The 288358-nt window shown below is 42.1% G+C and overlaps 2 protein-coding genes, 1 long non-coding RNA gene and 2 pseudogenes across 10 annotated transcripts, besides 16 other annotated features; 4 read left to right on the top strand and 1 right to left on the bottom strand.

The window, feature by feature from the left end:
* On the top strand, nt 7934–10144 carry LOC100130049 (ribosomal L1 domain-containing protein 1-like; annotated as a pseudogene).
* Nucleotides 14423–15102: a silencer, noted in NCBI's record as "silent region_19991". NCBI's record gives its function as "represses an Ori minimal core promoter by ATAC-STARR-seq in GM12878 lymphoblastoid cells {active_cell/tissue: GM12878}" and the evidence as "EXISTENCE:reporter gene assay evidence [ECO:0000049][PMID:35858748]".
* NAA35 (N-alpha-acetyltransferase 35, NatC auxiliary subunit) lies at nt 14519–98835 on the top strand. 7 transcript variants are annotated; one of them, XM_005252127.5, is made up of 23 exons: nt 14519–14778; nt 15528–15656; nt 29733–29766; nt 31845–31959; nt 33166–33240; nt 35386–35553; nt 48340–48406; nt 48487–48530; nt 50058–50108; nt 50736–50819; nt 51640–51754; nt 69772–69950; nt 76958–77017; nt 80731–80837; nt 83238–83304; nt 86419–86517; nt 87092–87270; nt 89912–90048; nt 90871–90938; nt 91628–91768; nt 92072–92194; nt 94262–94342; nt 95274–98835. In XM_005252127.5, the coding sequence occupies exons 2-23, from the start codon at nt 15533–15535 to the stop codon at nt 95331–95333; spliced, it is 2178 nt and encodes a 725-aa protein (XP_005252184.1). In that variant the 5' UTR covers nt 14519–14778; nt 15528–15532; the 3' UTR covers nt 95334–98835. The 7 variants fall into 7 exon arrangements, with proteins under 7 accessions (XP_005252184.1, NP_078911.3, NP_001308810.1 ...); NM_024635.4 differs by having other exon boundaries at nt 14519–14646; NM_001321881.2 differs by having other exon boundaries at nt 14519–14642.
* Nucleotides 98836–99518: 683 nt separating this feature from the next.
* On the bottom strand, nt 99519–173522 carry GOLM1 (golgi membrane protein 1). Of its 2 annotated transcripts, none has more exons than NM_177937.3 (10): nt 173398–173522; nt 152565–152714; nt 150785–150964; nt 125910–125964; nt 119843–119945; nt 114112–114241; nt 109721–109880; nt 108741–108998; nt 106655–106768; nt 99519–101266 (listed from the first exon to the last, which is right to left on the bottom strand). In NM_177937.3, exons 2-10 carry the CDS (start codon nt 152691–152693, stop codon nt 101190–101192), a joined length of 1206 nt encoding a protein of 401 aa, NP_808800.1. In that variant the 5' UTR covers nt 152694–152714; nt 173398–173522; the 3' UTR covers nt 99519–101189. The 2 variants fall into 2 exon arrangements, with proteins under 2 accessions (NP_808800.1, NP_057632.2); NM_016548.4 differs by lacking the exon at nt 173398–173522 and adding an exon at nt 172784–172931.
* Nucleotides 109283–110218: an enhancer, noted in NCBI's record as "H3K27ac-H3K4me1 hESC enhancer chr9:88650825-88651760 (GRCh37/hg19 assembly coordinates)". NCBI's record gives its function as "activates a minimal SCP1, AML or CMV promoter by ChIP-STARR-seq in primed H9 embryonic stem cells {active_cell/tissue: H9 hESC(primed)}" and the evidence as "EXISTENCE:reporter gene assay evidence [ECO:0000049][PMID:30033119]".
* Nucleotides 136057–136973: an enhancer, noted in NCBI's record as "H3K27ac-H3K4me1 hESC enhancer chr9:88677599-88678515 (GRCh37/hg19 assembly coordinates)". NCBI's record gives its function as "activates a minimal SCP1, AML or CMV promoter by ChIP-STARR-seq in naive and primed H9 embryonic stem cells {active_cell/tissue: H9 hESC(naive and primed)}" and the evidence as "EXISTENCE:reporter gene assay evidence [ECO:0000049][PMID:30033119]".
* Nucleotides 138206–138706: an enhancer, noted in NCBI's record as "H3K27ac-H3K4me1 hESC enhancer chr9:88679748-88680248 (GRCh37/hg19 assembly coordinates)". NCBI's record gives its function as "activates a minimal SCP1, AML or CMV promoter by ChIP-STARR-seq in naive and primed H9 embryonic stem cells {active_cell/tissue: H9 hESC(naive and primed)}" and the evidence as "EXISTENCE:reporter gene assay evidence [ECO:0000049][PMID:30033119]".
* Nucleotides 138707–139707: an enhancer, noted in NCBI's record as "H3K27ac-H3K4me1 hESC enhancer chr9:88680249-88681249 (GRCh37/hg19 assembly coordinates)". NCBI's record gives its function as "activates a minimal SCP1, AML or CMV promoter by ChIP-STARR-seq in naive H9 embryonic stem cells {active_cell/tissue: H9 hESC(naive)}" and the evidence as "EXISTENCE:reporter gene assay evidence [ECO:0000049][PMID:30033119]".
* Nucleotides 152256–153455: an enhancer, noted in NCBI's record as "BRD4-independent group 4 enhancer chr9:88693798-88694997 (GRCh37/hg19 assembly coordinates)". NCBI's record gives its function as "activates an origin of replication core promoter dependent on BRD2, P300/CBP, MED14 and CDK7 cofactors, and independent of BRD4, by STARR-seq in HCT116 cells {active_cell/tissue: HCT116}" and the evidence as "EXISTENCE:reporter gene assay evidence [ECO:0000049][PMID:35650434]".
* Nucleotides 167127–167421: a silencer, noted in NCBI's record as "tiled region #3020; HepG2 Repressive DNase matched - State 8:EnhW". NCBI's record gives its function as "represses a minimal TATA promoter and a strong SV40 promoter by Sharpr-MPRA in HepG2 cells {active_cell/tissue: HepG2}" and the evidence as "EXISTENCE:reporter gene assay evidence [ECO:0000049][PMID:27701403]".
* Nucleotides 172372–172872: an enhancer, noted in NCBI's record as "H3K27ac hESC enhancer chr9:88713914-88714414 (GRCh37/hg19 assembly coordinates)". NCBI's record gives its function as "activates a minimal SCP1, AML or CMV promoter by ChIP-STARR-seq in naive H9 embryonic stem cells {active_cell/tissue: H9 hESC(naive)}" and the evidence as "EXISTENCE:reporter gene assay evidence [ECO:0000049][PMID:30033119]".
* Nucleotides 172503–172552: a silencer, noted in NCBI's record as "silent region_19992". NCBI's record gives its function as "represses an Ori minimal core promoter by ATAC-STARR-seq in GM12878 lymphoblastoid cells {active_cell/tissue: GM12878}" and the evidence as "EXISTENCE:reporter gene assay evidence [ECO:0000049][PMID:35858748]".
* Nucleotides 172713–172812: a silencer, noted in NCBI's record as "silent region_19993". NCBI's record gives its function as "represses an Ori minimal core promoter by ATAC-STARR-seq in GM12878 lymphoblastoid cells {active_cell/tissue: GM12878}" and the evidence as "EXISTENCE:reporter gene assay evidence [ECO:0000049][PMID:35858748]".
* Nucleotides 172823–173142: a silencer, noted in NCBI's record as "silent region_19994". NCBI's record gives its function as "represses an Ori minimal core promoter by ATAC-STARR-seq in GM12878 lymphoblastoid cells {active_cell/tissue: GM12878}" and the evidence as "EXISTENCE:reporter gene assay evidence [ECO:0000049][PMID:35858748]".
* A 27390-nt stretch (nt 173523–200912) lies between the features above and the next one.
* LOC101927623 (uncharacterized) lies at nt 200913–230459 on the top strand. The gene is made up of 5 exons (NR_110996.1): nt 200913–202454; nt 202603–202701; nt 216386–216439; nt 219877–220031; nt 229854–230459. It is a non-coding gene; the product is annotated as an uncharacterized LOC101927623 (long non-coding RNA).
* On the top strand, nt 205997–208381 carry LOC100287212 (allregulin pseudogene; annotated as a pseudogene).
* Nucleotides 219461–220660: an enhancer, noted in NCBI's record as "P300/CBP strongly-dependent group 1 enhancer chr9:88761003-88762202 (GRCh37/hg19 assembly coordinates)". NCBI's record gives its function as "activates an origin of replication core promoter dependent on BRD2, BRD4, P300/CBP, MED14 and CDK7 cofactors, with strong dependence on P300/CBP, by STARR-seq in HCT116 cells {active_cell/tissue: HCT116}" and the evidence as "EXISTENCE:reporter gene assay evidence [ECO:0000049][PMID:35650434]".
* Nucleotides 230083–230716: an enhancer, noted in NCBI's record as "H3K27ac-H3K4me1 hESC enhancer chr9:88771625-88772258 (GRCh37/hg19 assembly coordinates)". NCBI's record gives its function as "activates a minimal SCP1, AML or CMV promoter by ChIP-STARR-seq in primed H9 embryonic stem cells {active_cell/tissue: H9 hESC(primed)}" and the evidence as "EXISTENCE:reporter gene assay evidence [ECO:0000049][PMID:30033119]".
* Nucleotides 249387–249681: a silencer, noted in NCBI's record as "tiled region #1717; K562 Repressive non-DNase unmatched - State 24:Quies". NCBI's record gives its function as "represses a minimal TATA promoter and a strong SV40 promoter by Sharpr-MPRA in K562 cells {active_cell/tissue: K562}" and the evidence as "EXISTENCE:reporter gene assay evidence [ECO:0000049][PMID:27701403]".
* Nucleotides 260363–261017: an enhancer, noted in NCBI's record as "OCT4-NANOG-H3K4me1 hESC enhancer chr9:88801905-88802559 (GRCh37/hg19 assembly coordinates)". NCBI's record gives its function as "activates a minimal SCP1, AML or CMV promoter by ChIP-STARR-seq in naive H9 embryonic stem cells {active_cell/tissue: H9 hESC(naive)}" and the evidence as "EXISTENCE:reporter gene assay evidence [ECO:0000049][PMID:30033119]".
* Nucleotides 275839–275888: a silencer, noted in NCBI's record as "silent region_19995". NCBI's record gives its function as "represses an Ori minimal core promoter by ATAC-STARR-seq in GM12878 lymphoblastoid cells {active_cell/tissue: GM12878}" and the evidence as "EXISTENCE:reporter gene assay evidence [ECO:0000049][PMID:35858748]".

Here is a 288358-nt window from a genome sequence, read left to right on the forward strand (position 1 = left end):
GATAAGTAATCAATAAAGAAAGCATCACAGTGGAAAAATAAGTAGAGTCTGGAATGCAGTTATGGACTTCAGGGTAAAAGAGGTAATATTGTTCTATATTTTTCTCATATGGAGGAAAGTCGAGCACCATGTAAAGATTCGAGGAATCATTTTTCGAGGTCTATGTTGCGGAGAAAGTTTCTGAAACATAAATGTAGTTGGCCATCAGCAGAACAAAGACTATGTGCAGAAGTAAATGTTCCAGACCAAAATCCTAAGAAATAGGCATTTAATATCTTCTTCAGTCTTCTTTAATTTCCAGAAAGTTTGCACTGCAAGTGTTTTGCAGATGTCTTCTAAGTTGTCTCTGTTTTCATTGTAATATGTGCATGGAAGTGTATGTCTTGATTAACTTAGATTCTAGTAGAATCTAGAAGTTATGATGTTTCTTGGGATTCTTTAGTATAACTCCAGGTATTCCAACACTCATGTGCTGCTATTATAATTTCCGTTAATTCCAAATTTCATGTATTAGCATATCTGTTGCAATCCTACTTCTCGAACATCCCTAAGGAGGAAAAGGCTGAAAAACACTGGAAATGTTATTAATCATAGTTTGTAACAGAGGATCTATTTTCTCCCTTAACACTACCCAAAATATTTTATCTGGATTATTTTCAAATTATTTTGGCAATGATTTGATAGGAAAGATTGTTACAGTAGGTTTCATTTTGGATCCTTTTTTAGCTACTCCTTCCAGTTTTGAATGAGTCATATTCTTAGTCTTAACTTCACATAATATATTCCCACTTAATAATACCAATGAATATAAATCTCATTTGTTGCCAAATATATGTTAAGGATAACTGGCACAGAAGGATGGAAATATACCATTCTATAAATAACAAAATTATCTTCATAGATTTCTACTTTTTTTAACGTTGACAAAGTTCTCCAAAGATTTAAGATGTGTAGAGATTGCATAGATTAGGGTGGCATTTCATATTTCCGTTCTAAAAGGTAAACATGATTTTTATAGCTTCTAAAAAAGCATGTCTAAAGGATAAAGAGAGAAATTTAAAAGATTATGTCTCATGCAAGCATCTATACTTTTGTTTCTATTTATTTTAGAATAAAAGTGGTTTTACATTTTATCTCAGGGCTGACAATCATCAGACACAATATAAATCTTCAAGTATCTGAAAGGCTGCTTTTCAGGCAACCTGAAATGGTTTTTTCTTCGAGTACCTGTAAAGTACTGACTCTGAAGCAGGAGCGCCTTAATAGTTTTATAAACTCAATCAATAGAATGAATTTTTTCTTTTCTCCCTTTCTTTCTCTCTCCTTCCTTCCTGCCTTTCTTTCTCTCCCTTCTTTTCCCTTCCCTTCCCCTCCCCTCCCTCCCTCCCTCCTTCCCTCCCTTCCTTCCTTCCCTCCTTCTTGGTCTTGTTCTGTAACCCAGGCTGCAGTGCAATGGCAAAATCATAGCTCACTGTAACCTCAAACTCTTGGGCTCAAGGAATCCTCTGGAAAGCTTTTTCAAAGAGATGGTCGTAGGTCTTCTCCTCAAAGATGTTTAAAAATGGGATCAGGCTGGGCTCAGTTGCTCATGCTTGTAATCCCAGCACTTTGGGAGGCCGAGGCAGGCAGATCACATGAGGTTGGGAGTTCGAGACCAGCCTGACCAACATGGAGAAATCCCGTCTCTACTAAAAATACAAAACTAGCCAGGCGTGGTAGCACATGCCTGTAATCCCAGCTATTTGGGAGGCTGAGGCAGGAGAGTCGCTTGAACTGGGGAGGTGGAGGTTGCAGTGAGCCAAGATCGCACCATTGCACTCCAGCCTGGGCAATAAGAATGAAACACCATCTCAAAAAAAAAAAAAAAAAGGTGGGGGGGGATCAAGTTCGGCATACTGGCGTGTGCCTATAGTCCTAGCTACTGGGGAAGCTGAGGCAGGAGGACGGCTTGAGCTCAGGGTTCGAGACTGTGGTGAGCTATGACTACACCTGTGAATAGCCACTGTACTCCAGCTCAGGTGACAGAGGGAGACCCTCACTCTGTCTCTAAAAAAAAAAAAAAAAAAAAAAAAATTACAGTTAAAAATTAAAAAAAAATTAAAAATAGGATCAGCAGCCATGAATATGACAAAAGAAAACTACTTGAATTTAACTTTCAGTACCAAGATAAATAGCCTCTAGATAATATGGTCAAGTGGAATTGAATAACTGAGATATCAGAAAATTGAAAATTATTACTTTATGTAATTTTATATAGGTTCATCAAATTCTCTGATTCTCGAACTTTAAGCAATGCAAAGTCTGTTTCACAAATGAGGACACTGGGATTTATCATATTCAGGACACCTGCTCAAGATCCTAAGCCAGTTAAATATGGAGAACTGAACAAAGGTATTAATCTCTATAAAAGACACAAGGACAAAATGAATGGGTGAAGAAAAACCAAATCTTTGAAAGTACGAGACAGATGGAGGGGGACAATGACTTAGCCATTCAGGAAGGTTGACTCATGAACCATTGGTGGGAAATCTGGGAAGCCACCTGTTTTGTACCACAGAACTGCCCAGAAGACTCAGGAACTGATGGAGCCAGGTACCCCCAGAGGGAGAGTTTAGGGTGAAGTTGAAACAAGAGAGTGTATTTAAGAAGCACTAGGACCTGACATCTCCCTGATTCCATATTGCTTATGACTGCCCCTCCTCAATGTCTGTAAATGACTGGCAAGAGTGAAGAGAAAATCTCTGGCAAGGAGAGGCTAGTGAGGGTTGGAGAGGAGACAGCAGAACAGATGAGAGTTGGGGTACCTTATGAAAAAGGGAATTAAGTGAAAAAAATAATAATGGATGTTGAGATTCTCCACTCCCCGCCTCCCACCCCCCACCACTTCCCAACCTTCTTCCTCCTCTCCAAATGGCTGGCAGCTTGCATATTTTTAGGGCAGGGCTAAGTGGCACAGCTCCTGAGGAGTCTTTCATACACATGGTTATGGGAATGACGTCCCCTGGAGTCATGCAGGGTCTAGTTTGCACTGTCATACGTAAAGGTCCCGGAGCAGAGGCACCTCTTCTGAGAAACTGAACCAGCCCAAGACACAAAACCCAACAGTAATGATGTCAGAGATTCACTGACTAAGTGGTCCAGCTGGCTCTCCCAGCAGTGAAGCGAACATTTGACAAACCCCTATCATGAGCACAGAGCCTTAGATCCACTCTTTGGAACCCCATTAACTTCTAGCCAAGAATCACCAGACTGAAGAAATCTCTATATGAAAGACAGAGACTGAAATAATTAGGAAAAAAAAAAAAACTTAGAGGAAATAAAGTATGCAGGAAGAAGACAAAATTATCATTAATATATGAGAGATGAGAAGCTAATGCATATGTGGAAGACAAGCAGTGTTGTATTACAGTAAGAAACATTCAGAGAACAAAAAAGAGCTCTTGGAAACTGAAAATGTGATAGTAAAAATGAAAACTCAATAGAAAGGTTAGAGAATAAAGTTGAAAAAGTCTCCTGGTAAATAAAGCAAAAACATCTAAATTAGAGAAAATGTTTTAAAAATTAAAGGATCGGTTAGGGAAATCTGACATTTGAATAGTAAGATTTCTAGAAGTTGAGGACAGAGAAAAAAGATGAGATGACATCAAACACAACTTAAGGAAATTCCCTGGAACTGAAAGATGCATGTTTTCACACTCAAAGGGTCCACCGTGTGCCTAACAAAATAAATGAAAATAGACTCATACTTTAGTATATCATCATGAAATTTCAGTGCTTTAGGATGTTAACTGATTATTAGCCAATAAAATTCAAAATGCATAATATATTGATGACCCCTCAAAATTTCAAATACTTTGAAATAGTTGGCCAGGCACGGCGGCTCATGCCTGTAATCCCAGCACTTTGGGAGGCCGAGGTGGGCAGATCACAAGGTCAGGAGATCGAGACCATCCTGGCTAACACGGTGAAACCCCGTCTCTACTAAAAAATACAAAAAAAATTAGCCAGGCGTGGTGGTGGGCTCCTGTAGTCCCAGCTACTCTGGAGGCTGAGGCAGGAGAATGGCGTGAACTCGGGAGGCGGAGCTTGCAGTGAGCCGAGATCGCGCCACACTTCAGCCTGAGCGACAGAGCGAGACTCCGTCTCAAAAAAAAAAAAAAAAAAAAACTTTGAAATAATCATTGGATCAAGGGGGAGCTTAAGAGAGAGATGAAATCAATAAGTCAGTGGAAATAGGAATATTTTATAATCAAAGCCTTTAGGTGGAAACTATTGTCTCAAATGTCCACATGATTAAATACAAATGATTAAAAATTGAAGGAACAAACTACTCTTATGAAATTAGGAGAGGACTATGGAAACAGCCTGATAAGGTATTAGTAAAGATAAAATAAGACATTAATACATTAGAAAACATACAAGAAGGATTAAGAAATAAAAACCTAATTTTTAAGAAAAACACAAATGGGAAAAATCTTATGAGTTAAATAAGCTTCGTACAAGCCTAATGGTGGGGAGCACGGGGTTGGGGAATGAAACTGACAAGATCAGAAATCAAAAGGAGAAATAACCACAGATATGAGAGAGATTTTAAAAAATCTTGAGTGGGAGAAAAATATTTGTGTCTGAGTGGTCTAGAATAATTTTCACTAGTGTGAAAGATATAATCCATTTTGAAGTTAAAAATAGAATGGGAAACATATATAGTGAGAATTTTTTTAAATAAATAAAAGCAGATATATGTATGGAAAATAAACAGTATGAACAAAAGTCATTTCTAGGCATGAAATTATGGGTGATCCTGATAGTTTTGCTGATATGCATGGGTAACTTTTCTGTTGAAACATATATTGGTTTTATAGCAATATATATATTGCTATAAAATATATATTATATTAATATATTATATATAATAAAATTATAATAAGCACTAAAAGAGAATTTAAGTCACTGAACAGTAACTGTTCGATGTAACATTTAAGGAAAGATGACTTTAAATTCCCCAATTTACTTTGCAGTTTCCACACCAACATGTTTGATTTTGCAGCAACATACCTGTTGCAATGCTTCATGTTACTCGTATTTCTGGGACAATGGTAATACAGCAGAGTAATGATTATTTTCTCCTTCAATGAGATAAAGCCAATAGAAACTGAAATTTGATTATTATTTTCTCTTTTAGAAAACTTCTTTCTTTTTTTGAGACAGGGTCTTGCTTTGTGCCCCAGGCTAGGGTGTGATCATAGCTCACTGCTGCCTAGAATTCCTGGGCTCAAGGATCCTCTTGCCTCAGCCTCCTGAGTAGCTGGGACTATAGGCCACACCACCATGCCCAGCTAACTTTTAAAATTTGTAGAGACAGGATCTCACTAGGTTGCTCAGGCTGGTCTTGAATTCCTGGGCTCAGTCAATCCCCCCACCTCAGCCTCCCAAAGTGCTGGGATTATAGGTGTGAGCTACTGTGCCCAGTTTTGAAAACTCTTATTATGAAAACATTAAATAAGTACAAAAGTAGAAAGAGTAGTAAAATGAACTCTTATATTCATCACCATCTTCCACAATTGTCAGCAAATCTTATTCCCTCTATCCACTCATCCCCAGCCCCACTGAATGATTCTGAGGCAAATATCAAACATCATATATTTTCACTCATAAGTATTCCAGTATGGCTCTCCGAAAGACACACATTTTTTAAAAAGGTTACTACAATGTCATTATCCCACCTGAAAATTTTAATGTCTTTTTCTATTTTTTTTTTTTTTTTTTGAGACAGAGTCTCACTCTGTCACCCAGGCTGGAGTGCAGTGGTGCGATCTTGGCTCACTGCAACCTCTGCCCTCCGAGTTCAAGCGATGTCCTGCCTCAGCCTCCTGAGTAGCTGGGATTACAGGTGCCTGCTACCGCTCCCGGCTAATTTTTTGTATTTTTAGTAGAGATGGGGTTTCACCATCTTGGCCAGGCTGGTCTTGAACTCTTGACCTCATGATCCACCCACCTCGGCTTCCCAAAGTGTTGGGATTACAGGCGTGAGCCACTGCGCCTGGCCAATTTTAATTTCTTAATATCATCAAATATCCGGTCAGTGTTCACATTTATTCAATGGCTTCAAATTGTTTACAGTTTATTTCAAATAGGACCTAAAGTTTATCTAATTCATAAGTCTTTTCAATATTTATTCTTTCTACTTTTAAATTTATATTTATTTATTTATTTATGAGGCAGGGTTTCACTGTCGCCTAGGCTGGAGTGCAGTGGTGCAATCTCAGCTCACTGCAGCCTTGACCTCCTGTGCTCAGGTGATCCTCTGGCCTCAGCCTCCCAAGTAGCAGGGACTATAGGCACATGCCACCACGCCTGGATAATTATTTTTGTGGGTTTTTTTTTTTTTGTTTGTTTGTTTGTAGAGACAGGGTTTTCCCAGGTTGCCCAGGCTGGTCTCGAACTCCTGGGCTCAAGCAATCCTCCCCGCCTCAGCCTCCCAAAGTGCTGGGATTACAGGCGTGAGCCAACTGCACCCAGCCTAAGTTTATTAATTTTACATTGTATCTGCAATTGGTTGATATTTGTCTTATGTTCATTTCCCTTTTGAAAGAAACTTAAGAATTTCAATATCTATGCATTAGACAATTCATTGATGAAATGTAAAAAAATCTATAAATGTAGTAGTTATTTTTTTAGTAAAAAATTCACATATTGATAGACCCCAGGAAGCTGCTTGAAAATTACTAATGTAAAAGTTATTTGAATAGGAATTTTAAAAGGAAAACATATATTAAATATTATGTTATGTATGTATATTATTAGGATAATAATTGGGAGTTAACGTCTCTCTCAGATTCAGTGAACCACACTCTTCTGGTTTTTCTTCTGCTGTTTACTCTGAGCCCTTTATTAGGTCCTCTTACTCTACCTGACCTCTAAATGTTGGGGTTCCTCAGTAGGCCATTTGAAGCTCACTTCTTTTGCATCATTTTTTTTAATGAAATCACTGTAATACCCCTAGTTGTAAATGATGTCTTTATTGGCAAAATGGACCAAAAACAGTTTCACATAGCAAATACCAAAACAAAGTAAAAAGGGCAAATGACACACTGGCTTACAAAAACTGCAGCTTCAATCAAGAGTTAATATATACAGCTTCTTAAAAACAGAAAAGAAAATAATCAGCCAGGTGTGGTGGCTCACGCCTGTAATCCCAGCACTTTGGGAGGCTGAGGCAGGCAGATCACGAGGTCAGGAGATCGAGACCATCCTGGCTAACACGGTGAAACCCCGTATCTACTAAAAATACAAAAAAATTAGCTGGGCGTGGTGGCAGGCACCTGTAGTCCCAGCTATTCGGGAGGCTGAGGCAGGAGAATGGCGTGAACCCGGGAGGTGGAGCTGGCAGTGAGCCGAGATCGTGCCACTGCACACCAGCCTGGGCGACACAGCGAGACTCCATCTCAAAAAAAAAAACAAACAAAAAAACCCCAAAAAAGTAGCCAGGTGTGGTGGTGCGTGCCTGTAATCCCAGCTATTTGGGAGGCTGAGGCAGGAGAATCGCTTGAACCTGGGAGGCGGAGGTTGCAGTGAGCCAAGATCGCACCACTACACTCCAGCCTGGGCAACAAGAGCGAAACTCTGTCTCCAAAATAATAATAATAATAATAATAATAATAATAATAATAATAATAATCAATGATCCTATAGAAAAATGGGTTAGAGACAGGCACAGACTGATCATAGAAAAAGATGCAAATAGTCATTAAAAAGATAGATTCTCCACCCCACTCATGATAAAAGAATGCGAATTACAGCTATACTGAACATTTTTATCACTTAACAGCTTGGCAAAATTCCAAAAGTTTGACCATATACTTTATTGATAAAGGCTATGGGAAAGCAAGCACTCTCTCATACACAGCTTGTGGAAATAAAAATCAAATTCTAGGCGCATCTTTATGAGATGAAAACAAAATCAACTTCAGGCGTGACTGCAACCTCTAGCTCGATTCCAGAGTCCCCAAAAGCACTGAAGCAGCTGGACAAAGAGCAGGTTGAAAAGGCAGTGGACACTCTGTTGACACATTGCAAGTCCAGGAAAAATGATCATGGATTGCTTTTGAACAAGAATGAAAATGTATTTTTAATGGTGGTATTATGGAAAATTCCAAGTAAAGAACTGAGGGTCAGATTGGGCTTGCCTCATGGTATTCAATCACATTTAGAAGAAATCTGTTTATTTACCAAGGATGAACTCAATTCAACTCCTGAAAAGACATAACAGTTCTATAGAAAGCTTTTGAACAAGCATGGAATTAAAACCGTGTCTCAGATTATCCCCCTCCAAAACTTTAAAAAAGGAATATAAAGCCTATGAAGCCAAGCTCCACCTTCTGAGCAGTTTTGACTTCTTCCTTACTGATGCCAGAATTAGGTGGCTCTTACCTTCACACATTAAGAGACATTTCTATCAAACAAAGAAAGTTCCAGTATCAGGCTGAGGAGGGCAGATCACGAGGTCAGGAGATGGAGATCATCCTGGCTAACACAATGAAACCCCGTCTCTACTAAAAATACAAAAAAATTAGCCGGACATGGTGGTGGGCACCTGTATTCCCAGCTACTCAGGAGGCTGAGGCAGGAGAATCGCTTGAACCCGGGAGGCAGAGGTTGCAGTGAGTCAAGATCGCGCCGCTGCACTACAGTCTGGCGACAGAGCGAGATTCCGTCTCAAAAAAAAAAAAAAAGAAAGTTTCAGTATCTGTAAACCTTCTGTCCAGGAATTTATCAAGAGAGATCAATGAATGTATAGGTGGAACCGTCTAAGTATTCCTAAAAGTGGTTCTTGCAGTGCTACACACATCGGTCACACTGGGATGCAGATTGAGTACATCGTTGAAAACATTGTTGCTGTCACAAAAGGACTTCCAGAAAAATTGCCAGAGAAGTGGGAGAGCGTGAAACTTCTGTTTGTGAAAACTGAGAAATCGGTTGCCCTTCCTATTTTTTCCTTGTTTGTCAACAATTGAGATGAAGCCACCAGAAAATTTATGCTTAATAAGTAGAAAAAAGCAGCAAGGAGAAAACGAAGGGAAGAAAATCTTGAAAAACAAAAGGAGAGGAATAAAAACAAAAAGAAAAGGCAACAGGCTGGCAAGCCTGCATCAATCCTAAGTAAAGATGACGTGGCACCTAAAAGTGGTGGCACTGCAGTGAAGAAACCATAATTAAAGAAGAAACAGACTCCAGAGCATGAGAATAAAAAATGCGGCAGAGGAAAAGCCCAAGATAAAGTGACAAATGAATCAAAAGATGAAATTCCACAACTGGTAACCATAGGAAAAACTCCAGCTCTTGAAAATATACAGATTGAAAAACATGCTATAGGCCCAGGCGGGCGGATCACCTGAGGTCGGGAGTTTGAGATCAGCCTAACCAACATGGAGAAACCCGGTCTCTACTAAAAATACAATATTAGCTGGGCGTGGTGGCGCATGCCTGTAATCCCATCTACTCGGGATGCTGAGTCAGGAGAATCGCTTGAACCCAGGAGGCGGAGGTTGCGGTGAGCGGAGATCGCGCCATTGTACTCCAGCCTGGGCAACAAGAGCAAGACTCTGTCTCAAAAACAAAAAACAAAAAACAAAAACAAAAAAAAGAAAACAAGAAGAAAACGTGCTATAGAAAGAAGTCTCCAGAAAAGAGTCCTGATCCCAACACACCTTGTGGGAAGAAGAGAAAGGCCTTCCCAGCCTCTGAGACCCCAAAGGCTGCAGAGTCTGAGATCCCGTGGAAAGGCCCAGGGAAGAAGCCAAAAATTAATGAGTCAGTGAAGGAAAAAAAATACTTCACTGGGGAAAAAAGCCTGAGACAGGTACAAAAAAGCCAGAGGCCAAGTTTTTTACTACTCTTCGTAAATCTGTGAGAAAAGCTTCCCATAGCCCCTCAAAACGACCCCAAAAACCCAAAGTACCCCAGTCGACCTAAAGTCAGTGATTCAACTGGAAGGAAACATTAGAACTACCTGAGGAACTTTTTAGAAATACTAGGGTCCTGGCCCGGTGCGGGGCCTCACGCCTGTAATCCCAGCACTTTGGGAGGCGGAGGCAGGCGGATCACGAGGTCAGGAGATCGAGACCATCCTGGCTAGCACGGTGAAACACCGTCTCTACAAAAAAATACAAAGAAATTGGCCTGGCGTGGTGGCGGGCGCCTGTAGTCCCAGCTACTCGGGAGGCTGAGGCAGGAGAATGGTGTGAACCTGGGAGGCGGAGCTTGCTGTGAGCGGAGATCCTGCCACTGCACTCCAGCCTGGGCGACAGAGCGAGACTCCGTCTCAAAAAAAAAAAAAAAAAAAAAAGATTTCTTAAAGCCTCCATAGGTCCATAGGTAATTCTGACATATGATGTGTTATTTTAATAGAGGTTTATTTGAAATTACATATTCTGCATTATTTAATTTTCTGTTACATAAGTGTTGTTATTAAACAATAGGACTAGTAGTTAATAGTACTAATGCGGGAGAAGGAAAGGAAGACTTATTTGGGGAAAATTCAGACTGCAGAAGTGGCCTGCCTGAAAAGTCACAGCAACAGGCAAAAATAAAATAACCTAGGAAAAAAATCTCAGGCTGCACCTGCAGACAGAGAAGCAGACAGGGTCCAGCACAGAGGCCCTTTGTTCTTTGTATTAATAGCAAGCTCCCAGGAAAAAGTTTCCTCCTCTTTTCAGGCATATACACGTTGGGAGCCTGCACAGGAAGGAGGGGATCTTACCTAAAACAAACCCACAGTTATACAAACAAGAGAAGCAGCTCTTTGTGCTTGTCTAGAGACATACCCACAGCTGCGTAAGATAAGGGGAGTTGCACAGACACCTTTACCGATAAGTCACTCAAACTGTTAGAGAGATGAGAGGAGTTTCTTTTCTTTTCTTTTTTTTTGAGACGGAGTCTCACTCTTGTCACTCACGCTGGAGTGCAGTGGCGTGATCTTGGCTCACTGCAAGCTCCGCCCTCCAGGTCCACGCCATTCACCTGCTGAGGTGGGTGGATCGCCGGAGCTCAGGAGTTTGAGACTAGCCTGGGCAACATGGCAAAACCCCATGTCTACCAAAAATACAAAAAATTAGCCAGGTGTGGTGGCATGCACCTGTAGTCCTAAGTAGTTTGAAGGCTGAGGTGGGAGGATCACTTGAGCCCGGGGTCGAGGATGCAGTGAGCTGAGATTGTGCCACTGCACTCCAGCCTGGGTGAGAGAGGGAGACCCTGTCTCAAAAATACATAAATAAATATAGTAGGACGAACTAAACTGATATTTTGATATTATCCATATTTAATTTAAAAACTCACAAAAACAGTGCCATGTTTCTTTCTGCCACATGATACAGTAGGATATGTTAACTCTTTCTGCTTCCTTTTCTGAAAATATTTCTCTGAGCAGCCTGTAGGTCCTCCTTAATTTATTTTATGTAATGGTAAAACTGATGTAAAATCCACTTTGACTTGCAGCTCTGCTCTTATCAAACTCATGTGACACTGGGTTCCAGTGTCAGTACAATATGATGCCATTGAGCTAAAGTTCATCTCAACACAAGTGTTGAATCACGTAATAGTTAGGATTTTATCTACTAGCAACAACAAGATTTAGACTTGTAGGAATTAATTTCCATCTCTCCAAAAATGGCCATCTACTCTTATGTTGTTTGGGTAGATCATTATTTGTCAATCAGTTCCTTTGCATCCATTCATCACATAGTCTATGTCTAAAATGCCCGTTGCTTTTTCAACATTAGAACGAATATTGGATGTCATCAGAAGTTAAAGGTTTCTCAGGGAAAATGGTTTTTAAATCAGAGAGGTTAGGAGAAATCAAATATGGATTTCAAATAAATTATAGTTTTAGTAAATAAAATGGTTTCACTTGGCTGCCGTGTTCTGGTTATAAATGTGTATTTGAAATATATATGTGTGTATATTTGTGTATTTAAAATATATATGTGTATATTTGTGTTTGAGATATATATGTATATTTGAAATATATATAAGTTCTGAAGCAGTCTTATTTACAAAAAAAGAGTGTTTTTTCCTCTATCAGTTTTTGTCACAACCTATACATGATCCTGAACAACTCAGATGCAGTCAGCTCATCCTTTTCTAGATATCTCATGGTCCTGCAGAGATCATTAAACAGTTTTGGAAAACTAGCATATATGTTTCTACTTTATTGTAACTCTTTTCTACATTCTCATCCTCAAATGTATTTAGTGAGTACCTACTATAGGCCAACCACTTCCCTAAGTCCTGGCGACACAGCTTTGATCAAAACAGGCAAAACTTCTGCCTTTGGGAAATTATTCTGTAAGAGAGATATGCATTCTTAATTTTTAAAGTTTTTTGAGACAGTCTTGCTCTGTTGCCCAGGCTGGAGTGCAGTGGCATGATCTCGGCTCACTGCAACCTACACCTCCCAGGTTCAAGCGATTCTCTTGCCTCAGTCTCCTGAGTAGCTGGGAGTACAGGTGCACGCCATCACGCCCGGCTAATTTTTGTATTTTTAGTAGAGATGGGGTTTCGCCAAGTTGACCAGGCTGGTCTTGAACTCCTGACCTCATGTGATCCACCCGTCTCAGCCTCCCAGAGGACTGGGATTACAGGCGTGAGCCACCACGCCCGGCCATTTAAAAATTTTTTAAACCAATTTTTGTGAAGTTCGGTTTACAAACAATAAAATGTACACATTGTAAGTATATACTTCAGTGAAATTTTACAAATGTATTCACCCACACAGGCACTACCTTAATCGAAAACAGAATATTTACATCACTTCAAATCAAGCTCTATCCAACTTAGTCTCTTCTTGAGCCCTGAGCAGCCACTAATCTGTCTTCTGTCACTATAGATGTCTTTTAAGAGCCTGGGGTCTCACTTGGGGAATCATACTCTTGCATTTGATTTCTTACTCTGTCGCCCAGGTTGGAGTGCAATGGCACCATCTCGGGTCACAGCAACCTCTGCCTCCTGAGTTCAAGGGATTCCCCTGTCTCAGCCTCCCAAGTGGCTGGGATTACAGGCGCACGCCACCATGCCTGGCTAATTTTTTTGTATTTTTAGTAGAGACAGGATTTCACCATATTGGTCAGGCTAGTCTCCAACCCGACCTCTCCACTGCCAGCCTCCCAAAGTGTTGGGATTACACGCATGAGCTACCAGCTACCAAGCTCAGCCTGATTTCTTTTACTCAATATATTTTTGAAATTCATTCATGTTGTATGTCAAGTAGTTTATCCCTGTTTATTGATAATTACATTCATTACATTGTATGGATATGCCACAAATTGTTTTTATTCAACAGTTGATGGACATTTGGGTTGTCTGTAGTTTTTGATGATTAAAAACAAAGCTGGGCCAGGCACGGTGGCTCATACCTGTAATCCCAGCACTCTGGGAGGCTGAGGTGGGCAGATCACGAGGTCAGGAGTTTGAGATCAGCCTGACCAACATGGTGAAACCCCATCTCTACTAAAAATACAAAAAACAGCCTGGTGTGGGGGCAGGCGCCTGTAATCCCAGCTACTCGGGAGACTGAGGCACGAGAATTGCTTGAACCTGAAAGGCAGAGGTTGCAATGAGCCGAGATCAGGTCACTGCACTCTAGCAGGGGCGACAAGAGTGACACTCTGTCTCAAACAAAAACAAAAACAAAGCAAAACAAAGCTGGTATGAACATTAACGTACAAGCCTTTGTATGAATATGTTTTTGTTCCTAAGTAAATTCGTAGATTACTGGATCGAATGATAAGTATATGATTATAAGGAGAGATTGTTAAGTTTTCCAAAGTGGTTGTACCATTTTGCATTACCACCACCAACATAACAGAGGTCCAGTTGCTCTGCATCCTTGCCAACATTTGGTATTATCTTTTCCATCTTTTAATTTTGGGCCATCCTAAAGAACAGGTGGTGATAAAGATGTGCTTCTTACCTGCGCCCGTCTATTTATGTAACCCCATTTAAAAACTGATCATTTTATTAATAAATTAAAAAAATCTAAAACATATAAGAATCTGAAATTAAATGTCTGGCTTGACTTTGCAGATATTTTGAATCTATGTTTCCTCACGAAACTCCCAGGCGCTGTATAGGAAACATAAATCCGTTGTCAGGCAGCAGTAGCACGCTGTTGCTCTCGGAGCTTGGCTGCTCGTTCGTGCTCGCAACCACTAAGGTCTACGCAAACCTCCACGGTTTCCTTCCGCCTTCGCGTCACCTTTCTAAGAAATTCCCAGAGGGCAGCGCAGACGGGGCGGGCTCTGAGACTCCGGGCTCCGCCTCTTTCCGGGAACCGCCCACTACCCAGGACTCCGACAGAGGGTGAAAAAAGATAACTTCCGGTCTCGCGATCGTCTCTAATCTCGCGAGAAGAGAAGGCGGCCGCCATCGGCCGAACGGAGGCGGTGGCGAGGGAGGGGGTGTGGCCGGGGAGCGCGAAGTCCCCGGGAGTAAGGGAGAGGGGGCGGGGTCGCGCGTCCCGGGCATACGCATGCGTGCACGCTGCCGGTCGGGCTGGGCTGAGAGGGGAGGGGGCGGCGGCGGCCGAGGCGGCGTCGTTATTTCCGTGGTCCGGACAGTGCGTGGCGGCGCGGGTGACCACGGGAGAAGTAGGTAGGGACCGCCCCTGCGTAGCCATTGAAACCCTCTCGCTCGTGTGTCCGAGAGCCGCAGCCCCCCGCGCGTGTGGCAGATCCTGGGGACCCCAGGTCACCCTGCGGCCCCGGCCCTCCCGCTGCGCGTCAGGTAGGAGCGGCGGGCTCCCCAGTGCCCGCTGTCGGCCGAGGCCCCACTCTTGCCCGGTGTTGCCGAGGCGACGACCCGGCGCCGGACGTGCCCGCCCTCCCGCGCGGCGACAGCTCTGTCCTTGCTTATGCGCCCAGTGGGACCGGGGCTGGGCTGGGCTGACCCGGGCAGGGCGGAAGGGAAGCGTGTGCCCGCCTCAGGTGTGCCTCGGCCCTAGGCCCGGCCGGCGGGACCCTGCGGTGCCTGCCGGCTCCTCATTGCTCCCGGCGAGGTTCTGCCTGGGTCCGGGCCGGCTCTGGCCCGGGAGAGGTCCCAGCGAGCTCTGGCCAGATGAAGGGCTACCTTGATTGACTTCGGTAGCTGCCGCATGGGGTCCTGGGCTGCGAGAGGGGACCCTGAATAGTGCCTTGGTCTTTTGTGGCTATTATTGAAAGTTGGAAGCTCTGGAGTTGTTCTTTTCGGGCCAGAGGTGAGATGGTTTGTGATTTTTCTTCTTAAACAGTAGGAAGGCAAAATGTTTATGGGCCCTGGTAGGTGGTGGGCTAATAGTAAGCAGCAGGAGTGTTAATTGACGTGCGATTTGATTGCATTAAGGTTATTCTTTGCAGTACTGTCCTTAGACTCAGAAGAGTTCTGCTTTAAAGAGTTTAGTTAAGACTTCATCCTATGCTGAAACAAACACCCATTTCTGCAAATACTCTTGCCCTGAAAGCTACATCCTCTCTCTTACATCAGTATTAATTTTACAGGCATAATGGTTATGAAAGCTTCTGTAGATGATGACGATTCAGGATGGGAGCTCAGTATGCCAGAAAAAATGGAGAAAAGCAATACAAACTGGGTGGACATTACCCAAGATTTTGAAGAAGCTTGTCGAGGTGAGTCTGATTTTTGGATTAGAAGTTCAGCATCTGGAAGGGGTAGAATGACGATTGTGCTTTCTAAACTTACCTCATTAGATGAAATCAACAGGTAAATGTGGTTTGTTGAGTTTGTTAGCCACACTTATTCTGTATCCTCTAATTTTAACTTTAAAGCAAATGTATATTTGATACAGCATTAAATACAGATGTTGAGGCAGTATTTTAAAATTGAATTTTTCTTGCTTTAACAGGTTAGAGAGAGCAGTAATTTCTAACTGTGGAAAACACTTTGTTAATCTAAAAGATAATAGTATTTTTGTATGTTTGAGGTTTCAGTATGATCAGATCACATCATTCCTTGTTTAAGATTGTCCAGTGGCTTCCTGTTGCAGGTAGAATAAAATCCACCCTCCTTCCCTATGGGTCTATAAAATCTGGTCCCTGCCTGCCACTCAGGTTTCATTTATGTGCCACTGTCCCCGCCAGGCTTATTACATTCCAGTCACAGGTCTTTTTTATCTCTTCGTAATACACACCAAGGTGGTTCTCCCAGGTGTTTGCATTTTTTGTTTTCTTTCTTTTAAATTGCTTTGCCCCTCGCTTTCACACAATTCTTCTTAAGTGTTAACCTCCCTGGTGAGGACCTCAAAACAACCACTCATTCTCTCCTCTGCAATTCCACCTCAGTTGAATCACTTTTTATTTTCTTCATACAGCTTATCTTTTTCAGAAGCCATAATTGTCAATTATTTCTTGTTTATTTTCAGTCTCACTCACTGGAATATAAGCTCCGTGGGGGCAGAGATAATTTCTGTAACCCTAGTATACAGAACAGTTCCTGGCACATAGTAAATTCAATAAATAGGAGTAAATGATTGGAGAAATGAACATGCTTGTTGCTTGAGGGGAAAGAGTCTAGGGAGAGACTGAAGATAAGAGAAAGGAACAAATTAACTAGAGTGAGAGCTTGAACGTTAAAGAGAGGATGAGATCAAGGAGATAGTAGAGAAATTGGGGAAAAGCACAGGGACACACTGAGACAGGAAGGACTGAAGTTAGGATGAAGATAAAAGTATATTTCTAAGTGACAGAGGAGGACTGGTGAAGGAATTCACTCCTGATGGCTTGTATTGTCTCAAGCAGCTTAGGTCTTTTGATGATAGGTAGGGTGTGTTTGGATAGTGCTCTGAAGGGGAGGAGTAAAGACTTGGGGCACCTGCAGGTGGAAAGGGAGCCAGCTGTGTATAAGCAAAATGATAAATCATGTGCCATCCTTTGTTTTGAAATCACTTTTTATAGCCTCAGTGAGACAGTGGAAAGGACGTAAGACTGGGAGTTGGGTGACTGCCTATGTATGTCTATCTAAGGAAGAGAGAAAGAAATGTCAAGTTACAGTGTAGTTTTTGTGCTCAGAGATCTTAGACTATTAAGTGGATTATACCTGTCATCTTGCACTGATTTTAAGTAATCTCTATTAGGGGGCTGTCATTATTAACCTAAATAGGGAAGGTTTTTGAAGGTTATATGGCTTGGGTTGGGCCTTAAGGAGAGATCAAGTTTTTGCAAAGGGAGGTGATAGAGTTATTCTAGACTGAGATGAACTATGTGAGTCAGAGTTTGGTGAGGTTTTTATGTTAGGGGAACAGTAAATAATTTTACTTGGCCACAAAACAATTTTAAATGCTGGGAATTATAGAGCGTCTTTAGTGCCATTGATGTTTTTTGTTTGTTTTTGTTTTTTTGGTTTGAGCTTGTTTTATAGGCAGTAGGAGTAATGGATTTGAGCATAAGATTGAAAGTTTGTTCCCCTTGATGATCAGTACAGTGGCTTGGACCAAGTAGCTTCTCAGTAAGTAATGTAGTAAGCTTTATAGTCAGATATGAGCTGGAGTCCTAACTCTGTCACTTACTAGTTTAGTTTCCTTGGAGTTTAATTAATCTGAATCTTAGTTTTCTACTCTGGAAAACAGAGCTTCTACTTTAGAGAATTTTGGGGATTAAATGAGATAGTGGATGTAAAGTACTCTATAGTAGCATTCAATGATGGTAACTGTTGTTACTCAAGGTATTTAATTTAGAGTTGAAAGCATATAAAGAAGTTTCTCTACCAGCATAATTTATGATGGATTAGGATGAAAAGAGTCTACTTAGACAAGGTTTTGCACTCAGCCCAGATTTGGGCGTTAAGGCCTTGGACTAGGCCTTGACAGAATGGACTAGAAGGGTAACATATGAGAACAAATAAGTTCATGTTGCTGGAGAGGTGAAAGAAACAAGAGAGATGATGTGTGCCTTAAACTTTTCCCTTGGTGACAGCAGAAGAGAGTGAACACGTACACTGCTTCTCACCCTTTCCTTCCCAGATCTTATGGGTGGAGTTCAAAGTACCTTGATTCATAGGTACAAGATATCTTGATAATTTCCTGTTTTATCTTAGAAATTCATGGAAAAGTTTGCATTTTACAACATGTTTGTTGTTTGAGGGGAACACTTATGTTTCATTTATGTTAAAGATCTTTTGCTTCCCACATCATCACATTAATTTGATATTAGGCAGCTGTACAAATTTTTATCCTGTGTCTTTGAATCCCCTGGGACATGATGTTCACCCAGGGTGGTTGCATACCACAGTTTGAAAACCACAGGTCGGCAGAATTTAGTCTCAATGAAATACGACTATAAAGGTCCTCTTAATTTTAGTCTTGCAGCTTTCTTTCATATATACATTCTCTACTTGTTTTTGATTGTAAGAAAAATTGAACCCAAGAAAGCAGTTTAGAATACTGGTGGGAGAGATGTTTTGGCTTGCCTTCGAGTTATATCATAAATTAGCCTTATTTCTTTGTGAAGGAACCTTGAGTGGGAGATAAAGTTTAATCCATGTTTCACTGTGGATAGAGAGGGGGTGACATGCCATTTTGTGGCCAACATACCATCCTATTAACTCTTCCATAATTAGCTCTTGCACTGTGTTGAGTGGCGCAAATGTGAGGTATCCTTCTTGGAACTAAAAAAAAATTGATGTAGAATTAATCTTCATATGTAGATTTAGGACTAAAGACTGTTGGCATTTCTTGAGCCTGTGGTATTTATTTTCCCGTCTTGGAATAATCAGATTTGTAGTCTTGATTATGGTTTAGGCTTCTGTTCTAGTGACTTTCTAAAAACTAAATTTAAAACAGATATGATTACACTCTTTCTTTTAACTTGCAGTAATCTCTCCCCTTTGGTAAGAATGTAATGGCATTTGGCTAGACTCTGGTGATTTTTTTTTTTTGAGATGGAATCTCGCTGTCACCCAGGCTGGAGTGCAGTGGTGCTGTCTCGGCTCACTCGACCTCCCGGGTTCACGCCATTCTCCTGCCTCAGCCTCCCGAGTAGCTGGGACTACAGGCGCCCGTCACCACGCCTGGCTAATTTTTTTGTATTTTTAGTAGAGACGGGGTTTCACCGTGTTAGTCAGGATGGTCTCGATCTCCTGACCTCGTGATCCATCCACCTCGGCCTCTCAAAGTGCTGGGATTACAGGCATGAGCCACTGTGCCCAGCCTGACTCTGGTGATTTTTTTAGTACCACAAAATAGTTGGCATACTGATGGCGAAGTTGTTTTTCATGCACATTTGTACTAAAAGTAGTGGCTCTTTAAAGTCCTGAATCAAATACAAACTTTCAACTTTTATGATTTATTTTATTTCCTACTAGGCAGGTGGCACACATTCCTTATAACTACTCTTGAGGCTCTAATTTTTTTCTTTTCTAAATTATTTATAATTTAGCCATTACTGTTGTTTTGCCTGATAGGAAATATGTGATTATTTTAAGTAACACTTCTAGGCTTGCTTTCTTAAAAAAAAAATTAGTAAGTTAAATTTTTTTTTTCTTTTTAGAGTTAGGGTTTTGCTGTGTCACCCAGGCTGAAGTGCATACAATGCCATGATCATTCCTCACTACAGCCTTGACTATAGGATGGGTTCAAGCAATCCTCTCATCTCAGCCTCCTGAGTAGCTGAGACTACAGGCAAGTGCTATGCCTGGCTTATTTTGTTTTTTGTAGAGACATTATGTTACGTAGGCTGGTCTCAAACTCCTGGCCTTAAGGGATCCTCTTGCCTCAGCTTCTAGGCTTTATCCACACTATGGATAGCAACATTCTCTCCTGGGATGATGGCACCAGTGGTATCTGGAGCCCAGGAGTAATCCAAAATCTGCCATGCTGACTTCCATTCTTTTTATGTTTTAGTCTAGGAGGATATGGGCCCAATCTTTCATTCCATTTTCTTCTCTTTTTGATGGCTTAGTTTAAGCTTCTCCAACCCATTGCCCAAGGGCTGCATGTGGCCCAGGATGGCTTTGAATGTGGCCCAACACAAATTCGTAAACTTTCTTAAAACGTTATGAGATTTTTTTTTTTGCGATTTTTTTTTTTTAAAGCTCATCACCTATCAGTGTATTTTATGTGTGGCATAAGACAATTATTCTTTCAGTGTGGCTCAGGGAAGCCAAAATATTGGACATGCCTGGCTTTGTTCATTCCTCCGTAGTCAGTCTTTATTATTAGCACCATTGGTTAAGGCCTTCCATATCCATTCATCTTCTTCAGTTCTTGCTTAGTACTTTAGGAAAATTCCTTTTACACTTTCTCTTGCCTCTTGTAAAACTTGGGATTCTTAAGCTTCTTGTTGCTCTTCCTTTCTTTTCTATCTTCTCTCACCCAGAACATTTGTAGGTGCTCAATATATATATTTGTTTTAAGAATGAATGAATTTTCTAAGGCCATGTTTCTTCAAACTGGAGAATATTTGGATCTGGGACTACGGAAGTTTGAGAACCACTGCAGTACATTAAATGCTGTCATTTTGGGGGATTGCCTGTAACCAGCATAATTATGAACCACAAGCGTGGACACTGAAATTATGTTGATACTTGATTATAATGTTATTATCTAGGTGATCTGGAATATTCTGTGATTTTTTTTTAAAGACTATCATTGAAATGATTATATAGCTTTTAAAAATTATGGAAAAAATACAAATTCTTTGTGAAACTTTCAGTGAAATCTTTTTTGCCCCCCACAGCCCCATCTGTGTGGGGTGAGAGTCATTGTTCTAGGAATTTACTGTTTGTTAGCACTTGATTCTAAGAGGAAAAGGATGAATGGATGGAAATTGTCCTGGCAAAAGATCTAGGCAACATGTAAAATTGTTTTCCGTGTTCTGTGCCATCCAGAATGTTACCAAGAGGTGGAGCATGGGTGAGATGGCCAGCGCTGGCATTTATGGATCACTTTAGATTAGTGGTTCTCAACTGGGGGTGATTTTTCACCTCAAGGGGCATTAATGTCTTGAGACATTTTTGATTGTCACAGTGTCTATGAGGTGGTGCTACTGGCATCTAACAAGTACATGCCAGGTATACTGCTCATTCAATTCAACACACAGGGCAGCCCCCACAAACAAATAATTATCCTCCTCAAAATATCAATAATGCTGCTTAGTTCACTGCATTTAGATTACTTTCAAGAAGGTTCAGCTATCACTTAACCTCTCAAACCCTGAATTCTTCAGGAAAGGAACACATGGATACTGGACTTAACACCCTTAAGAACTAGCATTGACATAGAGCAAGCAGTGTGAATGGGACCTTTGATGTACTTTGAGGGCTCTTCTGCAGTGTTGAATACATCTTATCAGATTTTTCCCTTAATCACGTATAATATATCTTGCTTCATCTTAGGAGCTTTAGTTAATGAAAAAGGAGTTTCTAGAAGACACTGCGTTCCTCCTTTTAGCTGGTTATTTTGATATTTATTTTGCTGGTTTTGGGCAGCTTGCTTTTATACTACTTTTTGATTCCCTTCATCCCCAGTTTAGGCTGTATCTGTGGACTTAACCCCTTATAGTTATAGGTAGCTACACTGTGGATATGCAAATATTATTCATAGCTGAGCCAAGGAGTAAAACCATTACTACTTTTTCTTTCCTGCATACTTCTGTTTTACACAAAAAATTTTTACCCAAAAATTGGTGTACTTATCATTAATTCTACTTCTAGATTAATGAATCTAGAATTCATTAATTCTACCAGTTGTCTAAATCTCCTTAAGACATTCAGACTCATTGGAGATCCTGTTGGTTTCATCTCCTTATAGAACTTTCTTCTTGATCCTCTTAACTGCAGTCTAGGCTTATTGCCTTTTGTACCTAGTATGTAACTTCATTTTGAGATCTTCTTTCTTCATCAGCCTGGGGTGTCTTTTCTCTCTTGTTGTGATTGGATATCATTATTATCTTCTTGAGTAAAGTGCATGGGAGATAAAATGTTTTGAGGCTCTTAATATCTGAAAATGTCTTTATTCTGTCCTCCCACTTGACTGATATTATGTCTGGGTGCCTTTGAGAATTTTGCAGGCATTGTCCATTGATCTTTTGCTATTAAGAAATCTGATGACATTCTGATACATGTGAAAGTTATATGTCGATACCTTTATTTTATTTTATTTTTTTTTGATGTGGAGTTTCGCTCTTGCTGCCCAGGCTGGAGTGCAATGGCATGATCTCGGTTCACTGCAACCTCCATCTCCCGGGTTCAGGCGATTCTCCTGCCTCAGCCTCCCGGGTAGCAGGGATTACTGGCGCCCACCACATGCTCAGCTAATCTTTGTATTTTTAGTAGAGATGGGGTTTCGCCCTGTTGGCCAGCCAGGTCTCGAACTCATGACCTCGGGTGATCCACCCGCCTCAGCCTCCCAAAGTGCTGGGATTACAGGTGGTAGCCACCATGTCTGACCTTGATACCTTTCATATGTAACTTTTTAGGATCTTCTGTTTGTCCTCCTTGTCCAGAACTTTCACTGTGGTCTGGAGCCTTTTCACTTTGATGCTTCAGTTCTAGGAAGCATCCTTGAATTATCCTAACTTTTTCCTATACTCTCCTTATGGAATGTCTGTTATTTGGATATTGAATCTCCCTAAACTTGTCCTCTGGATTTTTTTCTTATCCTTTCTTCCCTATTTTTCTTTTTTTCTTTTTCTTTTTTTTTTTTGAGACAGAGTTTCACTCTTGTTGCCCATGCTGGAGTGTAATGGCGCAATCTCGGCTCACCGCAACCTCCACCTCCCAGGTTCAAGCGATTCTCCTGCCTTGGCCTCCCGAGTAGCTGGGACTACAGGTGCCTGCCACCATGCCCGGCTAATTTTTGTATTTTTAGTAGAGACGGGGTTTCACTGTGTTGGCTAGGCTGGTCTCGAACTCCTGACCTTGTGATCCACCCACCTCGGCCTCCCAAAGTGCTGGGATTACAGGCGTGAGCCACTGTGCCTGGCCCCTTTCTTTCCTATTTTTTATGTCTTTTTCCTCAACTTCATCTTCCAGATCTTTCATTGCACTTTTCTTTTCTCCTGTGATATTTTTAACTTTGAATCATTACAACTATGGCTTGAGTCCAATTTTCCTCATATCAGATTTTTCCCTTTGCTCTGAATGGTGTAAGCTGTATACTATTGAGCCTACTTAAGGCTTTAACTTAAAAGTAGAAGTAACTTTAAAAAAAAAAAAACAGTATCATGTTACTGTTAGTTCAGTTGTTTGGTGTCGTCTAGAATTGCTGGGATCCCCAAGACTGTTTTGCAGGATATGCAGAGTTGAAACAGTTTGGTGGTAATACTAAAAAGGTACTTGCCTTTTTGACTGTTACTCTCTTGTTAGTATACGGTGGAATTTTTCAGAGGCTACATGATGTGTGATGATGTCATTGCTCTGATGGCTAATGATAATTTGAAACATTATCTTTCTCATTAAATTTTTTGAGAAATGCTGCCTGGTTGGATAAGGCCCAATTTACTCAGTTCTATAGGGCTATACAAGATCATGATTCTGTGTTCAGTCATTGATCATGCAGGGTGGGGCTTGTACTCTGCTTCATGAGTAAATTCTTAAGTTTACTGTCTATAAAGTTTAATAGTGAGAGATATGATTTCTGAAGTTCTTTTTTTTAGATGTGGAGTTTCGCTCTTTTTGCTCAGGCTGGAGTGCCATGGCACAATCTCAGCTCACTGTAACCTCCGTCTCCTGGGTCCAAGCAACTCTCATGTCTCAGCCTCCCAAGTAGTTGGGATTATAAGCATGTGCCACCGCACCTGGCTAATTTTGTATTTTTAGCAGAGATGGGGTTTCACCATGTTGGCCAGGCTGTTCTCGAACTCCTGACCTCAGGTGAACCGCCTGCCTTGGCTCCCAAAGTGCTGGGATTACAGGTGTGAGCCACTGCGCCCCTGATTACTGAAGTTCTAAGGAATCTTACGAGTCATCTAGTCTAACCTTTCATTTTACAGATGAGGAAACCAAGGCCGAGAGTGTTTGACTTGCTTCTAGATCTGTGGGGTGTTTTTAAGTTTGATGAAGCTATTTGGTACCCACATTTACCCTAAATACATGATAGATTATTACAGCAGTTTCCAAACTTTTCGGTCTTAGGACCCCATTATACTTTTTAAAATTATAGTCTATGTATGTATTACATATATATATGTGTTTATTATAATTTAAAACTGAGACATTTAAAAAATATCCATTTAAAAATGATGATGGGCCGGGCACGGTGGCTCACGCCTGTAATCCTAGCACTTTGGGAGGCCAAGGCGGGTGGATTACTGGAGGTCAGGAGTTCAAGACCAGTCTGGCCAACATGGTGAAACCCTGCCTCTATTGAAATACAAAAGTATTAGCTGGGCGTGGCAGTGTGCACCTGTAGTCCCAGCTACTTGGGAGGCTGATGCAGGAGAATTGCTTAAACCCAGGAGGTGGAAGTTGCAGTGAACTGAGATCACACCACTGCACTCCAGCCGGGGCGACAGAGTGAGACTCCATCTCAAAAAAAAAAAAAAATGATAACCCGTTGCATGTTAACATAAATAACATTTTTAAAAATGAGAAATCATTGTATTTTCCAAAACAAAAAAATAATATACAAAAGTAGAGTTTGACATTTTTGCAAATCACTTCAATGTCTGGCATAACAGAGGGCAATTGAATTCTCATATTTGCTTCTGTAATTCAGTCTGTTGCCACATGTTGTTTTGGTTGAAGTATCTGATGTAAATTTGGCCTCACCAAATATGTAGTTGAAAAATGGGGGAATCTTCAGATAATTTTGGATATTCCTCTTTGATACTCCAAAAGCTTGACAGGTGGTAGTTTCTTAAAGGTTAGTTGCAGTCTGGAATCTGAAACCCTGGTAATGGACTCTTTATGCTCTGTTACATTAAAATTCATTGCTCTTTCTTGAACTTTGAATGGCTCTTTAATCCATGCCTGATTTTGTAACATGCACTGCCATTTGGAAAATATTGTTTTCCAAATATTGAATGTTCAATAAGTTATGCAGATCTTCCAAAAATTTTTTTTTTGAGGCATAGTCTTGCTCTGTCACCCAGTCTGGAGTCCAGTGGCATGATCTCTGCTCACTGCCACCCCTGCCTCTGGGTTCAAGGGATTCTCCTGCCTCAGCATCCTGAATAGAGTAGCTGGGATTACAGGTGTGCACCACCATGCCTGGCTAATTTTTGTATTTTTAGTAGAGACGGGGTTTCGCCATGTTGGCCAGGCTGGTCTGGAACTCCTGACCTCAAGTGATCTGCCTGCCTTGGCCGCCTCCCAAAATGCTGGGATTACGGGCGTGAGCCACTGCGCCTGGCTAGATCTTCCAAATGTTAACACGTTTCATTATACAATATTAATAAGCACATTTGTTATCACTACCAGTACAGAAAGCTCTTCTAAGTATTGGGAAATTGTTAGACTTACAGTGGCAGATACGTATTTACCAAAATTTTAGATTTTGCTTGAAAGCTCAAATTTTATTATTGGCAACAGACGTCAGTTTTTCTTGAAGTGACAGACTCATGTATTTTTTTTAAAAATGCCACATTCTCAAGTCTGAATAACCATAGTCTGTTGATTGTTTTTCTTTTTTTTTTTCAGGTAAAAGTAGTGTTCCATGATAATTGTGCAAGTGTTTTTTGTTTTTTTTTTTTTTGAGACGGTGTTTCGCTCTTTTTGCCCAGACTGGAGTGCAGTGGCGCCATCTCGGCTCACTACAACTTCTACCTCCTGGGTTCAAATGATTCTCCTGCCTCAGCCTCCCGAGTAGCTGGGATTACAGGCGCACACCACCATGCCAAGCTAATTTTGTATTTTTAGTTGAGACGGGGTTTCACCATGTTGGCCAGGCTGGTCTTGAACTCCTGACCTCCAGTAATCCACCTGCCTCGGCCTCCCAAAGTGCTGGGATTATAGGCGTGAGCCATTGTGCCTGGCTGTGCAAGTGTTTTTTTTCCCAAGACAACTATTTTCTTTGATATGCAGCAGAAGTGTTTGTCTGCTTCCCATTTTTTTCAAGTAGAATATTTAAAAACTTATACAAGGTTGAAACTGAATAAGATTAATCAGGGCTGGTACTAGGGTGAAGTGAGTGAGGTACCTTATGGTGCAAAATTTAAGAAGTCAAGAACTAAAAGTGAGTACATTTTGCCCTGTAGGTACCTCACTTACTGCACCTTGGCCCTGAGAGTAATAATTTTTACTGCTTTATCAAGGTTGTTTTTTTATTTTGCCCAGCTTTTTTATTGTGTTAAATTAAACAACATAATATTTACCATCTTAGGCCAGGCGTGATGGCTCATGCCCATGATCCCAGCACTTTAGGACGCCAAGGCGGCAGATCACTAGAGCCCAGAAGTTTGAGAACAACCCAAGCAACATGATGAAACCCCGTCTCTATAAGAAAATACAAAAAAATTAGCCGGGCATGGTGGTTTGCACCTGTAATCCCAGTTACCCAGGAGGCTGAGGTGGGAGGATCACCTGAGCCTGGGAGGTCAAGGCTGCAATGAGCTGTGATAGCACCACTGCTCTCCAGCCTGGGCAACAGAGTGAGACCTGCCTCAAGAGATTTTTTTTTTTTTTTTTTTTTTACCGGCTTAACCATTTTTAAGTGTACACTTCAGTGGTATTTAATACATTTGTAATGTCTTGCAAGCATCACCACCATTCATATCCAGGACTCTTATCTTGTGAAGCTAAAATTCTCTATCCATTAAACAAACGGTAACTCTTCATCATTCCTCTCCCCATTCTCTGGCAACCAGCAGTCTACACTATGACTTTTTTTCTCTTTTTGAGACAGAATTTCACCCTGTTGGCCAGGATGGAGTGCAATGGTGCAATCTCGGCTCACTGCAACCTCTGCCTCCTGGTTTGAGTGATTCTTCCACCTCAGCCTTCCAAGTAGCTGGGACTACAGGCACCCACCACCATGCCTGGCTACTTTTTGTATTTTTTTTGGTAGAGATGGGGTTTCACCACATTGGCCAGGCTGGTCTTGAACTCCTGACCTCAGGTGATCTGCCTGCATTGGCCTTCCAAAATGCTGGGATTACAGGCATGAGCCACCATGCCTGGCCCTACAGTATTATTATTGACTACTTTAAGTATTTCATTTAAATGGACTCACACAGTATTTGTCTTTTTGTGCCTGACTTTTTTCACTTAGCATAATGTCCTCAAGGTTAATCTATGTTGTAGCATGTCAGAATTTCCTTCCTTTTTAAGACTGAATAATATTCCATTGTATGTGTAGACCATGGTTTATCATTCATCTGTCAATGGGCGCTTGGGTTGTTTCCCATGTTTTTTGATTGTGAATAATGCTACTGTGAACATGAGCATACGAGTACCTCTTTGAGACTGTTTTCAACTTTTCTGGGTATATGCTCAGAATTTGAATTGGCTGGATCATATGGTAATTCTGTTTAAAATTTTTTTTTGTGTTTAGAGACAGGGTCTCACTCTGTCACCCAGGCCGGAGTTCAGTGGTTCTGTTGTGGCTTTCTGCTACCTCAAACTACAGGGTTCAAGCAATCCTCCCACCTCAGCCTCCCCAGTAGCTAGGACTACAGGTGTGCACCACCATGCCTGGCTAATTTTAGAAGATATTTTATAGATACAGGGTCTCACAGTGTTGCTCAGGCTGGTCTTGAACTCGCGGGCTTAGGCAGTCCTCCTGCCTTGGCCTCCCACAATGCTGGGATTACAGGTGTGAGCCACTGCATCTGTCCTGTTTTTAATTTTTCAAGGAACTGCTGTACTGTTTTCCACAGTGTCTCGACCATTTTACAAACCTACCAGCAGTGCACAAGGGTTTCAGTTTCTCCACATCCTCATAACACTTATTTTCTGCAGGGATTTTTTTTTGTAGTACCCATCTTAATGAGTGTAAGGTGGTGTCATTGTAATTTTAATTTGCACTTTCCTAATGAATAGTGATCATCAAGGGCATTCTTAGATTGAAGAAAATTTTTGTCTTTTTTTAGCCGTAAGTGCATGGAAGTGAAGAGTACATGATTAGTTTAGCTTGGGGCCACTGTCTTGATTTGTGCTGAAGCTGCAGCAGTTTTGCCCTCCATTGCCTTTTTACCTTCCTATCATTGCTTTTGCATCATTAGTACAGGTGTCAACACAATAAAAAAAGACAACGAATGTTTTGGTATGATTATCAAAGTAATTTTAACATGGCAAGTTCCTGGGTTCCCAGACCACTCTTCGAGAATTGCTGGATTACTAGTATGTGTTCTGCTATGTTTTGTTGTTTTGTTTTGTTTTGTTTTGTTTGAGAGGGAGTCTCCTTCTGTCACCCAGGTTGGAGTGCAGTGGCACAATCTCGGCTCACTGCAACCTCTGCCTCCCGGGTTTAAGTGATTCTCCTGCCTCAGCCTCCCAAGTAGCTGGGATTACAGGCACCCACCACCACACCTGGCTATTTTTGTATTTTTAGTAGAGATGGGGTTTCACTGTGTTGGCCGTGCTGGTCTCAAACTCCAGACCTCAGGTGATCCACTAACTTCAGCCTTATTGGTGTATTTTCACACATGATTCTTATCTGTTTCAGTACCTGGAACTGTTAGAAATTAATATTATTTAACTTACAGTTGGCTAGGGAAGATTGGCTAAAGTTCTATAAACTGCTTTTTTACACCTTCCACAGGATTTAGCCATCTATATACATATATATATATATATATATATATATATATATATTTTTTTTTTTTTTTTTCTTCAGACAGAGTCTCGCTCTGTTGCCCAGGCTGGAGTGCAGTGGCGTGATCTTGGCTCACTGCAAGCTCCACTTCCTTGGTTCACGCCATTCTCCTGCCTCAGCCTCCCGAGTAGCTGGGACTACAGGTGCCCACCACCACACCTGGCTAATTTTTTTGTATTTTTAGTAGAGATGGGGTTTCACTGTGTTAGCCAGGATGGTCTCGATCTCCTGACCTCGTGATCCACCCGCCTTGGCCTCCCAAAGTGCTGGGATTACAGGCGTGAGCCACCTGGCCCGGCTGCCATCAATATTTAATCTACTTAGCATGTTATAGCAGTGATTTCTGACTTACCTGCATATTAAAATCATCTGGAGTGCTCTAAAACCACTGTATAGGTCCCAACTCTAGATTTCATTGGTTTGGGATGCTGCTTGGACTTTGGGATTTAGAAAGTTTCTCAGTTGACCCTAATATGCAGCCAAGGTTGAGGACCACTGCTTTATAGGGATTGAACACTGTTTTGATTACCTGTTTACTCAAGTGTCTTCTACATGATTTAAACAAAATAGGATTTTAAAAAATGGTTTTGACACTGTTACTGGAACAAAAGGAAATTAGATTATGGTAACGTGGTTTAAAAACTTGAGAAGTAGCAGTCAGTTCTATGTAAAAGTTTACTTGGCGAAATATACTAGTGATTTTTAAAAATGGGGTTGGTAATTCTGATTGGAATATTATGGCCTGCGATGGGTCACTTATTCTCAAAAGTATTATTTTTTTCCTAAACCACTTGATTTATCGTATTCTTTTGTATTTACACAAGTACTCACTGTATAGAATGCATTATATTAGTAATTGAGTAGAAATAAGTATTTCTTAGAAAATGAATTTTAAAGTAATACAAGCACATCTTTTCAGGTGCTAATGTCTTTTTTTTCTTAGAATTAAAAGTTAAATATAAATATGTTCAAAGGGTTTTTCTCTTTTTTTTTTTAGAATTAAAGTTGGGAGAACTACTTCATGATAAGCTGTAAGTATTTATCCTTTGAAAATAGTGTAGTGTAATGTTTCAGTCTGTTTTTTTTTCCTCATGTGGAGTAATATTCCCTGAAGTTTGAGTAAATTTACGTTTCAAAATTGTGAAAATAAAACTAATTATAAATATATTTTTAACTGTGATGAGCTATTTTGGGGCAGCTGACCCTAGTTGTGATGTGAAATGGTTATACCTAGGGAAACTGTAACTTATGGTCCTTTCCTTGAGAGCAGATGTAATGAATGTGGAATTTCTTGAATAAAAGATATCAGTTGTATGTCATATGTGATAGGTTGCTTGATAACCAGAAATTGGGTGACTAAGTGCCTAGATAAAAGTAAATGAGAATCCCTGTGTCTTAGTCAGTTTAGTGTTGTTGTAGCTGAATACCTGAGACTGGGTAGTTTATAAAGAGATTTATTTGGCATACAATTCTGATGACTGGAAGGTTCAAGACTGGGCAACTGCGTCTAGTGAGAGCTTTAGGCTGCTTCAACTCATGGTGGAAAGCAGAAGGGGAGCAGTGGGGAGTGGCATGTGGTGCAAGGAGATCACATGGCAGAGGAGGACGCAAGAGAGAGAACCCGAGGAAGTCAGAGTCTTTAAAACAAACCACCCTCTTGGGTAGTATCGTTGACCCTTGAGCAACTTGGGGATTGGGGTGCCGACCCACCCCCTCACAGTCAAGAATCCACGTATAACCTTTGACTCCCCCAAAAGCTTAACTACTGGTAGCCTATCATTGACTGGAAGTCTTACCAATAACATAAACCATTGATTAACACATATTTTGTATGTCATATGTGCCATATACTGTATTCTTAGAATAAACTAGAGAAAAGAAAATGTAATGAAGAAAATCATAAGGAAGAGAAAATATACTTACTGTTCATTAAGTGGATCATCATAAAGGTTTTCATGTTTGTCATATTCATGTTGAGTAGGCTGAGGAAGGAAGAGGAAGTTAGTCTTGCAGTCTCTGGTGGCACAGGTGCAAGAAAACCTTTGTCTAGGTGGACTCCTGCAATCCAAACACATGTTGTGAAAGGGTCAACTGTAATTCGTTCCTGGGAGAGCAAGAACTCACCTCCCTGGGAGGGCATTAATCTATTCATGGGGATTCTTCCCCATGCCCCAGACACTTCCCACTAGGCCTCACCTCCCAACACTGCCGCATTGGGGATCAAGTTTTAACATGAATTTTGGTGGAGGCAAACCACATGCAAACAATAGCACCTTGGAAAAACAAAATAAATGGAAATACTTGTTCGTCTTTATATGCCCATATGTAGCCCCAGTTCCTATACTGCCATGGCCAGGCTCAATTTTCAAGGTTAGGAATATGAAACTTTTAATTAGTAAGTAGACAAGATTGGACATTGTGGTTGCAGGGAAGGGGAAGTAGAATCTGAAATTCAGTTCTTCTCAGATTTGAGCGTGTGCCAGAATTGTCTGGAGGGCTTATTAAAGCGTAGATTGCTGGGTCCTACCCCGAGAATTCTTTATTAGGTCTAGTGTGAGACCACAGACATCTTATATATTTTCTTTTTTTTTTTTTTGAGAGGGAGTTTCACTCTTGTTGCCCAGGCTGGAGTGCAACAGTGCAATCTCAGCTCACCGTAACCTCCGCCTCCCGGGTTCAAGCGATTCTCCTGCCTCAGCCTCCCAAGTAGCTGGGATTACAGACATGCACCACCACACCCAGCTAATTTTGTATTTTTAGTAAAGATGGGGTTTCTCCATGTTGGTCAGGCTGGTCTTGAACTCCCAACCTCAGGTGATCCACCCGCCTCAGCCTCCCAAAGTGCTGGGATTACAGGTGTGAGCCACCACACCCGGCAGAAATCTTTTTCTTCCTCACAGTGCATGTGAAATAATTTGAGTGGCAAGTACATGAAATAATTTCTGTGTCAGTCGACAGTTAATTGAAATAGAAGTGTTAGCAAGTTGAGAAGACTAAATGCATAGAATACTTTAGTTATTAAAAGTAGTATAATTTTATACCGTTGTGAAAATATGAATAAGCTTACTGGCTCAAAAACAATTTGTTGGCTCAATTTTTTTATTTGCAGATTTGGTCTTTTTGAAGCCATGTCTGCTATTGAAATGATGGATCCCAAGATGGATGCTGGCATGATTGGAAACCAAGTTAATCGAAAAGTTCTCAATTTTGAACAAGCTATCAAGGTAGTTACCATTGTACTTTTTGTGTTTCCATTTATCTTTTGTTACTTCCTGTTAAAACATGGTGCTTAATAATGAAATGAAACGTTGTATTAAAGTCTGTTTCCTTCAAAGCAGCTCAAGCATATAAACAAGAATTAGTTATAACCTTTGTATGTTAAAGTCTGAAAATTGAGGTCTTCATTAAAATCTTGCTCTAAATTTGTGCATTTGTGTACTTTTAAATTTAATTTTTGAAAGCATTTGACTATATATTCAAATAGGAAAATTGGCTTGGGGGTTAAATTTTGTGTATTAATATATTCATATATAAAAGTAAATTTACACAAGTAAAATACTTGTGGTAGTGAATTTAAAATTGCTTTAGAAATTCATTTATACTTGCCATAGAGTTTGATTTTACATATTTTATAAAGAAAGATTTACTAGGCAAATGGATATCGTAAACAAAATTTACAAATAGTATAGTTAACCAACTTAAGTGAAGCATTTTAAAAAATCTTTAGTTTTCGGCTGGGTGCGGTGGTTCATGCCTGTAATCCCAGCACTTTGGGAGGCCGAGGTGGGTGGATCACGAGGTCAGGAGATCAAGACCATCTTGGCTAATACAGTGAAACCCCGTCTCTACTAAAAATACAAAAAATTAGCTGGGCGTGGTGGCAGGCGCCTGTAGTCCCAGCTAATCCGGAGGCTGAGGCAGGAGAATGGCGTGGACCCGGGAGGCGGAGCTTGCATTGAGCCGAGATCACGCCACCTGCACTCCAGCCTGGGCGACAGAGTGAGACTCTGTCTCAAAAAAAAAAAAACAAAAAAAAAAACTTTAGTTTTCTTTCTAAGTAGTTTTGGGTCATTAAAATGATTTATATTAATACTTAAAGCTGGTTTGAACTGTGCTTTTAAAATACTTGTTGATTTGGCTTTTCATTTTATATAAAGGCCTTTATTTTGATATTTCTTGTTGAAGACCTAAGATATATTGTTTTTACAATTATTATTTGTCAATTAAAAATAAAATTTATAAGAAGATATATTGTTTTTAAGAGTACAGAGTTAATTTGGTGTGATAGTTTTATCAGATGATAAGATAGCATTTTCTTAGAATTGCTGTTTTTAAATATTGAATGTTAGAAATCCAAAATGCTACTATACATAGTAACCATAAGTTTAAAAAAATTTCTGCTTATATGTCACATTCTTCCTCCTTTTTAGGATGGCACTATTAAAATTAAAGATCTCACCTTGCCTGAACTGATAGGGATTATGGATACATGTTTTTGCTGTTTGGTAAGAATGGAAATAAGACTATTGGTTAATTTTAAAACTGTGACTTACCTGAATCTTGTGATTTAAAAGCCTATACACTAATGTTGAGTATGAAATAAATGTAATACTTGCCCTAGTAAAGATGTGCATAAGATTAACAGGCCTAGTAATAGCATTTCATCTTGTTATCTACTTGATTTTACATTCTAATTTTCTGGGTGAAGGGATATTTTCTTTTCAATGAAGATAATATTATAGCCGTGGTTCATAATACCCTTTTCGTTCTCAAGTTACTCAAGTGATAAGTCTGTAATTGGAAGGTTTCATAAATAAGCATGGAATTGAAACAAAAGAGAGCTATTATGCAATGGCTTTGGAGAGATTTTTTCTAATCTAGGATAAATTGTAGTAAACTGGCCATCTCCTGTGAAGAAAATTTTTTTAGTGATTTGTATATGCTGAATTATGTCTTCCCTAGAAAGTACTGTTTGTCGAGAAATTCTCATTTCTACTGCTTCCCCCCCGCCCCACTTTCTGACCATCCCTTTCTTTTTATATTGACATTAAATCATTTTCCTTAGAAATATGTAAAATTTATTCATTTGTTCATTCAGCATTTATTGATTGCTAGTGTGTGTACTTGTATTAGGTGTTTTATATGTATAGTTTTCACTTATGTTTTACATGAGCTTTATTAGATATCTGTATTATCTTACTGCCTGTGATTACATTGCTTGGGAGGGGCCTAGCCAGAATCTTAATCCTGATCCTTCATCTTCCAAAGCTGTCTCTTTACCCCCTCAAAGATTTCTTTATTACCTTTTAGCAGTTTACAGTCCTAGTGGGTGGAGTAAAGAAAGGAGTCAAAGGATTGCTGGGAACAGACATGTGAATAAACAATTCTGACAACATGTAAATGCTTTTATGACGGTGCCGTGGGAACAGAGAGGAGGAGTTAATTATGTCTGAGAGAGTAAGAAAGGCTGTAGAAAGGAATTAATACTGGTGTGAGGTACTAAAGAATGGTAGGCGTATGACAGGAAGATTCATGGTTTAGTAGGCAAAGAGGGTATATTGCATGGGCATGACAATGTGAAAATGTTCATTTTGGAAAATCATAAATAGCTGCTTAAGTCTGGCAGGGAGCCAAGTAGGAGGAGTGTGGGATTAGTGGAGAGTGGTGGAGAAGGAGGAAAGGATAAACAGAGGGAGGATTTTTGCCAAAGTTGAGGAACTATTCTGTGAGACTCTTGGGACTGTATTTAAAAATTTGGACTTTAAAAGGCAGATGGTTTTTAGTCTGGAAAGTCTGTCTTCTGCACACTAGTTAATACCAAATACACACCTTAATTACAGAGTTTTCCACAAACATTTGTCATTTTGCAATGCAGTAGCGTATGTCTTACTCTACTGCAGAATTCTTGGGCTTAAGGTAAAAATAACTATAAACTTGGGCAAATGATTTAAACTCTTACTCTGTTTCTTTACATATAAAAGGAGAAAAATACCACCTTTCTCAAAGTGCTAGGAAAAAAATGAGATAAGATATTTGAAAATAACCTAGTATAATATTTGAGACACAGTACTTACCCAATTTTGCCTATTGTTGGTATTCCCAACCTCTAGTACATGGTGCCAGACATATAGTGGTCACTTAGTAAAATAGTATAAAACAATTATCTTAGTGTTTTAGAAAGATCTCTAGTTGGGGGTATTAAATTAGAGATGGGAGGCAGGAAAACCTATCTAGTTTCTTGAAATAATCTAGGTGAGATACGGTGTTGGCTGGGTTGTGGTGGTAAGGATTATAAAGTTCAATGAGTGTCTAAGGATCTGGTTAGTTCTATAATTGTGAATTTTCCAGTTTATGGATTTTTTTATTGACTACATTGTGGAGTTGATTTCTTTTGGATGCTACATAAAGAGGCAGTCTTAATTTCATTAATCTCTAATATGTTGCAAACTGATTGATGTACGACAATGATTCCCATAGACACTTGAAAAATGTTAGTCAATGAAAGTGAATTCTAACGTGTCTTTTTTTTTTAAGTCTTGTGATTAATCTTATTTGGGTCTATGGTGCTCTGGCCTTTGACTCTAGGATCAATTTAGACTTTGCAGACTCAGTTTATCACCTTAAATATATACTCTTTTGTTTCTTTATAGATAACGTGGTTAGAAGGCCATTCACTGGCACAGACAGTATTTACGTGCCTTTACATTCATAATCCAGACTTTATAGAAGATCCTGCTATGAAGGCTTTTGCTCTGGGAATCTTGAAAATCTGTGACATTGCAAGGGAAAAAGTAAATAAAGCTGCTGTTTTTGAAGAGGTAAGATTTCGTAATGTAAGAAATCCTTGGCCAGGTGCGGTGGCTCATGCCTGTAATCTCAGCAGTTTGGGAGGCCAAGGTGGGCAGATCACCTGAGGTCAGGAGTTTGAGACCAGCCTGGCCAACATGGTGAAACACTGTCTCTACTAAAAATACACAAAATAGCCAGGTGTGGTGGCATGCATCTGTAATCCCAGCTACTTGGGAGGCTGAGGCATGAGAGTTGCTTGAACCCAGGAGGCAGAGGTTGCGGTGAGCTGAGATTGTGCCACTGCACTCCAGCCTGGGCAACAGAGCGAGACTCTGTCTCAAAAAAAAAAAAAAAAAAAGAAAGAAAAAAGAATTTCTGAAGTTCATTGACTACCTTATTCACTGTGATGTATTTAAATGATTTTGTGATATGTACTTTCGTCTACGTGTATATTTAAAAACAGTTTTTAAAAGTAATGCTGTTGCCATTTACAGATATATTGGGTAAAGTAATTCAGTTCTCTCCAAGAAAGGGCTTTCATCTTAGCATATGTTCTTTCTGTAGTACCATTCATTGAATATCCGTATGTGCAGAGTGCTGTTTTTGGATGTTGTGGGGATTCCCAGAGAAAAATGAAAGAGACAGCCCTTGTCCTCAAGTCTCTTAGAAGTTATAATACAAAAAGGGAGCTAAGGAGAACAAAGATATGAATATTTTAGGGTATAGACATTTTCCTTTAGTTTGTCCTAAGTACCTCACCTGAGGAAGTATTGTGAGTTTTAGAGATAGAAAGATTTTTTTCCCCTTTAGTATAAAAAATAAGCTTTCAGACGCTGATAATTTTCAGGGAATTGCATCTCAACCTAGGACTACAAAAAAAAGAATTGTAAGGGAAAATGTGATAGCATTTGAAATTATTGATAACTATTTTTGTTAAATTCTTCTGTTGAAACTGATATTTCTTTTTAGTGCTGTTACTGCTCCAGAATAAATTTCCTAGGATCCAACAGTGGTTCAGTGTATAATATGTAAAACTTTTCTCAATTTATACTATGTATGTGAGAATAATTAAATGTATACCCAATATGTTTGTCCATATTTGAAGGTATGGCTTTTTTTTTTTTTTTTTTTTTTTTGAGAGGGGGTTTTAGTCCTGTTGCCCAGGTTGGAGTACAATGGGGCAGTTTCGGCTCACTGCAACCTCCATCTCCCGGGTTCAAGCTATTCTTGTGCCTCAGCCTCCCGGGTAGCTGGGATTACAGGCGTGCACCACCATGCCTGGCTAATTTTGTATTTTAGTAGAGACCCGGTTTCACTGTGTTGGCCAGGCTGATCTCGAACTCCTGAGCTCAGGTGATCCACCTGCCTCAGCCTCCCAAAGTTCTGAAATTACAGGCATGAACCACTGTTCCTGGCTGTATGGCTTTGTGAGTTGTTTGAAATAGTGTCTACTTTTTATACAGTTGGTGGTTATTTACATATTTGTATTGATATGGGTATCATTATGGAAAATCTTACTCATTTGGATGGAATTTTAAAAAGATTAGTTTGAGTTAGAGATATACAGATTATTTTAAATACTAGTATTTTCAAAGTACAACTAAAAGGCCATCAAAATCAATGGGGCAGAGAGAGGATTCCTTGAACAACAGTGTGTGAACAAGGTGATTAGCACCCTTGAAAGTTACTTTATCATCATTTCATATCAAAATTTCAGATAGCTGAAATGTGTTAAGTATAAAAAATTACTTAAAAATCAGGAGAAGATAGTTCACAGAAAATAAAATGGCCTTTAAATGTAAGGTGCTTAACCTCATTTTAATGCAAATTAAAACTGAAATGTCATGTTTTTAGCCATTGTTGGCAAAGATTAGAAATTTTTTATAACAAGATTGTTGAGGATGGGAAAACAGGCACTCAAATACTCTATGTGTGTGTCAATGAATATGAGCAGTCATTATTTCCCACTTCTTAGTCTTTTTTTTTTTTTTTTTTAGAACTTCTTATTGGGGAATAATTTCAGATTAACAGCAATTATGGGAACCAGCACAAAGAACATATGATTCGTATGCAGATTCAGCTACTATTAACATACTGTCCCATTTGCTTTTTTCACTTATGCGCGTGCTCCTGCTCATGCTCTCTCTCATGTATATATGTATGTATGTCTTTTCCTGACCTGTTAGTAAGTTGTGCCCATTAAAGCCTTCTTCGCTGTGACACTTTAGTGTGTTTCTTCGAAGAAAAAGGGCACTGTCCTGCAGAACCACAACACAATTATCAACTTCAACAAATCTGTAATAACAATGCACTATTCAGATTCCATTTTTGTTAATTGACCCAATCCTTAGTGTTTTTTCCCTACAATACAGGATCCAGTTTAGAATTATGTCCTGCATTTAATTGCGTATCTCTATAGTATTCTTTAAGCCACATCAGATCCTCAGCTTTTCTTTGTCTCTGGTGACATTGATATTTTTGTGAACACAACCTTATCCTGCTTTTCATTTCTTAATAGGCTATGCTTCACTTGGGTTTATCTGTTCTTTCCTTACGATTAGATTAAGATTGTGCAATCTTGGCTGGAATATAACATAAGTGATGTGTGTTTTTCAGGGTGTCACAACTGGAGGTACACTGTCTGTCTTTCAATGGCGATATTATTTTGATCAATCCATGAAGATTTTGTCTTATTACCATATGGTTACTGTTTTTTTCCCTTTGTATTTAAGCAATCTTGGGATACACTTTAAGACCATAAAAATATCCTACTGACTGAAGTCTCTCCCCTTAGATCAAATATCCATTGACGGTGCTTGCCTGGACTAATGTTTACTGTGATGGTTGCAAAATTTGTATTTTTTTATTCTAGTTCATTTTCCACATTGATCAGTCAGCACTTGACATCCTACTCTAAGCAAGACTCATACTTTTTTGATGGGAGTGTAAATTCTTAACGACTTCAGAAAAGAGCAATGTGGTGATATCTATCATAATCTAAAATGCACGTCTTGACTCAGCAGTTTCACTTCTAGCACTCTATCCTACAAATGTATTTGTACACAAAGACCTGTGTACAAGGATATTACTTACAGAATTGTTTGTAGTAACTAGTTTGGAAACCACCTCAGTATCCATCAGTAGGAGACTAATTAAAAGATGTTACATTCATACAATCAAGTGCTTTGCTGCTGGCCAGGCATGGTGGCTCATGCCTATTAATCCCAGCACTTTGGAAGGATGAAGTGGGCGGATGGCTTGAGCTGAGGAGTTCGAGGCCAGCCTAGGCAACATATCCAGACCCTGTCTCTACAAAAAATACAAAAATTAGCTGGGTGTGGTGCTGTGTGCCTGTAGTCTCAGCTACTAGAGAGGCTGAGGTTGGAGGATCACCTGAGCCTGGGGAGGTCAAGGCTGCAGTGAGCTGTGATTGTGCTATTTTACTCCAGTTTGTGTGCAGAGTGAGACCCTGTCTCAAAAAAAGGGTATTTTACTGCCTTTAAGATGGAGGTCAATTAAAAAAAAATTGGAAAAAAAATGAGATTGATTTATGTGTAGAGATAAGATTAGATTTCTAAAGTGAGAAAAGTCGGGTGTAGTAAAGCATGTATATAGCTTGCTACCACTTTTTTCTTTTTTAAAAAGGGAGGTAGCTAAATCTTCATACATAAGAGGATAACAGGTTTTAAGGGCTGGGGTATACACTTGTTTGCACTGTTGGGATTTTTAGGGTGTGTCTGCATTATTTTGTTTTTAAATAAAGTAAGTTTTTTAGTAACAGAAGAAATTGTAATTGAATTTTATTTCTAGGGGGTTCCACTTTGTTACCCAGGCTGGAGTGCAGCGGCATGATCGTAGCTCACTGGTAGCCTTGAACTCCTATGCTCCAGCGATACTTTGTCTCAAGCCTCCCGAGTAGCTAAGACTGCAGATGTGTTCCACCACACGTGGCTAATTTTTAATTTTTTTTGTAAAGACTGGGTTTTGCTTTGTTTGCCAGGCTGGTCTCAAACTGCAATGCTCAAGTGATCTTCCCACCCCAGCCTCCCAAAGTGCTGGAATTATAGCTGTGAGCCACCACACCTGACCTGTAATTGAACATCCATTTATATTCTGGATGAAGGTCTTACTAGGAAATGGGAGAAATCTTAAAGGAAGAGACTAATAGGACAAGAGTGATAGAAAAACTTTTAGGAAAAATAAAGATACAAAGATAAGACAATTTTTATGAATTATGATCGTGTTCAAATAAAGTACAACACTCAGGCCCAAATGAATAAATGGGCAATAAAATAAGTTGCTTATTTTATGAAGGAAGGTTATCGAATGTTTATAACACCTTTAAAATTTAGCTTCACTATAATCCAGGAAATACAAATGAAAATGTAGTTTGATTTTTTCTTTCTTTCTTTTTTTTTTAACCTCACCCACCTCTTGATCTCAGATTTCGCGGCTCCTAGAACTGATTGATTTTCATGAATATAATTTTAAAAATGAAAATGTTCAATGTTGGAAGGAATGCAGTAAGTTGACACTTCTGTTTTTACTAGTATACATTAGCACAGCTGTCTTGGCAAACAGTTTAATAATGTGTATATCAAGAATCTTAAAAATACTGATATCATTTAAACTAGTTATTTCACCTCTATAACTCAGCCTTAAAGAAATAATTAGGCCGGGCGCTGTGGCTCACGCCTGTAATCCCAGCACTTTGGGAGGCCAAGATGGGCAGATCACCTGAGGTCAGGAGTTCGAGACCAGCCTGGCCAACATGGCGAAACCCCGTCTCTACTGAAAATACAAAAATTAGCTAGGCGTAGTGGCACATGCCTGTAGTCATACCTACTTGGGAGGCTGAGGTGGGAGAATCGCTTGAACCCGGGAGGCTGAGGTGGGAGAATCGCTTGAACTCAGGAGGCGGAGCTTGCAGTGAGTCAAGATTGTACCACTGCACTCCAGCCTGGGTGACAGAGTGAGAGTCCATCTCAACAACAATAACAAAAAAGGAAGTAATTAGAAATGTGGGTACTTTATGCCACATAGGGTTATGGTTGAAATAAATTATGGATAATTGATTACACATAATTTATTATGTATATTGAGTATGTAGTTATTAACATGATGAAAGAGTGCTTAATAACATGGAGAAATGCATATGTCAAAAGGTTAAAAAAAGCAGCATTGTAGCCAACTGTGTAAAAATAAAACTGGAAAGAGAAAACCAGAAGTTTGCTTCTGGGCCAAAAGATTCTGTTTTCTTCGTTTTGCTAAATTTTTCAGATTTTCCAGATAAGTTTGTCTTAGTCTTATAATTAGAAAAAAATACGAATCTAGTAAAGTCCTCAAGAGACCTAGTGATGAATAAGAATGATTTGGCCGGGCGCGGTGGCTCACGCATGTAATTCCAGCACTTTGAGAGGCCCGAGGTGGGCAGAGGTCAGGAGATCGAGACCATCCTGGCTAACACAGTGAAACCCCGTCTCTACTAAAAATACAAAAAATTAGCCAGGCATGGTGGTGGGTGCCTGTAGTCCCAGCTACTCAGGAGGCTGAGGCAGGAGAATGGCGTGAACCCGGGAGGCAGAGCTTGCAGTGAGCTGAGATCCTGCCACTGCACTCCAGCCTGGGTGACAGAGTGAGACTGTCTCAAAAAAAAAAAAGATTTATAATGAGCAAATTATTGATTTAAATTGGATATTTCTGGAGTTCCTAGCTGCTGGTGTATTTTGTTCTCAGGCGTGTCTCCTGATCTGGAGACGTTTTCTGATTTCTTTCTTAACATCTTGCTCACATGCCCAAAATAGGAACCCTATCAAACTACTTTTCTTTTGGCATTCTGTATCTTGCAATATCATACTGCCAGTGTTATCTTTGATTACCTCTTTCTTCTTACCCCTTACGTTCGGATTATTTTGCTTTGGCTTGCAGATGCCTTGAATCGGGGCACTGTTTTTTCTCTCACCCTTTCTGCTTTAGTTCGTCAACCTTAGGTTTGGCTTCCTTGGAGTTTCTGAACTCTTCTCTCTGGTCCAGTATTTTCTTTCTAGTTCATTCTCCATGTGACCAGCAGTTATCTTCCTAAAAATAGGTATCCTGTCACCCAGGCTGGAGTTCAGTGGCGCTATCTCGGCTCACTGCAAGCTCCGCTTCCCGGGTTCACGCCATTCTCCTGCCTCAGCCTCCTGAGTAGCTGGGACTACAGGCACCCACCACCACACCTGGCTAATTTTTTGTATTTTTAGTAGAGATGGGGTTTCACTGTGTTAGCCAGGATGGTCTCGATCTCCTGACCTCGTGATCTGCCCACCTCGGGCCTCTCAAAGTGCTGGAATTACAAGTGTGAGCCACCGTGCCCGGCCAAATTTGTTATGTGAAAATTTAAGTGGGGTGTGTGTGTATGTACATTTTAATAAAAGTACTAATACTTGTATGTAGTTTAAAAAGTTAAATAGCCCACTTATGAGGAAAAATAGTTCTCTGCTCTTTTTTTTTTACTGTTCCATATTATCTCCATATATCTGGATATAACCTAATATTCTAACTTCTGGATTTAAGGATTTACTAACTTTAGCTTTGATATGTTAGATTAGATCAGAATATATCATATATTACCTCTGCCCTTGCCCCAACTAGTAATCTAAAAGCTGGTTAAATCATTATGGAGCATCAATGTTGTTGTGATTGTATAAATATTAATGAGAGGTGAACCAAAGTAGTATATGCTTATATTTCCCTTCTCATACAAAATTTTGTTTTTCTTATATGTGATAATTGTCTCTCTTTTTGATTTGCTTAGTTTTCTATGTACTTCTCCCCAGTTCTTTTGCCCTCTATTGTGAAACCTATCAGATAATCTGTCAGTTGTATATATTTTTTTGAAAATGCTCCTCTTGAAGTCTTGTTCTCCAGCTTCAGTCTGCATCACTGTGTGCTATGCCCACTACACAGCTGTGTCATTCTAGTTTTTTGTTCTCTGTTCTCCAGGAATTTCATTGTTTTGTTAGGTCCCTTGTTATCTGGCCCACATGCCTTTATTATTCTTAGTTTATTGTTTTGCTTGGTGGAATATTTCCAGTTCTTCAGAGAGACAAGAAGGTAGATTTTGAGACCTGGTATGTCAAAAAAAAAAAAAAAAAAAGTCTTCCCTATCCTCACACTTATTTGGTAAGTTGCTATTTACCATATAAATAGAAGTAGTCTTCCTACCTGCCAAAATGTGCCCTATATTCTGTTGCTTTTCTGTTATATAGATGGACCTTCTGTATTCCTAAGGGTGATAACTTCTGTTTGTGCATTGATCCCATGCTCTATCTTCAAAGATACTACTCTAGCAATTCTTCCCTGTGTTCTTTGCATAATGAATTTACCCCTCTGCTAGATAATTTACATCAGCATGCAAACGTGCTTTATATTCCTCTTGTTAAATCTATCATTTCTTAGCATAATATTGTCCTTCATCTTCTGCACATACCTTAATTCTTTTCAGCCAGATCCTTTTTAAAAGGGGTACCCACAGCCTGGACAACACAGCAAGACCCCATCTACAAAAAATAAAAAATTTAGCCAGGCATGGTGATGTGGTACACCTCTGTAGTCCCAGCCACTTGAGGCTGAGGCAGGAAGATCACTTGAGCCCAGGAGTTTGAGGCTATGGTGAGCTACAGTTGCACTCCACTCCAGTCTGGATGGTCAAATGACTCTGTCTCTTAAAAAAAAAAAAAAAAAAGATGTGTTCATATTCAGTGTCTCTGGTTTTCTTCTTTTTCTCTCTGCTCTAGTCAGGCTTTACACCTTTCACTAAAACTACTGTGTCACAGTCATCAAAGACCTCAGTGTTAAATTCAGTGGTTAGATTTGGTCTTAAACTTGAATTACCAGCAGATTTTGACGTAGTCATCACTCCATCCTCAAAATACATTCTTTGCATGGCTTTTAAGATGCTTTTCTTCCCTGGTTTGCTACCTCACTGGTGGTTCTTGACTGTTATCTCTTTCTGTAAACCAGAACTATACCATAGAAATATAATGTAAGCCACATGTATAGTTCGATTTAGTGTTCTAGTGGCCATGGGTGAAAATAATTTTAATGCTATATTTTATTTAATTCAGTATATCTAAAATATTAATGTTTTGGCTGCATAGTATTGTGTGAAGAGTACAGTTTTTGAATACTTATTTCTGGCAATCAAAGGATGCTGCAACTACTGGACAGAAGTATAATGAGACACCACAGGATATATACCTAGTCTCAAAATATCTTTCCACCAGATACTTATTAATTACAAAGGGAAAAATGATAGCTTTGTGATAGAGAAACTTGGCGGATAGCACCTTAGTCAAGTGGCCAGAATTACCATTAGTAATTGGACAGATTGACACGTGCCGGCTTATACAGTGCTCTAGGAAGGACACATCATCATTTCTGTGGCATTCCTATCAAATATGATATAACTTAAATTTAATCTTGAAGAAATATCAGGCACACCCATTACTGAGGGATATACTACAAAATGTATACTACAAAGTACTATTCAAAATATACTATTTTGAAGTACTGTTTGAAAAGATACTTCCAAGTGTCAGATATGAATGTTAAGGACAGAGGAAATGCTCCAGATTAAAGGAGGTTAGAGACATGAATTTCTGTATTTGGTAATTGTACTGTGATTATGCAAGAGGAAGATTTTGTTTTTAGGAAATCACGCTGAAGTGTTTAGAAGTAAAGGGGCGTCATAGTCTGCAACTTAATCTTGAAGGTTTCATTTTGTCATTATCACAAGTGCTAACCTGTTTGTTAATACTCACAAACTGTCTTCTCACTTGTTAAGATGAAAGCATTCCTGTTATAATCTAAGCTCAGCTCCTCCACTTGTGTTGCATTACTAGGCTCTCCTTCACTACTCGCTTACTCTTATTGGCATGTAAACATGCTTTACATTCATTTGAAAACACCACAGTTTCCTTGATCCCATGGCTCCTTGTATCTACAGTCCCATTTCCCAGCTACTTGCCAGGAAAAATGTCTTTAATGATTTGCTTATGTTACTTTTTCTTTCATTTTATCTTTATTTACTCCAAATGGTCATTCTTTACCACCACTACAGAGAACTGGTCTTTACCCATCTTGCTAAATTCAGTGTTCTCACCCCTCCCTCTCCAACCTGTGAGCATCGTTAGACCCGGTTGACACACTGTGAAATACTTTTTTCTCTTTGTCTTCTTAATACCAGTCTTTTGGATTTCTTTCTGCCTCACTGGTAAGCCTAGTTCCTGTGCTTACGTCTCTAATTGCTAGAGTACTCCTGGACTCCCTCCCTCCTCCATAACTGTTCCCTAGGTTGATTTCCTCTAGTTCTGTGGCATTCAGTATCAACTAACTATACAATGATGAAGTCCAAATTTATACCTCTAGGCTTGAGTCTTTCCCTGACTTCAGTCTCAAGCAAGTGAAATCTGAAATCTCCACTTGGATGATCAAAGAAATTACAAACTTGATATAACCAAAATTATACTTCATTTCTGCCCTTACACCTGCTCCTCCCAAATACTGCCTTATCCCAGGAAATGGTACCATCACCTGCTTAGACCAAAACCCTAAAAATGAGGCTTGATTGTATAGTTTACCTCATATCCACATTCAGTTCATCAGCATATCATGTTAGCTCTACCTTTGAAATATATCCTGATTTTTTTTTTTTTTTTAACCAACTTCTTACTCTCCCCACTGTTGCAATCCCAATCCAAGTCATCATCAGCCCTTGCTTGGACTGTTGGATAGAGTCCAATGTCTGATCTCCCTAGTTTCACTCTGACTTCTGTCCTCAAGTCCACAAATCTTCAAGAGTGATCTTTAATGGTAGCAGTCTGTTTACATGACTCTCTTGTTCTCACTTATCCAATAACTTAGATTAAATTCTTATTACTGAGGTTTATATTCCCAGGACTTGTGATGTTCTTCCAGAAAGTTTTCCTAAGACTCTTCTTGGCAAACTTACAGATAAGTTTTATGGATATTTTTGTTTTGTTGTTTTTCCTCCACAGTGTTTGTCTGATTTTTTAAAAAAGGAAGAGGAAGCTGGATGTGGTGGCTCACACCTGTAATCCCAGCACTTTGGGAGGCTGAGATGGGTGGATCACTTGAGCTTAGGAGTTCGAGACCAGCCTGGACAACATGGCGAGATCTCATCTCTACTAAAAATACAAAAAAATTTAGCCCGGTGTGGTGGTGCATGCCTGTATTCCCAGCTACCTAGGAGGCTGAGGTGGAAGGATTGCTTGAGCCCAGAGCGGGGTGGAGGTTACAGTGAGCTAAGTTTGCGTCACTACACTCGAGCCTGGATGACAGTGAGACCCTGTCTCAAAAAAAAAAAAAAAAAAAAAAAGGGTCGGGGGGTGGAGATTTTATGTTGAAAAAGAAAAACCTAAATTTTTTTCTGAAAAATTAGGAGACCTGACCACACTGGCCCTGTATTCATTCATAGCCACAACAGGATAAGTAGTGGCTGACTCCTTTTAAATGAAGCATATGTTTTCCAATTTGCCAGTCTCTACCATTCCCTAGTGTATGTTGTAGCTAGCCAGATGTATTTAGGAAGATAACCTGCCTTTTGAGTTCATGACCCCTGCCCTGGAATAAGTCATTCGTTGAACACATATTTATTGAATAGAAGTCTGTTTAGCACTATTCTAAGTCCTATAGGTGAAGTAGTAAATAAAGCCGTGATCTCATGGATTATACCTTTCTTGGGACAGATAGTCAATGTATATGTAATTAAATACACATATAATGTCAGGTGGTGATTAAGTGCCATGAAGAAAAGTAAAGCAGGCTAAGGGGATATAAAATGGTGGATGGTGCTGTCTTAGAATGCATGGGGAAAATCTCTATTTGAGGAATTGACATTAGAACAGAGGCTGGAATATAAGGGATGAAACCTTGTAAATATTTTGAAGAAAATCATTTTGGTGTGGGAGCCGTGAGAGGAGAACGTGTTTGGTATGTTTGAATGACAAGAAAGACCTGTCAGACTGCAGTGCAGTGAATGTGAAGTGGTAGGAAATAAAGTTGGCGAGGGAGACCGGGCCATGTGATGTAGGGCCATAGAGGCCATGGTGGACTTAGGGATTTTGCTATGAGGTAGAAAACTATTGAAAGGTTTTGAATAGGAAATGACATGATGTGACTTATTTTCAGACAATCCTTCTGCCTTCTGGTGGTATATAAATTATAGCAGGGACTAGTGTGGTAGGTGGGGGAGTTGTCTGGAGGTGGTTACAAGAGTGAGCAATAGTGGTGACTTAAACTAGAGAGAGCTGTGAAAGGGTGAAAAGTAGTTAGACTAGAATCTGAAGATAGAGCCTACAGTGTTTTCTGGTAGATTTGATACAGGATGTAGAAAAACGAGAGGAGTAGAGGCCAGGTTTTCAGCCTGAGCAACTCTAGATAGGTAGTAGTGCCATTTAGTGGTATGGTAAACACTAGGAAGTAGGCGTCAAGCTCCTTTTTGGAGATGTAAAATTTGAGAATCCTGTTTGATGTCCAAGTAGAGACAGACTATAAAAGAGAATAAGCTTATATAGCTCTGTAATATGATGAGTGTTTTTTTTTTTTAAGGATTTGATCATGTAAGTCATAAAATACACCTGAGTTCTTTGAGACCAAGGACATTGGGTTTATTTTCTTACTGTTTGTGGGGTATAGTACCTCACTTGAATTTGATGCTCACTGTTTTTTTTTTTAAGAATCCAGAAATTGTGCTGTAGCTCCATCCCCTTTTGAAACTATTGTTCTGTTATTTTAGGATTCTATCTACATTTTTTTTTTGAGGCAGAGTCTCACTCTGTCGCCCAGGCTGGATTGCAGTGGCTCGATCTCTGCTCACTGCAGCCTCCACCTCCTGCGTTCAAGTGATTCTCCTGCCCCAGCCTCCCAAATAGCTGGGATTACAGATACATGCCACCATGCCTGGCTAATTTTTTTGTATTTTTAGTATAGACGGGGTTTCACTATGTTGGCCAGGCTGGTCGTGAACTCCTGACCTCAGGTAATCCACCCGCCTCGGTCTCCCAAAGTGCTGGGATTATAGGCACGAGCCACCATGCCCAGCCCCTAGCTATGTTTTTATAGGAATTATAGTAGGCAGAAACACTCTTTTAATGGGGCATATGACTTGTTAATCAAATCAGCCAGATGACAGTAAATGTATTTTCTTCAAAGGAAGTCCAGCAAATCACTTAATTTGTTAATGACTCAGCAATGAAATCATTTAAAAAATGATTTGGGGAATGGGGGTCCTATGTCTGAATGACTCAGTTTTTTTCCTTCCAATGGACTATAGTGGAACATGGTTTTACTCTCACTTTGAATAATTCTGTTTGAGAAATCTTAACTGTGCAAGCAGTCACTTAATAATTTTTTAAGTAGTCTTATCTAAATCTTGCAGCACGGTCATTTAACAGTAATTATTACATATTTACTGTTCACCTGTGAATGTGAGACTACTTTGTGAGAATTATTACTGTGCGATATTTTCTTAAGCATTACCCTTATATGGCAAGTGAACGTATTAAATTGCCTAAGGACAAGCAATTGAAAGTAAGGACAGAGACAACATTTGAATATGGTGTTTTAAGTGTATGCCTTCAAGAAAAGCTTGTGTGTATCCTAGCAATATTTAGACAAGCAGGATGACCTCCCATTTCTCTTTGTTTATTAAATAGTGATTTTGTAAGAGAAATATAAAGAAAAGTTTTATATTTTGCCGCTATTTAAGGTTTTTTGCTATTCATGAGCCTGATTATTTCCTTTTTGTATAGGAAGATTTTCAGTCAATGACTTATGGATTTAAAATGGCTAACAGTGTGACAGATCTTCGAGTTACAGGTAAAATTATTTTTAAAGTTAATTCACAAGTTTTACATTTTCATATGTTTCCTTTTAAAACTTATTGTTTCTTTTTCTAGGCATGCTAAAAGATGTGGAGGATGACATGCAAAGAAGAGTAAAGGTATATATGTTTTCTGTTTGGTGTGGGGTTTTGGTACACTTCTAAATGTCAGTTTAACTTTACCTAATTAAAAATGTGTAGAACCACCTTTCTCCTGTATGTGCTTTGTATTTTTTTTTTGTAATGAATTTGAACACTGCTAGAGGAGTTTCTGATAAATTAATGTCATTTTCAAATTTTAGTATATGTGCTGCCGAAGCGAGCACAAATTAATGTCATTTTCAAGTACAGCCATCCCTCAGTATTCTCAGGGCACTGGTTCCAGGACCCCTGTGAATACCAAAACTCAAGGATGCTCAAGTCTCTTATATACAATGGTGTGATATTTGCATATAACCTGTTCATGTCCTTCTGTATACTTTAAATCATCACTAGATTACTTATAATATTTAATATGTAAATGCTATGTAAATAGTTGTACTGTACTTTTAAAATTTGAATTTTTTAATGTTATTTTAAAATTTTTTTCTGAATACTTTCAATCAGCGGTTGGTTGAATCCAACCCATGGATACAGAGAGATGAGTATATTAAAATTTAACCCACTTGATTCTTTCAACTTTTTGCCAGTGTTTTAGATTTTTACTATGGTATTTTAAAAATAGTATTTTTCTCCCACTACTGTTTTGGGTTCCTCAAGGTAAGGACTATCTTGTTCACCTTTGTATCTTTAATAGCTGGTACAGTGTCTGGAACACAGTAGGTGAGCTCAGTAAGTGGTGATATCCCAAATCTGGTGAAAACCTTCTAGATGACCTTGATGATTTGCTGCTTTTCATAGAGATGGGGGAAAAGTTATATTTCTACATTTTTTTTTTAACACTAGTATGACAGTATGGTTGTCAAACTTCATATTCTCTTTTTTTGATTTTTACAATTCAGTGAATTGAGCAGTTAGACACACACAGTGCTCCACTTTTAGATGAGGAAAATACAGATCAAAGGAGTTAAATAACCTGTGTCTTAGCTTTACTAAAGGGCATGTAAATGGCAGCTTTAGGGCTAGAACCCACAACTTCTAGTAGATCTTCCTGTAGTACCACCCTGGTATTTGGTCAAATAAAATTGTCCACTATAACATTTGTATTAAGAAATTGTGTATTTTAGTGTAAAATGGATCGGTATTGACCATTGAACTTTATTTTTTCATAATGTGATTTTTGTGAAGGTTACAGTTTTTTTCTAACAGGGTTAGTTTTGAGAGCATCAGGAATTTCAATTAATATCTCCTTTTAAAGGAAAATATACTATGTGCCATATACTTCTGCTTATGTTATTTCATTGTTTTGCTTTTGCTGTTTGAATACTTAATTCTTTTCCATGATCTTTATAATTTATGTCAAAATGACCTTTCTGTGTATAGGATTAATAGGAGGAATGTAAATACTAGACACGGCTTTTTTTCCCCAACTATTTTCCCCAAAAACAGATTCTTGTGTATACTTAAAAAATCAGTGTTTTTCCTTATGTATTTGTAATGTAATATTTTTTCAGGTTTGTGTTTAATTCACCTTTTTTAAAATTTTAGAGTACTCGAAGTCGACAAGGAGAAGAAAGAGATCCAGAAGTTGAACTAGAAGTAATTGAACTTATTTTCTGGTAGATAATATCAGAGAAGTCTACCTGTTAATGTTGTAGTTTTATGAACTGCGTTATAATTTATGGAAGCCCTTTTTAAGGTATTTCTTTAAAAATTGGACATTGCAAGGGATTTTATTTCCCTTGTATTTATTTTGATAGAATGATAATACAGCTCTTTCAAATAGATGATTTCAAAACTCTTCAGTATTCCTGTGAGGTAGGAAGAAAAATACGATCTTTCACAGATGATGCACCAGAGCGCCACAGTATCAAAAGTTGCTGAACCTTTGTCGAGATTCTAAATTTTCTGACTCTGCTTAAAGCACATTTTAATCAGTCCTTTTTAAAATGCAGATAACATCAGTTTTTTGAGGTAATAGTGTAAATTTTGACTTAGGACAAGATCAGTGCTGTTGATATAGAAACTTCACATTCCGATTTCAAAAGAATAGGCTTTGTTTTGTTTTCTGCAGCTCATTTTTCAGGCTTTTAAAAGCCTGTAAGTGAAGGTGCCTGTAATGTAGTAAGTTATTAACATTGAGATTTAGGAGTTAATATATTTTAAATGAAATTCCTTTCACGGGCTTTGCATCTTTTAACTTTTAGTCCTTTCTTGTTTTTTTAGCACCAACAATGTTTAGCAGTATTCAGCAGAGTGAAATTTACTCGTGTGTTACTGACAGTGCTTATAGCCTTTACTAAGAAAGAGGTAAGGGCATTCAATATAATATGTCTATTTGTTTTAGTGATTTTGGCTGGAATTCCTGAGTGAAGCAGTTCTGAAACTTCTCCCTTGAAGTGCTCCTGATCCCAGATATACAGAACTCAGCATTTGGTATATTTATACCAGTGTAACACTGATGACTTTCTCAAGAAATCACATGAATTTTGTTTTATTTTTTACTTATTTGTAAATAATACATTAGAAGCTGAAATTACTTGTAGGTTGTTATATTTTGTGAATTGAAAAGGAGAAAGTAAAATTTTAGGTAGGCCTAGTCTTACCTTCAGTTACATAATTAACTGTTGGGTTTGTATAGAACCAAAAGCAAGCCCTAGATGGTGAATATTTTTTCCTTTTTGTATTTTTGCACTAATTCAAGTCAATTACAGATTAATTTGTGAATAATTTATAAGTGGTGAATAGGGATCCAATTTTTACCACTAATTTAATTTCTGTAATTCTATTTCTTCCCATTTTTTTTTTCCTACCTTGATGAATGACATGGTAGAATTGTTGAAAATTTTTTCATTTTCTAGTTGATTGCTTCTTTGGTTTTTATTGTGAAAAAAAAAACCAAAAATATTTTCTATTATTTTAATTGATCCTACAAGTTATAGATGTGAGTAAAAAAACCATTTTCTATCCTAACAGGATCTGGACATCCTGTATTAAGTGCATAGTTTATGAAAACCAATGTCATTACAGCAAGCATTTAATTTCATTATTGTTTATAGGATTTTCCTATTTAATGTATATCTTTCAGTGAAAGAATATGTAAGAATGTTTTTGGTGATTTATTTGCTAGACCAGTGCTGTTGCAGAAGCTCAAAAATTGATGGTTCAAGCAGCAGATCTTCTTTCTGCCATTCATAATTCATTGCATCATGGCATCCAGGCCCAGAATGATACTACAAAAGGAGGTAATTGTTCAATTTGCTCCTACTCTTTCTTTTCTTCGTTTCTATCCAAAATATTTAGTGCTTAGCTTGTACTAAAGTTTTTTCAAGTCAGTCTTGTACCTTGGGATGTTTTAATCCAGAGACTTACAGTGTTTAGGCTCTTCTCTGTAAATATATACTAGACTAAAAAACAATACTGTAGAACTTGGCCGTTTCCTGTATATTACTATTTAGACTTGGAATATGTATCCTGTCTTATGTCCATGCTGTGATGTTACAGTCTGGCAGCTTCTTCTTGCTGCCCAGAAAAGCCAGCGCAATGAGAACAGCAGAGAAAGAGTTTAATTATCATGAGTCAGCCAAGTGGAAGGATGACAGCTGTTTCTCAAATCTTCCTCCCCGAGAATTCAGGGACTAGAGTTTTTGAAGAATAGTTTGGCGGGCAGTGGGTGAGCAAGGAGAGGAGATTTGTTTCAGGAAGGGACAGTTACCATCTTTATTTAAATTGTAAACTAAATTTCTCCCATAGTTGCTTGGCCTACACCAGGAATAAGCAAAGACAGCTTGTGAGGTTAGAAGCAAGATGGAGTCAGCTATGTCAGGTTTCTCTCATAATTTTTACAAAGGCCATTTCAATAATAATGAATCACCTTTTTAATCACCTCTCCTCTTTTTTGTCTGAGAGATTGTCACTTCGATTACACATGTTAGAAATGATTGTTCCCCAGTGCTGTAAAGAAATAGCACTTGAACATAAATTTAATTTCCTTGGCAAGGCCATTTTTACTTTCTGCAGAAAGGGTACACTCACCAGCAGTTTTGCCACGAGAGTACGCTAAGCAAAGGAGACAGGATCATTTATAACCTGACACGTCCACCCTACTGCTGTGTCCGGTTTCCATTGGCTGGAACAGGACCTTACATTTCTGTATTTGTCCCAATTGGCTAGCAACTTAGAACTTTTTAAAAGAGGCAAAGGCAGAGGAGAACAAAGGAAGGAGGAAGTAACTTGTGGAATGCTGAGAAAAGTAAAAACTCCTTCAAATAAGAAAGAAGAACAGGCTATGACCTAATGCTTGCTTGGACCAGTAAAAGCATGCCAGGGCAAATATTTAGGCTAAATTCTGGGAGCTAAGAACATAAAGTACATTGATTTATTATGGCTAGCAGATATTTAATAATGTTAGCACAGGTTTTTGAATAAATTTTGCTTCTAAGAGAAGTTACTATTTATTCCTAATTAGATGGGGAGGAAAGTCTTTGAAGAGGAACTTCTACTTTGCTTTTTACACACAGTCTACTCTGAACACCAGGCAGGCGTTAGATATTCTCCCTGTTTTGGAAAAGATTTCACTCTGTATTTTTCCTGTGCTCTCACACCACCACAACAGTCATCAGTACAGAAGACTTGAGTGATAACTGTGTAGGTTTTTCCACACACACCAGCTGGATGCCCTCTAATTAAACTCCCATTGAAGGAGTGTTTGTGGTAGTGTGGAAAACACAAACTCCAACCTCTACTATCTACCCGGAGGTAATGCCAGATCCCACAGGTTGACGGCTCAGTCCCCAAGACTGCTCTTCCTCCCCAAACACCAGTTCCATGTCTGGGTTTCCAGAACTTCTGACCCACTGGCTTTAAGTTGGGATTCCCACGACTCTCTTTTTGGTTTCAGCTAATTGGCTGGAGCGAGTCACAGAACTCTGGGAAACACTTGGTGTGTTTACTGGTTTATTGTGGAGGCTATAGGATGTGAAGGATACAGATGAAGAAATGCATAGGGTGAAGTATGGGTAAGGGTCTCGGAGCTTCCATGCCTTCCCTGGGTGTACTATCTCCTAGGAACCTCCACATGTTCAGATATCTGGAAGCTCTCTGAACTGTGTCCTCCTGAATTTTTACAGAAGTTTCCTTACATAGGCATGATTGATTAAACCTTTGGCCATTGGTGAGCAACTGGACCTTCAGCCTCTCTCCCATCCCTGGAAGTTGTGGGGTGGGGCTGAAAGTTCCAGCCTTGTACTCATGCCTGTCTTTTTGGTTATCTGCCCTACCCTGAAACTATCAGTCATTCGCATATCAAAAGACAGCACTCGGAGAGTCTAAGGATTTTAGGAGTTAACGTTAGGAAACAAGAAGGAAGACCAAATATATATTTCATAATGTCACACCCTCTGTGTTCTCACTGCATTCATACAGGCCTCTGTTACATTTTCTTGTACTTTGTATTTTAGTTTTTTACCCATTTGTCTTTCCATGAGATTTTGAGCACTTTTAGGCCAGGCACTCTCTTCTTGTGTATTGCCATGCTTGGCATATTGTTGGCACTCAGATTTTATTTATGAAATATGCCTTAAAAAGAATAGTGTACCTCTGTTGTAAAGTTTACAGTGGGTTAACATTGTAGATAATGTGTAGCAATTTTGATTGTCCTTAAAACTCATTAAAATGAGATGACATTTATATCCTTTTTTCGCCCCTCAACGACTTGGCCATTCCAGTAGAGAGGAAGAGAAATTTATATGCTTCAAATTAGTGTTACCCAGTTGTCAGTCTTGTAACCAGAAAGGCAAGTTTTTACTGATCGACACCTCATTCCTTTTCCACACCTACCCTCCATTTAGAGACAGACATTGTGTTCCCCTTCCCATATATTTTTCTTTCCGTGCTAAAATGTTAGGTAATACAGCAACCCAGAAGGTAATTTGGGTTAGGAAATCAGTATTGTCATAATTTTTGTGTTTCTACTAGTTGTGCTGACTTTGTATGTATTTATCATCATTTTCACTTTTTCCAAAAGAGGGAGTGTGTTTATAGGATGAGTGACTAGGTAGCATTCTGTACCATAGGACATAAGGAGGTGGTTATGCATAGCAACGTAGTAGTACATGTTTACAGAGAGGGATAAAATGTCCACAACTCTGAAATGCTTTGAAATCTACAGCAATAATACTTTTATGAAAACCACTATATAATAAATGACTTCAAAGTAATTTGTTGGTTTGTGTATCAAAAAGATGATGCAAAGCAAGAATCTTCCAGATGATTGGAATCTGGATGTTTCTTTTTGCCATGTCTGACTACTCCTGGGCTATTCTGCTCTGTATCTGTAATCAAACTCTGAGATGATAATTTCCGTGGGATCATTAGTAGCTACAGCTTGTGACTTTTCTATATTTCAGACCAGTGTTAAAAATAGCTTGTGCATATGATCTCCTCTATTACTCTGGTTTTATAGTGTGCTGACAGGCTTCAGGAAAATTGTTTATGTAAAATTGGCTTGAATAAACCTTTTAAAAATGTAATCTTACGACTAAGCAAGTGAAATTTTAAATTTAACAAGTACTCACCCTGTGCTTGTATGGGTAATACCTTTTAGCTGGCATAATTTAACGTTCTAATTATCCCTTAATCATAAGCTGTACGATTCTATAATTAAAAAGTTAATGCCTTCTTAATGTCTATTCTAGTAGAAGAATGATGAGAAAATAATAGTATAGATTAGTTTTGGTCTCTACTCATTTTGCCTTCTGATTATATTACAACTCCAGCTGGTGACAAGATGGCTGTGTAAATCTTGAAATCACTGAGCATTCATTTTAGCTTCTCATTGAAAGGTAGATATTCAGTATGAATTGTAAACTGGCATTAAGGGAGAAAGTAGGAATAATCAAACTTGATCTGAGAATTACTTGCTGGTGCATTTTCTCAATGCATAGTAATATCTTTATGAAGATGCAGAATGCAAAAGTGGTTTTGGAGGTGGATAAGGAGGGCAGCTTACTGATAATGGGATTTTTTTGACGTGGTTACATGGAGCACTGTACTAGTAAAGTATTTGGCCCTGGAAAATGGATAGAGAAGCAGATTTTGGAGTCATTTTCAGTGCTTATTGAGGGAGCAGATGGTATTTACTTGGGACTTACTGGATTCAAAGATGTGACCTTGGGTTATATTGTTGTTGAAGGAAGAAAGGAGCAAAAAAATCCAGTGAAACTGATGTTTTTCTTTGTTTTTGCTTATGCTGTCTTGAATTTTACAGTTCTTTTTAATATGTCTGTGGAAGTTTAGCTCATCCTTTAAAATGATGTTCACATCACCTCCTCCAATGAGACTTTCCTGGTTCTATTTGTCAAAATATGTTTCTCTTTCCATGTTCACTCATAGTTATCTGTGAATTGGGTCTAGTTTACCCTTTAGATTATGAGCATCTTTAACAGTTGCCAATGGAAATAATATATTTAAATTTATGTTGCCTGAAATTAATAGATACTCTTGGGGAGTGTATTTTCAAATCTAACACACAGTTTCAAGAGGACTTGTCATCTTTTAAAAATAAATTAAAAGATACCTGAATAAACTTGGTGGGTTGAACACATGTATTTGCTTTCTGAAATTCCAAACAAGCAATGAAGAAGTGATTTTTTTCTTTCAAGGCATAATTGATAAAGATGAAAAAGACAGGGAAAGGAGAAAATAGCAACAAAATTATTTTAGAAGCTGGAAAACAGAAGGACATTGACTTACCTATCTCCAAATAACTATTTTTAGCCACTGATAGAGGAAGTCAAAGGCAGCCCAGTTTATACAGTGGATCTCCTCAAGGCTGCATTATTGGTTTGCCAGATACTTCTGGAAATGGGTATGAGAAATTTAGCTGAAAACATGAGAACTGGTTGATAATCTGTTCAGAAGCAGAAATTTCATCCCCCTTTTTGCTGAGTGACATTCCTGAACCTCACAATACTAAAAGTTTATTCTCTGGAGGAGGGGGACAGAGGGATTCTGTACTTGAGGGTATATGAGGCCCAGTTGAAGGGTACACATTATGAGAGAGTTAAGTGAAAGTTAAGTAGTCATTATTGTGACCTACTTTGATTCCCCATCTGCTCCTCTCCTCGCTCCACTCGGCCTTCAGAACAGTGTAGCCAGGCACATGCTCTCCACTTAAGAGTTTAGAAGATTCTTCTTAGGGAAATCTGAAAAGTCCAAGAGATGGGGAAAAACAAAAGCAAATTCTAAATATGCTAATTTCAGCAATTCCCTTGATAAAATGGCTTGGTTGAAAGCTTGACCTGTATTCACAGTGCTCTTAATGGTTTTTTTTTGGTATGTGCTCTAGTTTCAAATCTGAGTATATAGTTAAGGGTGGAAATCTCTAGCCTGAAAGAAAGAATAAAACAGGCAAACAAAGTACCTTAAGAGAAATGAGAAAAATCAGTACGTATGTAAAACAAAAATAGGATGCTATATGAAAGGAAAAAAGGGGAATATGTTCTTTGAGATTGAAAATAGAAGAGCACGGCGGGTGGGGGCCAAGGGGAGGGATAGCATTCAGAGAGATACCTAATGTAGATGATGGGTTGATGGCTCAGCAAACCACTATGGCACATGTATACCTATGTAACAAACCTGCATGTTCTGCACATGTATCCCAGAACTTAAAATAGAAGAGCAGAAATGACAAAAATAAGTAGGAAGTTTAGAATACAAAGTTGCAGAAATCTTAGAGCCAAAAATGAAAAGGTGAAAAATAGGAAAGATAAAGATTATACTAGGCTTAGTCAAGAAAGGTCTACTATCTAATAAAGGTAAGTAAATAAAACATATAAAGGATAAACTAATAAAAGTTGTTCCAGAAGTATAGATCAGAAAATAGAAGCAAAAAAAAAAAAAAAAAATCACTGGATGTGGTAGCCCATGCCTGTAATCCCAGTGCACTTTGGGAAGCCAAGGTAGGAAGATTGCATGAGGCCAGGAATTCAAAACCAGCCTGTACAACATAGCAAGACCCCATCTCTACAAAAAATTTAAAAATTAGCCAGGTGTGGTGGCATGTGCCTTGTAGTCCTAGCTACTCGGGAGATTGAAGTGGGAGGATTGCCTGAGCCCAGGAGGTTGAGGCTACAGTGAGCTATGATTGTACCACTGCATTCCAGCCTGGACGACAGTGAGAGACCCTGTCTTTTTAAAACAAACAAACAAACAAACAAACATGTAAGAAAATTTCCTGGAGACAGATGATATGAATGCTCAGATTGAAAGGGCCAATAAAGAGCCACCCAGCACACCAGAATGAAAATTGACTTGTGTTGAGGTGGCATATGATTATGAAACTTTAGAAAAGTGGCAACAAATGGAAGATCCTAAGAGAAAAGAGGCAAAACCAAGTTACACAGAATCAAGACAGAGTGTCACATGTGCAGCAGTAGTGGAAATTAGAAGTCAATGAAGTGAAAACCAAGATCATACTTCCTAAAGCAAAACTTACTCAAAGCTATAGCAATGAAGACAGTGTAGTTCTGGATAGATACAGATCAGTGGAATAGAACAGAATTGAGAGCCCAGAAATGAACACTCATGTTCTCGGTTGCTATTTGACAAGGGTGTCAAGACAATTCAATGAGGAAAGAAAAGTCTTTTCATCAAAGATGCTAAGACAACTGGATATCCACATGCCGGAGGATAAAGTTGGATACTCCCCATCACCCCTGCTGGTCTTATGCAAAAGTCAACTCAGAATGGATCAGTGACTTAAATGTGAGAACTAAAGCTATGGAACTCTTAAAACATAGGCATTAATCTTACACCCAGGTTAAAAAAAGCAAACCTGCATAAAAAAATGGGCAAGAGATTTGAACAGACATTTCTCCAGATAAGATTTGCAAATGGACAAAAAGTACATGAAAAGATGTGCAACAACATTAGTCTTCAGGGAAATGCAAATCAAAATGAAAAGTTACTGCGGCCCACCCACTTGATTGCTTTAATAAAAAAGATAATAAAAAGTGTTGGCAAGGATGTGGAGAAACTGGAGCCCTAATACAGTACTGATTGGAATATAAAATGATACAGCTCTCTTGGAGATAGTCTGGTAGTGTCTCAAATGTTAAACATAGAATTATCCAAGGGAAATGAAAACATCCAAACAAAAAGTTATACACTAATGCTCATAGCAGCATTATTCATAATAGCCAAAAGGGAAAAATAGCTCAAATGTCCATCAGTGGATGAATGGATGCATAAAATGGTATATCCATGTAGTGGTGTATTATTTGTCAACAAAAAGAAATGAAGTACTGAAGGACCTTTAAAACACTGTGTTACATGGAAGAATCCAATCAGAAAAGACCATGTATTGTATGATTTCCATTTATATAAAATGTCCAAAGTTGGCAAATCCATAGAGACAAAGTAGATTAGTGGTTTCCTAGGATTGGGGGAAGAATCATGGGCAGGTAAGAGTGATTGCTAATGGGTATAGAGTTTCTTCGTGGGTGATGAAAATGTTCTAAATTTGATTGTGATAGTTTCACAACTCTGTTAATGTATTAAAAAAACCATTGAATTGTATACTTTAAATAGGTGAGTTATGTGGTATGTTAATTATATCTCATTAGAATTGTGAGTAAAAGAAAATCACTAGAGAAATGATTTCAGACTGGGGGGAAATGGTTTTTAATGTTGAATTCTAGACACAAACCATCATTTAGTTTTGAGGAAAGATAATTTCAGGCACTTAAAGTCTCAGAATTTATCTCACAAAAGTTTTGGAAGATGTGCTCCATTAAAACATGGGAATAAATCAAGAAAGAGGGAAGCATGAGGTTTAGGGAAAATGAGAATCCATCATAAGAAAATAATGAAGGAAATCCCCAGGATGGTGGTGAAGGGAGAAAAACACAAGATAATAGCTGAGCACCATGTATGGACAAGTCCAGATTGGAGGAAGCCCCAAGGCTCTAGGGAAAATGTCTCGAAGATACAAGACCACTGTTGCATTTGATGTATTCAGAAGAGATTGAGAGAACTGACAAATGGTTTGGGGTTGAATTAAGCCTTATGAGACAATTATTAAACTTCAGAATGCATATGAAAATTAAAATTTTCACATCTGGGGCAATGGATAACTTAAATCATAGTGGTGCTAATGCTGACTTATTTACTTGATCATAGTGGTGCAAATGCTGAATATGGATTATAACCAAAATTATGATCTAACAGTGTTGTAGGTGAGGGGACAGAAGTGTGTGCAGGCATGTAATTTGTATGTGGTTACAGTGCTACTTGTTTTTTGTTTTACACATTGTCTCTGACTTCCTCCTTTTCAGGTCTCTGACATCTTCTAGAGATGGAGGTGGAAGTCAGAGATAATGTGTAAAACTGAAAAGAAACGAAGGAGTACTCTAAGCTTGTTTTTTGCCAATGTGTAGATCAGAGGTGTCCAATCTTTTTTTTTTGAGACGAAGTTTCACTATTGTTGCCTAGGCTGGAGTGCAATGGCGTGATCTCGGCTCAATGCAACCTCTGCCTCCCGGGTTCAAATGATTCTCTTACCTCACCCTCCTGAGTAGCTGGAATTACAGGTGCCTGTCACCATGCCCGGCTAACTTTTTGTATTCTTTTTTTAGTGGAGACGGAGTTTCACCATGTTGGCCAGGCTGGTCTCGAACTCCTGACCTCAAGTGATCCGCCCTCCTTGGCCTTCCAAAGTGCTGGGATTACAGGCGTGAGCCACTGCGCCTGACCGGGGTGTCCAATCTTTTGGCTTCCCAGGGCCACCCTGGAAGAAGAATTGGTCTTGCATCACACATAAAATATGCTAATGAGAGCTGATGAGCCAAAAAAAGAAAAAATCACCAAAACAAATCTCATAATGTTTTAATAAAGTTTACAAACTAGTGTTGTACTGCATTCAAACTTGTTCTGGGCTGCAAGTGGGACAAGCTTGAGGTAGATAATACCAAAAAAGAAATACAAGAGATAACTAAGAGGAAATGGAAGAGACTGCCTCTGGGGAGAGAGGCATGTTGGGTGGAAAACATGGTTAGAGGATTGATTGTTGGTTTTAATAAAAGCCTTGCTCAACTGATTCTTGAGCCACATGCATATGTGACTGAAAAAAGTTAAAAATGTTGTGTGTATTAAAAATAGATTAAAATATGTAGAATATGATGGTACATTATCTGTGATATGGCTCCTTTAACTTCCTGAGGACTACTGACCTTGGTGCCAAAGACAAAACTATGCTATTACAACCCAGTCGGCTTAACTTGCCCACCATGGCAGTGTATTGTGCAACAGAGGTAGAGCTGACTTCATTTTAAAATCACAAGCCGTTAGAGAGTACTAGGCCATGATGTGCTAGTGCCAGGAGCTTGAGATGTTTATTCTTTTAGTTCAAAATTTTTTCTGTTTTTAAAAAAGTCCGTGCATACCCACACATGTGTGCTTGTGTGTATCTAATCTAGAGGATTTCTAGTTTGGGGATGGTACTGTGAAGATGGCTCTGATGTTTCTACTCTCTAAAACCAGCCAAAATCTGTAAGGAATATGAGAAATAGAATCTTTCCAGTGTCTTAAAAAATAGGGAACACTTATAACCAGAATCAAAATAGAATGGGACCCAGGAGAGGGAGAACATTGAGAATGGATAGATTTTCTTAGTGTAAACATAAGTAGACCTGCAAAGGACAGTGTTCTCACAAGAAGTTGACAAAACTTGAAGGGAAAAAACTAGGGATTCTCTTGGAATAATCACAGGTGTGGAGTACACAAGCTGACTGTGTTAAACTATGTGAATAATACCTTGGAAAGGCAAAGGAGGTGGGGCTCTGCCAGAAAACATGCACATGTACTGTCTTGGTTTCTGCTGCAAGATAGAGGAGATGCTGTTGATGTTTTAGTAGTCTAGTTAACTGGTAATCTTTGTGTCAGTAAAAGAAACACATGCACACGGGCACATCACATGTGGCTTAAGGAAAGTCAATGAGGCCTCCAGCTAGCCTAGAGTGCTATTCTAACACCTCACTCAAAAAACTGGTTCAAGAAGCACTCCTTCAGTGATATCATAATCAAAAAAGAAACTGCATAGTATTTATACACAAATATTCCAAGAAAAGAAGCAGATGAAAAACACTGCTCAGAAACACTTTTGTACAGAAATTGAAAGAATTTATTTAAAAATGGCCTCTATAGAACAAGAGCAGAAAGCGAAAATATTAAGACTAAAAGAAGAAGTAATGAATAATAGAAAGGGAGTAAAAGTGACCAGGCAGAGTTCAGGAAAGCAGTAGAAGAGAAAAATCCTGAGAGATCTCATTGAAAATAGCAAAAGCATTCTAGACATTGCTGAAAAGCCGTAAAGGACATGGAGGGCCGGGCGTGGTGGCTTACGCCTGTAATCCCAGCACTTTGGGAGGCCGAGGCAGGCAGATCACCTGAGGTCGGGAGTTTGAGACCAGTCTGACCAACATGGGGAAATCCCCATCTCTACTAAAAATACAAAATTAGCTGTGGTGGTGCATGCCTGTAGTCCCAGCTACTCAGGAGGCTGAGTCAGGAGAATCGCTTGAACCTGGGAGGCGGAGGTTGCAGTGAGCCGAGATCACGCCATTGCACTCCAGTCTGGGCAACAAGAGTGAAACTCCGTCTCGAAAAAAAAAAAAGGACATGGAGGTCAGGATTGAGGAAAAAACTAAGCGAAGCAGAAGTGAGCAAAGGAGATGTGAAGTATGATGAGAAAGTAATAGCAAAAGAAGTCTCAGTATACATATGATTGGCGTCCCTTAAGATGTGAACAGTATAATGGAACAGAAAAAAATGTTAGACATTTCTAGAAGAAACTAGAATTAAATCCATGAGTGTCCATTGAAAGAGTATAATGTGTTCCAGGATAAATTGATAAAGAATTATTAATAGTAAAATAGAGCCTAGTAAATTAAGATCTAAAGCAACTATTATATTGGCTTCATGGTTCTTCACATCAACATCAACACAGAAAGTAGTGTAACAATATCTTCAAAGTCCTCAAGTAAAGAACTGTGACCTGCTGGGCGTGGTGGCTCACGCCTGTAATCCCAGCACTTTGGGAGGCCAAGGTGGGCGGATCATGAGGTCAGGAGTTTGAGACCAGCCTGACCAACATGGGGAAACCCTGTCTGTAATAAAAATAGAAAAATTAGCTGGGCGTGGTAGTGGGCGCCTGTAATCCCAGCTGCTCGGGAGGTTGAGGCAGGAGAATCGCTTGAACCCAGGAGGCAGAGGTTATGGTGAGCTGAGATCGCAGCATTGTACTTCAGCCTGGGTGACAGAGTGAGACTCTGTCAAAAAACAAAAAACAAACAAACAAAAAAAAACAAAGACAAAACAAAAAAACTGTGACCTAAGAGTTTTACACCCATTCCAAAGGTCTTTGAGTGACACTCGTAGAAATATTTTTAAACTAGCAAGAACTTGGAATATTTTTCCAAAGACCTTTTTCCTGGAGGAGAAAGACTGAAATCAGGAATGAAATTCAGCCTACTGAGACATAAATGGAAAAGCTGTGGCAGAAGGACAGGCATTGAGCATTGATTCTGTTTCATTGTAGAACTGTGGTTAAAACGGTGGAAATTGGTTTTACTAAATATAATGTAACATAACTGTCAAGAATCTTGACAATATAAAAGTAATTAACCAAAGTCAGGAAGTAACGGGGAAGACTAATTTTCTTTTATATGCAGGGGTCCAGAGATACTGGTTAAAGCTGAGAAATCATCTGTAATATAAAGATAGGTATATTTCAACATGTGGAGGTAACCAATGGCGATAGAGATAAGATTATTCAAGTTTGGTGCTTGTCGTAGTTCATTTTGTGTTGCTGTAACAGAGTTCCTGAGACTGGGTGATTTATTTTAAAAGAGGTTTACTTAGCTCATGGTTCTGCAGCCTGGGAATTTCAAGATTCATGGTGCATGCTCAGCTTCTGGTGAGGCCATGCACTGGGTCAAAACATGGCAGAGAAGTTAAGCAGACATGTGGAAAGAGGGACCAAACAGAAAGAACCTCCCTTTTAACAATACACTATCATGGGAACTAATCCGTACCTGTGAGAACTAATCCAGTCTCACGAGAGTGAGAAGGCATTAATCTGTTTAGGAGACATCTGCCCCCTTTACTCAGACACCTCCTGTTAGGCCCCATCTCTCAACACTGTTGTACTGGCAATTAAACTTCAACTTGAATTTTGGTGGGGACGAAAACACATCCAAACCATAGCAATGACCAAAGGAAGGTAAAGGGAGGTCTTTAGCATTATCATTGTTTATTATTGGTAAGAAGATTAACAGCTACCTTTCTGAAGGAATAGAACTTTAGAGATATTAATAAAGTTGTAGATACAAAATTAATAAAAGACTTCTCAATTATCAGAAGGAAAATACAGCAAAGAATGAATGATCTTAAAGATAACAAAGGGAACCATGTATTTCCAATTTAGTGATAACAAAACTCAGTTCTGATTCTTGCTCTTCTTTCCTTCTCTTCTTGAAAAAATTCACTCCTAATGCCATGAGATGGGCCTGAGCACAATGGGCATGTGCGCTAGAGCGAGACTTTGGAGCCTGCCTTAGGGATGATGATGGTGTCCACATGGGAGATAGGAGTAGCCTGACATAAGGTGTTGTAACCATGTGGGTAGGTGGAGTGTACTTGTAGCAGGGTGAGGCCTAGCATGGGCCATCAGAGTCTGTGTGGAGTAAGGAAGTGTCCATGTAGAATGGTAGTGGAATGGGGAGGGCATCTGCAAAGAGATAAACCTAGAGCAGGAGTTTGGAATAGTTCAAGATACCTTGAGAGCATCACTGTGAATCGGTAGCCTAACTGGATTCACTGCTTCTAAAGTGAGTGGAGAAGGGTATTTCCACAGGAGTGTAGCTGAGCTTGGGGTGCCTGAGCCTAAGCAGGATTGAGAAGGGGACCATGTGGGAACAACCTGGCACTGTATGTCAGGAGCCTAAGTAGGATGAGGAGGGTGTGTCTATGGGAAGGCAGTCTAGTACAGGGTTTTGGAGTATAAAGGCAGGGAGTAGAGAGAGGCATGGGGTGTGGGAGTCCAGGCAGGGTAGGCTCATGTTAATGGAGCCTGGCAGAGTAGGGTGGTGAAACCTGAGGTAAATTCATGGAGGTGGTTGTGTGCAGGGCTGTCAGAGACCAAGCCAGGTAATGAGGGCATCTGTGCATGTGGGTGACCAAGTACAGGGTTTCAGAGCCTAAGCATGTTGAAAAAGGTGTCATTGTGGAAGGTTTCCCAGGTATGGGGTGTCAGATCATAAGTGGGGGGAAGAGGCTGTCCAGGAGGACTGGATGGCATGAGATGTCAAAGCCTAAGCAGGAAGAGAAAAGTAGAAAGGTGGCTCCATGTGGGAAGTTGTAGCCTAAGCACACTGATGAAAAGCTTCTGTGCAGAAAGGTGGCCTGTTGTGGGGTATCAGAGCTTAGATGGGGTGAGGAGAGCATCTCTAGAGGAGTGCCAAATGGAGTGGAGGTTATGGTGGCCTAACATGTCAATGATAGGAGATTGTAGTGGACTGAATGATGGTCCCAAAGCTATCAAGGTCCTATTTCTACTTCTCAGAACCTGTAAATATTACTTTATTTGGGAAAGGGATCTTTATAAATGTGATTGTTAAGGGTCTTGTGATGAGGGGGTGATCATGGATTGTCTGGCTGTACCCAAATATCATAAGTGTCCTTCTAAAAGAGGTGGATGGGCCGGGCGTGGTGGCTCACACCTGTAATCCCAGCACTTTGGGAGGCCAAGGCAGGCGGATCACGAGGTCAGGAGATCAAGACTATCCTGGCTAACGCGGTGAAACCCCGTCTCTACTAAAACTACAAAAAAACAGCCGGGTGTGGTGGCGGGCGCCTGTAGTCCCAGCTACTCAGGAGGCTGAGGCAGGGGAATGGCGTGAACCCAGGACGCAGAGCTTGCAGTGAGCCAAGATTGTGCCACTGCACTCCAGCCTGGGCAACAGAGCAAGACTCCGTCTCAAAAAAAAAAAAATAATAAAAAATAAATGAATAAAATAATAGGAACATATCAGTTGGATATAGAAAAGAACTTGAAGGGGATCTCACGTGGTCAAAATTAGCAAAAACTTAAGCATCAAAGTAAATAATTCTGACAGATCATAACTTATTGAATAAAAGATAAAGCCATTATTCTACCCTGATATAAATAAATGAAATGGACAGTTTGATGAAAATATTTATATGAGTGTCCCCCCAACCCCCAAATACTTATTAATTTCAAAGGGAAAGGGAGTAACTACAATGAAGAGGCCTGTTGGATACACCTTAATCAAGTGATTAAAGTTCACATCACCAGTAGTAAGATCCTCATTTTGCTGATAGTGTGCAATGAGAATATAACATTAATTCTGTAATATTCCAAAGATTCATAATATGAATCTGATCATGAGGAAGCAAGACAATCCACATTGGAAGGCAGTATACAGAATTACTGGTCTGTTAGTCTTCAAAGATGTCAGTGTCATGGAAGTCAAGGAAAGACTGAAGAACTGTGTCAGACTGAAGGAGAATAAGAGGCAGTGAAATTAAATGCAGTTGACATGGTTATGAAGAAGTTTGTGAAACTTGAATGAAGTGTGAGGATTAGGTGATAGTAGTTGCTCAGTGTTAGTTTTCTAATTCTGATGGCTGTATTGTGATTATGTAAGACTATGTCTTTGTAGGAATAACACTCTAAACATACTTGAGGGTGGTTTACTATTGACTGTGCTTGGAACTTTTGAGATTGTTTCAAAAGAAAAAAGCTTACCTCAAAGCAAAATAGATCAATAATATGTTGGTGCTTTTGATATGTGAATGGATAAGTTATGATATATCTACACAATGGATATTATAATGGAATGAAATACTGATACATGCAACATAATGGATAAATCTTGGAAACATTATGTTGAGCCAAAGAAGTCAGATATAAATGAGTACAAATTGTCTGATTGTTTTGTTTGTTTAAAAGTAGGAAAGGCTAATCTTGTTTTTGAGACCGAGTTTCACTCTGTCACCCAGACTGGGGTGCAGTGGCGCAATCTAAGCTTACTGCAACCTTTGCCTGCCAGGTTCAAATGATTCTCCCACCTCAGCCTCCTGGGTAGCTGGGATTACAGGCGTACACCACCACACCTGGCTAATTTTTGTGTTTTTAGTAGAGATGGGGTTTCACCCTGTTGGCCAGGCTGGTCTTGAACTCCCTCAAGTGATCTGCCCACCTTGGCCTCCCAAAGTGCTGCGATTACAGGTGTGAGCCACCATGTCCGGCTAGGAAAGGCTAATCCATAGGGACAGGAAGAAGTTCCTTGGTTACTGAGCATTGGAGTGATAGACTGAGAAATTGCACAAAAAAACCTTTCGGGGTGGTAAAAACGTTCTTTTTGTTGATTGTGGTAGTTACATGGTTGTACATATTTTTCAGACCATTGAACTGTACATTTAATGTTTGTATTGTATGTGAATTGCGCCTCAATAAAATTAGAAAAGGGAAGTTTCTCCCACACGTGGAAGAAACTTGTAGTTGTGGTTATTTCTCCAGAGATAAACCGGGGATCACAAGTGGATGGCTTTTTTTTCTCTTAAACTCAGTGGTAAGAATGAGATTTTCAAAAAACCCTTTGCATCTATTAGATAGGGTCTCACTCTGTCACCCAGGCTGGAATGCAGTGATGCAGTCACGGCTCACTACAGCCTCATCGTCCTGTACTCAAGCTGTCCTCCCATCTCAGCCTCCCCAGTAGCCAGGACTACAGGCATGAGCCAGGACACCCGGCTAATTTTTTTTTTTTTTTGTAGTGACTGGGTTTTACCTGTTTAAAAATATATGCTAAACAGTATTAGATACGTAGATTTGTATGATATTACATCCTAGGTTACTCTCACCAATGACTAGGGTATAATATTTATTGAGGCCATGCCTTGAGTTTAACAGTTGTGTTTTAATACTATTTTGTAACATTTTGGTTAAATAAAACGTAAAGCTTACCATTTTAACCATTTTAAGTATACAATTCACTAGCATTAATTACATCCACATTGCTGTGCAACTATCACCACTGTCTCCAGAACTTTATGTTCTAAACTGGAACTCTACCCCTTAAACATGAACTCCCAGTTCCCTCCTCCCCACAAACCCTCACGGCCATTATTCTCTGTCTGAATTTCACTGTTCTAGGTCCCTCATACAAGTGATATTATGCAATACTTGTCCTTTTGTGTCTGGCTTAGTATAATTCTACAACTTTTTGTAAAAGGAAATAAAATAGCCAAGGAGTGCAGAATAACATAACCAAAGCTCAGCAGCTTTTATGTTGTTTTCCAGAATTCCTTCCAATTTAAGGGCAGCCAAAACTCGTTATTTTAATAAACCTGACTATAAATTGCCTATGTAACTCTGGAAAATATGTTGAATAAATAATATAGTGTCTCTCTTGACTAATACATTTCCAGATCTTTAATTTTGACATCTGATTTACTTTTAGAATAACTTACTTTGCTCAGTAAAACCAAAGTACTTGTTACCATAAATCTTTTATCCGGGGGGAAGGGGAAGGTAAAGAGAAGTTGGTTAATGGGTGCAAAAATAGTTAGATAGATGAAATATGTTCTATTATTTGATAGTACAGAAGGGAGACTATAGTTAATATTTTGTTGTATATTTCAGAATAGCTAGCAGAGAATTGGAATGTTACCAGTACAAAGAAGAGAGAAACGTTTGAAGTGACAGATATCCTAATTACCCTGATTTGATTATTACACATTGTGTACATGTATCAAAATATCACATATACCACAAAAATACATAACAACTATCATACATCAGTTTTTAAAAAAGAAAAAATTATTATGTAATGACCATGTGCTATTGGTAATACTTTTCTGTTATTAGTAATGAAGACCAGTGACCTAACAGGAATTGTAGTACCTCAACAGTTTAAACCCATGTATCATAATGTTTTGAAAATATCAGTTATACTTTATTATTTTAAGAGAGTGCTAGTTGAAGGGAAGATAATCTTATTTGGCCCTCTTGTACTGAGTGATTTTTAGCAATTTATTTATTTTTAATTTTTAAAATTTATTTATTTAAAATAATTATTTAAATTATTTTATTTTATTTATTTAAAATAAAAAATTATTTTTTATTTGAGATGGGATTTGGAACTAAGAAGGATTGTAGGCTAAAGATTTTAGTTTGGAATAATTTAAATCACAATTTATATTAGAATAAGTAACATCAACCAGTTGCTTAGGGAGAAAATACAGAGAAGAGGAAAAAGACCAAGAACCTTGAGAACATCTTTATTTGCGTGGTCCTAAAGAACAATTATGGTTTATATATCTCAGGGGCATTATAATATGGTTGTCAGTCTTGCTTTTAATTCTTAATAACAACAGCTATTCAGCTTTAATTTTATCTTTAATTGGCATCTGAAACCATATTTTTTCTTAGGTTGTGGCCAGTTTGTAGACTAGCAGGAGAACTTTGAATAAAAAATTCTTATTCATGTATCATTTTAGCGATATACTCCCTCATTTGAGATTTCAAGTTGAGAAAGACTTAGTTTGGAGCTATGCACTAGTGTGAAAAGTGAGATCACCAGTGGACAGAGAAGAAAGAGGAACTCACTCTTAGGTGTCTTACAATACTGTCTTTAAAATATTGTGGATTTCTGTAATTACATCTCTGTTCCAAATGCATTTTGGGCTCATTGAGGGTTGAGGGCAGTGCTGCTCTGCTCTGCTATTCAGGATTATTATATAGCTAAGTTTGAATGGATTCTACTGTTTAGTAATTGAGGGGAAGAGAAGCTTATATTATTTGTGTTCCCATTTTACCTTTCTTCACAATCTCATGGTTAATGTATCATTTCCTCTGTTTTGAAAGAATATACTGACCCTATTTTATCCTCAGAGTTTTTTCTTTGAGTTCATTTTGACATAGAAACTCCCCTCCATCACCACTATCACCACCATGTAGGTAGGAGGTACAGTTTTAGGTTATTAAATCTACTTGTTTAGTTTTTAAAAAATGTATATGTATAGATATATTCTAAATTATAAAATCTATTTAGAGGATTTTGTGGTTAGAATTTGTTTGGAAAAGCTTTTTAAACTGGCATTTTTATATTTAATAACATTTGCAGTTTAAAATTCAGAGAAAAGTTGAAAAATTTTACTTTCATTTTTTTCTTTTTAGATCATCCAATTATGATGGGTTTTGAACCCCTTGTGAACCAGAGGCTACTTCCACCTACCTTCCCTCGATATGCAAAAATAATTAAAAGGGAAGAAATGGTGAACTATTTTGCAAGATTAATAGATAGAATAAAAACTGTCTGTGAGGTTGTGAATTTAACAAATTTACATTGTATCCTGGTAAGTACAAATCTCTGTTCCAGAATGTAACTTCCATTTAAAAAAAATTGATACATAATAATTGTACATATTTATGTGGTAACTTTGGTTTAACAACAGAATAATTGATTGCTTTATAGACATTGACCAAGGGTAAATACTACTCTTTGTCTATTTTCTGTGATAGCTAGAGGATTAAGTGGTTCATAAATACTATACATACATACTGTTTAATCCTCAAAAGCTTTTACACTATTTTAGAGATTAAGAAGCCGATGTTGAAGGGTTAGATAATTCATCCAAGATTTGTTTTGAGACAGGATCTCACTCTGTTGTCTAGGCAGGAGTACAGTGGTGTGATCTTGGCTCAAAGTGAACTTAAACTCTTTTTTTTTTTTAATTTTTTTTGTGGAGATGGGGGCCTTGATCTGTCACCTACATTGGAGTGCAGTGGCATGATCTCAGCTCACTGCAGCCTGGACCTTCTCGGCTCAAGCAATCCTTCTGCCTCTCAGCCTCCCAAGAAGCTGGGACCACAGGCGTGTGCCACCATGCCCAACAATGTTTTAGTTTAATCATTATTTTTGTAGAGATGGGGTCTCACTATGTTACCCAGGCTGGTGTTGAACTCCTGGGTTCAAGCAGTCCTCCTACTTCTGCCTCCCAAAATGCTGGGATTGCAGGTGTGAGCTACTGCGCTCTGCCTAGCCTTGAACTCTTGAGGTCAAGTGATCTCCCACTTCAGCCTCCCAAGTAGCTGGGAGAGACACATGCCACTAGACTTGGATAATTTTTTTTTTTTTGATAGGGGGTTTCCCTCTGTTGCCCAGGCTGGAGTGCAGTGGTGTGATCTTAGCTCCCTGCAACCTCCGCCTGCCAGACTCAAGCTGTCATTCCACATCAGCCTCCCAAGTAGCTGGGACTGCAAGCGTGTGCCACCATGCATGGCTAATTTTTTGTATTTTTGGTAGAGACAGGGTTTCACCATTTTGCCCAGGCTGGTCTCTAACTCCTGAACTCAAGCGATCCACCTGCTTTGGCCTCCCAAAGTGCTGGGATTACAAGTGTGAGTCACTGCACCCGGTCAATTTTTAAATTTTTATTTATTGTGGAGACAAGGTCTCACCATGCTGGCCAGGCTGCTCTCGAACTCTTGGGCTCAAGCAATCCTTCCATCTTGGCCTCCCAAAGTGCCAGGATTATAGGCATGGGCCAGTGTGCTTGGCCTCACCTTAGTTTTAAGAGTGGGGATTGAACTCTGGATTCTGTCTTCAAAACATATAAATGTGTATATATATGCTGGTATACACATACATACATACATATATATTTATGTATGTGTGTGTGTGTATATATTTTTTTTGTTTGTTTGTTTTGAGACAGAGTCTCACTCTGTCGCCCAGGCTGGAGTGCAGTGGTGTGATCTTGGCTCACTGCAAGCTCCACCTCCCAGGTTCACGCCATTCTCCTGCCTCAGCCTCCCGAGTAGCTGGGACTACAGGCGTCCGCCACCACGCCCAGCTAATTTTTTGTATTTTTAGTAGAAACGGGGTTTCATCGTGTTAGCCAGGATGGTCTTGATTTCCTGACCTCGTGATCCACCCACCTTGGCCTCCGAAAATGCTGGGATTACAGGCATGAGCCACTGTGCCCGGCCTTAAGTGTGTATATAGTTTTACATGTAAAAATGGGATCATGGTGTTTGGTAACCTGCTTTTTAAAATTGCTTGTCTCTGTATCATGAACATCTTCCTTTTCATGTCAACAAATACATGACAAATTCTACATTATTTTAATGGCTGTGTGGTATTCCATTTTAAGCATATATTACAGTTTTTTAAATTTCATATTAAATTACATTTAGGTCATTTTCAGTGTTACAAACAATACTAAGATGAATATATTTATAGGTAACTCTTTTTATTGTATGCTTCCTTTCCCCTTAAGATAAATTCCTAAAAAATGAAGCTGCTAGGTACACTTTTAACTATCATATTTTGGATTAATATTTTTTATGGGTTAAAATATAGAAAAACAAGGCTCATTTTAAGAACATTCAGAGATGGAGCTTTTTTTTGTTTTTTGTTTTTCTCTCCTGTACCCACTGACAGCAGAAAAGCTTTTTAATTGGTAGGATTATAGTAGCACATGTAAGGTTAGTAGGAAAGGTAGAAAATGTGCAAGACAGTACTGTTGTTCTTAGGACATAAGTACACTAACATCTGTGGCATAGCTAGGCATTTGAGTGTTGTTACCTTACACACTGAGGTGTGGAATTGTCAGCCCCATGTCATTTTCTCTGTGAAATCTTCCCCTTTGGTTGCTGGTTGCCACTGTACCTGTGTTCCTTGAGCTCACACAGTATATAGTTTATACTCCCAGCATTTAGCAGCAGTCTCTGGGAAATAGTTGATAGTAAAGATTTGTGCTTTTGTTTATGTTCTTTATTTTTCCTTCTATTAATTCTTTGTCATTAAAACCCAGCTTAAGTCTTCATTCCTTAGTAAAACTTTCACTGATTATGCCTTTAATACCTTCTGTTGCATTTGCTTTCTTATTAGATTGCTCTTATTCTGTCATAAGAATCAGAATTTTAAAAGTTCCTAGGAAAAAGATCATAGAAAGACAGTTTTACAGTTAAACAAACTAAGGTTCAGACGTTCTAAAGTAACCAAATTAGATGACTATAGTAGCATATCTGGAATGAGAATAGATATTTTCTTATTCTCTTCTGCCACATTGACTTTTTTGATCTTAATTGTTACATGAATATACATTTGTGTTCACTAGATTAATTGCAAGGTCTTTAAGTAAAATCAACCTGTAAACCCATGTCAACCATAAGGTAATATGCTTTTAATGTATATAGTTGTTTTACCAGTTGTATTGGTAAGCAAATGGACTTTAAAATAATTTTTTTAGTAAGCAACAGGGCTGACTTGGGTTGTGACAGGCTCCTGATATTGAAGGCTAAGTTGTCTGCCATTATTGTTGGTCAATTTCACTGAACCCTCTGAGGAAACCATGGCCCATTCCAGGTACCTTAGGGGGACCCACACTGGTTCTAACCAAGGATAGGTAGCTGAGGCATTGTCAGTGATCCTTTAGAATTTTCTCAGCAAGCTGCAGGATTTCTTAATAAAGAGCTTGATCAGATAGATGCCCGAATAGGCATTTATTCTGATTTTGGTTTCTGAAGAGCTGCTGTCCCAAGCAGTTCTCCTTAACAAATCCAAGTCCAAATATTAAAATACATACATTATTATTTAACTATAAAATTTGGAAGATGCAGAGAACTGTGAAGATGATAAATAACTGCTGTCCCACACTCTGTAGATGTTAGCATTTCGGTGTATTTTGTCATCTGGTTTTATATCTACATATAAACCCATATCTTTTCATTTTTTAGATAAATTTCTTTAAAAAAATTTTACATTTGAGGGTACATGTGAAGGTTTCTTACATAAATAAACACTTGGCCTGCCTTGGACTCTTATTGTTTTGAGGTGTGGTCCTTCAATACCTAGTTTATTGAGAGTGTAACATGAAGGGATGTTAAATTTTATCAGAAGGCTTTTCTGCATCTATTGAGATAATCATGTGATTTTTGTCTTTAGTTCTGTTTATGTGATGAATCACATTTATTGATTTTTTTGTATGTTGAAACAACCTTGCATCCCAGGGATGCAGCCTACTTGATCATGGTGAATTAGCTTTTTGATGTGCTGCTGGATTCGATTTGCAAGTACTTTGTTGAGGATTTTTGCATCGATATTAATCAAAGATATTGGCCTGAAGTCTTCTTTTTTTGTTGAGTCTCTACCAGGTTTTGGTATCAAGATGATGCTAGCCTCATAGAAGGAGTTGGGGAGAAGTCCCTCCTCAGTTTTTTGCAATAGTTTCTGTAGGAATGGTACCAGCTCTTCTTTGTACATCTGGTAGAATTCACCTGTGAATCCATCACGTCCTGGCCTTTTTTTTTTGGTTGGTAGGTTATTTATTACTGATTCAGTTTTGGAGCTCATTATTGGTCTGTTCAGGGAATCAGTTTCTTCCTGGCTCAGTCTTGGGAGGGTGTATGTGTCCAGGAATTTATCCATCTCTTCTAGGTTTTCTAGTTTGTATGTGTAGAGATGTTCATAGTAGTTTCTGATGGTTGTTTTTATTTCTTTGGGGTCAGTAGTAACATTCCCTTCATCATTTCTAATTGTGTTTATTTGGGTCTTCTCCCATTTCTTCTTAGTCTAGCTGGTGGCCTATTTTATTTTTTTTCAAAAAACTAATAGCAAGATTTGTTGATCTTTTGAATGGGTTTTCATGTCTTGATTTCCCTCAGTTCACCTCTGATTTTTGTTAGTCCTTGCCTTCTGCTAGCTTGGAGATTTTTTTGTTCTTGGTTTCTCTGATTCTTTCAGTTGTGAAGTTAGGTTGTTTGAGATCTTTCTAACTTTTTGATGTGGGCATTACATGCTATGAATTTCGTTCTTAACACTGCTTTAGCTGTGTCCTAGAGATTTTGGTATGTTGTATCTTTGTTCTCATTATTTTCAAAGAACTTCTTGATTTCTGCCTTAATTTCATTATTTACCCAAAAGGCATTCAGGAGGATGTTTTTTAATTCACATGTAATTGCATGGTTTTGAGCGATTTTCATTGTGTCGACTTTTATTTTTATTACGCTGTGGTCCAAGAGTATGTTTGGTATGACTTCAGTTCTTTTACATTTGTTGAGTATTTTATGTCCAATTATGTGGTCGATATTAGAGTATGTGCCATGTGGTGATGAGAAGGTTGTATATTCTGTTGTTTTTGGGTGGAGACTTCTGTAAAGGTCTATCAAATCCATTTGGTCCAGTGCTGAGTTCAGGTCCTGAATATCTTTGTTAATTTTTTGTCTCGATGATCCATCTAATACTGTCATTGGAGTGTTGAAGTCTCCCACTGTTGTTATGTGGGAGTCTGTGTCTCTTTGTAGGTCTGTAAGAACTTGCTTTAGGAATCTGGGTGCATATATATTTAGGATAGTTAGGTTTTCTTGTTGAATTGAACCCTTTACCCTTATGTAATACCCTTCCTTGTCTTATTTGATCTTTGTTGGTGTGAAATCTGTTTTGTCTGAAATTAGGATTGCAACCCCTGCTTTTTTCTGTTTTCCATTTGCTTGGAAGATTTTCCTCCATCCCTTTATTTTGAGCCTATGAGTGTCATTATGTGTGAGATGAGTCTCTTGAAGACAGCACATCAGTACGTCTTGCTTTTTTATCCAGCTTGTCACTCTGTTTCTTAAGTGGGCCATTTAGCCCGTTTACATTCAGGTTAGTATGATATGTGTGGATTTGATCCTGTCATTATGGTGTTAGCTGGTTATTATGTTGGCTTGTTTTTGTGGTTGCTTTATAGTGACACTAGTCTGTGTGTTTAAGTGTGTTTTTGTATTAGCTGGTAGTAGTCTTTCCTTTCTATATTTAGGGCTCCTTTCAAGATCCTCTTGTAAGGTAGGACTGGTGGTAATGAAGTCCCTCAACATTTGCTTATCTGAAAAGGATCTTATTTCTCCTTCACTTAGGAAGGTTAGTTTGGTGGGATATGAAATTCTTGGTTGAAGATTTTTAAAAGAATGTTGAATATAGGACCCCAATTTCTTCTTGTAGGGTTTCAGCTGAGAGGTCTCCTTTTTAGCCTGATGGGGATCCCTTTTTAGGTTACTCGCCCTTTCTTTGTAGCTGCCTTTAACATTTGTTTCATTTCGGCTTTGGAAAACCTGAGGATTTTATGTTTTGGGGATGATCTGCTTGTGTAGAATCTTGCAGGACTTCTCTGTATTTCCTGAATTTGAATGTTGGCTTCTCTAGCAAAGTTGGGGAAGTTTTCACGAACAATACCCAGAAATATATTTTCCAAGATGTTTGCTTTCTCCCCTTGCCTTTCAGGGATGCCAGTGATTCAAAGTTAGCTTGTTTCCATAATCCCATACTTCTCAGAGGTTTTTTTCATTCCTTTTTCTTCTTTTTTCTTTATTTTTGTCTGACTGTCTTATTTCAGAGAACCAGTCTTCAAGTTCTGAGATTCTGTCCTCACCTCAGTTTATTTTGCTGTTAATACTTGTGATTGCATAGTGAAATTCTTGTATTATTCAGCTCTGTCAGACCTTTTAGGTTCTTTTTTATGCCAGCTATTTTATCCTTCAGCTCCTGTATCACTTTATTATTATTATTTTTCTTGGATTGGGTTTTGCTATCCTCCTGAATCTCTATGATCTTTGGTCCTGAATTCTATTTCTGTCATTCCAGCCAGTTCAGCCTGATTAAGAACTCATGTTGGAGAACTGGTGCAGTCATTTGGAGGACATATGACACTCTGGCCATTTGAGTTACCATAGTTCTTGCCTAGGTTCTTTCTCATCTCTGTGTGTGGATGTTCCTTTAACTGCAGTGTAGATTGAGTACAGTCAATAGACTTCTTTTCTGGATGTTTTCACTGGGCCGAGGCTTTCTGTAGGGTCTTTATTTGAAGCTGACTTCTTGTCTCTGGTTTCAAAGTGGGGTATGTTAGTGAGGTACTTTTGGTGTTGAAGCTTTGGTGACACTTAGGCTTATTGATCACTTGGTAGACTCTTGCTCAAAAACCTGTATCTTTTGGTCTTTCCCTATAGTCAGCAACAATCAGTAATGTGCATCCAGTTGACTTGATTACTTGGAATTTATTTCTGTGAAATAGGAACTAAAGTTCTGCCATGACTTAGTAAATTATTATTGGTATTATTTTTATGGTATACAAATTTAATATTGGTATCCACACAATTCTATGATTGGTCAGTTTTTTTAAGGAAAGTTTTTAGAGTCTAGAATTATCCATTGTCCCTTTTATATAATTAAATAATTTCTATAGAAATGACCTTTATTTGTCATATTTTAACTCTGGTACTATGTCATTTCCAGAAGGTCTAGTAAAAATTACAGTCTGATGAAGTGTTTTTAGCTTTTATTTAATCTATTAATGACATTGCTTTTTCTTTATATATCTGTTAGGATTTTTTCTGTGAATTTAGTGAACAGTCACCATGTGTTCTTTCAAGATCTCTGTTACAAGTAAGTTCCACTTAGTATCAAAATACTTATTTAAACATTATATGTGTATTGACATTGTTTTATTGATTGATTGAACAAAAGGTAGATGCTTTTAAAGGATTTTCCAGTTAGTGTTGTGTATTTTTTTTTTAATTGAAGTATTAACTTTAAGCATTAGACATCCATCAAGATCATATCCTAGGTCATAAAACAAACCTCAGTGATTTAAAAACAATCAAAATCCTACAAAGTATCTTTCTTATCATTTTAGAATTAAACTAGTAACCAACAAGGGAATGATATCCAGGAAAATCTCCAAATATTTTGAAATTAAACAACTTGTAAGTAACACATGGGTCAAAGACAGAGGTCTTGAGGGGAGTTCAAAAATATTTTGAACTGAATGAAAATTAAAATGTACCCAAATCTGTGAGATACAAATAAAGCAGCGCTTAGAGGGAAATTTGTAGCATTGAATGTTTTTTTGTTTTGTTTTTGTTTTGAGATAATCTCACTCGTTGCCCAGGCTGGAGTGCAGTGGCATGCTCTTGGCTAACTGCAATCTCCGCCTCCCGGGTTCAAGTGATTCTTGTGCCTCAGCCTATCAAGTAGCTGGGATTACAGGCGCACACCATCATGCCTAGCTAATTTTTGTATTTTTGGTAGAGACGGGGTTTCACCATGTTGGCCAGGCTGGTCTCAAACCCCTGACCTCAGGTGATCCACCCGTCTCAGCCTCCCAAAGTGCTAGGATTACAGGTTGGAGGATCGCTTGAACCTGGGAAATCCAGGCTGCAGTGAGCTGTGATCCCACCAACTGCATTCCAGCTTGGGCAACAGAGTGAGACCCTGTCAAAAAAAAAAAGTCTACGGTTAGTAATTTAAGCTACCACTGTATGAAACCAGAAAAAGAAGAGCATATTAAAACAAACAGAAGGAAATAATGAGCAGAAATTAGTAAAATATAGAACAGAAAAACAATGGAGAAAATCAATGCAACCCAAAGCTCATTCTTTGAAAATATTCATGAAGTCAATGAACCTCTAATGAGGCATAATAAGAGAAAGATAAAAATGACTAATATCAAGAATGAAAGAAGGGGTATCATTACAGACTCTGTAAACATTAAAAGAATAGTAATGGGATATACAACTCTGTCCATAAATGCAAAAGCAGATAAAATGGACCTATTCCTTTAAATGTAGATACAGACTACCAAAACTCAAGAAGAGACAGATAATTTGAATAATCTCTTATCTATTAAATAAATCAGACTTATAGTTAAAAACCTAACAATGCAAACTGCAGGCCAGCTCTATGTAGTGTCTTCCAGAAAATAAAAGAGGCAAGAACACTCATATGAGCCAGAATTTACTCTATCAAAACCAAACCAACTTTACAAACATGGAAAACTATAGACCATATTTTCCTCACAAACACAGATGTAAAAATCTTATTCCATGAACACAGATGTAAAAATCTTCAATAAATTATTAATAAATCAAATTCAACAATATATAAAAAGAGGTAATACACCATGACCAAATAAGATTTACCCTAAGAATCAAGCCTGGTTCACCAGTTGAAAATTGGTCAGCATAATATACCATATTATCTAAAGTCTTAGTAGATTCACAAAAAGCATTTGACAAAATTCAACATCCATTCATGATTTGAAACTCTTAGCAAAACTAGATACAGAAGAGAGCTTCCTAAACCTGATAAAGGACATATACAAAAATACCTTACAGCTAACATCATACTTAATGATGAAAGACTAAATGGTTTCCTCCAAGAATGGGAAGAAGGCAAAGATGCCCACTTCGCTCTTACTGAACATTGGAAATCTTAGCCAGTGCAATAAAGCAAGAAAAAGAAATAAATGGCACACAGATTTGGAAAGGAAGAAAAAATATTGTCTATTTAGAGATGACATCATTTTCCATGTAGAATGCCCATGGATTTTACAAGGAAGTTCCTAGAACTGATTAGTGAATTTAGTGAGATTATAGGATATGAAGTCATTATACAGAAAGCAGTTGTAATTCTATATACTTGAAATGAACAATGGTAGATCAAAATTTTAAAAACCAAACTATTTACAATAACAAAATGAAATACATAGGTGCAAATCTAATATGATTAATATTCAGCAATATTCAATATATTAAATATTCAAATTCAACATGGTAAATATTAGGGAAATGCAAATTAAATCACAGAAATACTATTCACCTTTCAGAATATCTTTAAAAAAAAAAAAATCTGGCCAGGCATGGTGGCTCACGCCTGTAATCCCAGCACTTTGGGAGGCGGAGGTGGTTGGATCACGAGGTCAGAAGTTCAAGATCAGCCTGGCCAAGATAGTGAAACCCCATCTGTACTAAAAATACAAAAATTAGCCTGGCATGGTGGCAGGCGCCTGTAATCCCAGCTACTCGGGAGGCTGAGGCAGAGAATTGCTTGAAGCTAGGAGGCAGAGGTTGCAGTAAGCCAAGATCGCACCACTGCACTCCAGCCTGGGCAACAGAGCGAGACCCCATCTCAAAAAAAAAAAAAGTCTGATAATACCAAGTGCTGGTGAGGATGTATTTGGTGATAGGAATGTAATGTGGTTCAGCTGCTTTGGAAAATAGCTTGGCACGTTCTTATAAATTAAACATGCAGCTCACACTCCTAGTTGATTGCCTAAGAGAAGTGAAATTTGACATTCTTCTCGAAACCTCTGCAAATGTGTAGAGCTGTTTGTTCATGATCATCAAAAACAGACAACCCAAATGTTCTTGAGCTGGTCAGTGGATAAACATACTGTGGTACATGCACAGTGGAATACTACTCAGAAATAAAAAGAAAATGAAGCATGATACACTTAACAATGCCAATGAATCTCCACTGCATTATGCTGGGTAAAAGAAGCTGGACTCAAAAGGCTATATGATTTCGTTTTAATGACATTCTGGAAATGGCAAAACTGATAGAGCTGGAGAGCAGATCAGTGCTTGCCAGGGGTTTGGGGCGGGAGGAGCGTTTGACCACAAAGGGATCACATGAGGGAATGTTTTTAGGGTGATACAGGTGATACAGTTTGTTCTGTATCTTGATTGTGAGACTGATTTGAAAAACTATGCTTTTGTTAGACTTATAACTGTACAACAAACATGTAAATTTTACCATATGTAAATTTTAAAATTTAAAAACAGTCTTAGGAAATCAAGGTATGGTATATTAAATACTAAAATACAGTGGATTGTTAAGGAAAGGAAAGGAAATTAAAACAAATTATTAAATGCAAGTTGTTTTAAATTTTTTCATGTTCAGAAATGAACATAAAAAATATTAAAAATATTTGTATATGTTACAAAACATTCATTAGAGGTAAACAGGATTATCAAATAACATGTATAGCCATTTACTATTTCATAGTTTATGAAGCATTTTTTAATACATTAGCTCATTTGACATAATCAGATTAGTCAGTTTATTTTGACTATTTTAATATTACTACTCTTGGGAGGTTTTTATTTCTGTACATTTTTTATCCTACATCAGAATTCACCTTCAGTAAGGATTAATAAGTAACACTCATTGTGGAGACAGCAACTTATAAAAAATTTTCACAAACTTTTTATATTTTAATCACTTGCGTAGTCTGTGGCATTTATAAGTATACTGATTTTACACTAATGACAATTCTGTGCGTGACACCGTAACTAATATATAACATTTGTTTTAAGACCACTTTCCTGGTGGATAACAAAAAGGTCTTTGGAACTCATCTCATGCAAGACATGGTGAAAGATGCACTTCGGTCTTTTGTCAGTCCTCCGGTGCTTTCCCCCAAGTAAGTATTGTAAGACATTTTAGAGTTGTATGTATGTGCTCCTTTAAAAGCCCAACTTCTCTGTACTCCTTCTTTATAGCCAAAGTATCAAAATTGGGACCAAATCTCCATGTAAAGTAACTTAATAGTGTTAAAATTAATTGATCTCTGCCACATTGTTTAGATTAAAACTAAGGTTTTTATGAGGTTGACAAAATTTCTGATAACTCCAAGTTTTTTGTCTCCAGCGTAAGTCCTTAAACTTTGCCGTAGTAGAGGCACTGCCCCGAAAACATGCTGCCATCAGAGGCTGAAAGGATTGCATGCAGAAAGAATCATCATTTGAAAGCTGGCATTCTGAGAAATGTCAGGCTTTTCCAACAGGGAAGGGAAGAAAGGAGTCATCATTTCTTAACAAAGCACTTACACTTTGTTAAAAAAAAAGATACACCTAACAGTGTATCTTTTTCCACTGAAAGATACACGATGGCTTTCTATCACAAATTACTTCATGGTAGATCTAATTAATTATATGTAATGGCTGCCAAATATTTCATAATAAATGTTGAGTATCTTTTATCCAAAATGCCCTGGACCAGAGGTGTTTTAGATTTCTGATATTTTTGGATTTTTGAAGTATTTGCATGTACATAATGTTGCTCAGGCTGGAGTGCAGTGGCATCATCTCAGCTTACTGCAACCTCCGCCTCCTAGGTTCAAGAGATTCTCCCACATCAGCCTCCTGAGTAGCTGAGATCACGGGTGCATGTCACCATGCCCAGCTAATTTTTGTATTTTTAGTAGAGATGGGCTTTCGCTATGTTGGCCAGGCTGGTCTCAAACCCTGACCTCAAGTGATCTGCCCACCTTGGCCTCCCAAAGTGCTGGGATTATAGGCTTGAGCCACTGCACCGGCCTAATATGTTTCTTTTACATGGTGGTGTAATTTTTGTTAGCTCAAATCTTTTGAAAGCAGAATTCAGCCTGTTCACATTTGGTATACACTATTGGGTCATGAGTTTGATGTTAATAAATCAACAGTATATTAATCCATTAAATGAGGTGTCTTAAACAGAAATACACATAAAATAAGGTTATTCATTGATCAGTGCATGGAAATGTTGTGACCAGAGACTCATAGGAATCTAACCCTTTATTTCCCATGTTAGCAATGATTTAATAGTCTAATTTAGTATCTTCAGAAACTTTATGGAACATAAATACCACAAATAATGATAATTGTATATATGGAAAACTTTATTGTGTGGTAGTCTAGTTGTTCCACTGTTTTAAAACTTTCAGTGTTATAGATGAGAATCCTCTTTTCCTTTGTAAGTGATTTGAAACTTCTTCTGAAGCGTTGATGAGTTTCTCTTTATTTTAGGAGTTCAGAAGTTTTACCAGAATATTCATGTGTGATTTTCAGCTAGTGCTATCTGGAATTCAGTCATTAAAGACTCAGGTTTTTAGTCAGATCATTTGTCCCTGTTATTACTTATTTATTGCTTCACCTTCATCTGTTTTGATTTTTCCTTTTTTAGAGCTCCTAGCATACTAGGGTCTTCTAGAGCTCTCTTACCTATGCCTCATGACAGTCATCTCCTTGTTATTTTTGCTGTGTTGTGAGAAAGTTCTTCCTCTTGATCTTCAAGGCTACTAATGAACATATTTCTTCTACTGAATTTTTAAATTTGAAAATAATCATTTTTAGATTGAGAGAGCCTTTTAAAGCTTTTAAAGAGCCTTTTAAAAGCTTTATTTTAATCTCAAGTAATTTTCTTGCTTTAGGGTTAAAGATGTAATGAACCTTCAGCACTTCCCATTTCACCAACTGCCTGTTCCAGGTGTTGACCTTTTTTCTTTCTCCTGGGTGCTGGGTGCACTGTCTTTGCCATTGTGTGACCTTGACTCTGTTAATCAGAGATAAGGAACACCGTAAAGGAAACCACTTTGTGAGAAGAGATGACGTGCCAAAGGGAGGTATAGGTGATTTATAACCAATGGTGAGGAGTGGGGATACAGAAAAAATTAGGATCCTGTATAGTATTTTCTTTGTGATTATTATTAGGAGCACAGTCCATGAGGAAATCAATTGTAGGGAAATATGTGACACTGAAGTAGGGTCATGAAAAAGTAGAGCTTTAGACTTTTCCTTTTCTCTTTGCTAATTTGATCTTACTGGATCCAACTCTGATTGTTCAAATATAGACCTATAGGAATTGGAAATATCACAGATTTATTGTGTGAATTACATAATAATTGTAAAATATTTCTTAATCTAATACTGAAATTCTTTAACTTAGGTATCGGTTCCATTTTCTCTTTTATTCACCTTCTCTGTCATTTGGTAGCATCTGCAGTAATTGCTGCTGCTTTTGTTTGGGCTGAATAGATTTTAATGATGTGACTGTTATCTTGCAGGTGCTACCTATATAATAATCACCAGGCTAAGGACTGTATCGACTCCTTTGTTACTCACTGTGTTCGGGTAAGAGCTACAATTTGGATTGTCATAATGGGTACTTTAAAAATCATGGGCTGTGGCCGGGCACGGTGGCTCACTTTGGGAGGCTGAGGCAGGTGGATCACCTGAGGTCAGGAGTTTGAGACCAGCCTGGCCAACATAGTGAAACCCCATCTCTACTAAAAATACAAAAATCAGCGTATGGTGGCGCACGCCTGTAGTGCCAGCTACTCAGGAGCCTGAGGTGGGAAAATCGCTTGAACCCAGGAGGTTTCAGTGAACCAAGATCGTGCCACTGCACTGCAGCCTGGGGGACAGAGTGAGACTTTGTCTCAATAACCATAATAATAATAATAATAATAATAAATTGCTGGACTGCAATTCCTTCAGTGTCTGTGCTTTTTTTCATCTAATATTTCTTGTTTACTTTCAGTGAATAAATAAAAACTGTCTCCTCCTAACACTTGAGTGGATGGTTTTATATCCTAAGGTCTTCTGATAGGTTATTAGCTACAGAGGCAGCCTTGGATGACCTCCCACTGCAGCCTGTGGGGACCATAGATAGGGAATGTTATGACTCTCAACTGGGAAAACAGCAGTTGCTTCCTCAAAATTTTTTGTGAATGGACATAAAAACTTTACTTTTTTTTTTAACCTTAGAATTTTTTTTTTTTTTTTTTTTTTTAAGACGGTGTCTCGCTCTGTGGCCCAGGCGGGAGTGCAGTGGCGCAATCTTGGCTCACTGCAAGCTCCGCCTCCCGGGTTCACGCCATTCTCCTGCCTCAGCCTCCCAAGTAGCTGGGACTACAGGCGCCGCCATCATGCCTGGCTAATTTTTTTTTTTGTATTTTTAGTAGAGACGGGGTTTCACGTGTTAGCTAGGATGGTCTCGATCTCCTAACCTCGTGATCCACCCGCCTTGGCCTCCCAAAGTGCTGGGATTACAAGCGTGAGCCACCGCGCCTGGCCTAACCTTAGAATATTTTTAACATCCTTGTACACTTATCTTTGTATTATATTAATGAACTGAGTTATAATAAAATTAAAATTATTGGCTGGGCATGGTGGCTCACGCCTGTAATCCCAGCAGTTTGGGAGGCTGAGGCAGGTGGATCACCTGAGGTCGGGAGTTCGAGACCAGCCTGACCAACGTGGAAAAACCCTGTCTCTACTGAAAATACAAAATTAGCTGGGCATAGTGGTGCATGCCTGTAATCCCAGCTACTCAGGAGGCTGGGGCAGAATTGCTTGAACCCAGAAGGCAGAGGTTGCAGTGAGTAGAGATCACGCCATTGCACTCCAGCCTGGGCAACAAGAGCAAAACTGTCTCAAAAAAAAAATTAAAATTATTAATTTAAATGAGGTCACAAATTGTTTTCATCTCAAGTAATTAGGAAAAAATGCAAATCTTGTAGTGAGTTGAATTATTCATTTTTATTTAATTTTTTAAAATATTTATTTATTTATTTATTTTAAGACAGTGTCTCCCTCTGTTGCCCAGGCTGGAGTGCAGTGATCTTGGCTCACTGCAACCTCTACCCCCTGGGTTCAAGCAATCCTCCCACCTCAGCATTCGGAGGAGCAGAGACTACAGGCTCATGGCACCACACCTGGTTAATTTTTTTGTATTTTTTGTGGAGACAGGTTCACCCTGTTGGCCAGGCTGGTCTCAAACTCCTGAGCTCAAGTGATCCGCCCGTCTTGGCCTCCCAAAGTGCTGGGACTTACAGGCAGGAGCCACCGCACCCGGCTTCATTTTTATTTAATTAGATGTATTTCTTTTAGAGAACTCCAACAGGCAGCTTTTTTGGGTCTACTTCCAGTTACTAAATATATATATATTTCATATATATATCTACTTCCAGTTACTAAATATATATTATATATAATTACATTATATATGTACATCACAAACACTCAGGTTTAGTATATTAGACTTTGAGTTCAACTTTTAAACTTATTTAAATATATAAATATATATTATATGATATATATTAATATATATTATATATCATATAATATATACTATAATATATAATATAGTATATAATATATAATGTATATAATATATAATATATATTATATATAATAATATATAATGGAAAGGCAGCATGGTATGGGGAAAGAAAAAACAATAGAAGACCAGAATTTATTTCATTTTTATCATTAATATTTTATCAGGCATATCACTTTAATTTTTAAACTTTCCCTTTTTTTTTTGTTTTTTTTTGAGATGAAGTCTCACTCTGTTGCCCAGGCTGGAGTGCAGTGGTGCGATCTCAGCTTACTGCAACCTCCGCCTCCCAGGTTCAAGAAGTTCTCTGCCTCAGCCTCCCATGTAGCTGGGATTACAGGCGCCTGCCACCACGCCCAGCTAATTTTTGTATTTTTATTAGTGACGGGGTTTCACCACCAACAGTCACAACTGTTGACCTCATGATCCACCTGCCTTGGCCTCCCAAAGTGCTGGGATTACAGGGGTGAGCCACTGTGCCCGACCCAACTTTCCACTCTCTAAAGAGTAAAATGCTTATATCTTCTCTGACCTCTTACAGGGTAGTTACTGATCAAATGAGATAATATCTGTCACAGTATGCAAATATAAAACAGTATTATACTTTGAGAATCTTCTAACTCAGACTTACAAATCCATGTCTCTTGCCTGGTTAGTGGAATGTTACATAGTATTTTAGATGAGAACACCTTATGGAGAAAGCAGGAATAAAGAACCATAGTCAAGCTTTATGGCTATTAGCTCTTTTTAAGCTAATAATTATTAGGCATTCTGACATATTTATAGCAGCACAGGAATGTCAGCCTTGAACATTGGCTTTTGACTCAAGCAGGAAAGAAATTGTCCTTGTGAAATTGCAAGAAGATATCTAAAGATCGAAGGAAGCTATTTTTATCATATGAAAGCAAGTTTCACATGAAGCTGTTTTTTTCCAGTTATTGATAAATTCTGGTGTTGAGTTCCTTAAAACAAACACCTATGTAAAATTAAAAGTATACATAGACCTAATTCTTACATACACAGCATTTTTTTCCCTTAAACCAGATTGTGAACTTGGAATGTTAAGTTTCTTTGGTACTAGGAAATTTCATATTTACAGTTGACAAATTATATGTGTATTGCAGCCATTCTGTAGTCTTATTCAGATCCATGGACATAACAGGGCTCGACAGAGAGATAAGCTTGGTCATATTCTTGAGGAATTTGCCACCTTGCAGGATGAGGTAAGAGCCAGGTTCCCCTCTCTTCTAAAATTAAATGATGCACACACTTTGTCCAGATTTTTAAAAACAATAATTCAGAACAATATTTTGACTAATTTTTCAACATGATCCACTTTTCACTTAAAATATAACAGTTTCTTACACCAACGTTTACAAAATGAAACAGAACAATAATCCAAACTGATAGATATCTTAAATATTTCTTTGATAATAGGAATAAATTATGAAATATGTATAAAATGATAGTTTTACAAGCTTACATTATAAAAAATATTAATACATTAATTTTAAAGTTAATTTGTGTGCAGCAGCAATATTGATAAGACCTGAAGTGTATTTGTATTTTTGTCCTTTAAAATTGATTTGGTTTAAGGCATGTTTAGGTAAATGTTAACCATTGTGAAATGAGAACTTCAAATGTAAACCTAACTAAAAATGCATTTAAAAATGTTTCTTTGGGTGGTCAGATTTAAATTTTCTGCTCATATTCTTTTTAGCTGTACGTTTTTTTAAAGTTCTGTCATTACCTTAAGAAAACAAAACGAACACAGTTTATGACATTTTATTTTAATAGGCAGAGAAGGTTGATGCAGCGCTTCACACCATGCTGTTGAAACAGGAACCCCAAAGGCAACATTTGGCCTGTTTAGGTACCTGGGTCCTTTACCATAACCTTCGCATTATGATACAGTACCTTCTAAGTGGCTTTGAATTGGAACTCTACAGTATGCACGAGTACTATTACATATATTGGTAAGAGCACAGTTTGAGTTAAAATTGGTGGTGGGTGCAATGGATAAGATCTGAGAATTCAGAGTTAATTTCAGGGTACTTTTTCATTTAGTATATTTTATCTTTAGTTGTGGGACAGTTGGAAAAATTTGAAAATTAGAGCTAGATCATCTTGAATATCTTTAAGTGCTATAATATTGCATGAGTGTATTTTTCCAAATGTTTATGTAAAAATTAACAAAAAATGACTCCAAAGTAAATGGATTAATTGAAGATCATTTATTTGCTCCTATGGAGAAAAATTAACACATTTTGCCCTGAATTTGGTGGCACTAGCTGTGGATGTACTTGACAGTTAAACATCAAATTGGAATGAGGTCTGTCTTCTTGGAAGAAATCATGACCAAGGTGATCACTGGGAGCATAACTGTTTCAAACCGTGGTGCTGAGGATTCACTTCAGGAGCTTTGGAGTTGATAAAAGATGATCTTCGGCAGAGTAGTTCTTCCCTTTCACTTGCGGACAAAATAAACCTAGTAAGAGGATGTTTGGAAAAGAGGATGTTTGAGCATATTTTAGGCATGTAAAAGCTGTCATAGAAAGAAAATAAGATTGAGTGTTAATGAATTCAGTTATTTTGAATTTTTTTCTCAGTCTGGCACATAATTTTAAACTAATGACCTGTGTTACTCATCACAAACACTCAGGTTTAGTGTATTAGACTTTAATAGAGTTCAACTTTTAAACTTGTTTAAATTTTACCTAGTAATTAAGTTATTCTGTATTCTCTGAAGTCACTGCTGTGGGAGGGAAAGTAATTCTCTTCCATGCTGTTGATGTAGATTTTGTTATGAGCAGTGAAGGCTTTTGACAGACAACTCTTGCCTGTGAAAACTGAATTTGAGCATCAACTATAGCAGTATGAGAATAATTTTCCTTGCTATATATTCTTCAACATTTATATAGATAATACCAAATAATCCTTACTAACAGGTATTTATATAGCTACTTTGGATACTACATTTTGTTATTCATAGTAGACAATTCTGGTTTTGTTTTCGTTTCTGTTTTTTGAGGTGGGGTCTTGCCATGTTGCCCGGGTTGGTCCTGAACTCTTGGGTTGTCAGTCTTCCCACCTCAGCCTCTCAAGTAGGTGGGACTACAGATGTGCACCACTGCACCTGGCTACTTTTGTTCCTTTTTATAGGGGAACATGCTCAGGTTCTTTTGTGGCTTGAAGCAGCTAATGGGACCTTTGTTCTTGATTTCTCAGATCAAAATATTATTTTTATATGCTTTTTTGCACAGAGAATTGGGATCTTAATTGAGCAAATAAATGAGACGCAGATAAATACTCCATTACACATTTGTCTATATACATAAGTAGATTTGTTTCTTTTCTTGTTAAAAGAACTTTAGTCTGCCCATAAATACCCTTGTGGTCTTTTCATAATTGGTTTTGAACTGCTTTTTAATTTCAAAATTACAGATTGGGCTCCTGCATTTCCCCGAGATAACCTTTAGTTGTTTTTCATGCATACGGTCCCTGAAGCATGTGGACTCTTTAAATCATCAGCAAAAACAGTGATTCTTAAACTTTAACATGCATCATAATCACTTGGAAAGTGCATTAATACACAAATTTTTGGGCTAAGTTCCTAGAATTCCTGACCTGTTAGGTCTAGGGTGAGACCGAATAATTTGCATTTCTAACTGGTTCTCAGGTGAACTGCTGCTGGCCCAGAGATGACAGTTTGAGAACCATTGGTATAGAATATCAGCACTCTCTTAGACATAAATGTATATTAATTTTGATAAAGCACTTAATAAAAGATCATTGAGGTACCTGATATTTGAGAAGAAAAGGCTGCATCTTAGTTGTCCCCTTCACTCATGTGTCCTTAGGTTAGATAAACAGAAGGTAGAAGACATCATCAGTTGCCTATAGAAATCCTTCACTTGAATTAAGATATATGAGTTGTTATGGACTCTCACATTTTGTAGGGTGGCAGGGAACAAAATTCAGTTATATGGTATAAAAGGGTACTATAGTAAATGTTTTTCTTAAATTCAGGGCCAGGAATTGTTTACTCTCCATATGAAATTATAGGCCTTATTATGTTATGAAATGCATATATATTTTTATATATATATATATCTCGTAGATTTGAAGACTTTTCTGGCTTAGCAGTGTTAAAGTTCTGAAAAATTAGTGTCTGGTAGAGAATGTTCTGTTTTATATTTCATTTATTAAATAAACTCAAGTAAATTGTAAATGTGAATGTTCTTAATTTTTAAGAATGATTTTATATAATGCCGATAATTTTTTATCTTTTTCTGATTTTATTTGCTTTGTGATTAAAAGAAAATATTTATAGACTGAACTGAACTGTGTTCTGATATAATAAAAACTTAATGGGCATTCATTTGATTTGCATATGTACATGTATAATTATCAAGAAATCTTCTGGAAAGTTGTAAAATGTAGAAAGGGAAAATTAATCCTTATGTTCATTTCTTGTAAGATCTAATCTATTATCTAATGAATGATCTGTTTTTAAAGACCTAAAGCATTATTTGAAATATCTATCGTTAATATATGTGTTGATAAAGCTGTCTCATTTAGACATCTACCATTAACTAACATTTTGTATCCTTTAAGGTATCTCTCTGAATTCCTTTACGCATGGTTGATGTCAACATTGAGTCGTGCCGATGGCTCTCAAATGGCAGAGGAAAGGATAATGGAAGAGCAGCAGAAAGGCCGTAGTAGTAAAAAAACAAAGAAAAAAAAGAAAGGTGCTGTGGATTATTTTTAAACTTAAGAACAGAGTGTACTTTAATTTCTACAGATAAATAGATGGAGAGCTACTCGTGAGTTGGTCATTATATTTTAGTTCTTGTTCCTCTTTTCAGAAACTATAAGGTAGAGACTGAGTCCCAGTATCAATGACATAAGCTTTTTGGTTCCTTTCTTTGCTTTCATTTCTTTGCTGTTCTGTGTATCAGAGAATCTTTGATCAAGAAGTAGCCACGTGGAGTGTGCAAGCAAGATATCGGTGAGGGAACAAGACAGCAGGAGGCCAGTGACCTATTGACAGAGCCAGATAGCTCAGGAGGGCAGTAGTTCTGGAGCTGTGCTGTGGTAGCGGGCACCGAAAGGTGGTTACAGAGCGCCTTGAGGCATCACCCAAGAACCATGAGGACAGAGAACCGTTTCAAAGGGACTGCCCTATTGATCACTTAGGGAAGGCTATAGATATGGCTGCAATTATTATAAAATACTACTTCATATTTCCTTAGGACTTAAAGCAGTTTGGATGGGTCATTAAATCACTGTATTTGTGGGTTTCCTATATAAGAGGTTAAATCTCTGGTGAATTCAGAAAAGTTATAATTACTTTATACTGGAATTTTATAGTATTAGCTATTTGGGGACATGATTATTATATTTTATTTGTAGATTTTGACCATAAATAAAATTTAACCTGTAGGAACACACTGAAGTTTTAATTTAGTATACAAGCTGAAAGATTTTTTAAAATTAGATTTTCTTTTGCAGTAATGCAAGAGGGAGGAGGAAAAGATTATGGAAGATTACGTTTTTCTTTCTAATTACAGTTCGCCCATTGAGCCGAGAGATCACAATGAGCCAAGCATATCAGAACATGTGTGCTGGAATGTTTAAAGTAAGTTGTTGAAAGTGAAGTTCTTTTTGCCTTTTAGCTATATCCCTATTATATAGTTTATTTAAACTGTTTTCTGTGATTCTTTCCATATTATAATTTCACCTTTGTTTTACTTCCTGTCTGCTTGAAGATTACCTTTATTATCATTAATTTTTTCAACAACCATTTGAACCCTTGCTTATGTGTGAGACACTTTGTACTGAGTACATTGCAGGAGATACCAATTCTATATGGTCCTTGTTTGAAGTCTCCAGTGACAGGCCAGTTGATGTATCTGTGACAGGTAGTAAGAAAAGGAAGAGAGTACTTCTGATTGATGATCAGGCAAGGCTTCGTGGAAGAGATGGAATTTAGGTTTTTTAGGAGTGTATTAGGAAGAGGGTGAGCTCCACAACGAATGGCTTAAGCAAAAGCAGGTCTTTTCAAAAGGCAGTGGGTACTAACTCTTAAGTTGTACTTGGCAGTCCAAGAAATCATTTGAGGTGACTCACATTAAAATGCATAAAGCAGAACATGGACTTCTCTTTGAAAATAGGACCTGTGCTTATGACAATTATATGTCCTCATTTCTTCAGAAGTGTTTGCTTGAAGGTTTTAAATAGCTGTTTCTTGTCTTCCATTCTGTATTGATGAGTGTTCACTTTTTTCATATTGATTTCATCTTTTTTCTTATTCCCTTTTTCATTTAGACCATGGTAGCATTTGACATGGACGGCAAAGTACGTAAACCGAAGTTTGAGCTTGATAGTGAACAAGTTCGGTATGAACACAGGTTTGCTCCATTCAACAGTGTGATGACCCCGCCGCCAGTGCACTACTTACAGTTCAAGGTGAACCTGCTCAATGAACTTGTTATGAAATCTTTAGTCTTAGACCTTCTTAGAGAGATGCTGTTTGTACCTAGCCATCTTGTTACATTAACAGTTATTTAAATCATAAGAATAATATGAGGTAGCATATGAGGGTTGAGAATTATATATTACCTAGGAAAAAATAGGGAGATGTGCTGAATGTTTGCCCCAGTGTCTGTGTATGAGTGGATAGAAAATGTAGAATTCTTTAATAATTAGAAATGGGATTTTAGAGTTGTTCATATTAAACGTGTTTTGAATTATACTTCCCCTTCTTTTTAGGAAATGTCTGACCTCAATAAATATAGCCCTCCTCCTCAGTCTCCTGAACTGTATGTGGCAGCTAGTAAGCACTTTCAACAGGCAAAAATGATATTGGAAAATATTCCTAACCCGGACCATGAGGTGAGACTGGATTCACAGTAATTCTAGGGGAAAAGCGTGGCAGGAAATACATCTCTTACTGCTGGATGAAAGTTAATTATGAAAGTGAACTTTAATAGTGTTAGTGAATAGAACTTGGCGTGTTTCTGCGAAGGATTTCAGGTAGTTTTGTCAAACTAACGTTGTCAGACTTCAAGTTATTTTAAGAATGAGGTGATATAAATATCTGCTTTGTATAAATTTAGAAGTCAATGCAAAGACAAATTACAACTCAAAATCATAAAGAAGGATAAGCATAAGATCCAGACTGATCTGATTCATAGCTCAAAATGTAAGCATTGAAACATTTCTGTTTTAATCAGTAGTTTGTTAAAGGGGCCAGGCGTGGTGGCTCACACCTGTAATCTCAGCACTTTGGGAGGCCGAGGTGGGTGGATCACCTTAGGTCAGGAGTTTGAGACCAGCCTGGCCAACATGGTGAAATCCCATTTGTACTAACAATACAAAAAATTAGCCAGGCGTGGTGCATGCCTGTCTGTAATCCCAGCTACTGGGGAGGCTGAGGCAGGAGAATCATTTGAACCCGGGAGGCGGAGGTTGCAGGGAGCCGAGATTGTGCCATTGCACTCCAGCCTGGGTGACGAGCGAAACTCCATCTCAAAAAAGAATTATTAAAATGTAACTAAGTCTTACATAAGTATGAAAAATGACCGGGTCAGTTATCACCGGAACAACCTTATTCCACTTGACCATTTAAAATAAAGGCTACTGCTTTTGAAAACTCTGAGATATCAAAATAAACTTGGAAAAAAATTGTTTCAGGCTTTTGGTATTTTAATAATTTACCATATCCCTAATTTTATTGAAATACATTTATTTTCTAAAAGTTACTGTAACGTGTACATACTGTTTTGGGAAGTATATCTTGGGACCGCTTCCATAGAGGCGTAGCTTAGCAGTGTTTGTCAAAAATCATTAATGCTTAGAGTCAGCAATTCTGCTTTTTGGGATTTATATAGAGACATGAACACATATAGGAAGTGAGAGTGACGAATATAAGAGTATTCATTGCAGCAGGATTTCTAATAGCAAAAAGTAGGAAGAAACAGTAGTATCCATCAACAGGGGACTAATAAATTATGATACATTCATACAGTGGAATACTGTGCAGCCTTAAGAAGGATGAGGAAGATCTTTATGTACTGTGATGGAATGCTCCTTATGATTTAAGAAATCTAAAAAGAAAGGTGCAGTTTAATATGCATAGTATGGTGCAGTTTCAATAAAAGGGGGCAAGGAAGCCTATATGTATGTGTGCGAGTATAAAATATCTTTATAAAGATAATATCAGAATTGGTAGTTTTGTTTCCTTCCTTGGAGGGAAGCAGAGTGCCTGGAAGAGAGATAGGAGAGACACTTTTTAAAAATTATATGTACCATCTAAGAAAATATAAAGGGGGAGTCTAAAAATTTGAGGAGCTACCTATGATGACATATTTCATTTAGTGAAACTTCATTTATTCAAAGATGAGTCTGTGCTCCTAATACTATGCTGTGCTGCCTTTTCAGGACTTTGCAGCCTAATTTTTTTGTTATTCAGGAAAGCAAGATAAGGTAGCCATTTCAATTCAGAGTTAATTGAAATGAAGTTCTATATTATTAAAAGAAATATATTTATAATTTTAAATTGCTTTTATTTAATAAAACATCAACACTTCCATTATACAAAGTTTCTATTAGTATCTGTAATTAATAAATTTTGACTGGCCACAGTGGCTCACGCCTATAATCTCAACACTTTGGGAGGCCAGGGTGGGAGGTCTGCTTGAACCCACGAGTTCAAGACCAGCCTGGGCAACACAGTGAGATCTTGTCTCTATAAAAATTTAAAAATGAGCTGGGTGTGGTGGTGCACAGCCATTTGGGAGGCTGAAGTAGGAGGATTGCCTGAACCAGGAGGTTGAGGCTTCAGTGAGCCGTGTTCTTACCACTGTACTCCAGCCTGGGTTGACAGCAGGTCTCAAAAAAGAAAAAGAGAAATTTTGACTATGAAGTTAATGTTTCAGTAGTTTTATGTTCATGTTTCAGGTTAATAGAATTTTAAAGGTTGCCAAACCCAACTTTGTGGTTATGAAGTTATTGGCAGGAGGACACAAAAAGGAATCTAAAGTGAGTACATTGTGGGAAAAATAAGTGGTCTTAGATTATTGTGAAGTTTCATAAGTTTTGCAATAAGATGTGTAAATATTACAGGAAAAATTAAACCACTGAACAAAAATCATTCTAAAAATTTTAGTTCAGCAGCAAAAAATTAGAGCTTGCCATTTTGTCTTGAGATGTGTATTTTGTTGAGTTAAAATTTCTAAAGTCTGCCTATACGTTTTCCATCTCCTTGCTGTGTAAATTACTGAATAACTTGGGGTAAAAAAAGAAAATTTATGTAAAGAAATTTTATGGGAGAAGTATGAGGTATTTAAAAGTCATCTGCCTTTGGGAAAGTGAATGCTTTAATAATGAAAGACTTCTTTGTAATGGCTCAGAAGAGGAAGAGTCTAAGCTTTTCTTGGTAATGTTATATCATCCATGCTACGTCATCATTTCAGAGCAGAGATTCTGCGCTGTGGAGAGGCCAGCCGCGGAGGCACCGTGGGGGCATTTGCCTGTGTGTGTTGTGCACCTTTTCTTCCATTGTTTCCTGTGATCTGCCTTCCTCCTCTCCTGCCCTGGTTTCCTACTGACTGACTCTCATCTCATTGCTTAGTTCTATCAGTTACCTGGAGCTAAAAAGTGTGCTGACCCCTGATCTAACTGAATGCCTTTCCTATAATTTTTGACTATTTATCTTTTAACTGTTCTTTGAAGATAGAAAACAGCTGGTCAGCCTGTTTTCTTATGATCTTCATAAAACTCAAAAACAAATTAATCGTTTTTCTTCCAGGTTAGTTCCTACCTTTTTTGTCATTAACCTAGTTTTTAAAATCTATTTTGTGCTGCCTTGTTTCTAAGAACACAAGAAACTCTAAAATAAAAATAGTCTTTGTTTTGTGTACCATCTGAATATTTGTAGATACATTAATTGAGTTTCGTTTTTCTTTAACAGGTTCCTCCTGAATTTGATTTCTCTGCTCATAAATATTTTCCTGTTGTGAAACTTGTTTGAGAGAGACTGGGGAGGTGGCCATAAAGGGGCAGAGTCTTCTTTCAGACCCAACTCTTAGAGGGCACATCACCAGGCTCCACATCACGGGAAGTGAGATGGATTTCTTGGGTAACAACTCATTATAAGGAATACTTTTAGTTTGACAGCCTTATATGACATGAATGAAAACTGCTGTTTTAAAGTGGTTTATTATGTTCCATGGAAGAAACTGGTCTTATTGAATGCATTGATGAACGTTATATGGTTTTATTACAGATTTAATCACAAATCATTTTTTATGAATGATTGAGTGAAAATAGTGTTTATAAAGGTTAATAAATTTCTTGACAAAAAAAAAATGCACTGCTGGAGATGAAAAACAGTAGGTCTTTGTCCATGTTAAGAACTGAAGAAGGTGTATGCTCTTTAACATTTGAGTAGTTCCAAAAACGTTATCCAAAAGAAGTTTCAAATCAAGGGATTAATTAAACACTTGTATGAGATTTTGGTAAAATACATTTAGAAGGGATTTTTGGGAGGGCCTCTAAATTACATGAAAATTGTGATTTTTATGTGTCATGACATCACAAATTATATATCTGTAAGAATACAGATGTGTAAAAAAAATCCTTTTAGCACTTTTAAAAGATTATACATTGTTTGCTGGTGACATGCAAAAAGGAGGCAGATAGAAATGTATATAGATTAAAATTTAGGACTAGGTTTAAATGTGGTGTACTTTTTGTTTACTTCATATTCAGTTTAACCCATGAAACATTTTCAAATGGGTGTCTGTTCAGTATCCTCTGGCTTTGAAAAACTGACTACATCCCCCTGTGCTTGCAAGTGCCTGCTGCCAGAGGCCCTCCCCTTCCTTTCCTGCTTGTCCTGTGTCTGCTCTGATGTTTGCGGTGGCAGCTTTCTAGGCCTCTTGGGCCTTCCTTTTTGTCCTCTGTAGCAGGCAATACTCTTAGCAAAATGAGTTACTCTGTGGTGTAAATTGGCTTTGGTGGCTTAGCCTAAGACTAGTGACAGTTTTATATTTGGTCTGTGGTTAAAAGGGTTCTCAGCTTCAAATATCTTAACTCTGATTTGGTACCTTTCATAAAAACATGATAGTATAGTGAAACTTTTCTGGCAGTACTTTAAAGCAGCTAACCTGACTGAACTTGCTAAGGGTGTTCCTGTTGCCCCTCTTTGCAGCTAATGAGCCCTCTTGGCTCTCCTTTCCAAGAGCGGTAATACTTGTGTTATTCAAGAACAGCCATTAGGTGTCCTGAAATTTCAGAACCGAAAAATCTTAAAAAAAATTATTTTTTAAGTAGCCTGTACAATAGAAACTTCAATTATGGAGAGACAAAGAGTATACCTGTTACTGATGTAGTTACTTTGTTGAGAATGAAAACTGTTTCTGGCTGGTAATTACTGAATGCTTTAAACAAAAAAAGGCAAAGGAATGGTAGGAAATAGGCAAGACAAGAAACAAAGAATCAAAAGAAAAAGCAAAGAGGAAAACAGAATGAGCATGGACATTTGGCAAACAACCAAGAAGAGAGCCTGAAGCAAGTTAGAAAGCTGAGAAATTATTATTCTTTCCCAGTGGCCAAGATACAAAGTATAAAAAATATGTCCCCCTTAAAAGCAAAAAAAGGAATGTAGATTAATGCAACAAGGGCCCTGCTAGATGATGGGATCACTTTTAATTAAGAGGGTGTGCTGGCATTTTTTAGCTACTATGTCTGATTGGGTCTGCTGGTATAGACGAGCATCTAGGTTATTTTGAAGTAGGTCTTCCTAAGTAAAAGTTTTCCTATTAACCCATTATCAACTAAAAAAGATTGATTAGTGTTAGATTTATCAGTGTATGTTACTGACAGAATCATGTGGTTTCCTTTAAGTAGCTTTAATTTTTGGTTTTTAGTTTGTTTAGAGAGGAGGTTTCACTATGTTGCCCAAACTGACCCAAACTTGTGGGCTCAAGCAGTCCTCCTGCCTCAGCCCCCAGAGTAGCTGGGATTATAGGCAAATGCCTGCTTGGCTAGTTTTTGTTTTTAAACAGCAGGTTTCTAATTATAAAAACAAATTTGCCATTTTATAATTTTTAAAGTAATCTGCCATTCAAGGTACTTACTGAAAAAAACAATAGGAGAAATAAGACAGTCTCCTGTCATAGAGCTTTTATCATCTTACGACAAATACAGAAAAGCAACAGGTATTGAAAATGCAGTGAAGAATATGCTGTATGCTGGGTAGGAGAACTGCCCCACGTGAAACTTTAGGTGACAAATCCCCATCGCATCTATTCAGGAGGCACTGCTGGGAAAAGGGTCCCAGACAGAATGTGCACAGGCTTGGAGGGGAGAGGGTAGCAGCCTGGCCGAAGTATAGAGCAGGAAAAGGATGGCGGAGATGAGAGGCAAGGAGAAGCCGATACCCAAAACCCTGGGAGGCCACAGGTTAAAGATTTTGGACTTTATTCTGATATTGGTAGATTCTACTGAAGGCTTGTATGCAGGGACATGATGGGATCAAGTCAAATCTGCTTGCCTGAGAATGGTTGAAAAGGGAGGCAGGGAAGCCAGTCACGTGAGAGAAAATGTTGGTCTTAACAAAGGTAGTGGCAGAGCAGGTGGAAGAAAGTGGATGAAATCAAATGTTTTCAGAGGTACAGCTAATGGGACATGGTGAATGAGAGTTTCTGCCAAAATCAAGGATGATTTTTCAGAAATTTTTTTGGCTTTGGCAACTAGACGATGGTGGTGCCACTTGTGTAGATATCTAGGCAAGGTAGGAGACCAGGTTTGGGATAAAGATTGCTTTAGACATTGAGATATCTTTGGGACATCCTGGTGAAGATGGCAGGTAGTTTGGTCTCAAACTGGGAGGTGCCATCTGGGGTGGAGATGAACTGAGGACTCAGTAACTATAGTCACTGTAATTTTCTGGGGGTTGCCATTGCTCAGGGAGCTCCTAGAGTAAGGGACTGAGATAGGTCCCAAGGAATAGACTTGGGAGGGCCAGGGAATGGGGAGGCCACTGAGGTGGTGGGACAGGCTGCAGGGAAGAATACCTCAAAATCATACGAGGCCACTCTTTGACAAGTGTGCCTGTTTCACCGTTTTGTTTGCACAAGACTCTAAGACAGTATACTGCCTTAAATAAAGTGCACCCTGTTTGGAAAAGTTCAGGAGAGGTGGGTGTTTTCCTTGTTCCTCTTTGGCTATGCTCTGGGCACTGGAAAAAGCCTGCAAAGGAGACTTATCAGGAAAATAAGCAGAATGAGGGCCATATGCCGCTCAGAGGCCATTAAGAGAAGGACTGAAAAGAGCCCATTGAACTTGGCAAGTAAAGATTGCTGGCGACTGGGGCGAGCTCTTTCTTGAAGGGGTGGGGCAGAAGCTGGAAAGTCAGTTGAGGTGTAGACCATGCAGTGAGGAAAGAGCGACTCAACTGGGCTTGAAGAACTGACTTCCCCATATTCATACTTGCCCCACTCTATTTGTGGAGTGGCTGGTATGATCTTAAAAGATCATAAAATGCAAGCATGGTCACTTGACAACTCTACTTAAAATCCACTGTTCTCTAATGAATGACCTAGTCTTTACCCAGAATGCCAGTTTGACCCCTTCTGCCTCTCCTACTTCGTTTCTGCCCTCTCCATTTGGCCCCTCAGGCTGCAGCCACATTGGCCCCCTGAGACCACCAAGCCTTTAGTATCAAATTTTGGAGACTCACATGAAGTTATTATGCAACAGCTCTCTGAGTCTTTACACTGATCACGAAATCAGGAGATTGAGACCATCCTGGCTAACAAAGTGAAACCCCATTTCTACTAAAAATACAAAAAATTAGCCGGGCATGGTGACATGCATCTGTAGTCCCAGCTACTTGGGAGGCTAGGACTACAGATGCGTGTCACCAGAGGTGACTGTTCTATTTTGTTGGAACAGCCCACAGCCCTCTCCATTGTTGGCTGAATCTGTCGTGATCCCTAGGGCAGCCTGGAGAAAGCATGCAGAGTGCACACGTGGTGAGCACAAAGCTTTCGGGGTACTGTGGGTTGAAGACGTCCTGACAGCCCATCTCATTCCACAGAAGGTTTAAGGCAAACTGCCATCCTTAGTCCACAGTTTGAGGGTGGATTCTTTAAGGATCTAATAGAGGATGAAGGGGAAAAGCAAAAAAACAGAGCTGTGACAAGTTTTATAAGTTGAACAGAACATTTTATTTCTCAGCAATTCTATGCGTACAAATTAAACATGAGATGAATAGAGACTTTATTGAGAAAGCAAGAGAAAATTCCTATCAACCCCAAGGAGGACTCAAAGTGAGGCTGGAAGAGGACTTAGAAGAGTATGAAAGTACTCTAAGATTTTATCTAAGTTGCCTTTTCTGGGTGGGAAAGTTTAACCTTAGTGACTAAGGACATCACATATGAAGAATGTTTAAGTTGGAGGTGGCAACGTGAATTGCAAACAGGGCCTGCTTCAGTGACTGTGTGCCTGTAGTCCCAGCTACTCGGGAGTCTGTGTGAGGCCAGGGGTGCCAGCGCACCAGCTAGATGCTCTGTAACTTCTAGGCCCCATTTTCCCCTCTGAAAATAAGAGGGTTGGATCAAACGATCTCTGGGGCCTTAGCATCTCAAATCCTGTGGATCCTCCTACTTACCCCTTAGAGAGCCTTACTGGGAAGTCAGTCATTAATGATGTGGCCAGTTATTTGCAAGTGGTAAGAGCCTATTTACCATAAATAATACTAAGAACCAACTCAAGTCAAACCTTAATGCCATTGTTATTGTGAATTAGGATTAAGTAGTAATTTTCAAAATTCACATTAACTTGATTTTAAAATCAGTTTTGTGAGTCATTTACCACAAGCTAAATGTGTACACTATGATAAAAACAACCATTGTATTCCTGTTTTTCTAAACAGTCCTAATTTCTAACACTGTATATATCCTTCGACATCAATGAACTTTGTTTTCTTTTACTCCAGTAATAAAGTAGGCACAGATCTGTCCACAACAAACTTGCCCTCTCATGCCTTGCCTCTCACCATGCTCTGCTCCAGGTCAGCCCCCTTTTGGCCTGTTTGTTTTGTCAAAAACCTAATCTGCTTCTTGCTTTTCTTGGTAATATATATTTAGGGAAGATGTTGCTTTGCCCACACACGAAGCAAAGTAAATAAAGACCACAAATGTTCAAATTCTAAGCCACTTAATAGCGTTTTGTACATTAAAAATGACAAGGGTTATTATACAAGTAGCCTTTTAAAAAATTCTCACACAGAACAGCTTTGTATTTAGACTTAAAGCTGTTGCTACTTTGCTAGTGACGTTTGTGTTAACAGTCAGTGCTCTAGGCCATTGATTGATTGATTGTCAGAATCAGAAGTGACTACACAAGAGCATTAGCCAGACTTTTCAGTGAGAACAGGTAACAGGCTGGCACCAGCACTTGGTACAGCACGTGGACAGGACGACGGAACCCAGAGTTCTCTGTCTCTCCTTCACAGCAGATGGACTCTTCTATAGGTGGCTGTTAATTTACACAAAGTTATATTCCAGAATCAGGAAGCCCCGCTGTCGCCAACACTTGAAGGAGAACTATGTTCCAGTTTTGGTGTTGAACTTCTCACGAAATACCTACTACCAAAAATTGTGACACCTTATTAGACACTTCCAAAGTACCCCCCAAAAGCTGTTTAAAAGACCATTCCATTTTTTCCTACACAAAGTGCATACTAAAATTTCACAATAATCATCTTCAGATGTACATTTTATTTAGTACATTTCACAGTTTTCAGTATTCAGTCCCTCATGAACATTTTATAGTCATCTCTTCGGCCCTGTTGTGAAATATGTGATTCCAGTTCAATTCAGAGTGTATGATTCCGCTTTTCACGCTGATCAAGTAAATTTATGGTGTCTCTTTTCTGATCTTCAACATTAAAAACTAAAAAGGAAAAACACATAATATTCTATAGAGTATTAAATGAGATACTAGCCCTAGGCAGGTCCCATTTTCTTATCAACTTCTAGAAACTGTCATAAAGAGGACTGCATCTCCCACAGCAACACTGTAATTGGGAGTTGTATTCCTCATCAAGGACAAGATGGCAACGGTGATATGGGAGGGGGACAGGGAAGTGCTGGGTAGAGAAGGGCAGGGTCACTGGCAAGGGCTCCACCCTCAGGCTTGTGCCCATGGACCTAATGAGAACAAGGACTCCTGTCTTCTTGCCCAAATGTTGCATTTTCCAAGACCACTCTGGCCTGCCATGCCACCCATTCTGTGCCTATAAAAACCCTGAGACCCCAGCGGGCACACACACAAGCGGCTGGACGTCAAGAGGAACACACTGGCAGAAGAACACATCGAAAGACGCTGGCAGGCCATTGATGGTGGAACGATTCGGACGCCAAGGGAAATTCGGCCAAGGACAGTAGGAGATCCCGGCTGCTGAGCAGCCAGACTCCAGAGGAAGACTACCTTCCCATGCTATCCCCCTTCTGGCTCCCCAGCCATCTGCTGAGAGCTACTTCCACCACTCAATAAATCTTGCATTCATTCTCCAAGCCCACATGATCTGATTTTTTCAGTACACTAGGGCAAGAACCTGGGATACAGAAAGCCCTCTGTCCTTGCGATAAGGCAGAGGGTCTAATTGAACTGATTAACACAAGCTGCCTGTGGACAGCTAAGCTGAAAGAACGCACTGCAACACACACCCAGTGGGGCTCCAGGAGCTGTAACCACTCAACCCTAGATGCTGCCGCGGGGTTGAAACCCATCCTCCCCACAACCTGTCCGTCCGCATGCTTCCCCTAGGGGTTTGAGCTGTGGGGCACTGAAGAAGAAAGCCATACCCCCATTGCATGCCCTGTGAAGGGGATAAGGGAACTTTTTTTTTTTTTTTTTTTTTTTTGAGACGGAGTCTGGCTCTATCACCCAGGCTGGAGTGCAGTCGTGCGATCTCAGCTCACTGCAAGCTCCACCTCCGGGGTTCACGCCATTCTCCCGCCTAAGCTTCCCGAGTAGCTGGGACTACAGGCGCCCGCCACCACGCCCGGCTGATTTCTTTTTGTTGTTGTAGTTTTAGTAGAGGCGGGTTTTCACCCTGTTAGCCAGGATGATCTCGATCTCCTGACCTCGTGATCCGCCCGCCTTGGCCTCCCAAAGTGCTGGGATTACAAGCGTGAGCAACCACGCCCAGCTGGAACTCCTCCCCTTTCAAAGTGTCCAAATGGATGACCAACAATGTGCCATGAAACAAAGCTGAAGCACCTAAAGATTCCATACTTGTTTGTAACAGTGACATAATGCCCCATATGCCATAGAAAATGGACAGTATCAAGTGCACTCATGACATTTTAAATATAATCACCACGCTCCTGTGCGGCGTGACTCCCTTGCTACTGCACTTCTAATGGCACACGCTGCCTCCTGAGAGCTGTCTGCAGCTTCAGACAGCTCTTGTGACTCCAAAGCTCTCCCTTTACAGAGCTGATGTCTGTATGTAGCTTCTACCATCTGATCTTACTCTATCCTTTTAACACACAGAAAACATAAAAAGGCACATCACAAATAAAACCTAAAACCACGGTCTTGATTTATAACTATGGCACATTAAATGGTAGTTTAATGACCATTAAATACCTGCCATATTAAATTAACGGTATCTGTTAAAGGCTCTTAATAAAGTTGGAGCTAATGCTTTTTTCTTCTAATTTCCCTGGAGCAAGTAAGGTCTCACTGTTTCAATGACACAATCTTAAAATAATGTTGAAGCTGATGTTGACATTTCTTCAGCTTCTTCAAAGAGCTGACAAGGCACTCATTTTCTTTACCTTACCTACTTACTTTGTTTAAAACCTTGCACAAGGTCAAGTCCTTAGGACACCTGAGTGTAGGGAATGAGAGATCCAAAAAGGCTTCACCGCAAAGCCCATCATTTAGTAGGAAACTAGGCCCAATTTAAAAGGTGGTTAGAGCCGGGGTGGTGGCTCACACCTGTAATCCCAACACTTTGGGAGGCTGAGGCAGGCAGATCACCTGAGGTCAGGATTTCGAGACCAGCCTAGTGGACATGGTGAAACTCTGTCTGTACTGAAAATACAAAATTAGCTGGGCATGGTGGCATGAGCCTGTAATCCCAGCTCCCAGCTACTCAGGAGGCTGAGGCAGGAGAATCACTTAAACCCAGGAGGCGGAGACTGCTGTGAGCCAGGATTGTGCCATTGCACTCCAGCCTGGGCAAGAAGAGTGAGACTCTGTCTCAAAAAAAAAAAAAAAAAAAAAAAAGAATAGAAGTAAGACAGTGACCAGACCGTGAAACATGCTCAAGAACATAAATGAGTGGAGTCAATGACAACAGAGAGTTTGTATTTGCTTCAAAGTCTGGCTGCTAGTGTATTTTGCCATTTGCCTTTTTAAAAAATTGCCTAAATGAAGACAGCTGAAAATTCAAATTAGGACTTGGATTCTAAAAATTCCAAACAACTCTGCCAATTGAAACAACTGACATCCTGGAGAAATATAAAAGATAATTTTTAGGGGGACATTGTTGAAAAATCAGACAAGCACAGATTGAGGGACTTTCAACCAAATAACTGAGCCACTACCCTTCAAAAAAGACCAACAACATAAATGATAAACTGCTCCACGATAAAGAACACTAAAGAGGTCTGACAATAAATGCAGTGTATAATCCTGAACCCAGAAAAAAAGACATGAATTGGACACTCACTAAATTTCAACAAAGTCTACAGATTAGATAATAGCATTGTATAAACATTAATTTCCTTATTTTGGTAATTTTACTGTGGTTATATAAGATGTTAACATTTGGGGAACCTGGGTGAAGGGTATACAGAAATTTTTTGCTTTTTAAAGAAGTCTAGATTATTTCAAAATGAAAAGGTAAAAAAAATGTAAGTATTAAAACATTAAATGAATAATGCATTGCCCAGATGGTAATAAAAGAAGGTATTGTTAGCCAGACGTGGTGGCTTACGCCACCCAGCACTTTGGGAGGCCAAGGCAGGCGGATCATGAGGTCAGGAGATGGAGACCATCCTGGCCAATATGGTGAAACCCCGTCTCTAATAAAAATACAAATATTAGCTGGACGTGGTGGCGTGCGCCTCTAATCTCAGCTGCTCGGGAGGCTGAAGCAGGAGAATCGCTTGAACCCGGGAGGCAGAGGTTGCAGTGAGCCGAGATCGCACTACTGCACTCCAGCCTGGGCAACAGAGTGAGACTCCATCTGAGGAAGAAAAAAAAAAAGGGCATCGGCAGGATCAGCAAGGCCGAAACTGAAGTGAAGTAGTTGTTACAACGACTCCTGCTGCCCTGAGGATTTCTGCTGAATTCTGAAGTTTATGATGATATTTTAAAAGCAGTTACCCTCAGAGAAGATGGGGAAGTAATTCATAGTCATGAAAACTGTTAAAAAGGAAAGAAATCAAGCATTTATCCTATCTACCTTATACAAACAATACCACTGAGGTTTTTTTTTTTTTTTTTTTTTTTTTCCCCGAGACGGAGTTTCACTCTTCTTGCCCAGGCTGGAGTGCAATGTCACAATCTCGGCTCACTGCAACCTCTGCCTCCCGAGTTCACGCGATTCTCCTGTCTCAGCCTCCCAAGTAGCTGGGATTACAGGCATGTGCCACCACGCCTGGCTAATTTTCTTGTATTTAGTAGAGACGGGGTTTCACCATGTTAGTTAGGCTGGTCTCAAACTCCTGACCTCAGGTGATCCACCATCCTCGGCCTCCCAAAGTGCTGGGTTACAGGTGTTAGCCACCACGCCCAGCTGAAGTGTCTATTTCTAAGAACATTCCAATTAACAAATAACATAAAAATGAATTGATACAGGCATTGACCATCAACTGGCATCACAAAAAGAAAGACGCCAGGTTGCAGTCAGCCAAGATCGCGCCACTGCACTTCAGCAAGGGTGACAGAGCGAGACTCCATCTCAAAAAAAAAAAAAAAAAAAAAAAAAGACGCCAGACATGACGTGCCTCCCGATGAAAGAACCAAAGAACACACCACCACTCACCTTACCGAGGGCTTGAGCCAGGACCTGAGTCTCATCAAGTCTCTGGGTATAGCTGCCACTCTACAGAAAACAGAGACCAGGCGAACTCACTCAACTCCCCCATGACTCTATAATCAGCAGTATTCAGGCTGTGGGAAACTACAGTCACATGGCTTGGATTCTTTTGTTGTTGTTGTTGAGATGGATTTTCACTCTTGTTGCCCAGGCTGGAGTGCAGCGGTGCGATCTCAGCTCACTGCAACCTCTGCCTCCCGGGTTCAAGCGATTCTCTTGCCTCAGCCTCCCGAGTAGCTGGGACTACAGGCGCCCACCACCACGCCTGGCTAATTTTTTCTCTTTTTAGTAGAGACGGGGTTTCACCGTGTTAGCCAGGATGGTCTCAATCTCTTGACCCGCTGATCTGCCTGCCTTGGTCTCCCAAAGCGCTGGGATTACAGGTGTGAGCCACCACACTTGGCCCAGAAAAATGAATTTTAAGAAAGAATACTATGAGTCCATAGTGATACCAAAACAAACAAGTGTGTTGGAGGAGGGAGAGGAGTTCCTTAAAAAATGTCAGGTAATAAATGTGCTGTGATGGCAGCATGTAAAATGTCACCACTTGGGCAATGTTCATCAATGGATGGTAAAGCTACACAAGTTCAAAGCATCCTCTTCTAGATGACGTATTAATATCAAAAGGAAAATGGCCTTCTGAGACCTTGTGGGCACCATGTTAGCTAAGGGATCAACCAATCACCTGTAGGACCACCTGCTGTTATGCCTCCTGGGGAGAAGCAAGAATTCATCAGCCTGAATCCACCACAAGCAAACAGACAAGGCCAGAGTTTGATACATTCTACAAGATACTGGCCTGGACTCTTCAAAAATTCAAAATAATAATACAAAGGGCAGCTTTCATAGCTGCTTGGAAGCTCTATGCACATACTGGGGCTTCTCATCTGGGAGGCAGACTGATCAAGTAGTGACCTAGCCATTTTGTTGGGAAATCCCTAAATGTCACTGAAAAATCATCCTACTTAAAGAGTTGAGCCACACTGAATATGTTTCTAGAAACGATGCAGACTTTCCGAATGGTTTTCATCACCTTGGGCTTCTCAACCCTCACTTCCCTCCACTGCCCCTGGTTTAAAAGCTCCTAAAGAACAGACGATCTCCTTGAAATGACCCATTAATTACAATATAATTTTGGGGATTCATTGGATAATCACGGTGAAGGACCAGGAAAGAGAAATGAAAGGTGACCTCGTCACCGATGTAGGCCCCATTCTTACCATCTATGTTTCTGTCATTCCCTGCCAGGGCTGCTTGCTTGTCTGTCTCAGATTCTGCTTCATTTTCATCCATGTTGTAGTCATCTTCTCCTCTCAGTTTCTGCTGGTTTCTCCCTGTAAAATTAGCACATAAAACATAAGCTACATCATTTCTGTCTTGATGTCACAGGACTATCAGAGCACAAGTGCTGGGGGTTAGCCATACTTGCTCACAATCAGATCTGTCTGCTGCCTCTCTGGAAATGGTAGGGACGCAAGGGCTGGCTTCCAGGACAAGCACATGCATTATGTGTACTCCACTTGGACTCGGAATCTACAGACAGCATGGCCCTAAATACAAGGGTGCATTCTAGGCAGAACATGGAGAAACTAACAACCCAAATCTCAATTTTTTAAAGAGATAATCAACTCAAGATAAAAGAAAGGTGCCACTGTTTTAGGAAGGAACGGATATCTACAGCTAATGACAGCATCTCCTTAGAATGGAGAGAGGAAATGGAGCTGCCACTGTGAGACACGTGAGAAGGTGTCCCTCATACTTAGAGCATGAGAGCACCCATTACTCTATTCTTCCCTGGAGTGGGCAGCAGCCAGAGAAGATGAGGACAAAAGGCTTTCAAGAGACCTACTCAAAGGGTTTAACTTACATATTTTATATGTGTATGCAGGCTGGTAAACAAAATCTTTTTTTTTTTTTTTTTGAGATGGAGTCTCACTCTGTCGCCCAGGCTGGAGTGCGGTGGCGTAATCTCGGCTCACTGCAACCTCCGCCTCCGGGGTTCAAGCGATTCTCCTGCCTCAGCCTCCCGAGTGGCTGGGATTACAGGCACGTGCTGCCATGCCCAGCTAATTTTTGTATTTTTAGAAGAGATGGGGTTTCACCATATTGGCCAGGATGGTCTTGAACTCCTGACCTCATGATCCGCCCACCTCGGCCTCTCAAAGTGCTGGGATTACAGGCATGAGCCACTGCGCCCGGCCAAACAAAATCTTTTTTAAAAGTGCACACCTGGAAAAGCAGCTCTAGTCTCTTTCTCTGGCTCACTGCCTGGGGTGGAAACTGCACAGGCCTATGTGTCCACCGCGTTTCTTCAAATGAGGTCACCACACCTGCATCTAGAAGCAGGTGCATCCTGCAGGCACTGTGGCATCTCAGGCCCACCTTTGTTACGCTTTGTGACCAGCCGCTGAGGGGTCTGACACTGGAGCGCCACAGGCTGAGCGAGCCAGTGAGATCTCCCCGCCTCACACACCACAAGCATCTTCTTGCTGGGTGAGCACGGAACACAAGGACAGAGCAGGGATACTTAGGGGGAGGCTGACAAAATCCAATTCTTTAACTGGAACTTGGAAGGACACGTTCTTCAGTAAGACACTGAAGTGAAAATTAGATTTAAATGGAATCAAGGTAACTTCTGCAAATAAGTGTATTCTCCAACTTCTGTGACTTGGTCCACCCCAGAGCGCAGGTGTCATGTCCTCAGAAGTGTTCCTGGCTCAGGTGGGAAGGACATTTTCCATATCTGAAGGGACTGAAATACATCCTGGAATAGTCGGTTGATCTCCAATTCCTACCCTTTATTTCTTTAAAAAGAAAAGAGTCAACCAAACCAAAAAGGAGTGATTCACATGTCATTTTTTCTCAATGTTCACATATGCATTAACCTTCATCTACCCAATATTCCTTCCTTCCTTCCTTCATTCATTCACTAGGCACTGATTGTCTAAATGGCACCAGACACTGCACGACGGTGGACATACAAAAATGGGGCATGTGGCCTGCCTGCCAGGAGGGGGCGTCCACTTGATGCTAAGCACCCATCTGCAGGCCATCCACTTGCAAGGTCCCCTCGACTCCCTGCCAATATTGCATCTAAAACCTCGAGTTCTAGAGCATATGCTGCTCTTCCTTCCTGCCTCCCTCTTGATAACGAATAAGAAACCTTCAAACGAAAAGGAATTGGCAAATTGTGGACTGCTGTTTGGTAAAATTCAGGGTGATATGTTGGTGCTGGGAAGGACATGGAGGTGGGCTGGGTGTCTGGTGGAAGGGAGTCCACAGCGGCCCCCGAAACTTCACACCCACCTTCCCCGGCAGCTTCCTGCTCCTCCTCCTGTCCGTCGGGGATGACAAGCTGGTCTCGCTCAGGGCCCTCCATCTCTGGATTTTCCTGGCTCACTGACAGGGCAGCCTGCACCTGTGGGGTCTGGCCCAGTTCTCCGGCTCCCCCGAAGCCTCTTCCACCTACAGGTCTGTCTTCCACCACCTGCTCCCGGCCTGGCTCCTGCGGCAGCCTGTCCCTCTGAGGCTCCTCATTCACCACCTGGATCTCATTGGTTTCCTCTGTGCACAGAACACAGTTAGCTGTGACCTTGCCAGCATTTGATTTAAAAAAAAAAAAAAAAAAAAAAGCAAAACCTGGTGCCACTCAATTCCCAGAGCCTTCCCAAGGAGTGGGGGTGGGGTGGGCTGCACACAGGAGAACAACCAGGTAGCTCCTTTTGTGACCTCAGCCACAGACTGCAGGCCTTTCTGTGCCTGCAGCTCATCGTCAGAACCGCGACAAAGGGAAAAGTAGCTTACCAAAAAAAAAAACAAAACAAAAAAAAAAAAACACCTGGACTAAATTACCTTGACAAGGTACAAAGGGAAAAGGGTATCCTGCTGAGTGACCTGATCATCGGGTCCGCTGGAGCAAGCACTTGGGAGCCAGGGCAGGCAGGCCCACCCAGGGCTTGCTCACAGACACAGCAGCCTCCTGGTTCCCAGTGTCTGGGGCTCAGCCGCCTCCCCCGAGTCCCACAAGCCCACCAATGTCCTGCATAAAGGTGCAGCCTGGGCCTTTCTCTACACAGCTGCCCAGGAACAAGGCACTTCGTTTACAAGGAGGAGACATCTGTCAGAGAAGCCCCAAAGCCCCAATTCCAGGGGCCCAGAGAGACACGTCCCTGCTCCTGGCTGCGCCGCTGCCGGGTTCACTGACTGCCTCAGCAGCTCGCTGGGACTGCTTCCTCTGATGGGGCTCTGGAGAGCTGGGAACAGGGCAACTGCTGGGCTCTGCTTACCTTTCTCAACTTGTCTCTTTGAATCCAAAACCACTTCGGAACTGGGGGCTGGTGTCTGGGACTTGCTGTTACCAAGCACGTTTCCCTTCCCTTGTGGCACCTCTGTGTGTGGCAGGCCTGCTGCCTGCAGCCTGGGCTGAGGCTCACTGAGGGCTTGGAGCTGAAACAGAAGCACAGGACAGCCAGCCAGGGCAGGGCTCTGTGAACAGAAGCCGTAAAAGAATCCTACCAATGCAATGAATCCCACCAATCCCACCACCATATCCTTCCAACCAAGACCCCGAGAAACGCCACAGTCTACTCTGGTCACGCCCTGGTCATGTGGCGTAAATCAGAAGACAAGAGGTTGAGTCAAGGTCTCCCAGAAAGTACTGTCAATACAGAATAAAACTGGGCAGTGATTCTGCTGAGAGGAAGCATTTACGGAATAATAAAATACCTAGGCGGAAGATCAACAACAAAAAAGACATGAACGACACAATACTCCTTGACGAAACAAACATCTGCAGAACCCTCAGCCTAGCAAGGGCAAACACACCTGCTTCTCAGGCACACACACAATATTTTCCAGGATGGACAAATGGCAGGCCACAAAGCAAGCCTCCATACACTTAAATATTTAACTAAAATCACACAAAGTAAATTAATAGAAATGGAATGGATTATAAATCAATAACAGGATGAAACTTATGACATTTGCAAATATTTGGAAATTAAACAACACACTCCTAAATAACCAGTGAGTCCAACAATAAACCACAACACAAATTAGAAAATGCTTGGACAGCCAGGCGCGGTGGCGCACACCTGTAATCCCAGCACTTTGGGAGGCCGAGGCAGGCAGATCACCAGAGGTCAGAAGTTTGAGACCAGCCTTGCCAACATGGTGAAACCCCATCTCTACTAAAAATACAAAAATTAGCCAGGTGTGGTGGCAGGCACCTGTGATTCCAGCTACTTGGGAGGTGAGGCAAGGAGGTGATTTCCAGCTGAGGCAGGAAAATCGCTTGAACCTGGGAGGTGGAGGTTGCAGTGAGCCAAGATCATGCCATTGCATTCCAGCCTGGGGCGACAGAGCGAGACTGTCTCTCAAAAAAAAAAAAAAAAAAAAGAAAATGCTTTGCCACAAAACAAAAACACAGCATACCAAAACTTATGGGAAGCAGCTCCAGCAGTGCTTAGAAGAAATGTACACCTTCAAGCATCTGTATTAGAAGACTTCCAGTTTTCTGTTCCTCACGTGAGAAGCTTAAAAGTCACCACTTAGTCCTAACAAGTAAAAAACTAAACAGACTGAAAAGTTATCAGCTCTTCTTGGATCCATAGGAGAGGTGAGGACAGAGTGTAAATCACTGTCCTTAAGCCTGGAGACAGACAGCCCAATACAGAGAGTCCCGGCTCACCAGGACAGGCTTGGGCAGACATCACCACGGGAACTGGTGTCAGGGTGGGAGAGCCTGACCCTGTCATTTATGAACTGTTTGAGGCTCAGTGTGGATGAGTCTGAGAGTTAAAAACCTGCCCCAGCCAGGCGTGGTGGCTAATGCCTGTAATGCCAGTACTTTGGGAGGCTGAGACGGGCTGATCACCTGAGGTCGGGAGTTCAAGACCAGCTTGACCAACATGGAGAAACCCCGATATACTAAAAAATACAAAATTAGCCAGGTGTGGTAGCGCATGCCTGTAATCCCAGCTACTCGGGAGGCTGAGGCAGGAGAATTGCTTCAACCCGGGAGGCAGAGGTTGTGGTGAGCCAAGATTGCGCCATTGCACTCCAGCCTGGGCGATAAAAGCAAAACTCCAACACCAAAAGAAAAAAAAAAAAAAGAAAAAGAAAAAACCTGCCCCAGTCATAAGGGACTCCCATACTTATGAGTTTTACCCCTAGGAGCTCAACCAGGCTCTCAGTGAATATTAGAGAAAGGCTCTCAGTGAACATCAGAGAAAAATCGGCTTGTGCTTCCAGCAGTGTGGCGGGGAAAGGAACCATTCTGAAACAGGCCAGAGTGCTCTATTCTCCTTAACCAGGCCGGCCCTCACGAGGAGCGCATTACCCAGAGCTCCTGCGGGCATATTATCTGAGCCTAACTGACCTGGGGGAATGAAACACCCAACTCCAGTAAGCTCTAGACTTCCACGTGGGAGAAGGAAGCTACTCAACTCCAGCCCATTCCAGCCACTTTGTCCCACTGGGGTAGGGAGTGGGTACTGAAGAGAAGCATAGGGGACATTCACAGCCAAGGGACTCAGGCTCACTAAAACACTCAGGCTCACTAAAAACCCTCATACTTACAGCACACTGATTTCTGACAAAGGTGCCAAGACAATTCAGTGGGGGAAAAGCAGTCTTTCTTTCAACAAGTGATTACTGAGACAACTTGATAACCGCACACACACAAGAATGAAGTGGGAGCTCTACCTCACACCATATGCAATAATTAAATTAACTGAAAATGAATCACAGGCTTAAACGTAAGAACTAAGAACGATAAAACTCTGAGAAGAAAATGTAACAGTAAATCTTCAAGATCTTGGGTCAGGCAAAGTGTTACTAGATATAATACCAAGAACACACAACAAAAGAAAAAATAAATAAAATGGGGATTTTGTCAAAATTAAGAACTTCTGTGCTTCAACTAAACACCAGCAAGAAAGTGAAAAACCCCACAGAATTGGGAAAAAAAACTTGCAAATCATATATCCATTATCATATATCTTTAATAAAATAGATTTTAAAAACTCTTACAATTCAATAATAAAAATAACTCAATTAAAAAATGAGCAAAGGACCCAAATAGACATTTCTTCAAAGAAGATATACAAATGGCCAATGAAACATGTGAAAAGATGCTGAATATCATCAGGGATATCACAGTTATTAGGGAAATGCAAACCCAAACAACGAGCTGCCACTCCACACCTGCTAGGAAGGGTATCATGAAAAAGGTAGTATCAAGAGTTGGCAAGGATGTGAAGAAACTGGAGCCCTCATAAACTACTGGTGGCAGTCGAAAATGGTATGGCCACTTTGGAAGAAGTCTGGGAGTTCCTCAATAGGTTAAATATAGATTACCATATAACCCAGCAGTTCCACTCCTAGGTATTAACCAAGAGAAATGAAAACATATGACCACACAAAAGCTTCATGTTCATACGGCATTATTCATAATAGCCAAAACATGGAAACACTCCAAATGCCCATCAACTGATGATGAATAATCCACATGTGGTCTATCCACAGGATGGATTAATCAGCCATTAAAGGGAATGCAGTACAGACACATGCTGCAACCCCGATGAGCCCTGAGGTATTCATACTCAGTCAAAGATACCAGACAGTCCGGGCGTGGTGGCTCACGCCTGTAATCCCAGCACTTTGGGAGGCCGAGGTGGGTGGATCACTTGAGGTCAGCCGTTCAAGACCAGCCTGGCCAACATGATGAAACCCCGTCTCTACTAAAAATACAAAAATTAGCCAGGTGTGGTGGTGGGTGCCTGTAATCCCAGCTACTCGGGAGGCTGAGGCAGGAGAATCGCTTGAACCTGGGAGGCAGAGGCTGCAGTGAGCTGAGATCGCGCCACTGCACTCTGGCCTGGGTGAGAGAGCGAGATGCCCTCTCAAAAAAAAAAAAAAAAAGTCAGACACAAAAGGCCACACATATATGATTCTATTGACAGGAAATTGTCCAGATTAGGCAAATCAAGAGACACAAAGTACATTAGCAGTTGGCTGTCTAGGGCTGTGGGGACTGAAGAGAGAACTAAGGGATACACGGTTTCTTTTGTGCCAATAAAAATGTTCTGAAATTGACTGTGGTGATGGCTGCATAACTTTGTGAATATACTCAGAACCCATGAATTGTAAATTTTCTATGGGTGAATCATAGGGAATGCAAATTATATCTTAATAAAGCTGCTATATTTTTAAAAAACTACTCAAAGATCACCCAGAAGGCTTCAAGCAGCAGCTTCGTGGGCTGTGCTCTGCACAGGAGGTGGAATGACAGCACGAGACATGGAGTCGGCCAGACCTGAGGTCTTGATGGGCTCTACCACTGACCAGGTGGTGTGACACTGGCCACAGAACTTAACCCCTCCCATGGGGCTGGGGTCCTCAAGTCAGGAAAACAGCAACTCTCTCCCAGGCTGGCTGCGAGCTTTAAATACGATAATTCCCGTAAAGCCCTGAGCTTGTGAAGCGGGGCTGGAGGTCAGAACCCTTGGTTAGGGTCCAGTCATCCCAGTACCAGGTTCTGCTCTGTTATATCTCAGGGAGCCAAGCCCGCAAAGGAGGGCAGAATCCAGAGAAAGCCAGGCGGCACATAAAAGAAACAAAATGCCTGAAGATAGGGGTACCTTCTAGAAACTCTTGGCAAAAATTCCCCAGTTACCTGCTGTCTCTGGTCGTTGTTTTCACTCAGGTCTCTGGAAGCTACAGCTTCATTCCCCTTTTTGGTGACCTCTTCTATTCGCTCCTCACACTGTTCCTTCACCTCCTTCATCTGATTGATGCACTGGCTCCTTTGGTGAAAGAAAGCAAAGGAAGGGCCTGACGTCTATGACTGTGTCTCTGCTGGACGGTGACATCCACTTCCATAAGAGACACAGACCCTCTTCCTGCTTCAGGCACTTCATCTGAAGAGGGCACTTAAGACAGGGCAACACGGGTGTGTGTTCAACAATTAAATGACCAAAAGAAACACACTAAAAATCATCATCCCATTGTTCTAAAACAGTGAACTTTACTGATTAGGCAGAAAATTTTTTTTTAACATACAATCTGTAGAATAATAAAAAAAATATGTATTGGTCTTTGTCCCTGGCTACTGGCACAGAGCTCTTAAAAGCCTTGGAAGTTCCTGAGTGGATATCTGGCGATTCACAAGCCCCTCTGGACCATACTTGAGTTTATACTAATAAGGGGGTCTTGGAGGTGGGGAAGGATGGGCGTCAGATAGTTTCAGGACAGAGGCTGACTGCCAGAGGAACTAGCCACATGACTGGAAAGTTGGAACTTTCAGCTCCACCTCCTCCAGGGAAGGGAGGAGTGGAGATTGAGTTCAACCCTGTGGCCGATGGTGTAATCAATCATGCCTACATAAAACACTCAGACAAACTCCGGACCAGAAGGCTTGGGGAGCTTTCTGGCTGGGGAGCCTAACGATGCACTGGATGGGGGCGGCTGACTCCACAGGGCAGCCGTTCCTGTCTCCCCCCGGCGCCTGCCCTCACCTTAGGACTCTACCACTGGGCTGTTCTGTAAAAGTCAAAACAGCTTTCCTGAATCATGTGACAGTCATCCTGGCAAATTATCAAACTGAGGGGGTGGCGGGTAACCCTAAAGCTGTAGCCAGCCAGGCAGAAGTGAGGGTGGCTAGGGGACACATCAAGACTTGTGGCTGGCATCTGAGGTGGGAGCAGTAGTATGGGAGGGAGCCCCTTAACCTAGGGGGTCTGTGCTAAGTGGGTAGTATCAAAACTTGAACTGGGGCCAGGCGCAGTGGCTCACGCCTGTAATCCCAGCACTTTGGGAGGCTGAGGCGGTGGATCACGAGGTCAGGAGATGGAGAGCATCCTGGCTAACACGGTGAAACCCTGTCTCTATTAAAAACACAAAAAATTGGCTGGGCATGGTGGCGGGCTCCTGTAGTCCCAGCTACTCGGGAGGCTGAGGCAGGAGAATGGCGTGAACCCGGGAGGCGGAGCTTGCAGTGAGCCGAGATCGCGCCACTGCACTCCAGCCTGGGCGACAGAGCGAGACTCCGTCTCAAAAAAAACAAAACAAAACTTGAACTGGAGGACACTCGGTTGAATTGCTATTGCATTGCTTCAGCTTGCTGCCTGGATTTATTTTAAGAGTATTTTGACAAGTGCCAGAGCTATGAAGTAATTAAGAGAATTACCCACTCGTTTTGCAAATAAGAATACTAAGGGGTGACATGGTTGTCTGGCATGGACCAGGGTCAGAGGGAGGTGGAAACTGAAGCCAGACTCCAGGGCTCCTTACTGTTGTGCCCTCTCCACCACACAGCTCACCTTTTCTGAGTTGCAGGCATTTCAGAGCCAAATGTGAGTGAGTACTACATCAACCTCTGACTCTTGGAATATACCCTTGAGTTCAAAGCACCACTGGGTCACAATGTACCACACACAGAGAAGGGAACCAGGTGCTATGGAAATAATGCAGTGCCGAGTTCCTGACCTTGAACAGCTGACAGATCAGGTGAAAATTTCATTTAAATACAATTCTCACAAATATACAAGCCACAGGTGGTAGATTAGTGCACAGGAGCTGAAACATAGCGAACAAAAAGCTGTCTGTATACTGTAGAACTAAATGAGCAGGTCGTTTGCTATCCCTGAACCTTTAAACCTGCAAAAGGGAAGTACTGATTGCACCTGCTCCCAGCCCTGCTAAAATCAAGTACGAAGAGCCTTTATCTCACAGCCTTGCAGATCAACTGGGGCTTTCCATGTTCCAACTTGAGAGCCAGGAACAAACTACCTCCATCCTCAATTCTGAGACAAAGGTCATGCAGATTGTGACAGTGTTTCTTCCTGAGGACTTAGGTTGGCTTTTTCTTACATGTAAGTGGCAAATATTCCAGCACTAACTGGAGCTAAATTGGAGAGGAATACAGGACTTGGCCACTAGTGATTATTCTAACTGGTGCAATTGATGGCCAGAGTACCACTGATGGAATGTGTTCAAGTACAAGGATCTATCAGGGCAGGTGATCCCATCACCCAGGGCACCGACCATCACTGTATTACTTTATATGCCAGTGTCAACATTGGAAACTGTCTCCTCATAGCAGGGAGATGAGATGGCGAGCGGTTCATCTCATGTGCTGACTCCAGGTGCTTCAGGGAGAAAGAACGCAAGGCTATTTTCGGATGGAGTGCAGTGATTGCTTAGTGATGCCTGCCACAGGTGTAGGAGAGTAAAAAGTGGGATGTGTGCTGACTGATTCAAACGGAAAGAACACTACCTTGTACATCAGGAAACCTGGCCTCTCCATCAGCTTTTGTGTTCTCGGCACTGCCTTCTATAGAAGGATTAGACCAGACAGGATGTTTTAAGGGAGGGCGTGCAGATATGTTTCAGAGGCCCATATAATTTGCACAAATTGCACACTTTAGGCAGGTGTCCATTTATAAGTTTGCTAACAAAGTGTTCGTACTTTTTATCAGATTCTCTAAAAGGGCCTATAATCCAAAGAAAGTGAAGAATAACTAGCTTTTTTTTGCTTCCAACACTCCACGAACATTATCCCTGGGAAGCACTGCATATCTGGTACACGGCCTTGGGCACAAGTAGTGAAATAGGCACAGTCAGCCAGAAAGAGCTTTCAATCTAGGTATCAACCTGCCAGGAGCAAAAGGAGTGCATCCTACATGTGTCTCCAGCCCAGCTCAGAGGTGTCCACCCATCGCCTCGGCCCAAGCTTTCCTACATGGGGAGCAGAGATTCCTTCCCTGTCACTGGATCCTGACTGATTGCCAGCTAGGTCAAAACCTTCTCGGCCAACATTTATCAAGTGAGGCCATTTATGGCTTTTTGTGTTTCAATCTATATGAGGGAAATATTTGCATTAAGGTTTCTTTAAGGATGAATAATAAGACTGAGGTACTTCATTTCTGTCTAAATGCAATTCTTTAATTATGAGCCTAACTCAAGGTTTCTCAACCTTAGCACTGTATATGTTTTAGGCCAGATAAAACGTGACTGTGGGAAGCTGTCTTGTGGATTATAGGATGTTTAGCAGTGTCCCTGACCTCTACCCACTAGATGCCAGTAGCAGCCTCCTTGTAAGCCATGACAGACAAAAATGTCTCCAAACATTGCCAAAGGCCTACTGGGGACAAGACTGCCCCCACGTGAGAACCACTGGCATAGCTGAATAAGATTCCACACACAAGTGACAATCACATTTCCCTTCTATTGACTGGCTGCTCATGTCCTCTACAGAGACGTGTACTTGGGGCTTCATGTTTTCAGTTGTATGTGGTTATAAAGTTAGTAGGAAGATATTACGGCAGGTGGACAATGTTTTGGAGGAACATGGAAATGCCGAAGAACGCAATGCACGTGAGGCAACTGATTCTCCCAGGTTGCTGGTGACCACACAGATGGCTCAAATCCTTTCAGAATGCAATTTGACAATTCACACCCAGCAACAAGCTAAACTACAGATGAGCCTTTTAGAAGGAAATAATCCAAAATGGTAATTTTTAAGACAATTAGGAGCTATACGGATGTTTTAAATATAATGCAAGTAATGTAATTTTTTAAATTTAAAAATTAAAAAATAAGAGGCTGGCCGGGCACAGTAGCTCACACCTGTAATCCCAGCACTTTGAGAGGCGAAGACGAGCAGATCACTTGAGGTCAGGTGTGCGAGACCAGCCTAGCCAACAAGGTGAAACCCCATCTCTACTAAAAATACAAAAATTAACCAGGTGTGGTGGCACGTGCCCATAATCCCAGCTACTCGGGAGGCTGAGGCAGGAGAATCACTTGAACCAGGGAGGCAGAGGTTGCAGTGAGCTGAGATCGTACCACTGCACTCTAGCCTGGGAAACGAGCTGTGAAACTCCATCTCAAAAAAAAAAGAGGCTATAGCTAATGTGTTGTCATTATTTAGGAGACAAATTATGGCAATGGATATTTTTATCCTTAAAATCCCTTTTATCATCGCATGTCTATCTAATTTTACTTTTATAAATAAAATTTTTGTGGCTGGGTGCGGTGACTCATGCGTGTAATCCCAGCACTTTGGGAGGCTGAGGCAGGCAGATCATGAGGTCAGGAGTTTGAGACCAGCCTGACCAATGACAGGGTTTTAGTAGAAACCCCGGGCGTGGTGGTGGGCGCCTGTAGTCCCAGCTACTCAGGAGGCTGAGGCTGGAGAACTGCTTGAACCTGGGAGGCAGAGGTTGCAGTGAGCTGAGATTGCACCGCTGCACTCCAGCCTGGGTGACAGAGCAAGACTCTGTTTCAAAAAATAAAATAAAATAAAATGTTTGTGACTAAGAATATGGCCGGGCACAGTGGCTCACACCTGTAATCCCAGCACTTTGGGAGGCCAAGGCAGGTGGATCACCTGAGGTCAGGCGTTCAAGAACAGCCTGGCTGACATGGTGAAACTCCATCTCGACTAAAAAAATACAAACATTAGCTGGGTGTGGTGGTGGGCACCTGTAGTCCCAGCTACTCAGGAGGCTGAGGCATGAGAACTGCTTGAACTTGGGAGATGGAGGTTGCAGTGAGCTGAGATTGTGCCACTGCACTCCAGCATGGGGGACAGCGAGACTCCGCTCAAGAAAAAAAAAAAAAAAGTATATACACACACACACACACACACGTACATAACGCAAGTAAAAAAATGATTAAATTTTTTTGATGATGACTGCAATTAAGTAAACATTCATGTGAACTTGGGCATGGACTGGAGAGAGGTAAGTCAAAGGGAAAAGGACAGTCATGAGGGCTGGGCCATGGGTGGTTGGTTCTCTCTGAATCCCAAACTTCCCACACGTTAGCTATATTGTTTTTATGAGGAAAAAATAAACACAACTTTATCCTCTGGCTTGCAAACTGGCTTTTACTATCTTCCTGCGGGGCTTAGCTCACTTTTTAATAGTTTAATATTGCTTGGTTTTGATTATCAAAGTATTCCATTCTCACTGTAAAAATTGGGAAAATCACTGAAAAGTCTGAAGAAAACAATGTCCACAATGTGATCGCCAGGCAATAAACTATTACTATATCAATATTTTGCCAAAATGTCTTTTAGTCAACGAATTTGATTTAGCTCACGCATGAGCACCTATGAAACACATTTTTAAAGCTTTATGTTGTTGACTTAACCAGTACACCTGTGCCTTACAGAGTTTTAAGTTACATTTTAAGGCATGCTGAGAAATTCATTTCCTGCTGAGAGCTGGCCTCCTTGTGCATTTGTGTAGGACATGAATCCTAGAGGGGCCCGTGCCTTTCTCAGAGTCCCGCACGGAGCAGAAGGTGCATGCTCTATCGGAGGTTACATCTCAGCTTAATCCCCGCCTCCCAGGTGCCGTGCACCCTGCACTGTGGCACGCGCTCTGAGGTGTACTCACAGGTCGTAGGAGAACTTCCTCTCCAGGTTGGTCTGGTTCTTCTGAAACTGGAGGACATCCTGCTGCAGCCTGCCGTAATTCCTCTGCAGGGTCTTTAACTGGTCTACACCAAGGGGACAAGGAATTGCACAGGTCACCGGCACAGCTGTCATGCCATTCAGCCAAAATATGACAGAGGCAGACTCACACATCAGACCATAAAGGGCAAGGACAGATTGGGACAAAGGAGGGGAGAGAGAAAAAGCTGAAAACACAGTCCCTCCCCAGAGTCACTAAACCCCAGCTGTGGAGAGTGCTCTGCAAGAGCAGCAAGCCGAAAGAAGCTGCGTCTTGATCCTTTCCCAAATGTCTCTCTTAAATCTCCTTTTTGGCCGCTAGCCTTTAATGTATATTGGAAGCTTCTGTGTGCCTGTCTCTTTTGTAGACATCATAAGCCCCGAGCTGTCCCCAAAGGTCACACACACCACCCTGCCCTCATCCCTGGCCGACTCATCCTTCCATCTGTAAAACACTGATTTTTGATGTTTGGTCAGATAAGCAGCCACTCCTGCTGGACACCCTGCCCTCGGCCACCAGGCTACCTGCCAGCATCCTCCCTCGTCATTTATTCACAGCCAAGCCACTCTCCAAGGCCCTGTGCCCATTTAATCAACCAACACTCTCATCAGGGAAAGAGCGGCTTTCTTTAAGGAAATTAATCAGCCCCATCCCTGCTGCCCTGATGACTTGGCTCATAAAAGAGCCCTAGCGGACAAAGGGCCAAGCTGGGGCAGAGGGGAAGGCAGCCACCAGGCGGATACCACAGTGGGCGGCAGCAGCAGCCAGGCCCGGACACAGCCAGGACAGACAGGCCAGGACAGATGCAGGCATCCCCAAGGTGGGCCCTCACAACACTAGACCTACAATAGTCTCAGGTGGAAAATAAAGTGAAATAAAATGGAAGCGTTCCGTGAATTACGATACACACAACACGGACTCATCCCAAAAGCACACACGTGACACCCTCAAGAGACAAAGCTGTGGCGAAGAGAACAGCTGGGTGGGTGCTGGGCCTAGACAGAGAGGGGACTGGTGACTTCGCAGGGCATGGGTGGGGGGTCCTGGAGCGGTGGGCAGCTGCCATGTTGACTGCAGTGGTGATCTGCGAGACTATTTGTCAGGACTTATCCAACTGTACCCACGAGGGGTAAATGTTCTTGTATATAAACGATACTTTAATATGCGTAACTGAACACACCCCACAATCCAACTAGGCAAGAGATAACGGAATACAACTCAGCAGTCAAAGAAATGAATGACTTGTATCACAGTGACATGGACGAATCGCAAATAACTATGCTGAGAGAGAAAAGGCAGGCAAAAAATGATAACAGATGGTCTGATTCCATCTGTATGCATGTACCCAATTATTATTATTTTTTAATTATACTTTAAATTCTAGGGTACATGTGCACAACGTGCAGGTTTGTTACATATGTATACATGTGCCATGTTGGTGTGCTGCACCCATTAACTCGTCATTTACAATAGGTAATTTCTCTTAAAGCCATCCCTCCCCCCTCCCCCCACCCCACGACACGCCCCAGATGTTCCTTGCCCTGTGTCCATGTGTTCTCATTGTTCAATTTCCACCTATGACTGAGAACATGCGGTGTTTGGTTTTCTGTCCTTGTGATAGTTTGCTCAGAATGATGGTTTCCAGCTTCATCTATGTCCCTACAAAGGACATAAACTCATCCATTTTTATGGCTGCATAGTATTCCATGGTGTATATGTGCCACATTTTCTTAATCCAGTCTATCACTGTTGGACATTTGGGTTGATTCCATGTCTTTACTATTGTGAATAGTGCCACAATAAACATACGTGTGCATGTGTCTTTACAATAGCATGATTTATAATCCTTTGGGTATATACCCAGTAATGGGATGGCTGGGTCAAATGGTATTTCTAGTTCTAGATCCTTGAGGAATCGCCACACTGTCTTCCACAATGGTTGAACTAGTTTACACTCCCACCAACAGTGTAAAAGCATTCCTATTTCTCCACATCCTCTCCAGCACCTGTTGTTTCCTGACTTTTTAATGATCGTCATTCTAAACTGCTGTGAGATGGTATCTCATTGTGGTTTTGATTTGCATTTCTCTGATGACCAGTGATGATGAGCATTTTTTCATGTGTCTGTTGGCTGCATAAACATCTTCTTTTGAGACATGCTTGTTCGTATGCTTTGCCCACTTTTTGATGGGGTTGTTTGATTTTTTTCTTCTAAATTTGTTTAAGTTCTTTATAGATTCTGGATATTAGCTCTTTGTCAGATAGGTAGATTCAAAAATTTTCTCCCATTCTGTAGCTTGCCTGTTCACTCTGATGGTAGTTTCTTTTGCTGTGCAGAAGCTCTTTAGTTTAATTAGATCCCATTTGCCTATTTTGGCTTCTGTTGCCATTGCTTTTGGTGTTTTAGACACGAAGTCCTTGCCCATGCCTATGTCCTGAATGGTATTGCCTAAGTTTTCTTCTAGAGTTTTTATGGTTTTAGGTCTAACATTTAAGTCTTAATCCATCTTGAATTAATTTTTGTATAAGGTGTAAGGAAGGGATCCAGTTTCAGCTTTCTACATATGGATAGCCAGTTTTCCCAGCACCATTTATTAAATAGGGAATCCTTTCCCCATTTCTTTGGTCAGGTTTGTCAAAGATCAGATGGTTGTAGATTTGTGGTATCATTTCTGTGGGCTCTGTTCTGTTCCAATGGTCTATATCTCTGTTTTGGTACCAGTACCATGCTGCTTTGGTTACTGTAGCCTTGTAGTACAGTTTGAGGTCACGTAGCGTAATGCCTCCAGCTTTGTTCTTTTGGCTTAGGATTGTCTCGGCAATGTGGGCTCTTTTTTGGTTCCATATGAACTTTAAAGTAGTTTTTTCCAATTCTGTGAAGAAAGGCATTGGTAGCTTGATGGGGATGGCATTGAATCTACAAATTACCTTGGGCAGTATGGCCATTTTCACAATATTGATTCTTCCTATCCATGAGCATGGAATGTTCTTCCATTTGTTTGTGTCCTCTTTTATTTCATTGAGCAGTGGTTTGTAGTTCTCCTTGAAGAGGTCCTTCACGTCCCTTGTAAGTTGGATTCCTAGGTATTTATTCTCTTTGAAGCAATTGTGAATGGGAGTTCACTCATGATTTGGCTGTTTGTCTGTTATTGGTGTATAGGAATGCTTGTGATTTTTGCACATTGATTTTGTATTCTGAGACTTTGCTGAAGTTGCTTATCAGCTTAAGGAGATTTTGAGCTGAGACAATGGAGTTTTCTAAACATACAATCATGTCATCTGCAAACAGGGACAATTTGACTTCCTCTTTTCCTAATTGAATACCCTTTATTTCTTTCTCCTGCCTGACTGCCCTGGCCAGAACTTCCAACACTATGTTGAATAGGAGTGGTGAGACAGGGCATCCCTGTCTTGTGCCTGTTTTCAAAGGGAATGCTTCCAGTTTTTGCCCATTCAGTATGATAATGGCTGTGGGTCTGTCATAAATAGCTCTTATTATTTTGAGATACGTCCCATCAATACCTAGTTTATTGAGTTTTTAGCATGAAGGGCTGTTGAATTTTGTCAAAGGCCTTTTCTGCATCTATTGAGATAATCAATGTGGTTTTTATCTTTGGTTCTGTTAATATGATGGATTATGTTTACTGATTTGCGTATGTTGAACCAGCCTTGCATCCCCGGGATGAAGGCAACTTGATTGTGTTGGATAAGCTTTTTGATGTGCTGCTGGATTTGGTTTGCCGGCATTTTATTGAGGATTTTTGCATCGATGTTCATCAGGGATATAGGTCTAAAATTCTCTTTTTTTGTTGTGTCTCTGCCAGGCTTTGGTATCAGGATGATGCTGGCCTCACAAAATGAGTTAGGGAGGATTCCCTCTTTTTCTATTGATTAGAATAGTTTCAGAAGGAATGGTACCAGCTCTTTGTACCTCTGGCAGAATTCGGCTGTGAATTGCCTGGTCCTGGACTTTTTTTGGTTGGTAGGCTATTAATTATTGCCTTAATTTCAGAGCCTGTTATTGGTCTATTCAGAGATTCAACTTCTTCCTGGTTTAGTCTTGGGAGGGTGTATGTGTCCAGGAATTTATCCCATTTCTTCTAGATTTTCTAGTTTATTTGCATAGAGGTGTTTATAGTATTCTCTGATGGTAGTTTGTATTTCTGTGGGATCGGTGGTGATATCCCCTTTATTATTTTTTACTGCATGTATTTGATTCTTCTCTCCTTTCTTCTTTATTAGTCTTGCTAGTGGTCTATCAATTTTGTTGATCTTTTCAAAAAACCAGCTCCTGGATTCATTGATTTTTTGAAGGGTTTCTTTTGTCTCCATCTCCTTCAGTTCTGCTCTGATCTTAGCTATTTCTTGCCTTCTGCTGGCTTTTGAATGTGTTTGCTCTTGCTTCTCTAGTTCTTTTAATTGTGGTGTTAGGGTGTCAATTTTAGATCTTTCCTGCTTTCTCTTGTGGGCATTTAGTGCTATAAATTTCCCTCTATGCACTGCCTTAAACGTGTCCCAGAGATTCTGGTATGTTGTGTCTTTGTTCTCATTGATTTCAAATAACATCCTTATTTCTGCCTTCATTTAGTTATGTACCCAGTAGTCATTCAGGAGCAGGTTGTTCAGTTTCCATGTAGTTGAGCGGTTTTGAGTGAGTTTCTTAATCCTGAGTTCTAATTTGATTGCACTGTGGTCTGAGAGACAGTTTGTTATAATTGCTGTTCTTTTACATTTGCTGAGGAGTGCTTTACTTCCAACTATGTGGTCAATTTTGGAATAAATGCGATGTGGTGCTGAGAAGAATGTATATTCTGTTGATTTGGGGTGGAGAGTTCTATAGATGTCTATTAGGTCTGCTTGGTGCAGAGCTGAGTTCAAGTCCTGGATATCCTTGTTAACTTTCTGTCTCGTTGATCTGTCTACTGTTGACAGTGGGGTGTTAAAGTCTCCCATTATTATTGTGTGGGAGACTAAGTCTCTTTGTAGGTCTCTAAGGACTTGCTTTATGAATCTGGGGCACGCACCCAATTATTAAAAATGCAAACTAGTCTACATGGCAGACCAGAGGCTGCCTGAGGGAAGTGGATCACCACGGCGCACAAGCAAGCTTTTGGGGGTGATGAATATGCTCCCTGTGTTGACTCTGGTGGAGTTACTTGACATGTATGCTCTATCAAAACCGCTGTCAAACTGAACCTTTATGTGAGACCCCCCAACTCCCACCCCCGCAGCCAGGCAGCCTCTTCAACTTTGTGGGAAACGTAGGGTTACACAAACACATTTCACAAAGTGACCCCTTTTCACATAAGACTTTTTAATATTCTTAGAACCTGACTTAGAACTAGAATTCGAAACCAGCAATGACCAAAAGAATTATAATGCAAGTCATATAAGGAATTTTTAACTTCCCAGTAACCACATTTTTAGAGTAAAAATTATTCAACCCAACAGATGATTTAGCCCAGTAGCATGGACCCTGCTGACCCTCCTGTCACTCCTGTCACAGTGGAAGGAGCCCCCGACAAAGGACAGCACCCCATTTCCTGCTCTGTGGCTGCTTCAGAAGGACTCAAAGGAAGACCAATCCCCAGCTGCCAAGTTGAGTCAGAGCGGCAAAGAGGGGGAATTAAATTGGGCTGGACAGTTTTTCTAAGTTTCATGCAGACAATCTAAATTCAGCATGACCAAATTAACAGGTCACATGTATACCATATGTATATATAACAGAACATGTACCTATCATAAATACTATCTCTTAACACATTCATGAGTGACACTCTTAACTCTTCTGTACCTAACAGCTTGCAATGTATTTGGCAATATTTTTTTTTAAAAGGAAAAGCCTCTTAAGGAGATAGACTTAGGCAAAAAGAATAAAGATTGCTCAATGACTCATGACACTATCCGCCATGAGATTATAATGGAGACCCACCTGGGCCTAGAGAAGGAGAGAAAGGGAGTTTCCTCCTCAAAGGCCAGTGCCTGGTGTGGAGGAGCGAGCGGAACTTACCTTGCAGCACTCGGATGAGCCTCTCACCTGTGGTGATGTTATTCACCAAAACCGCCTGCAACGAAGATAAACTCGCATGAAACACCCAAACCAACACCTCAGCCTGACAGCCAGATGTGATACAAACCAATGATGGGGCCTGTCCCCAACCCAGCGCTGCTGTCAGGGAAGGAGCTCGCACTCAGCGCTCAGGCTGGGCCCTCCCATGTCTGCTGCTGAAAAGGAACAGGCCGACCTAGAGATCCGCTCCCCACCACCGCCTCTGGACCCGAGCAAAAGCCAACGGGTCCAGACCCCACTCCAGCCCAGGAAACGCTGCTCCTCCAGGAAAGGGCCAGCCAGGCCCTCCTTCCTCCTGCCCGACACAGCAGAGGCTCTGGGCACCCAGAGGGCTAATCAGCAACCTCACACCGCACCACACCACACAGCACTCCACACCAAACCACACCACGACACACCAAACCACACCACACACACCACTCCACACAACACCACGCCATATGACTCCACACACCACCAGACCACACCACACACCACTCTACACGACACTACACCATGCCACAACTCCACACCACACACACCACACCACACACCACACCAAACCACACACCACTCCACACCACACATTCACACCAAACCACACACCACACCCACCACTCCACACCAAACCACACACATCACACCACTCCACACCACACATACCACGCCATATGACTCCACACCACAACGCCAGACCACACCACACACCATTCCACACCACACACCACACCAAACCACAGCAGGCCACACACCACACTACACCACGCCACAACTCCACACCACGTACCACTCCACACCACACACACCAAACCACACATCAGTCCACACCACACACTTCACACCAAACCACACCACACCACACACCATTCCATACCAAACCACATCACACCACACCACTCCATACCACACACATCACATACCACACTACACACTGCTCCACACAACACACCACTCCACACCAAACCACACCAAACACACACTACACACACACACATCACACACACCACACACCACACCACTCCACACACACATCACACACCACACCAAACATCACTACAAAACACACACCACACCATGCTACACCACTCCACACACGGCACACCACTCCACACACACCACACACATCACATACCCCACCGCATCACAGACTGCTCCACTCCACACACACCACACACTACTGCACACACCACACCAAACCATACACATCACATACCGCTCCACACAACACCATACACCACACATCACACACCAAACCAAACCACACCACACCACACCACTCTACACCACACCAGCTCACAACTGCACAACTCTGCACCACTCCACTCCACACCAGCCCAGGTCTCCCTGCCTCAGAGCTCAAACTCCAAATTCCAGGCTGACTAAAAAAGAAAAGGGAATGCAGTGGCCATTCCACTAACAAGACCTCTCGATGCACTTTAACTTCTGGCCTCCTTCTCCTGTCCACAGAGTCTATAAGCTTAGGAACTGGAGGGTTTCACACACAGTCTCACCATGCTGGGAAAGTCAACAGTAGAGGAGGACAGAAGCCACACAGAATCCAGATAACAACGACAAAGTGAAAAGTAGGAAGAATGAGTGTCAAGCTCAATGTAACAACTGGCCAGTATGCCCTGACAAGTCACTTTATGCCAGGAGCTCTTCTAAGCACCCCACATCTACTCACTCATTGACTTTTTTTTTTTTTTTTTGAGACAGAGTTTTGCTCTGTTGCCCAGGCTGGGGTGCAATGGCGCGATCTCCGGTTCACTGCAACCTCCACCTCCTGGGTTCAAGCAGTTCTCCTGCCTCAGCCTCCCAAGTAGCTGGGAGTAGAGATGGGGTTTCACCATGTTGGCCAGGCTGGTCTCAAACTTCTGACCTCAAGTGATTCGGCCGCCTTGGCCTCCCAAAGTGCTGGGATTACAGGCGTGAGCCACTGCGCCCGGCCTCATGTATTCTTCTTGACAGTTATGTGAGGTAGTAGTGTATTATCACATTTTAGGAAAAGGGAAACGGAGGCACTGGCTGCTTAAATGGCTCATGGTCACCCGCCTACTAAGAGGCAAAGCCAAACTCCAGCTCCAACAAGTGTGCTCCAGAGAGCAAGTTCTTCAAAGCTACTTGCCAAATTGCTACAAACCCAAGCAGGACACCAACGTAGTAGGCTGTACCTAATGTTAAAAACAAACAAAAGCCTGAAAAAAGCAGGGAACAGAATATTAAATATCAGAGTGCACTGCACAGGTAAATGCCATCTCACAGACAGACACATACAGCATGTATGTGTGCTGGGCCACAATGCAAACATTTCTTACTGTGTCATCATCCACAAAGTTTGCAAATAATCCATTACTTGACATGCTGCCCATAACGTGGAGACACATTTGTGTCCCATTCCTGCTTAGTGGTGGACGATGGCAAGCACAGTGCCTCTTCCTCCTCTGGGACCTTTCTATGCAACCATCCTGTTTTCTCAGGCCTGGACAGAAACAAGGCTTAGGCAAACAACAGCCTTTTGGAGTAAGGTGTTTATGAACACAGGGATGCATGCCCACAAATGAAATCGCATCAAACAAATCTGGTATTTGGGAGCTCTGAGGATATGGAACATTTCCTGGGGCAACAGGAGAGAAGTTATGGCGATAATACCTGTAAAAGTCATCCCTCAGGGAAAGATAATCCGAAGGGGTGTGTACAGGTATGCTGTACATCAGGGATTTTGCGGGGAGAGAGACTAGGAAATTAAAGGAGGATCCACACAGTAGGAATCAGATTTACGCAGCACCTGCTACTCTTGGAAACAGCTCGCTCTGCGTGAAAAGCGAAAAGATTACCATATGATCCCACAACCCCACTTGTGGGTATGAACCCAGAAGCATTTAAAGCAGGATCCCTAAGAGATGTCTGCACTCTCATGTTCGCTGCAGCATCACTCACAGTTACCAAGAGGCGAATGCAACCCAGGGGGTCACAGATGAATGAATGGATAAGCAAAATGTGGCATACACATACAATGAAATATTATGCTACCTTTACAAAGAAGGAAATACGGACACATACTACAACATGGATGAATGCAGACAACATTACACTAAGTGAAAACATAAGCCAGTCACAGAAGGACAAATGCTGTAGGATTCCATTCATATGAAGTACCTAAAGTCATCAAAACCACAGAAACAAAATAGAAAGGTGGCTGTCCAGGGATAGGAGAGGGGGGAGGGAAATTGGTGTTTAGTGAGCATCGAGACCCAGGGTTGCAGAATTAATTTCTAGAGATCTGTTGCACAACAGCGTGAATATCCTTCACATCACTGATCTGTACACTGAAATTTCCACCTTGCATCGGTGTGAAAACCATGTTTCCTCTGGAAATCAGAGTGAAAACCGAACAGTAAAAAAAACAAAAACAAACCAAAAACACTTAAATTATTACACAGTGTTTACCCCCAGAGTTGATCTCCTGGGTAAATAATATCTTTCACATCTCCTGGGTAAATAATTTCTATGAAAATTATGGCAATTTGATGTGTCCTTTTCTGTCCATTCCCCTTAGCTCCCCTCCCGACCCAAATCACATTAGTGCTTACAACTATCTGAGGGTTCAGATACTACTGCAATTTGAAATATCTAAAGATACTTCTGTCTCCATGTGACTTTATTCTTCCAAAAAAATATATTTTTGTTATCTTCCCCTATCTACTTACTTATGCATGGAAAAATACAGCCTCCACTTAGGAAAATAAAAAAAGGATCATAAAATGCCATCAAGATCTTTTATATATAATTTTATATTTATAGAAATTTTGTTGAATCATTTTCAGGGAAACTACGAAAATGCTTCTTAGCTTCTTTCAGGGTTCAACATATTATAAAGAAGAAAAAACCCTGAGTTCGACAAAATGATTTTTATTTATTTTTTATTTAAATTTTTTTTTTTTTTTTTTTTGAGACGAAGTCTCGCCTGTCGCCCAGGCTGGAATGCAGTGGCGTGATCTTGGCTCAAAGCAACCTCCACCTCCCGGGTTCAAGCAATTCCCCTGCCTCAGCCTCCTGAGTAGCTGGGACTACAGGCGCCCGCCACCACGCCTGGCTAATTTTTTTTATTTTAGTAGAGACAGGGTTTCACCATGTTGGCCAGGATGGTCTCAATCTCCTGACCTCGTGATCTGCTCGCCTTGGCCTCTCAAAGTGCTGGGATTACAGGCATGAGGCACTGCACCCAGCCAAAAAAAAATTTTTTAAGAGACAGTCTCACTCTGTTGCCCAGGCTGCAGTGCAGTGGCGCTATCATAGCTCACTGCAGCCCCCAGCTCCTGTCCTCAAGTAATCCTCCTGCCTCAGCCTCCTGCAGCACTGGGATTACAGGACTGAGCCATGGTGCTGGGCCATAATTCAACAAAATTGTTCTTAAATGAATTATATATTCTACTCTAAACAGCCAGGTTGTTTTTCACATTTTGGTGCAGAGGGACTTTAGGGGTAGCTGTACTTCCTGGTGTTTGTAAGCTGTCCCCTAAAAACACAGACAAGGAGGCAATAAGCGCCACCAGAAATTAACTGGAAACTAAACCTCAAAGAATCTGGGTGAATTACCCATGTACAAATTTATTATGACCATTCCATTCTGGGAAACAAGTATATTTGGATCAAACTTTTTCTGTATTAGATTCCTAGAAAAATAAGCTCAATATTTCATAAGTTTTCAAAGCAACAAATCTACAATAAAGTATCACATTATGAAAGCTCAATAAGATGTAGTGACTAATTTTAAAAATACTAATATTTGAAACACTCACTTGGAAGAAGGATGCTGATCACACTGTAAAAAGTAGAAGGTGACTTTTTTTTTTTGAGTGAAACAGGAGTGCTTTATGGTCTGAGAGGAGTGTTTGGGAGGAGTGCCTCCCGGCTCCCACCTGTGGGCTCACCCGAGCCGGGGTGCAGCTGAGGCCACTGTGGGAAACAGAACCCCCCACTCCCAGGAGAGGCCTCACATGCTGCCTTCGGTTCCTTGTCAGCCTTGCCTAGCGTGGGGCCTGGGCCACCCTTTAGGGTGGGTCTGCACACCCGTGTTCAGGGCTCCCGGCTGGAAGCGGAGCCATAGGCATGCTGCGGCCCTGGGTGAGCGTGGAGGGCAAGAAGGTGCTGGGGCAGTGCGCACCCCACAGCCAAGCAGGGCCCTCCTGGGCCTCAGTCACATCCCTGAGAAACACTGGAGACTGGCGGCTCTGTCCCGAGAGGGCCAGGGTGTCCACCGAGCCTGGCTGAAGCCAGCTGTCCCCTCCAGAAGGTGACTTAACTACTGTATTTCTTTGGCTCATTAAAATAACCAACCTGCTTTGAGGGCGTGAGTCCACCTTAACTTTCAGCCTTAAAAAGGACCCTTATCTAATCCAAGTCAACCCTCTGCAATCAGATGCCTGGAAAACTTCTTTGTACTGAAATTCCTGTTACTGCTTCAGAGTTACTCCTGTTACTACCTTAGAATGAAAAAGTTAATCTTAGTAACCTAGGAATGACATAAGAATGAAGGGAAGAATATCAAGTATTCATTGGAATCTTTTTACCTCTTAGCAATTTCAAAATGGTGCTATCCAAAACAGTGCTATTCAATAGAAATAAAATGTCAGTTGTACCCGGAAATTAAAAATTTTCTAATAGCCACATTGAATTAAGTAAAAAGAAACAGGTTGGGCAAAAGATTTGCAAAGACATCTCCCTAAAGTAGACATAAATGGCCAATATGTACATGAAAGATGCTCAACCTCATTAGTCACTAGTGAAATGCAAATCAAAATGAGAAGATACCACTTCACATCTATCAGTATGGCTATAATTTTTAAAAAGGTGCCAGGCGCGGTGGCTCATGCCTGTAATCCCAGCACTTTGGGAGGCCGAGGCAGGTGGATCACTTGAGGTCAGAACTGGCCAACACAGCAAAACTCTGTCTCTACTAAAAATACAAAAATTAGCCAGGCATGGTGGTATGTGCCTGTAGTCCCAGCTACTTGGGAGGGTGAGGCAGGGGAATCATTTGAACATAGGAGGCGGAGGTTGCAGTGAGCTGAGATCATGCCACTGCACTCCAGACTGGGCAACAGAGCAAGACTCTGTCTCAAAAAAAAAAAAAAAAATAGCCAGGGCGAGGTGGCTCACGCCTGTAATCCCAGCACTTTGGAAGTCCGAGGCGGGCGGATCACCTGAGGTCAGGGGTTCAAGACCAGCCCGGCCAACATGGCAAAACCCCATCTCTACTAAAACTACAAAAATTAGCCGGATGTGGTGGCAGGTGCCTGTAATCCCAGCTACTCAGGAGGCTGAGGTAGGGAGAATCGCTTGAATCCAGGAGGCGGAAGTTGCAGTGATCCGAGATTGAGCCATTGCATTCCAGCCTGGGTGATAGAGTGAGACTCTGTCTCAAAAAAATAAATAAATAAAAATAAAAAAGGAAAATAACAAGTGTTGACAAGAATGTGGAAAAGCTGGAGAGAAACTAGAACCCCCCCCCAATACACAGTGGCTAAGAATGTAAAATGCAATCCCTGTGAAAGTCTGTCAGTTTCTCAAAAAGTTCAACACAGAGCTACCATATGACCCAACAATCCCACTTGTAGGTGTACACCCAAGAGAAAGAAGACATATCCCCACTGGAAAACCTGTCCACAAATGCTCACAGCAGAATTATTCATGAAGGCCAAAAAGTGGTAACAATCCAAATGTCCGTCAACAGGCGAACAGATAAAGCAAACATGGTATATCCACCTAAGGGACTATCGTTCAGCCATAGGAGAGAAGTATTACCGACACATGCTACAACACGGATGAGGCTTGGAAACATTACACTAAGCGAAAGAAGCCAGACACAAAACAAAGGCCACGTACTGCATGATTCTATACTACATGATACGTCCAGAATAGGCAGATCTCTAGAGACAGAAAGCAGGTTAGTGGTTGCCAGGGGCTAGGGGAAGAGGGAAATGGGGAGTGATTGCTTAATGGGTACACATTTCTTTGTGGGGTGATAAAAATGTTCTGGCTGGGCGTGGTGGCTCACACCTGTAATCCCAACACTTTGGGAGGCCGAGGTGGGTGGATCACTTGAGGTCAGGAGTTCGAGACCAGCCTAGCCAACATACTGAAACCCCGTCTCTACTAAAAATACAAAAATTAGCTGGGCATGGTGGCACCTGTAATCCCTGTAATCCCAGCTACTCGGGAGGCTGAGGCAGGAGAATCACTTGAACCCAGGAGGTGGAGGTTGCAGTGAGCCAAGATGGCAACACTGCACTCCAGCCCGGGTGACACAGTGTGAGTCTATCTCAAAAAAAAAAAAAAAAAAAAAAAAGTTTTGGAATCAGTGGTTATAGTTGCATGGCATTGTGAACATACCCAAACCACTGAGATGTATGATACATTAAAAAATGGCTAAAATAATGAATTGTATGTTATGTGAATTTTATCCCAACTTTAAAAATAAGAAACAGGTGAAATTAATATTTTATTTACCCTAATGTATCCCAATTATCATTGCAAGATGTATTCCACATAAAAATTATTGAGAAATTTGGCATTTTCACACTCAATCTTTGCACTCCAGCATATCTTACACTTGTAGGACATCTCAGCTGGGACATGCTAAGTGCTCACAGCCACCTGCAGCTAGGGACAGCAAGTTCCAGAGGAATAAGAAGGTGGGGGCAAAGAGGGAGACAGAGAAGGGGAGGGAGACAGGGAAAGCGGGGAGAGGGAAGGAGAGAGAGGCAGAGACTTGCAAACAAGTCATTTATGGCATCCTGCTAAGATTACACACTCACACACTCATTCACACACACAAACAACAAGACAAGCAGTGACTCCCAAATGCTTCATGCCTACAGCCACCACTGAGCCAAATGGTGGGTCGCTGGATGCATGTTCCCATAGGGACAAGGGCACAAAGTGATGAGGAAACTAGTCCAGTCCACAAGCCCCTAAAGATGACATGATTATGTTTTGTGGGTTAAGAAGTTACATAACACACAGGCCGGGCGCAGCAGCTCACGCCTGTAATCCCAGCACTTTGGGAGGCCGAGGCGGGTGGATCACCTGAGGTCAGGAGTTCCAGACCAGCCTCAACATGGAGAAGCCCCGTCTCTACTAAAAATACAAAATTAACTGGGTGTGGTGGTGCATGCCTGTAATCCCAGCTACTTGGGAGGCTGAGGCAGGAGAATTGCTTGAACCTGGGAGGCAGAGGTTGCGGTGAGCCGAGATTGTGCCATTGCACTCCAGCCTGGGCAACAAGAGCGAAACTCTCTCAAAAAAAAAAAAAAAAAAAAAAAAAAAAAAAAAAAAAAGAAGAAGAAGAAGAAGTTACACAACACAGAAATGTTGTGACTGACACTGAATACTTGACATGAGGAATTCCTGGATGTTTTGGTATGATCATGGTATTGTGGCTATGAGAGACAGACAATCCCACCTTTTCAGGACGTGTGCTGAAATAGTCATGGTTAAAACGGCACGAGTTGTAATCGCTGAAGCTTGGCACTGGATGTGTGGGGGCTCACTGGGTCACTCTGTCTACCTTTTCATGTTTACGGTTTTCTACAATCAGCCAACACACACAGGCACACATAAGCTTGCCACATTGATAATTAAATCTGCCAAGTACAATTTTTTAAAAATCTTAACTTCAAGGCTGGTTTTAGAGGAAAAGAAAGGTGAATTAGAAGATGCTGAGATAAACCTGTTGTCTGGAGAAATTTGAGGTAGATTCAAGAACTTTTAGAAGGGCAGGTCTTTGCTGCAGTATTTCTCATTTGTAATTTCACTCCTAAAATTAAGCAATTTTCTTTTCATAGTATAGCTCCATCAACAATTATCAACTATGACAAATGGCCTTCGAAGCTCACTAATGAGGATAAAGGGAGGAAAAAGAAAAGAAAAACGAGTAACAGAGAAAGAGGGCAGCAGAGGGAAGACCGGGATGGGAGAGATTTTCTTGAAGACCTGAGACTGTGGCATCCGGTTTGGGATCTGCTGCTAATTTGCTCCTTGACTTTGGACGCTTCGTTTAACTTCTCTGTGCCTCTGTTTCCCCAAAGTGGAACCTAAGCAGGGTGGCCTGCTGAGTTTTATTTAAAGGGGCACCTTACAGACACCTCAAGTGGGAACCCAAATATGGGGGCATGGGTCAGAGTGTGAATGAGTGTCTGTGAGTGTGAGTTGAACTGAGTGTGAGAATACCAACAGGAGGAGAGGAGTGGCTAAAGGTTTAGGGGATAGAGTCAAATGTCAGCGTAAATGGTAGGATCCTGGTCAGAGAGCAGCTGAGGAGGCTTCAGGGCAGGGGACCCAGATGGGCAGAAAGGCGGGTCTGGACCTGCAGCTATGGGACAGTGTGCACAAGTCACCAAGTTTAAATGGAAGGGCGTCGGGAGATTAAGTGTAACTTTCTACAAAGCTTCAGAAAACACCATCTATCCAGGAAAACACGTAGGACACACAGACACAGTTGCTACACGCCCAGAATAGCTCCTGCCAACACATCCCTGTGTTGTCACAGGGAAGGTAACATCCTCCCACCCCATCCACCTTGCAGCTTGGCGGGTGTGGGAAAGCACCTCGCTGGGAGAGTGCAGGATGCTCCCAGGACCCGCCCTGGGGTCACCCGGGTGCCCAGCTTGGCAGAACAAGGTCCATGAGGTGTGGTGGCCATCACAGACATAAGCACAGGGTTGATGGCGAGGGGGCCTGAACCCAAGACTGGCTCACACCCTCCCCCAGCATCTCCTGCACAGGGCACACTGCAGGTGCTTTGGGGAGGGAGGAGAGAGGATGGGGAGGAGGGGAAGGGGAGGAAGGAGAGAGCAAAGGATGGTGAGGAGAGGGAGAGAAAGGAGGACAGAGGGAAGGGAGGACGGGGGAGGAGGGAGGAAGAGGAGGAGGGAGAATGGAGGGAGAGGAGGAGGGAAGAAAAGAGGACAGAGTAGGATGGAGGAAAGGGATGGAAGGAAGAGGAGAGAGACAGGGTCTGGAGGGGAGGAGGGCAAGAGGAGGATGGAGGGAGGAAAAGGACAAAGGAAGGGAGAGGGGTGGAGGGACAGAAAGGAAGAGGAAGGATGGAGGGAGGGGAGGCAGGAGGAAGGAAAAAGGAGGAGAAGCAAACGGGGGGGGCTGCCCTTGCCTCTGAGAACCTGCTACACTGTCTCCTTTGGTAGCAGCCTGCCCCTGTGCCTCTAACCTACACGTGACTTGGGTCAAATAAAACTTCCAGGAGGATCCAAACCTGAAGGACAGTGGGAACCCCAGAATGCACTTTGAGGCTTCTCTAGCAGTGGACGAGCGCCTGTCTTCTTAGTCCCTGACCCTGGATCTTTCTGAAGGTCTCCTCATCACCCAGCTGCCAGGGAACCTGGCTGCCCCTGAAGCAGCTCACACTGGTCTGTCCCCTCTGCAGCACCACCCAAGCTGCCCCTCAGCTCTTCCCGCTGCTCTCACTCCTGAACACTTAAGGAGATGGCAGGGGAGGAGCTGCCGAACCAGAGGAGCACCCCACACACTGCCAACAGGGCTTGACCCAGGAGCGGGGGCTTGAAAAGCTCCAGCTCCGTTTTTAGAGGAAGAAGAATGCCGGATTACAACACAGCACCAGCAATCTGGATATTCGTTCCCTGGCTGTTCTTTAACCAGCCAGGAAATGCCCTGTGCAAGGGCTGGAGGCCTGGGGCTGCAGACTCCCAATCTCAATGGGCACCCCAGGGCTGAGCCACCTGAGGGCACTGGGGGTTTCCATTTTCAAACGGGAATCCTAGCAGCTTCCCTGCTCCCACCTGCGGAAGAGGAGACACTTTTGTACATTCTGACTTTCTGCAGACAGGTAAAAAGGCGTACACAGACCTTTGGGGATGAAAGAGAAACTAAAACTGAACCAAGTGTACAGGTTACAGCGTCACAGTCAAGGCACCTAACAGACCCTACTTACTGTTTGTTCTTAAACATGAATGACTGCAGATCCCTGCCAGAGACGGTAAGTGAAAAAACAGCTACCTCCTATTTTCTTTACGTATTTCCCATCAAACGCCTGTCTTGGGTTGGGTTAAGAATTACAGAAGGTAAACGGAGTCAATTCCAAGTCACTCAAGCAATTTTCTGTGTGAAGAGAGAACAAGACAAAAGCCAACCACAACAGCAAAACCCAAAGCCTCCGTTACGCCTTCTATGGCAATCAAACACGCCAACGCTCTTTCTAGTGCGTATGAAGCCAAGGCCAAGAGCGAGGACACCTGCAGGATTTGGTTCTGTCCCATTAGGAACAGAGATCAATGCACATGAAATCCATGCCTCGTCTGGTCAGCCGCTAACCATCGTGGGCAACCTCACATTGCACGACAATGCTTTCCATGTGGAACTTGTCCATGGCATGTTTAAAAATCAAACCACGTCCTGAATCAAATAGGCATCTGAGTCTTCTCCTGAGGTCCAGGACATCCCATGACAGGCTCAGGCCCCTCCCTGGAGGTGGGAGGTGAGGACCCAGCACTAGGACACCCACTGAGGCACAGTCTGCAGTGAAGGACATCTACCTGAATGGCATGTTTGCTGCTTCTCCTACAAATGTATTTTTAAGTGTGGGAAGCAAATTACTTGAGTTTAATTATAAACCTGTATTTGAAGGTTGAATCCAATTGACAAACTGGAGAATTTCCAATCTAAAAAGACTAGAAGTCTTCTGAGACAAACACTTTTATTTTCAGGGCAGCAAATTTTCAATGGATTTTACTGACCTGCTTCCATTCTGCTCAATTCACACTTTCCCGCACCTATCCCATCTGTCACGGGGCCTGTTGATCCCTCCTCTTGGCTGCCTCCCAAATCTGCTCACTTTGCAGAGCTCATCCTACTCCTGCCCAAATTCAGTGCAACATCACTTTTTACTCCAAGTATTTCAAGAGCTGCCTCACTGTGCTGCCTCCTCTCTGCCCTGCTCCCCACCCAGCCCTCTCCCCACATGGCCAGGGCCTGCCTTTTAAATCCCACATCTGACCACACTGCTCCATCACAGCTTAAACCCTATGACGGCTTCCCCGGTCTTGAACTCAAGTCCAAACTCCTTCAAACTCAAGTCCAAACTCCTGCACCCCAACATCACACTCTGCTCGGGCCCAGCCACTCGCAGTTCCCTAGGCACCCTTCCAGGTTAGACACTGTGGGGGACAGCGCTGCTGACTCCCATGGCCCTTGAGCCGCCTGCCTGGTGGGGGATGCAGCAGATCGGCTCCTCCACGTCGGTTCCACACGCCTTTTGCTGTGCTTTCCTGAACCACAAAGGCTCGGAAGCTAAAATGCACCTTCCAGAATCATTTCCAGTGGGATTCTGCCTCCAATCAGATGCACTTACTGGAGGCTAGAATGTGGAACAGAGTGAGGGTGTGGGAGGTGCAGAACAGAGAAAGTGGGGTGCCCCTGACTCTGGGCCTGCACTGCAGCAGAACCCCGCTGGTCTCACGCTCTACGCTGGGCACAGGGGCAGGTCCTGAGATAGTGCCTGAGAGCCACCCCACCTCAATGCAGGCCCTTCCCACAGCTTACAGTATCTATTTCCCTGTATCAAATCCTTCCTGCTTAAAATATCTGGGTGGTTTCTCTGTCTACACTGACCCCACTACACTCACTTCCTCATCTTTGTCCAGCACTCAATGGTAAATGTGCAATGAACACAGCCTCCCCACCACTGGGCACAGGCCAGGGCAGAACAGAACAAATACTGAACGGACTGACAGAACTGGACCCGGAAAATCGGTGAGAATAAAAACAGAAAAGCTGCTCTAGAACTCTGGATTCATCAATCACAGCGATTAAAGGTGATAAAAATCAAAGACACCACTTTTATCTGCACAAGATCGCTTTGGTTCCCCCAGAAGACAATCATTACATTCGCAGGTGCACAAGCAAAGCTGGCCCAGAGAGAAGACACCAGAACCCTCTGAGAATTGCATCTGGCCACAGGAGAATGCAGTCTGGTGGGGCCAGTGTGACGAGCAGACCTGGCAGCCCCCGGCAGCCCCACGCCGGCCACTCTCAGGTGCCGGGAGCCTTCCATGACCTCTCTGGCTCTCACTCTCTTCCCCTCTGTCTCAAGCGACAAGAATGACTGTCTCCTAAAGAAATGAAGTTAGAAATTAAATATGTTCATGTCGGGCTGGGTGCGGTGGCACACACCTGTAACCCCAGCACTTTGGGAGGCTGAGGAGGGTAGATCACGAGGTCAGAAGTTCAAGACCAGCCTGGCCAACATGGTGAAACCCCATCTCTACTAAAAATACAAAAATAAGCCAGGCGTGGTGGCACCTGCCTGTAATCCCAGCTACTCGGGAGGCTGAGGCAGGAGAATCATATGAACCCGGGAGGCGGAGGTTGCAGTGAGCCAAGATTACGCCACTGTACTCCAGCCTGGGTGACACAGTGAGACTCTGTCTCCAGAAAATAAATAAATATGTTCATGTTACAAAAGCACTCTGAAACTCTCAAGTAGGACCAATGACCAGACTTGTTAATTATTTTATTTTGAAGAGGCAAAATCTTTCAGCAAAAGTCACTCATAAACAAATGCTGTTGTATTTGAGGGAAGTGACCCCATCCCAGGCTCAGAAGACACTCAAGAACGCACTCCATGAACCAGCTCTTTACAAGAGAAAAGCACTGTAAACACCTCAGAGCCTCCTCGTACCCCAAGTTACTGTGCAAGAGGAGAAACCGGGCAGCTCCCTGAAACCACCTGGACATGGGTACAGGTCACACAGGCAAGCATGACAACAGTGAGGCTGAGCGCCCCCTGCACTTTCCCACTGCCTCTTTAAGCTTTTCTTCTTCTGGACACAAAACGATAAGCAAGTCACCAACACCTCTGTTCTTCCACTCAGCAATCTTTTTGTTTTAACTCAGTTGCTCCCCTTCAGGAAAGATACAAGAACTCTATTTTCATGACAAAGGAACTGTTGCTAAAACATTACCTTTGCACCTCTGCAATATTAATGCACATATTTTAACAAATAAGTAAAAAGTATAAATGTCAAAGTGGATGTGCAGCTGCGAGAAACCAGCCGAGCGAGAATGTTACAAGTGCAAATGCTGAAAATGAAGCTATTTGTGACTGAACTTTTGGCAAGCAAAAATGAACACAATAGCAGGAAGATGTGCCTTTCCCTTCACGAAGTGCTAGTAAGTAATTCAGGGTCTCCCAGACTCTTCCCCAAGCATTTCAGAGGGCAGGTGATGCCACCCCCAAGCCTTTGTGGCCACTACTGGCCACTGAACAGCAGTTAGCCAAGAGGGGACCCAGGATCTTTGGAAGTCTTCAGACCCAAATTATTATTATTACTATTATTATTATTATTTAGATGGAGTCTCGCTGTCACCCAGGCTAGAGTGCTTGGCATGGTCTCAGCTCACTGCAACCTCTGCCTCCCAGGTTCAAGTCATTCTCCTGCCTTAGCCTCCCAAGTAGCTGGGATTACAGGCATGCACCACCACACCCAGCTAATTTTTGTATTTTTAGTAGAGACGGCATTTCGCCATGCTGACTGAACTCCTGACCTCAAGTGATCCACCGGCCTTGGCCTCCCAAAGTGCTGGGATTACAGGTATCAGCCACCATGCCTGGCCCAGACCCAAATTATTAATCAGCCTGTGTTAACAACATAAAAGAATGAATTAAACCACTCTGTGCCCTCCTTAGGAGAGAATGCACACCTTTACAAGTGAATCTCCATTGGCTTCTACCAAAAACTAAAACCCAAGTATCTGTTTCTAGTTAGGCCCCTTAAAAACCTGTTTTATATGTACACATATATGAATCTGTAAAAAAGAAAACAGTATTTCACTGGTGGTTGCGTGAAGATTATTTCTATGCACACGAATGTGGTAGTTTAAAAACATTACCACAAATTAATTGACACTAACTCCCAAAGGGGGAGTCCAATTCCCCTGAAATTCGGGGCAGCCTTAGTGACTTGCTTCTAATGAATGTAGAAGTGACCACACTCATTTCCAAGGCAAGGTCAACAAAAGGGGCCGTCGGTTGAACAGTGTACACCTAAAATTCATGTCCATGTTGAACCTGTGAAGGAGCCCATGAATGACCTCATTTAGAAACAGGGTTGGCCGGGCGCAGTGGCTCATGCCTGTAATCCCAGCACTTTGGGAGGCCGAGGCGGGCGGATCACCTGAGGTCAGGAGTTCAAGACCAGCCTAGCCAATGTGGTGAAACCCCATCTCTACTAAAAATACAAAAAACATTAGCTGGGCATGGTGGTGGGTGCCTGTAGTCCCAACTACTTAGGAGGCTGAGGCAGGAGAATGACTTGAACCTGGAAGGTGGAGGTTGCAGCGAACCAAGATCACATCACTGGACTCCAGCCTGGGGCGACAGAGTGAGACTCCGTCTCAAAAATAAATAAATAAATAAATAAATTTAAAAAAAAAGAAACAAGGTCTACGCAGATGTACTTAAATTAAAATGAGGTCGCTAGGTGGGCCCTATCCAATATGACTGGTGTTCTTATAAGAGGAGGAGAAGAGGCGAAAAGAAAGACTGAGAGGCAAGCAGGCCATGTGAGGTGGAAATTGCACAAAACTGCACTTACAAGCTGAGGAACGTCAAAGGTGTCAGCAAACACTAGAAGCCAGAGAGGCGAGGTAGTGTCCTCCCACAGCCCTGCTGGCACCTGAATTTCAGGCTTCTAGCCCTCAAAACTGTAAAAGTATACATTTTTGTTGTTTTAAGCTATCTAGTCTGTATTAATTTGTACGCAGCCCTAGGACCCAAATACAAAAGATGACACAGCTTCCTCCCGCTGGTCAGGTCTGCTGTGAGCGAGGATGCTAACTCTCAAAACCCAGCCCTTGCTGAAAAGAAGCCACACTGCCACGTGGAAAAGGGAGTGTAGGTGTCTTGGTCCTGGCCCCTGCCCCTGCCCAGGTCTCAGGTGACAGCTGCACTTACTGCCAGGCCCCTGAGTAAGGGACTCTCTGATCATTCTAACCTCAGCCTTCAAGGCACCCCAGACATGCAGTGCAGAGTAGAGACAACCCGTTCCCACTGAGCTTTCCCAAACTGCAGATGCAGGAGCAAAATACATGTTTGTTATGGGTTTAACTATGTTTGGGGATAACCTGATATGCAGTAACAGATAACAAAAACAACACGTGTGTCTAAATTCACCAGAACCAAACGTATGCTTTGTGTTCAAAACATAGTTACCAGTCCCAACTGGGTATCAGGGAAGTCTACAGAAGCTCCCTTCTGCAAACAGGTATGCAGAGTCCTCTTGTCTGCAATTATACCTCTCAGTGTCTACTTACAAAGTGGTTGCCTCAACTAAGATAGTAAGGTACAATAAGCCAACAATGTCTGGGTTTTTTTTTTTAACAATATGCAAAAGCCAGAAATGGCTAAACGTTTTATCATTTAAAGAACCCCACTTATATTCTACAATTTTCATGGCATACCTACATTTATAAAGTATTATAAGTATATTATTAAGTAGTAACTAATAAAAGCTTACATGTAATCTCTATTTTTTTTTTTAAAGAAAGGGAGTGGAGAGTTCTCAATAGCTAATTTCTGAGTGAGAACTACAGGTGAATTTTTCTTTTTTGTTTTCAAATTTGCTTATAACATTATTTTAATTAAGGAAAAGCCAACTTTTTTGGAAAGTTACTTAACATACACAATCATTGCAAAAGGCGGCTTAATATCCTTTCTTATACACAGAAAAGGAAGTGTGGTGCTTCTACTAAGTTACATAAATTCTCATGAACTTGCACAACTGCACTGATGCAGTCAAACCATCTTCACCACACCTACTACTGCAACAGACAGGGAGGCAAAAAAGAAAGGAAACGGAAATGGCAGCTCAATCCCCAAGAACTGAGTCTCACTCATCTGAAGTATTTACTCTCGAATGAGCACAGTCTGCAGGATTTGGTTCAGATTAACGAGACATAATCTAATTAACCCATTAATACTCTAGCCAGTGGACGGATTCCTCCTGTGTGAGGTTCCTCCTCTCATCCAGTGGGCTATGGGTGTGGGGTCGTTAAAATGGAACACACATGGCCACCTAGCCTTCCACATGGGCAGAGGGTTAGCTGAGGCCAGCAATGACACCTGCCATTTTACATCTTTATCTCGCAACACTCTTCCCAACTTAGGTGGGACCTGTCACACCTCCACATTCCTTTTCTAATCCTCTGACTGCACTGAAATGCTGTCCTTCTACCCTTCTCTAAATCCCATTTTAGTCTCCAAGGCTCAAAGCCAATCTTTTTTTCTTTTTTTGAGATGAAGTCTCACTTTGTCACCCAGGCTGGAGTGCAGTAGTGCAGTCCTGGCTCACTGCAACCTCCGCCTCCCGGGTTCAAGCGATTCTCCTGCCTCAGCCTGCAGAGTAGCTGGGATTTCAGGTGCCTGCCACCACACCCGGATAATTTTTTGTATTTTTGGTAGAGACAGGGTTTCACCATGTTGGCGAGGCTGGTCTGGATCTCCTGACCTCATGATCTGCCTGCCTCAGCCTCCCAAAGTGCTGGGATTACAGGCGTGAGCCACCGTGTCCGACCTAAAGCCAATCTTTTTAGAGAAAAAAACAAAACAAAACTGCAACTGCTTTAGCCAATACCCATCTCTCCTTTCATGTAACTCCACCTGCTGTTAAACATTGATTATTTTCACCCAGCACAGTGGGTCATGCCTCTAATCCCAGTACTTTGGGAGGCCAAGGTGGGCGGATCACGAGCTCAGGAGTTCAAGACCAGCCTGGCCAGGATGGTGAAACCCTGTCTCTACTAGAAACACAAAAATTAGCCGGGTGTGGTGGCACGTGACTGTAATCCTAGCTACTTGGGAGGCTGAGGCAAATAACTGCTTGAACCCAGGAGGCGGAGGTTGCAGTGAGCTGAGATCATGCCACTGCACTCCAGCCTGGGCGACAGAGCGAGACTCCACCTCAAAAAAAAAAAACAAAAAAAACCTGATTATTCTCTAGATATGTGAGGGAATCTCATCTTCCTCCAAAACAGCATTCAAGCTGCTAAGGACACAGGGCCCCAGGCACATCCTAGACATCCAGTAAGTACTGGTACATGGACTGAGATTCCCATTCATTCATTTACCACGAACTCGAACTTTTACTAAGTAACAGTCTCAAACCCATGAGATAAGCTAATTGATCAGGCGCAAAACTTAGATTGCAAGAAATAAGAAAAGAGTGAAATATTACACACAGAAATGTAGGGCCAAAGGATCTGATCTGCAGGCCAGGAAGTTGTACAAAGTGAAATATAACAGCAGGAACGTTCTGTGGCAACAGCTAATAAAAATGAGAGGATGTACAACCATCCAGCTACTTAACGTCCAGGTGTATCTCTATATCTTTCCAGACTCTTTTGACCATGACCCACAATGATAAATTTTATCTTGTGATTCAGTACAAACATTTACACACATATATACATGTACACACACACACACACACACACACACACGTATATTTAGAAACAGGGTCTCGCTCTGTCACCTAGGCTGGAGCACAGTGGTGCAATTATAGTTCATTGAACCTCAAACTCCTGGGCTCAAGGTGATCCACCCACCTCAGCTTCCTGAGTAGCTAGGACTACAGGCATGCAACAACCATTCCCAGTTACTTTTTAATTTTCTGTAGAGACAGGGTCTCAGTATGTTGCCCAGGCTGGTCTTGAACTCCTGGCCTCAAGCAATCCTCCCGCCTTAGCCTCCCAAAGCACCTATTTTTTTTAATATAAAATGCAACAATGGTGGTCAGGCATGGTAGCTCATGCCTGTAATCCCAGCACTTTGGGAGGTCAAGGCAGGTGGATCACTTGAAGTCAGGAGTTCGAGACCAGCCTGGCCAACACGGAGAAACCCCGTCTCTACTAAAAATACAAAAATTAGCCGGGTGTGGTGGTGCAGGTCTGTAATCCCAGCTACTCGGGAGGCTGTGAGAAACGCTGTGAGGTGGAGGTGGAGGTTGCAGTGAGCCGAGATCGTGCCACTGCACTCCAGCCTGGGCAACAGAGTGAGACTCTGTCTCAAAAAGAAAAAAAAAAAAGCAATAATAGTTTCATAACGCAACAGTTAACATATACAATAACACTCTAATATTTTTAGTTTTTTAAGACGTGGGTCATTATCCACTAAATTATTAAGCATAGCTCACTAAAAGGTCCCAAACTGTAGTTGGCAAACACTGCAAGCTTGGAAAACCCCCAGGTGCCTGAGCAGCACTGTATGAGTATACTCACTGTACCTTCTCTCAAGGAGTAAAAAACTAGAAACAAAGGCTTACAATAAGGAGTGGGTAAATAAACTGGGGTATATTTATACAAAGAAAGAGGGTACAGCAGTGAGAAAGAATGAACTAAATCTATCAAATCAATAAAGACCTCAAAAACAATGGTGACTACAAAAAGCAAGTTATAAAATGATAGTGACCAAACATATACATTAAAACCAGAGAAAAAATATACATGTTGTTTTTGAACGTGTATAGTAATAGTTCAGAAATATAAGCTACAAAGACAATCATTAACATTCACAACAGTGGTTGTACAGGCAGGAGGGAAAGGAGAGAAGAGACGGAGAAGGGGAACATAGAGAACCTTGACTGTATTTATGATGTTTTTTGCTTTAAATAATATCTGGGTGAGGGGCACGCAGGTGTGAGCTTATTATTCATCTGACCTCTCTGCATGTCCAGCTATTTCATAAGAAAACCATTCTATGTCTCATTATGTCACCATCACACAGCTGTTGAGAAGCTCATGCAATGTCTTACACTTGCCCACCCACCCTGGGTGACATTCTAAGGGGTGTCTGAGCAAGCCTGTCTCAGTGCTGAGGACCTCGAGATCCACGTATACACAAATCCTGGGTGAGATGGCTATTCTGGGAAAAAAGCAGTGATGAGTAAGTTTCCAATCTGGCACAGCTTTGAAAAATGTTCAAGGATTCCAGTAAATGTGGGTAAAGATGAAAGAAATCCCTCAGAAAAACAAGCATTAACTCAATTACTTTGTAACAGCTCTATCAAATTACATTTAGATGAATTACAGTCATGCATTGCTTAATGATGGGGATAGGCTCTGAGAAATGCATCATTATGAGATTTTGTCTTTGTGTAACCATCATAGAATGCACTTATACAAACCTGGATATTATAGCCTACTGTACACCTAGGCTGTATGCTACAGCCTAATGCTCCCAGGCTACAAACCTGTACAGCATGGGACTGTACTGAATACTGCAGGCCTTGTAACACAGTGGTAAGTATTTGTGTATCTAAACACAGAAAAGATACAGTAAAAGTAGTAAGTATTTGTGTATCTGAACATAGAAAAGATTAGAATTTGATGGGTCCATAATTGACCAAAACATCACATGTGGCGCATGACTGCATACATCTTAATTACAATGCCCTTTAATTTTTAAATCACTTCACTGAAGAAGGGTAAAAAGGAAACTGAAAAAAAGATAACCTTGACAATGCATTTTTATTTTTAAAAGTGTAATTCTGCAAAACACTTGATCTCAATCACCGGTTTCTAGATCAGCTAGCTGCATCACAGTGGTCTGGAAGTTTAGAAAAAAAAAAAAGTACATGTATGAATATGTGTATGTTTATATATATGTGAGATATTTTTAAAAATTCTATATTCTGAGCCCAAACATCCAGAGAGTCTGATCTAGTGTATATTTTTAATCTGTATTTTGTTCATAAGCTCGCAGGTGGTTATCACGAGCAGCCAGGTGAGGACGGATTGCTCTGAAACAACTTCCATAACAAATAAGATCAAAACCCCAAGCTGGGGTGTAAACAAAAGCTGATTTGATAAGCTGAACAGATCATTCTGCATCAGAACACCAGCAAGCTGCAGAGACTTACTTTCAGGGGGGTGCACAACTCCCCAGGTTGAAGGTGATTTCATCTTCCATTGCCCAATTGCCCACACTGCTCCCGAACCTTACAGAGAAGGGGGAAAGGCACCAAGGAACCACAGGAGACTCAGACTCTGCCCTCCGCTCCACTGAGGAACATGGCTCCCTATGACTCAGAGGCCCAAACAAGGTTTTCCCCAGCATTCTGCCAACCACACAAACCCGTGCTGTCCAATGTGACCATTATTTGGCTATTTACATTTAAGTTCGATAAAATTAAATAAAATTCAGTTCTTCAGTCCCACTAGCCACATTTCAGGTATTCATTAGACTCATGTGGCTGGTGGCTACTGTACTATAAACATTTCTGCCATCATAGAAAATTCTATCAGACAGGGCCTACCCAAAGCAGTAATTTCATTATGAACAGGTGTTTGTTCACATTTTCCCTGATGACAGGTTTGGTTTCCAAGCTTTTGTCCAGCCCCCAACTTGAGGGATATAACACCTACCCAGAGTGACAGTGACTGCTTGAGGTGAGGAACGCTGGCAGAGACAGGCAGGGAAATCTCTAGGTCAGGTGTCATTTGCAAACCACCCCCAGCCACAGGTCCCCACACCCCAGCTCCTCCCATGGCTGAGAATCACCATGGTTCTTTAAAATTTTTTTAAGGAGACTTGTTCCAGTTCTAACCACAAATGCTAACCTTCTAAGATTTAAAAAAAAAAAAAAAAAAAAGACAGACAATGTATAAAAAAGTATTTAGGTGAAGGATAAGCCCATCCATGTAGCCAAAATAGAGCTAGTTAGAACACAGCAGTCTTTGGAAGCAAGGAGATCTAAAGAAGATGTTTTTAAAGTTTCTACTGTGAAGTCTTTAATGCAGACAAAGGTAAACAAGCTAGCATGCTGAACTCCCATGTACCCATCACCAGCTTCAGCACTGACCAACTCAAGCCCATCTGGTTTCCTCTATCCCCCTTCCCCTCCACCTTGGCGCCCTTCAGGTGCGGGCAGCCAAGAAGTTGTGTCTGCACTGAAGGAAGGCGGCGGCCAGTGTGCAGGGGTGGAGGCTGGCCTGGGGGCTCTCTAGGGTCTAGGTGTCATCCTGGTGACAGCTGCTAACTCTCTGAGCTTCCATTCACTAATAATATGAGCCCCAATCTCGTCAGACTGCTGGGAGGAATTAATGAAACAGTCCCTGTGAAATGCTCAGCCTCACGTCTGGCCAAGCACAGGCTCAGGAAACGTTCACTCCTGTGGCTGGTGTGGTGCCTGTCATCGTTCTCCTTCCATAGCCCCACCACACTGCTTGCTCTTGGTTCCACCTCCCTCAGTGTCTTCCTAACTCTTTTTAAAGCTAGCACAATTTGGTTTCATGGTTTCAATTTGGGAGGAAAAAAAAAATCTGCTACGGTCTGAGTGTGGGTGTCCTTCAAAATCCACACATTGAAACCAAATCACCAAATACCAAATGGAGGCGATAATGTTAGGAGCCGAGACCTCTGGGAGAGTCAAGCCCTCATACATGGGATTAGTGCCATAAAAGAGGCCCCAGAGAGCTGCCTTGCCCCTTCCACCAGGCAAGGACACCGCAAGAAGAAGGCATCCATGAACCTGGAAGTGGGCCCTCACCAGATGAATCTGCCCCGTCTTGATCTCTGACTTCCCAGCCTCCAGACCTGTGAGAATAAATACTTGTTGTTTATACGCTGCTCAGTTTATGATATTTTGTTATAGCAGCCTTAAACAGACTAAGACAAAGTCCATACAGAAAGAGATAACATTATCACCGCTGCTGCGGTGGCTTACGACTGCGCCCACCACTGCTGCTGTGATCATGGCCTCGACTGCCGTTGGTACAATTAGGTGTAATAATACCAACCACCAGCTGCTGAGCTTTCATTCTAGGTTGAGCACTGGGTTAAACGCTTTATAAATATTATCTCATTCAATCCTCACAGGCACCCTGTGAGATTCCTTTCTCATTTCCACTTGACAGTTGAGAAAACAGATCCAGAGAATTTAAGTGACTTGCCTAAAATCACACAGCTGAGGGAACTTTAAACCCGGGTCTGCCTGACTCACAAGTTCCATGCCTCCTACCACCAAACCACAGCTAAAATCCTCCTGCAGCTAAGGTTTGATGTGAGAACCCACCCTTGCTCACCAAAATGAAAAGACATTTATATCGCATATTCTAAAAGAGAAAAACTGTGGAAACAGATTCTCTTTTCAAATAACTACTTGATGCTCTTTTTTTTCTTTTTCTTTTTGAGAGATGAGGTTAAAGGGGATTTCAGGAGCACAAAAAGCATATCTCACCAGTAAGAAAAGGGAAGAAACATAAAGAAGCACTTTATTACAACAACATTATGCACAATTCCCAGAGAAGAAATATGAGCTTGCAAATATAGGAAAGTACTCTGCAAATTAAACAACAAAAAAAGTACTTCTTGAATTTTAAATCAGTTATGCGAGAAAAGTCTGAGTCCCTTCCTGGAAATAATTCATTTTCTGAGACAATTCAAGATAATGGAAGTTGAGCTACAACATTCTTCCAATAAATTAGCCACTCCAGAGAGAGAGGTACACGCATTATAAAAGCCAAATTTTTCAGGCCAGGTGCGGTGGCTCATGCCTGTAATCTCAGCACTTTGGGAGGCCAAGACGGGTACATCACCTGAGGTCAGGAGTTCGAGACCAACCTGACCAACATGGCGAAATCCCATCACTACTAAAAAATACAAAAAATTAGCTGGGCGTGGTGGCACATGCCTGTAGTCCCAGCTACTTGGGAGGCTGAGGCAGGAGAATTGCTTGAACCCGGGAAGCAGAGGTTGCAGTGAGCCAAGAGGGCGCCATTGCACTCCAGCCTGGACAACAAGAGGGAAACCCCATCTCAAAAAAAAAAAAAAAAAAAAAAAAAAAAAAAAAGCCAAATTTTTCTAGTTAATAATAGAGGCCAAAGTTTGATGCACTCTGGGACAGGAGATATTAGTAACTCACACAGTTACACAATTTAATAAAGAAAGTATAGTCATATATTCCTACATAAGAAAACCAGGCCGGGCACGGTGGCTCATGCCTGTAATCCTAGCACTCTGGGAGGCTGAGGCAGGTGGATCACGAGGTCAAGAGATCGAAACCATCCTGGCCAAAATGGTGAAAACCCCATCTCTACTAAAAATATAAAAATTAGCTGGGCGTGGTGGCAGGCACCTGTAATCGCAGCTACTCAGGAGGCTGAGGCAGGAGAATCGCTTGAACCCGGGAGGCAGAGTGAGCCAAGATTGCACCATTGCACTCCAGCCTGGGCGACAGAGCCAAACTCCATCTCAAAAAAAAAAAAAAAGACACATAAAGCTTAGATATTTTAATTAGCAGGAAGGCCCCTTTAAATCTACGCAGGATTTGTTGGTTTTTTTCCTAGCTTAAAAGCAAGGGTGCAGTCCCCTACTTTCTCTGTTAGTATTTAGTAGAGTCTGCCTCTCCTCTCCTCCATTAGATACTTGGAGGGCACAAATATTATTTTTCTCTGAGATATAAGCACCTGGCATAGGCCTGGCACAGAGTAGGTATTTAATACATGTTTGTGGAAAGTGGGAAGAAAAAACCCAATAGGAGAAAAAAAAAAGCCAATAGGAGGATGAATCTGAAATTGTTCTTCTGCATTTCTCCTGTTTATTACCACTGCAAAAGGCTTCACCGCAAGCCCAGCCAGGGACTTGGAGGGGAAAGGGAGAGAATGCCCAAAGCTTGATCAATAGGCTCTTTCCACATAATTACATAAATCTAAACCCAGCCGCTTGCTCATCCTCCCGCCAAGAAGAAACAGACAATGTAGACACCATCCCTTAGAAAAGAACTGAGAGGAAACAAAGCAGGCCTTGCCTTTTCGTCCTGGTACAGCTTGTTGACGCTCTCCAGCTGGAAGTTGTGGCTGGACTGGATTTTGTCAAGCTGCTCCCGCTGCTTCTCCAGCTCTCCCTGGAACTCGTTCTTCTTCAGCTCCACGGCGCCTCTCTCTGCAGCCGCCCTGCGGACCCTGCCTTCCAGCTCCATGATCCGTGTCTACAAGGAGACCGTGGCATTAGGGCTGATGCCAAGTTACCTGAGGAGCCTGGACCACCTGAGCGCCCTCCACAAAGACCACCTTGGGGCCCAGGGCCAGCACCAGTCTTATACACACAAGTGCCCAAGGCTGTGTTTTAAGTCAACTGGACAGAAGCTGGAGCGGTTTCTTCTGGAAAAAATGGTCTCTGTCAGTGTAAGTGAAGGAAGGCTCTGTGCACTCACACCACACTTCCCACTGGGTTTTTGTGAGGCTTAAATGTGCTAAGTGCACAGAATGCCTCATGCTTTACCTGGCATAAGATGATGCTCAAATATTTAGTTCTTCTTCGCTGCTAACAAAGCACTTAACAACTCTTTAGCAGATACAATTTCTGAAAACAGATTCAGTTCTCCAACTCCAGACAAGCAGACCTCATCTGCCCAGAGAACAGGAACTCCCGTGGAAGCTGAGACACAGGGAGTACAAGCCCAGGAGGGTAAGTGTGAGAACAGGACAGAGCACAGACGTGCTGGGGTGCCACGGCTAAGCCCATGCAGGTTGGAATCCCTGCTCCACCTCAACCTCTTGGTGCCTCAGTCTGACCCCCTGTGAAATGAGGAAAGTCAAGTCCCAGCCTTGTAGGGTTTGTGCACAAAAGGAGATAATTTGTATAAAGTACTGTGAAAGAGAAATTATTCTGACATTCATTAAAATGGTAAGAAAGACTATTCAAAACGATTGCAATAGGAGAGGGAAATTGTGCTCAATGCCGAACACATCAAAGACAGCTAGGGATTTATAGCCAACGAGCACAGTGCGGGGAGTCAGTGGATGGAAATCGCCCCCAGAGTAGGGGGATTCTTGCTAAACTGGCCTAACAAGATTCTTGCTAAACACAGGCCAAGGACTTAGACAGCAAGGGTAGGGATGAGGAACTTGGTCAAGGATCAGGGGTAGAAGGATGGCTTAGCGGGATCCTTTGCTAGGACTGGGCTGGGCAGGCCAAAGACAGGCAGTGAGAGTTGGGAGGTGCCAAGATCAAGGCCTAGTCAAGAAGACGGCTCAGAAGGGCCCGACTCAAGTTCAATCAAGAGGAGCATCTTTGTCACTGCTCAGCACTGCACCTGACCCATGACTGCACCGGTAAATGAGGAAGTTAAAATTATTATTATCATTAAGTAATGAAGATAAAGATTGGTACCTTTAAAAACATATTTCTTACACCCATCATCCAAGCACACTTCCAATACTACTCTTCGATATCTTGGGCGCCGGAGGACCGCAAACAACGGACTATGGCCAGTGTATGTAAGCAAGCTGTCTTCCCAGAACCACCCCAGTAGCTCAAATGAATGCTGTTAACTCACAGGAAAGGCAGGGAGGGATACCACAACCGCAATCCTACACAACCACAGAGGGGACCTCTCCCACCCAAAGCTGCTTGGGGTCTGGCCCAGGGCTGTGGGGGTGTGCAGAGCCCTAAACTCACCTTACAAGCGTGTGCCCTGCACAAAACGCCCTGGCTGGCAATAAACAACAAACCCCTGGGACCCCATCATAACAAAATAAACAAAACATAAACATAAAATAAACATAACAATAAAGAAAACAAAACACCTGGAGGTCCACGCTCCGGGAGCTCGCAATCCAGTAGTTGAAGCCCAAGACGATGATGCAGGCCACCAGGGCGGCCAGCACGAGGGGCGGCGACTTCATGCTGCGACGCCCGTTTCCCAAGCCCATCATCTCAAAATCAGCGCTGAGAATCTGCCAAGTAAAAGCAAATAAATAAACATCAATACTAGTTTTATCATCTCCGAAGCAGACCGTATCATCCTTACAACCAAGAGGAAAGGAGTCTTGCCAAGAAGCGTGGGCTGGTAGCTTCTCCTTGACGTGCAAAGCTGTCAAGGGAGAAGAGTATGTGAACGGCACGCACAGAGCCCATGGTGCTGTGAACCCAGGGCAGTGTGGCCAGTTCCCAGGACAGGCTCGGAGGAGCAGGCACCGCCCCGAAACCTGCCACAGATTAGCTCGAGACCTGGGGCAAGACATGATTCCTCTTACACTTCAGATTCCTCCCTTGTAAAATCATTACCATACTCACCTTCCCGGCATAGTTTGAGAATTAATCATTTCTGTAAGCAGCAATGTTTGAGAAGTAATCATTTCTGTAAACACCAATAACAAATATTAAGTGCTTCCGCATCATATTAGAAAGAGTATATTCCTCATTACTCCTCAGAGAGAGCTTTTTGCTTTGATTCCTAACAAGGGAGGTTTTTTTTACCCTTGACAGGATTACTAATGACACCCAATTAAAGCATTTCTCAAGCAAAGCAGGAAACCCATTCTGGAGGTGAATGTGAACTCCCCCCCATGTACATCATTATTCAGGCACAGCCCTGGCTATAGAAGTGTCTCCTCCTTCATGACACACAACGGAAGTGGGAGGTGTGCCATCTGCCTGAAGTCACCAGGAAAAATGTGTTCCATCTTAGGATTTGAGGTGGAAACAAGGCATTCACTCCATGCCAAACGAGAGCACCTTCTTTCGAACATTCATTTCTCACTTTAGGGACCGTATCTGTGCAACTGCTGCATTGTACACCTCATGTTAGGAAAAACAGTGCCTCTGTGTGAGAGCTACAGAGTGCACAAAAATACAGCTTAGAAGAAAGATGCCATAAATTTTGTTAATGGGCTTCAATTCAAAGCCAGGTCTGCCTGGATGCAAGCACTGGTCTCTAGGAACAAGGAAAGTAGACTTTTCCAAATGGCTTTTCCCAAGCCAGATAAAACAGAACCTTATCAGAGTGAGCGTGGCTGCACTGCAACAAACAGCCTTTGAGCACAGAGAGCCTTTTACACCAGGGGTGTCTAGCAACAGAGGAGGAAAGGGGATGGTGGGCAAAAAAGACAAGGGACGGGTAAGGAAGAGGATACCACCAAGGATTCACCTGCAAAACCCAATTCTCACCAGTGAGAACATGGGAGAACTGATCCTCACCCTATGGTCTTTTCAGGTGGGTCACCAAAAGGCTTCTTTTTTCTTAACAGCTAGCTACTAGTATGGGGGCCTGCCAGGGGATAAAGAAGCAATCTAGCCGAATCATCTAAAATAAAGCACCCCCAGAATTCCCACGGGTGGAAATTCTGACCTGTGCTCATGTCTTACCAGCTTCTGGCCTCTCAGGATGAAAGGGGAAACCACGTTTTTCTTTCAATTATCAGCTGATATCAGCAAGCACTGAATATACTCAAGAGACTCTTGATCACAAGAGTCTCTTTTTTGACTCTTAAACTTTTTAAAATTTTTGTTTATTTATTTTAGAGACAGGGTCTCTGTCGCCCAGGGTGGAGTCAGTCACGCAATTGTGGCTCACTGAAGCCTCAAACTCTTGGGCTCAAATAATCCTCCTGCCCTCAACCTCTCAAGTAGCTGGGACTACAGACATGGGCCACCATGCCCAGCTAATTTTTTAAAACAATTTTTGTACAGACAGGGTCTCACTATTGCCTAGGTTGGCCTCAAATTCCTGACCTCAAGTGATCCTCCCATCTGGGCCCCTCAAAGTACTGGGATTACAGGTATGAGCCAGTGCACCCAGCCTCAATGATTTTTTTTTTTTTTTTTTTGAGACGGAGTTTCGCTCTTGTTTTCCAGGCTGGAGTGCAATGGTGTGATCTCAGCTCACTACAACCTCTGCCTCCCGGGTTAAAGCGATTCTCCTGCCTCAGCTTCCCGAGTAGCTGGGATTACAGGCATGCACCACCACGGCCAGCTAATTTTGTATTTTTAGTAGAGACGGGGTTTCTCCATGTTGGTCAGGCTGGTCTGGAACTCCCAACCTCAGGTGATCCGTCTGCCTCGTTCTCCCAAAGTGCTGGGAATATAGGCATGAGCCACCGTGCCCAGCTAACCTTGTTTTTAAAATATAAAAGTACAAATACAAGAGGGGGTGGCAGGGACTTTTCCAAATGGCTTTTGCTAAGGAAAAAATAGGAAACTACACACAGTAGAGTATAAATTGGTCGGGTGCAGTGGCTCATGCCTGTAATCCCAGCACTTTGGGAGGCCAAGGCAGGTAGATGGCCTGAAGTCAGGAATTTGAGACCAGCCTGGCCAACGTGGTGAAACTCCATCTCTACTAAAAATACAAAAGCAGCCAGGCATGGTGGCACATGCCTGTAGTCCCAGCTACTCAAGAGGCTGAGACAGGAGAAAAGCTTGAACCCATGAGGCGGAGCTTGCAGTGAGCCAAGATGACACCACTGCACTCCAGCCTGGGCGACAGAGCGAGACTCTGATTAAAAAAAAAAAAGAAAAAAGGATAAATTACATCCCCCTCATCCTACTCCAAAGGAAAGGGATAACATTTTCTAACATCTGGGTCCTTCTGTTCCAGTGGTCCTCAACACTCAAGGGGCATCAGCATCACCTGGGACACTTTTTTTTTTTTTTTTTTTTTGAGATGGAGTCTCTCTCTGTTGCCCAGGCTGGAGTGCAGTGGCGTGATCTAGGTTCACTGCAAGCTCCGCCTCCCAGGTTCATGCCATTCTCCTGCCTCAGCCTCCCGAGTAGCTGGGACTACAGGCACCTGCCACCACACCTGGCTAATTTTTTGTAGTTTTAGTAGAGACGAAGTTCCCCCATTAGCCAGGATGGTCTTGATCTCCTGACCTTGTGATCCGCCCGCCTCGGCCTCCCAAAGTGCTGGGATTACAGGCATGAGCCACCGTGCCCAGCCTGACACTTTTTAAAATATCAATACCTGGGCTCCACCACTGCATTTCTTTTCTTTCCTTTTTTTTTTTTCTTGAGACAGGGTCTCACTCTGTTGCTCAGGCTGACACACTCACTCTGTCACCCAGGCTGAAATAGCTGCCTAGTGGTGTGATCCCAGCCTCAACTCCTGGGCTCAAGTGATCCTCCCACCTCAGCTTCCCCAACTTCCTGGGCTCAAGTGATCCTCCCACTTCAGCTTCCCAAGTAGCTGGGACTACAGGTGTGTGCCACCACGCCCAGCTAATTTTTTCTATTTTTGTAGAGATGGGGTCTCACTATGTTGCTCAAGCTGGTCTCAAACTCCTGGGCTCAGTGATCCTCCCGCCTCAGCCTCCTAAAGTGCTGGGAGTACAGGCGTGAGCCATCACACCTGGCCCCCAGCCCTGCATTTCTAATTCAATGGGGTTTAGGGCAAGGCCCGGATATTTGTATTTTTTAACCTCCCCAGGTGATTCATATGTATAGCCGCTATTCTAGATGTTTCTAGATGCATATATAAGCATCAATATATTTATTTTAATCCAAACAAGATCACACCATTCACACTCTTCTGTAAATGCTGTGTATTTCTTAGTAACACATCTTGCCTCCCCTTTTTTAGTAGCACATTATGGTTTGCTCCATTCTTTTCAAAGGGCTGAATAGGGCACCACTGTGTGCCAAGATCTGCTTAACTGATCTCCTACAGAGAAACAGTCAAGGTTTTCCAGGCTTATTTCCAACAATGCTACCATAAACAACCTTACACAGCTGTCCCTCAGTATTCACTGGGGATTGGTTCCAGGACCCCCTGAGGACACCAAAAGCCAAGGATGTTCAAGTCTCTTATATAAAATGGCATACTATGTGAATCCAACCCAGGCACATCCTCCTCTAGGCTTTAAACCATGTCTAGATTACTTATAATACTTAGTACAATATAAATGCTATGTAATTAGCTGTTAAGCCATATGTTTAGGAACTAATCACAAAAAAGTCTATACATGTTCAGTACAGATGCAACCACAGTAGGCCTAACTAATTTTTGTTTGTTTTTCTGAGATGGGAGTCTTGCTCTGTCACCCAGGCTAGAGTGCAGTGGCACGAACTTGGCTCACTGCAACCTCCGACTCCCAGGTTCAAAGGATTCTCCCATCTCAGCCTCCTGAGTAGCTGGGATTAGAGGTGGCCACCACCACACCCAGCTAGTTTTTTTTGTACTTTTAGTAGAGACAGTGTTTCACTATGTTGGCCAGGCTGGTCTCGAATTCTCGGCCTCAAGTGATCTGCCTGCCTCGGCCTCCCAAAGTGCTGGGATTATGGGCATGAGCCACCATGCCCAGCCAGGCTTAAGTACATTTTGAACAGCTAGTTTAATCTGCAGATGTGGAACTGTACATCCATCTCTGTGTTTACGAACTCTTACCTATGTGTACAGTCCCTTATTCACAACTTTGAAATCCAAAACGGTCTCTAAAAACTCAGAGAAAGTTTTAAAAACTTTTCCAGCAACAAAACCTGAACTGAGATCAAGGTCTGATCAGAACTTATCTGAAGCTACTGATAGTCTTTATCTTCCTCCTTTCATGTGAATGCTCATACATTTCACTGCAGAAAGATGAGTGTTTGAGCATGCGGTGCTGTCCTAGATCCTCCTGGGGCTGTCACATAATATATAATAAATGCCCAATGTTATCTGAATTCTGAAAAAAGTCCTGAGTTCCAAACCTAGCTGGCCTCAAGGAGCTTGAGATGAACCAACAGCAAGCTTACTGTTGTGAGGCACTGCTCAATACAGGGGCTCGTATCAGCTTTGGGGGCATTATCATCCCCATTTTGCAGGAGATGAAATAAATCACATCTCTGTGGATCTATTTCTGGGTCAAAAATGTATGTTTTTAATATTGATAGAGCTTCTCTCTTCCAAAATAGTTGGCAAATTACAAAGGGAAAAACAGTTCTATTACATGAAGAATTCTGGCAGATGCCACCTTAGCCACATGTTCAAGCTTGGTATCCCTGATAATGAGGCACATCGACATCACATACCCCCTGATATGGTGCACTAGGAGGGCACGGCACCTCTACAGCCTCCTGCCAGGGATACATAACCTCAATCTTATCAGGAGAAAATTCAGAGGAAGTCAACGCGTCAGACATTCTATAAAACACTTGGCCAGCACGGTTAAAAAGATATTACCAAGGTTAATCTCTTAATTTTGATAAATTCTATGGTTAAGGGGAAACAGGGTAAAGGGTATATAGGAACTATATGTACTATTTTCCAACCCTTCCTTAAGTCTAAACTATATAAAAAATTATTTGATAGATCTTAACCATATCCAAAACAGGTCCAACCTGTCAAATGCATGAGCCCCTTGAACCTTCTAGTTAAATATTAATATTTTAAAAAATTCCTTCCTTTCGCTGGGCACGGAGGCTCATGCCTGTAATTCCAGCACTTTAGGAGGCTGAGGCAAGCGGATCACGAGGTCAGGAGTTCAAGACCATCCTCACCAATATGGTGAAACCCCATCTCTACTAAAAATACAAGAAGTAGCCGGGGGTGGTGCTCACCTGTAGTCCTAGCTACTCGGGAGGCTGAGGCAGAAGAATCACTTGAACCCGGGAGGCAGAGGTTGCAGTGAGTCGAGATCGCGCCACTGCACTCCAGCCTGGGGGCAACAGAGTGAGACTCTGTCCCAGAGAAACAAACAAAAAGACAGTTAGGCCTACAAAAAAAATTTTCCTTCTTTTCATATAGAGGTTTTAATCACAATCTTCTGCAGCAGGAGAATGCCTGTTTTCCGACATGGTAACATAGAAAACAAACTTTTTAATGCCTGACAATCTCATTAGTGATATTTTCAAGCACATTAATTGTGAGTACAAATGAGTGTCTTTTCATTTATTGGCCATCTGCATGTTCATTTTGGTGAAATGCCTTTTCATATTTTTTGCCCAGTTTTAAACTGGGGTGTTCATCTTATTGATTTGCTAAAGCTCTTTGTCTATTAAAGGTAAACCAATCTTTGGTCCTTCATTTGAATAATTTTTTTTCAATTTTTCATCTATTCTTTTACTTTACAGAAATTTTGCCCAAAGTTTTTGTTTTTTTTTTTTTTTTTGAAGGTTCTACTTTTTTTTTAAATTATACTTTAAGCTCTGGGATACATGTGCAAAACGTGCAGGTTTGTTACATAGGTATACCTGTGCCATGATGGTTTGCTGCACCCATCAACCCCTCACCTACATTTAGTTACTTCTCCTAATGCTTACCCCTCCCCTAGTTCCCCACCCCACCACAGGCCCTGGTGTGTGATGTTTCCCTCCCTGTGTCCATGTTTTCTCATTGTTCAGCTCCCACTTATGAATGAGAACATGTGGTGTTTGGTTTTCTGTTCCTGTGTTAGTTTGCTGAGAATGATGGTTTCCAGCTTCATCCGTGTCCCTGGCAAAGGACATGAACTCATTTATGGCTGCATAGTATTCCATGGTGTATACGTGCCATATTTTCTTTATCTAGTCTATCACTGATGGGCATTTGGGTTGGTTCCAAGTCTTTGCTATCGTGAACAGTGCCGCAATAAACATACGTGTGCATGTGTCTTTATAGAATGATTTATAATCCTTTGGGTATATACCCAGTAATGGGATTGCTGGGTCAAATGGTATTTCTAGTTCTAGATCCTTGAGGAATCACCACACTGTTTTCCACAATGGTTGAACTAACTTACACTCCGACCAACAGAGTAAAAGCGTTCCTATTTCTCCATTCTCTCCAGCATCTGTGGTTTCCTGACTTTTTAATGATCACCATTCTAACTGGCGTGAGATGGTATCTCATTATGGTTTTGATTTGCATTTCTCTAATGACCAATGATGATGATCTTTTGTTCATATGTTTGTTGGCTGCATAAATGTCTTCTTTTGAGAAGTCTCTGTTCATATCCTTCGCCCAGTTTTTGATGGGTTTTTTTTTCTTGTAACTTTAAGTTCTTTGTAGAGTCTGGATATTAGCCCTTTGTCAGATGGACAGATTACAAAAGTTTTCTCCTATTCTGTAGGCTGCCTGTTCACTCTGATGATAGCCTCTTTAGCTGTGCAGAAGCTCGTTAGCTTAACTAGATCCCATTTGTCTATTTTGGCTTTTGTTGCCATTTCTTTTGGTGTTTTAGTCATGAAGTCTTTGCCCATGCCCACGTACTGCCTAGGTTTTCTTCTAGGGTGTTTATGGTTTTAGGTCTTACGTTTAAGTCTTTAATCCATCTTGAGTTAGTTTTTGTACAAGGTGTAAGGAAGAGGTCCAGTTTCAGTTTTCTGCATATGGCTTGCCAGTTTTCCCAGTGCCATTTATTAAACAGGGAATCCTTTCTCCATTGCTTGTTTTTGTCAGTTTTGTCAAAGATCAGATGGTTGTAGATGTGTGGCATTCTTTCTGAGCCCTCTGTTCTGTTCCATTGGTCTATGTATCTTTTTTGGTACCAGTACCATGCTGTTTTGGTTACTGTAGCCTTGTGGTACAGTTTGAAGTCAGGCAGCATGATGCCTCCAGCTTTGTCTTTTTGCTTAGGATTGTCTTGGCTATATGAGCTCTTTTTTGGTTCCATATGAACTTTAAAGTAGTTTTTTCCAATTCTGTGAAGAAAGTCAAGGGTAGCTTGATGGCGATAGCATTGAATCTATAAATTACTTTGGGCAGTATGGCCATTTTCACGATATTGATTCTTCCGATCCATGAGCATGGAATGTTTCTCCATTTGTTCGTGTCCTCTCTTACTTCCTTGAACAGTGGTTTGTAGTTCTCCTTGAAGAGGTCCTTCACATCCCTTGTAAGTTGTACTCTTAGGTATTTTATTCTCCTTGTAGCAATTGTGAATGGGAGCTCATTCATGATTTGGCTGTTTGTCTATTAGTGTATAGGAATGCTTGTGATTTTTGCACATTGATTTTGTATCCTGAGACTTTGCTGAAGTTGCTTATCAGCTTAAGGAGATTTTAGGCTGAGACGATGGGGTTTTCTAAATATACAATCATGTTGTCTGCAAACAGGGATCATATGACTTCCTCTCTTCCTATTTGAATACATTTCTTTCTCTTGCTTGATTGCCCTGGCCAGAACTTCAAATACCATGCTGAATAGGAGTGATGAGAGAGGACATCCTTGTCTTGTGGCAGTTTTCAAAGGGAATGCCTCCAGCTTTTGCCCATTCAGTATGATACTGGCTGTGGGTTTGTTGTAAATAGCTCTTATTATTTTGAGATACATTCCATCAATACCTAGTTTATTGAGAGTTTTTAGCATGAAGAGGTGTGGAATTTGATCGAAGGCCTTTTCTGCATCTATTGAGAGAACCATGTGGTTTTTGCCATTGGTTCTGTTTATGTGATGGATTACGTCTACTAATTCATATGTTGAACCAGCCTTGCATCCCAGGGATGAAGCTGACTTGATTGTAGTGGATAAGCTTTTTGATGTGCTGCTGGATTTGGTTTGCCAGTATTTTATTGAGGATTTCCCCATCGATGTTCATCAGGGATATTGGTCTGAAATTTTCTTTTTTTGTTGTGTTTAGGCCAGGTTTTGGTATCAGGATGATGCTGACCTCATAAAATGAGTTAGGGAAGAGTCCCTCTTTTTCTATTGTTTGGAATAGTTTCAGAAGGAATGGTACCAGCTCCTCTTTGTACCTCTGGTAGAATTTGGCTGTGATTCCGTCTGGTCCTGGGCTTTTTTTGGTTGGTAGGCTATTCATTACTGCCTCAATTTCAGAACTTGTTATTGGTCTATTCAGGGATTTGACTTCTTCCTGGTTTAATCTTGGGAGGGTTTATGTGTCCAGGAATTTATCCATTTCTTCTAGATTTTCTAGTTTATTTGCGTAGAGGTGTTTATAGTATCCTCTGATTTTAGTTTGTATTTCTGTGGGATCAGTGGTGATCTCCCCTTTACCATTTTTTATTGTGTCTATTTCAGTCTTCTCTCTTTTCTTCTTTATTAGTCTGGCTAGCAGTCTATCTATTTTGTTAATCTTTTCAAAAAACCAGCTCCTGGATTCGTTGTTTTTTTGAAGGGTGTATATATATATATATATATATATATATATATATATATTTAGGATAGATAGGTCTTCTTGTTGCATTGATTCCTTTACCATTATGTAATGCCCTTTTTAAATCTTTGTTGGTTTAAAGTCTGTTTTTTCAGAGGATTGCAACTCCTGGTTTTGTTTTTTTTTTTTTTTTGTTTTGTTTTTTTGCTTTCCGTTGCTTGGTAATATTCTTCCATCCCTTTATTTTGAGCCTATGTGTGTCTCTGCGTGTGAGATGGGTCTCCTGAATACAGCATACCTATGGGTCTTGAGTCTATCCAATTTGCCAGTCTGTGTCTTTTAATTGGGGCATTTAGCCCATTTACATTTAAGGTTAATATTGTTATGTGTGAATTTGATCCTGTCATTATGATGTTAACTGGTTATTTTGTCCATTAGTTGATGCAGTTTCTTCATAGTGTCGATGGTCTTTACAATTTGGTACGCTTTTGCAGTGGCTGGTACTGGTTTTTCCTTTCCATATTTAGTGCTTCCTTTAGGAGCTCTTGTAAGGCAGTCCTGGTGGTGACAAAATCTCTCAGCATTTGCTTGTCTGTAAAGGATTTTACTTATCCTTCACTTATGAAGCTTAGTTTGGCTAGATATGAAATTCCGGGTTGAAAGTTCTTTTAAGAATGTTGAATATTAGCCCCCATTCTCTTCTGGCTTGTAGGGGTTCTGCAGAGAGATCTGCTGTTAGTCTGATGGGCTTCCCTTTGTGGGTAACCTGACTTTTTTCTCTGGCTGCCCTTAACATTTTTTCCTTCATTTCAACCTTGGTGAATCTGACAATTATGTGTCTTCAGGTTGCTCTTCTCGAGGAGTATCTGTGGTGTTCTCTGTATTTCCTGAATTTGAATGTTGGCCTGTCTTGCTAGGTTGGGGAAGTTCTCCTGGATAATATCCTGAAGAGTGTTTCCAACTTGGTTCCATTCCCCCCCTCACTTTCAGGTACACCAATCAAACATAGGTTTGGTCTTTTCACATAGTTCCATATTTGTTGGAGGCTTTGTTCATTCCTTTTCATTCTTTTTTTCTCTAATCTTGTCTTCACGCTTTATTTCATTAAGTTGATCTTCGACCTCTGATATCCTTTCTTCCGCTTGACCGATTTGGCTATTGATACTTGCATATGCTTCACGAAGTTCTCGTGCTGTGTTTTTCAGCTCCATCAGGTCATTTATGTTCTTCTCTAAACTGGTTATTCTAGTTAGCAATTCCTCTAAACTTTTTTCAAGGTTCTTAGCTTCCTTGCATTGGGTTAGAACATGCTCCTTTAGCTCGGAGGAGTTTATTACCCACCTTCTGAAGCCTACTTCTGTCAGTTCATCAAACTCATTCTCTGTCCAGTTTTGTTCCCTTGCTGGCGAGGAGGTGTGATCCTTTGGAGGAGAAGAGGCATTCTGGTTTTTGGAATTTTCAGCCTTTTTGTGCAGGTTTTTCCTCATCTTTGTGGATGTATCTACCTTTGGTCTTTGATATTGGTGAACTTCAGATGGGGTTTCTGTGTGGATGTCCTTTTTGTTGATGCTATTCCTTTCTGTTAGTTTCCCTTCTCACTGTCAGGCCCCTCTGCTGCAGGTCTGCTGGAGTTTGCTGGAGGTCCACTCCAGACACTGCCTGGGTATCACCAGTGGAGGCATCAGAAAAGCAAAGATTGCTGCCTGTTCCTTCCTCTGGAAGCTTTGTCGCAGAGGGGCACCCACTAGATGCCAGCCGGAGCTCTCCTGTATGAGGTGAGCTGTCAACCCCTGCTAGGAGGTGTCTTCCAGTCAGGAGGCACAGGGGTCAGGGACCCACTTGAAGAGGCAGTCTGTCCCCTAGCAGACTTTGAGTGTTATGCTGGGAGATCTGCTGCTCTCTTCAGAGCTGGCAGGCAGGAACATTTAAGTCTGCTGAAGCTGTGCCCACAGCTACCCCTTCCCCCAGGTGCTCTGTCCCAGGGAGCTGGGAGTTTTATCTGTAAGACTGGGGCTGCTGCCTTTCTTTCAGAGATGCCCTGCTCAGAGAGGAGGAATCTAGAGAGGCAGTCTGGCCACAGTGGCTTTGCCGAGCTGCAGTGGGCTCTACCCAGTTCGAACTGGCAGCTTTCTTTACACTGTGAGAGGAAAACCACCTACTCCAGCCTCAGCAATGGCGGATGCCCCTCCCCTCTACCAAGCTCGAGCATCCCGGGGCAACTTCAGACTGCTGTGCTGGCAGCAAGAATTTCAAGCCAGTGTTTCTTAGCTTGCTGGGCTCCATTGGGGTGGAATCCAATGAGTTAGACCACTTGGCTCCCTGGCTTCAGCCTCCTTTCCAGGGGAGTGAACAGTTCTGTCTCGCTGGCGTTCCAAGTGCCACTGGGGTACCAAAAAAAAAAAAAAAAAAAAAAAAAAAACTCCTGCAGCTAGCTCAGTGTCTGCCCAAATGGCCGCCCAGTTTTGTGCTTGAAACCCAGGGCCCTGGTGGTGTAGGCACCTGAGGGTATCTCCTGGTCTGTGGGTTGCGAAGAGCATGGGAAAAGCGTAGTATCTGGGCCAGAGTGCACTGTCCCTCATGGCACAGTCCCTCATAGTTTCCCTTGGCTAGGGGAGGAGTTCCCCAACCCCTTGCACTTCCTAGATGAGGCGATGCCCCACCCTGCTTCTGCTCACCCTCTGTGGGCTGCATCCACCGTCTAACCAGTCCCAGTGAGATGAGCCAGGTACCTCAGTTGGAAATGCAGAAATCACCTGTCTTCTGTGTTGATCTCGCTGGGAGCTGCGGACCAGAGCTGTTGCTATTTGGCCATCTTACCAGCCACTCTGTTGTTGTTTTAAATAACCTAATCTTGTCAATCCTTTATTACTTCTCGATTGTTGTTATATTTAGAAGGGCATTTCCTATTCTAAGTTTATAAACAACTTACCCACATTTTTTTCCAATGTACAGTTTCATATTTACATTTAAATTGTTCATCCATTTAAAACTCCTTTTTGATGTAAGGAGTAAGGAAATACAAAGAATGCAGAAGTAAGGAAATACAAAGAATGCAGCTTTTTTTTTTCCTGTAGTGACAAGCCAGTTCTGCCAGGGCCCTCTACTGAATAATCTATTTTTACCTACTGCTTTGAACAACTATCTTTGTTATATACTAAATTTTCTAACAATATACTTTTTCTTAAAGAGATGGAATCTTGTCGCCCAGGCTGGAGTGCAGTGGTACAATCATGGCTCACTGCAGCCTTGAACTCCTGGACCTAAGCAATCCTCACACCTCAGTCTCCGAGTAGGCACATGCTGCCGCACATGGCTTGACAAAATACTTTTAGATGTGACCCTTGCAAGGCCTTTTGTTATTCTAGTAGAGGTAAGTCAGTGGGTGGGGTATATTATAAATTTGAAAGCAGAAAATAAACTCCATTCTCACTTCAAGGGAAGTGTACAGATAACCATTTAATATTCTCTTTTCTTTAAACAGCCAATAAAAAATTTATTGAGCAGCTACCATGAGTCAGGTGCTGTATTCACATCAGGCAGCTCAGGGTGGTATTAAGAGCACAGACTGGAATCCCATTGCCATATCTGAATCCTGGCTCCACCACTCAGGAACCCCACAGACTGGAGCCTCACAGCCATGTCTGACACTGGCTCCACCACTCAGGAACTCCAAGACTGGAACCCCACAACCATGTCTGACCCTTGCTCTACCACTCAGGGGACACAGGACCTGTCTGTGCATCACTGTCCTGCTCACAAGGTTTTTAAGAGGATTCAGTGAGTTGAGTGAGAAGCGCTTAGAGCTACATTTGGCACATAGTAATTGCTCAACAAATGTTGACAACTATTAGGGATGGAAAGATGAACAACAAATCATTTCTAGATTCAATCTTTTTTCCATTTTATGAGGAAACAGTGATGCATGTTTTCCTTCCATAACCATTCTACTTTATAGCAACCAGTCCTCCTCTTTCCTTCTCCTGACTCTGCCACCAACTAAAATAGCAGTACCTGCCATTACCTGGGGCTGACCTACAGTTGCCACTGAGGCCGTGGACATCCCAGACCAGGATCATATTATGAAAAAGGTTTGAGGAAGCCAAGCCTCAAACAGTCCTGGAAGTCATACAATCCTGGAAGCCCCTCACTGTCACCCAGTGCTTGGCTGGCCAGGAAGGTGAGCAGCTGTCTAGACAGCACTCTTAGGAGAGCCCTGGGCTCCCAATGGGAGCAGGGCTGCCCAGGTAAATAGTGACACAAGGAAAGGAAGTAACACAATGAGGCTTCAGGCCTGCAAGGTGCCTCCTCACAGGCTTCCAGGACTGTAGAAACCCTTGCTGCTGAAGGATAAGGGACACACACTGGCGAGAAATGATCAAGACTGATGAAGGCTGGTGGCAGGAACTCACAGGCAGAGTTTATGGTGGTCAAATACATCAGACACTCTCCCTTCTCCCACCTTAGAATTTATTTGGATTGCGGATGAGATGGAAGTGGGTGAGTGATATACTGCATCAAACAGAGGTATTAATTTAATATTCATTTTCATTTAAGCTTCAGAATATGTTTGTCTCATACTTGGTTATAAGCTTCCAACATACTGAAAATGATTAACTTAAATCAGCTAAACTCTGTGAGGCTCCAGGCTTTCCCAAAATTAAAACAAGTGGTGTGTTTTCACATTAAAAATCACTTGATAGGCTGGGTGTACACAGTGGCTCATGTGTATAATCCCAGCACTTTGGGAGGCCAAGGCAGACGATCACCTGAGGTCAGGAATTTGAGGCCAGCCTGGCCAACATATCAAAACCCTGTCTCTACTAAAAATACAATTAGCTGGGCATGGTGGTGTGTGCCTGTAATCCCAGCTACTTGGGAGGCTGAGGCAGGAGAATCGCTTGAACTTGGGAGGCAGAGGTTGCTGTGAGCCAAGATTGCGCCACTCACTCTAGCCTGAGTGACAGAGCGAGATTCTGCCTCAAAAAAAAAAAAAAAAAAAGAAACAACAACAAAAAAACCCCAAAATTATCTGGGTGTGGTGGCACACACCTGTAATTCCAGCTACTTGGGAGGCTAAGGCATGAGAATTGCTTGAACCCAGGAGATGGAGGTTGCAGTGAGTTGAGATTGCGTCACTGCATGCCAGCCTGGGCGACAGAGCAAGATTTCTGTCAAAAAAAAAAAAAAATCACTTGATAAATCAGAAAAGGAAAAAACTGCATATTCTTACCTACTGGCTTAATTTAAAAATTCAACCTATTGGTTAAAATTATTATTTGCTTTTAAGACAAAATGTTTGTAATTTAACAAAGCCTTCTAATTACTTTTTTTAAAAGAAAGAAAAGGCATATGAAAATGGACAACATGCCAAATACACGAGCCCCTTGACCCTCCTAGTCAAATATTATGTTTAACATTTCCTTATTTTCATATAGGGCTTTAAATCAGAAAAGCAAATATATAGGAGCAATCGCGTCAGATTAGCATGTTTGACCAACATCAACCAGTGCAGAAACTGGGCTTCTCCAAACAGTGGTGGAGCCACACCTCTAACTCCTTCTCAGAGGAATGGCCCCAGCGGCTCAGCAGGAAGTTCAGAAGTCACTGCAATGAGCAAACAGACCTGAGCACACCCCGGCGCAGCCTGGAGTCCGGGAAAGAATCAGTCACCAAGTTTTCTGATGGCCTGGAAATATTCCACCCTGTCCCAAGAATGTCTCTAAGCCAGGGGTGAGCAAACTATGGCCCACAGGCCATATCCGGGCCTGGTTTTTTTTTTTTTAAAGTTTTACTATACACTGCCATAAATACTGCCTATGGCTGCTTTCTGGCTACAAAGTAGAACTGAAAAGTTGAGACAGAGACAGAGACTCACAGACCAACTCTGCCCATAGGGTATTGTGAGGATTAAACATTTACCATCTGACCATTTAGACAGTTTGTCAACTCTGCCTCTAACCCATTGGGATTAAATGACCAAGGTCACTGTGTTCTGCTTAAATTGCTTTAAAAACTTACTAGGAAATACACAGACTCTCTTCCTCTCACTTCCCCAAAATGAACACCATCTTTTCCCCAATGCTAGAAGCTGACAGTGTCTAAAGATTAAAACTTTTAAAATGAATGTATAGTGGTAGGTAGTAGAAACACCAAAAAGCGAGGTGGATGAGTGAAAATGAACTAGGGAACCAAATTCTTCCTGTTTTGAAATTTTCTGAAGAAAGGTTGAACCACCGTCAAGAATATATCCTGGGGCCAGCACGATGGCTCACGTCTATAATCCCAGCACTTTGGTAGGCTGAGGCAGGAGGATCACTTGAGCCCAGGAATTCGAGACCAGATTGGGCAATGTTATGCAGGGAGACCCTGTCTCTACAAAAAAATATTTAAAAAAGAATACATCTTGGGCCAGGCACGGTGGCTAATGCCTGTAATCCCAGCACTTTGGGAGGCCAAGGCAGGCGGATCACCTGAGATCGGGAGTTCAAGACCAGCCTGACCAACATGGAGAAACCCTGTCTTTACTAAAAATACAAAATTAGCCGGGCGTGGTGGTGCATGCCTGTAATCCCAGATAGTTGGGAGGCTGACGCAGGAGAATCACTAGAACCTGGGAAGCGGAGTTTTCGGTGAGCCGAGATAGTGCCATTGCTCTCCAGCCTGGGCAAAAACCCCGTCTAAAAAAAAAAAAAAGAAAAAGAAAAGAAAAGAAAAAAGAATACATCTCAGTAGGAGCTCAATTTTTCCTTGAGTCACAAACTGCCGCCCAAGGGCCCAATCCTGCCAGCCATCTATTTTTGTACACTGCCCACAAATTAAGAATAGTTTTTACATTTTTTTTCTTTTTTTTTGAGACGAAGTCTTGCTTTGTCACCCAGGCTGGAGTGCAGTGGCGCAATCTCAGCTGTCTGTAACCTCTGCCTCCTGGGTTCAAGTGATTCGAATGTCTCAGCCTCCCAGGTAGCTGGAATTACAGGCACATGCCACCACGCCCAGCTAATTTTTGTATTTTCCCTTTTTTTTTTTTTTTAAAATAGAGATGGGGTTTCACCATGTTGGCCAGGTTGGTCTCGAACTCCTGACTTGAAGTGATCCGCCCACCTCAGCCTCCCAAAGTGCTGGGATTACAGGCATGAGCCAACGTGCCTGGCCAGTTTTTACATTTTCAATGGTTGAAGAAAGTTAAAAGAATAATATTTCATGACAGAGTGCTTCAAAGGGCTGAGATAAATTCTCCACATATTCCTGGCTGCCTGGAAGATTATGCGCGCGTGGGAAAGACCCAAAAGAGCCCAGCAGGGCTGAAAACCAAGAAGAACCGAGAACCAGCTGAAACTTGCAGTGTTCCCCAACTCGCACACAGACCTACTGATAGAGGGATGGAGACTGACCTGGCAGGTGACTCCTGGTTCAGTGCTCCTTGGAGAATTTGGATGCCATGAAGTGATATTAGATGTCAGTTTAGCTACCTGTTATTTTGAGTGCTTCCTTAGCGGTACTGTTGAGGCAGTGTGGCTTAGGAAAAGAGTACTGATGTGGGTCAGGCCAAAAGGAATTTTAATCCTAGCTTTCTTACTATTTGCATGAATTTTGGTGAGTTGTATAATCCCCCTCTCTGTATCTTATTCAATCCTTGTAAAAGTCCATTGAAGTAGGCTTACTACTGACCCCATGTTCTAGGATGCAGTGATATGAGACTTTAAATATGTAAAACCTTTTGTTGTGAGGATTAAAAATTACAGCGGCAATAAAGTACACACCACATGATAACTGCTCGATAGGTTTTTTTTTTTTTTTTGGTTTGGAAATAAAAGGATATCTCATGACACATGAAAATTACATGAAACTAAAACTTCTGTATCCATAAATAAAGTTTTACTGGAACAGAACCATGCCCATTCATTTACATATTATCTGTGGCTACTGGGCTATAACAGCAGAGCTGAGTAGTTGTGACAGGGACCACAGGGTCTGCAACATCTAAAATAGTATCTGGTCCTTTTCAGAAACAGGTTGCCAACTCCTGCTGTAGTTCAATGGTCCTTAAAGTGTGGTCCCCATATTAGCAGCATCAGCATTACCTTGGAATTTGTCAGAAATGCAAATTTTGTGGCCGACCCCAGACCTACCAAGTCAGAGGTCTGTTTATTCCACTAATAAATGCAAACACAGGACAGCAAAATACCGTGGCTGGCAAAGCTCTATACTGAGTCAGCCTTGCATGAGATACCTCATGAAGTAGAAACTATGCTGATGTAATCAGATCTGACAAGACACAGGCCCAAAATACTTAAAATTAAGAGAAAGAGTATTTAAAACAGGGTTTCTACCTCTAATGTTGTTAACAAATCCAGCCCTATGTGTATATTGGGCCTTGAGACACAATATAACCATAACAGCAAATACATGTAGTTTATAAATAAGCAACAAATGCACATACAGAAGAGTGTTAAAAAAGTTTTTTTATTACTAAGAAACATCAAAAAAGTTGGGAAACGATAGCAAATTACAATATAAACAACTATAATCATATTATATAGTATTTATATATGTACTTTTTTCTGTCAGGCACTAATCTTCAAAATCTTAGCAAGGGAAGTCCTACTAATAAAGTGCTTAAGGGTTTTAAAGGAAAATAAGACCAAAATGTAAAAATCTGAGAAGGCATGGACTTTTTTTTTTTTTTTTCCTGAAAGTGTGAGAAATATCTGTGTGAAAGAAAGGAAAGACTCTCTGGAAATTTAAGAAACACTTCATAAATTTGGAGACAAGTCTCTCTTTTAATGTAACTTCATCAATAACGTGAGAAGTCCAGAAAACCACCATGATCTTTAAGAACAGTTTTTGGGGAGCAAGTGAAATATCATTCGCCCTTTTCTAAGGTGAGAGCAAAAGCATAGTAGCACCATTCCTTCTGTTCCTTCTACTTTTTTACAAATGTTTAAAAAATTGTTTTGTTTTACAAAAACAGAAGTGCTTTTAAAAAATCCCAATTACAAATGTTATTTCTCACATTACGTCACTGAAAAAGAAATGTATCTTTTTTCATAGGGCAACTTATTTTTTTTTTATTTCAAGAAAAAACAAGTAATAACAATAATGCTGCAGAATTTAAGCCAAAGGCACAGAACACCGCTCCCCCGCCCCCAATGGCCACCCCAGGTCCTTTGAGAAAGGCGGCTGGACCTCAGGGACCACGCTGCCTTCAAGCTCCCTCCCACCAATAGTGCCCATCAACTGACACCTGTCTTCTTCTCAGCACACCTGCCTAAAGTGATGCTCCACCCTTCCTACTGATCCACGCAGACGCATTTTCCCCAGGTTCTGCCCTCTGTACTTCCAATGCAGAAAGCCAGCTCGCACTTTCACAGGATAAGGGTAGCAGTTCCCTCCTTCCTGGGGAAGGTGGCCATATATATATAAACCCGGGTAGCCCTGGGCCTGCTATGGTCAGCTGTCCTAACTGTTGTTTCTGCCCAGCCCTCAACAACAACAACAACAGCGGGTGGAATGTAAATGCAAAATCTTTTCATTTCCCATCAATAACTGGACCTAAACCAGCCATTAGAAAGCAGATGGTATCCCTGGCCCTTAATATCCAAGTCACCACAATTTCCTGGCCCCACCCTCAGCACTACTTTCCTCTCATTTCTTTCGTTTTCCTGTAAAACCAACTTTAAAAAAAAATGTGAAAATTGGATAACCTCTCCATAGGAGAACAAAATGTATCTTAAAAGCTAACCTCTTTTCTTTAACCATCCTAACAATTCAATTTTTGTTCACTGACACCTTAAGAATTGAGTGTCTGGCCTAAAAACAGTAAGTCTTAGCAAGTTACTAGTTTCTATTAAGAAAGAAAGTAATGAGCTTAGCTTCATCTTTTATAACACAACTGGAAGAAGCTAGGATGCCTTTGGAGACCCACAAAAACTGACAAGAGATTGTCCCATGCCCTCCAAAATTCAGAAATACTAAAACTGAGATTTGAGCCAACCTGATGGCCATGAGCTAAACAAAGCCACTCAAGCGCTGCTAAATACTTCATCAGGTTATTGTGTATCTCACTAATCCAGCCCTAGAAATGTTCCTCAATAATGTGCATAATGTAGGGCCTAGGGACCCCAAATCAGACAAAGAAAACCTCAAAATCGTGAAAGTCACACAAGTTTAGTTTTGCAAATCTGGCTATGGGACATCTGAAATTGTCCAGCATCATCATGGTATTTCAAATATAATAATTCTTAAATTTTGCTAAAAAATTTCATCAAAATTGTTATTCTTCACATTTTGTTTCTTAAAAGCAAATCATTAAAAATATTAAATGGGATATGATTTTTACAGCAGGGCAAAGTTGTGTGGATCCTCCACGTTGGCAAAGGTGGAAACACAGGTATGCGAGAAAACCCCGAGCATCCACGAGAACGGGATGCAGCCGCGCTCTGGACGCGCGGCGGGAGGACCCGGAGCCCAAGCTCCGGGGTCACCAGCCACGAGGCCCAGCGGCAACGTGGACCCCAGGGCGGCCGGAGCGCGCCTGGGGCTGGAGGGGAGGAAGAGGCGGCGGGAGCCGAGAGACTCGCGGCTCGGCCAGCCTCCCGCGCCTGGTGCAAATCACGCTGCAGAACTGGAACTAGTGCGACTTAGGGGGTGCACGCTTTTGACTTTGGATGCCGACGCGCGTGACAAAGCTCAGAACAAAAAGACAGGCCCCGCATCGCCTGAGACTGCAGGGCAGGGAATCCTCGCGAGGCCCCTCATCGCAGGGCAAGGGGGCCGCGCGCCCGGTCTTGGGGAGCGAGCCGAGGGGCCCAGGCAGCCGCGGGCTACTCGGTGCAGGAAGGTGCGGAGCCAGCCCCGAGCGCAGCCAGCGAAGGTTGCAGCCCCGGCGCAAGCCGCGGGGAGGCTCCGGGGACCGACGCGAGGTCTCGGCGCGCGGGGTACGGGCCCTGGGCAAAGGAGGGAGGAAGCGATGGACCGCGGTTCGGGCAGCCTGGGGCCGCGCGCCGCCCACTCACCTCTTTTCGAGGCTCCGGCCGCCACTCGGGGATCCGGGGCCCCGCTACGAGGCCGCCCGGGTCGCTCTCCCGCCGCCGCCGGCCTCGAGCTCCGGCCGGCTCCGCGCCGTGCGCCCAGCGCCTCCGCGTCCAGCGCCGCCGCGTCTCCGGCCTCCGCAGCGGCAAGGCCCCGCCCCCGAGCAGCGCCGGCGGCGCGAAGGGAGGAGGCGGCGCCGCGAGCGCGGAGAAGCGAGGCAGGGGCTGCCGGGGCCGCGCGGACTCCCGGCCCCACGGTGCGCGCGCCCCGGCCGGTGGCCGCCCCTCGGCGGGAGCAGGAACGCCAGCGTGCGCCCAGTTCTCGCCGCTGGGCGTTGCCCCTTCCCCCGGGCCACCCCATCGCCCCTTCCGACGCGGGAGCTGGCGCCTGAGCAGCGACGCGGAGCGGGGAAGCGGCTGTGGGGAAAGGGTACCTGGGGGGAGCCCCCATCCCACGTTCCGCCCCGAGGGAATGTTCCCGAACAGCCAACCGCACCCAGCGCCACACTCACGTTACCTTCTTTATAAAAGTCGTCGGGTCAAAACTGCCCAGAGAAGGAAGCGAACGAAAAACAGGTTTTTAGGGGGCTTATACTCACAAAATTGTCTTTTTTCTCCCACGAGGCATTCCCTGTTGACCATCATCTCGCCTCGGTTGTCACCGCTCAGGCCTTAGTGTTTGGTCTGTGACCCTTCCACTGCTAGCAACGGAAAAAGTGAAGATTCCCGGACGCCTTCGGGTGTGATCTTATAGCCCGGGCAGCTGCATTTGAAACAGCGCCTCAGATGACGCTCAGGCGCACTGATGTTTGAGAAGCCCTATGAGGCCGTACCTCCCGGAGAGAATGCCACAAAACTAGTGACCTACAGGGAAACCATGCTAGAAAATTCTAAAGCAATGGTTCTTAACTCTGGCAGCACCTGCCATCCATTAGAATTATTTGGGGAGCTTTTAGAGCATTTAGGAACCAGGGTCCCACTTCCAGAGTTCAAAGTGAACTTGATATTTTTTGTTTGTTTTGAGCTTCCCAGATAATCCTAATACAGTATACGGCCAAGATTGAGAACAGTTTTCCTAGAATCATGTCTTCATGTCTTCCTAGCTCTGGTGTCTGGGAAAGGAAACTCCTTCCTCTGCGCCTCTCTCAAATCACAATAAAAAAACAAGTAAATACATGAACACCTAAAGGAATGCTCACAGCTGAAATTGATTTTAACCAGAACAAAGAGTCACCTTAAAAAAGGTGATCAAGATACCCTATTGCTACCTGAGCATGGAGCTTCTTAACTGCAGGAAACGTATCTTTACCAGCTAAAACCTCTTAGCTGAATTAGAAGCTGACCATACATGACCCCTTTAGAGGAATGTTCTACTATATTCCAAAATGATATTTTTGTTATCTGCAACTGTTAAACTGTTGTAGGGTCAGACCAAAGCATTCAGAAGCTGAGGCTGTATCAGATGTCAGCCCTGGTTTTGCAGACTTAAGTTGTGTCACTTTGATCTTCTAGTGAGCTTAAATAACCATAATCGGGGACAGGTACAGGAAATTCCCTTTCTTGCCCATTTTAGCTCTCTTAGTATAGTTTACATTCTTAGACTGGTGGACTGTAACTTCTATATCATTTGGCTCTAAGGAGGGTCTCCATTAGTCTCTCATTTATCAGCAACTAATTAGCGACTCACTCAGTGATTCTTAAACACTTTATGGAACAGGTCCATATGTCTAGGTGCTAAGGCAGCTGGCTGAATGAGCTATATTTTAATTGAAGATGAATTAGTCCTTTTCGTTAGATTCTTTATGACAAAAGTTGAAAATTTTAAGATGCAGTTTTATATATATCTATATACATAATTTACATTCCTTATAAAAAAGCTAATCAGTTGCTGGCCCTGAAAATTCAATTGGATGGGTTTTGATTAAACAATGTGCAAGGGGCTACAGTGGTTGGTTGAAGGAAGCATCCATGTTTTGCCTGTTAAGCATCCTTTCCTTAATGTCTTAGTCCATTTTGTGTTGCTATAACACAATTCCACAGACTCAGTAATTTATAAAGAAAAGAAATGTATTTCTCATAGTTCTGAAGGCTAGGAAGTCTAATATCAAGGTGCTGGCATCTTGCAAGGGCCTTCTTGCTGCATCAGCCTGTGGTGGAAGGCAGAAGGGCAAGAGGGTGTATGTGAAATTGAACTTGCAGCCTCAAACCCTCTATAATTGGCATTAATTTATTTATAAGAGTGGAGCCTTTATGACCTAAACACCTCCCTTTGGGCCCCACCTCCCAACACTGTTGCACTGGAGATTCAGTTTTCAACACGTGCTTTATGGAGCACACATTCAAACCATAGCATTCTGCTTCTATGCCCCCCACCACCCCCAGTTCATATCCTTCTCACATACAAAATACATTTATTCCATCCCAACAGCCCTAAAGGCTTTAATATTTATTTATTTATTTATTTATTTTGAGACAGGGTTTCACTCTGTCCCCCCGGCAGAAGTGCAGTGGTGTGATCATGGCTCACTACAGCCTCAACCTCCTGGGCTCAGGTGATTCTCCCACCTCAGCCTCCTGAGTAACTGGGACTACAGGTGTATGCCATCATGCTCAGCTAATTTTTTTGGTATTTTTTGTAGAGATGAGGTTTTGACATGTGGCCCAGGCTGGTCTCAAACTCCTGGGCTCAAGCAATCCACCTGCCTCAGCCTTCGAGAGTGGTGGGACTACAGTCATGAGCCACTGCACCTGGCAGCCCTAAGGTCTTCACTCTAGCACCAACTAGAAAGTCCAGAGTCTCATCTAAATCAGATATGAGCAAGATTCAAGGCACAATTCATCCTAAGACAAATTCCTCCAGCAATGAGCCTGTGAAATTAAAACAAATTATTTACTTCCAAAATACAATGGTGGCACAGGCACAGTATAGGTATTCACATTCCCAAAGGGAGAAATATGTAAGATAAAGGGGTAACTGGTCCCAAGTAAGTCCAAAACCCAACAGGGAAAAAATAACATTAAATCCCAAAGCCTCAGAATAGCCTTTCTTGACTATATCTCACCTTCTAAGCATACTAGGGTGGGAGTTGGACCCCCAAGGTCTTGGGCTGCCCCATCTGTATAACTTGGCTGGGTGTAGTCATGTCACAGAACCTCATGGTTTGTAGTCTCATGTCTAAAGCTCTTCCAAGCTGTGTTGCACACTGGTAGCTCTACAGTTCTGGGGGCTCTGGGACAGCCCCAACCCCACAGTTCCATTGGTCATTGTCCTAGTGGTGGTTCCCTGCTATGGCTTTGCTTCCATGGCTCCACTAGGCATTTCCCTGGTAGGGAATCTCTGTGGCAGTTCTGCCCCTACGGCAAGTTTCTGCCTGTATCCCCAGGCTGTCCAGTACATTCTTTGGAATCTAGGTGGAGGCTGCCATAGCCCCATAGCTCATGAACTCTGTGTACCTTCAGAATTAGCACCACATGGATGCCGCCAAGGCCCACCACTTACACCCTCTAGAACAGTAGCCTAAGCCACAGCTGGGCCCACTTGAGCCACACAGCTGCAACAGCTGTGGAGTGCTGTGCTGGAAAGCGGGGAGCAGATACTTGAGGCAGTGCCTGGTAGCAAATGCTGAGGTCCTGTGGCCACGTCTCTGGAAACCTTGCCTTCAAGGTCCTGCTCTGGGCCTGTGATGGAAGGGGCAACCTAAAAAATCTCTGAAATGCCATTGGGGTCTTTCTTGTCTTGATGAATAGCACCTGACTCCTTTCTAGCCATGGTAATCTCTTTAGCAAGGGGTCCACTGGACTATATCCCTACAAGGACTTACATCTTTATGAGGCTCTCCCAAACATGCCTTTGCACTCTTGGCCAGGCTGAAAATTTTCAAAATTTTTTTCTGCTTCCTTTTTAGTTATAAATTTCATCTTTTAATCATTTATTTCTTCTCTAATTTTACTGTAAGCAGCCAAAACAATCCATGCAACACCTTGAATGCTTTACTGCTTAGACATTTCTTCTGCTAGATATCCTAGTTCATTGCTCTTAAATGCTGCCTTCTTTTCTCTAGCTTACCTTATTGTAAGAATACAGTTTATAATACATATAACATGCAAAATATGTGTTAACTGTTTATGTTATCAGTAAGGCTACCAGTCAACAGTAGGCTATCAGTAGTTAAGTTTTGGGGGAATCAAAGTTAAATGCAGATTTCCAACTGTGCAGAGATGGGGGTGTCCCTAACCCGTAGATTGTTCAAGGGTAAACTGCATGAAATAAATTGAATTGAACAGACTAAAAAGTATTTGCTGTAAATATCTTGCTGTGTTTGCTTTCAGTATCCATTATTTCCTTTCTCAGGTACCAACATCATCATTTTTTGGAGAACTATTTCTCCCTGACTTTTCAATCCTAAATATCTGTCATAAGCTGAACAGTTGCCCCCTGCCAAAGATATATCCATGCTCTAATCCCCAGAACCTTTAAATATTATCTTATATGGCAAAGTATGTAATTAGGGTAAGGATCATGAGAGGGGGCTCTTATCCTGGATTATCTGGGTAGGCTATGAATAAACCGTAAGTGTCCTTATAATGGAAAGGAAATGGGAGTTTTGAGACAGAAAATAGAAGGCAAATGTGACTACGGAGGGCAGAGACTGGAGTATGGGGCCACAAGCCAAGGATGTCTTCGGCCACGGGAAGCTGGAACGGTTTCCCTGCTATAGCCTTTGGAAGAACACCTCCAGAACTATGAGGGAATAAAATTTCAATTGTTTTACGCCATCCAGGTTGGGTAATTCGTTATAACAGCCATAAGAAATTGTTACAATGTCCAATTCTATAGGCTATAGTAATTGGTTCAGGGAGAGGCACATGACCCAATTAGTCCAGTAAGACTCCATTATAGGACAATCCCTGGAACTACTGAGACAGAAAAGTTATCTTTTCCTATGAAGGCAGCCCATATTGGGAGAATATAGGCCTCAAGCTGTTTATGGCCATCACGGAGAGACCTGGGCCTTATATGTGGAGAAAGATAGAGACAAATACCTAGTGTTGATTATGTCATTTGAACTTCTGGATCAAGCCATATCTGAAGCTAGGTCTATCCCTGGACTTAGCAGTTTTATCAGCCAATTAACTTCTCATTTTACTTAAGCCAGTAATGAAATGGGTTTCTGTCACAAGCAGGCAAAATAATCCTGACTAATAGAGTCTTAGAATCCTTTTGTTACCTGGTAGGTTTGCCAGTTAAATATGAACTTCAGATTAACAACAAATAATTGTTTTAGTACAAGTATTTCCCAAATGTACCATGGGACAGATACTAAAAAAATTATGTGTTGTTTTTCTGAAATTCAGATTTAACCGGGTATCCTGTTTGGTTTTTGCCATTGTTTTGTTTTTGCTCTCTGGAAATCCTGTGTTGGAAGAAGGTTTTTTACTGATTATTCCAAACCTTTGAAAGGTCAGGTTGTTGTAGTACAAAGGAAAGTAGAAATTCCTGGACGTTGATCCATCCTCATTCTAGAGTAGATGGCTCTTGTAATTTTAAGCATTCAAGTAACTGCCTTCAGTCTTCTGTATTGATTGGGGTTGTAAAACAGTGTGATTGTACCTCCATGGTGTCATGAACCTGGATGTGATTTGGAATTGAGAAGGACATATTAGTTTGTAAAAGCTTCCCATCGCTTAGTAAAGAGGTGCCGTAGTGTATTGTGAGACCTGTAACATCTTTTGACTGATGCTCTTACAGAGCTGCCTTCACCATTTGCTCTTCTTGGTGTGGGGTACACGTTAGAGACAGGTCCAAATGCCAAGGACTGCAGAGGAACCAGCCAGAGGGGCAGGGCAGAGCTGTGTGCAATGCCTGTCAGTTTCCTTGAGCAAGTAGGAAGGAAAAGGACCATGCTGGAGGGTATCCTGTTACATGGGGACCAGTTTGAAGATGTGAGGTCTGGTATATATTAGGTTGGTGCAAAAGTAATGGCAAAAGCCACAATTACTTTTTTTAGGTTGATGCAAAAATAATTGGGGCTCTTGCCATTACTTTTGCACCAAGCTAATATAAGGTAACACCCTGGTCCAGTGTATATGGGAAAGGTGTGTGTTTGTGCATCAAGATGAAGTTGTACAAAAAATGTTCTTCTACTTTACTAATGCTTGCATGCCTTTTGTTCTCAGAATACTCCCTCAGCTCCTTCAAAAGGCTTCTGAAGTAGGTTAGCTTTTTGACCTTGAGGCTTATAACGGTGGAATGAGAGATTCCATGGTTTATTTTAACTGTGCAGCAATATTAAGAATACTTGTAAACTTACAAACTTAAGAAGTTGCCTGGCTCAATGATTCTTCTACTATAGCTTATTTTTAAATGACTTTTGAGAAAGGAGGATACTTATTTAAAATAGTTTGGGGCTGGCGTGGTGTGGTAGCTCACGCCTGTAATCCTAACACTTTGGGAGGACAAGGTGGGTGGATTGCTTGAGCTCAGGAGTTCGAGACCAGCCTGGGCAACATGGGGAAAACCCGTCTCTACAAAAAAAAAAAAAAACAAAAAAGTCGCCAGGTGTGGTGGCACACGCCTGTACTCCCAGCTACTTGGGAGGCTGAGGTGGGAGGATCGCTTCAGCCCAGGAGGAGGTCAAGACGTCAGTGAACCAAGATTGCATCACTACACTCCAGCCAGGGTGACAAAGTGAGACCCTGTCTCAAAAAATTAAAAAAAAAAAGTTTGAAATATCAACATCAATTGTATTTCAGTGGTTTTAGTCCTTTGTTTTGATGTGTATTTGTTTTTCACACAAGCATGTGCTTATGGGCTGTGGAATAGAGCACTTGCACCCAATTCTTCTCATCCTACCTTGATTTGTGTGCCCATAGACCTCTCATGTTATGAAACTTGACGAGTTCTCTGCACCTAGAAAAATTTTCTCATAACCTGAGTTAAGAATCAAGGCACCGGCCAGGCTTTATGGCTCACGCCTGTAATCCCAACACTTTGGGAGGCCAAGGCAGGTGGATCACTTGAGGTCAGAAGTTCGAGACCGGCCTGGCCAACATGGTGAAATCCTGTCTCTACTAAAAATAAAAAAAAAATTAGCTGGGCATTATGGTGCACGCCTGTAATCCCAGCTACTTGGGAGGCTGAGGCAAGAGAATCACTTGAACCCAGGAAGCGGAGGTTACGTGAGTTGAGATCACGCCACTCCACTCCAGTCTGGGGCACAGAGTGAGACTCCGTCTCAAAAAAAAAGAAGGCAGGGCACAGTGGCTCACGCCTGTAATCCAGCACTTTGGGAAGCCGAGGCAAGTGGATCATGAGGTCAGGAGATCGAGACCATCCTGGCTAACGTGGTAAAACCCCGTCTCTATGAAACATACAAAAAATTAGCTGGTGTGGTGGTGGGTGCCTGTAGTCCCAGCTATTTGGGAGGCTGAGGCAGGAGAATGGTGTGAACCCAGGAGGGCGGAGCTTGCAGTGAGCCGAGATCGCACCACTGCACTCCAGCCTGGGCGACAGAGTGAGAATTCATCTCAAAAAAAAAAAAAAAAAAAGTGAACCAAGGCATCCACCAAGGGTGACATGGTGAGGTCACATCTATGTGGGTTTTGAAATGAGTCATGCCCAGTATTAGTCATCAGAAAGAAAGAACATAGAACATCTAAGGTAGGTGGGAGAGAGGGCCAGTCCTGCTTTCTTGGTCTACAGCAGTGGTTGTGTCACTATGTTAGGTGTTAAAAGACAAACACAGAAAAACAAAAATCACATGTTCTCACTTAAATGTGGGGGCTAAAAAAAAGTGGATCTTATGAAGGTAGAGAGTAGATTGGTGATCACCCGAGGCTGGGAAGGGTGGAGGGGAGGATGAAGAGAGGTTGACTAATACAGTTCAACTACACGGTTTGACAGAAGAACTAAGAACTAGTAATTGATAGACCAGTAGGGTGACTACAGTTTACAGTAGTTTATTGTATGTTTCAAATAGCTAGAAGACAATAATTTGAATGTGTTCCTAGCACAAAGAGAAGACAAATATTTAATGTGATAGATATTCTAATCACACTGATTTAATCTTTAGAAATATATGAATGTTCAACTACACGGTTTGACAGAAGAACTAAGAACTAGTAATTGATAGACCAGTAGGGTGACTACAGTTTACAGTAGTTTATTGTATATTTCAAATAGCTAGAAGACAATAATTTGAATGTGTTCCTAGCACAAAGAGAAGACAAATATTTAATGTGATAGATATTCTAATCACACTGATTTAATCTTTAGAAATATATGAATGTTCAACTACACGGTTTGACAGAAGAACTAAGAACTAGTAATTGATAGACCAGTAGGGTGACTACAGTTTACAGTAGTTTATTGTATATTTCAAATAGCTAGAAGACAATAATTTGAATGTGTTCCTAGCACAAAGAGAAGACAAATATTTAATGTGATAGATATTCTAATCACACTGATTTAATCTTTAGAAATATATGAATGTTCAACTACACGGTTTGACAGAAGAACTAAGAACTAGTAATTGATAGACCAGTAGGGTGACTACAGTTTACAGTAGTTTATTGTATATTTCAAATAGCTAGAAGACAATAATTTGAATGTGTTCCTAGCACAAAGAGAAGACAAATATTTAATGTGATAGATATTCTAATCACACTGATTTAATCTTTAGAAATATATGAATGTTCAACTACACGGTTTGACAGAAGAACTAAGAACTAGTAATTGATAGACCAGTAGGGTGACTACAGTTTACAGTAGTTTATTGTATGTTTCAAATAGCTAGAAGACAATAATTTGAATGTGTTCCTAGCACAAAGAGAAGACAAATATTTAATGTGATAGATATTCTAATCACACTGATTTAATCTTTAGAAATATATGAATGTTCAACTACACGGTTTGACAGAAGAACTAAGAACTAGTAATTGATAGACCAGTAGGGTGACTACAGTTTACAGTAGTTTATTGTATATTTCAAATAGCTAGAAGACAATAATTTGAATGTGTTCCTAGCACAAAGAGAAGACAAATATTTAATGTGATAGATATTCTAATCACACTGATTTAATCTTTAGAAATATATGAATGTTCAACTACACGGTTTGACAGAAGAACTAAGAACTAGTAATTGATAGACCAGTAGGGTGACTACAGTTTACAGTAGTTTATTGTATATTTCAAATAGCTAGAAGACAATAATTTGAATGTGTTCCTAGCACAAAGAGAAGACAAATATTTAATGTGATAGATATTCTAATCACACTGATTTAATCTTTAGAAATATATGAATGTTCAAATACATGGTTTGATAGAAGAACTAAGAACTAGTAATTGATAGACCAGTAGGGTGACTACAGTTTACAGTAGTTTATTGTATATTTCAAATAGCTAGAAGACAATAATTTGAATGTGTTCCTAGCACAAAGAGAAGACAAATATTTAATGTGATAGATATTCTAATCACACTGATTTAATCTTTAGAAATATATGAATGTTCAAATACATGGTTTGATAGAAGAACTAAGAACTAGTAATTGATAGACCAGTAGGGTGACTACAGTTTACAGTAGTTTATTGTATATTTCAAATAGCTAGAAGACAATAATTTGAATGTGTTCCTAGCACAAAGAGAAGACAAATATTTAATGTGATAGATATTCTAATCACACTGATTTAATCTTTAGAAATATATGAATGTTCAACTACACGGTTTGACAGAAGAACTAAGAACTAGTAATTGATAGACCAGTAGGGTGACTACAGTTTACAGTAGTTTATTGTATATTTCAAATAGCTAGAAGACAATAATTTGAATGTGTTCCTAGCACAAAGAGAAGACAAATATTTAATGTGATAGATATTCTAATCACACTGATTTAATCTTTAGAAATATATGAATGTTCAAATACATGGTTTGATAGAAGAACTAAGAACTAGTAATTGATAGACCAGTAGGGTGACTACAGTTTACAGTAGTTTATTGTATATTTCAAATAGCTAGAAGACAATAATTTGAATGTGTTCCTAGCACAAAGAAAAGACAAATATTTAATGTGATAGATATTCTAATCACACTGATTTAATCTTTAGAAATATATGAATGTTCAAATACATGGTTTGATAGAAGAACTAAGAACTAGTAATTGATAGACCAGTAGGGTGACTACAGTTTACAGTAGTTTATTGTATATTTCAAATAGCTAGAAGACAATAATTTGAATGTGTTCCTAGCACAAAGACAAATATTTAATGTGATAGATATTCTAATCACACTGATTTAATCTTTAGAAATATATGAATGTATTAAATTATCACATGTACCCTGAAAAATGTACATTTATTATGTATCAAAAAAAATTAAAAACAGACCAGTATTGTATAATACACACATACACACTCACACACACATACACAAAGCAGTGGTTTCCAACTGAGGGTGATATTGTGTACCTAGAGAGCATTTGGAAATTTGGGGAGACTTTTTTTTTTGAGACAGAGTTTTGCTCTTGTCGCCCAGGCTGGAGTGCAATGGCATAATCTTGGCTCACGGCAACCTCCACCTCACATGTTCAAGCGATTTTCCTGCCTCAGCCTCCTGAGTAGCTGGAATCACAGGCGCCAGCCACCATGCCTGGCTAATTTTTGTATTTTTAGCAGAGATGGGGTTTCACCATGTTGATCAGGCTGGTCTCAAACTTCTGACCTCAGGTGATCCACCTGCCTCGGCCTCCCAAGGTGCTGGGATTACAGGTGTGGGCCACTGCGCCGTGCAGACTTTTGTGTTTTAACAGTGATTTGTGGGCATGAGGGTGAGGGAATGTGTGCTATTGACCTTTTTTCTTTTCTTTTTTCCTTTTATGAGACAGAGTCTTGCTCCATCGCCCAGGCTGGAGTGCAGTGGTGTGATCTCAGCTCACTACAACCTCCACCTCCCAGGTTCAAGCAATTCTCCTGCTTCAGCCTCCCAAGTAGCTGGGACTACGGGCGCACACCAACATGCCTGGCTAATTTTTTAAAAAGTATTTTCATATTTATTTTTATTTATTATAGTTTTTTTTTTTGAGACTCTGTCACCCAGGCTGGAGTGCAATGGTGCAATGGTGCGATCTCGGCTCAGTGCAACCTCCACCTCCCAGGTTCAAGTGATTCTCCTGCCTCAGCCTCCCTAGTAGCTGGGATTACACGCCTGTGCCACCACACCTGGCTAATTTTTGTATTTTTAGGAGAGACGGGTTGGTTTCACAGTGTTGGCCAGGCTGGTCTTGAACTCCTGACCTCAGGTGATCCACCCACCTTGGCCTCCCAAAGTGCTGGGATTACAGGCATGAGCCACCACGCCCAGCCTGCCATTGATTTAGTTCAGTGTCCTGCACAACAACAACAACAAAAATGCTTCTGTCTCTTCATATGAGTAGCACACTTACTGAGAAACACCAGATACAAGAGAGAATCTAATGTTTTAGTGAGTAGTAAAAGGATATTCAACTGGATCTGGGGAAGATCTCTTTTCTTTTTAGGGTTCTGCTCTTTAGGACATAAAGCCAAGACAAAGAGCTTTGGTTTGTATACCATTTTAGGATTAAGCTCAGCTGTCTCATCACCACAAGAAGCCAAAAATGATAGTGACTTAAGCCCGCAAAGTTTTATCTTCTCACAGAGTAAGTCTTTAGTGGGCAGTCTTGGGATGAAAGGGCAGGTCTGAAAGTCCACAGGGACTCAGGTTCCACTGCTCCATGGCTCCAGATACGGCCCTCATCCTTGTAATCCAAGACGGCTGGTGAGGCCGAAGCTGTCACTTCTATATTCCATTCAGCAGAAAGGAAAAAGAGCTTCTTCCCTTCCTTTAAGGCCACCTCTCAGAAGTTGCATATGACATTTCTGATTACTTTCCTTCTCCAGAACTTAGTCACATGTCCACATTTAGCTGCAAGGCATCTGGGAAATAGAGTCTCATATTGTGGGAAGCAATGTGCCCAGATAAAAACTTCCTAAGTAAGAAAGGAAGAAGAGATGTTTTGTGACAGCTACCATTCTCTGCCATTCTTAGTGAGGCAGGTTAATGGCAAGTGAAGCCCTAGTATCTTTTTTTTTTTTTTTGAGATGGAGTTCAGCTCTTGTTGCCCAGGCTGGTGTGCAATGGTGCAATCTCGGCTCAGTGCAACCTTTGCCTCCCAGGTTCAAGTGATTCTCCTGCCTCAGCCTCGCAAGTAGCTGGGATTACAGGTGCCCACCACCATGCCCGGTTAATTTTTTTTTTGTATTTTTAGTAGAGATGGGGTTTTACCATGTTGGCCAGGCTGGTCTCGAACTCCTGACCTCAGGTGATCCACCCACCCCAGCCTCCCAAGGTGCTGGAATTACAGGCGTGAGCCACCACACCTGGCCCCTAGTATCTTAGTAAAGCTGGAGTTTCAATGGTCCAGACTTCACTAAGGAGGGCAAGGGGAAAGTTGTGACTTGCTTTGGCCCCAAAACTCTTGGACACTCCTTCCATTGAGACTGGAGTCTGTGTCTCTTCCCCATGAATCTGGGTGGGAGCTTATGACTACTCCAATAGATGGACTACGGCAGATCTGAGGCCGAGGCTGGGTCACGAATCTGGGTGAGGGCTTATGACTACTCCAACAGATGAACTACAACAGATCTGAGGCCGAGGCTGGGTCATAAAAGGTAGCACAGCCTCCTCCTGGCTATCTCTTGGGAGGTTCCTGTTGCTGTGAGGAGACACCATGCTGTAAGGGAGCCCAGGCCACATGCAGAGGCCACGTGTAGTCGTCTGTCCACGAACCACAACTGTGGTCTCAGCCAACAGCTAGCATCACCTGCCAGACACGGAGACCTGTCAGCTCTGGAGTCACCACCCCCTGCCACTGAGTTTTCCATCTGACTGCAACTGCAGCAGATACCCTGAGCCAGAAGGGCCTGCTGCACTAGTCAGCACTCAGAACCAGAGGGAGGATAAGAAAATGACTGTTGTTTGAAGCCACTGGATATTGTGATGGTTTGTTATGCAGCAATGGATAACCAGAGCAGCCAGCAGGGCATTGATACTTTGGTAATTAGTTTTCGAGCACATTCCTGAGGGCAGTGAGTGGAAATCAGTCAGAAGGAGAGACGTCAGGGACACAGTGAATCAGGGGCCAAGGGGGAGGATGGAGATTGTGGGGGGCAGGAGGAGGTTGCATGGAAAGAGATGTAGCTATTTTCTTTGCCAAGGGCATCTTCCACCACCCACCTTGTTTTTCACATCGAATTTCTAAAAGAAACCACACTATGAGAACAAAAAAAATGGGGGGAATCAGGGAGCCAAAGCAAAGCGGGGAAAAAAAAGTTGTGTTAGGCCAGGCGCAGTGGCTCACGCCTGTAATCCCAGCATTTTGGGAGGCTGAGGCAGGCAGATCACCTGAGGTCAGGAGTTCGAGACCAGCCTGACCAACATGGAGAAACCCTGTCTCTACTAAAAATACGCACCAAGCATATGGTGGTGCATGCCTGTAATCTCAGCTAGTTGGGAGGCTGAGACAGAATCGCTTGAACCCAGGAGGCAGAGGTTGCAGTGAGCCGAGACCGTGCCATTGCACTCCAGCCTGGGCTACAAGAGTGAAACTTCATGTCAAAAAAAAAAAGTTGTGTTCGATGTGTCAAGGGTTTATGACTGGAAATAGAGAAAGGCAAGCATCCAAAAGTCTAAATTATATGCACTCCCGTCTTGCATTTTCATTCTAGGCAAAATCATAAAGGAGGAAACTCTGGTCTTTACATTAGGGCGCCTCTACTTCTGGTTTTGCCCCTGTCTACCACCTCAGCCTTCTGGAGACTCAGTTTCTGCCTTTGGAGGCATAGACACCACCATCACCAACCACCACCGCCACCACCACCACGGGTTTGTTAGCTAATGATTATGCAGCATTGATCTGTAAGCCTGAAGATGCAAACCCCTGACTTCAGTTATTTAGACACCCAGACCCTGGGTGTTTACAGTGGTGTAGGATGAGAGACAGTGACTTGCATGTGTACAGAGAATGCTGCTGCTTTCTTTTATGGAATAGAGCCCATCTTCCTCTTGAGTTTCCATGGAGAAATGGTGTGGAGTTGGGAAGAGAACCATAAAGTAGCCAGTTAATGCTGACTTCAGTCTCTTTTGGACAAATGCTCAGTTTTTCTGATTTCTTCCTTGATCCTCTGCTCTTTCTAGGAGAGTCTAGTGGAGACTAAAGTGATACCGTATTATAGGGAAGAATTTAACCTTGGATTCACCAGGCTGCCGGAAGGATTCATTCCTTCCTAACATGTTGCTTCCTTCCACTAAAGTGTCTTCGACTTCAGTCTTGAAAAGAGTTTTACCCTCCCATGTCACAGAATCCTAATGTTGCCACCCTAGGTATCACCTCACCCAACACTTTCTTTAAAAATTTTTTTATTATTATCTAATATGCTTTTTCATTGCCAGCCAGCATATTTATTTTTATTTTTTTATTTATTTTTTTGCCCCTGGCCTACCTTCCCAACCATGCAATGTAACAATCTAAACCAGATGATCTCAAGCTTTTAGTCTCAGGACCAACATTTTAAAATGAACACACTTAAAAATTATTGATGAGCCCAAAGAGTTTTTGATCATGTGAATCTATCAATATTTTAGGAATTAAAACTGAGGCCGGGTGCGGTGGCTCATGCCTGTAGTCCTAGCACTTTGGGAGGCTGAGGTGGGCGGATCACCTGAAGTTAAGAGTTCGAGACCAGCCTGGCCAACATGTTGAAACCCCATCTCTACTAAAAATACAAAAATTAACTGGGCATGGTGGCGCACACCTGTAATCCCAGCTGCTCAGGAGGCTGGGGCAGGAGAATCGCTTGAACCTAGGAGGAAGAGATTGCAGTGAGCCAAGATTGCACCACTGCACTCCAGCCTGAGCAACAGAGAGAGACACCATCTCAAAAACAAAACAAAACAAAACAAAAACAAAAACAAAAACAAAAACAAAAAAACTGAGAAAAATTTAAAATATTAATTTATTTAAAAGAGATACATCCATTACATGTTAACATAAATAATGTAATGCAACCCACAATGTGTGCAGGGATCATCTAGCCCTCTTTGCATTACCCTGCCAGAAATGGGGCTCAGAGAACGAGCACAAATGCTGATATTCTGGATACTGCTGTTGCTGTAGCAAACAGTCTTTTACGTCTGACCCAGGAGTCTCATGTCTTCTATCAGCATCCCTGAAACTGTCTCATGCTAATTTGTTACCCTTCCTGGTAGGGTAAAATCTCAGACGCTTCACAGTTCTTGATATAACACCTAACTGAAATTTAGCATTTCCTTCCATTTTAACGTAGGCAGCTGACCTTTTTCACAGTACTCATAACTTTGCAACCAATAGAAAACACAGGTATTTTCATAGCACTTTAGATTTGTGGCACATGTTTCAAAATAACACTTATGCATGTCAACAATTTGAAATAAAAAACTTAACCTTATTAATAATGTGTTAATAAAGAAGCACATATATTACGATATCACACATTTTTTTTTAATATATTGGCAATTTGTCTTTTAATATGACTGGTTTCCTTTTTATTTTTATGCATTTAAAATGAAGGGGCCTATAGACTCCACCAGCCTGCAAAAAGTAGCTTCAAATAAGCCCCTGATCTAGGCAGTCTGTGTGCATTGCATAAGGGCATGGATAGCACAGGGGAAAAACAGAAAGAAAAACAGGTTCATTTATTGGTCTTTGAATTTTAAAAGCCGCAGTGCCAGAGGCGTGAGGGGGAAATGGAGGGATGCATACAGTTAGAAAAAGATTTGGAAGAAATAGGAACACTTTTACACTGTTGGTGGGACTGTAAACTAGTTCAACCATTGTGGAAGTCAGTGTGGCGATTCCTCAAGGATCTGGAACTAGAAATACCATTTGAACCAGCCATCCCATTACTGGGTATATACCCAAAGGATTATAAATCATGCTGCTATAAAGACAAATGCACATGTATGTTTATTGCGGCACTATTCACAATAGCAAAGACTTGGAACCAACCTAAATGTCCCTCAATGATAGACTGGATTAAGAAAATGTGGCACATATACACCATGGAATACTATGCAGCCATAAAAAAGGATGAGTTCGTGTCCTTTGTAGGGATATGAATGAAGCTGGAAATCATCATTCTCAGCAAACTATTGCAAGGACACAAAACCAAACACCGCAGGTTCTCACTCATAGGTGGGAATTGAACAATGAGAACACCTGGACACAGGAAGGGGAACACACCAGGGCCTGTTGTGGGGTGGGGGGAGCGGGGAGGGATAGCATTAGGAGATATACCTAATGTAAATGACGAGTTAACGGGTGCAGCACACCAACATGGCACATATATACATATGTAACAAACCTGCACCTTGTGCACATGTACCCTAAAACTTAAAGTATAAAAAAAAAAGATTTGGAAGAAATGCCTTGAAAGAATTCTAATCAAGACCAGCCAGCGGGAAAATCGAGACCACTCCCACCCCCCTACAAAACATTAGCTGGGCTTGGTGGCACACACCTGTAGTCTCAGCTGCTCCGGAGACTGGGGTGGGAGGATCCCTCGAGCCCGGCGTTGGAGGCTGCAGTGACTCTAGAAAGGATTCCCTGGGTTAGGGAGAGGACTGGACACAGGTCTTGTCAAGGCCTCCTCAGGGCCTGCGGCCCACCTTGTCACCATCTGAGTGGCCCCTGTGCTCGCCAAAACCACAGAACCTCTGTTTTCCCTCTCAGTATGGGTTACTTCCCTCTGCAGCCAAAAGGCCCCATGCACTGCGAAGGAGGATCATGCCAGTATCAGCCACCAAATTGTGTTTGGTCTCAAACAGCTCACTTCTCCCCGCTTTCCACAACCCCGGGTGCAGGGTGCTCTAAGCCCTTAGAGGGGTGATGATTGCCGAATAGAGGGTCCTCCCGACCTGTATACTGAGTCACTGCCATTTTGGGTGGGATTAGACAGAACCATCTCTAGATTTTCCTCCGCAATGAAAGAAAAACTCACTTCTGTCACACATAGGAGAGGAAAGTGATCTGGAGGCACGCAGTAATTTGATCAAGGGATACCATTCTCTATTTTTAATATCTATGAGCTCAGAAAGGGTTGCTCCTTTAGTGGCCTGAGGAAGCTGCCATCTGAGTCGTAGTGTGTGGGAGCTGCGCTGCCAGCCCCTCCGTGCTGCAGATTTCAGCGGCGTGCTCTCGTTGCTATGGTAATGAGCCGGGGAAGATTTTCAGGCTACCCAGGAAGAGCAGCCTTCTTACAAGAAAGGATCCATCAGGGATGCAGTTTGAAATTTGGGAACAGTCAGAGAAGAGGGACATGGAGTTTGAATTAAGGATGGAAAGAACACAAGAGTGGAGCCAGCCTAACCCGTGGAGGAGCTGGGGGGAGCAGAGGGGACAGTTTTGGGAGGCTGGGCCTGGTGGATCCTACCCTCACTGCCTTCCTGAAGAATGTCTGATGTTGCATCATTAATGTTTTATCTCTTTGAGTGTTTATGTAGTCCTCTCCCTAATATAGATATGTGTATTTGTAAGCAAACCTCTAGAGATAGAAAAAATATCAAGGTACTAATACTTTCTTTTTGGAGATGGAGTCTTGCTCTGTCACCTAGGGTGAAGTGCAGTGGTGCGATCTCAGCTTACTGCAACCTCCGCCTCCTGGGTTCGAGTGATTCTCCTGCCTCAGCCTCCCGAGTAGCTAGGATCACAGGTGCACGCCACCAAGCCCGGCTGATTTTTGTGATTTTAGTAGAGACGGGGTTCACCATGTTGGCCAGGCTGGTCTTAAACTGCTGGCCTCAACTGATCCACCTGCCTCGGCCTCCCAAAGTGCTGGGATTACAGGCGTGAGCCACAAGGTACCAATACTTATGATAATTAAAAAAAAAATTAAAGACCCTTTTTTTCCTCCATCAAAGTAGAGCATTGTTCACATATGGACAGCACGGCTGGCAAGGGGCCAAGGGAATTATGTGGGGTAAAGAAGGAAGAGGAGGGAGGGATGAGGGGAGGTAGGAAGGGGCTGATGAAGATGGACTGCTGCCAGGCAGAGTCCCAAGACCGTCTCTGTCCCTTTGAGGCCGTTCTCAGATGAGAAAACTCAAAAGGCAAGACCTTCAGTGATTGAGACCTCCTGAAGGACAGCTCCCAAAATGAGCATTTCCAAGGCCCCAGGTTAACATGATTCACTTCTCCTGCAGGTTAGGAACAGCCTGTTTTCTTTCAAGCCTGTCCTCATGCTTGAAGACATCAACACAGCTCAAATTAGGTATTTCTCCTGAAGATTCTTATCCACCAAGACCTCAAATTATGAAATCGGGCCCTAGTTAAATGAGGCGACTGTAATTCTAAGAGGCCATTGTAGCAGCGAAACAGCAAAAGAACTAACAGAACTCACTCCATTTTTGTTTATGGGGCCTTTACCCATTCTTGCATGTAGGCTAGGATAATTTTAGAGCACTGAGATAATATGTAAAAATAGCAATTGCAGGGTGGGTGCGGTGGCTCACGCCTGCAATCCTAGCAATTTGGGAAGCTGAGGCAGGTGGATTACCTGAGCTCAGGAGTTCAAGACCAGCCTGGGCAACACAGTAAAACCCCGTCTCTACTAAAATACAAAAAATTAGGCCAGGCGCGGTGGCTCACACCTGTAATCCCAGCACTTCAGGAGGCCGAGGCGGGTGGATCACTAGGTCAGGAGATTGAGACCATCCTGGCTTACACGGTGAAACCACGTCTCTACTGAAAATACAAAAAATTAGCCGGGCGTGGTGGCACGTGCCTGTAGTCCCAGCTACTCGGCAGGCTGAGGCAGGAGAATGGTGTGAGCCCTGGAGGCGGAGCTTGCAGTGAGCCAAGACCGCTCCACTGCACTCCAGCCTGGGCGACAGAGCAAGACTCCGTCTCAAAAAAAAAAAAAAAGAATTAGCTGGACATGGCAGCGTGCACCTGTAATCACAGCTACTCGAGAGGCTGAGGCAGGAGAATTGCTTGAACCCCCAGGAGGCAGAGGTTACAGTGAGATGAGATAGTACCACTGCACTCCAGCCTGGGCAACAGAGCAACACTCCATGTCAGAAAAAAAAGAGAGAAAGAGAGAAAGAGAGAGACAGAGAGGGAGGGAGGGAGAGAGGGAGGGAGGGGCGGAGGGAAGGAAAATAGATAAATGTATTTGTAGAAATCATTTAGAAAAATGGGAGTTTGAAGCCTATTCCACAGGTTCCTTGTTTATCCCAAGAGTTTGGTTTTAACCAGCCTTACCATTTTTACAATTTGCATTATTATCATTTAGAGATAAGTAATCATTGAAATGTTGTTTTCCAACTAGTTAAGGAAATCTTGTAATTCTTTATCTGGATTAGCTATAGTGATAACCAACGAAGCCAAAAACTAAAAGGTAAGAAAGAAACAGACAAGGAAGAAAGGAAAAATGAGGTCAAAATCAAGGTTCATATCCCCATAATCCCTTTCTTAATCATCAATGACAAAATAAGTTAAAAAATTAGACAAGGAAGTCTATCAATGGCAGCAGCGGCGTCTCTTCCATCCCTCTCTAGTTCTCAGCCCAGTGCCTGTGTAGTTTGCTGTCACATCCTGGAAGGGTTGGATAAATGATGAAAGCATAGCCATGTCTACATCCAGGGGCACTGCACGTAATAAGAAACTAAAGGCTCAAACTGAAGGAATGAAGATCTAACTTGGAATTTGGGGGGCATCCTGGGGGAAGAAGTGTGGAGGTAAGAGCCTCGTGATGAGTAGAAACCTACAGACTAGGTGGTTCCATCCAGATTAAGAGGAGACCACAGGCCTCCTGCGTAGACCCCTCTGAGTGGGCTTCCTGTTTTACAATGTACCCAAGATTTTCTTTATATTCAGGTATAGTGAGACCAACAGTTCAGGGGATGACTGCTATTGAAAGACAGTTTGTGACTCTTGGTTCTCGCAGAAGGCGGCAGGCCAGGCACTGCAGGGCCTCATGGGAAACAACAGGATTGGTCAGGAGACAGAGGGAGCAAGGGGAAAACCTGGGCAATAGTCTTTAGCGTGGTTTCCACAGAAAAGTCAATGCAAGGCACGGTAAGCACATTTAGGATTGTCTAGTTTGAGTACAGTGAGCTCTGGGTCCCAGGGGTTGTCCCTGGTTGCCTGGCACCTGGCTCTGGGGTGATTAGGGTAGGTGGATAGTGACCTAGAGTGTGAGAGCCAGATAGAGAAGGTTGTGGGGGTGTCGGTGGGTAACTGGCTTTGGATTGGTTGGTTTGCATACGAAAGGCACACTTTCATATGCAATACACAATTTCATATGCAATACACACTTTCATATGCAATACACACTTTCAATATGCAGTACACACTTTTGTACGCAGTGGCTCATGCCTGTATTTCCAGCACTTTGGGAGGCCAAGGCGGGCGGATCACGAGGTCAGGAGATCGAGACCATCCTGGCTAACACGATGAAACCCTGTCTGTACTAAAAATACAAAAGATTAGCTGGGTGTGGTGGCATGCACCTGTAGTCCCAGCTACTCGGGAGGCTGAGGCAGGAGAATCGCTTGAATCCAGAAGGCTGAGGTTGCAGTGAGCCGAGACCGCGCCATTGCACTCCAGCCTGGGTGACAGAGCAAGACTCTGTCTCAAAAAAAAAAAAAAAAAAAAAGACGAAGAAAGGCACACTCAGATCAAAAGGGAGTCATGTGCTATCTCTAGCAATCCAATCCTGAGAGGGTTGGACTCTACCTAGTCAGTAGTCTGGCCCCCAAATGCCAGAGCATCACAAGTACAGAAAATAAGGCTGGACGCAGTGGCTCATGCCTGTAATCCCAGCATTTTGGGAGGCCAAGGCAGGAGGAATGCTTGAACCCAGGAGTTGGAGACCAGCCTGGGCAACATGGCAAAACCTCATCTCTACAAAAAATACAAAAATGTGCCTGTAGGCCAGCTACTCAGGAGGCTGAGGTGGGAGGGTCGCTTGAGCCCAGGGAAGTTGAGGCTGCAGTGAACCATGTCATTGTACTCCAGCCTGGGCGACAGAGTGAGACCTTGTCTCAAAAACAAAAAACAAGGAAAAAAAAAAGAATACAGAGAATGAGAAGAAATGGTTAATAAACACACCAGCAGTCACTGTGTGCTCTGTGTTGTCCTGTGTGCCTCCTAAGCACATGCTGTTGAAATCTCCCAGCTCATTTCCTTCGACAATTTCAATAGTGCCTGTACCTGTTGTAGATTTTGAGCTAAAATTAGGTTTGTAGTCATCCAATTTGAGAATAACATGTCTTCAGTGGGAAATTTGAAACAATGCTCTGGAAACCAAAAAATTCTACTTATCGAAATTTAAGTCATATAATGTGAAGCCTAGCCTGGGAACTAAAGCTTGCTTTGTGACTTACTCTTTTTGTTTATAAAACACAACCAAGAACAGTTTTCATTTTCAATGCAATGTTGCATTTTTAAAAATGACAGATCATGTTCTTAGAATTAAAAGGTCACTTAATCATGCTTCATCTTTTTTTTTTCTTTGAGACAGAGTCACTGTGTCGCCCAGGCTGGAGTGCAGTGGTGCGATCTCGGTTCACTGTAACCCCTGCCTCCCGGGTTCAAGCGATTCTCCTACCTCAGCCTCCTGAGTAGCTGGGATTATAGGTGCACACCACCATGCCTGGCTAATTTTTTGTATTTTTAGTAGAGACGGCATTTCGCCATGTTGACCAGGCTGGTCTCAAACTCCTGACCTCAAGTGATCTGCTGACCTCGTCCTCCCAAAGTGCTGGGATTACAGGCGTGACCACCGTGCCCAGCCCATGCTTTATCTTTTAATAAATTGTTTATTAATATGTACTTCCATTAGTTTACTAGAGCTGCCATAACAAAGTACTACAGACTGGGTGACTTAAACAACAGAAATTTATTTTCCCAGAGTTCTGGAAGCTGGAAGTCTACGATCAAGGTGTAAGCAGGGTTGGTTTATCCTGAGGCCTCTCCTTGGCTTGGAGATGGCTGTCTTCTCCCTGTGTGTCCACATGCTTTCCCTCTGTGCATGTCTGTGTCCAGATTTCCCCGGCTTATATCATATTTGATAAGCACCCGCTCATATGACCTCATTTTACCATAACCACCTCTTTAAAATCCCCACCTCCAAATACAGTCACATTCTGAGGTACAGGGGGTAAGGACTTCAACATATAAATTTTGAAGAGACACAAGTCGGTCCATAGTATAATATTTACATAAAATATAGGATGTTGGGTTGGGTGCGGTGGCTCACGCCTGTAATCTAACACTTTTGGAGGCCAAGGCAGGTGGATCACCTGAGGTCTGGAGTTTGAGACCAGCCTGGTCAACATGGTGAAACCCCATCTCTACCAAAAATACAAAAAATTAGCCAGGCGTGGTAGAGGACACCTGTAATCCTAGCTACTCAGGAGCCACTCCAACCTGGGCAACAAGAGTGAAACTCTGTCTCAAAAATAATAATAATAATAATAATAATAATAATAATAATAATAATAATAATATAGGGTGTTTGTTACTTGCAACCACCTTTCTAAAGGTGCTGGTTATGACAGCACAGAATTAAAGAGACATAATTTCTTCACTACATGGAGTTACTACCTCTGTTCCTATTTAAAAAAAAAAAAGCAAAGTTTCCAAACCAACACAGACTTTGAGACTTTGAAGTCTAATAAATACTAATACAATAACCTATGACAATAGCCAATGATTTCTAGTGATTACCACGCATTATACATTGTGCTAAATTCTTATTTAATCCCTGTCATAACAACTCTATGATACAGATACAATTATTATTCTTGTTCTATGAATGAGTAAAGGCTTGGAAGTTAAGTGGCTTGCTCCAAATCATAAGAAGGGTAGAGGTGGTGTTGAAAACCAGGTGTCAGGCTCCAGAACCCAGACTAGTGACTGTTATGCTACACTGGACATTGTTCATATTCTGATGGGGCTAGAAATTTATGGACACCAGCAGGAGCCTTTTGTGTTGAAGCCTCCTGGTGGCTAGAAAACAGGGATTCAGGCCAGGCTATGCTTTTTAATGCAAGGCGGAGTCACCATTCAGTAGCTTAGCATTGTCACAGTGCCCCACAGGGTTAAAGAAACTGGTAACCTACAGAAAGCTTGAGCTTGTCTTGCAGGCGGACAGATAAAGAAACAGTTTGCTATAATCCCATCTGCTTACAAAGCTGGCTGAAGCAGTCTGGAACCAATATGGCTGACTGGAGTCTGCACAGCATAGACTTGGAGGCCAGATGAGTGACCTTTTTTTTTTTTTTTTGAGGCAGGGTCTCACTGTGTCACCCAGGCTGGAGTGCAGTGGCGTGATCTCAGCTCACTGCAACCTCTGCCTCCCAAGTTCGAGCGATTCTTTTGCCTCAGCCTGCCACGTAGCTGGGATTACAGGCATGTGCCACCATGCCTGGCTAATTTTTGTACTTTTTTTTACTAGAGATGGGGTTTCACTATGTTGGCCAGGCTGGCCTCAAACTCCTGACCTCAAGTGATCCTCTCACCTCAACCTCCCAGAGTGCTGGGATTACAGGCATCGAGCCACCATGCCCGGCCAATGAATGACCTTTTTATGTCACAACCAGTTCCCTCCAAATTTGCACATGCGACCCATGAAGAAGCTTGAAGAGGCAACTGCACATACCCAGGGACTTTCCAAACTCTGCTTCCTTTCAGCCAATCATTGTCCAGCTCCAAAATTCCACCTCCAAGATCTTTCTCTTAAATCTAAGACTGTAAGTCTTGTATGGGGAGACAGATTTGAGCCTGACTCTCGTCTCCTTGCTTGGCTGCCTGGCAATAATCCTTTCTCCCTACAAAAATCTGGTGCTTTGGTGTTTGGCTTTCTGTTGCATGGGCAAATGAACCCATTTCTATCCGGTGGCAGTATTCTTTTCACGTCTGCCAAAAGGTGGTGTTTTCATGAGGTAGGAAAGAAACGTTTTGTTAGATCCATCTCTTACCTTGAATGTAAAACTTGCATACGATGAAATGCACAGTCATTCATTAGATTTTGACAAATGCATTTGCCTTGTAACCATAAAAGCCTACCAAGACACAGAATATTACCATCACCCTAGAAAATTGCCTCATGCAACCTTTCCAGTCAATCCCCACCTATCCCAGAAAAGCAACAGTTCTGATTTTTTTCACTTGGGTTGGTTTTAAATTTTACAGATTTACTTGCATTTATGTTAAGTTCTCCAGGAGCCTTTACATCACTTGTTATATCACTATCAAACTCCTTCAAAGTGCTGTGGATGCTTGGGATCAAGGGAGAAGAACGGGGAGGGAAATTTGCATTTTAAAGTCTTTTTTTTTTTAAAAAAAAACTCTATAGGGGCTGGTTATTCTGAGTATTAAACTAATTTTGCACAGAATAAAAGAGTCACCCCCAAGCAAATAATTAAAAAGAATAGCCAACCAAGTCAGCTACAGTTAATTAATGGCAGTTTTTGAAAGACCACCAGACAGTGTAGACTCCAGGCAAGCAGAGAAGCAGGTGGCTTTTCCTCCCTTGGGACTGCCAGAGGGCTCCTGTGCATCAGGACTAGCCTCTTACTCCCTCATGCCCTGTGGTGGTCATGACAGCCCTTACCAGGTAGGAGGGGCAGAAGTCCTCATTTCTCATAAGGGAAAACTGGTTTAGGTGGCATAAGTGGCAGCCTCCTGCTCACACAGCAAGTGATCCACACAGCAGCCTTTCTGTCTGTCTGTGGCTGCTCTTTCAGACTAAGGTTTTAATGACTGATAGTAGCTTGCACCAGACATTCTCCTCTGGTAAATCCCAACACAGACGTGTGTCCAAGGAAAGTCCTGCCATTTACCTCTTGGAGTAGAGATCTGTCAACGTATACTTGCATTAAGCGCTTTGAGATAGAGATGTATGAATTTGGATAAGTTGCTCTTCTCTGGGAAGGGATCAAAAGCATCTGGCTCATAATATTAATAATGTCAATTATTATTAATTGACTAACCATATTAACTAACAAAAATGACAATAATAACAAAAGCCACATCAGGCTGGGAGCAGTGGCTCACACCTATAACTCTAGCACTTTGGGAGGCTGAGGCAAGAGGATTGCTTGAGCCCAGGAGTTCAGGATCAGCCTGAGCAACATAGTAAGCCCTCGTCCCTACAAAAATAAAAATAAAAGTTAAAAATTAATCAGGTGTGGTGGTGCACACCTGTAGTACCAGCTGCTTGGGAGGATGAGATGGGAGGATTGCTTGAGCCCGGGGGATCGAGGCTGCAGTGAGCTGTGATTGCTCCACTGCACTCCAGTCTGGGTGGCAAAGTGAGATCCTGTCTCAAAAAAAAAAAAGAAAAAGAAAAAATTATATGATAATCACAGTAAATGGAAATAGTTGACAAAATACAACATTCATCCATGATAAAAACTCTCAGCAAATGAATAAGAGGGAATTTCTTCAACTTGATAAAGGGCATCTGCAAAAGTCCTATGTTGTTACTGTTGAAAGACTGTGAATACTTCCCGCTAACAGGAGGAAGAAGACAGGGATGTTTGCTCCCACCACTTTTATTTAACATTATGTGAGAGCTTCTTTCCAGGGCAATCAGGCAAGAAAAATAAATAAAAGACATCTAGACTGGAAAAGAACAAGTAAAGCAATCTTTCTTTACACACATGAGCATTTGTCAGATCCTTCTATCGGAAAATTGGATTGGATTTTCCATTAGAAATTGCATCAGAAAACCTGATTGCCTCTGCAAAGGAATTACTAGAACTAGGAATTTGGCATTTTCTTAAACAGTTAAACATGTACCTACAGGAATTCCTAGCCATGCCAAGCCTAGATATTTAACCAAAAGAAAAGAAAAAATAAATCCATACAAAAATATGTATACAGATGTTTATAGCAGCTTTATTTGTAATAGCCCAAAACAGAAAACCACCCAAATGCTCATCAATGGGCAAATGTATATTACAAAACTGTGATATATCCGTATAATAAAATATTACTCAACATTAAAAAGAAAGGAACTATTGATACACACAACATGGATGAATCTCAAAATAATTATTGTGTGATAAGCCAGACAAAAAAGAGCAAATATCGTATAATTCCATTTATATAAATTCTAGGCTGGGCATGGTGGCTCATGCCTGTAATCCCAGTACTTTTCGGGGCATAAGCTGGTGGATCACCTAAGGTCGGGAGTTTGAGACCAGCCTGGCCAACATTAGTGAAACCCCGTCTCTACTAAAAACACAAAAATTATCCGGGCATGGTGCCACGTGCTTGTAATCCCAGCTACTCAGGAGGCTGAGGCAGGAGAATCGCTCGAACCCAGGAGGCAGAGGTTGCAGTGAGCTGAGATCGCACTACTGAACTCCTGCCTGGGTGACAAAGTGAGACTCCATCTCAAAAAAAAAAAAAATTCTAGAAAACACCAACTAATCTGTATTGAAAGAAAGCATATCAGTGTTGGAGCGTTGGCTAGGGAATGAGGAATGGGTGGGGAAGATCAAGAGGGAGGCATTGCCAAGGGGTCCAAGAAAACTTTGAGGGGGATGAAGATGTGTACTTTTTGAGATGATAGTTTTGCTGGTGTATACATCTATCAAACTATATACTTTAAATATGTGCAGCTTATTGTCTGTCAGTTACACCCCCAACAAAGTTGCTTTTTTTAAAAAAAAGGCGGTGGGGGGGTCGGGTGCGGTGGCTCAGGCCTGTAATCCCAGCACTCTGGGAGGCGGGGGCGGGTGGATCACCTGAGGTCAGGAGTTCGAGACCAGCCTGACCAATATGGTGAAACCCTGTCACTACTAAAACTACAAAAATTAGCTGAACATAGTGGCATGCGCCTATAGTCCCAGCTACTCGGGAGGCTGAGACAGGAGAATTGGTTGAACTTGGGAGGCGGAGATTGCAGTGAGCCGAGATCGCACCACTGCACTCCAGCCTGGGCAACAGAGTGAGATTCAGTCTCAAAACAAAACAAACAAACAAACAAACAATCTGTTGCCAGTTTCCTAGGAATGCTCTGGGCTTATTCTCTGCATTTTCCCACCCTGCCTCTCCCCTCCTCCCCCTCTCCTCTCCACAAAAGGGAACACATCACACAGGCTGTACTGCTCCTTACTTTGTCAGTCTCTGGTGTGTTTTAGGCTTATTCCATATCAGCACACAGGCTTTGCCTCATTCTTTTTGGTGGCTGTGTAGTTCTGACCTCAGTGCTCTAAAGCCATGCATTTAAGTGATTTGTCCTCTGCTTGTTCAGCTCTGAAATTTGTCATTACGCAGGCTTAACCCTGTATCAGTTAGGAGCCGCTTTTCTATTCCACCCTCTTATTGTTAATATGTGAGTCCAAGAGATTATGAGTTAATTGAGGGCAGGGACTCACATATCCACATCTCTATCTTCCACCAAAAAATAATGTTCTGCTCTGCAAATAGCAAATACAAAAAGCACAGCACAAAGTTCGCATCCAGCAGGCTTCATCCCAGCAGAATAAGCGAGAGGGACTCAGCACCAGTCAGTCCCATTTTGGTTAGTGAGAAGGTGGTGCCTTAGGGAAGAACACTGCATACTTCGAAGGCTGCTCTAGGGTCTGTAATCACAGCCCTCTGTGTTTGGGTTCATTCACACGGTGTTTATCTTCTGGGATTTGCTCCACAACACCCTTCAGGAAGGGTTTTGAAGGTTGTGGAAAAATCAGTGTGTGCAGCCAACAAAAGGGCAACAAGCCAATTGTGGTTATACAGGGCTGTTTTAAGAGTCAAGTCATGTTTGGGATGGGGGTGGGGTGCACAGTCTTGTATCAAGCATTTTCTGTAGCAGAGCTCAATCAGCATCTACAAGGCAGGGCTGGGCCACTCCTGCCTCTGAGCCTGTCTTCAGTAGTGGGTGCCTTTGTAACGAGCCAGCCTGTCCCCGGACCCAGGCAGAGTGACAAAACAGCTACACATTCATGAAGAACACTGGCTGTCTCCATAACAACCACGGTTAACATGACTCTGTAGAACTATGGGCGTGGCCCTTGGGTCTCCTGGCCTGGCTACCAACATGCCTGTGGCTTCTCATTGGGCCCCGTGAGTGCTGGCAGGGCTGTGAAGCAGGTGTGACTAATGGGTCAGCTCCCCGCTGGGACTGTGACCCTGAAGCTAACAAACCTAAGGGCAAGGCCAGGCGCAGCAGCTTTCTGAGTCTCTTCTGAAGTGGCTTGAAGTCGATACTGTGTGTGTATGTAAGATCTAGCCTGAAGGAAGGCGCTTTGTTCAGTTGCTAACTTATTTTCTTGGTGGTAAGCTTTAGATATCACTTAGCTTTTATGTTTGCTTGTTTTGTTACAGATTAAGTAGCTGTCATAAGAAAAAGGACTATTTACTTACTATCTGGAGTCTTGTTCTGTTTGATACCCCTAGGCACATGTTCAATTCAGAGATAAGAGCCCTGGAAGTTATAGATTGCAAACAGTTTTTTCCCTGAAAACAAAACTGACATATTTATATACAATGATAAATACATAGATAGACTAATGATCAGTTTATGGATATTTGGCAATATGCCTCTCAATAATCATCACATTATTCATAATGTTTATAAATTCATAAATATAAGCGCACATTACAGCAACTTATTAACAATGTTCTATAAGCCAGAAAAGCACCATGAATACAAAATAAATTATTATAGTTCCTGAACAGTACTTTTACCTGCTAAATATTTTGTGGCCTTCAACAGCTCAGCCAGACAGTCAAAAGGAGAGCAACTTAGCAGAAGATTTTGGTCTAGCTGAGGATTCAGATCACTGAAGAACTTAAGTTTAGGCTGTTAAACAAAATTATGGGAGCCCGTTATTTTGGACTGAACTCCTGTACTAGGCCCCAACAGACGAGACCAAACCAAAATGGAGTCATTCATGCTAAATGCCTCGTCATCAAATAGAAGCTTTAAGGAAGCAGATAGATCCAACATAGACTAGTTTTTCTTGAGAACAGAAGATTCCAGTCTACCTGTGTCAGTGCAATAAGGAAGTCCTCTCTGCTTTAATTTTTACACAAAAAGTAACCTCATGTTAGCCAATCCGACTTTAAAATTTTTTTTTTCCTATTTCCTTGTTCTCACCTTACAAAACCCACTGTTCTGCTGCTGTCCAGCAGGAACCCTCATGCTGTTTTGTAGAATGGAAGCTGCCCTGATTCATGAATTGCAAATAAAAGCCAATTAGATCTATAACTATATTTGTTGGAATTTTGTCTTTTGACAAGACCAACTGGACCTTCCCTTTCTTGGTTAAAATCTGCAAGACTCTTCTTCCTTGGTCACACTGGACAATTGGCTTGTTAGAGCTGCAGTCAGGGGAACCTGGGAGAGACTCACCTTGCGAAGAAGACAAAGGCCACGGTGCTAATGGTGGTGGTGCAGGTATCCTGAGATGGCCAGAGCTCAGAGAAGTTCATGTCAAGAGGTGACAAGCCACAGTGAATTTACGGAATTTTTGTTTCTATGTTTATGGAAATTTATGTGTGCACTCATGCCGTGTTATGGACTGAATTGTGTCCTCCCAAAATGCATATGTTGAAACCCTAACGTCTAAAGTGACAGTATTTTGAGGTAGGGCCTCTGAGGAAGTAATTAAGGTTAAAGAGGTTATAAGAGTGGGGCCCTAGTGATGAGATTTGTGCCCCTGTAAGAAGAGACACCAGCCCTCACTATCTCTCCCTGTCCCTCTCTCTTTCTGTCTGTCTTTCTGCCATGTAAGGACACACAAAGAAGGCAGCCACCTGCAAGCCAGGAAGAGAGCCCTCACCAGGGACCAAAATGGCCAGTGCCTTGATTTTGGACTTCAGCCTCCAGGAGAGTAAGAAATAAATTTCTGTTTCTTAAGCCACCTAATCTGTGATATTTTGTTATGGCCATTTGAACTGACTCAGACAGCCAGGATCACTTATTTAGTTGTTCATTAATTTATTGATCCATTCAAGAAATTCAACAACTCTCTATTGAGTGCTTTATGTACCAGGCACTGTTTTTGGAGGTCAGGATGCATCAGTGACAGAAGACAAAAAGATTCCTACATTGTAAGCTTACCTGTAGGGACAGTAAACAATCAACATTAGAAGTAACTAAATCTGTGGTGATGATACTATACATTTTGTGATGTACCTTAACAGTACATAAATGTCTTTTACACCCATTATTGCATCTGACCTGGCAGACCCCGGGAGGTATGAGGAAATGAAGCCCACTCTCCAGGTCACATGGCTGGTACCAATTATAGTAGTAGCTAATAAGTATTTAGCTGCTTATTATGTGCTAGGAGCTGTTCTATGTGTGTGTTAACTCATTGAATCCTAGCAACAATTCTAGAAGTTGTTTTCTACAATAAAGGCACAGAGAAGTAATTTGTTCAAGGTCAGCTGGGTGCAGTGGCTCACACCTGTAATCCCAGCACTTTGGGAGGCTGAGGCGGGTGGATCATGAGGTCAGGAGTTCAAGACCAGCCTGGCCAAGATGGTGAAACCCCATCTTTACTAAAAATACAAAAATTATCCAGGCGTGGTGGCAGATGCCTGTAATCACAGCTACTTGGGAGGCTGAGGCAGGGAATTGCTTGAATCCGGGAGGTGGAGGTTGCAGTGAGCTGAGATTGTGCCACTGTACTCCAGCCTGGGTGACAGAGGAAGGCTCCATCTAAAAAAAAAAAAAAAAAAAAAATTTGCTCAAGGTCAGACTATAGTAAGTGCTGAGCCATGTTCTGAACTAGTGAGCATGCATCCGTCATGTGAAGCTCCTCCTTCTCTTGAGCCATCACTCAGTTAGTTGTTTGCCCTCCTGGTAGACTGTAAGCTCCTTGCAGGCAGGCCCCCAACTCTCTGCTTCACCGCTTTCTTGGGCACACAGCAAGATGTCCACAAAGTCTGAACACATAGGCAAACGTGCACAGTGTCATCAAGGACATCTGCAACTTGTAAAATCTGTTTCCAGACTTTATAAATACTCTGTAGGTACTGAATGAATGAATGGATGGATGGATGGATGAAATCTGGGTCCTTTAGCCTTAGCTTCCCACCACACCACCCGCGTTCTTTAGATAGTTAACATCTATTTCCTGCCACAGTTCTCTGTCTAAGAATACAGATTTTGAGGATGAGAGGGGGTAATATAACTAGCTTTGCATTATGCAAGAAGGGAGAGTCATCCTTTCCTTTAATACTTAAATAGTAACAATGCAGGCCTCATTCTTCAGAAAGCCCGGGATCACTTCTAAGGATCCTGGTGAGTCTGCGAATTTCTATACATTCATTTGTTGTTGTTTTCCACTTCTTGCTGTGGATGTGTGCTCTGGGTTTCTCCCGCCTCTGGCCATCCCTGGATAACTCTGATGCCTGCATGGCTGTAGCAGAGACTCTGAATGCAGGTTGTATGCCTGATTTAGTTTCCTACGCTGCTATAATAAATTACCACATATTTAGTGGATTAGAACAACACAAATTTATTATCTTACAATTCTGTAGGTCAGAAGTCTGACATGGGTTTCACTGGGCTCAAATCAAGGCGTCAGCAAGACTGTATTCCTTCTGAAGCCTCTAGGGAAGAATCTGGTCTTTTACCTCCTCCAGCTTCTAGAGGGCACCTGTATGCCTTGGCTCAGGGTCCCCTTCCATTTGCTAAAGCCAGCAACGTTGCATTTTTTGTTCCTTCCTTCTGTCATCATGTTTCCCTCTGACTACAGCCAGGAAGCATTCTCTGCTTTTAAGGGTTCATGTGATGGCATTGGGTCCACCAGATAATATGAGAAAATCTCCCCATCTCAAGATACATATTTTAATCACTCCTGCAAAGTCCCTTTTGCCATGTAAAATAACATATTCACAGGTCCTGGGATTAGGGCATGAACACTCTGGGGGAGGGGGATTACTATGTATACCACAGTGCTGACATCAGTCTTCCCTTCTGTACTAATAGAACTTCTGGTTTTTCTGGTTTTTAATTGAACACATGGGCATCCAAAATAAAAATTACATCTTCCAGCCTCTGTTGCAGCTAGATGCTGTCATGGGAGTATGTTCTGGTCAATTAGATATGGAGATATCATGTGGGGCTTGAGGAGCTATCCCTCAAACATGGGGGAGTAACCTTCTTCACTGCCTTCCCCCTTCCTGAGAATGTGACCTGGCAGCTGTCAGTCAGGTAGTCATTTTGGACCCTAGGTGGATGTGACATGTTGAAGATGGTGGAGCAACAGAATAAAAGGACCCCAGGTTCCTGATGGTCATGGAGTCCCCACACCAGTCCTAGGCTGTTTGACTTTGGACTTTGTTTACATTATTGAAATGTTGTCATATTCCATTACCTTTCACTTGCAAGTGAACCTAATCCTTACTGATATTGTGGCTGTCTCACTGATACAATGGGTTTGCTTCCTTCCAAAGTAGGGGCACAGGCCTTTATTTCTCTTTTTCCCCTAAGGCACCAAGAATACAACATTGTTAGCTATAACCAACTCCACTCACAAACTAAAAATACAGAAAAGAAAAGTTTAACACTGGACATCAGATATCCTAGCTCTGGAAGTCAGTGGGCCATGTCTCTTCAGGGGTACTTATCCCTTCTTCCCCCTTTCCTGCTACTGCAATGCTGGGGCCAGCACCTCTCCTTCTTCCTTAGGAGTCCCCCTCTCTCATTCTGCTACTCTCTGGCCCACCCTCCAAAATTGCTAAACAACCCAGTAATCTCTGCAGAGCCATGCCAGTCCATAACAAGGATGGCCTTTCAAAACATACCAATTACAGTGCATGCTTAATGTCTCAGTAGACAGCACCTACTTTTGTGTAGAAGCTTCATTTATATCCATGTGACTAAAAGGGCTCACCAATGTGATTCCTCCTTGAACTGATGGAAATTTTCCCTTCAAAATAAATTCCAGCTTTTATCACTGTTTGCAAATGTTAGTACTCTAGAATTTCCAGCCATCAGATACATAGATATCCACTGTATGTACATCTATGATTATTGAAGGCAGTAGGGAAAATCCAACAAGGGAGAAAGCTGAACAAGCGTGGAAAATGAGACCAGGAGAAGAAGTGAACAGCTTTGTATTTGGATGGAGAAGAAAACAGCAAATGCTGACATTCGTCAAAATAAGACAGAGACTAGGGTTGCAACGAAGTTGCAGTGAGATGAAGGTGGCCGCACCGGTTGTAGATGGTTGAGATGGTCCCTGGAAGTGGCAAGGCTTGAGCAAGGCTGGGAGATAGCAGCAGAACCTCGATGTGCAGCCTCAGTCCGGGGCAAACGGGCTTCCCCAACACCCCGGCTGGTTGGATCTCTGGCTTTGCATCCTTTCTGATGTGGTTTTCTTCTTTGCATACCTTTTGCCATCACTGATTTACTGACATCTACATTAAGAAGTTGGCCCTGGAGTGAATTCTGAAAATGACTACATACTTCTTGAATAAAGAAGATAGGACTGTCAGTAGAAGAATTTCAAAGCTCTAAGGGACCATCCTTTTATTTTACACTGTGATATGGTTTGGCTGTGTCCCCATCCAAAATCTCATTTTGAATTGTAATAATCCCCATGTGTCAAGGGTGGAACCAGGTGGAGGTAATTGTTCTCGTGACAGTGAATGAGTTCCCATGAGATCTGATGGTTTTATAAGGGGCTTCCCCCTTCGCTTGTCTCTCATTCTTCTCCTTCCTGCTGCCATGTGAAGAAGGACATATTTGCTTCCACTTTCAACATGATTGTAAGTTTCCTGAGGCCTCCCCAGCCCTGTGGAATTGTGAGTCAATTAAACCTCTTTTCTTTATAAATTACCCATTCTCAGGCAGTTCTTTATAGCAGCGTGAGAATAGACTAATATATATTGTTATTAATTTGGAGAACTCTATGAAATGGGTAGGATTTCACCCACTCATAGCTAAGTTGTTAAAACTAGACCCTTTGGTTCATGTTTAAAAACGTTTCCAACAGCTGATGGTTTTACAGGGGCTGAATATAAAAGTATTTGTACTGAAGGATTTTGTGTATTCATTAAGAAACATAGTAATGTCTTTTCTTTAACATTTTAAGGGCTGATCAGGGTTTAATATGATGCAAATAATATGATGATTAATAAGGTGATGTTTTTATTAATTCAAAAGTAAATTATTTAAAAGCGGGGAAGCATTTTGAGAGAAGGAACAAAGTGCTCTTAGACGGCATGGAGGCTATAATACAAAAGATATACAGGAAATGCAGGCCCATAATGTATTTATTGGCTCTAAGTTCCAGCCTAATTTTTAGATTAAGTGGGACTCTTATGAAAAGACAGGTCATGATCAACAGGTTGATATAGTCTTAAGAAAAGTAGATAACATCCAGCTATTGGAAAGTTAGCATGCATGCTCTCTTACTTGGATATCTCCCCCTTTCCTTTAAACTCTTGAGCCCCCTAAAATTAAGGAGTATGTAGTTCAAGCATATTTTTTATTACTGTTACAGTAAGTATGCTTGTGGCCAAAACATTTATTTTATTTTTATTTTATTTATTTATTTATTTTTGAGACGGAGTCTCGCTCTGTTGCCCAAACTGGAGTGCAGTGGTGCGATCTCGGCTCACTGCAAGCTCCGCCTCCCAGGTTCACGCCATTCTCCTGCCTCAGCCTCCGGAGCAGCTGGGACTACAGGCGCCCGCCACCACACCCGGCTAATTTTTTGTGTTTTTAATAGAGACGGGGTTTCACCGTGTTAGCCAGGATGGTCTCGATCTCCTGACCTCGTGATCTGCCCACCTCGGCCTCCCAAAGTGCTGGGATTACGGACGTGAGCCACCGCGTCCGTCCCAAAACATTTATTTTTACAATGTCTGTAACTTGCTTAAATACTTCAGCAAAATCAGCGTGATATTTACTCATTCAACCAATATTTGTGCCCTCACTATTCATCAGGCATTATTTTAGACGCTGCAATGAACAAAACAGACAGAAATTCTGGCCTTTGTGGAGCTTACATTCTCATTTGTTATTTAAATCGAAATTTTATTTAAGAAGAATTTGCATTCTAAAGGTGATCAGCTAGTATTTAACCAGAAAGGCCACATTCCCACAGCAGCTACTGTAAGTACCTGAGAAGCTATCCCTGCTAGCCCTAAAGGCTTTATATGAGGAATGTTAGAAATGGACTCTTGTCATTGAAATTAGTGGCATTCAATATAATATGTGAACTGTCTTAAATATTTTGAGGATATTCCCTCCCTTATAAACAGGGCGTAATATCTGGTAAACTCTCCGGGTGCAGTGGCTCACGCCTGTAATCCTAGCACTCTGGGAGGCTGAGACGGGCCAATGACCTGAGGTCAGGAGTTTGAGACCAGCCTGGCCAACATGGTGAAACCCAGTCTCTACTAAAAATTGGCATGCACCTATAATCCCAGCTACTCAGGAGGCTGAGGCAGGAGAATTGCTTGAACCCGGGAGGTGGAGGTTGCCGTGAGCCAAGATCGTGCCACTGCACTCTATCATGGGAGACAGCAAGACTCTGTCACAAAAAAAAAGAAAAAGAAAAAGAAAAAGAAAAAGAAAAAAAATCCGTATTAATCCTCCTACCTTTCAGAATGGCTCTTAGGGTTAGCAAGTCTGGAATTGATTTTGAAGATTTTTAATTGCCTGATGCTGACTATAAACTAAGCAGTTATGCAATTATGCTTTTAGGATGCTGTTGCATCTCCCTAAAGAGACCCAGTTTTGGAAGGTATGATTGAAGCATCTAGAGGAATACAGAACAGAGTGCCCTGAGTGTAGCAGACAGACTGTATAAACTGTTTCTCCACTGCTTGCTAATGGCTTTGTCTAATAAATGTTTACTTACATATAAAAAAAAGAGAAATGCATGATCAGGAACTGACTTAGCTCACTATGGAAGGAGCAGTGGGGAAAAAAAAACAACTAGAATTTCACAAATGAAGGCAAACTGCAGTATTGACAGACGCTTCCCTGCAGCAAGGATGGCTCAAGGAGAAAATGTATTTTAGATTAGGCAGAGTGGGAAGAGGCAACAGCAACAGCTGTGAGAAAGGCGTATCACTGCAGCTTCTGTTGCAGCCTCAACCGCGTTGTGGTCACGTGGTTCCTGGGCCTGCTCTTACACCCAGGTACATGAGCTCACTTGCAACTACAGGTCCCAGGGACATCTATCTCAAAGATGCTTGGCATCTGCACTGTCATAAACTACAATCAATGTTTTATCACTTTAACTGCTAGTTTTATTAAGTCTCACATTTAATAAAGACACATTTCTGGACAAATAGAACAGGTTTTCTTTGAGATATGTGAAGACTTTCATCTGTCTCCTTGTGTTTAGATCTGGTCTCTGAAGACACGATCAGCTCCAAATGCCTGTCCCTATATGCAAGTTCAATTTCATTGGTTTTCCTGCTTTCATAAGCTCTAGAAAGGCTTGCTTTGATTAAGAACAATGGCACTAAAGGACACTAATCTGAAACCATTCACAGTCACACAGCTTAATTAAGACTACGGACTGTTTTTTATATATATATATATATATATATATATATATTTTTTTTTTTTTTTGATGGAGTCTTGCTCTGTTGCTCAGGCTGGAGTGCAGTAGAGCGATCTCGGTTCACTGCAAGCTCCCCTTCCTTGGTTCAAGCGATTGTAGGGCCTCAGACTTCCAAGTAGCTGGGATCACAGCCACCATGCCTGGCTAATTTTTTTTTTTTTTTTTTTTTTGGTATTTTCAGTAGAGACAAGGATTCACCATGTTGGCCAGGCTGATCTCAAACTCCTGACCTCAAGTGATCCACCCGCCTCGGCCTCCCAAAGTGCTGGAATTACAGATGTGAGCCACTGGGCCAGGCTGAGACGATCAATATTAACATGACTTTATTCTTCCAGGAAATTCTTGCCCAGGAAGATAACATTGCAAATGACTTTATGGTTTATGCCAAAAACTTCCTGGAAACCCATTTATCTGAACTGTGGACTCAACTATCTCTTATTATCAGGGTTAATAGCTCCCTTTTCAGAAAAGCAGTTTGATCGACTGGGCTTATCAAACAACTCTTTGTTCCTTAAGGCTCAGTTCAAAGCTGAAATCTCCTCTCTGAATTTTTTTTTTTTTTTTTGAGACGGAGTCTCGCTCTGCTGCCTAGGCTGGAGTGCAGTGGCATGATATCGGCTCACTGCAACCTCCGCCTCCCAGCTTCAAGCGATTCCCCTGCCTCAGCCTCCTGCATAGCTGGGATTACAGGTACCCACCACATCCAGCTAATTTTTGTATTTTTAGTAGAGACGAGGTTTTGCCATGTTGGCCAGGCTGGTCTCAAACTCCCAACCTCAGGTGATCCACTGGCCTCAGCCTCCCCAAGTGCTAGAATTACAGGCGTGAGACACCATGCCCTGCCCTCTCTGCACCTATTAAAGTACAAATCTTGCCTACACTTGGTCAGGTCCCACACCTGCACTGAAGGACCTACCTTACACCAAACCTCTGAAGCCTTACCCTTGAGACACTGCTGTGACTGTGCTGGTAGCCACCATGGTCTTGCTTGATCAACAGATTGGTAGTCCTTCAACCTGTTGAAGGAGTTGCTCAGCTTTCAACAATGTCAACATCAAAACTGAATCCTGGGCCAAGCGTGGTGGCTCATGCCTGTAATCCCAACACTTTGGGAGGCCGAGGCGGGTGGATCACCTGAGGTCAGGAGATCGAGGCTAGCCTGGCCAACATGGTGAAACCCCGTCTCTACTAAAAATACAAAAAATTAGCTGGGTATGGTGGTATGTGCCTGTAATCCCAGCTACTCGGGAGGCTGAGGCAGGAGAATCACTTGAACCCAGGAGGTAGAGGCTTCATTGAGCAGAGATCATGCCACTGTACTCCAGCCTGGGCGACAGAACGAGACTCTGCCTCAAAAACAACAACAATGACAACAACAAAACCAACAACACTGAATCCTGGATTGATGGATTATCATGAAAGGTATCATGAGTTGGTGCACTAGGTACTGTGTGAAGTGCTTGATATTTATAAACTCATTTAAGATTTGGTAGTTACCTAGTGGAGAGGGAACAATAGCACTTATGGAAGGGCTTACCATGGGATTGGAATTGCTCTAAATGCTTTGCATGTGTTCACTCATTTAATCCTGACCAAAAACCTAGAAGGTTGTCAACCCCCATTTTTTTGCAGAGGAGGAAACTGAGGCACGGGGAAATTTAGTCACTTGTCCAAGGACATACAAAGGCAAATGACAAAGCAAGCATTTTCATTCAGACTTCTCTTGCTATTTAAATTTTCTTATACTTGACATGTGGCTCTTGTCAATTTTATAACTTGGCCAACATCATACAGTTGTAGTGATGAAGCTGAGACTTAAATCCAGGATTTTAAATCTAAAACTAATATTTCTAACCATATCAGTGTTTGTTTTTATTCAATTGGCAACACTTTAATGTTTCTTTTCTTTTTATCAGGGCAAAATTTGATCCCTATAAGGATAAAATATATTCTTAATAAGTTGAAAGGTTGTATATTTTAAAATTTTTGGTTGCCGGGTACAGTGGCTCATGCCTGTAATCCCAACACTTTGGGAGGCCAAGATGGGAGGATCACCTGAGGTCAGGAGTTCGAGACCAGCCTGACCGACATGGTGAAACCCCCTCCCTACTAAAGATACAAAATTAGCCAGGCATGGTGGCACATGCCTGTAATCCCAGCTACTCGAGAGGCTGAGGCAGAAGAATTGCTTGACCCTATTTTATTTTGATAGTGAATTTATCCATGTTTATTTTAATTATGAAATATGCAACCAGCCCAAATGCCCATCAATTAATTAGTGGATAAATAAATTGTGGTATATGTATACCATGGAATACTATTCAGCCATAAAAAGGAATGAAATAATGGCATTCACAGCAACCTGGATGGAGTTGAAGACAAGGATATCTGCAATTGCTACTTCTTTTCAGCCTTGTAATTGAGTCTCTAGCCAGAAAAATTAGGCAAGGAAGAGAAATGAGAAAAAGAAGTAATCTCAGCTGGACGCGGTGGCTCATGCCTATAATCCCAGCACTTTGGGAGGCCGAGGCAGGCGGATCACTTGAAGTCAGGAGTTCGAGACCAGCCTGGCTAAGATGGTGAAACCCCGTCACTACTAAAAACACAAAAATTAGCCAGGCATGGTGTTGCATGCCTGTAATCCCAGCTATTCAGGAGGCTGAGGGAGAAGAATCGCTTGAACCTGGGAGGCGGAGTTTGCAGTGAGCCAAGATCATGCCACTGCACTCTAGCCTGGGTGACAGAGCGAGACTCTGTCTCAAAAAAAAAAAAAAAAAAAAAGAAGAAAGAAAAACTAGAAAATGAAAACTGGCAAAAAGAGGAAAATGTAAAAGACCAGAATTCTACGCATTACCTTGAGATAATCACTGATCATAGGTTTGTGCATATTCTTTCAGATTTGTCTATGTGTTTGTACACATGTATCATAAAAAATTCATTTAATGTTTGTATAGCTGATTCTCATTATTCACAGCAGTTATATTCTATAAAGTCACCACTGACACTGAATTAGTGAATACTAAAACATTACTCCTAGGGGAATACAGGGTTAGGTGCCTGTGAGCCTCTTGTCACAACATTTTCAGCAACTGAGCAATACATAGTCTTGGTTTATGCATGTTTCTGTTGAAAGACACCTTATTTAATATATATTTTTCATCCATTAACACTGAACTCATGATGAAGAGCACTTTAATTCACTCCTGAACAAAGATTATCTAACATACATGATGATGATTTATCTGTAAGGCACATCCTAATCTTCTTGGACTTAGAAACACTGGACATTTTAGCACTACACTGGGAGACATTTTAAACAATGGATTTACCAACACAGAGCACAAAAATGTGAAAAACATGGCACTAAATAAACAGCAAAAAGGGGCTGGGCACAATGGTTCATGCCTATAATCCCAGCACTTTGGGAAGCTGAGGCAGGTGGATCACCTGAGGTCAGGAGTTTGAGAAAAGCCTGACCAATATGGTGAAATCCCGTCTCTATTAAAAATACAAAAATTAGCTGGGTGTAGTGGCGTGCCCCTGTAGTCCCAGCTCCTCGGGAGTCTGAGGTGGGAGAATCCCTTGAACCCAGGAGGCGGAAGTTGCAGTGAGCAGAGATCGCACTACTGCACTCCAGCCTGGGCGACAGAGCCAGACTCCGTTTCAAATAATAATAATAATAAATAAATAGCCAAAAGGACTTTTGGATACAGTGTGAGAGTTGAAATAAGAGGGTGGAACATCACCTTGTTTGACCTCGCTGAGAATGTGCTCGTAAGGCAACTGAAATTTTTCACTACTCTGTAGGTGTCCACAAACGACCACAAAAGCATTTATTTTAGGATTACAAATACATCTTAGTGAGTAGGCAAATTCACAAAATATGGAATCTGTGAATAATGAGAATCAACTGTATATGTGACAAATCAGTCCTGCAGTTTTGTAGCAAGCACTGTCCTCTCAGTATATCTTCCATATCACTAAGTATACTTCTTCATGATCATTGGCAATGGGCTAATAGTATTTTATTATATGGATATAAGAATCATTTAGACAATCTGATTTATTTCCTGGAGCCACTGTAGCAAACGGGTACTAAGCTCTGATTTTTTTTATCTTGCCCAAATTCCTATCTAAGGGGTCTGGGGAGTCATCTCCTACAAATCATAAATTCCCATCAGATGGATTTTATTTAACCCTATATATTGTGACTTACTTTCCAATCTGACTCTGGCATAACATTACAAGACAAGGAAGAAAATCAAAATATTTTACCCCAAAACATGTTTCTCTGCCATATCTTTAAATGGCCCTGCAAAGCCATCCTTTCTGGGGGAAAATCTAGATCTGTAAAGAGTCTCTTAACATAGCTAGATCTTTTTCTTCCAGGTCCTCCCAATCCTGAAGAGATTAACTAAAAGTCTAGCACCTTTTAAATAACTGAATAGGCTGGGCACAGTGGCTGGTGGGGAGGCTGAGGCAGGAGAATCTCTTGAACCCAGGAGGTGGAGGTTGCAGTGAGCCGAGATTGTGCTACTGCACTCTAGTCTGGGCGACAGAGTGAGACTCTGTCTCCAAAAAAAAAAAAAAAATCTCTCTTGCCTCCCTTTTTTTTTTTTTTTGAGATGGAGTCTCGCTCTGTTGCCCAGGCTGGAGTGCAGTGGCGGGATCTCGGCTCACTACATGCTCCGCCTCCCAGGTTCACACCATTCTCCTGCCTCAGCCTCCCAAGTAACTGGGACTACAGGCACCCACCACCATGCCCAGCTAATTTTTTGTATTTTTAATAGAGACAGGGTTTCACCATGTTAGCCAGGATGGTCTCGATCTCCTGACCTCGTGATCTGCCTGCCTCGGCCTCCCAAAGTGCCGGGATTACCAGCGTGAGCCACCGCACCCAGCCTCTTGCCTCCCTTTAATAGGGCTATAAGTGACTTCATTTAGGGTCCACTCTGATAATCCAAAACCTGAGAATAAAACCTCAGGCACAGAGATAGTGTGCAAATTACATTCGCCTGCATCAAGCCTAAAGACACAGATTTCAGCAAGGAGGGAGCACTAGATAAGGGAAGTTTTCAGGGTTTCCTTATGGGAGATAGGTTCAAGGTGGTAGCAGCAATGGTTAGGAAGTCCAGGGAACAGTACCCCAAATCATAGGAAATGCCAGACCAAGGGCAGTTTCAACTTCTTGTTCCACCAGGAAACTGAAATTTTAACACAGTTAATTTATATGGCTGTAAATATTCCCTTAGGGGAGCTATGTCATTTAGTTATAATGTGTAGTTATGGGTTCATATTCTAGCTGTACCATCAGTGCCACATTTTAGAATCTGTCATATGTTATATAATCAAAATACTACAACTGGGTAATGATAAAGAGTTTTCTTTCTTTTTTTTTTTGAGATGGAGTCTTGCTCTGCTATGCAGGCTGGAGTGCAGTGGCAAGCTCTCAGTCCACTGCAGCCTCTGCCTCCTGGTCACAAGCAATTCTCCTGCCTCGGCCTTCCGAGTAACTGGGATTACAGGTGCATGCCACCATGCCCAGCTAATTTTTGTATTTTTAGTAGAGATAGGGTTTCACCATGTTGGCCAGGCTGATCTTGAACTCCTGACCTCAGGTGATCTACCAGTCTCGACCTCCCAAAGTGCTGGGATTACAGGTATGAGCCACTGTGCCTGGCCAAGTTTTCATCATTATATGCAAGTACCTGGGAAGAAAAAACTTTTTCTCTACCGTCTTATTCTCAGTGTAAATTAAACTAACAAAAGACATTAATAGGAGAAAAAGACATACACGTTTAGGTGATGTTTTAATTTTATGTGCATGGGGGCTACACAAAAAGAAGTAAAACCTCAAAGAGGTGGTTAAGCTCAGAGGCTTATGTACCATTTTAACAAGGGCAATAAATTGTGGAGAAGTGACTAGCAAAGAAAGGGTGGGGGTTGGGCCCCTAGGGGCAATAAATTGTCAAAAGGTAAATATGTGGTGAAACTAATGGAAGACAGGGTTATTTTAGGAAGGCTTCTTTGTGCAGATTCATCTCAATGTCAACTTTCCATCTTTTTCATGGACATAAAACGCCCCTGGGGAGAGAAGGGATTTATGGCAACCTAATTTCTCGGAAGTTTCTGCTTTTAGTCAGATAAGGGAAGCTACAACAAGGCTTTCTTTCTCTATCTGTTGATTCCCAATAACCTTCGACTCAAAACAATCCATATGTCAAACTGGCATGTTTTAAGGTGGCATACTCTGGCCCCCTTCATGAGCATGTATTTCTTGCATACAAGGCCTGAAGTTTGGGGGCCAGAGTGCAGCAGGCCAGGCCAACACCAGATACGCTCCTGGCATTTCAGGGGCTGTGGCTACAAAAGCTAAGGCCCTGGGGTGGTAGTGAGATGGAGCCGGGACCTCTCTTAGGGGCTTGCTGGGTCCCACAAGCATGGAAATGAAGAAAAATTTTGAGTTCTTCCAAGGAAATTCTAGTCACCTAGCTAACCCTGCAACCAGCAATCAGAGAAGTAAATGAACAGCATTTGAAGCAAGAAGACAATAATAGCTTAAACAATAACCACCCAGTAAGTCAGAGTCACAAAGTGTTTGGCTCTCTGTAGAAACTAAAAGATTAAATCTTTTTTTTTGAGATGGAGTCTCTCTCTGTTGCCCAGGCTGGGGTGCAGTGCCACAATCTCAGCTCACTGCAACCTCTGCCTCCTGTGTTTGAGCAATTCTCCTGCCTCCTGTGTTCGAGTGATTCTCCTGCCTCAGCCTCCCGAGTAGCTAGAACTACAGGCATGCACCACCATGCCCAGCTAATTTTTCTATTTTTAGTAAAGACAAGGTTTCACGACGTTGGCCAGACTGGTCTTGAACTCCTGACCTCAGGTCATCCACCCACCTCAGCCTCCCAAAGTGCTGGAATTACAGATGTGAGCCACCACACCCAGCCAAAAGATAACATCTTAAGTTGTTTTTCAGAAGCAAGGACCCCCACCAGATGGAAAATGCCAACTGCTGTCACGTAGACTTCAGGTAAGGGGAAACTGAGGGCTGAACTCTGACTATTGTTCTTTGTTTAAAATTTTATGATGGAGCCTGGAGACAGTCATGCCTGCAGACCATCAATCTTGTTAACTGGTCACTCTGACACAGTATGCTATGGCTTGCTCTCATAAACTGACTATGGCATAGCAACGCACAATGATTCCTTATCCTAACAAACATGTTAAAGCCAAACCTTTACACTCCTTTCCTGCTGGCCTAAAGATTTTAGACAAAGCCTTGCTCCCTTAACCAACTGCAAATCAAAGAATTTCTGAATCCTCCTATGACCTGTAAGCCCCTGCTTCAAGATATCCTGCATTTATTGATTTACGATTTTGCCTGTGTTAAATCAAGTTTAGCCTAAAGCTGCCTCCTTACATATTTAAGCTCAGCCTAAAATTTTTCTGTACATTGTGAACTATACAAGTGGAGGTATAAACCAACCATAGCCCACACCTGTGCCAATCACTGAGTTTTGGTCAATCAGATGTAGCCAACTATTCAAACCATGTTCAAATAAGGCAAATGCTGAGCTGTAACCAATCCAGTTGTTTCTGTACCTCACTTTCGTTTTCTGTACCTCACTTTCCTTTTGCTGTCCATAAATCTTCCACCATGTGTCTGCGTTGGAGTCTCTCTGAATCTGCTGTGATTCTGGGGGATGGGTGGCTGCCGGCTTCACAAATTGTTCACTGATCAATTAAACTCCTTTAAGTTTAATTCAGCTGAGATTTTTCTTTTAGCCCCTGTAACTCCCACTTTCATGAAATGTACCCCTGCTGTAACCGCCCGAGGGGTTCACCTTGCCCGCTGCCTAGACAGAGCCAATTCATCAAGACAGGGAAATTGCAATAGACAAACAATAATTCACGTAGAGCAGGCTGTGCAGGAGACTAGAGTTTTATTATTACTCAAATCAGTTTCCCCAAGCATCATTCGGGGAGCAGAGTTTTTTTGTTTTGTTTTGTTTTTTTAATCGAGACAGAGTTTCGCTCTTGTTGCCCAGGCTGGAGTACAATGGTGCCATCTCGGCTCACGGCAACCTCCACCTCCCAGGTTCAAGTGATTCTCCTGCCTCAGCCTCCCAAGTAGCTGAGATTACAGGTATACGCCACCACGCCTGGCTAATTTTTTATATTTTTTAGTTGGGAAGGGGTTTCTTTCTGGTCTCAAACTCCTGACCTCTGGTGATTCGCCTGCCTCAGCCTCCCAAAGTGCTGGGATTACAGGCATGAGCCACGGCATCCAGCTGGGGGAGCAGAGTTTTTAAGGTTTACTTGGTGGGTCAGGGGGAGACCAGTGAGCCAGAAGAGCTGACTGGTCAGGGATGTCAAAGCTGCCTTCTTGTGCTGAGTCAGTTCTTGGGTTGGGGGGGGGCCACAAGATCAGATGAGCCAGTTTATTGATCTGGGTGGAGCCAGCTGATCCATCAAGTGCAAGGTCTGCAAAATATCTCAAGCTCTGATCTTAGGAGCAGTTTAAGGAAGGTCGGAGTCTTGTAGCCTCCAGCTGCATGACTCCTAAACCATAATTTCTAATCTTATGGCTAATGTTAGTTTAGTCCCCAGGCAAGAAGGAGGTCTGCTTTGGGAAAGGGCTGTTACCGTCTTTGTTTAAACTATAAACTACAAACTAAGTTTCTCCCTAAGTTAGTTCAGCCTGTCAGCGGCCTGTGAACCAGAGCAACTCCATCTTAAACAAGAGCTGGGTAAAATGAGGCTGAAACCTACTAGGCTGCATTCCCAGACAGTTAAGGCATTCTAAGTCACAGGATGAAATAGGAGGTCAGCACAAAATACAAGTCATAAAGACCTTGCCGATAAAACAGTTTGCCGTAAAGGAGCTGGCCAAAACCCACCAAAACCATAATGGCGACGAGAGTGATCTCTAGTCATCCTCACTGCTACACTCTCACCAGCGCCATGACAGTTTACAAATGCCATGGCAACATCAGGAATTTACGGTCAGGAATTTATGGTTTAAAAAGTGGAGGTATGAATAATCCACCCCTTATTTAGTATATTATTAAGAAATGACCATAAAAATGGGCAACCAGCAGCCCTTGGGGCTGCACTGTCTATGGAGTAGTCATTCTTTTATTCCTTTACTTTTTTTTTTTTTTTTTATGGAGTTTCACTCTTGTTGCCCAGGCTGGAGTGCAATGGCTCGACCTCGGCTCACTGCAAGCTCTGCCGCCCAGGTTCAAGCGATTCTCCTGTCTCAGCCTCCTGAGTAGCTGGAATTACTGGCATGCGCCACCATGCCCGGCTAATTTTGTATTTTTAGTAGAGATGGGGTTTCTCCATGTTGGTCAGGCTGGTCTTGAACTCCCGACCTCAGGTGATTTGCCCGCCTCAGCCTCCCAAAGTGCTGGGATTACAGGCATGTGCCACTGCACCCAGCCTCTTTTCTTCCTTTACTTTCTTAATAAACTTGCTTACACTTTGCACCTTGGACTTGCCCTGAATTCTTTCTGGCATGAGATCCAAGAACCCTCTCCTGGGGTCTGGATTGAGACCTCTTTCCCATAACAAGCCTATGCCCAGGAATGAACAAGGACAGCTTGGAGATTAGAAGCAAGATGGATTTGGTTAAGTTGGATCTCTTTCACTGTCTCAGTTGTAGTTTTGCAAAGGCATTTTCACTGCCTTTATAAACCCTTGCTTGTAAGCCATAGGGGAGGTCGGATCTCAAGCATTACCTGCCTGTTCTCCTTGCTTGGTGCTCTGCAATAAACTCATTTCTTTCTTTCACTGCAAACCTCAGTATCAGTGTTTGGCTTTGCTGTGCTGGATGAGCAGACACAGGTTCAGTTCAGTAACAGGAGGAATGGAATCTAGAAATGGAACAGACACTAAGGGATTGACCAGGAGACCAGAGCTGGGACTGTGGGAGCTGCTGAAGAACAGAAGGGGCCGGGCATGGTGACTCACTTCTGTAGTCCTAGCACTTTGGGAGTCCAAGGTGGGTGGATCATGAGGTCAGGAGTTCAAGACCAGCCTGGCCAAGATGGTGAAACTGTCAGGCCTCTGAGCCCAAGCCTGCATGTATACATCCAGATGGCCTGAAGCAACTGAAGAACCACAAAAGAAGTGAAAATAGCCAGTTCCTGCCTTAAGTGATAACATTCCACCATTGTGATTTGTTCCTGCCCCACCCTAACTGATCAATTGACCTTGTGAAATTCCTTCTCCTGGGCAATGAGTATCAGAAGCTTCTCACTGAGCACCTTGTAACCACTGCCCCTGCCTGCAAGAGAAAAACCTCCTTTGACTGTAATTTTCCACTACCCATCCAAATCCTATAAAACTGCCCCACCCCATCTCCTTTTGCTGACTCCTTTTTCGGACTCAGCCCACCTGCACCTAGGTGATTAAAAAGCTTTATTGTTCACACAAAGCCTGTTTGGTGGTCTCTTCACACAGACGTGCGTAACATTTGGTGCCAAAGACCCAGGACAGGGGGACTCCTTTGGGAGACTGGTCCCCTGTCCTCACCCTCACTCCATGAGGAGATCCACCTACAACCTCGGGTCCTCAGACCAACCAGCCCAAGGAATATCTCACCAATTTCAAATTGGGTAAGTGGTCTTTTCACTCTCTTCTTCAGCCTCTCTCACTACCGTTCAATCTCCCTATCCTTCCAATTCCAGTTCTTTTTCCTCTCTAGTAGAGACAAAGGAGACACATTTTATCCATGGACCCAAAACTCCGGCACCGGTCACAGACTCAGGAAGACAGTCTTCCCTTGGTGTTTAATCACTGTGGAGATGCCTGCCTGATTATTCACCCACATTCCATTGGTGTCTGATCACCGTGGGGATGCCTGCCTTGGTCATTCACCCACATTCCCTTGGTGGCAAGTCAACTGTGGGGATGCCTGCTTTGGCTGCTCACCACCCCCTTCTCCAGGTCTCTACCTTTCTCTTTAAACTTACCTCCTTCACTATGGGCAACCTTCCACCCTCCATTCCCCCTTCTTCTCCTTTAGCCTGTGTTCTCAAGAACTTACAACCTCTTCAACTCACACCTGACTTAAAACCTAAATGCTTTATTTTCTTCTGCAATACTGCTTGGCCCCAATACAAACTCAACAATGGTTCCAAATGGCCAGAAAATGGCACTTTTGATTTCTCCATCTTACGAGACCTGGATAATTTTTGTCGAAAAATGGGCAAATGGTCTGAGGTTCCTGATGTCCAGGCATTCTTTTGCACATAGTCCCTCCCTAGTCTCTGCTCCCAATGCGAATTGCCCCAAATCTTTCTTCTTTCTCTCCTGTCTGTTGCTTCAGTCTCCACTCCAAGCTCTGAGTCCTTTGAATCCTTCTTTTCTGTGGACCCGTCTGACCTTGTGTCTGGAATTGGTTCCTTCCGGTGAGTTCTTGGTCTTGCTGACTTCAAGAATGAAGCCGTGGACCCTCGTGGTGAGTGTTACAGTTCTTAAAGATGGTGTATCTGGAGTTTTTTCCTTCAGATGTTCAGATGTGTCCACGGTTTCTTCCTTCCAGTAGGTTCGTGGTCTTGCTGACTTCAGGAGTGAAGCCGCAGACCTTTGCAGTGAGTGTTACAGCTCTTAAAGGTGGCGTGTCCAGAGTTGTTTGTTCCTCTTGGTGGGTTTGAGGTCTTACTGGATTCAGGAAGGAAGCTGCAGACCTTTGCAGTGAATGTTACAGCTCATAAAGGTAATGCAGACCCAAAGAGTGAGCAGCAGCAAGATTTATTGCGAAGAGCGAAAGAACAAAGCTTCCACAGCATGGAAGGGGACTCGAGTGGGTTGCCGCTGCTGGCTTGAGTGGCCAGCTTTTATTCCCTTATTTGGCCCCACCCACATCCTGCTGATTGGTCCATTTTACAGGGCACTGTTTGGTCCATTTTAAAGAGTGCTGATTGGTCCATTTTTACAGAGTGCTGATTGGTGCATTTACAAACCTTTAGCTAGACACAGAGTGGTGATTAGTGCTTTTTTACAGAGTGCTGATTGGTGTGTTTACAAACCTTTAGCTAGACACAGAACGCTGATTGGTGCATTTACAATCATTTAGCTAGACAGAAAAGTTCTCCAGGTCCCCACTAGATTAGCTAGACACAGAGTGCTGATTGGTGCATTTTTACAGAGTGCTGATTGGTGTGTTTACAAACCTTTAGCTAGACACAGAGCGCTGATTGGTGCATTTACAATCCTTTAGCTAGACAGAAAAGTTCTCCATGTCCCCACCTGATTAGCTAGACACAGAGTGCTGATTGGTGTGTTTACAAACCTTTAGCTAGACACAGAGCACTGATTGGTGCATTTACAATCCTTTAGCTAGACAGAAAAGTTCTCCAAGTCCCCACCTGACCCAGAAGCCCAGCCGGCTTCACCTCTCAATCCCCCCTCTAAACAGGACACCCCAACTGCTGTTGGGAATTGGGCAATGACTGCTCTAGCTACTTCCTGCTGGATAGGGGTGAAGAAGTGGCCCTGCAGTTGTAGTGTCCTCCAGAGGGGAACTCTTTAGGCCAGTGAAAGGGCCAGTGGGTCAGTCCAGGGGTCCTTGGTAGAAGTTGTTAGTTGAGCTCATTTGAGGTTCCATTTGTAAGACCATCTGCAGCTTGATGGCCTCAATTCTAGAGGAAACAAATTTGACAAGGAGGTTAAAAATACAGGGCCTGAAGGCAAGTAATAGCAAGATGGCTGCCATGGGACCTAGAAAGGGGAGAAGCCATGTTGCCCAACTCCAGAGGTTGGTATAAGAGTTTGAAAGGCATTGTCTGATTTCAGAAGCCTTTTCTTGTAAACGCCAGGTGGCATCTCGTACTATCCCTGACTGGTTAGTGTAAAAACAACACTCTTCCCCTAAGAAGGTGCAGAGTCCTCCTTTCTCAGCAGTGAGGAGGTCTAGGCCTCGGCAGTTTTGGAGTCACTGCTGCCAAAGAGTCTATTTGGGATTGTAGAGTAAGGATAGATTTCGTTATTTCTTGAAAACTATCTGAGAAATCCTTTGAGAGTGTGTGGTAGTAGGATAATGAAGTAGATAAACTGGCTATTCCAGTTCCTGTAGCAGTAGCCATTCCTAACCCTATAAGTAGGGGTATTAATTGTATGGCTCTGCACTGACGGACTTGAGCTTTGAGGGGTACTGATAGGGTCCGATTTCCTGGGGCAATGTTAATGTTGGGACTTAGGAAGACTAAGGTGCAGGTGCCTGTCCAGTTAGAGGGGAGGCAGATATAGGTCGACGTTCCCAATAAGAAGAATATACCTTGGCTGGGTAGACAGAACTTGTTGTGTATGTTAAAAAGTTGTGTGAGTTTGTTGTTTTCATTTTTCCATACTCCTAGAGTACTTGCCAAGGTAGTGCTGGTGAGTGGCTGGAAAGGGGTGTTGGGAGCAAACTGAGTTGCTCCCGGTGTTCTATTTCCCCATTGGAGAAAAAACCATTTTGTATCTGCTAGGAACCATTTGAGAGAGTAATTGAAAGAGAGGATGAGAAGGCATTCACTAGTGGTGGGGGCGCTGCTGCAGGGGGTCCAGGGGTGAATGGTCATGCAGGGAGTATGTTTGCCACTATAAAACCTGGACTGTTTGTTAAGCAGGGGGGAGGTGATGATTTTTGGGAGCCCTGAGAAGCGGACAAGCCATCTGAATGGAGCTGTTTGGGTGACTTGGAAGTTACTATGATCAGTTGGGGCTTGAAGTTGTGGGGTGTAATTACACTGATGGGGTAGTAGGTGCCCCAGGGGCAGGCCTGATAACAGGTTGCATTGGATGCATAAAAGGGCTTGGAAAGTTAAGATAGTATTCATAGTTACAGGGCCGTGTATGGGCTTTTCATTGCTTGTGTAATAAGTGAGGTTGGAAATGTAAGAAAGCAAAAGTTGGATTGCACATCCTGTTAGGGTATTCTTGGTCCTATCAGAGATGGGGAAGTCAGCTAATGATTGCATATTTAGAAGTCAGAAATGGTCTTTTCCTTCATAATGAGGGTGGTAGATTAAGTTGGTAAAGACCCAGTTTTTTGCGGGAATGGGAATGGCAATGTAAGCGGAGGTTGATAGAAAGATACAAAGCCAGCAGTCATTTTCCAGGGAAGGATTGGACTGGTTTAACAGAGAGTGGGTTAAGTTGAGAGTCTTGTAGAGGTAATTAGGAGCTAGTGGAAGGGGAGGGGTGATTGCATGAGGTATCCAAGGAAGCAGAAGGGAAAGATAGGCAAAGCATAAATAGGAAGGTCAAGAGGGTGCTCTGGAAGACGAGATCATTTTATCCAGGCTGAGTTAAAGCTAGGAGTAAATTGCTGTCAGAAGGAAGGAAGATAGAGAGAAGGTTGATGTGATTAAGATTTTCATCCCAGCAGGAGCTACAGTATATAGCCCTATTGCAAAGAGTATGGTTAGTATGCTGCTTAATAATATGATGAAATAATAAAAGGATTCCATTAAAGGGGTAAGGAGAGGTGTTAAAGATAAAGATTATGTAGGTCTTCATTTATCTTTTTAAGGAGGAAGGGGTTTTTCTTCAGGATCAATGGTAGGAGCCTTTTAAGTCTGGGTTATTTCCTTCCAAAATAGGAGATGCAATCCTCCAATGGTTCAAAGGTGTATGGAGGCTTGTCTGGCTGATCTTGGGACTCCTGAGCTGATGGTCCTGCAGGTTCCTCAGGGGATGTCCAGAACTTAACTCGGGTGTGATGAATCCAAGATTCCACTCCTGCCACCTTAACTGCAGTGGGGGTAGAGAGGATTACCGAGTATGATCCTTTCCACAAAGAGTCCGTAGGTGGGGAGGTAGAGGGGAGAGATTTGACTAACACTAGATCTCCTGATTGAAACAACTCTGTTCCCTTTTCTCTGTGACATCCTTCAGGTAGTTTTTTAAGGTTTTGTTGATATTTTGCCAAAGAAGTTATATCTTTGACCAAGTTGGCTGTTTCCTGATCAAGTATGAGGTCATTTGTGAGCAAATGTCATCCATACAGCATTTCATATGGACTGAATCCCATTTTGTGAGGAGAATTTTGGATTCTCAAGAAGGCCATGGGCAAAAGAGTAGGCCATGGGAGATGAGTTTCTTGTGTTCATTTCCTTAAGTGCCTCTTGAGTGTTTCATTTGCCTGCTCGACCTTCCCTGAGGATTGTGGCCTCAGGGTGCAGTGAAGGTGATATTGTATCCCTAACACCCTGGAAATTCCCTGAGTTTTCGTGGCTTTAAAAGCCGGACCATTGTCACTCTGTAAGCTTTGGGGAAGCCCAGATCTAGGAATTATTTCATGAATTAGGACTTTAATCGCTTCCTGAGCCTTCTCTGTCTTGCAGGGGAAAGCTTCTATCCAATTTGTAAAGGTATCAATACAGACCACCAAGTATTGAAATCCCTTTGACTTAGGCAGATGGGTGAAGTCTAACTGCCAGTCCTCTCCAGGATAGTGATCTATTCTTTGTTCCCCCAAAGGAGCCTTATGATGGACCAAGGGATTATTCCTTTGGCACACCTCACAGGCTTTGACTACCTGTCGGATGGTCCAGAGGAGATTTGGCCCTGTAAATAGGGATTTGGCCATTTGAAGAGTGTTTTCAATACCCATATGAAAAGTTTGGTGGAGGGTTTTAAGTATTTTCCACTGGTTGGCTTCAGGCATAAGTACCTTTCCTTCTTCTGTTGTTAACCACCCGGAGGGGAGAAAACTATACCCCCGTGAAAGTCCCCATTCTGTTTCAGTTGGGGAATACTTGGAGGGGGTTGTTCCTATCAAAGGTCCTTCCATAGCTATTTCTAATGGGAGGTTCTGCCTGGCAGCAATTTTGGCCTCAGCATCTGCCCAACAGTTTCCTTCTGCCTTTTCTCCTTCACCTTTCTGATGACTTCGGCAGTGTAAGACTGCCACCTCCTTGGGTTTATGCACTGCATGCAATAACTCCATAATTTCCTTGTGGTATTTAATGGGGGCTCCCCCAGAGGTTAGGAACTCCCTTTCTTTCCATATTGCACCATGGGCATGTAGGATCAGATAAGCATACTTGCTATCTGTATACACATTTATTCTTTTTCCTTTTCCTAGTTCTAAGGCTTGGGTAAGTGCTGCTAGTTCTGCTAAGTGGGCGCTGGTCCCTGGGGGAAGAGGCTTACTTTCAAGTATGGTTACATCACTAACTATGGTGTAACCTGCCCTTCGTATCCCATTCTCCGCATATTAACTTCCATTGGTATATAGGTTAAGGTCAGAATTAGCTAAGGGGACTTCTAAGAGATCATCTTGGGTGGCATAACTCTGGACTATAATTTGTTGGCAGTCATGCTCAACTGGTTCCCCATCTTCTGGGATAAAAGTGGCAGGATTGAGGGCCATGCACATAAGCATTTGAAGCACCAGTCCCTCAAGGAGTAGCGCCTGGTATCTAAGTAGGTGGTTATCTGATAGCCATAAACTTCCTTTGGCACCTAGTATGCCATTTACATCATGAGTAGTCCAGACAGTGAGATCCTTTCCTTGTATTATTTTGATACCCTCTGACACTAAGATGGCCACTGCTGCAACTACCCTTAAACAGTGAGGCCAGACTTTCACTACTACATCAATTTCCTTACTTAGGTATGCCACTGGTTGTGGGGTTGTCCCACGAGTCTGAGTAAGGACTCCAAGAGCTATCCCTGCTCTCTCTGTGATGTATAAACAGAAGTTTTGTCCTGTGGGAAGGCTTAAAGCTGGAGCTTGTACTAGGGCCTGCTTTAAGGTTTTGAAGGCTGTTACTGCCCCTGGCTCCCATTCTACTAGATGAGTATTTGCCCTCTGGGTCTCCTTGATTATAGAGGGGCCTGGCTATCTTGCTGTATCCGGGGATCCCATAGTTGGCAAAAGCCAGTGATTCCAAGGAACCCCCACAAATGTTTTAATGTCTTAGGGTGAGGATAAGCCAGTATAGGCTGTATTCATTCCTTGCTGTGGGCTCTGGTCCCTCTAGCTAAGATTAGGCCTAGATATTTGACCCGTTGTAGGCAAAGCTGAGCCTTCGACCTAGATGCCTTTTACCCTTGATTAGCTAGAAAGTCCAAGAGATCTAGAGTAGCCTGCTGGCATGACACTTCTGAACTGGTAGCCAAAAGCAAATCATCCACATACTGAAGGACCAGAATGCCTGGATTTGAGAAGTGGCCTAGATCTTGGGCCAGTGCCTGACCAAACAGGTGAGGGCTATCCCTAAACCCTTGGGCAAGACCATCCACGTAAGTTGGGATGTGTGGTCTGTGGGATCCTCAAAGGCAAAGAGAAACTGGGAGTCAGAGTGCAGGGGAATATGGAAGAAAGCATCCTTGAGGTCCAGAACAGTGAACCATTCTGCTTCCTCTGGTATTTGAGAGAGCAGTGTATAGGGGATGGGTACAACTGGATATAGAGGAATTACTGCCTCATTGGTGAGTCTAAGATCTTGCACTAGTCTCCACTGGCTGTTCTGTTTTTGTACTCCTAGAATTGGGGTGTTGCAGGGACTGCTGCATTTCCTTACTAAGCCTTGAGCTTTTATATGTTTAATATCCTGTAATCCTTTATGAGCTTCAGGCCTTAAGGGATATTGCCTTTGATAAGGAAAAGTGGTGGGATCTTTTAGCCTGATTTGGACTGGGTGGGCATTTTTTGCCCTTCCAAATTGTCCTTCCAATGCCAAGACTTCAGGGTTGATTCCCTCCTCAAGTAGGGGACAATGAATGGGTGATTTGTTCCCCATATTCATGTAGATAATAGCTCCAGCTTTGGCTAATATATCCCTCCCTAATAAGGATGTGGGACTTTCAGGCATAACAAGAAAGGCATGTGAAAAGAGTAAAGTCTCCCAGTTACAACTGAGGAGGTGGGAGAAATACCTGGTTACAGGCTGTCCCAGGATTCCTCGGATGGTAGTGGACCTTGAGGACCGTCGTCTGGGACAGGAGATTAACACTGAGAAGGCTGCACCAGTGTCCAGGAGGAAGTCAATTTCCTGGCCCTCAATGGTTAAACATACTCGGTGCTCAGTGAGGGTGATGACATGAGCTGGCACTTGCCCCAGGCACCCTCAGTCCTATTGTTGGATCATCTGGTTGGGGGCTTCTGGCCCAGAGAACCTTTGCCCTCTGGGGCAGTGCACCTTCCAGTGATTGCCTCAGCATAGCAGACATGGACGAGGGGGCAGCTTATTTCTTGTTGGACAATCTTTTTTAAAGTGTCCTTGTAAGCCACACTGATAATAAGTCCTACTGGGTGATTGGCCTGCTCTTTTCTATCCTCTCTGAACCACCAAGGTTTGTTTATCTGAGGGCCATTACTAAGGCTGCAGCCTTTCTCTGATCTCACTTTTCCTTTTCGGCCTGTTCCTCTTGGTCCCTATTATAGAACACCGAGGTTGCCAGGTTTAATAATGCCTCCAGATTTTGTTCAGGGCCCAGGGCTCGCCTTTGGAACTGTCTCCTGATATCTGTGGCTGATTGGGTAATAAACTTATCTTTTAGAATCAACTGACCCTCGAGTGAGTTGGGTGACAGGGGAGTATATTTTCTTAAGGCCTCCCGTAACCACTTGAGGAAGACAGAAGGATTTTCTTCCTTTCCCTGAGTTATGGTAGACATCACTGAATAACTCATGGGCTTTTTCCTAATTCTCCTTAGTCCTTCTAGAACACAGGTCAACAGATGTTTATGACTCCAGGCCCCATGATCTGAGTCGGGGTCCCAGTGGGGATCCATACTGGGGATGGCTTGCTGACCGGCAGATAACTTGTCCCTTTCTTCAGCTGTCATTCTATCATTTGCTTGACTAAGATATCAGGTATCCAAACTCTCAGCCTGCAGCTAAAGCCGCATTCTTTTCATTAAAGACCAGGGTTTGATCTAACAATAGCATGACATCTTTCCGAGTGAGATCGAAGGTTTGCCCTAGACCCTGTAGGACATCTGTGTACCTATCAGGATCATCTGAAAACTTCCCCAGGTCTGCCTTGATCTGCTTTAAATCAGAGAGGGAGAAGGGGACATGTACCCGGGTTGGGCCAAATTCCTCTCCCCCTACAGCTTGAAGGGGACATAACCGATAGCCCTGGGGTTTTTGTGGTCCTTTGGAGATTTCTTTGCTTATTTCCTTCTGGGTGGGGGAGATTAGAGGAGGCTTATCAATAATAGGAAGGGGAGTTATAGGGAGGCTAGGATATGGGAGTAAGCTGAAAGGTCCCCCTGTGGGATGTAAATTGCAAGTTTGGCAGAGTTGTGTATCCTCCTCCAATGAAAAGAAAGCTTGGACATAAGGTATGTCACTCCATTTGCCTTCCCTGTTACAGAAAAGGTCAAGCTGCAGTATAGTATTGTAATTTATACTTCCCTCAGGTGGCCATTTTTCCCCATCAGAGAGAGAATATTGGGGCCAAGCCATAAAGCAGAAAAAAATGAACTGACTCTTTTTCAGGGTTTGTGGGTCAAATTGGTCCCAATGGCTTAGGATGCATTTCAAGGGTGAGCCTGTTGATGCCTGAGTGTTTCCCATGTGAAGGACAAACCACCTGTGGTTTTGGTTTGTTTCTCCCCCTGCCCAAGAACCTGCAATGGTCCCTGGACCCTGCTGATTGGAATACTTGCGCTCACCAACGCAGCAGCAGAAACACCTCTTGCGCAAGGACCCACAACAGTCCCTGGACCCTGCTGATTCGAATAGTTGTGCTCACCAATGCAGCAGCAGAAACACTAGTTTTCCTCCTAGACCACAAGGAGGACCAAGGAAGGTTGGATTTAGTGGCCCTTACCAACACATTCTCAAAAACCTGCACCCTTGCTTGTCCTCCTAGACCACAAAGAGGACCAAGAAAAATTGGATTTAGTAGCCCTTACCGATGCATTTTCAAAAACCTGTTAGAGTCCTAAGCATTCTCCCGTTAGTATTGGGACTTTACTCATGTCCTATAAAGATGCTATGCCCCAAAAATGAAGTGGAGGGCCATAACCTGAGGGATGGGAGGGATCTCCAGAGTTAGAAGAGTGATGCCTTTTGTCCTCACTTATATGAATAGGAAGGATGCAATTTCTGAGGCTCCCCATATCCTAGCTTCAGGAATAGCTTTTGTTAGGCCTGCTTGTCTGAGGAGGGATCCTAAAATTCCAGATAGTTCCCCCTATGATGGGGCTTTGGGCAAAAATTATATCTTTCTGATTGGTGAGCCCGAGTGCCTAAAGAAGGTAACAGAGTCCTGAAGTTTATACTAGAAATCATTCTTACAGGAGAAACTAGAAAAGCACCAGAGACAGGGAGTGGTTTTTAGAAGCAGGACTAGCCTTGGAGAAGAGAGGCAAGAGGAAGTTTGTCTGACAGGCATTAGGACCCAGGAGGCAAGGGTCAGGGTAGACAGGATAGATGGGTGAGCCTCGGTTAGGTGATACGACTTTGAGAGTTCTGTTCATGGCTGCAGGGTCAACCAACTTGTTGTCGGGACCCCGGAGCTGAATGGCTTTCTTCTCTGTCAACCCTCTGCTCAGCCCAGAAGTACAGGAAAAGCAGAAGCTGGTTCCAAGAAAACCAACGCTCCCAACTCCGAAGAGTAAGGGGTTGTTAGAGAGCCCTTTCCCAGAAAGCCTGACACTCGTGTCTTTAGTCCAGCAGCCATGCTGGTCACTTTTAACTGGCCAACAGATGCCCGGTATTTACCCACCAAATTCTAAGGAAAAATAGGACAGAATAGCAAGTGAAAGGGGTCCGATGGTGCTCACTGCTTGGTGATAGTCGATTGGCCCCACATTGGGTGCCAAAGTGTGTCCGGAATTGGTTCCTTCTGGTGGGTTCTTGAAGGGCAGATCACCTGAGGTTGGGAGTTCGAGACTAGCCTCACCAAGATGTAGAGACCCCATCTCTACTAAAAATACAAAATTAGCAGGGCATGGTGGTGCATGCCTGTAATCCCAGCTACTTGGGAGAATCACTTGAACCCAGGAGACGGAGGTTGCAGTGAGCCGAGATCACACCATTGCACTTCAGCCTGGGCAACAAGAGTGAAACTTTGTCAAAAAAAAAAAAAAAAAAGGGGAGAAGCCAAGATGGCCGAATAGGAACAGCTCCGGTCTACAGCTACCAGCATGAGCGATGCAGAAGACGGTGATTTCTGCATTTCCATCTGAGGTACCGGGTTCATCTCACTAGGGAGTGCCAGACAGTGGGCGCAGGTCAGTGGGTGCACGCACTGTGCGTGAGCCGAAGCAGGGCGAGGCATTGCCTCACTTGGGAAGCGCAAGGGGTCAGGGAGTTCCCTTTCTGAGTCAAAGAAAGGGGTGATGGACGGCACCTGGAAAATTGGGTCACTCCCACCTGAATACTGCGCTTTTCTGACGGGCTTAAAAAATGGCGCACCACGAGATTATATCCCGCACCTGGCTTGGAGGGTCCTACGCCCACGGAGTCTCGCTGATTGCTAGCACAGCAGTCTGAGATCAAACTGCAAGGCAGCAGCGAGGCTGGGGGAGGGGCGCCCGCCATTGCCCAGGCTTGCTTAGGTAAACAAAGCAGCCGGGAAGCTCCAACTGGGCGGAGCCCACCACAGCTCAAGGAGGCCTGCCTGCCTCTGTAGGCTCCACCTCTGGGGGCAGGGCACAGACAAACAAAAAGACAGCAGTAACCTCTGCAGACTTAAATGTCCCTGTCTGACAGCTTTGAAGAGAGCAGTGGTTCTCCCAGCACGCAGCTGGAGATCTGAGAATGGGCAGACTGCCTCCTCAAGTGGGTCCCTGACCCCTGACCCCTGAGCAGCCTAACTGGGAGGCACCCCCCAACAGGGGCACACTGACACCTCACACGGCAGGGTATTCCAACAGACCTGCAGCTGAGGGTCCTGTTTGTTAGAAGGAAAACTAACAAACAGAAAGGACATCCACACCAAAAACCCATCTGTACATCACCATCATCAAAGACCAAAAGTAGATAAAACCACAAAGATGGGGAAAAAACAGAACAGAAAAACTGGAAACTCTAAAGAGCAGAGCGCCTCTCCTCCTCCAAAGGAACACAGTTCCTCACCAGCAATGGAACAAACCTGGATGGAGAATGACTTTGACGAGCTGAGAGAAGAAGGCTTCAGACAATCAAACTACTCTGAGCTATGGGAGGACATTCAAACCAAAGGCAAAGAAGTTGAAAACTTTGAAAAAAATTTAGAAGAATGTATAACTAGAATAACCAATACAGACAAGTGCTTAAAGGAGCTGATGGAGCTGAAAAGCAAGGCTTGAGAACTACATGAAGAATGCAGAAGCCTCAGGAGCTGATGTGATCAACTGGAAGAAAGGGTATCAGCGATGGAAGATGAAATGAATGAAATGAAGTGAGAAGGGAAGTTTAGAGAAAAAAGAATGAAAAGAAATGAGCAAAGCCTCCAAGAAATATGGGACTATGTGAAAAGACCAAATCTACATCTGATTGGTGTACCTGAAAGTGATGGGGAGAATGGAACCAAGTTGGAAAACACTCTGCAGGATATTATCCAGGAGAACTTCCCCAATCTAGCAAGGCAGGCCAACGTTCAGATTCAGGAAATACAGAGGACGCCACAGAGATACTCCTCGAGAAGAGCAACTCCAAGACACATAATTGTCAGATTCACCAAAGTTGAAATGAAGGAAAAAATGTTAAGGGCAGCCAGAGAGAAAGGTCGGATTACCCTCAAAGGGAAGCCCAACAGACTAACAGCGGATCTCTCGCCAGAAACCCTACAAGCCAGAAGAGAGTGGGGGCCAATATTCAACATTCTTAAAGACAAGAATTTTCAACCCAGAATTTCATATCCAGCCAAACTAAGCTTCATAAGTGAAGGAGAAATAAAACACTTTACAGACAAGCAAATGCTGAGAGATTTTGTCACCACCAGGCCTGCCCTAAAAGAGCTCCTGAAGGAAACGCTAAACATGGAAAGGAACAACGGGTAACAGCCGCTGCAAAATCATGCCAAAATGTAAAGACCATCAAGACTAGGAAGAAACAGCATCAACTAACGAGCAAAATCACCAGCTAACATCATAATGACAGGATCAAATTCACACATAACAATATTAACTTTAAATGTAAATGGACTAAATGCTCCAATTAAAAGACACAGACTGGCAAATTGGATAAAGATTCAAGACCCATCAATGTGCTGTATTCAGGAAACCCATCTCACATGCAGAGACACACATAGGCTCAAAATAAAAGGATGGAGGAAGATCTACCAAGCAAATGGAAAACTAAAAAAGGCAGGGGTTGCAATACTAGTGTCTGATAAAACAGACTTTAAACCAACAAAGATCAAAAGAGACAAAGAAGGCCATTACATAATGGTAAAGGGATCAATTCAACAAGAAGAGCTAACTATCCTAAATATATATGCACCCAATACAGGAGCACCAAGATTCATAAAGCAAGTCCTGAGTGACCTACAAAGAGACTTAGACTCCCACACATTAATAATGGGAGACTTTAACACCCCACTGTCAACATTAGACAGATCAACGAGACAGAAAGTCAACAAGGATACCCAGGAATTGAACTCAGCTCTGCACCAAGCGGACCTAATAGACATCTACAGAACTCTCCACCCCAAATCAACAGAATATACATTTTTTTCAGCACCACACCACACCTATTCCAAAATTGACCACATACTTGGAAGTAAAGCTCTCCTCAGCAAATGTAAAAGAACAGAAATTATAACAAACTATCTCTCAAACCACAGTGCAATCAAACTAGAACTCAGGATTAAGAATCTCATTCAAAACCGCTCAACTACATGGAAACTGAACAACCTGCTCCTGAATGACTACTGGGTACATAAAGAAATGAAGGCAGAAATAAAGATGTTCTTTGAAACCAACGAGAACAAAGACACAACATACCAGAATCTCTGGGACGCATTCAAAGCAGTGTGTAGAGGGAAATTTATAGCACTAAATGCCCACAAGAGAAAGCAGGAAAGATCCAAAATTGACACCCTAACATCACAATTAAAAGAACTAGAAAAGCAAGAGCAAACACATTCAAAAGCTAGCAGAAGGCAAGAAATAACTAAAATCAGAGCAGAACTGAAGGAAATAGAGACACAAAAAACCCTTCAAAAAATTAATGAATCCAGGAGCTGGTTTTTTGAAAGGATCAACAAAATTGATAGACAGCTAGCAAGACTAATAAAGAAAAAAAGAGAGAAGAATCTAATAGACGCAATAAAAAATGATAAAGGGGATATCACCACCGATCCCACAGAAATACAAACTACCATCAGAGAATACTACAAACAACTCTACGCAAATAAACTAGAAAATCTAGAAGAAATGGATAAATTCCTCGACACATAAACCCTCCCAAGACTAAACCAGGAAGAAGTTGAATCTCTGAATAGACCAATAACAGGATCTGAAATTGTGGCAATAATCAATAGCTTACCAACCAAAAAGAGTCCAGGACCAGATGGATTCACAGCTAAATTCTACCAGAAGTACAAGGAAGAACTGGTACCATTCCTTCTGAAACTATTCCAATCAATAGAGAAAGAGGGAATCCTCCCTAACTCATTTTATGAGGCCAGCATCATTCTGATACCAAAGCCAGGCAGAGACACAACAAAAAAAGAGAATTTTAGACCAATATCCTTGATGAACATTGATGCAAAAATCCTCAATAAAATACTGGCAAAACGAATCCAGCAGCACATCAAAAAGCTTATCCACCATGATCAAGTGGGCTTCATCCCTGGGATGCAAGGCTGTTCAATATACGCAAATCAATAAATGTAATCCAGCATATAAACAGAGCCAAAGACAAAAACCACATGATTATCTCAATAGAAGCAGAAAAAGCCTTTGACAAATTCAACAATCCTTCATGCTAAAAACTATCAATAAATTAGGTATTGATGGGACGTATTTCAAAATAATAAGAGCTATCTATGACAAACCCACAGCCAATATCATACTGAATGGGCAAAAACTGGAAGCATTCCATTTGAAAACTGGCACAAGACAGGGATGCCCTCTCTCACCACTCCTATTCAACATAGTGTTGGAAGTTCTGGCCAGGGCAATTAGGCAGGAGAAGGAAATAAAGGGTATTCAATTAGGAAAAGAGGAAGTCAAACTATCCCTGTTTGCAGACGACATGATTGTATATCTAGAAAACCCCATTGTCTCAGCCCAAAATCTCCTTAAGCTGATAAGCAACTTCAGCAAAGTCTCAGGATACAAAATCAATGTACAAAAATCACAAGCATTCTTATACACCAGCAACAGACAAACAGAGAGCCAAATCACGAGTGAACTCCCATTCACAATTGCTTCAAAGAGAATAAAATACCTAGGAATCCAACTTACAAGGGATGTGAAGGACCTCTTCAAGGAGAACTACAAACCACTGCTCAAGGAAATAAAAGAGGATACAAACAAATGGAAGAACATTCCATGCTCATGGGTAGGAAGAACCAATATCGTGAAAATGGCCATACTGCCCAAGGTAATTTACAGATTCAATGCCATCCCCATCAAGCTACCAATGCCTTTCTTCACAGAATTGGAAAAAACTACTTTAAAGTTCATATGGAACCAAAAAAGAGCCCGCATCGCCACGTCAATCCTAAGCCAAAAGAACAAAGCTGGAGGCATCACACTACCTGACTTCAAACTATATTACAAGGCTACAGTAACCAAAACAGCATGGTACTGGTACCAAAACAGAGATATAGATCAATGGAACAGAACAGAGCCCTCAGAAATAACGCCACATATCTACAACTATCTGATCTTTGACAAACCTGAGAAAAACAAGCAATGGGGAAAGGATTCCCTATTTAATAAATGGTGCTGGGAAAACTGGCTAGCCATATGTAGAAAGCTGAAAGTGGATCCCTTCCTTACACCTTATATGAAAATCAATTCAAGATGGATTAAAGACTTAAACATTAGACCTAAAACCATAAAAACCCTAGAAGAAAACCTAGGCATTACCATTCAGGACATAGGCATGGGCAAGGACTTCATGTCTAAAACACCAAAAGCAATGGCAACAAAAGACAAAATTGACAAATGGGATCTAATTAAACTAAAGAGCTTCTGCACAGCAAAAGAAACTACCATCGGAGTGAACAGGCAACCTACAAAATGGGAGAAAATTTTCGCAACCTACTCATCTGACAAAGGGCTAATATCCAGAAACTACAATGAACTCAAACAAATTTAGAAGAAAAAAACAACCCCATCAAAAAGTGGGCGAAGGACATGAACAGACACTTCTCAAAAGAAGACATTTATGCAGCCAAAAAACACATGAAAAAATGCTCATCATCACTGGCCATCAGAGAAATGCAAATCAAAACCACAATGAGATACCATCTCACACCAGTTAGAATGGCAATCATTAAAAAGTCAGGAAACAACAGGTGCTGGAGAGGATGTGGAGAAATAGGAACACTTTTACACTGGTGGTGGGACTGTAAACTAGTTCAACCATTGTGGAAGTCAGTGTGGCGATTCCTCAGGGATATAGAACTGGAAATACCATTTGACCCAGCCATCCCATTACTGGGTATATACCCAAAGGACTATAAATCATGCTGCTATAGAGACACATGCACATATATGTTTATTGCGGCATTATTCACAATAGCAAAGACTTGGAACCAACCCAAATGTCCAACCATGATAGACTGGATTAAGAAAATGTGGCACATATACACCATGGAATACTATGCAGCCATAAAAAATGATGAGTTCACGTCCTTTGTAGGGACATGGATGAATTGGAAAACATCATTCTCAGTAAACTATCGCAAGAACAAAAAACCAAACACCGCATATTCTCACTCATAGGTGGGAATTGAACAATGAGATCACATGAACACAGGAAGGGGAATATCACACTCTGGGGACTGTTGTGGGTTCGGCGGGGGGAGGGATAGCATTGGGAAATATACCTAATGCTAGATGACGAGTTGGTGGATGCAGTGCACCAGCATGGCACATGTATAGATATGTAACTAACCTGCACAATGTGCACATGTACCCTAAAACTTAAAGTATAATAAAAAACAAAACAAAACAAAACAAAAGATTTATGTACATCTGAAAAAAACAAATTAATTATTAACAATTAAGACTTTCCTGAGGGAAATGCTCTAAGAAAAAGTATGTGTGTGTACATTCTATGTCTTTCTCTTTTTGAAACAGAGACAGGGTCTTGCTCTGTTGCCCAGGCTGGAGTGCAGTGGTGCAATCATAGCTCACTGCAGCCTTGAACTCCTGGGCTCAGGCAATCCTCCTGCCTCAGCCCACTGAGTAGCCGGGACTACAGGCATGGACTGCCACACCCAGTTAATTTTAAATTTTTTTTAAAAATAGAGACTGGGTCTTGCTTTGTTGCTCAGGCTAGTCTTGAACTCCTGGCCTCAAACAATCCTCCTGCCTCGACATCCCAAAGTGCTGGGATTATAGGTGTGAGCCACTGTGCTCAGCCTTTCTTCTTTCTTTTTTGGCATCAGAGAAAATTCATATTTTTTTTAGATTTCTCTTTACCCTTATAGTCTAATTGTCAACCGTGATCTGTTTTCTGTTTCTTCCATAGCAGTAGAGTTTAAGCTGGTTGCAAAATTGCTGAGTAAGGGAACATGTTTTCCAGACTCTTGTGCAGCTGGATGTGGTTCTGTTACTAAGGTCGGGCTGATGGACTGTGGGCAGAAATAAGTGTGTCACTCCTACGTCATCCCCAACCCAAAGGACAGACTCATTCCCTGGAGTTCTCTCTTTTCTCCTTCCCACTTGGACATACATGTAGACTTGCCTTTGGATATATGAACACATGCGTCTGTGACCCAGGTTTGACCATGCAGACAAGGACAACCTATTAATGGAAAGCGGTCCTGATCCAGACCCCAAGAGAGGGTTCTTGAATCTCGCATAAGAAAGAATTCAGGGTGAGTCCATAAAGTGAAAGCAAGTTTATTAAGAAAGTAGAGGAATAAAAGAATGGCTACTCCATAGACAGAGCAACCTGAGGGCTGCTGGTTGCCCATTTTTATGGTTATTTCTCGATTATATGCTAAACAAGGGGTGGATGATTCATGCCTCTCCATTTTAGACCATATAGGGTAACTTCCTGATGTCGCCATGGCATTGGTAAACTGTCATGGCGCTGGTGGGAGTGTAGCAGTGAGGACAACCAGATGTCACTCTCGTCACCATCTTGGTTTTGGTGGGGTTTAGCGGCTTCTTTATTGCAACCTGTTTTATGTATTTTTAATTTTTAATTTTTAATTTTTTAATTTTTTGAGATAGAGTCTTGCTCTGTCACCCAGACTGGAGTGCAGTGGTGCCATCTCAGCTCACTGCAACCCCCGCCTCCTGGGTTCAAGTGATTCTCCTGCCTCAGCCTCCCAAGTAGCTGGGACTACAGGTGCCTGCCACATGCCCAGCTAATTTTTGTATATTTAGTAGAGACAGAGTTTCACCATCTTGGCGAGGCTGGTCTCAAAGTCTTGACCTCAGGTGATCCACCTGCCTCAGTTTCCCAAAGTACTGGGATAGGTGTGAGCCACCTCACCTGGCCTACTGCAACCTGTTTTATCAGCAAAGTTTCTATGACCTGTATCTTATGCTGACTTCCTATCTCATCCTGTGACTTAGAATGCTTTAACCATCTGGGAATGCAGCCCAGTGCATCTCAGCCTCATTTTACCCAGCCCCTATTCAAGATGGAGTTGCTCTGGTTCAAACGCCATTGACAATCTAACTTGAGGGGATGAGACAAGATGGAAAGAGTCAGGATTCCTGAATAACTGCTTGAAGAAGAGCTGTCAGCTGGGTGTGGTGGCTCACACCTGTAATCCCAGCACTTTGGGAGGCCAAGGTGGGTGGATCACGAGGTCAGGAGATAGAGAACATCCTGGTTAACACGGTGAAACCCCGTCTCTACTAAAAATACAAAAAAAACCAAAAAACAAAATTAGCCAGGCATGGTGGCAGGCGCCTGTAGTCCCAGCTACTCGGGAGGCTGAGGCAGGAGAATGGCGTGAACCCAGGAGGCGGAGCTTGCAGCGAGCCAAGATCGCACCACTGGACTCCAGCCTGGGTGACAGAGCGAGACTCCATCTCAAAAAAAAAAAAAAAAAAAAAAAAAAAAAAAAAAAAAAAAGAGGAGCTGTCCCATCAACCTGGTCTACTCTTTGTGGAATAATTATGTAAGAGAGGAATAATCTTCTTTTCTCAAGACACTGAATCTGGGGACCTTCTTGGCTGAAAAAGCAGTTGGCCATTACTCTGAATAATACAGTATGTCAGTATCAATGTACGTATTTATGTTACATATTAATGTATAGCAGAGATATCAATACCTTGTATTGTTATATATCTATCTCACCTATATTGCACATGTGTGTGTGCCTTACCTTCTAGTTGCATCACCAGTTCCTGAAAGAGAAGCACTTAAATAAAGCCATCTTAATTTCCTACAAAAAAGTAGGAAAGGGATTATCTCAGAAGCAAAAAGTGGCAATTTAGCCTGTTAAACCAAAATTTCAACAAATTTAAAGATTAAACTGGTTTTTGTTAGTAATTCATGAATTGCAGCATCTCTCTACAAATAAAAGAAGCTCAGTTGGGCAATAAAGAACAATTTGTTTGTATACAGCAGTGATATAGTTTGGATATTTGTCCCTGCTCAAATCTCATATTGAATTGTAATCCCCCATGATTGCGGTGAGGCCTGGTGGGAGGTGTTTGGGCCATCAGGACAGATCCCTCATGATTTGATGCCTTCCTCACCATAACGAATGGGTTCTCATGAGATCTGGTCGTTTAAAAGCGCGTGGCACCTCTCTGCCCTTGTTCCTGCTTTTGCCATGTGATGCACCTGCTCCTTCTTCAACTTCCACTGTAAGTAAAAGCTCCCTGAGGCCTCCCCAGAAGCTGAACAGATGCCAGCGTCATGCTTTCTGTACAGCCTGCAGAATTGTGAGCCAATTAAATCTCTTTTCCTTATAAAGTACCCAGTCTCAGGTACTTATAGCAATGCAAGAAGGCCTAAAACACATAGCTTTGAGGCAGGAGGATAGGGTCTGGAGGCAGGGAACATAAGGCCGATTCATGCGGACTTCCTTGAACTAAATCAAATGGAAACACTTCAGCTATAACAGGAAATATCCTCTCCATTTACATAGGGCCTACACCGAGTAAATTACTGTAACTTTACTTCATCCTCTTCATTTACATAGGTTGTACACCAAGTAACCGATGGAAACCTCTAGAGGGTATTTAATCCCCAGAAAATTCTGTAATGGGGCTCTTGAGCCCCTATGCTTGGGCCTGCTCCCACCCTGTGGAGAGTACTTTCATTTTCAATAAATCGCTGCTTTTGTTGCTTCATTCTTTCCTTGCTTTGTGTGTTTTGTCCAATTCTTTGTTCAAGATGCCAAGAACCTGGACACCCTCCACCATTAACAGCTTGAGCAGGAACAAGAAAACAGAAAAATACAAAAAAGCAGGTTGGTAACCTCAGGTTATCTCAGGTTACTTTCCTTGGAAGAGTTAAAGCAGAGAGGACTTCCTTATCACGTCAGCTGAGGTTAACTGGGCCCCTTCTGATTGGTTGCTGTGAGTCTCCTGTTTTTAGGTAAACCTGGTCTAGTTTGGGATTTTCTGGCTTCCTTCAAGTTTCAGTTTGATTAGGTGGCACTTAGCAAGAGTGACTCCATTTTGTTTTGGTCTACCGGGGCCTAGTGCAAGAGCTCAGTCCAAAACAATGGCCTCCTACTTAACAAGCTCCATGAAAACTAAACACAGGTCCTTACTTTTCTCATTGTGCAGCTGACTGGTAAATGATCTACCATAAACCAGCTTCAGAACCTGCATTTTTCTTTGTGAATCAATGCTCTTCATTATGAAGGACATACTTATTTTCTTTTTCTTTATCTTTTTGGAGACAAGGCTTTGCTCTGTCACCCAGGCTGGAGTGCAGTGGTGTGGTCATGGCTAACTGCAGCTTTGAACTCCTGGGCTTATGTGATCCTGCCATCTCAGCCTCCTGAGTAGCTGGGACTATAGGCATGTGCTACCATACTCAGCTACTTTTTACATTTTTTACAGAGACAAGGCCTCACTACATTGCCCCAGCTGGTTTTGAACTCCTGGCCTCAAGTGATCCTTCTGCCTTGGCCTCCCAAAGCACTGAGATTATAGGTGTGAGCCATTGCATCTGGCGATATTATCTATTTTCATCAAACATATGGGGCATACAATAAGTGGCAGAAAACAGATTGTCTGGAAGGTTTAAAATGAAAGTCTTTTGCGGGGGTGGCAGAAGAAAATCTTTACAGTCATTTATTTATTTATTCATTGGCCAATCATGAATGGAATGCTTACTCTGTGTCAGGAACTATGTCCATTATTAGGATCAGAGAGTTTGCCTTCAGGGAGTTCACATTCTCATTATTTATGATACAATATGATAAGTACTGAAGAGATATTTGCATAGGCTTTAATATGGGATTTCAGAAGTATCTGACTCAGTTTGGGGAGCAGGGATGTCTAAGAGGAGATGAGATGAATGCTGCAGGTAGTGGACAAGGTGGGACAGGACAGTGAGGCAGAGGGACATTGGTATAGGTGCAGGCAGCCTGAAGAAACCAACACTGGCCTTCCATTGGGAAGGGAATGAGAAGAGCAATCCCTACCAGGAACTCATAAATATCCTCTGTGGCAACTGTCAACTAAAAATCACAAAATCTATAAAGTTGAAAAAGAGAACATTATTTCTGAGAAGGGTTGCAACCTGCAGGTTGGGAAAGCGAGCCTCTGGCCGAGACCAAAAGGAGGCACTTTCAGAGAGGAAGGTTGGAACAAGCGTTTTATGCCAGACAGGCTGGTTAACATAACAGGTTAGTTAACAGGTTATAGGAGACGCTGTGAATATTTATGAAAGAGGGTCTCCCAGCCTGGCCAACATGGTGAAACCTTCTCTCTACTAAAAATACAAAAATTAGCCAGGTGTGGTGGTGGGCGCCTGTAATCCCAGCTACTTGGGAGGCTGAGGCAGGAGAATTGCTTGAACCTGGGAAGTGGAGGTTGCAGTGAGCCGAGATCATGCCACTGCACTCCAGCCTGGGTGACAGAGCAAAATTCTGTCTCAGGGAAAAAAAAAAAAGAAAGAGGTTCTCAAGCATGCATGACGAGCAAACATACCTGTTACATATGACCCATGTTCACTTTGGGGTGGAGATTTAACATTAAAATGCAGTAAAATTAGGATCTGTATGTCAAAAGGTGAGACCAAAGACACAAAGGTGCCTTGTGCACAGCCCCCATACCCTGGCTGGGACCAGTCCCCTGTTCGATGGGCATTCATCAGGAAGGAATGCCCTGCAAGCAGGTCAGCAGTCATTTTGAGACCATGAATAGGGAGGGGAGTCTGGCCGTGGCATCAGGCTGGTCAGTGGGGGAGCCGTCTGTTCTTTGTTTTCCAGGGCTGGTTTCTGTTTCTCTCTCTCTCTCTCTTTTTTTTTTTTTTTTTTGAGACAGAGTCTTACTCTGTTGCCCAGGCTGGAGTGCAATGGCGCAATCTCAGCTCAATGCAACCTCTGCCTCCTAGGTTCAAGCAATTCTCCTGCCTCAGCCTCCCAAGTAGCTGGGATTACAGGCACGCACCACCATGCCCGGCTAACTTTTTGTATTTTCAGGAGAGATGGAGTTTTGCCATGTTGGTCAGGCTGGTCTCAAACTCCTGACCTCAGATGGTCCACCCACCTCAGCCTCCCAAACTGCTGGGATTACAGGTGTGAGCCACCACACCTGGCCTCTGTTTCTCTCTTAGGAAAGTGTCTAATGGTGGTCAGTGGGGTAGGGGGGACTGAGACATGACTGACCTCCTGTCTCATCATGGCTGGGAAGCTTAGTGCTAAGGTTTTTCTGGGGCCTCCTTAGTTGAGAGAGGTTGGTTCCATCAGTCAGGGGGCTTAGGATTTTATTTTTATTTCACACAACACATGTTCAAATTAGCAAGATTTTGAACAATTAGTTCCTCACATAAAAGAAAAATAAAAGCAAAAGAAGCTACAGGTTTTTTCCCTGATGCTAAGAATTTATATTGTTATTAAATTGCAGATGTTTGAATACAATAAGCCCAAAAGGAGCTAGGCACTGTCTCCTACAATCAAGGCAAAATGTACAGAATGATTTGTTCTTAACAGAAAACCGATTTTCTCCCAAGCACAAAAGACATGCTGAACTAAATGAGCTCAACAAAAGGGTCTCAAGGAAACGGGGAATTTTTCATGACTTGTTTTACTGATGGTGAAGGTTACTTCTGAAAGCCCAACATTTTAAATCAGTTTTAAAGAATATTGTGCAACAATATTACAGATTCATATTCGAGTGGGTCTTGCTGTACAGCAGGAAATCAGAGGAACATTAATCAAATAATACACAGGTAGGACCTAATACCAAAAGAGGAAGACATGGATTTCAAGGCAAAACTTATCAGGGACCTGTAGCACCAAATTGTCTTTACCCAATGGATGTAGGAAAGTGGTCAAGTGAACATTTGTCTTTTTGAAAGCTGTTGATCTTCAGGAAAGATTTGACAATATCCTTTCAGACTCAGCCATGTCTCTCCCACATGAATATGTTGATCATAAATGTGAACCTTGAGAACAAATCCACTCTAGGTCTGTGATGGTGAGGACACTTGAATGCTTCCCTACCAGGCTAAAGCCTGAATTCAAGAACCTTGACCTCCCCTGGCGTGAAGGGCAACATGAACTACAGGTGGCCAGGCAGAATCAAGGACAGAAATGATGCGTGTATTAGGAATTGTTAGGGGACAAGCAACAGAAACCCATTTGAGCTAGCTCAGGTCAGAAGGGATTCATGGAGAGAAGTCACCATGCAGTCGCTCAGACATCCAAGAGGGGAACGCAGCAGCGCTGGCCATACAGAAATGGAGCTGGAGAACCTGCGGCATGGCTCAGCGGCTCCTCTCACATGGGCCACCTGCTTGGTCTGCTGCATTCTTCTGCTGATTTTTTTTTTTTTCCCAGGCAGAGTCTCACTCTGTCGCCAGGCTGGAGTGCAGTGGCGTGATCTTGGCCTCCCAAAGTGCTGGGATTACAGGCGTGAGCCACTACGCCCGGCATCTTCTGCTGATTTTTAAAAATAGCTTTACTAGGTTTAATTCACATACCATAAAATTCACCATTTGAAAGGATACAATTCCTTGGTTTTTTACTGTATTCACAGAATAATGCAGCCATCATCACTATCTAATTTCAGAATATTTCATCACTCCAAAAGGAATCCCGTACCCATTAGCAGTCACCCCTCATTTCCTCTCTTCCCCTCAGCTCCAGCAACCACAAACCTACTTTATGAATATCTATGGATTTTCTGTTCCAGATACTTCACATACATGCAATGATACACCATGTAGCTTCTTTAATACATTTTTTAAAAGAGAAGGTCTCACTATGTTGTGCAGGCTGGAGTGCAATGGTGCAACCATAGCTCACTGCAGCCTTGAACTTCTGGGCTCAAGCGATCCTCCTGCCTCAGCTTTCCAAGTAGCTGGCACTACAGGCATGCACCACTGTGCCCAGCTTGAATGGTTTCTTTTACTCAGCTTAATGTTTTCAAGATTCGTTAATGTTGTAACATCTCTGAGTATTTCATTCCTTTTTAACATTTGAATAATACTCCACTCTGTGGATGTACCATATTTTGTTTACCCTTTCATCAGGTGAGGGCATTTGGTTTGTTTTAACTTTTTGGCTATTATGAATAATGCTGCTATGAACATTTGTGTACATGTGGATATCCAGTTGTCCCAGCTCCATTTGTTGAAAAGACTATCCTTTCCCGATTGAATTGTCTTGGTACTCCTGTGGGAAATCCATTGACCATAAACATGAAGATAGATAACTGGACTCTCCATTCTATGGACCTATGTTTCAGTTCTCTTGGGCAAGTGGGTGTGGAATTGCAGGGTCACATAGTAACTTTATGTTTACCTTTTTTTTTTTTTCCTTTGAGACAGAGTCTCACTCTTGTCGCCCAGGCTGGAGTACAATGGGGCAATCTCGGGTCACTGCAAGCGCCGCCTCCCTGGTTCAAGCCATTCTCCTGCCTCAGCCTCCCAAGTAGATGGGACTACAGGCATGTACCACCACGCCTGGCTAATTTTTTTTTTTTAATTTTTAGTAGAGATGGGGTTTCACCATGTTGGCCAGGCTGGTCTTGAACTCTTGACCTCAGGTGATCCACCTGCCTCAGCCTCCCAAAGTGCTGGGATTACAGACATGAGCCACCATGCCCAGCCCTTTTTGAGGCACTGACAGACTGTTTTCCAAAGTAGCTTCACTATGTTACACATTCCCACCAACAGTGTATGAAGGTTCTGATTTCTCCATATCCTTGTCAACATTTCTTATTGTCTTTTTTATTTTAGCCATCTCACTGTGGCTTTGATTTGCATTTCCTTAGTAACTAGTGATTTCGAGCATCTTTTCATGTGCTTACTGTACAGTTGTACATATTCATTAAAGAAATATCTATTTCGATCCTCTGTCTACATTTTAATGTTATTCAACTTTTTATTATTGAGTTGTAAAGTTCCTTTATTATCCTAGAGACAAGTTCTTTATCAGCTATGTGATTTACAAATATTTTATCTCATCCCATAGGTTGTCTTTTTATTTTCTCGATGATATCTTTTGAAGTGCAAAAGTTTTTAGTTTTGATAAAATTCAGTTTATCTATTTTTTGTTATTTGGCTTTCACTGTCATATGTAAGAAACAATTGTCTAATCCAAGGTTATGAAGATTTACTCCTTTGTTTTCTTCTAAGTATCTTATAGTTTTAGCTCTTACAGGTAGATCTGTGATCCATTTTGAGTTCATTTTTGTATATGGTGTGAAGTAGGATGCCCAACTTCATTCTTTTGCATGTGGATATCCAGTTGTCCCAGCTCCATTTGTTGAAAAGACTATTCTTTCCCCATCGAATTGTCTTGGTACTCCTGTGGAAAATCCATTGACCATAAACATGAAGGTAGATAACTGGACTCTCAATTCCATCCCATTGATCTATTTTTCTATTCTTATGCCAGTACTACCCTATCTCGATTACCCTTGCTTTGCAGTACGTTTTTGAAATTGGGAAATGTTGTTTTTCCAATTTTGTTTTTTTCTAAGATTGTTGTGGCTACCCTGGGTCCCTTGCAATCCCATGAAAATTTTAGAATCAGCTTGCCAATTTCTGCAAAGAAGCCAGCTGGGATTTTGATAAAGATTGGATTTAATGTCTTTCTTTTCTTTCTTTTTTTTGAGGCAGAGTTTCACTCTTGTTGCCCAGGCTGGAGTGCAATGGCACTATCTGGGCTCACTGCAACCTCTGCCTCCCAGGTTCAAGCGATTCTCCTGCCTCAGCCTCCCTAGCAGCTGGGATTACAGGTGCCTGCCACCATGCCCAGCTAATTTTTTGTATTTTTAGTAGAGATAGGGTTTCACCATGTTGGCCAGGCTGGTCTTGAACTCTTGACATCAGGTGATCCACCTGCCTTGGCCTCCCAAAGTGCTGGGATTACAGGTGTGAGCCACTGCATCCGGCCCCTGGATTTAATTTCTACATCAATTTAGGGAGTATTATTACATTAACAATATTAACTTAATATTAACAATATTAAGTATTCTAATAATACATAGACATGGAATGTTTTTATATTTATTTATTTATTTTGAGATGGAGCTTCACTCTTGTTGCCCAGGCTGGAGTGCAATTGCATGATCTTGGCTCACTGCAACCTCCGCCTCCCAGGTTCAAGCCTTTCTCCTGCCTCAGCCTCCCGAGTAGCTGGGATTACAGGCATGTGCCACCATGCCCGGCTAATTTTTTGTATTTTTAGTAGAGACAGTGTTTCTCCACGTTGGTCAGGCTGGTCTTGAACTCCCAACCTCAGGTCATCCGCCCACCTTGGCCTCCCAAAGTGCTGGGTTACATACATGAGCCACCGCGCCCGGCCGTCTTTCCATTTATTAATGTCTTTGATTACTTTCAATAATATTTTGTAGTTTTCAGTGTACAAGTCTTATACTCCTTTAGTTAAACATATTCCTAAGTATTCATTCTTTTTAATGCTATTGTAAATGAAATTTCTTATTCATTGTTAATATGTAGGAATACAATTGATTTTTATATGTTGATCTTGTATCCTGTAACTTTGCTGAACTTTTGTATTAGTTCTAATAATAATAAACAATTGTATTAGTTCTAATACAAAATAACTTTGTATTAGGATATTTTTGTGTATTCCTTAGTTTTTTCTATATAAAAGATCATATCATTTGTAAATAGAGATCAGTTTATTTATTTTTTTCAAGCTAGAAAAAAAATTATTCCAGATTTTTTCCTCTTCTTCTTCTTCTTCCTTTTCCTCTTGTTCTTTCTTCTTCTTCCCTTCTTCTTCCTCTTCCTTTTCTTCTTCTTCTTTTTTTTTTTTTTTTTTTGAGACAGAGTCTCACTCTTTTTGCCCAGGCTGGAGTGCTGAAGCGCAATGGCATGATCTTGGCTCACTGCAACCTCTGCCTCCCGGGTTCATGTGATTCTCCTGCCTCAGCCTCCTGAGTAGCTGGGATTACAGGTGCCCACCACCACGCCTGGCTAATTTTTGTGTTTTTAGTAGAGACGGGGTTTCACCATGTTGGCCAAGCTAGTCTCGAACTCCTTACCTCAAGTGATCTGCCAGCCTGGGCCTCCCAAAGTGCTGGGATTACAGGTGTGAGCCACCACGCCTGGCTGAGATTACCTTGTTTTCTCATTTCTCTTCCTTGCCTAATTTTTCTGGCTGGAACCTCGATTATAGGCTGAAAAGAAGTAGCAATTGCAGATATCCGTGTCTTATTCCTGATCTTAGGGGAGAAATCATGCAGGCTTCCATCATTAAGGATAATGCTAATAGATGAGATCCCTCTGTCTCTCTGTGACTTCATGATTGCAGCCCATGTTTGTATGCCATGTGACCATCTTGGCCCTGGATCTGCTTGATCTCTTAAAGGCTCCATCATCCTGTAATTCCCTGTTTCTCTCTAGTCCTAGAAAGAGAGAATCTGACTGGCTCAGCCAAGGCTAGGGGTTGGCTTCTCTTCAGTCAGGTGTCTGCTATGGTCCAATCAGCTATGGCTAGAGTAGAAGGCTGGGGCATGCAGTATGCACGTGGTGGCTGGGGCATGCAGTATGCACGTAGCTGCTAAGGGCCACATCTAGGGTGAACAACTCATCCTGGTTTGCTCAGGACTTCCCTGGTTTTAGTACTGTAAGTCCCACATATCCCAACCCTCTTCAGTCCTTGGCAAACTCAAATAGTTGGCCCCCCATGCCTACTCCTCAGCAATACCTGTGTGTACATAGGGTTGGAGTGTGTCACAGAATGAGGGTAATGGTTAGGAGGTAATAATAGACTCATTCAACACAATGTTTTTGACTCCCAGAGTAAACTAGACTGCTTGAGCAGAGGTAAGTGTATTCAAAACTGGAGTTCCAGAACATTATCAATCCTTTTGGGGGCCTATGTGCCCATGACCGTGATGTCAGACAATTTTTAGACATGGCCCTTGGGAAGACTCAACAAACAGAAGAGAAAGAGATGTTTTCTACAAAATACCTAATCTAGAAGGTGGAATCTGGACCCACAGGCCCACCTCATTTGTCTTGTTCATCCAGAAAGATGGTTTTATAAACTTTGTGTTAGAATTCGTCTCAAGGCTGTCCCAGTTCCATCCTCCCTGTTGCCTTACACATGCCTCTATACACACAAATATTACCTGCTGGATCCTGGAAGGTATCTGAGTTTGTGACTCCTGGCCTAAAGAGTACTGTTTGTACTATTCTTTATTCTGGTGGTGAGAGAAAGAAAGGGTTAAGTTCAGGAGTTGAGAAATAACACCAGCTGCAAAAAGTAACTCATTTGGTGGGAAAATTGGGCATAATTTAAGTGCATTGATTAGTTAATAATGCTTACTGAACCATCACCAGTACTTAAAACAGGGGGAATACATAGAAAAGATAAGAGCTGACACCAGAGAAAGTAGTTAGAAAATTTTCAGGTCTGTGAAGATTTGGGCATCCCCAGAAGCCAACCCTGAGGAGAGGATCCATGTTCGAGCCTTTCAATGGGAGGTGATCTCAGGTATCCCTACTGTGGAGTGGGAATGTGACTCAGGGAAGGAAGCCAATAAAAGGTACCTCTGTCTGGTCCCCTTGGGAAAGCCTCGGGGAGAATGCAGAACGGAAACCTCAGAGTAGCCCCTGTGAGTGATGTCATGATTTGTGACACTAATGTCTCCAAATGGAGTCACTCACGTCAAGTGGCATTGAGCCCACAGTGAAGTCATTTCCCCTTCAACACAATAAACATATGGGATGGCCTGAGGTCATAATATTGCACCTGCTGCTGCCGGGTGTCACCCCAGGCCTGAAACCAACCTACGGGAAGTGGAAGATGGCTGAGATAATGAGAATAGACCCATCTACTGTGGATCATAAAGACAGCAAAAATCTGGCCTTCTCCAAGATGCCTTCAGAGGCTCTGCCCTTGAGAACTCTGAGGCCTTCTCCCAACTTTGGCGAGGCTGTGCCAGAGAGAAGCAGAGATCCCCCCAACCAGTGTTGGAAGGGCATCTGGACCCATGCAACTCATCGGTGGGTGCCTTGGTCTCCAGAGCTATCATTGTGGCTCCTTATCCTCTTTTTATTACTGCCTGTGCATTGAATATTAATTGCATGATTGATGGTGTGTGAAGCCCTCACAATAAACCATGAATTGGAGCACATATGTGAAATTGAGTCATTGCAACACCTTCTGCTTTGGTCTGAGTTAGCACACCTAGTGTAAATGTTTTATTGAGTCACTGTGAAACCTGCTTTGGTCTGAGTTAGCACACCTAGGTGGCATGAACCTAATTAACTTATCAGTGAGGAGAGAGGGGAGCAAGCCGGAATGTTTTTTCACCAATTCTGGTCAGCCAGTGGTTGAGGGCTGCTTCCGGGGGCATAAAATCCTTGACACTTCCAGCCTGCCTTAAAGAAAGCTGTGAATCAGACAGTTGGGGCTAGTTGGTATTCAGGCTGCACTCCCTGGTGAGGGGCTGCAGAGGGCACAGCTGGCTAGCAGCCTCAATAGCACACATATTTTCTGCTGCCATTGCAGTACCCAGACCTTAGGGGAGATGTCTGTCCCAAAAGGTAGACAGTGCTGGATGTTTACATTTTACCAGTGTTCTTGGCAGTGAGCCCAAGGGTGCCCGCTAGCTGAATGAAGTAGAATGGGAATTATTATAGAATATTAGGGGGCTCACATAGCTTCTGGGAGGGCTGGAGCATCGGCCACACCATAAGATATCCCAGGGAGCACTCCACTGCTGCAGGGCCAGGCACCCACCCCACAGAGCTGTCACTGGGCGCTGCTGTCCCCCCACACCCCCTGCCCCCCACCGCCTTCCCCAGTGGAAGTAACTGAAGCACCCTCAACGAGAGTAGCCAGAGGCTGTTGACTCAGAGCATGGTATAATGAGAGAGTCAGCCCCATCATTTGCACTTGGCAGAGGCTCAAGGGCAGTCAGGGGAGTGGGGAAGCTGTGTGCTGATAAGCTTCCGGGATCCCTGATTGGAGGCTGTTGGCATGGTGGGTGAATTAGAGATGGGGCAGCCTATTCAATTGGTTAGAGGAGCATATGGGGCTTTCTCAGGTTGGTCCTGAGATGGAAGTAGAGGCAAATATTTAGGAGTAGCCCAGTGGGGTGGTATGCGTCTATAATCCCAGCTATGAGGGAGGCTGTGGGAGGATGGCTGGAGCCCAGGAATTGGAGACCAGCATGAGCAAGAAAATGAGACTCTATCTTAAAACAAAACAAAACAAAAAACAAACAAACAAACAAAAAAACAAATAAGGCTGGGCATGGTGGCTCATGCCTGGAATCCCAGCACTTTGGGAGGCCAAGGAGTGTGGATCACCTGAGGTCAGGAGTTTGAGACCAGCCTGGACAACATTGTGAAACCCTATCTCTACTAAAAATACAAAATTAGCCGGGCACGGTGGCGTGTGCCTGTAGTCCCAGCCACTCAGGAGGCTGAGGTAGGAGACTCACTTGAACTCTGTAGGTGGAGGTTGCAGTGAGCCAAGATCGCGCCTTTGCACTCCAGCCTGGGCAACAAGAACAAAACTCCGTCTCAAAATAAATAAATAAATAAATAAGCTAATAAAAATAAAAAAGAAATAAAATCAAAATTTTGGGAAGCTAGCAGTTATTGACCAAGTCCTGATCACTTGGGGCTGAGTGCCTGTGCTGTCTTCCCCACATCACTCTTTCCTGGATGGGCTGCTCTTGGCTGTAGGAGCCTGGATCCTACAAGGCAGCACCTGGCTCTTCCCTGGGGATGGGGTCCCATGGGGGGCATTCATCCACTGGAGGAAGGAGGTTCACAGAGGCAGATACAGGGCAGCCACACAATACGACCAGTCTCTGTCACATAAGTTTAGCTGGTGACTGAGGAGTCACAAAACTGTTTTTGGAGGTGGAACCCAGAATATTTCTTGAACCAATAGATAAGAAGAGAAATGATTCTTGTGTCAATTTTCCTCCAGGGAGTGAAACTTAAATCTATTCCTTCAGAGAAAGTACAAAGTTTAAAGAAGCACAAGAAAATCCTCATGATCTCGTCACCAAAAATTAATAATAATAATTAATAATGACCATTGTTAACATTTTGACATTTTTACTATTTCCTTAGAATGTTTTCATCCTTTTTGTTTACATGGTAGAGATCATACTGTATACACAATTTCATATTCTGCTTTCTGGTTTAACTCTATATCATAAGCATTTCATCACTTCACTGCAACTCTTTGTAAACATCATTTTATGACTTAATAATATTCCACTGTGTGATTGTATATACATGATTTATGTAGCTATTTCCCGAACATTGGCTATTCAGATTGTTTTTCATTTTTGTTGTTATTATTAACATGTATAAATCCTTGTCTTTGTTTCTAAATGGGACAGGGTTTTAGAGGGGACTCAGTAAATCATAGGACATAAATGTCTTCACCTTTCTTGGCCTTTAGTCCACAGGACTATTTGTAAAGATAGAAGTGTGACAGGACTTTGTGACCCTTGCACTGTCTGCTTTCTATTTCTGGTCACCAGGAGAGAGGGACAGAGTAAGTGAAGACAATATAAAGAAAAAACTCCCAGCAAGGAGAGTTTGAAAATTTATCTGAGATGTCTCTGGATTTGGATTATGTTGTGAAATGATTTCTTGTCTGCTAAGGCATCCTGCAAGTGTTTATGAGAGATGTTTTGCTAGCTTGTAGTTTGCTAAAAGAGCAGAGAAACTCATCCTATTCTGAATAAGTGATGATAACATTTTACAGTAATTATAATAGGCAATCCATGATAATGTATTTTTAAATTGGGGATGTGTCTTAGTTTGTTCTGTGCTGCTGAACAGAATACTAAAGCCTGGGTAATTTATAAAGAGCAGAAATGTATTTCTCACAGTCCTAGAGGTTTGGAAGTCCAAGATCAAAGGGCCAGCATCTGGTGAGGGCCTTTGTGCTGCAACATCCCATGGTGGAAGACGGAAGGGCACAGAAAGGTTAAGAGAGAGAGAGAGCGCGCAAGAGAAGGCTGAGCTCATCCTTTCGTAAGAGACCCACTTTCATGATAATGGCATGAATCCACTCTTGAGCGGGGAGAACTCATGACTTAAACACCTCTTAAAGGTCTCACCTTCCAATATTGCACATTGAGGATCAAGTTTTCAACATCTGAACTTTGGGGGACACATTGAAACCATAGCAAGGTGAAAAATCAACTGGTTACTACTTTAACAAAATGCATATCCTAAAAATTGACATCCGGGGCCATCCTTCACAAACCATAGGGGTGCATCAGGATCACCTGGAGGGCTTATTAAAACATAAATTTATCAAGGGTTAAATCTTTGGGCCCTACTCCAAGGATTCTGATTTGTGTCTCAAATGAGTTGTCAGAGGATACTGATGCTGCCTGTCCTGGGACCTCACTTTGGGGCTTTGTTAAATTTGGCATAAAGAACTATAAAGAGAGGAATTGTAGGTGGCTTCAAATAATATAATTTGAGAAAAGGGGATCTGTACCCTCACCTCCTGTTCAACCATAAGTGAAGGTAACTTGTGAAACACGAGGCAGATAGGCAGGGCGCTCCCCTCCTTTGAGAGGATAAGACAAAGTCACGAGGCTAAGGAGGAACAAGCCTGTGTCCTGGGGCTGTGGGTTCCACCAGGCTCTGTGCGTAAGAAAGCTCTGTCTCTCATTCTCTCCTTTTTTTTTTTTTTTTTTTTGAGTCAGCTGGAGTGCAGTGACACGATCTTGGCTCACTGCAACCTCTGCCTCCCGGGTTCAAGCAATTCTTGTGCATCAGCCTCCAGAGTAGCTTGGATTACAGGTGCACACCACCACACCTGGCTAATTTTTGTATTTTTCGTAGAGACAGGGTTTCACCATGTTGGCTAGGCTGGTCTTGAACTCCCTGGCCTCAAGTGATCTGCCTGCCTTGGCCTCCTGAAGTGCTGGGATTACAGGCATGAGCCACTGTGCCTGGCCCACCTTGCTTTTTAGAGCTGAATAACATTTCATTGTTTGTCTGTGCCACATTTTATTTATCCCTTCTGCAGATGGACACTTGGATTGCTTTCACCTCTTGGCTGTTGTGAATAGTGCTGCTAAGAATATGGATATGCAATTGGAGAAAGCTTTTTTTAAGAGCCTAGGAGAGCCTGCAGCACCTGTAAAAATCTGGGCCTTCTCAGCCCTCATGCATACCTGAACTTACAGCCAGGTGGCAGACACCACTCTTGCCTATTTCATGCCCCATAGGTCCACTTCTGACTTCTGCTGTGGCTGTGCTGGACAGTCCCATGGGAGATCTGCCTCACCGGAGTCATGACTCAATCACGTAACTGCTGCCCCTTGTCTTTCTCACCTGGTGCTGTGGCAGCTGTCTTGGTCTACAAGTGCAGGAGGGCTAATGCCCCCAGACAACCCTGGACCAATGGGGTCTAGCTGGTGGATAATGCTGTGGCTGCCCATCTTTCCCGTGGACAATTTTGGAAGGCATTCACCTTCTCAGAGGTCCCAGGAGATTTGAGGGACCACAATAATGTGCTCTGATGTTGGCGTTTTCTCCTTCCCCATCTTGCTTTCCCTGCTCCCGTACTCCTGCTTGCTGAGCTTGCCTCCAAATAAACCACCTGACTCCGCGTCCTCCTTTCACAGGAACCCAGCAAGCACAAAGGCTGGTCCTTGCCTCTGGGTACATGGTCTGTAGCTTTCTTCTCTGCACATTGTCCAGCAGTGCCAAACATCGGGAGACTGAAAAGACCACAGGATTTTATGAGGGGAGAAGCAGAAGGACTCCAGAGAGTTATCAACTGACCTGGGTCCCAGAGTTAATTAGGAGGTGACTTCATCCTAGTAGAGTCCTTTCTTGTATACATGTGGTCCCTGGATCAGATCATAAGCATCAGCATCACCAGAAACATGGTAGAAATGCAAATTCTCAGACCTTGGCCCAGACCTACTGGATCAGAAACTCTGGGGGTGGCCAGCAATCTGTGTGTTAACAAGCCCTCTGGGTGACCCTGATGCATGCTAAAGTTTGAGATTGTAGGGGAGGAAACACTTTTCCTTTGCCTGAGGCCCTGTAAATTAGACCCACAAAAGATCAACAAGAGAAAAAGTTTACTAATACCTTTTCTAGCCCTTTTCCCACCCCTTTGAGTTACTCCTCACAGAGGTGTCTCCCAAGGGATGTGCATTGCACAGCCATGGCACAGTGGCTCACGCCTGTAATCCCAACAGTTTGGGAGGCTGAGGTGGGTGGATCACCTGAGGTCAGAAGTTCAAGACCAGCCTGGTCAACATGATGAAACCCCGTCTCTACTAAACATACAAAAAATTAGCTGGGCATGGTGGTGGGTGCCTATAATCCCAGCTACTCAAGGGCTGAGGCAGGAGAATCACTTGAACCTGGGAGGCAGAGGTTGCAGTGAGCCGAGATCACACTATTGCACTCCAGCCTGGGCAATAAAAGTGAAACTTCATCCAAAAAAAGAAAAGAAAAGAAAAGTAATTTCTTTCCAAAACCCCTGACACCAGTCTAATAATGAGAAAACATCAGACACCTCAGTTTGGGGATGTTTTATAGGATACCTGGCTAGGACTCCTCAAAACAGTCCTGCTACCAATGAACTTGTTTTACTTTTTTTTTATCACACACTTTATGACTTCTCATATGATTTAGTTTATTTCAAATGTTTGTGAATTATTGTTTAGAAAATTTATGAAACAATACTATGAAAATTAATGATAGTCACCAAAAATCTATCAGTTGTTATAATTGATTCAGCAGTGAATGTTTTCCTCTGCTCTCTTAGGTTTAGTAACTGGGGCCTGAACATTAAACTGACAAAAGACAGATTAACAGGACAAAGGTGTTTTTCATATGTATAGGGGGAGCTTCACAGAAAAGAAGTGAAGACCCCCAAAAGCAGTTAGGCCTGGCAGTTTATATACCTTTTAACAAACAGCAAAAAATTGTGGAGAAGTGACAAGACAAGGAAAATGTGTTTGAGCTTCTAGGTGTGGTAAATTATGGGAAGGTAAATATATGGGGAAAACTAATGGAAGACAGGGACTATTTGTAAGGTTAGTTATGCAGACTCAAGTCGATGCCATCTCATTTAATAATAAGAGCTATGTTCTCTTCCTAGTATGGAGAGAGTAGGAGAAACACCTTACAAAGGGAAAGTTAGTTTTTCTTTTAGGCGGAAAGGAGGAGGGGCGAGTGTTTCTTATACATCTAATTTTTCTTGTTCTTTTCCTTTTTTAATTTTTGAGACAGGGTCTCACTCTGTCACCCAGGCTGCTGTGCAGTGGCATGACCTTGGCTCACTGCAGCCTCAACCTCCTGGGCTCAAGTGATCCACCCACCTCAAGCCTCTCAAAGTGCTAGGATTGCAGGTGTGAGTCACTGTGCCTGGCCCATCTGATCTTTCTTCATTGGCTTCAGTTCAAAATAATTCTTAAGCCAAAGTGGCATATTTGGGATTGGCATATTCTGATCCCCTTTTATTCAAAGGCCATAAAAACATCCATTTTTTATTTTGGTGTTGGAAACTTATACTGTTCTCTTTCCACTGCAGAATAACATGTTAAAAAGTGATTTCTGGTTGGGCACAGTGGCTAATGACTGTAATCCCAGCACTTTGGGAGGCTGAGGTGGGCTGATCACCTGAGGTCAGGAGTTTGAGACCAGCCTGGCCAACATGGTAAAACCCCGTCTCTACTAAAAATACAAAAATTAGCCAGGCATGGTGGCACATGCCTGTAATCCCAGCTACTCAGGAGGCTGAGGCAGGAGAATCACTTGAACCTGGGAGGCAGAGATTGAAATGAGCCAAGATTGCGCCATTGCACTCCAGTCTGGGTGACAGATCAAGACTGCATCACAAAAAAAAAAAAAAAAAAGAAAAAGAAAAAAATGTAATTTCTTTCCAAAAACCCTGACACCAGTCTAATAATAAGAAAACATCAGATGACCCAGATTGGGGTATGTTTTATGGTTAGGACTCCTCAAAAGGGTCAAGGTTATGGGAAACAAGGAAAGACTGAGAAACTTAGGCCAGAGGAGACTAAGGAGATGTGATGAGTAAAGGGATTGTGGTGCCCTGGGTGGAATTCTGGAACAGAAAAGGAACATTAATGGAAAAATTGATAAAATGTGAATGAATTTGGAGTTTATGTCATAGTAATGTACCAATGTTAGTTTCTTAGTTTTGACAAATGTACCATGGTGATGTAGATAATAATATTGGAGGAAATGAAATAAAGTGTTAGGGTGAGGTGTACTCAAGAGTACCCTGTACTTTCTTTGCAATTCTTCTGTAAAATCTAGTTATTCCAAAATAAAAACTTTATGTTAAAATGCCATGGTAAATTATATTTTAATGGCTAGAGTAAAATTATGTTTCCTAAATGTCAGTCATTTATGTACAATCATGAATTTTCTTTTTGCTATGTATTGATATCATGTGTACTAATATTTTCTCTAAATTGAATATTTTAAAATAATGTAAGTATATACCTACATCATGGGATTATCTGTGGTAAGATCAATACAATGGCATAAGTTTAATATGTTATTTAAATATTTTTCTAATACCTTTTTTTCAAAAGTGAACTTTGGCAGATTATTTTCCCCCTGCAATGCAAACACAATGTCATGCCTCCCATTTGGTTTGGCCTTTCTGACTCATATCACATGACCTTGGCCAATGCTGTGGCCTTCCTTCTTTGTCTGGGAAACTGCCATGTATTCTTCATCTCTCAGCTTACATATAACTTCCTCAGGGAAGAGCTTCCTCATGTCTCTGGCTAGCCTCTGGTGGTGTCAGAGGCATTTGGACCAGAGAGACTCCATCTTGAATAGGAGCTGGGTAAAATAAAGCTGATACCTACTGGGCTGCATTCCCAGGAGGTTAGGCATTCTTAGTCTTAGGATGAGATACAAGGTCAGCACAAGATACAGGTCACAAAGACCTTGCTGATAAAAGGATGCGGTAAAGAAGCTGGCCAAAACTGGCCAAAGCCAAGATGGCAGTGAAAGTGACCTCTGGTTGTCCTCACTGCTCATTATACACTAATCATAATACATTAGCATGCTAAAATACACTCCCACCAGCTCCATGACAGTTTAAAATGCCATGGCAACATCAGGAAGTTACCCTATATAATCTAAAAGGGAAGGAACCCTCAGTTCCAGGAATTGCCCATCCCTTTCCTGGAAAATGAATAATCCACTCCTTGTTTGGCATGTAATCAAGGAGTAACTAACATAAATATACTCAGTCAAGCAACCCATGCTGCTAATCTGCCTATGGAGTAGCCATTCTTTTATTCCTTTACTTTCTTAATAAACTTGCTTTCACTTTACTCTGTGGACTTTCCCTGAATTCTTTCTTCTGCAAGGTCCAAGATTCCTCTCTTGGGGTCTGGATCGGGACCTCTTTCTGGTAACAGTGGCACTGTATAACTCTCCTTTCCTACATTTGTCACAGCTGTATATTGCCTGTTCACAGCAGTTCTCTCATCCTTTTCACATCTCATTTTCTGCCCCAAATAATCAAACTTCAGAAGCAAGAGCAGCTCACAGGGCTTGCCCTTCCTGGAGCCAGCTGGAAGTCTGGGGTTCGCTGGCAGAGGCGGCTGCAAGGGGGCACTGTGGTGTTTGTGGGGGCCACCAGGAGAGCGAGGAAAGGACAGAGAGACCTTAGGGAGGATATAGGTTCAGTGCTCAAGAGAGGAGGCAAAGAGGACTAGATTTCTGGTTACAGAAGATAAGGAACATGGATGGAGATGTGGAAAGAAGAGAATGAGAATGTCTTGGGAAGAACCATAATTTGGACAGAGAGAAAGGTTATTAATGATATCAAGGCATTCTCTGTCTCATTTTAGCCACATATGTAGAAATGAAAAGCCTAGTGGAAATCTAAAGATTGTGTTTGGCAAAGGGCAAGTTATATTCTTAATAAGAACCCAACATTGGCAGTGAAAAATCTAGCTTTCTTGTACTATAGTAGTTCCTCAACACAGAAACAGAATAGTTTCACAACACAGTTGTGAAAAAAGTGGGATTATGGAGTAATGAAAATATTCTAATATCTGATGCTGATTAGGAAAAACATAAACTCAAGGTCTGTTGGGAGGTGCTCAGAATAAAGACCTAAACATCTAGAAAGAAAAGCAAGCCCCTTTCCAATAACACAGCCTACTCATGAAGGGCTGAAATATTTTTTAGGAATCAGAAACATATGACTTAAAGCAAAAGAATGATGAGATTTAATGCAAAATTTAAGGAGTTTTTTTTTTATTCATTTGGGTTCAATAAACATTTAATTTTCAGCTGCCCACATTGGGCTATCACTGAGAAAAGGTGCTTGGCTGGTTGAGACAGACATGTGCAGTACTGCCACAATACAGCTGAAAAGCATGTGCACCTGCCCATGTGAGGGAGGTGCAAAGGTGGTTGAGAGCAAGTGGTAATGTGTGTGGATGAGTATGGGGAGAAGGGGCTGGGAATGGCTCACTAGAGGCAACCATGTTGCATAACAAACCATCCCAAAACTTGGTAGCTTGCAATAACAATTTTTTTCACCCATGATCTGAAAGTCATTGGTAGGAAGGGGATCAGATTTGCTCCATGGGGTTCTCATCCACTTTGAACCAGTGGCTACTCCAGGATATGTTGTCATGGCAAATGGCAGGAATGCAAGAGGAGAAGTGGACATATGCAATGTCTCTAAAGGCTTGGCTTGAAATTGTCATGATACCATGTCTGCCCACATGTCATCAGCTAGAGCAACTGAACATGGCCAAGCTCAACCTCCATGGAGTGGAGAAATACATTCTACCCACTCTAGTGGAAGGTGACACAGTCACCAGGCAGAGAGGGGATGCATAGTCTTAGCATGAAGGGAGAAATGGAGAACAGGAGCAATCCACAGAACTACCTTGGTTGGTAATGCCCAAGCAGGGTTTTGAAGGATAAATAGAAGCTGGCCAGGCAGTGGGATGGAAAAATTTCATTTTATAATAGGCTTGGCTCAGATTAGCGCCATTATAATTTCCCTAAGATGTCAGTTATTGAATTTCAGGTATGAGAGAAAGGAAACTGGATGCCTTCTTTGCTCTCTTCCAAGTTGACACTGCAGTTTTTAGTTCTTCTATGCACAATCCTCAAAGGAGTTCCTTATATGAGTTCTGTTGCTTTTTGTTCAACCTGAAAGTTGCAAAATTGAACTGAGGAGAAAGGCCCTGGGTAATCGTGACCATGAGGAAGAAGATGACTTGGAATGTTGTGAAGCATCTTTGTATTCAAAAGGCAGCTGGCTGCCCTCCCCAGTGAGTCACACATAAAGGGCCCCTGTTTATTAGTGTCTCCGGTCCTACTGAACACTCGGCGTTCGTGGGTTCCCCAGGAAGCCCTGAGAGTACACTTTGAAAATCAGATACATGTCTGTAAATGACCTTCCAGTTCTGTCTCCTCAGATTGCTGTGAATAATCGTGTGAGGACTGCTGTCCGGAGAGGAGGGAGCCTGAAGTCAAGGCATTCCAAGGGGCTTCAGGCATCCTCAGTTTCTTTATGAAGAGCATTTCTTTCTCCTTAGGGAGTGGTGGGGAGGCTGCACCAGGAAGACAGAGGGCAAATCCTAGTGTGTGTGAGAGAGAGAGAAAAAAAGAGAGAGAGAGACAGACAGAGACAGAGAGACAGAGATACAGAGACAGAAAGAGAGAGACAGACAGAGACAGAAAGAGAGAGACAGAGACAGAGAGACAGGAACAGAGAGAGGTATTCTGGATAAGATGGCTTAGAGGAGGCAGAACTAGCTTGCAGCTCCAGCTCCGATGGACAGAGCAGCGTGTGGAGACTCACATCGTAAACTTTTGCTCCAAGACCTACCGCAAGAACATACTGGGAAAGCCGAGGGAATCCACAGACCCTTTGAAGGAACTGATGACTGCTGCAGGCTCCCTGAGATGCCGAAAACCTGTGAGTTGGCTTGCTTTCTCAACATGGAGGCTTGTGGTCTGGGGCAAGTTCTCGGCCCTGATCACCACCTGCCTGGAAATAGACTCGGTGCTGTTGGGAGGGCACAGTGGGAGTGAGACCAGCCTCTAGGACTGTGGGCTGCATGGGGGCAGGGTGGGGCCTCTGACTGCCAGCTTTTCCTCTGGTAAAGTAATACAGGTGACCTGTATTACTCAACAGAGGCAGCCATAATCCCCCTAGGAATATAACTCAACTGGACTGGGAACCACACTCCCATTCCCCACAGCAGCTGCAGCAAGCCCTGCCCAAGGAGAGGCTGCCCTCAGACACAACTATCCCTGCCCCCACCTGGTGGTCTTTCTCTACTGGCCCTGGTAGCCAAAGACAAAGGTCATAATCTCTTGGGAGCTCTATGGCCCTCCCCACCACCTGAGAAACCTGAATACTTAAGCAGGTGTCACTAGGGCAAGTTTGCATCCTCCCTATATATAGGACCACTGCTGATGCACTTTTGAAAGGGCCACCTCCTGGCTGGAGGCCAATCAACATAGAATTAGCACACTAAACAAAACACAGCCAAGGACACTGCAGGGTCCACTTTACTTCCTTGCTATCTCCACGGGAGCAGGGGTCGGTCTCCATGGCTGCAAGACCTGAAGACAGATCACATCACAGGACTCTTTGCAGACACTCCTGAGTACCAGCATGGAGATCGCTAGCTCCACTGGGTGGCTAGATCTAGAAGAGCAAAAACAATCACTACAGTTTGGCTTTCAGGAAGCCCCATTCCTAGGGGAAGGGGGAAAACACCACATTAAGGGAGCATCCTGTGGAACAAAAGAATCTGAACAGCAGCCCTTGAGTCTGAGATTTTCCCTCCAACATAGTCTACCTGAATGAGAAGGAACCAGAAAGCAATTCTGGTAATATGACAAAACAAGGTTCTTTAACACCCCAAAGGTCATACCAGCTCACCAGCAATGGATTCAAACCAAGATGAAATCACTGAATTGCCAGACAAAGAATTCAGAAGGTCAAGTATTAAGCTAATCAAGGATGCACCAGAAAAAGGTGAAGTCTAACTTAATGAAATAAAAAACATGATACAGAATATGAAATAAAAATTCTTCAGTGAAATAGAGAGTATAAATAAAAAACAGTCACAACTTTTGGAAATCAAGAACACATTCAGAGAAATGCAAAATTCACTGGAAAGCCTCAGCAATAGAATCAAACAAGCAGAAAAAAAGCTTCAGAGCTCGAAGACAAGGCTTTTGAATTAACTGAATCCATCCATCAAAGACAAAGAAAAAAGAATTTTAAAAAATGAACAAAGCCTCCCAGAAGTTTGGGACTACATTAAACAGCCAAATCTAAGAATAATCGGTGTTCCTGAGGAAGAAGAGAAATCTAAAAGTTTGGAAAACGTATTTGAGGGAATAATCAAGGAAAACTTCCCTGGCCTTGATAGAGATCTAGACATTCAAATACAAGGAGCTCAAAGAACACCTGGGAAATTCATCACAAAAAGATCATTGCCTAGGCACATAGTCATCAGGTTATCTAAAGTCAAGATGAAGAATAGAATCTTTTTTTTTTTTTCTTTTTTTTTTTGAGACGGAGTCTCGCTCTGTCACCCAGGCCGGACTGCGGACTGCAGTGGCGCAATCTCGGCTCACTGCAAGCTCCGCTTCCTGGGTTCACGCCATTCTCCTGCCTCAGCCTCCCGAGTAGCTGGGACTACAGGCGCCCGCCACCGCGCCCAGCTAATTTTTTTGTATTTTTAGTAGAGACGGGGTTTCACCTTGTTAGCCAGGATGGTCTCGATCTCCTGACCTCATGATCCACCCGCCTCGGCCTCCCAAAGTGCTGGGATTACAGGCGTGAGCCACCGCGCCCGGCCAAGAATAGAATCTTAAGAGCTGTGAGGCAAAAGCATTTGGTAACCTCTAAAGGAAAATCTATCAGATTAACAGCAGATTTCTCAGCAGAAACCCTACAAGCTAGAATGAATTGGGGTCCTATTTTTAACCTCCTTAAACAAAACAATTACCAGCCAAGAATTTTGTATTCAGCAAAACTAAGCTTCACAAATGAAGAAAAGATAGTCTTTTCCAGACAGACAAACTGAGAGAATTCACCACTACCAAGCCAGCACTACAAGAACTGCTAACATAAGCTCTAAATCTTGAAACAAATCCTTGAAATGCAACAAAATAGAACCTCCTTAAAGCATAAATCTCACAGACCCTATATAACAATAATGCAATGAGAAAACAACAACAACAAGGTATTCAGGCAACAAACAGCACCATGAATAGAATAGTACCGGTGGGGCGCCATGGCTCACGCCTGTAATCCCAGTACTTTGGGAGGCCAAGGTGGGTGGATCATGAGGTCAGGAGATCAAGACCATCCTGGATAACATGGTGAAACCCCATCTCTACTAAAAATACAAAATATTAGCCAGGTGTGGTGGCACACGCCTGTAATCCCAGCTACTCGGGAGGCTGAAGCAGGAGGGAGAATCACTTGAACCTGGAAGGCAGAGGTTGTAGTGAGCCGAGATTGCGCCATTGCACTCCAACCTGGGTGACAGAGTGGCACTCCATCTCGAAAAAAAATAAATAAATAAGAATAGTACCTCACATCTCTCAATACTAACATTGAGTGTAAATGGCCTAAATGCTCCACTTAAAAGATACAGAATGGCAGAATGGATCACCAACTAAGTTTCTGCTGTCTTCAGGAGACTCATCTAACACATAAGGACTCACATAAACTTAAGGTAAGGGGCTGGAAAAAGATATTCCATGCATATGGACACCAAAAGCAAGCAGGAGTAGCTATTCTTATATTAGACAAAACAAACTTTAAAGCAACAGCAGTTTAAAAAGACAAAGAGGGACTTTATATAATGATAAAAGGACTAGTCCAACAGGAAAATATCACAATTCTAAATATATACGCACCTAATGCTGGAGCTCCCAAACTTATAAAACTACTACTCAACCTAAGAAATGAGATAGACAGCAACATACTAATAGTGGAAGACTTCAATACTCCACTAACAGCATTAGACAGGTCATCAAGACAGAAAGTCAACAAAGAAAACATGGACTTAAACTACACCCTAGAACAAATGGACTTAACAGATATTTACAGAACATTCTACCCAACAACTGCAGAATATACATTCTATTCATCAGCACATGGAACATCCTCCAAGATAGATCATATGATAGGCCACAAAACAAGTCTCAGACAATTTAAGAAAACTGAAATTGTATCATGTACTCTCTCAGACCACAGTGGAATAAGATTGGAAATCAACTCCAAAAGGAACCCTCACAACCATGCAAGTACATGAAAATTTGATAACCTGCTCCTGAATGATCACTGCAGCACCAATGAAATCAAGATGAAGATTAAAAGATCCTTTGAACTAAACGATAATAGCAACACAAACTATCAAAACCTCTGGGATAGAGCAAAAGCGGTGCTAAAAGGAAAGTTCATACCACTAAATGCCTACATCAAAAAGTCTAAAAGAGCACAAATAGACAATCTAAGGTCACACCTCATGAAACTGGAGAAACAAGAACATCAAGAACATACCAAATCCAAACCCAGCAGAAGTAAAGAAATAAGTGCGCCTGTAGTCCCAGCTACTTGAGAAGCGGAGGCAGGAGAATCGCTTGAACCCAGGAGGTGGAGGTTGCAGTGAGCTGAGATCACGCCACTGCACTCCATCCTGGGCGATAGAGTGAGACTCTGTCTCAAAAAAAAAAAAAAAAAAAAAAAAAAAGAAATAACCAAGACCAGACCAGAACAAAATGAAATTGAAACAAACAAACAAACAAAGTTACAAAAGATAAATGAAACAAAAAGCTGGTTCTTTGAAAAGATAAATAAAATTGATAGACCATTTGCAAGATTAACTAAGAAGAGAGAAGATCCAAATAAGCTCAATTAGAAACAAAACAGGAGATATTACAACTGATACCACAGAAATACAAAAGATTATTCAGGGTTACTATGAACACCTTTATGCACATAAACTAGAAAACCTAGAAGAGATGGATAAATTCCTGGAAATAGACAACCCTCCTACATTAAACCAGGAAGATATAGAATCTCTGAACAGACCAATAACAAGCAGCAAGATTGAAACGGTAATTTAAAAAACTGCCAACAACAAAAAAAGCCCAAGGCCAGATGATTCACAGCTGAATTCTATCAGACATTCAAAGAAGAATTGGTACCACTCCTATTGACACTATTCCAAAAGACAGAGAGGGAATCCTCCCTAAATCACTCTGTGAAGCCAGTATCAACCTAATACCAAAACCAGGGAAGGACATAACAAGAAAAGAAAACTACAGACCCATATCCCTAATGAACATAGATGCAAAAATCCTCAACAAAATACTAGCTAACCAAATCCAACAGCATATCAAAAAGATAATCCACCATGATCAAGTGGGTTTCATATCAGGGATGCAGGGATGGTTTCACATACGTAAGTCAATGAATGTGATACAGCACATAAACAGAACTAACAAAAATCACATGATCATATCAATAGATGCAGAAAAAGCATCTGGTGTAAAAATAGGCACATAGACCAATGGAATAGAATAGGGAACCCAGAAATAAGCCAAATACTTACAGCCAACTGATCTTCAACAAAGCAAACAAAAAATAAAGTGAGGAAAGGACATCCTAATCCACAAATGGTGCTGGGATAATTGGCAAGCCACATGTAGAAGAATGAAAGGGGATCCTCATCTCTCACCTTATACAAAAATCAACTCAAGATGGATCAAAGTCTTAAATCTAAGACCTGAAACCGTAAAGATTCTAGAAGATAATATTGAAAAAAACCCTTCTAGACATTGGCTTAGGCAAAGACTTCATGACCAAAAACTCAAAAGCAAATCAACAAAAACAAAGATAAATAGACGGGACTTAATTAAGCTAAAAAGCTTCTGCACAGCAAAGGAAATAATCAGCAGAGTTAACAGACAACTGAGAGTGGAAGAAAATTTTCACAATCTATACATCTGACAAATAACTAATATCCAGAATCCACAAAGAACGCAAACAAATCAGCAAGAAAAAAAACAATCCCATCAAAAAGTGAGCTAACAAAAGAAGGTATATGGTGATATGGTTTGGATGTGTGTCCCCTCTAAATCTCATGTTAAAATATCATCCCCAGTGTTGGGGGTGGGGCCTTGTGAGAATGTTTGGATCGTGGAAGTGGATCTCTCATGAATGGCTTAGCTCCATCCTCTTGGTAATAAGTGAGTTCTCGCTATGAATTCACCTGAAATCTGGTTGTTGAAAAGTGTGTGGCATCTCCTCCCTTGCTCCCATTCTCATCATGTCATACTCTGGCTCCCCCTTTACCTTCTGCCATTATTGATAGCTTCCTGAGGCCTCACCAGAAGCTAAGCATATATCAGCTGATGCATCCTGTAAAGTCTGCAGAACTGTGAGCCAATTAAAACTCTTTTTCTTTATAAATTATCCAGCCTTGGCTGGGCACAGTGGCTCACGTCTGTAATCCCAGCACTTTGGGAGGCCAAGGTGGGTGGGTCTTGAGGTCAAGAGATTGAGACCAGCCTGGCCAACATGCTGAAACCCCATCTCTACTAAAAATACAAAAAATAGCCAGATGTGGTGGCGCACACCTGTAGTCCCAGATACTTGGGAGGCTGAGGCAGGAGAATCACTTGAACCTGGGAGGTGGAGGTTGCAGTGGGCTGAGATTGTGCCTCTGCACTCCAGCCTGGGTGACAGTGTGAGACTCCATCTCCCCCCTACCCCCCAAAAAATTACCCAGCCTCAGATATTCCTCTATAGTGAAGCAAGAATGGCCTGACACAGAAAATTGGTACTGGGAGTGGGACATTGCTATAAAGATACCTGAAGATGTGGAAGCAACTTGGATTTGGGTAATGGGCAGAATTTGGAGGCCACAGAAGAAGGCTGGAAGATGAGGGAAAGTTTGGAACTTCTTAGAGACTAGTTAAATGGTTGTAATAAAAATGCTGATAGTGATGTGGACAGTGAAGTCGAGGCTGATGAGATCTCAAAGGGAAATGTGGAACTTATGGGAAACTGGAGCAAAGATCACCTTGGTTATGTTTTAGCAAAGAACTTGGCTGTATTGTACCCTAGTGATATGTAGAAGTTTGAATTTAACAATGATGACTTAGGGTATCTAGCATAAGAAATTTCTAAGCAACAAAGCATTCGAGATGTGGCCTGGCTGCTTCTAAGAGCCTATTCTTAAATTTGGAAGTAAATAAATGACTTAAAGTTGGAGCTTATATTTAAAAGGGAATCAGAGCATAAAAATTTGGAAAATTTGCAGTCTAGCCACGTGATAGAAAAAAAAGCCCATTTTCTGGGGGAAGAATACAAGCAAGCAGGCTGCAGAACAACCCTTGCTGGAGAGATTAGCATGACTATAAGGGAGCCAAGTGCCAATATCCAAGATATTGGGAGAAAGGCCTCAAAGGCATTTCGGATATCTCTGAGGTAGCCCTTCTTATCACAGGCTCAGAGGCCTAGGAGGAAAGAACGGTTTTGTCAGCCAGGCCCAGGGTGCTGATGCCCTGCACCACCCTGGGAAGTTGTTCCCTGCATCCTGGCTACTCCAGCTCCAACCTTGGCTCCAAAGCGCCCAGGTACAGCCCAGGTCACAGCTCCAGAAGGTGCAAGCCATAAGCCCTGGTGGCTTCTATGTGATGTTAAGCCTGCAGGTGCTCAGAATGCAAGAGTAAAGGAGGCTTGGCAACTTCCATCTAGATTTTAGATGATGTATAAGAAAGCCAGGGTGCTCAAGCAGAACCCTGCCACAGGGGTGGATCCCATGCACACTACTAGGCCAGTGCCAAGGGGAAATGTAGAGTTGAAGCCCCCACACAGAGTCCCCACCAGGGCACTGCCTAGTGGAGCTGTGGGAATGGGGCGACTGCCTTCCAGATCCCAGAATGGTAGATCCACCAGCAGCTTGCCTCCTGCACCTGAAAAAGTTGCAAGCACTGAACTCTAACCTGTGAACTCTGCAAAACCACAGGGGCATGGCTGCCCAAAGAGCTCAACCTTTACTTCAATGTGCCCAGGATGAAGGACATGGCATCAAGGATTATTTTAGAGGTTTAAGATTTAATATCTACCCTGCTGGGTTTCAGACTTGCATGGGGCCTGTAGCCATTTCCTTTTGTTCAATTTATTTCTTTTGGAATGGTAATGTTTAAATAATGCCTGTACTACCATTGTATCTTGGAAGTAAATAACTGTTTTGATTTTACAGGCTCATAGGCAGAAGGAGATGAGTCTCAGATGACTTAGGACTTTGGACTTGATTAATGAGTTGAAATGAGTTAAGATGTTGGGGGACTGTTGGGAAGGGATAATTGTATTTTGCAATATGAGAAAGACATGAGATTTGGGGGACCAGGGGACAGAATGATATGGTTTGGATATTTGTCTCCTCCAAATCTCATGTAGAAATGTCATCCCCAGTATCAGAGGTGGGGCCTGGTGGGAGATGTTTGGATCATGGGAGCAGATCCCTCATGAATGGCTTAGCACAATCCCCATCACCATCTGAGTTCATATAAGATCTGGTTGTTTAAAAGTTTAAAAAAAGTTTAAAAGTTTCCATCTCTCCTTGCTCCTGCTCTCACTGTGTGATACGCTGGCTCTTGCTTTGCCTTCCACCATGATTGTAAGCTTCCTGAGGGCTCCCCAGAAGCCAAGCAGATTCCAGTGCCATGCTTCCTGTACAGCCTGCAGAACCATTAGCCAATTAATTCTGTTTTCTTTATAAATTACCCAGCCCCAGGTATTTCTTTATAGCAATTCAAGAATGGACTAATACAGTTAGAAATAGATTTTTTTTTAAGTCTAAAGAGCATAGCAAACATCAACCTAAGGACTAAAGTATCTACTGTTCCTGTCTCATACCTGCTGTACTTCTGATAAGAACATCCTCTTTCCTGGGACCTCAAATACTTAGACAATCCCCATTCATTTTTTGAGATGAAGCTTAAACATGTCCACCTTTTAAAGCCTCTCTTGATCCACCCAAACCTGGAGAACTTCAATGATTGCATTTACATTGGCTCCTACCTTAATTATCCCTCAGTGATTGCATTTACGCCAGCCCCAACTCAAAGATTGCATTTACACTGGACTACACATCTTTATGTCCCCCATAGACAGCTGTCCCCCAGGTACCTGCTTTGTTCATTTCACATCCAAGCATCCATTAGAATGCCTCTCTCATGGTAGGCACTTCACTCTAAAATCCTTTTGGGAACAAAGTGACTATGTGATTTGAAGAGAAAAAGAAAAAAATAAAGGAAGGAAGCAAGCAAGGCAGGAAGGATAGAAGGAAGGAAGGAGCAAGAACATTAAGAATGTTCAAGTTGGCTGGGCATGGTGGTTCACGCCTGTAATCCCAACAATTTGGGAGGCCTAGGTGGGTGGATTACTTGAGGTCAGGAGTTCAAGACCAGCCTGACCAACATGGTGAAACTCCATCTCTACTAAAAATACAAAAATTAGCTGGGCATGGTGGCGGGCACCTGTAATCCCAGCTACTCGGGAGGCTGAAGCAGGAGAATCACTTGAACCTGGGAGGTGGAGGTGGCAGTGAGCTGAGATTGCACCATTGCACTCCAGCCTGGGTGACAAAGTGAGACTCCATCTCAAACAAACAAACAGAATGTTCAAGTTATTATATAATAAGTGATTTTAAATATTAATAACTGAAATTTTACTGAAGTACACATTTTGTTCAACTCAAATTAGAGGCAGCACAGTTTAGAAAAAAAAGGTACTAAGCTATGAAAGCAGAAGTTTTGGTTTTGACACTTGACTTTCCTCTCTGCTCACCTTGCTACTTTTCGAGTTTTTTTAATCTGTTAACAGATAAGGGATTGGACCTCATCTGTAAGATCCTTTCCAGTCCTTTTTTTTTGAGACAGAGTTTCACTCTGTCGCCCAGGCAGGCTGAAGTACAGTGGCATGACCTTGGCTCACTGCAACCTCGGCCTCCCGGGTTCAAGAGATCCTCGTGCCTTGGCCTCCCAAGTAGCTGGGATTACAGGTGTGTGCCACCACGCCTGGCTAATTTTTGTAATTTTAGTAGAGATGGGGTTTCACCATGTTACCCAGGCTGGTCTTGAACTCCTGACCTCAGGTGATCCACCCGCCTCTCCCTCCCAAAGTACTGAGATTACAGGCTCACACCTGTAATCACCATGCCCGGCCAGATCCTTTCCAGTTCTAAAGAGTCAAGAGAGCAAGCCAGAGCAGAGTGAGCTCTGAGTTGGCTGTTCTCTTTCTCTTCATCCACCATGCACTATGAAGAGTACTCTAGGCCATATCCCGTGCTAAGCTGGGAAGGTAGATTGTCAGATAGAAGAAAACTTTGACCTTTAAGGCTCACAGCCCAGTGGTGAAGCAGACAGGAAACAGAGAAGGCCTCCTTTTGGATATATGCAGGGGATGCGTGGAGTCCACACTTCATATGGCCTCTGTTGGCATCAACTTTCTTCACTGGGCCCCCCAACCCTCGCTCTGCTGTCTGGCTTCTGCCCTAGCTCTTGTGCCTTGTACATGAAGTATTTGTTGGGTGAGTAAATAAATGAGTTAATTGTCATGATGGAGACATGGCCAGGGAATTCTGAAAGCAGGGAGGAGGGGGTCCTAACCCAGTCTGGACCCAGGAGACGAGGGGGAGAAGTGATGAGAAAAGGTTTTCTGGAGGGGATTTAATGATTAGAATTAGCCAGGCTAAGTGTTTGCGTAATGAAGCTTCCAGGCAGTGGACACAGGCCAAGGTAGATACAGCTGGTAGAGGCCCCCAGTAGTCCAGTATGGCTGGAGGTAATGTGTGAGGCAAGGAGGATGGCAAATAGGAGGGAGGGGAGGCCTTAAGCTCTACTGTGAAGAACTGGTATTTTCTCCTATAGTTGTAGGTTTTAGTATTGAGTGAGGCAATTAAGTTTGTCTTTTTTTTTTTTTTTTGAGACAGAGTCTCACTGTGTTGCCCAGGCTGGAGTGCAGTGGCACCACCTTGGCTCACTGCAACCTCTGCTTGTCAGGTTCAAGCAATTATCATGCTTCAGCCTCCTGAGTAGCTGAGATTACAGGTGTGTGCCACCACACCCAGCGAAGTCTGTCTTTTAGATAGTCTACTCCCTACTTACCCTGTGTAGCATGGATTTGAAGTGGACAAGAATGGAGGCAGGAAGGCTGTCCTTCGGAGGCAGTACTAGGAAGGATGTAAGAATTATGGGGGAGGGTAAACTGGACAGAGTTATTGATCGTGCAGACATGACAGACAAGAGAAATATTAGAAGGTGAAACCAACTGGATTTTGTGTCACGTAGATGTGGATGGTGTGGGAGAGCAGTAGTCTAGGGTTATGTGATGGTTACTTTTATGTGTTAACTTCACTGGGCCATGGGGTGCAGACTTTTGGCCAAACACTATTCTGGGAGTGTCCCTGAGGGTATTTCTGGATGAGATTAAAGTTTGAATTGGTAAACTGAAGAAGGCAGATTGCCTTCTCTAATGTGGGTGGGCCTTGTCCAATCAATCAGTTGAAGACCGGAATAGGACAAAAAGGAGGGGGCTCCTCTGGCCTGACTGGTACTACTTGAGCTAGGTCAAGCAGTCATTTCTTGCCCTCAGACTGGAACTACACCATCTACTCTCCTGTGTCTCCAGCTTGCCAACTACGGATCTTGAGACTTCTCAGACTCCATAGTTATGTGAGCCAATTCTTTTTAACTCCCCCACTTTACACACACACACATGCACATGCACATGCCTACTGGTTCTGTTTTTGGATGATGGGCCTATTAACTGAGCTAGGGAATGGAGTAGGAGCTGCAGTGGAGAGGAGAAGGTGGTGAATGTAGTCTGAAGTGCCTGTGGCAGAAGATGTTCAGTAGGCAGCCGAATCTACATGCCTGAAATGCAGGTGAGCAGAAGTGGCTGCAGATAATGGATTTGAGATTCAGCAGAATATTGGTGATGTCTGGAACCATGAGGAGGGATGTGATCACCCAGGTGAGTGTGCAGAGTGAAAAGTGTGGATCTTTTGCAAAAGATAAGATGATACAAAAGGAAAAAATGTTTTAAGATGGTTAGATGATAGGGGAAGACATAGGCTCTAGAATGCGGAGGGGCAGGATTTGGGCATGTTTAAAGGCTGTAGGAAGGGGAATTGTATAACAGGGGAGCATGACAGGTGAATCCAGGTCTCCAAGCATGAATGATGAAGTCAGGGGCACAGGAACACAAGGGGGACTACCTGGACTGGACAGGCTGGAGAGAGGTCATGATAGGAAGTGGACATTGATATGATTTGGATGTTTGTCTCCTCCAAATCTCATGTTGAAATGTGATCTCAAAAGTTGGAGGTGAGGCTTGGAGGGAGGTGTTTGGATCATGGAGGCAGATCCCTTGTAAATGGCTAAGTGCCATCTCCTCCGTGATAAGTGAGTCTTAACCCTATTAGTTCACAAGACAGTCGGTTGTTTAAAGGAGTCTAGCACTTCCTTCTCTCTCTCTCTTGCTCTGTCTCTTGCCCCGTGACATGCCTGCTCCCCCTTCACCTTTTGCCATGAGTGGAAGCTTCCTGAGGCATCACTAGAAGCGGATGCTGGTGCCATGCTTCCTGTACAGCTGCAGGACAGTGAGCCAAATCAACCTCTTTTCTTTGTAAATTACCCAGGCTCAGGTATTCCTTTATAGCAACACAAAATGGACTAACACAAACCTATATATGCCAAGTTCTATAATAATAAAACAAACAAACAAAAAAATCAAAACAGAAACAATGAAAACTTTATACTATTCTTCAAACAACTCTAGGAATCATTTTTTAGGTAGACTAATAATGTAATTTAGCAAACCAGGTCACTTTGGAGAGAAAAGGAAACATTATTAATAAGTCCAGACAACAGGCATAAACAGGGATTGTTCCAGGCCAACTGGAATGTACAAAGATCCTATTTTTAGATCGCTGTTGCTTTTTGGTAAAGTAATCAAGGAGAATTTTCTATTGCTTTGGTTATGTGAATCTCTTGAAAAAGTTAATTCTAGCCAGGTGCAGTGGCTCATGCCTGTAATTCCAGCACTTTGGGAGGCTGAGGGGGGCAAATCACCTAATGTCAGGAGTTCGAGACCAGCCTGGCTAAGATGGTGAAACCCTGTCTTTACTAAAAATATGAAAATTAGCTGGGCATGGTGGTGGGCACCTGTAATCCCAGCTATTCAGGAGGCTGAGGCAGAAGAATCACTTAAACCCGGGAGGTGGAGGTTGCAGGAAGCCAAGATCGTGCCATTGCACTCTAGCCTGGGCGACAAGAGCAAAACTCTGTCTAAACAACAACAACAACAAAAACCCCTTAATTCTTAGACAAGTATTTCAGAATATTTTGCCAGCTCCCTGTAGAACTCGTCCCTCTGTTACCTCAATCCAATAACCTTAAACATAAAACCTTTCTCCCAGAGACAGCTTCACACTTGATGATTCCCCCAGTGGTCACCCCAGCTTAGTAGTGTCTAGCAGTGACAATCCATCTGCCCATTACTTGCAGTCTGTCATCCATTTATTTAGTCCTCTCTTTTCTGTTCATTTCTAACCAGCATGAGGGTTTAGTTGCACAACTCCATGTATACCTGGTGGTGTTGGGGCCCATGGTCTTTGCTTTATATGATGCCACAGACTGGAAAGCACTTTGAGCAAGCCTGTAGGCTTGTTACAGATAACAGGACACCTGCCTTTTCTGTTGTGTGATAACTTGATGTTCACTGTTGATGCATTATTCATTTTGATGGCATTTGATGTTGTTTTAGCATGAATGGATTTTTTTCATTACAATGAATAGTAATTCTATTTTTCACTTAGAAGGCTAAGTGCTATCGGGGCTTTTGGGGATGAATTGCTCTGGTTAGCAAAGAGGGACTACTTATGAGAGGGGGCTCCCTAAATAAGGAGTGATTAGAGTCTCCTTCAATGTCATGGAACTGACTAGCCTAGGGAGGCCCAGAAGAGGCAAGGATTGAGAGGTTCATATGGACTCTCCTTCCTAGGGATAGAAGGTGATGCCCCTCCAGTTGCCTGGTATAGGCACACACAGCTCTGTTGTCTTCTGGGCTTGATTCTGGTTTTCTCCATCCATTGGTTCTTTCTCCTTGTCACTTGCTCAGCCATTCCTCAGCTTGGATGTGTTACCACTTACACAGAGATCTGGTATAGGAGGAGTGTGAGGGGCCCTTTCTGGAACTTGTTTTGGGGAGCTCAAGATTATATATACTTTTTCAATGTACCTGCACTAATTGACTATATGAATACATTTACATACTTGTACATTTCGTTTTACATCTGAATATAATATGAAATTATGTTGGAGAGTTGTTTTTTTTTCTTGTGCCAATTCAAAATCTGCTTTACTTATTTATATTTTTTACTACAAAATAAATTTATTTTTACAACAAAAAGGAGAGATTATTATTCCTTTTGACACAGGATCTTGCTACTTTGCCCAGGCTGATCTTGAACTCCTGGCTCAAAGGATCTTCCTGCCTCAGCTTCCCAAGTGGCTGGGATTACAGGCATGAGCCACCATGTCCCAGAACTGTGAGCCAAATAAACTTTTGTTCTTTATAAATAACCCAGTATGTGGTATTCTGTTATAGCAGCAGAAAATGGATGAAGACACTGCTCTAACCCTAGAATCAGCTTCTTCTCAAGGAACCCTGATTCTTTTGATTGGAGAATTTTATTAGAAATCAAGATTTGTGCACTGGGTGTGTTGTTGCTACTGGGGTGTCATTGCTTCTAGAACCTTTCAGTGGACAGGGCTAGGAAACATATGTATGCATGCTAACCCAGCTTATCTGTAATTATTTGTGTGTGTGTGTATATATATATATATATGTGTGTGTGTGTGTGTGTGTGTGTGTGTGTGTGAGTTCATAATGATGTCTCTGACTCTACTCTAGTACCACTTAATTCATTCTCACCTTCATGAGGGTGATTCTTCAGAAATGAAAGATCGGAAGTGAGAGAGTGAGAAAAGGAAATGATCAGGGCAGAATTAGGTCATATAGAATTAGAGGAAAATATATTCACTTATTACAGAACTGAAAGTAATCTTGGAGAACCTGTCACACATTGTCATCCAACTTGTTTATTTAACTGGTGAGAAAACTGCAATTCGATAGGGGCTATTCAGGGTCTTAGAGCTAGTTAGCAGCAAAGTAAAGACTCCTTGTTCTGAGAACAGCTTCTTTTGCCCTGGCTATAGGATACAGTCTCATTGGCTAGGTACTTTTCTTTTGAGGGCAAATAGATAAGGAACTGCCCAAAGATTTCAGACAGAGGTGACAGCCTCAGTTTTTATAATGCACAAGGACTGCCCACAAAATGACCAAAGTGATTGAGACACAATATTTTTCCCTCAAAAGCTTAAAGCCTGATGGAGGAAGCAGAATTCATACAATGTGCAAGAACTTAAATAGAAACGGCTTAGACAGGTGCGGTGGCTCACAGTTGTAATCCCAGCACTTTGGGAGGCTGAGGTGGGTGGATCACTTGAGGTCAGGAGTTCGAGACCAGCCTGGCCAATGTGGCGAAACCCCATCTCTACTAAAAAATACACAAATTAGCCGGGTGTGGTGGCAGGCACCTGTAATCCCAGGTATTCGGGAGCCTAAGGCAGGAGGATCACTTGAACCTGGAGGTTGCAGTGAGCTGAGATCGTGCCATTGAACTCCAGCCTGGGTGACAGAGCAAGACTCTGCCTCAAAAGAAAAAGAAGGAAAGAAAGAGAGAGAGAGAGAGAGAGAGAGAAAGAAGGAAAGAAAGAAAGAAAAAAGAAGGAAAGAAAGAAAAGAAAGAAATAAGAAAAAAAGAAAGGAAGAAAGAAAGAGAGAAAAAGAAAAAGAAAGAAAAAGAAAGAGAAAGAAAGAAGGAAAGAAAAGAAAGAAAAAAGAAAAAAGAAAGGAAGAAAGAAAGAGAGAAAAAGAAAAAGAAAGAAAGAAAGAAAGAAAGAGAAAGAAAGAAAAGACTTAAAGAGCTCTGGGTGCACAGAAGTGTAAGTGATTATTTGTGCCTTGGCAGGTGGGGCAAATTTGTCAGGGTAGGATTTCACAAGTGAAACCCAACCCAGATAAATTGAGGAATTCTCCCAAGGTAACTCATCAAGAAGTGTGGACACCAAGTATTTTTGCACACACAGGACAGCCTCTCTTTTTAACAAGGTGAGAGCTTGCCTGTGGCCTTATTCACGAGTCCATGAATCTCAGTAGTTTTCACTCTATGCAGCATTTTGCAAGGTGGAGTGGAAAGCATTTCACTTTGCTTTTGCTGTTTTCAAGATATGTCCCATGGCATGGCAGCCAGATAAGATACTATTGGGGTGCTTTCTCTGAGTGACCTCCCAAGCTTCCCTGGCTTGCTCACGACTTAGAGCTCCCGGTCCTGGGAGGCAGACAGTGGAAAACTCAGAAAGAGGTCAGAATTTTGGGAGCAAGATTTTTCTAGGGAAAGACGGAATCCCTTCAGAAACTACTGATGGGGTTAGGGGATGGAAACCAACAACAGTCAGTTGGTCGAGTTTATCTCCTTAGTACAGGGTGAGATGGCTAAGCTGAAGTGGGTAGTTTTGGATAGCTGGTTGAGCCGCATGCTGGGGCAGTGCCTGACTCAAATCCATGTTCTTACTATTAGCCACTAGGGGGCAATAGCATGCTGAGGATGCTACTCAACTTTGACCCTTAATATGATTAATTTTAGAGATATGTAAGCTTCAAAATCTTCAAATGTTAAAGTTAAATAAACTTTTATTCGGGGCAGAGATGTTCACAGCATCATGGATTCATTTAAAAAGCAAACTTGAGTATGTTAAAAAAAGATTCACTTTTTTTTTTTTCAAAACTGCGTTTACTTACCACTTGTTAGGGATATATAAAAATGTACAAAATAATAATATTAAAATTCTTATTAGATTAATAGCATGCGTTCTATTATGTTGTGATCACTACTCTTTGTGATCATGTATGTTCTATTATGTTGTGATCACTACTCCTTGATTTGTTGGGATTCATTTCCATATTTCTATATCACTATAAAGCAAATAAAAGAACAAGTAAAATGTGTCTATTTCAAATACCTGAATTTATTTTATGGAAAAACAGAGTGTAAACAATGCCTTTATTCCAGAACCCTTCAAAGCATTTTATTTCTCCTAACTTCTCTACTGTCCTCAGTCTCTTTGATTTTTTTCTCCTATTTGATATTATCTTAATTAAGACTCTTTGGGTGGCAAATAACAGCTACCAACTCAATCCAGCTTAAAGCAAAATAGGGGAGTTTATGATAATATTTCACATGTTGAGGCTCAGAAAACAGTACTCCAAAATGAAGGCCTCAGAAGCAAAAGTGTTTCTCCAGCCTCCTGCCCTGCTGTCTCTCGGTCCCATTCTCCCCCAGGCTAGCCATAGAAACTAGGATTCCCCTTCCCCAGGGTGAGTCAGAGAAACCAGAATCCCTTTTCCCCAAAGCCAGCCATAAACCTAAAAATATTACTCTAACCTTCCCTCTACCTTTCTGTGCAAAAACTAGCTGTGAAGAAATTATCTGACCAACGCTGTTTGACTATAAGTCATAAGACCCCCATTCCAGAGAGGGCCCTGCCCCACACCCCGAAGGAAGGAATGCTGCTCAGAAAGGCCAAGAAGAATCTAGGCAGACAGGCCTTGCAGGGTTACCCGCCTCTGTCTGTTAGCATAAAATCATATTTTGTCCAATCACATTTCTACACCGCTGTCCGTACTTTGTTGAACCCAAGCATAAAAATGGACAATTTCTCCTGTATCTTTTTTTTTCTTTTTTTGAGAAAGAGTTTCACTCTTGTTGCCCTGTTAACCAGGCTGGAGTGCAATGGCGTGATCTCAGCTCACTGCAGCCTTCATCTCCCGGGTTCAAGCGATTCTCCTGCCTTAGCTTCCCGAGTAGCTGGGATTACAGGCTCCTGCCACCATGCCTGGCTAATTTTTTGTATTTTTAGTAGGGACAGAGTTTCACCATGTTGGCCAGGCTGGTCTCGAACTCCTGACCTCAGGTGATCCACCTGCCTCGGCCTCCCAAAGTGCTGGGATTACAGGCATGAGCCACTGTGCACGGCCCTCCCCTGTATGTTTGGGTCTTCATTCTGAAGGCTCCCAAGGAATACATGTTAAATAAATTTGCATTCCTTTTCTCTAATTAATCTGCCTTTTGTGAGTTGATTCATCAGCTCTTCCTTGGCCCCTACACAGGTGTGTCTCATGGAGCTGGAAAGCAGGGCCGTAGCCAGAAAAAGCATAGATTGAGGAACTGGGAAGCTACTGAAGACCAAGTATCCATTCTCTTGGTTATTTTCTCAAGTCAGATTGTTTCTTGTCTGACCCTTCCTATGTTATTCTCTTGCTGTGAACAGTGTGTACTTCGCCTCTGTGCATCTTGTTGAAAGGGTTACCCAGAGCTCCTGGGATTGTTGGATAACATGATCATTCTGTTTTTAATTTTTTTGAGGAAACTCCATACTGTTTTCCAAAGTGGCTGTGCTAATTTACATTCCCACCAACAGTGTACAGGGGTGCATTTTATCAGCATCCTCACCGACACTTGTTATATTTTATCTTTATTATAGTATCCAGTCTAGCAGGAGCAAGGTGATATTGCATTGTGGTTTTGATTTGCATTTCCCTGATAATTAGTGATTTGGTGCAGTTTTTCATCTACCTGTTGGCCATCTCCATGTCTTCTTTTGAGAAATGTCTCATCAGGTCCCTTACCCATTTTTATTAGAACTCAGGATTAAGAAACTCACTCAAAACTGCACAACTACATGGAAACTGAACAACCTGCTCCTGAATGACTACTGGGTACATAATGAAATGAAGGCAGAAATAAAGATGTTCTTTGAAACCAGTGAGAACAAAGACACAACATACCAGAATCTCTGGGACACATTTAAAGCAGTGTGTAGAGGGAAATTTATTGCACTAAATGCCTACAAGAGAAAGCAGGAAAGATCTAAAATTAACAGCCTAACATCACAATTAAAAGAACTAGAGAAGCAAGAGCAAACACATTCAAAAGCTAGCAGAAGGCAAGAAATAACTAAGATCAGAGCAGAACTGAAGGAGATAGAAACACAAAAAAAACCCCTTCAAAAAAATCAATGAATCTAGGAGCTGGTTTTTTGAAAAGATCAACAAAATAGATAGACTGCTAGCAAGACTAATAAAGAAGAAAAGAGAGAAGAATCAAATAGATGCAATAAAAAATGATAAAGGGGATATCACCACCGATCCCACAGAAATACAAACTACCATCAGAGAATGCTATAAACACCTCTAGGCAAATAAACTAGAAAATCTAGAAGAAATGGATAAATTCCTGGACACGTACACCCTCCCAAGACTAAACCAGGAAGAAGTTAAATCCCTGAATAGACCAATGACAGGCTCTGAAATTGAGGCAATAATTAATAGCCTACCAACCAAAAAAAGTCCAGGACCAGATGGATTCATAGCCGAATTCTACCAGAGGTACAAGGAGGAGCTGGTACCATTCCTTCTGAAACTATTCCAATCAATAGAAAAAGAGGGAATCTTCCCTAACTCATTTTATGAGGCCAGCATCATCCTGATACCAAAGGCTGGCAGAGACACAACAAAAAAAGAGAATTTTAGACCAATATCCTTGATGAACATCGATGTGAAAATCCTCAATAAAATACTGGCAAACCAAATCCAGCAGCACATCAAAAAGCTTATCCATCACGATCAAGTGGGCTTCATCCCTGGGATGCAAGGCTAGTTCAACATACACAAACCAATAAACATAATCCATCACATAAACCGAACCAAAGACAAAAACCACATGATTATCTCAATAGATGCAGAAAAGGCCTTCGATAAAATTCAGCAGCCCTTCATGCTAAAAACTCTCAATAAACTAGGTATTAATGGGACGTATCTCAAAATAATAAGAGCTATTTATGACAAACCCACAGCCAATATCATACTGAATGGGCAAAAACTGGAAGCATTCCCTCTGAAAATGGGCACAAGACAGGGATGCCCTCTCTCACCACTCCTATTCAACATAGTGTTGGAAGTTCTGGCCAGGGCAATCAGGCAGGAGAAAGAAATAAAGGGTATTCAATTAGGAAAAGAGGAAGTCAAATTGTCCCTGTTTGCAGATGACATGATTGTATATTTAGAAAACCCCATCAGCTCAGCCCAAAATCTCCTTAAGCTGATAAGCAACTTCAGCAAAGTCTCAGGATACAAAACCAATGTGCAAAAATCACAAGCGTTCCTATACACCAATAACAGACAAACAGAGAGCCAAATCATGAGTGAACTCCCATTCACAATTGCTTCAAAGAGAATAAAATACCTAGGAATCCAACTTACAAGGGATATGAAGGACCTCTTCAAGGAGAACTACAAACCACTGCTCAACGAAATAAAAGAGGATACAAACAAATGGAAGAACATTCCATGCTCATGGGTAGGAAGAATCAATACCGTGAAAATGGCCATACTGCCCAAGGTAATTTATAGATTCAATGCCATCCCCATTAAGCTACCAATGACTTTCTTCATGGAATTGGAAAAAACTACTTTTTTTGGTTCATATGGAACCAAAAAAAAGCCCACATTGCCAAGAAAATCCTAAGCCCATTTTAAAATAGGGTTGTTTTCTTGTTGCCGAGGGAGGAGATTTCCCTTTTGCTCTGGAAAATTCCTGGATGGTGGCAGTCCTCTCTTAGTTACAGGGAGTGGGAAAATATAAGTGAATAAAATACGGTGTCCATCTCCTAGTGTATTTGCTTGATTACGCAGCAAAGCTATCTCAGTATAGCATCTCGAGTGAAACAATAAATCGAGATTGTTTTGTTAAGTGGTAAAACTCTAAATAAAGAATCTTCATCCTCACTACTACTTAGAGAGCATAAAGGCACATCAAAAAGGATATGCTGTTTGATGGAGATAAATAGGTACTTAAATATATTATTATAATTTTGGGGAGGGGTTATCTAAATAAAAGTCACATCATAAGTTGAATCCCAATGTATGAGGTGGTTTTGTGTTTTAAAAGCCTAAAGACTTAGTTCATTACAATAGGTTTTTGTTGCCTTTCTTTTTCCTGTTTTTTTTTTTGGCTTATCTTTTTCGTATCTTCTATTCATATGTCTTCCAAATGCGTTAATTGGTGTCACCAAAAGGTCTGTTTTATTATCACCCTCTGCTTCAACTGACATCATATATCGCTTTCTCAAAATCACAGTTTCTAATTCTATTTTCAGACATGGCAGTAATTTGATTATTTGTTTTGTTTTGGAGCCTGGTAAGAGACCTCAACAGTTACTTTTAAATTGACCCATTTACCCTTTAATCATAAGAAACCACGCAAATTCAGTTATTATGCCTCCTATTTTCATCATACGACTGCATCTTTCAAACATTAGTTTTCCCATGGTAATTTTGCAGATCGTTACTTTTTGTTATCTCAGAATCTTGATTACGTTACATACTCTAATGAAACTCCATGTGTATCTGCAGCCCCTAATTTCATTTTTTTCATATGATTTAGGTTTAATTTTATTACCATTCTGGAAACAGATACAAATTAGAGGAAAATTAGAAACAAAATTGGCACAATAGTTTCTCAATTTCATGATGCATTAAATTTGGGGGCAATTTATCACAAGTGGAAAAAGTTTAGGTAGCGGCAATGATCACCTAACTAAATGAGAGCTCTTGAAGAAATATTATTTTATCTTTAAGGCCTAGTACAAAGAAAACCCATCTATTCACCACCCTTAATAGAATTCAGTACACGAATCATTATATCTGTCACTAGGTCCAGATACTATCTGTGGGCACTTCAATAGCTGCAGAAATTTTACCTTCTCTGGCAAATTTCTGGGAAAATGAATATGAAGAGAGAAAATGTGTTACATCATGGAGGGAAAAACTGTAGTTCCACATGGATACTCCTGTTCACTCAGTAAATATCTATGATGATTCATTCCACAAATAATCATTGAGTATATGTGTCAAGGAGTGTCCTTGGCACTGGAGATACAATGACAAACAGAATGACAAGATTCCTATTGGGAAAGACAGACCAACTGATATTACATAGTGAACAAGAAAAAAATTATAGGGCTGGGCGCAGTGGCTCACGCCTGTAATCCCAGCACTTTGGGAGGCCGAGGCAGGTGGATCACGAGGTCAGGAGTTTGAGACTAGCCTGACCAACATGGTGAAACCCCGTCTATACTAAAAATACAAAAATTAGCTGGGTGTGGTGGTGCACACCTGTAATCCCAGCTATTTGGGAGGCTGAGGCAGGAAAATAGCTTGAACCCAGAAGGCAGAGGTTGCAGTGAGCTGAGATCGCGCCACTGCACTCCAGCCTGGGCAACAGGGGGAGACTCCATCTCAAAAAAAAAAAAAAAGACAGAAATGATATACCATCTGTATAATCATATATGATACTCGTATGATTACACAATCATATGTGTATAAAGTGGAGATTTAAAATAAGATGGTATTTTAGAGAGTAATTGAGTGGCCTCTTGAGACTAGCTGGCCAGGGAGTCCTCTGAGATGGGGCATTAGAATCTGAGAGGTAGAGACCACCAGAAACAGAAAGAAACAAATGCATTTCTGCAGTTGGGCACCTGCTGACTCCTTGATTCCATTAGGACAGAGTAAGCGCTCGTTCTCTGCCAACCCAGAATTCGGCCCTGTGGCTGCAGCGAAAAGAATCCCAGAAGAGGGACTCACGCTGAACACATTCTGGCTCCAGAGGCTTCCTCATTAAAATAATAATAATAAATCTTAAAATCCCAGGAGAGATTCAGGAATAAAAATGGAGAAAGTAAGACTTTAAAGTAAAATTATTAGAAATCCCCAGGAAGTAAAGAAGGAAAAAGAAACCAGAAAAAAAAATCCTATCAGTTAATTAAGCCTTGGAGTGACAAAGAGATCCAGAGCTTCCAAGGATATGGAAATTTCTTGGCTTTGAAGAGTTGAGGGAGAAGAATCATGAACAGTCTAAAGCAATTGCCCAGCGTCTCAAGTAGAAGGGCATGAAGAGGAAGCTGGCACGGATGTCTCCAGATGATGACACGTTTGCAGGGCTTTTTCTGGGCCACTCATGAGGCCACACAGATGCCAACGAGCCACCCTGGCCCTGTACTTATGGAGGGGCTCTGCACAGGATTTTGGGATAAGGATGGAAGGACAGTGTCTTTTGAGGTTCTCCCTGTGCGGTTTTGGTCATCCTTCTACCTTCTGAGTTCCAGCCCCAGGCCTATGGCATCCCTGTTTCACTTTGAGGCGTTGCTGTGGGCTCCTCCAGGCATGAGCTCCACGGAGGATCCTCAGGTACCCAGATGGGAAACTTGGAACAGGAACCCTCCATGGTAAGCCCCCTGCCTGTTTGGTTTTCCCCAGCAGCCAGCCCTCAAGCCCTCTGAAGCAGTGGTCCACCTCTTCTGATTCTGATCCAGATTGTGAACTTAGCAACAACTAGAACCTGGATCCCAATTCTGTCTGAAATCAACAGAATAATATGTTCTATACGTTGGTGCATGACTCTTTGCCTAACCCAACACAATGAGAGTAAAGTGTGAAATAAACAAAACATAAAAAGTAAAGAATCTGAGCTGTGAAGAGAGAGAAGGAAGCAGCCATATGGGAAAGGTCCCAAGCTTAGTGAGTTACAAGGAAGCTGGTGTGGCTGGATGGTAATGGTTGAGGGCACTGGGCACAGGGTGAAGCTAGCGGGTGTGGAGAGACTAGAAAACTAGAGTTTTGTGAACTTCTACTAAATACCGCATTGTTAAACAGGATTTGAGGAGTTTTGTTCGTTTGTTTTTTGTTTTTTGAGACGGAGTCTTGCTCTTGTTGCCCAGGCTGGAGTGCGATGGCGTGATCTTGGTTAACTGCAACCTCCGCCTCCCGGGTTCAAGCAATTCTCCTGCCTCAGCCTCCCAAGTAGCTGGGATTACAGATGCGCGCCACCATACTGGGCTAATTTTTGTATTTTTAGTAGAGATGGGGTTTCACCATGTTGGCTAGGCTGGCCTTGAACGCCTGACCTCGTGATCCCCCCCGCCTCAGCCTCCCAAAGTGCTGGGATTACAGGTGTGAGCCACCGCACCTGGCCGGAAGTTTTAAATGTACCCCTGTGTGGCAGACAGTGCTGGGTACCTCCCCTGTAACCATCCATTCCCATTTCTTCCCTTTCTCAAGAGCTCCAATTTAGTTTGGAGTTGCATAGTACCCAATTAAAAACACCCAATTCCAGGCCAGGCACGGTGGCTCATGGCTGTAATCCTAGCACTTTGGGAGGCTGAGGCAGGCGGATCACTTGTCAGGAGTTCAAGACCAGCCTGGCCAACATGGCAAAACCCCATCTCTACTAAAAATACAAAAATTAGCCAGGCGTGGTGGCACGTGCCTATAGTCCTAGCTACATGGGAGGCTGAGGCAGGAGAATCATTTGAACCCAGGACACAGAGGTTGCAGTGAGCCAAGATGGTGCCACTGCACTCCACCTGGGCAACGGAGCAAGACTCTGTCTCAAACAAACACACACCCGTAATTCCAGAGTCCCTTACAGCTGGGGGTGGTCACACTACATGGTTCTGGATATGATATGTATCCAGAATGCTGATGAGAAGGTCCTCCCTTCCAAAATAAAACAGGGAACTTCGAGAAGATGGCTTTTCATGCTTTTTCATTCTTCCTGTCTGGCGCACTGATGCAATGTCTGTGGGGATAGCAGCCACCTTATAACTATGCCAATGAAACCACAAATAAAAAAATGAGATGAGAGAAAGACAGGAGTCTGGGAGACTGGTGGTATTCTGAGCCTACCGCGCTGCACAGCCCTGCTGACCTCTGCACATTTTGCTGGACACAATAAACTAATGTGTATTTTAGGTGCTGGCATCCATGCATTTTCATACTTGTAACCAAGCACCATGCTAAACCATACAACACAGAATAGAAAAAAATAACTGTTTAAGGAACTGGGGAAAATATTGGTTAAAATAATCCAGGGATAATAGTAACCCAGAAGAAGGCAAAGGTAGTCTTATCTTTCTGAAATTTGGCCTCAAGGAGTATGGAAACCAAAACCAAGAGGAACTTTCTCAATGCAACTACTCGTACTACTATTAATTTTACTACTACTAATAAAGATAATAATACACACTAGCAGCAAAGCCAGCTTACATTTTTAAAGTGCTTACCATGTACCAGGCACTCTCCTAAGCACTCCACATCTTAAATTATTGAATCCTAAGAGCAACCTTCACAATTATTATCTTTATTTCACAAATGAAGATATTGAGATAGAGAGAGCTTAAATGATTTGTGAGGATCAAAGAGCCAAAATTTCAACCTAGGATGCCTTACTACAAGGCCTGCTGTGTGAACCAAATTTTATGAAATTCTCTTAATATGCGATATAATATCACTTCATCTTTGGTAAAAATTCTGCTCAAATCTTCTATTTTTAAAAATTGGTTGATTATCATCCTAATATCAAGTATCTATTTGCTTTTTACAGTTAAAACAGTAACATTGCTGCCAGGCGTGGTGGCTCATGCCTGTAATCCCAGCACTTTGGGAGGCTGAGGTAGGTGGATCATTTGAGGTCAGGAGTTCGAGACCAGCTTGGCCAGCATGGTGAAATCCCGTCACTACTAAAAATACAAAAATTAGCTGGGCGTGGTAGCGGGTGCCTGTAATCCCAGCTACTCGGGGGGGCTGAGGTAGGAGAATCGCTTGAACCCGGGAGGCGGATGTTGCAGTGAGCAGAGATCCTGCCACTGCACTCCAACCTGGGCGACAGACTGAGAGACTGAGACTCTGTCTCAAACAAAACAAAACGAAACAAAACACAACCCAAAAAACAGTAACATTGCTGAACAGTCCAAAGAAACAAAGCGGAAGGAAGCAATGGCATGGCATCTTCAAAGAGCAGACAGAAAATAACTTCTAACCTAGAATTCTGGATCCAAGGAAAATATCCTTCCCACATGAAAGTGATATACAAACTTTTTTTTTTTTTTTTGAGAGGGAGTCTCACTCTGTTGGCCAGGCTGGAGTATGGTGGCACAACCTCTGCCTCCCGGGTTCAAGCGATTCTCCTGCCTCAGCCTCCTGAGTAGCTGGGACTACAGGCACATGCCACCACGCCTGGCTAATTTTTTGCTTTTTTAGTAGAGATGGACTTTCACTGTGTTAGCCAGGATGGTCTTGATCTCCTGACTTTGTGATCCACCTGCCTTGGCCACCCAAAGTGCTGGGATTACAGGTGTGAGCCACCACACCCGGCCCAAACATTTTTGAATGAACAAAAAATTGAAAAATTCATTGCCAGCCTACCCACTCTAAAGGAAATATTAAAGATTGTCCTCCAGGCAGAGGGAAAATTAAGCCAGATAAAAACTTGCTTAGAGATGTAGAAAGAAATTAAGAACAAGGCCGGGTGTGGTGGCTCACGCCTATAATCCTAGCACTTTGGGAGGCTGAGGTGGGCGGATCACCTAAGGTCAGGAGTTCGAAACCAGCCTGGCCAACATGGCGAAACCCCATCTCTACTAAAAATACAAAAAATTAGCCGGGCATGGTGGTGGGCGCCTGTAATCCCAGCTACTTGGGAGGCTGAAGCAGGAGAATTGTTTGAACCCAGGAGACAGATGTGGCAGTGAGCTGAGATCTCACCACTGCACTCCAGCCTGGGTGACAGAGCGAGACTCCATCAAAGAGAAGAAAGAAAGAAAGAAAAAGAAAGAAAGAAAGAAAGAAAGAATATGTAGGTAAATCTAAATGAATAGTAACTATATAAAACCTTATAAAACTGTAAATAATGTCTTGTGGGGATACTTATTATTATATATTAGAAAATACGTTTTCAGATACATACAGTCACTATAGTTGCTTGTAGGGATATATAATATTATTACATATTAGCAAATATATATTATACATATAGTCATTAAGCTTAGACATTGGCAAGAGGTACTTTTCCCTGGGCCCTGAACTCTGGCCTTATTTCAGCCATGCCCTACCTTACAGGATGAGGAATCCAGGGGGCCCAGGGAACATGCCCACCTGGAGCCTTTATCACTCCATCTGGAGCACAGTTAGGTATCTGAGACCTCAGAATTTCCCACTCAAAATGATCTGATTATTCTTCCCGGCTTGTGTGGGCCCTTTCCCTGGCTCCTTCCTTCCAAGGGCAAACCACACTGCCAGCACCTAGCACCTAGGAGTGGACACGTGGAGGCTGTTTGTAGCCAGTGTCTGCAGAGTTGGGTTGTCCATACGCACATGCATGAGGCCCTCACAGTGTTAGAGCTGGAAGTGGGAAGAGAAGGATGACTGAGCATCAGGTACCAGAGGCTATCTCTCTTGTGCCATACCATTTTAGCACAGAACTACAGAGAGCTCTAAATTAGAATTTAGAATTTGAATTTGGCCCTTCAAGTTGTCATGAAGGATTATTGGTAAATGTAGAAAATAGCACCCATTTTATTCAATAGTTTGTTAGCTTGGTTTATTCTTTAAACTATCTAGATATATGGTGTGTAGGTCTCCATCTGTACTCTTTGTCTGAGCCCCAAAATTGGTTACGGGGCAGGTCTCTCTACATAGAATTAAAATATACAAAAACAGCCAGGCACAGTGGCTCACGCCTGTAATCCCAGCACTTTGGAAGGCTGAGGTGGACGGATCATGAGGTCAGGAGTTTGAGACCAGCCCGGCCAATATGGTGAAACCCCATCTCTACTAAAAATACAAAAATTAGCCAGGTGTGGTGGCACGCGCCTGTAGTCCTAGCTACTTGGGAGGCTGAGACAGAAGAACTGCTTGAACCTGGGAGATGGAAGTTGCAGTGAGCCGAGATTGCGCCACTGCACTCCAGCATGAGTGACAGAGTGAGACTCCATCTCAAAAAAAAAAGATATATATGCGCGTGCACACACACACACACACACACACAAACAATAGTCCATAATTTGGAATGGTGATAAATGGAGTTAAAGGGTCCTAAGGCAGTAGCATGTCTGAGATGAGGTAAAAGCACTAGTATACAATGTTTTCTTCTAAGTTAAAGATGTTTGAGGCTGGGCATGGTGGCTCACGCCTGTAATACCAACACTTTGGGAGGCCGGGGGGGAGGATCACCTGAGGTCACAAGTTCAAGACCAGCCTGACCAACATGGAGAAACCCTGTCTCTACTAAAAATACAAAATTAGCTGGACCTAGTGGCACATGCCTGTAATCCCAGCTACTTAGGAGGCTGAGACAGGAAATTCGCTTGAACCTGGGAGGCGGAGGTTGCAGTGAGCCAAGATTGCACCATCACACTCCAACCTGGGCATCAACAGCAAAAAAAAAAAAAAAAAGATGTTTGTTGTAATATCTAAGGTATCCACTAAAATAATAGGCCGATAATGTATAGTTAACAAGCATTGAAGAAGGAAAATAAATTAAAAAGTAAACAAATCCAAAAACTGGCAAGAAAAATTGAGATAGTTAAGGCGAGAAAAACAGAAAGCAAGTAATAAGATGTTTAAATGGTGTATATCAATAACTAAATTAAGTGCAAATGGAATAAATGCCTCAGTTAAAAGCCAAAAATTGGCCAGGAGTGGTGGCTCACACCTGTAATCTCAGCATTTTGGAAGGCTGAGGGAGCAGGATTGCTTAAGGCCAGGAGTTTGAGACCAGCCTGGGCAACATAGTGAAACCTTATCTCTATGAAAAATTAAAAAAAATTAGCTGGGCACAGTGGCATGCACCTGTAGTCCCAGCTACTCAGGAAGTTGAGGCAGGAGGATCATTTGAGCCCAGGAGTTCAAGGCTGAGTGAGCTATGGTTGCACCACTGCACTCCAGCCTGGGTGACAGAGTAGGACTTCATCTCTGTCTTAAAAAAAAAAAAAGCCAAAGGTTCTAAGTCTGGATTAAAAAATCTCCAACAGGCTGGGCGTGGTGGCTCATGCCTATAATCCCAGCACTTTGGGAGGCTGAGGGGGGTGGATAATGAGGTCAGGAGTTTGAGACCAGCCTGAGCAACATGGTGAAACCCCGTCTCTACTAAAAATATAAAAATTAGCTGGGTGGGGTGGTGTGCTCCT

Source organism: Homo sapiens, chromosome 9, assembly GCF_000001405.40.
Source record: "Homo sapiens chromosome 9, GRCh38.p14 Primary Assembly".
Taxonomy (NCBI): domain Eukaryota; kingdom Metazoa; phylum Chordata; class Mammalia; order Primates; family Hominidae; genus Homo; species Homo sapiens.

Excerpts from the sequence above, each read along its gene's own strand:
- NAA35 (XM_005252127.5), top strand. The coding sequence starts at position 15,533 with ATGGTTATGAAAGCTTCTGTAGATGATGACGATTCAGGATGGGAGCTC. Across the intron at positions 15,657-29,732 it reads TTTTGAAGAAGCTTGTCGAG|AATTAAAGTTGGGAGAACTA; the intron begins GTGAGTCTGATT and ends TTTTTTTTTTAG. Across the intron at positions 35,554-48,339 it reads AAGCTGCTGTTTTTGAAGAG|GAAGATTTTCAGTCAATGAC; the intron begins GTAAGATTTCGT and ends CTTTTTGTATAG.
- GOLM1 (NM_177937.3), bottom strand. The coding sequence starts at position 152,693 with ATGATGGGCTTGGGAAACGGGCGTCGCAGCATGAAGTCGCCGCCCCTC. Across the intron at positions 114,242-119,842 it reads AGGAAGTTCTCCTACGACCT|GAGCCAGTGCATCAATCAGA; the intron begins GTGAGTACACCT and ends CTTTCACCAAAG. Across the intron at positions 109,881-114,111 it reads ACAACGACCAGAGACAGCAG|CTCCAAGCCCTCAGTGAGCC; the intron begins GTAACTGGGGAA and ends CTTCTGTTTCAG.